The following is a 288358-nucleotide window of genomic DNA, read 5'->3' on the forward strand; positions in this document are numbered from 1 at the left end:
TTGTGTGCCGTGTGTGTCGCGCGTGTGTGTGTTTGTGTGTGTGTGTGTGTATCTAAGCGCAAAGACGGGTCTAGTAATAGAAGAGAGCAAGTGAGAGGGCGTGGGAGACTGGGAACTCATTTATAAAAGCTCTTCTGCCCTAAAGCAAGTCAAACTCCCTGCTGAGGAGTTGCTTTTTCTTCCTCCCTTTTGAGTCTTCTGTGCTGGGCTGACCTCTCCCCAGCAGAGGTCAGAGCTCTGCTCACGCCGCACACACTCAGCCTTCTGGGGTTTGAGCGCCTTAAAGCCTGAAGAGGAGAGAATTCTCCAACTCTAATTGTGGAGGAAAAAGCTGTAGTAAATCTCGTGAAGAAGCTGGTCTTTTTTATTTTTAATACATATACATTATGATAAAAAATCTTTTGGGGACTGTACAGAAAACAAAAAGCAAACAAAAACTACATCATCAAAGAGCCCCCTCCTACAGCTAGTTCACCCCCTAAAATAAATCAGGCTGGGTAATGAATGAGGTTTTAAGAAATGTAGCTGAACTTAAAATACAAGGTCAGTATCTCATCCTAGGTGATCCTTTGGAGGATGAGAGATTCTCCTGATTTTCCCACAGGGTTATTTCAGATCCGCTTTTGGAGCCAAACTATTTTAAAAGCGTTCATTCTTCCACTGCCCTGCCAAATGCTAACTTGAGATTCACACGCACTTTTAGAGAGCCTATTAATGATATTAATGATCAGGGATCAAAGGCAAACCCCAGAGGTTTATGTAAAAATTTCAGACAATTATTTAGGTGCTTTAAACTCTCGTCTTCTGAATGAGGGTAACAATTTCTCAGTTTTGGGAACGATGGTGTGTTTGGATGTGTAAGGGTCCAGAGGGGCAGAACAAATGCAGAGGGACACACCTCCCTGTGTGACTGCAAGGCATGCCTACTGACAGACACCCTGTCCCCAAAGCCTTTCTCACTCATTTGTTTGAAAGCAGCTTCACTTCTGATTTGCAGAAAGCCCCTCTTCTAAGGGATACTCAGCTCTTAGTAGACCTTTTGTCTTTTAACATTCAGTACTCACACACACACCAAATTTTTAAACAATAGTTCTTAACTATGGCGTCTCATGAGATTCATTACTTGAGGAGCTTTAAAAGTACTAACGTCCAGGCCAAACGGCAGAGATTCTGATTTAACTAGTAGCTACCCAGGTGATTCCAATGTGTAGCCAGTGGAAGAAATTAAAGTGGAAGAAATTAAGACATGGGAGTGGTATGTTTACCTCAGGATTCTAAGAGCCATGTGTGGCACTTACAGATAATTTTATTTACCAGATGAAGAAACTGAGGCCCGAGAGGTGAAGTGATTTGTCCCAAAACATATAAAACTAGTAGCAAAGCCGCAGCCTGGAGCCAGGGTTTGCGGCTTGCAGCACCATGCTGTTACACAGTCCCCGGATGGATCCCAGCCCCGGCCCATGTCCAGGGCAGGGCGTCTTTCCTGTGCATTAGGCCATATGGCAAGCCCCCTTGACCAAAACAATAAGAAGAAAGGAGTTATGCCCCATCAACTGCAGTGGTTCTCAGCATTTCATGCACATCTATTCAAATGTATTATTCTAACCTGATATTGAAATGCTTCTGAAAAGTTACATACAGGACTGGATGGGAAATGTACTTAAAAGCAACCAGAGAGACTTGGGATACTGAAATAAAAGGCAGTGTAACAATAATTTCTTGAACTCTCAAAAGGAGAGAACAGAACTGAGGACACCAGAGGTGGGAAAAGGGGAGGAGGAAAGGGGATTAGGGAGAAAAAAATAAAATTAAAAAAATAAATAATAAAAATAAATAAAAGGCAATGTAGACAAAAAGTCAGGGCTTCATCAGTCCTTAACAAGGACTAGATCCACTTTGAAAATGGAAATGAATCCACTTGGGGAATGTCAGGATTCTCTGGAAAGGAGTCAAGGTCACATACTTTAACCCCTCACACGAAATCTATCTCAACTCACAGTTGGGAGGAGGAGTGGGAACAAATCCACATCGTCCACATCATAAGGAGCATCCCCAAACCTTGTCAGTCAATTTAATCACAATGTTTCACACTGGGTTTTCCACATCTAAATCTTTAGGGCCAAAGGTTTAAATGTAAAGTTCCTTTAACAACGTATTCAAAACCTCAGAATTGCTTTAAAGAGGAAAAAAGTTTCTTATAAATAGAACATAATTTAAAATAGCATGTCCAGAAAAGGGCATTTTTGGATGTGTATTCCTTGGAGTTAATTCACTTATTTTTGGAGAACAAAAGTAATACACACTAATTAATTTTTTTAAACAATTCTGTTCTTTATTCATAAAACAGGTACATTTTCACTACATAACAGTTTTATCCCCTAGGCGTGCACAACTACGTACGCTATTTAAATAGTTGAAAAGAAGACAAATGAGAAGATAAGGTCAATGGGAAAAAAGAGCTCTCCTGGTGATTACCGCAGTGTTTGGCTTTCTAACTTGATTGAAGAAAAGTTATTCTGGGGATCTGTCAAATTCACACATTCAGTCACTCGCTCAGATGTTTTAGTGTCAAATGTATGTAGTTTTATTGATTTTTGCTCAAGTAAAAAAATCAAAATTTTTGATAAGGAAGTAATGGTAATTATAAGATAATATGGTATATGTTAATATTATGCTGCAAAATGAAACTTATTTGAATATGATTAAATTCAAGCCCAGTACTGAGTAGTTCTAGATAATTAAAGATAATTTCATCCGTTCAAGTCCCCTCTGTTAAGCTGCACATTGACATATATTTGTTTCCAGTCTTGTTAAATAAATATAGAAACCAAATTAGAGGGAGTTCTGCAGATTTCTGAGAATTTAATTATACCCTTAAATTGCAATACCAATGATATATATGGTTAGACTTCTGTACTGAGTAATTACCTGAATTAACTTCATTTTACAATGCTTAATTTATTTTGTACTAAGGAAGGCTTTAAACTATTTAAGAGAAACTAGCTTAATTTTGATTTTTTACTTGCTCCAACGTGTTTCAATTCATTAGTGTTTCAATAACAAGGAATGAGTTCTCTTGTCTTGACAAACCAAGTATGGAAATTTCCTCATAAGAGAAAAGAAGAAATTAAAATGATTTCCTTATTCAAGTCACAGCATGTTAAATAGAGAATTTCTGGATTTTAGGAAAGCCATTTGTCGCCTCAAAAAGGGCCACTCACTAAGATTTTGTGAAAATATTACAGTAGGGCCTGCCAAGAAGGAATTCAAGGAAACTGAGAATGGCGACACTGTGATCCCAGGCCATTCTCTTGGGCACAGAGGTTTCTTTCCCTTAAGTGTTCTGCCCTTGCCAAGCTCTTTCTGAAATCAAAGGCTACTGATATGTACAACAATCCGTGCAAAACTCCAAACATGACAGCAAAAGCAAACAATTACACTGTGATCTCATTGTTGTCCCCAAGATGTATCTTGAGATATTTCATTCAGAGATAAGCTATATTCTCCATAAATCACAATACAGAGGGTTTTTATGACTCTTGTTTTTTATAAAATGAAACACACTTTCCATATTTCTTTAGTATTAAAGTAAGGGAACAAAAAAGCTGCAGCACTCACTACCCTTACCCCAATGTTTGCTCCTGCATATCTAACAATTCATATGCCCATCTGGGTGACAGGTGACCTCCAGTGGCAAAGAAAAGAAAATGTGTAAAAAAATCACACCAACTGTTCCCAGACATTTGTTTATGGACATAAAAAAAAAAAAAAAAAAAACCTATTAAAATGTCATTTAAAAGCACACGAAGATGGCTTAGAATCCACAACACTGAGAAAGTTAGGGAGTTCAAAGTCATAACGTTAACCAAATTGGATTGACATCTCCAAGTAACAAAGTCACAAGAACTTGAATATAAATTTTTTTTATGCTTTATTTTGTTCCTTAATGTTTTTTACATACTTAATCTTCTAGCCTACACTTTGATACCCTTCCAAACTCATATAAGCTTCACCTCCTCTAGGTCACCTTGGGGAAGTAGGAGTGGAGTTAGACCTGCAAGTTCACAGAGATCTCTGTGAGTTATCTCCTTCATTCCCAGGGAAGAGAGTGCCTCCTATGGGCAAGAAAACTTTGTACAACTGATCTAGAGTCTTACAGCATCTATTGCTGTACATGAGAATTCTAGAGGGGGACTAAAGTGCTGAAGGTATCTCTAGGCAGTTTTTTCTGGTTTCTTCTCTATTCCTGGGACATAAATTTTCTCTACACATTTGATCTGTTCATCCAAAATGATCCAGCAATCAGACTGAGGCTGAACTATCGAGAGAGAACAGTGAGGGGTGGAGGTCCAGGGGACCACAGAGAACCAGGGAAACACAGGAAAAGCTCATAAGGTAATAAATACTTATCATATGTACAGGAATAGAAAAATGCCTGGAATTGAGTCAGGTACCTTTGGGAACAATTGGATTTTAAAGGGTTAAATGTACTTGTCACTCCAGAAACTCTTTTAAAAAATTTTTTTAATTGATTATGCATATTCATGGATACAAAGCTGATCATCACCACCTGTGCCCAAGATGTAATGAGCAGATCAATACTATCAGCATGCCCATTACCACAAATTGCAATTATTCCCCATATCCCCCACCCAATTATTCCCCGACCTTCCTCCCCTTTCCCCTTCCCCCACCCACAACCCTAGGTATGCTCTCTCCCTCTGTTAATTTAGGTACTAAGTGGTTAAATAACTTATTTTTTACTAAGAATACTGACAGAGTCTCAGACTTTCAGATGTAAAATTATTATGATTACTAAGAATATCAAAACATATACCATTCTCAACGGTAGAGAATTCTTCATATCCCATCCAATAAATAACAAAAATACCTGGCAACCACTTTCTCCTTTGTACTTCCAAATATCCAAAGAATCACACGATCACTCAAGTAACAAGAGATCCAGGGGTGTTTCAGACATGTGCAAGAAAAACGCTTAAAGGCAAAATTCCTCAAACACATGCCATCATGTGGAGCTGAGAGCCAGTCCTTCCATGAATCCTGTTAAAATCCCGGGCTGGCCCCGTGGTGCGCGGGTTCGGATCCTATATAGGAATGGCCGGTGCACTCACTGGCTGAGCGCTGTGCGGGCGACACCACCCCAAGGGTTGCGATCCCCCTACCGGTCACAAAAAAAAAAAAAAAAAAAAAAAATCCCTTGTACGTGAAGGTTGTGAGAAGGATCATGTGAATCTATGACCCAAGGTGCTACTTTTCCTCTTAGATCACAGTAATTGTTATTACCCCCACCCAATATACCAAACTCTAAAGCCAAGACTTTTCTTGAAAGAAAATCATTATAAGTATTGGCCTTAACCACCAAGCCTAGGCTAACTAGTGAAACAAAAACTTCTTAGTAGAAACTTTCTCTGGTGACTTAAGTTTGAGTATCTCCTCCTAGTTCTGGAGCAGGTAGCAGCCAGTGTTCTGGAACGGCTGCATTTTTTATTCTAGACTCTTTTCCAGGGAGCTGTTATTTGGCTATCACTTGGGTTAGTACTTGTGCCCAACCTGTTTATAAACTGTTCTAATAACTGTTTCTGTTGAAGAAGATTCAATGACCCACAGAGGTCCTGTCTTCGGTAAAGGGCACACCTAGAATATTGGTCCCTCCAAGAGAGAGGAGGAAAACTGATATTCTCCCACATTCTCAGGAGGTTTCCATGCTGTGCAGTCTACCCCTACTGTATAAGCAGAATCAGCTCCACTGAGGTTAGTATTTTGCTGGGCTCCCTCTTCTTCTATAGATTCCTTTGGCTGGAATTAAATGGGAGCAGGCAAAAAAGCTAGCATGGAAGATAAAAGGCCACCAGTGGGCAGGGCTATGTTTCTGGTGGAGGTGTTGAGGCTGAGAAACAGGAAGGGCATGGGTTTCCAGGCAGGGTGTGGAACAACAAAGTAACAGCATCTACATCCACAGCCAGGCTTGCTGACCAAGGCTGAACTTCATGACTCAAAATGGTGCTATGAAATATGACTGCTTCCTAATGAGTCTTACCCTATAATACAAGTGGGGAAAAGAGATACAGGGAAGAACAGAATGAGGTGGGATAAATCACTAATTCATCTCTAGCATAAACCTACACTGGGCCCGTTTCCATATTCTTGTATTTTGGGGGGCCTTTTCTTGGTTATTTTTCTGCTAACTTCAACACTTTGGGGAATATACTCGATTTTCTTTATTACTTATGGGAGGTGCTGCTTCAAAGGACCACCCAGTGTTGAGCAGGAGAAAAAGACATATTGGATGGGTGGCATTTGAATATGATTTCTTTCCTACTTTAGCATGAAATTGGGTTAAGAAAATCTTTAGTAGGTAGTAAGTGTCCATCAACATACTGTGATTCACTATGTGACATTTCAGCAAGCCCACTGGAGACATTAGTAGGTGATGCTGCAAATGGAAGGCTTCTGTTTTGAAATTTCAACTTCCGGTGAAGCCTTCCAGATGAGAATCTGGAAACTATGGCCACCGAGTTCCCTGTGGGTTCTGACTGGTTATGAACCTAACCAAAGTCATGGCGGTGGGGCCAAGCTACTCACCTGAGCTACAAGCAATAGCAAGTCTCTCCCATGTCTTCTCCTAATGCTGGCTGAATTATCCTTAAATTTCTGGCAATTGTAAGGGTAAATAACAGCTGGGTGCCGTGGCTGCCATACTGTAGAACCTGAGAACATAGTGACTCACACTGAAGCCAGATGGTTTACAAGTTCGAGAAGAGTCTGAGGGTGTACATGTCCACACGTGGCCCCAGCTGAAGAGCTGGAGGCCATGGTAGCCTGGCTGGAGGAAATAAACAGTAGGGAGTCTCCATTAGTCCAGTTGTTCTCAAACTTGAGCATGTTTCAGAATCACCCACAGTTTCTCATTCAGCAGGTCTGGGATGGAGCCCAACATCGCATTTCTAACACATTTCCAGACGATGATGCTGGTCCCAGGACCACATGTTGAGAACCACTAGCCTGTTCCTTTACTGCCCCCTACTCAGGCTGAGGAGCAGGAAGATCAAATGAACCCCTAGAACCGAACTGCAGCACCATGGCAGCGTCTATGTGGCCCATGTGGTCTGCACAGTGATGTGACAAGGAGGGGCAAACAATTCATGCAACCCTCACACAAACGGTCTCATCCCTGACAAGGGTCTTTGTCATTATAATCACTTTCTGAACAGAGTTATACAGTATGATGAGAAAGTAGCAATACTGTTAGAACAACAACCCTGGAGGTGACGGCTTTGAAAATGAACCCTAAAGCTGATATATTCTCTCTATTTAAAATAATCATTCTAATCAATTCCTTTAAAACCCCAGCATCTATACACATGGCTGTCTTGTCACAGGTTTGGCCACTAAACCCTCAGCTACAACTTTGCAATCCCCTTAGTGTTAATGGCCTTTTTCGTATTTCCTTCTTTTCTTGGTTGGGCTGCTGTGAACTGTAGATAATCTTTCTGTGTTTGTGGCTGAGCCGGTTTGCTGTGCCTGCCCTGTGTCATTTTTCATAAGATGTCTGGAGGAGAGATTTTCCAAAACATGCAACTCTTCCTTAGACGTGGTTTTTGCCAAATCTTGTTTCAAAAGTAACCCCGGAACTGACAACTCTGAAGTTGGCGAAACCCTGACAGCTTTGCTTTTTTCCGCTATTATTTCTCTTGGGACTAATCGATCACTTCCAAGAGAAACTCTCTTGCGGTGGTCGAAGTCTTCCACAGAGCCGCAGTTCCTGCGTTTGTGTTGTGTTTTGGCTGCTCGAGGACTTTGTTTTGGACCTGGTGATGCTGACTCACAGCTATAGACAGAGCTCCTGCTTAGAAGCCCTGTCTTTAACCGCTCCCCAGGATGAGGTTTTTGCTGGCTGCCAGTGTCTTCTGGCTGGCTCTGATTAACATTTTCCAGCTTTTGAACAGGAAGCCCCCAGTGGCTCTCAGCTGCCTTTATGTAATCCTTTGCTTGGGCCATGGATTCTGATGAGAGGCTGGATGAAGCCTGACCATCATCCCTCCTCTTTGCTATCTCTGCAATCACTGAGTCACTAGATGTTCCCACAGTGTCCCTGCTGGTCTGTGATTTGCTCATGATGCTGCCTTTTGTTTTAGTTCTTTTCACACTAAAACAAAAAAAGATTTTATGTTTTATAAAACTACCTATGGCACGGTTTCCTTCAAACTGCCTCTACCACATTTCCTACACCTGAAAAAGGAGACATGTACTACCTGACCTCTCCTTGCTTCCCTAGCAAATCTAGAAACATCCCCACCAAATGTATGTTTAAATGCAGACTGTATCAAGCAATAACCTTCACATTTTCCATTACACTAGGATAAATTTTATCAATCATTGGGTTATCAATGGAGTTACAGTGGAGTTCACATTTTAACTAAGACAAACAGGTATTCATTTAAGATGTTAAAGGTCAATATTGCCTATATTTGATACATTTTTTTTCCAGGAGTAGATGCTCAAATACATCCAAAGCTCAGACTGTGTGTGTGTGTGTGTGTACACAAATATGCACACATACAATTTCTATTTCTGAGTAAAGAATAATCTTCTGGAATTTCTCTCAGGTCACTTCAAGATATTACTCAAATATAACCACCATTTAGCTGATGTCCAGCTTGTTCATCAACCATATGGGAGTAGGACTCAGTTAATATAACTTGAAACATCCTGAAAGAAATTTCAGACAGACAGCCTGAAACAAAAAGAAGTACAATCATGGCAGTCAAGAGAGTGTCTGTCTGTCTGTCTATATCTAAACCCCTTTTCTACAGCCTGCACAACAGGCAATGTAAACTTCACTTTGACTGTAAAATTAACTTTGAGGGGCAGGATAGAAGCTGTAGAGGGAGAATTTAGAAACTATAGACTTTAACTTCAGCATATAATTGCAGGTTTGTAAATGGCAAGAAATTTCTTCAACCATCAAAATCAAAACATTGAAGCTGAAATATTTATTTTGGCTAAGTTTTAGTGTGGAAACAAATATATATTCATGTTCTTACTGCTGCTATCAGGGGCACAAGGATTATCATAATTATATTAAAGTTGGAACAGGCATCTTAGGAAAGGAATGTAGTTTTTAGATGTCTGTAGTTACTCTGTCAGTTGTATGAAATGCACCACCAACAGGTGCTTTTCATCTTCAAAGAGCTTGTAATTAATTACTCCTTGCAACATACCTGTGAAGCAAGGACTCCATCGCCATTGTCCAGAAAGCAAGAGAAAGAGTCAGGAGGGTGGGAAGAGCAAGTGTATGACTTAGGGTAGGATCAGTGCCAGAGGGGATTTTGTGATTACGTTCCATGCACTCCTGTTTAATTCTAGACTTCATGTTATCTAACCATACACAGAGGCAGTCAAAAATGAGAAAAAGGAAACATGGTGGACTTACATTTCTTTCAGAGCATTTCTCTTGAGCTTTGCACTGGGAGGAAGTGGACTCTCCGCACACTCAGAAAAATAATCAGACACTCCGTGGAGAGCTCTTTCTGTCTACTCCGAAAGATAACAAAAGTTCAACCAGAAATCTATCAGCTGAACATGAGAGTAAACAGTTACACTCTGACTGCCCTGATGAACAGATTTGTTTTTGTAATGACTAAATGAAACTGCTTAGTATTAAGCTATTTTAACTTTTTATCTAGGACTTTAAGGTAAATTGTACCTTCTTTTGGACTCCTAGTTCACACATTTCATACATTAACATGTACCACAAGCATAGAAGACTGTAATGTAAAGGATGTTGATTCCAAACCATCTGGGAACTCATGGCCAATATCTGATATCTCTGTGGTCCAAACTGTAACAAAAGCCCAGAACCACTATGCTAGGCAGCAGCACGTTTGCAAACTCTGTTCTTCCAGCAAGACTTGGTGGCACAGTGGTCTGTCCCCTGACTATCCTAAGAATTCCTCACATTTTCTCTATTTACAAAAATAGACAATACGATCTTTGCAACACTCAAGACTACATCAAGAGATAAACCTTTTAATACGGGTATTTTGAAAACTGGAATTTGTGATTCTTGGCTACTAAAAATCTGGGAGTTTCTTTTTCCCTCATATTAACTACTACCAAGGTTTTATATAACGCATAGATTATCTGCCTATCTATCCTTTAATGTTCCCATGGAAGCATCATAAGGAAGTAATTAGAAAATGTAAAAGCCTCCCAACCTTTGCCAACATTGACCCACTTCATACTCTTGGAATCCTTTCCTTTCGGTTAGCAAGTAGTTAATCCAGACAAGGTGGTAACTTCTTTCATTTTCTGGGAAACTAGGAATTCTTCCCCATCAAATTCCAGTAAAATGCTGCTACTCCAGGAAGTTTTGCTAAGTTATCAGTAGGTCTCTTCTTTAGGCTTACATTGGAATTAACAGTGACCACCCCCAGAGAACCTGGTAGACAGCAGTCATTACTGTTATGCCTGGGTATCTCACAGGCCTATGTGAGCAGCTTTCCCCAGTCACTGCCCTCCGCACCACTAAATATGAGCCTTTAGCTCTCACTAACCATGCCTAAGGTTTCAGACCCAGCCACTGTCACTCAAAGTCATATCCCAAGTCAGTTTCAAGAGTTAGTGAACAGAATATTACGTATTTTATTGGATGATACCACTTTGATGCTTCTCCCTTTTGTTTTTTTGTTTTATAAGACTTACTATTTGACCAAAAAGAATGACAGTTTAAAAGCTAAGTGAGAGAGATTGAGAAAGAGAGAGATATGGAGCGAGAGAGATTGAGAGCGATCGAGATTTATGTGTGAAACACTTCTAAACATGCCCTATAAGTACAGTAGATTTTCCCCTTACAACCACACCCTGTAAGTGCTGTATTTTCAGAGCTGAACAATTAACATAAGGAGCATGAGTCAGGCTTTGAACAACTCTGTGGGAACCAGAAAGCCTTTTGCTATTAGGAATGATGTAAATTCCCCAAGGCTGGAAGAAGCCCACAATGGAAGGCAGACAGGGTCATAAATAACAACAATGGATACTGTGCACACCCCATAAAGTGTGAAGCCACGATAGGGACACTCTTCCAATCTCATATTGGATGCAATCACTACCTTTATTTATTTTTAAAATTCAGTTTAAAAAGCACCGTGTATTTCCTATGCGAACTTCAAAAACTTCTTTAAGAAACAGAGCAGTCGGCTCTCATCCCACATTCCTCTGACAACAATGGGGGAAATGTCTTTGGAAGACAAGGGACAACAGAAACAGTGACAGAGTGACAAGAGGAAATATCCAGTTCAAAAAGTGTAAAACCTGTGACTTAGTTTTGAAAAAAAAAAAGAAAGAGAAAGGCAAGACAGGGTCTCGTGCTTATAAATTAAAACCACATTTGGCAATTTGTTGAAGCAGGCGTATTTACATTTGCATGAAGACTGGGTGGGCAGGAAAAAAAAGATTAGACTCCTTCTTCAGCCCTTGAACTGTCAGGTCTCATTAGAAATCTCTTATTCTTACATTTCTAGGGTCAATTCATTCCCCTTTGTCACTAAATCACAGCCTCTGGTGCCTTTACAAACAAGTATTCCTGAGGAAGCAGCTATCACTTGGGAAAAGAATTTCCCAAAGGGAGTTGTCCTGATTACTAATGGCTCCTCACATCTGGCATCAAAATGCAACTCACGGCTTATTCAGAGGCAAAACTCCAAGGTGCCGATATACAGTGTGTGCTGAGAAGGTTGTCAGTGCCTCCCAGGCTTACATGGATAACACCACCACTTTTTAGATTTAATGATCTTGTCATCTTCTGCAAAGAACAGAGACAAACCCAACATATTCAAAGAGGCTACCACTTGGCCATTCAAAGTCCAGAGTGAACACCCAATGGGGACTCAGGTGTTTAAGAAGCAGATTAACCAAGAGGATATCTTGGGGCCTTTATAAATGATTCTTCACGACCTGGAAGCTAGCTCATAGTGTAGGCCAAGGAATAAAATTCTGCAAAAATTGCTCCTTGGTATACTCCATTCCTGGTCACCTGCCCCACTCCCATCCTACCCCCCATTTTGTTTCAATTTTGGGCAAAACTTTGACGATTTTAGATTAAAATTTCTACCTGTGGAGAGTATCAATATACAGTTCTAGGGCAAAACCACAGAAGTAGGGAAGGCCACGCCCCGTAAGTCTAATCTAGGAAGATGCCCTCTCTCAGCAACTTGAGCAGTCCAGGCAGGCCTCAGAGCAAGGGGTCAGGCCTTTTCCCCATCTCTGGGGATGCTCTGGAGACCAGTGAGTGCACCCCAAGTTTGAACACAGTCACAGCACGTGTGCCCCGGTACAGATCCAAGAGGAAGGTCAAGTAGGAGACTCTTTGAATATGATGATGGGTGACGTTTCTCCAATGCTGTCTGGTCTGACCTGGGAAACACATTTTAAATTTCTGGACAGAAAGAACTGCACAGAGTTCCCACCAGAATGAGTTGGGCAACTAAGACTTGCTTCCTGCCTCTAATCAGAATGTGCTGGTTTGAAATGTAGTTAGAAATACTGGCTGATGTTCAAGTTACAAAAGCACACAAACTGTGGCTAAACCAAGGAACTCACCCCTACAGCTACCTACTGAATACCAATTTTGAACAGAACACCTCTGGATTAGTGAGGGGTGGAGAGACAGGTTGGTCTAAAAGGACATAGAAAACACTTGCTCTTGAGTTTACAACTTCCTCATGGAGTCTGTAAAATGCAGATGGAGCTCCCAAAGGCTAGTGGGAAGACTGGCTGCACCAGAGGCACCAAGAGAGCTTTTCAAAAATATAGATTCCCAGGTCTCATCCCTGGAAGTTCTGATTCACAAGATCTGGGGTGGAGCTAGGAGATCTATATTTAGGTTTCCAAGTCATTAAAAAACTGCTGATATACATAAAACAACACTCAACAAAGCAGAACAACAGATAGACAAATGTAAACTCATACAACAAGACAGCATTTTGCAAAATGTGGTTTGGTTACCCCAGACATCAAAATCACCTGGGGAGCTTGTTAAAAAATGTTCTAGATCCTACCCCAGAATGTACTGCATTTGGATCTCTAGAGGGTGGGGTCATGGCATGTACATTTTAGGCTAGCTCCCCAGTGATTATAATACCCAGCAGTGTTAAATAAACTTCCACCCTAAAGGCACATGGAATTGGTAACTGAGAAGAATCTGGGAGAATAATCCCATCAGGCAACACTGAACTCTGTAGCTGGCACTGCTTGTAACCCTTGGGGAAAAGGACCCACAGAAAAAGACCTTATGTTCATGGAGCCTCCATCTCATTGAGATAGACAAGAAACAAACAATATAATATGTCAGGTGGTAATGACATTATGAAGAGAATAAACCCTTGAATGATCAAGAGGTTGTATTTTAGATATGGTGGTCAGGGAGGGCTGTGGTAGGTAATAAGGTGAGCTTTACACTGAGACCTGAGTGAAGGACAAGTCTATGGGGAACAGTATTTTACCAAACAGTAAACACCAAAGCCCTCTGAGAACAGAGGATGCCTGGAAGGTAGAGGGACAGGAAGGTGAACCAGGGGAAAGGGTCAGGAAACTGGGAAGAAGGGATTGTGTGTGTACTGGTGGTGGAAGGCACAGCTTATGTAGGGATGACATATTTTATTGTGAGGAAGGCATATCCATGAGTTCCAAGAAGAAAAGTGACTCAACACTTGAAAAAGATCATCTCGGGAGTCACAGAGAGAAAATGGTGGAAGCTGGGGGACCAGTGATGAGGCCACCACAATGATCCACTCAGAGATGAAGAGACTTGGAAGAGGTGGGTGGAAGTGGTTAGACTGGAAATATAAGGTGAAAGGAGTCTCCACAGAATGTGCTCATGGATTGGATATAAGGCATGAGAGGAAAAGTCAAGGATGACTCCAAGATCTGTTTTAAATAACTGGATGATGGAAGTTGCCCTTCACCAATGCAGGAAATATACTGGGACTGGGGGGTAGGCCAGGCTTGGGGAAGCAGAACCAAGATATCAGTTTTAGGTGCTGCTATGATTTGAATGAGTGCCTTCCAAAATTTAGAGGTGTTGCCAATGTGACAGTACTGACAGGTAGGGCCTTTAGGAGGTGATTAGGCCCTGAGGGCTCAATCCTCATGAATGGGATTAGGTGCCCTTATAAAAGGGCTTGAGAAGGGAGTTCGCCCTGTCCACCCTTCTGCCATTCTCCATGTGAGGATACAGGGTTCCTCCCTCCAGAGGATGGAGCAAGAAGGCACCATCTGGGAGCAGAAACCAGGGACCTCACCAGACAACCAATCTGCTGATGTCTTGATCTTGCACTTTCCAGGCTCCAGAACTGTGAGAAACAAATTTCTGTTCTTTATAAATTACCTAGTCTCAGTATGCTGGTACAGCAGCACAAATGGACTTAAACGTATGTAAACTTTAAGTGTCCTCCTGGATATCTAAATGTAGATATTGAGCAGGCAGTTAAGATGGAGGTTCCAGGAAGAGGGAGGTCTGAGCTGCAAACACAAAAGTCCTCAGAGATGTTGTTTAAAGCCATCAGACAAAATGAGCTCTATTAGGGAATGAGTTTGGATGAGAAAAAGAAGTTGAGAAGATCAGGAGGATTCAGGAAAGGAGGCCATGAGGAAACCACCAGCGAGGAAAGAGAAAAAAAAAAGATAACATGATGCCCCCAGAAGCAAGAGAAGAATGACAGTGAAGAATGAAATGTCAATGAAAGTGACAACTATGGAATGCTGCTGACCAGTTATGAGTGACCGCTAGAAGGAAGGTGACTTTGACACAAGCTGTTTTTTGTTAAAGTGCTGAGATCCAAGTCTACCTGAGATGAGGAAGGATCAGGAGAGAAGTTGAGACACAGTGGAAACCAAAACCCAGTAGAAATATAATGTGAGCCACACAAGTAACCTGACGTTTTCTATAGACTCATTAAAAAAGTAAAAATGAAATTAAAAAAAACAACCTAGTTAAAAATTTCAATAACATAATTTAACACAATACATAAAATATTATGACAACATGTAATCAATATAAAAAATATTGAGATATTTTATATACTAAGTCTGTGAAGTCTGGTGAATACTTTACACTGACAGTACATCATTTCTTACCACATTTCAAATGCTCAAGAGCCTAATGTGGCCAGTGGCTACAGTATTGAATAGCACAGGTCTAGACAACACTTTGGAAGAATTTTGCAGTAAGGGGGAGCAAAGAAGGGGGCACTCACCAATGTCACTTTCAATACAGGTTGGTGAGGCAGATATCCTTATTACCACACCCTAGGACTGGATGCTGCTGGCTAGGACCTGATTCAACATGGACAAACAGCATGGGATGGCAATGTCACTGCCCATCTGCTGCGGACTGAATGTCCTCCCAAACTCATTGCAGCTTAATCACCACTGTGACAGTGTCAGACACAGAGCTGTAGAAAGTGAAGAAGACTCTGAGTCAGAAGTCCTTGGCTCAGGTCTCCTGCTCACTACCTGGCTATGAGATTCGGACAACCAACTTACCTTCACCAAGCCTCAGTTCCCTCAACTATAACAAAGGAATGATGATAATATCTCTATAGTGGATACTCATTCATTTCCTCAAAACAATACTCAGATTTTGTTCTGGGGAATTATATCCCTACCCCCCATCCAATGTCCGTGCATTTTAAGAGATCTTGTCTCCATACCTGACGCCAGAAATGGGCCCGTGACTCAGTCCAGGTCAATCGGAGTAATGAGACTTAAAGAGAAGTGTGAGCCACAGTTATCCTGGGAGGAGACCTGTTCTTTTCCCCTGCAAGGATATGAACCTAGAGCTGCCAGGACCAACCACCACATCTAGGCTGAGAATGAAGCCAAGAGAGAAGACAGAAACAAAAGATGGTGAGAAACTGAGGCTTAATGATATTGTCTCTCTGATTAAGCTGTACCTGAAGTCTGGACTTTTCAGGGATATGAGCCAAAAACCTTCCTTTTTTGCTAAGCTATTTTGAGTTGGCCTTCCTGTCCCTTGAAAATGAAAAGGTTCAAGGCTGATACAATCTCTTCTCAGGTTTGTTCCACTGAATAAGTTATTGTATGTGATAGCCCTCTGCACTCTGCAAACAATTAAAGCCTTTTACAAACAATAAAAGCAGAGTAAAAGTGTAACATATTATCAGCTTATTTGGGGGGCACATAATAATACTGAAGTATAAAACTGGAACTACTTTCAATTCTTTATGACTTTAAGGCAAAAAGAAAAGTTACTCTGGAACTTTAGTGTGATACCTAATGATTTTCAAAAGCATCAGCATTCTGAGATGTGACATGATACAAAAGGCTGAATTAGTTATAGCAAAGCAGCCCAAGCAGAGCATGAATATGACAATGACTATGCAGAAGCCACGTGTCTTAAAAATGAGGAAGAAGTCTCTCTTTCCCAAATTTCAGCTCTAATACTTTCTTAAATAATTCGATAATACTTTAAGAAAGTGAAAGGGCAAAATAGGTGGGACAGACTCATAATGGACAATTAAAAGAAAGGATAGAAACATGCAAGGACATGTGTGTTGACTCAAGGGAACTGAAGCAAAAAGGAGGTAAAAAATGAATGGGAAAGCAGCATCTTACAAATTCCACTGGCACTGAAGTTGTTTTCTCTGAAGGTCATAATGATGGTGGACATTTGCTCCAGAGACACCATAGACAAAGCACTTAGTACAGGGACTAGCACCCAGTAAATGAGTCCACGTGAGATACCCAAAAGGCAAACGTGACCTTTCCCATTTCAGAGATGAGGAAACTGATGATCTATGAGACCAAGTTGTTTGCCCAACTCCCACGGTAAGGGGCAAGTCTTTCACTCCACACAACTCTGGCCATGAATCGGTCCTCCAATTACTGTACCTCTCTGCTTTCCCATGAAAGGAAAGGTCTCTAAGCAGAAGTACAGCCAGGTTTGTTGATGATGCTGCCACTCAGGTTAGTAGTGAATACTCTAGTTTTCTCTTCAAAATATATTTTTTAGTTTTCTTTTCTTCTGAATTGGTGACTATGAAACTCTTATGTAGATCTAGGGAAGTACCAGTAAGTAGTTGCAAAGAATGTTACCCTAAAAATGAAATCAGTGAAAAAAATCAAGGAAGTTATTTTGCAGGAAGTACACACTTCACAGGGATTTTCCAGTTTACATTCACCTACCCTCAAGAACCTAAAAATAAATTCTGACCAGCCTTAGCCCTCTCCGTTAAGTCTCTGGTACTATAAAAGTGTGACACGATTTGGATATTGTGAAAAATGTGCAGGTTTGGACCAGCACTTAACGTTGGGGGGCTATATAACTTTGGCCAGAAAAACATTAAAAAAACAAAACAAAGCAGACATATAACTTTTTCTTTTTAACTTTAGGGAATTCATGAATCATAGGTTATAACCCCTAGTTTACAAGTTAGAAGGGAAGCATCTGCAAAAAATAGAAACTTAATGGGAATAACCCCAGAGGTGGCCCACCTTTGGGGGTCTCCTTGTTAAAAAAAAAAAAATACCTCCCCCAACAGAGGCTTGTGGTTGAAAAATGCCTACACCTGCAAGAAGGTGGCCAGTATGAAACAGGGTGATGAGCTCTTTCCTGACATCTCATATGGCTGAGTGTGGGGCCCAGACAGGATGGGAGAGGAGAGAGGTGGATGAATATGTAGTCCAGCCACACAGGTCAAAGGGTTGGCCAGAAGAAGGTCCGCAGTAGCTCTGGACACTGGTGGGAAAGAGGCATAAGAGCCAAAGAGAAAGCACCAGAGATGATTGTCTCATTTCCAAATTCTGCTCAGAGCTGGCCCTCTGCCCAGGGATGCAGAAGGAATAGATTTTGCCATTTCTCTTGAATAGAGATGGTAAGGCCCCCTCCTTCCAAGACTTGGATCTCATGATAGTAACAGCTTTTGTGGACTTGTCTGGGAACCTCATGCACACTTATGACATTGTTTCCTTGGGAAAATGAGTACTGAATTCCAAATCATCTGTTCACTAATGAACTTTCCAAACATAATCCACTCACACACTGAACTCTGTCTGTGCTATCACGGTGGGTGTTCCAGTGTGCTTTTAGGAATTCAGGCATGAGAAGTCTGCTATCTCCCAACTCATATGTACCTCAGAGAAGTGATTCAGTCCTTTATCCACAGCCATATTTCAATGTGAGTCTACTAACAGCTACTGGAAATAAAAGGTGTTTAGCTGGGTCTCATCTTCCTCTTCCTCCTCTGGATGTTGGTTAACGGAGCTCCCACTGAAGGTCACCAGTTTATGCTCTTAGTGTGTCCCCTTTTCCACTACCAAGTGGCTGGGTAAATGCGGGCTTATAACTTAACTTTTGGTACTTCAGTTTTTATAGCTGCAAAATGAAGCTGAGCTGGCAAGTGGAGACAAAAAACGAGGGTGCTAAGCTTCTTGAGAAAATATTAAGTGCAGATGGATATTATCAGGTATTTTCTTCATTTCAAGCAGGGAGGGAAAAATATATAGCAATCTGCTAATCTGGCATTAACGGCATTTAAATGAATTCTTCTCTGGGAAAGAAGGGAAATGGTGATGATAGTAATTAACACTGCATAACTGCTTTAGAGTTTATAAATAGACATTTATAAACTTTATTTCACTTGATCCTTAGGAAAACTTGGGAAGGCTTGTACAGGGGCATCACTTTTATCTCCACTTAAGTCAGAGGAGAGGCAGGGCAAGATGGTGGATTCCAGGTGTCCAGGGTGCCTTCTTCGCAGAGAAAAGGACCAGAACAACTAACAGACAGGAGTATCGGTGTGACAGTGTAGGAGTGTAACAGATGACTGGTGAGATCCCTGTGGAGCATGAAAGCCCAGGATGGTGGCATAGAGAAGAAAGAGAGGCACATGGGCTTGCCACATCTCTGACACTGGGACTGGCACAGGAAGAATTTTTCCTTGTGGAGAAAAGGTAGTCAGGGGACCCACGCCAACCCCCATCCTCATCACAGAGGCACGCAATTCTTTGGTGGGAGAAGCCTGGAGACAAGCAAGGGGAGCAGCCTAAAATACACACACTGCATCACTCTAGAACACTAGCACAAACTGTGCACTCCCCACCCCCCACACTCGTGACCCAAGCCTATGCAGGAAGGCACCATCTTGAAACTAACGCTGTTACGGGAGCACACCCTGCTCTGGGGGCAGTAGCTACAGTGCTTAACCACCCTTAAGGCTCTGCCCTCATCCCAGAGCACTCACACTAAAGGCTACAATGCCCTGATCCTGGCCGCTTGAAGCCTGGGCTCACTGTAGCTGTGACTCTAGTTCTGCACTCTGGGAAGGCAACCCTAGCCCTACTGAAATGACACACCCCCACATCTCTGGCCAGAGATCAGACAGACCTGTCTCAGGTGGACCACTCCCCATTCCACCCCCCACACCCACCAGCTGACTGAGTTGTATGGACGTGAGCCCCGAACCTGGAGAAACAGCTCATTGGTCTCTACCATAATGAATATGCCCTCAGGCTGGCAGAAATAAAGTGCATCTGCCCCTCCCAGAGAAGTGGCCAAGCAGTTCTATACTGCCTAGAGAACTTACTGACGTCCCAGAAGTGGCTGCACCAACCACCACACTGCAGGCATGCCTAGTGGCCCTGTCCGCTGCCCAGAAGTGTCTGGATGGGTCACTTCACTGCAGGCCTGCCTAGCAACCCCACCCATTATCCAAGAAGAAGCTGGACGGGCCCCCTCACTGCAGCCCTGCCTAGTGGCTTCTCCTACTTGATGAGAAGGAGCTCAGCAACTCCACTCTTGGCAGACTAGCTGCTGAACCACAGAGGGAAGCACAACCTCACACTGGGCCCCAAAAACTGGCATAGCAGAAGAGCTATCAGCAGACCCACACTCAACTAGCCAAGCCAAAGCATGCCCACACCCCTGGTTCAGCTGTCATGCCCCTGGAAGGCTCGTCCCCAAGTCTGAGCCATCACCCACACACACATCCAAGTGAGAAACAAACTTGGCTGATGTGCCCCCTGGCAGGCCCACCCCTGGTCAGAAAAGCAGCAAGTCACCCTGCTGCTGAAAAACCAGTACTGGTGATCCTGACAAGACATACACCCACACCCCCAGCCTGAGAATCAATTGAGCAACCTCATCCCAGTAAACCAGCTTCTGAGATGACTGACCCACAGGGTGCATGTGCACACCCCAGCCTGTGAACCAACCCAGGGATACCTCCCCCACAAAACTTTGCCACTGCTGCCACAAACCTCCAAAGCACAGGTCACTGAGTCACTTGCAGACATAGCAAAAGTGGATTATAGATGAAGAAACTACATAGGGTCTACACTACTGCATTCATCCAGAACAAAACCATTGTACTCTACCCAACCAACAGCCTAGGATGCATTTGCAGGTCAAAGTCTTTTCCTATGCAAGCCATTCTACAAAATTCAAACAGGTGACTGTTCCACCAGAGGCACAGATATGAACAGGGAAACAAGAAGCATGAAGAAACAAGGTAACATGACACCACCAAAAAACCAAAATAATGCTCCAGTAACTGATCCCAAAGAATCAGAAATTGCTGACTTACCAGAAAAGGAATTCAAGTTAATAATCTTAAGGAAACTCATTGAAATACAAGAGATTACAGACAAATAGTTCAATGAAATCAGAAAAACAATTCACGATCTGAATGAGAAATTCAATAGAGAGATAGGATTGAAAAAATCAAGCAGGGACCAAGCCCGTGGCACACTCGGGAGAGTGTGGCGCTGGGAGCGCGGCGACGCTCCTGCCACGGGTTCGGATCCTATATAGGACTGGCCGGTGCACTCACTGGCTGAGTGCCAGGTCACGAAAAAGACAAAAAAAAAAAAAAAAAGAAAAGAAAAAATCAAGCAGAAATCTTGGAATTGAAGAATTCATTGAATGAAATAAAAAATACATCTGAGAGTGTCAACAACAGACTAGATCAAGCAGAAGAAAGTATTTCTGATCTTGAAGACAGCAGTTTTGAAATAACACATGAAGACAAAAAAAATGAAAAAAGAATAAAAAAGAATGAGCAAAATTTACATGATCTATGGGATACTATTAAGCAAACAAATATCTGAATTATGGGCATTCTAGAAGGAGAAAAAAACAGAAAAAGTTACTGAAGATGTATATAAAGAAATAGTAGCTCAGAACATCCCTAAGTCTTGGGAAAGATGTGAACATCCAATCCCGGAAGCTCAAAGGAAACCAATAGATTCTCAAATGAATCAATAGATTCAACCCAAACAGGTCCTCTCTGAGACACACTGTAGTCAAACTATCCAAAGTTGGAGACAAAGAGAGAATTCTAAAAATAGCAAGAGTAAAATGTTAAGTCGCTTATAAAAGAATCTCTATTAGACTAACAGCAGACTTCTCAGGAGAAACCCTACAGGCCAGGAGAGAATGAGATGATATATTCACAGTACTGGGAGGGGGTGGGGGAGGGACCTGGTAGCCAAGAATATTATACTCAGCAAGGCCATCCTTCAGAAATAAAGGAGAAATAAAGTATTCCTCAGACAAGCAAAAATTAAGGGAATTCATCACCACCAGACTGACCTTACAAGAAATGCTTAGGGGAGTAATACATCTAGAAGAGAAAGAATAACAACCATCATGAAAATACCTGAAAACATAAAACTTACTGGTACAGTTAACACACAAATTAGAAAGAGAAAGGAAGCAAACCTCATCAATACAAAAACCCACCAAACTGCAAAGATAAGCACTGGGAAGAAAGGAACAAAGGATACGCAAAACAATCAGAAAACAATCAACAAAATGACAGGAATAAGACCTCACATAGCAATAATAACCTTGAATGTGAACAAATTAAATGCTGCAATGAAAAGCCACAGACTGGCTCAATGGACAAAAAAACATGACCCATGAATGCATATGTTGCTTACAAGAAACACACCTTACCTACAAAGGCACATATAGACTGAAAGTGAAGGGATGGAAAATCACATTCCATGCAAATGGAAAACAAAAGCAAGCAGGAGTAGCTATACAATTAGATAAAACAAACTTTAAATCAAAATCTGTATTAAGAGACAAAGGGCACTATATAATGATAAAAGAATCAATACAGCAAGAGGATAAAACAATTATAAATATATATGCACCCAATGCCAGAGTACCCAGTAATGAGGCAAATATTATCAGATTGACATCAATACAATAATAGTTGGGAACCTTAACACCCCACTCTCAGCAATAGGCATATCATGACAGAAAATCAACAAGGAAACATCAGATATAAATAACACCATAGACCAGATAGACTTAATGGACATATAAGGAGCATTTCATTCAACAATTGCAGAACACACATCCTTTTCACCACCACATAGAACATTCTCTAGGACTGACTATATGTTAGGCCACAAAATAAGTCCTAACAAGTTCAAAATAATCTAAATCATATCAAGTATTTTTTCTGACCATAATGAAATAAAACTAGGTATCAATAACAAGAGGTTCTTGTGAAACTACACAAATACATGGAAATTAAATAACATGCTCTTGAATGACCAATTGGTCAAAGAAGAGATTAAGAAAGAAATCAAAAAATTTCTTGAAACTAATGAAGACAGAAACACAATATACAAAACCTATGACATACAGCCAGGGCAGTATTAAGAGGAAAGTTTACAGCAATAAACACTTATATCAAAAAAAAAAAAAAGAAAGAAAAAGAAAGATTTCAAATAAACACCCTAATAATGTACCTCAAGGATCTAAAAAAGAAGAACTAAACCCAAAATAAGTAGAAGAAAAGAAATAATGAAAATTGGAACAGAAATAAATGAAATTGAGACTAAATATACAATAAAAGAAGAAATCAAATGAAAAGCTGGTTCACTGAAGAGATAAACAAAATTGACAAACGTTTAGTGAGGCTAACCAAGAAAGAGAAGACCCAAATAAATAAAATCAGATAGCACCAAACAGATACACCAGATAGCACCAAAATACAAAAGATCATCACAGACTATTATGAACTACATATCTATAATGCAAAAACCTAGAGGAAATGGATAAATTCCTAGATACACATGCCCTACCAAGAAGATATAGAAAACCTAGACCAATAACAACTAATAAGATGGAATCAATAATAAAAAGTCTCCCAACAAAGAAAAGCCCAGGACCGAGATGGTTTCACTACTGAATTGTACCAAACAGTTAAAAAACTAATACTACTTCTTAAACTATTTCAAAAAATTGATGTGAATGGAATTCTTCCAAACTCATACTATGAGACCAACATTACCCTGGTACCAAAACCAGGCAAGGACGCAACAAAAGAAAACTACAGGCCAATATCTCTAATGAACACAGATGCAAAAATCCTCAATAAAATAGCAAACAAACCAAATCTAACAGCACGTCAAAAAGATTATATACCACGATCAAGTGAGATTTATCTCAGGGATGCAAGGATGTTTCAACATACACAAATCAATAAACGTAATACATCACATCAACACAATGAAAGAAAAAACCATATGACCATCACGCTAGACAAAGAAAAAGAATTTGATAAAATTCAACATCCCTTCATGATAATGACTCTCAACAAATTAGGTATAGAAGGAAAGTATCTTAGTACAATAAAGGCTGTATATAACAAACCCACAGCTAACACCATACTGAATGGAGAAAAGCTGAAAGCTTTTCTCTCTACTTACCAAAATCATCTCAAAAGTATAAAACTCCGAAGAACTGGAACAAGACAAGGAAGCCCACTTTTATTACTTCTATTCAACATAGTACTGGAAGTCCTAGCCAGCACAATTAGACAAGGGAAGGAAATAAAGGGCATCCAAATTGGAAAGGGGGAAGTCAAGCTGTCCCTGTTTGCAGATGACATGAGTTTACATAGAGAGAAACCTGAAGACTTACCAAAAAACTAGACTTGATAAACAAATTCAGTGAAGTTTCAGGATACAAAATTAACATACGAAAATCAATAGCATTTCCATACACTAACAACGAACTAGCAGAAAAAGATATCAAGAACTATTCCACTTACAATAACAACAAAAAATAAAAGTCCCTAAGAGTAAATTTAACAAAGGAGGTGAAAGATTTCTGCAATGAAAACTATAAAAAACTGATAAAAGACACAAAAAAAATGGAAAGACATTACATCCTCATGGGCTGGAAGACTCAATATCACCAAAATGACCATACTACCCAAAATGATCTACAGATCCAATGCAATCCCAATGAACCTACCAATGACATACTAAACAGAAAAAAAAATAAAATAAAATAAATTCAAAAATTTATATGGAACAAGAGACCCCAAAGAGCCAAAGAAATCCTGAGCAAAAAGAGCAAAGCAGGGGATGCAGGGGATATCACACTCCCTGACTTTGAAATATACTACAAAGCAATAGTAATCAAAACAGTGTGGTACTGGCACATAACAGACACATAGATCAATGGAACAGAATGGAGAACTCAGAAATAAGTCCATGTACCTACAGCCAATTGACTTTTGACAAAGAAGCCAAGAACATACATTGAGGAAAGGACAGTCACTTCAATAAATGGTGCTGGGAAAATTGGAGATCTATATGCAGATAAGTGAAACTAAACTCCTATCACTCACCACTTACCAAAATCAACTCAAAACTATAAAACTTCTAAGGCCGGCCCGTGGCTCACTCGGTAGAGTGCGGTGCTGATAACACCAAGGCCACGGGTTCGGATCCTATATAGGGATGGCCGGTTTGCTCATTGGCTGAGCGTGGTGCTGACAACACCAAGCCAAGGGTTGAGATCCCCTTACTGGTCATCTTAAAAAAAAAAAAAAAAAAAACTATAAAACTTCTAGAAGAAAACATAAAGGAAAAGTTCAGGATATAGATCTGGGCAAAGACTTTATGAATAATACCTCAGAAGTGCAGGGAACAAAAGGAAAAATTAACAAATGAGATTATATCAAATTAAAAAGCTTCTGAACAGCAAAGAAAACAATCAGCAGAGTAAAAAGACAACCTGCAGATGAGAGAAAATGTCTGCAAACTATACATCCAACAAGAGATTAATATCCAGAATATACAAAGAATTCAAACAACTGAATGGAAAATAATCCAATTAAAAATGGGGAAAGGAAGTGAATAGACATTTTTCAAAAGAAGACATGCAAATAGCCAATAGGTATATAAAACAAGGCTCAACATTGCTAATCATCAGAGAAATGCAGATCAAAACCACAATAAGATATCATCTCATCCCAGTTAGAATGGCTATTATCAAGACAACGGAAAATAACAAATGCTGATGAGGATGCGGAGAGAGGGGAACTCGTATATTGTTGGGGAGAATGTAAATTAGTACAGCCACTATGAAAAACAGTATGGAGGGGCCGATCCTGTGGGTCACTCAGGAGAGTGCGGCACTGGGAGCGCCAAGGCCGCGGGTTTGTATCCCTATATGGGGATGGCTGGTGCGCTCACTGGCTGAGCATGGTGCGGACCACACTGTGCCGAGGGCTGCAATCCCCTTACCGGTCAAAAAAAAAAAAAAAAAAAACAGTATGGAGTTTCTTCAAACAACTACAGATAAAACTACCAGCAATCCCACTACTAGTGGGTAGATATCCAAAGGAATGGAAATCAACAAGTTGAAGAGAAACCTGCACTCCAATGTTTATTGAGCTCTATTCACAATGGCCAAGAGTTGGAACCAACCTAAATGTCCTTACCCCAATGATTAGATAAAGAAAATGTGGTATATATACACAATGGAATACTACTCAGTCATAAAAAAGAATGAAATTCTGCCATTCACAGAAACATGAATGAACTTGGAGAAAATTATTTTAAGTGAAATAAGCCTGGCACAGAGAGAGAAATGCCACACATTCTCATTCATCTGTGGAAGCTAAAAAAGTTGATCTCATAGAAGTAGAGAGTAGATAAGAAGTTACTAGAGATTGGTGGGGAGAAGAGAAAGAGGAGGATGGGAAGAAGGTGGTCAGCGAGTACAAGATATTAAAGAAATAGGAAGAACAGGATCTAGGGTTCTATAGTACTATATGAAGACTACAGTCAACAACAAAGTCCTGTGTATCTTTGAAAAGCTAGTCGAGATGATGTTGAATGTTCCTAACACAAAGAAATGACAAATGTCTGAGGATATGGATATACTAAGTCCCCTGACATAATCACTGCACACAGAATGAATGTACCCAAATATCATATTGTACTCCATAAATATACACAGTTACTATGGGTCGATTAAGAAAAATAAAAAGAGAGAAAGAGAGAGAGAGAATAGAATAGTGGTTACTAGAGGCAGGGAAAGAAAAAGGGGAGGGAGAGCCAGGGAAAGAAAAAGGGGAGGGAGAGCCAGAGAAAGATTGCTAGTCTGGTACGATGTTACAAAGGTACACAGTTAGATAGGAGGAATAAGTTCTGGTGCCCTAGGGTGTGCTAAAAAAATTTAAGTGTCCCTTGCTTGTATGTTACAGTAATCTGAGGTTCTGTTCTCCTTTACTACTAATAAAATTCTCCCAAATGTTTAGCCAGCAGTATTTGTGAATGAGATGGTTCACGCTCCCCTTCTCCCACCCCCCAGGGAGCCTGCCCTTTGCTGAATTAGAATAAGATAGGATAACTTAGAATAGGATAGATCTGGGCCTCTTAATCCTTCGTGCTTTTTTTCACATAATGTACCTTTCTGTGTGCTGAGACCTGTAATTTCCATTTGATGACCACTTACATGACAGATTTAATTAGGAAAAACATTGCGGGGAATAGAACAAGTAGAAAAGGGATCATAGTTAAAATTGAAAGACCTGGTTTTGATCACTGCCCTCTCCCTTCACTAAATGACCTTGGACAAATAATTTGGATTCTTGAAGCATTGGTCCCTTGACTTTTCTTCTTCTTCTTTTTTTTTTTTTTTTTGGTAATAAAAATAATAATCATTTACTGTTAACTTTTATTGGTACAAAAAGTATACAAAACAAAAGCAACAAATCGCCCTGAAGCCAACTACCCAGAAATAGCCAGTGTTACATTTTGGTTTTTATTTTAATTTTTATTTATTTTTTCATTACATGTTTGTGCGGTACAGTTTCTTGTTTCAATATATGTGTTCACTGTATGATCTAATCAGAATAATTAGCATATCTATCACTTAAACATTTATCGTTTCTTTATTGTTATACCATTCAAGATCCTCTTTTCTAGCTATCTTGAAAATACAATACTATTACCTATTGCCACTCTAGGGCACCAGAACTTATTCTTCCTAACTGTACCTTTGTAACATTGGACCAGACTACCAAACTTTCCCTAGTCCACCCTCCCCACTTTCTTTCCCTGCTTCTGGTAAACACTATTCTAAAAAATGATCTCACCTATGAAATATTTTTTCTTATCTTCTCTGTCACAGTCTAGAAGAACTAACCACCAAAGAACATCTTCATCTCTCCCCCCATCAGCATTTTCATTAGGATCATCTGCCTATCAGTCCACATAAAGGCAGGTAGAGATGGTTGCTGTTATAATCCCTGTCCCTATCAAAAAAACCCCAGCCCATCCACAGGCCCTACTGAGGATGTGGCCCAAATCTGTTCTTTAACTATCTGTTGACCATATTCTGACCCTGAGCCTTGGCCATAACTGACTGGAAAAGAAGAGGGCATGCAGCCTAGGGAGGCAGCAGGCATGATGAGAATCCTTTGCCATTACACGGTAGTATGACCTAAGAGAAGTGTTCAATTTAGTGCTTAAATATTACCTCATCAGGACATCCCAGGACTCCTTCTATTAGAGCAGGCTAAAGCAAGGACCTTGCCTTGTGTAGCTAGGATATGTCTGCAGAACCTTGACAGCTATTTTCACAGCTCGGCCACAACTCAAATGAAGCCTGAGGCAAAGAATCCAAATATCTCAATGACATCAGTGAAGTCCTGCTGCTAAGAGGCAAAAAAAAGAGCCTGGTCCCTAGAGATGCCTCATTGTCAGGCATGCCCTGACAGCGAGGCCCATTAGTAGAGGCAGATGGAGCTTGGCTGTCCCTTAAACTTAAAGACCATAATTAGCATGATACTTGTCAATATACAGAATAAAAGAACCTCACATCACACACTAAAATAAATTCCATAAAAATACCAGAAAAAGATATAAGTAGATATTTACTAATTTTGAAAAACATTAACATCAAGATCATCAAAAGCAGAAATCATTATGTAAAACGTAAATCTGAGGACATAGACTCCTACCATACAGCAATGATATACAATTGAAAGATAAATAATAAACTCACTACGAGTTACTTTCCCTACTATATAAGAAGTTTTTTATACAGTAAGGAGTTTGTGAATACAAAAACATCTATAGAAAAATGGACACAAACACATAATTCACCAATGAATAGGGTCCTGGTTAAAATATACACTGGCCTCAGTTATTAAATATGAAGTACGGAGATATAGAGACTAGATCATTAACAGAGATTATCTTTGGATTGGGAGTTGCAGGTAATTTTTATTCCTGTGTATATATTTGGATTTAGAAAATTTTTTACAATGAACATGTATAATTTTGGCAATCAGTTATTAAGTAAAAACTAAGTTCAGAACACTGTGGAAAATGTGAAATATGGAAACAGCATCTCATCACACAACGACCTTTTTCTAGTGCAACAGGAATCTCTTGTTAATAGCTTCCATGTAATGCGCCACTAGCACTGTTTAGGAAATATGATAAGAAAGAAGAAGAATGAATGCTTAAAGCCTATAACATATCATGAAGAACCAAAAAAAGTCACCCACTCCCCTTTTAATTTTTTAATCTAAAAAAACAGAGAATTCTTTTGTTGAATGATCTGATTTATACTGATGCAAAAGTTCCTTATAAAAGTTGAAGAATTCTGTCATCAGGGTATAAAAGTCAGTGCATAGTCAGATTGTTTTCTTTTTTTGTTTTGGCAGCTGGCCAGTATGGGGAACTGAACCCTTGACCCTGGTGTTACAAGGCTGGCTCTAACCAGCCAGCCCTCAAATTGTTAAGTGGTTTATTTCTTATGTTCTAAAAACATAAGGCCTAAAATGTTTCCTTATAATTTCTGTTTATCTTTCCTAAGATAAAATACAACTCTACTCAAAAGTTTTTATCATAATTTTAAAATCTACCAATAAAGTTCTCTTCTATGCAAAATCACTTTATAGTTTTTATTTAGTTTTGTCTGCTTCCTCTGATAGAAATTCTGTGTGAGAAAGGATTTTGGGGATAATTTGATACTCCCCCCCTTGTGAGAGGAGGGCTAAAGACCACAGAGGCTGGATTATGTACAGCTGAGGAACACAAGAGCCAACCTAAAAATAACCCAGCCTACGGTAGTTTATTGCGTTTGACTCCTTTTCACTACAATTTCATATTCGTAAACTAGGAGAATTCTTTAATGCTAAACAGTAGTCTGACTTAAGAGAAGTGTTCAATTTAGTGCTGATATATTGTCTGTCATCAAGACATCCCAGTAATCCTTCTACTTAGCTGATGCTACAGTGAGGACCTAGCTTTGTGTAGCTGGGGTATGTCTGCAGAACCCTGACAGCTATTTTCACAGCTCAGCCATGACCCAAATGAAGCACAAAGCAAAGAACCCAAACATCTCAATGTATAAATCCACTCCTAGGAAGCACTAGTACTACATGCATTTTTTAATTTCCAAAAGGATCTCAGATGTTGACAGCTTAGTTCAAAATCAAGAAATTTTAGAATTTTGAACTTTCCTTCTGAATGGTAGAAAGGATCCAAATTGAACCATTAAGGATATAGGCACAGAATGGAAACATCTGTAGGAAAAATGGAGGCTCTGTCTGAATCACATTTTTAGGCCACAAGGACACCCTTGATCTGCCAGACCATAAGCTCCCTGAGGGCAAAGGAACTTAACTATTTTTCTTATTTCTCCAGTACCTAACAGAGCTCCTGGCACAATGCCAGCACTCAGCCAATGATGTGAAAATGTGATGATGAGGACAGATGGGACGAGCAGTCTCTAGAGATCAGATGGAGTGGCTGGAACCAACACACAATGAAATAGTAGTTTCTTGCTGACCCTGAAATGTCCCAGATAGATACAAAGTTCTATGGTTACTTACAGAATTTTAATATAGAAAAAATAAATAATTTTAAATCTCCCAAAGGCTCTAGGGCTTTATGTCCAAGAAAGAAACGTCTCTGCACAGGTACTTGGATTTGTAAATAAGAAAATATTGGTGGAATGAAATATAACTGAGTGCGATAAAAACTTACTTTATGTTCTCCATAATTCTAAGGAAAATAAGGTAAGGGAGAAAGACACAACTAAAGGTAAAAAAATCTCAAAAAGACTCTCCAGTTCCATATCTAGCAATACTTATTAAAAACTGAGGCTACAAGGGTTTTGACATTTCTTATAAGAAACTCTAGAAAGAAAAATATAATGACTCATTTTTTAATAATGTCCTTTCTTCCCAAAGTACATATCACAATTCCCACAGCCCTAGCACATGGGCACTCTGCGCAGAGCTCTTGCAACATGGAGGATCCCTCTGCACCAATATCCCCAAGTGGACAAGAGAAATGCCGACAGCAGGGAACAGAGGCAGCCTGGCTGTGCTCACTCTGCCCCTCAAACGAGGGAGATTACTCCCTTTTGTACTGCCTGATCTGCAACAGCAGTTCTTTTGTGCAGCCACCTTTGAGAACTAGGGAGCTAAGTGCAGCTGGCTTCCTTGTGTACAGGCTGAAAGGATCCTTGGCAGAGAATTTTTGAATGGATGCTCCCAGATTTCCTAACAAATTGCCACTAAGACTTTGAGAATCCATAAAGAAAAAGAAAAAAAAAAGGATGAAGGAAAAGGGACTCGTGCTCCTCAAGGCTACAGTACGAGTAAGGCTCCTAGACTGCTGCTCAGGTACTCACTCACTCCTTCATCACTTTTGGGGTTGCAGAACAGTGAGTGAAGGAAATGGTTATAAGAAAATAACTGAAGTTTATTGCCAAAGTAATATCTCCAGTACAGCTACTCAGGGTGCTGATTTCCCAGGCCTTGCCCAGTCAGATGTTCCTTGATAATCACTACCAAGAGAAAGGGAGATGGATCCTCCCCTTTGGCAAATATCAGTATAAACTGATAAAAGAATTCAAAGCTTGAAAGGAGTTCAAGGAATACTCCCAGGAGCCTGACATCACTGGCTTTGGGCATTTGAAGTATATAACAGAGTAAGGATGCCTTCTCTTGGGCAGAAGGCAGTTCCGGGAGGGAGGATTGTTTATTGATCCTTAAATAGCTGAGACAGGCGGGCTCTGCAGAGGTCAAATATCAATGAGAATTAAGCTCCAAGGCACTTCTGGTGGAAGGACGGTACAGTTGGCTTGATGGGCAATTTGTGGGAGAGGGCTCTTTACTTGACCTGGATATTCTACTGCTTCTAGCAACAGCAGCCTGGGGAAGTGATAGGCTGGAGGCCTGTGAGGAGGGGAGGTGCACTGGTGCCACGTAGGCTAAGCAGAAGGTGCTTGGAGCTTGTGCCCAACAAGGAAGCTGATCAGTAGCATCGGGCTTTAGCTGCCTTGCGTGTGTGTGGCTGGGAACGTGTATGTGAAGGGATGATCAGAGGTGGAGAAAAAGAGCAACTGAAGAGACAGAGGCTGACCACAACTAAAGAGAATCACTCAAAACAAAGAGCTTCATGATGTAAACTGCATTTTTCTTATAAGTCAATATGGTTAGCTCAGCTCTGATGTTTTTTTGCTAGATGTCACAACAATTCAGAGAAGAAAACTGAATTCGCTCATTTAAAAAAAAGGTTCAGACTGGTCAACTTTTCGGAATGAAAATTCTCAAAATTTAGGATATCCTCCAGATTATAGTATTTATATGACAGCAGCTATAGAAAACTTACATCTGTATAAATACCAGGCCCCCTAAGGGGGATAATATTTCATTTGTATTGAGATGTTTTAATTCTCCCTTAATAATTTAAGATACTCAGTATTAATATTACATATCAGATAAAAGATCTAATTTCTCCTGTATTCCATCTGAAAGCAATAATACTTTCTGGTACAGTTAATTGTTGTTTTCTTAAATGATAGATCAATTTCTCCCTTGCTCTGAGAATCAGTTAAGCTATATTATACTATAGTTATATGCCAACAACATTACTACTTTAGTATTTATTAATGTACTAAGATAACTCAACAGGCTAGAAATATTTCAAAGGATACACTTTTAATACTTTTTACCAAATTTGCTTCACTTATTTCATTTAATGTGCATACTTAGAGTTTTACTGATAAATGAACAAGAAGAAATATAGGGATCAGGCTGGCTTTCCAAAGGGCTCCTCTGTTCCAAAGGCAGCTCTATTTAAATATGAGTTCTCTGCTCTTTACTTTTCCTGGATTTCTATTTGCCCTTATAGCCTCTGAAACTCTCTTCTAATATATTTATTTAAGATGAGATAAGAAGCTGGTTTTAGACTATGTGGTCCAAATTTCAAATTTCATATGGATTAAAAAATAAACATAAGGGGTAATCTAATATTCCCATAAATTATTTTAGAAGCATAATAATCATGTCATACTTCATGGTTGTGTTAAAGTCTGCTAGACTTTTTTTTCCTATTTGTTAAAGTTTTAAGTCATATGTCTAAAAATATGAAAAAGAGTTTGTGTAGAGGTAAATTCAGGTAGACTGGACCATGACTGCAGCAAGAGACACATACATACACAACAAGGAGACTGTTGAGTGTATGTGTTAAGCTTAAAAGACAAGCTGTAACTGCAACATTCCAAGTTAAGTTTTCTATATCTATCTGTCTGAATAGAGAACTCCAATGAAATAGAAACAGGCCCTGATGGAGCTCAAGACTTAGCATGAGGAGAGGGAGGGAGAGAGGGAGAGAGAGACAGAGAGGGGGAGAGGGAGAGAGAGACAGAGAGGGGGAGAGGGAGAGAGAAACAGGGAGGGGGAGAGAGAGACAGAGAGGGAGAGAGGGAGGGGGGAGGGAGGGAATGAACCCTATTAACGATGAAATAATACACTGGGGAAAAGTACTGGTTCTCATGAAAATGTCAGTGATTCACCATGGAATAAAATTCAAAAGCCACTGACCCCAATGAAAGCTTCCAGTGGAAACGTGGATTTTGCTACATTTCATTTGAAAACTTGACTTTATTTCACTTAAATACTATTATAAGCACCATCACAGTTTTTGTGATGTGTGTTGCTTTCTCATTTAACATTGATGTGGAAAAGATACCGCTGGTCAAACTAAATATCCAAGGGGTCTTCAGGGAAAAAAGAAAAACAATATAACACACGAATTAATCAATATTACCATGCAGAATATGTAGGACATTTTTAGTTCCCTGAAACATGTTCAAGTGCTCAACAGCCGAATGACAACAGGAGACAATTCTTTTTTCTAATTTTTACAGTTACTTAGCATTTAAGCAGATTTGTCCATAGAATTTTTTCATACGTACCAATTCTTCATTCTGACTTGCCAAAACATCATGATTGAATGCAAGCTGACTTACACAGACCACAAATCTGTCGGGGAATACATGGAGTTCTATATAAAACGAAGAAAATCAAGTTAATAAAGACATCAAAAAACTATAAATATAGAAATGCTTGGTCCCAGATTGTTTTGTTCATTTTAAGTTATGGCAGTATCCATGTATGAGTATATATAAGGCACAAGTCTCTTCTCCCCTCCCCTACGGGCTTGCTATCAATTCAGCAGGGCGAGCACAAATCTCTAGGGAGAGCCGAGGAAGCTGCAAATTGGTCCACCTGAGCCCCTGGACCCGTACATCACACAAAGTGCCTAGGCAGGGCCTTTGCAGACTTCCTTCTGTGTCAGTCTGCTGTTTTCTGTTTAGAACACCTGTCTGTCTGTCTGTCTGTCCGTCCGTCCGTCCGTCCATCCATCCACACACCCACCAGCCTCCACCTACCCCTGGAGTGATATCTGAAGTGGTATCTAGCTGATGCTAACAGTGTGTATGCTGGGTGGGTGAGGAGGCTCTTCTCCCTTCTGTATACTTGGTTGTATTGCTTGAATATTTTTATAATACACACATATCATATTTGTGACAGAAATAAAGTCATTTTTTCCTAAAAGAGAAAACTTCCCTCTTAGATATGACCGATTGTTTAAAGACGGATACTATGAATCAGATAAGTGGAGCCTTTTACATACACTGCCCATGAGGACACTGTGTGAGATAATCACATATTTCAATTTGATGCACTCAGAAGCCAAGCATGCAGGTATCAGTTGCGCAGACATGCGATTTAGATGCAGTTAACACCTTACACCATTTGGTGACATGAAATTATACCAAAAGGCCTAATGAGTTGATGTTCCAGTAACAGCCCTTTCCTTAACCCCTAGACCACAGCTGTCTCCTTGGTTGCCACTTTCCCTATTCCAGAGCCTCCTACTCAGCACAGCAGATTGACAGTTCTAAAAAACAGCTCCACTCGTCCTGCTCAAAAGCTGACCGTGGCTCCCCAGTGCCCAAACCATAATGTGCAAACATTCCAAGCCCTCCATGATCAGGGCCTAACCTGTTGTTCTGGTCTTACCCTCAACAAGTCCTCCTCATGTAGAAAGTCCCCACTTGAAATGGGTGTTTAAACTTTGACCCCACATGGATGTTATATCTGGCTAGGTGACTTGGAATGGACTTTAAAAAACCAGAGGAACAAAATTATCAAAGAAGTTAATATTTATTCATTAGTTCTTAAAATATCTTACTGAGATAAGTAGTAGGTAGTCTGCTTCCCACTTTAAGGAGAAAACTGAATCAAAGAATTTATTGTCTACCCTCTCCCTCCCTGCAAAATAATAAAATTGAAACACAATAGTTCATTAGTGGATCAAAATTAGAATTCAAAATGACCAATTCTATCTAATAATTCCTCTATTGTATATTTCCAGTTCTTCCTCTGAAAAATAAGAATTCTAGATTGGTAGGTTTTAAACATTTGGTGCCAGATATTATATTAACAGAAAGCAACTGTTGTACCCTTTTAAGTCATAATCAAGAGTTGTATGATCTTAATATTTAAATAAAGTAAAGATTTAGGCAACGATAGCCCCTATGATGAAGGGTAGCTAGGTTGTATTTTAACAGATACAAGTTTGATTAACTTATTTTACTGAGAGAATAAAGTGAACAGCCCCATTAACAGAGTAATATATTTGAGTAACATTTAGAGATAAGAAAGTGCAGACAGTCATGAAGATTCCAAGAGCAAACCGCCATACGTTAATTCTTAAAGTCCCTATCTCATATCTTATAAACATACTGAAATTATCCAAGGAAGTTGAGCTAAATTTTCTCTCCAATGCTCAGACCAACTCAGAGAATGGTCATTAGCTTCTGACTTTATTGTTGTTGGCTGGACAAGTCTGACATCATTTCATCTGTGCACACCTTGACCTGGGGAAGGGAGAGGGGTAGGAACTGGCCTTGTTATACACCTAAGTGAAGGCTCTGACAGTTCTGGCCTGGGAAAGGGTTTTCTTGTATATACACTTGCTGTGAATCCCAGGGCCTTGATGTGTACAGACAATGAGAAAGTGATTCATAGTTCAACTATGTGTCAAGTCACTTTGGAAACTCAATGAAAATGGTCAAATGCATCAGGAAAGTCAAGTGCAGTGTGGCCAACTCACTATTATCAAACAGGCAGTAAATACAGTACAAAATGGGGGGGGGCGGTAAAAGCACAAATGTTTGGAAATACAATTACATAAAGTGAGTAGGCAAGCTGATCATGTGAAATGCCTGATCACCAAAGAAATCAGCTTCTTACCAGAATTCTCTGTGCCCCTGATACAGCGAAGTCGTATCCCTCTTTTGAGGAAGTAGGCTGTGATTTGAAAGCCGTAACCTGTAAAGTGAAAGAGGACATCATTGGATTACAAGCTTCTTTGCTATTGAATCCCAGGGGCCTAGCCCAGCACCTACCACAAAATACGCATTCAATAGTTATATAGCAAATAAAGAATAAAAGAATCAATAGAGTGCCTCATTTGAGAAGAAAGGGTGAACATTACTATCCTGGCTCTTCCAGGAAGCCTGGCCATATAACTTGGCATAGTCACTTTGTAAAGAGAATAATGAGGAGGTCTATCATGCCTGAAAACTAGGGCTTTCAAATGGCATGATTAATTCAGTCTGAGCTGGTGCATAGATCTTGGCCACCTTCTAATGCTCATTACTTCTTAGCTCATGAAAAGAATCATTTAATACCTATTTTAGGATAGGTGTATTTCACCTGTAAATAAGTTATTCTAATTCAAGTACAACAAAATCTTTATGTAGAATGAGATAAAGAGAAATATGACATAAGTCAAAAACAAATTTCTCCAACTCACCAGAATGGCCTAAATGAAAAAGACAGAGCACTAAGTGTTGGCAAGAAAGTAGAACATCTGGAATTATAATACACTGCTAGTAGGAATACAAACTGGTATACCACTTTGAGCATATGCTTGAGTATCTAAAGCTGAACTTAAGTGTGAACACAGAGTGTTCATAATGGCACTCTTCATAATAGTCTCAAGCTAGAACCAATGTAATATCCATTAACAGTAGAATTTATTAAAAATGGGGATGTAGTCATACAGTAAAATACCACACTGCCGCTAAAAATGAATGAGCTACAACTACAGGCATTAAATCTCACAAACATAACATAAGTGAAAGAAGGAATAAATGGAGACATTACCATTCATCTTATAGGGTGGCAACAGAATTCCAGATGATTTGCAAAAAGTACCAGCATAATTCCTTTCTCCCCCTCCCTTTTCACTCTCTTTCAGCTTCCCTCCAGGTATAAACTATCCTGTTGATGACTTTCCTGAAAAGGTCAAGTAAAACCATTCCCAGTTAACACAATCAAGTATTTGGTAAAAGAATCCCAAGTGAAAGGCCTACTAGAGAGGGGTGAAGGTCCCCAGGCCCTAAGACAACCTCAGGAAATTGCTAACCTTCCAAGACAGTATTTTAACCATGAAATTAGAGGGGCCACGAGTTGCAAGAAGTGGCCTCCAGGACCATGAGACTCTCAAAGTCCATGACTATGATTGCTCTGAAATAACTTTGACAAAGAACACAAAGACATTTCCACTTTTACATCTAGTATCCTTCCGACTTCCCTGTAGGAAGATCCAGGACATCAGTGACCACACTTTTCGCTCTGTCTCACCAAGCAATGGCTCTCACAGCACAATTGCTTTAGTCACATGGATTGTGAAATAACAGTGACATCCATGAAAGGATAATCTCGATTTGCCACGATGAAATATATTTTTTCCTAACACGCTTGAAGATGGATTGCATTTCAGTCATGTGGCTTCCTTCAGCTTAAAATGTCAAGCAAAATATGCACACCTTTGGTATTACTGTAAATGCTTTAAAACAAATATTTCATTCCTTAAGTCACTGAAAGAGTAGAAATCATTTCTACATCTGTTTATTTGTCCTGTGCTGGGGTATGGGATTATGAGAGAGGACTCCTTAACAATTTGGGACTCACAAACACACACTGCAAAATTTAAAAGTGATTTTTCAAGTAATGATTTATAATGTGAGTCTTTCAAAGGATGGAACAAAAAACACCTGTGCAATATCTCTATCATTCTGCCTTTGCTCTCTATATCTCTAGATGATTAAGTTCAAAACTTCAAAAATCTCCTTCCTATACAAAATCTCCAGCAAGAAAATGTTATCAGAAATGGGCTGCCTTGGATTTGCATGTCCTCCCAAAACTTGACCCTCACTGTGACAGTGTTAAGAGGGTGGGAAATCCTGTTATGGTAATTGAGAGGTGGGGCCTTGGGGAGGTGATTAGATTGTAGGACAATGCCGTAGAGAATGGACTAAAAGTGGTGGTCAGGAGTGTGGTTCTGAGGGCTTTAAAATTAGAGTGCATGAGGAACTAGTTCTCTCTGCTCCACCATTTTCACAATGTGATACCCTGACATCACCATCACCACCACCAAGACCTTCACCAGCTTTGTTCCCTGGACTTTGGACTTCCCAGCCTCAGAAACCATAAGCAATAAATTTTGTTTTCTTTATAAAATACCCAGTTCCGTGTATTTTGTTATAAGCAACAGAAACGGACTAATACAGAGGCTAAATCTGAAGCTGACCATGAAAGCTACAGTTCTGAGTTCAGGAAGCTTGGTATATAGAAATATCACTTGTGTGGTAACTAAATCCTATTTGGTCTGTTAGACAATAAAGTCTCAATATGACACCTGTCGCTATTGAAAAAGAAAGCAGTATAAGGCAGATTCCAAGTGATTTATTACTAAAGTTACTAGAACTGAGTTTATTGAAACCTTGCCCCCACACCTCTTACCCCAAAAATGGATTACGTTAGAAGAAATCATTCCTAAACTGGCATCTTGTTATTAGCAGTTTCAACGGAAAAACCTGGCCTAGTGGCACCTACAAGAGAAATGGCAAGTTTAACATGTAAAAAAGATTTGCACCTGCTTAGTCCAAATTCCACTGGTCATATGAAACTTTATTGTTTAAAGAGAAACTTGAAGATTAAACAAAAAAGTACTTGTGTCAGTTCTTATGGCAAACTTAATTTGATATATAAACAGAGAATATGACTGCTGCTCAAACATACTGAACTGAAATGCTTGGGGAGATGTATTTCATTTATCCATAGATAATAGGCAGTAATAAAGACTGCATTCCTATCTTGCTCTTAATGAAACTGACTTCACAGAGTTCAACAGGCCACTGAGATTTTGTACTTACCCAGGGCTAAAGCAAAGCTCCACTAGTCTCTGAAGCTAAACAGCAATTTGGCAAAGAATCCAGAAGGCCCTTTGTTTTCTCTACTCGGGGCACCAGTTCCCAGCTTGCTACACTGGTGTTCTAAATGCAGAAAACCTGAGTCAGTAGGAGATCGGGGAAAAACAGGCAAATGGAAACTATAAAGTGATAACCTTTTCATTTGAAAACTACCTGACAATGGTATTCCAAGACTATGAGACACTTGCAAATCACGTTTAAGTATGCCTATTTTCTTCCTGGCTATTGTGATCCTCCTAAATCTGAGAAGACTGTCTTCAGACACATGAAGAGATTGGGGTTAGAGGGAAGACTGCTTTGTAACGGAAGCACCTTTCCATTAGGAGTCTTCAGGTATCTGCATTTCTAGAAATAACTTATATTTCTGAGTTGCTGAATGTCATGTGCTCATCCAGTACCAGCAGGAGACGATCTTCTCCTCTGGTCTCCAAGCAGCCCAAAAAGTCTCTAGTCCCTGTGTGGCCTCTTACATTCTCTGTTCTAGTTATCCTTCTGCAAACAAACTCTGAATCCTTGTAAAGCCCAAAATGATGACTTGTTACCACATTAACTTTCTTCTGCCTCACCTGGTTGTTCACCAAAAAATATTATGTCTCTAAGGAAAAAAAGGTGGGGTGCGGGGAGTCAGTAATGTTTATGAGAGAAATAAAGGAAGGACAAAGCAGAGTTCTGCTACTATTTTATCTCATATTCTGTTTAAAATAAACTGCTTTAAAACGGCTTTACTAGAAAGTTGGAGATTTCATGAATAGAAAGGCAAAAATTACAACAAAAAAAATCAAATATGAGTTGAACAAATTCCATCCTGGCTTAGAAAGGCAGGAGATTAGTTTTAAGTGGTACTGTGCTCCAATGAGTAATGCATTTTAAGGGAGTGGTCATTCTTTTGAGTTGTTACAGTTCATAGTCCCAAGACACTGAGAGCAAATATTCAGCACTGAGTTTTTACTGTAAAACTATCCAGCTTCACTTGTTTTCCAGGGGACCCATAGCCAAGGTGACTTGAGCTTCCTCACAGCTGCCAACAGGAATTGGTGGTACGTACAGCGCGAAACAGCAGAAAGCCCTCTCCCAGGGCTGTTATGAGACATTCATGGTGGAGCCTGGGAACATGCCCACATGTGGCCTGCTGAGCCATCGGACAGCCTGGCAGGTGAGCACCGCTTCAAAGTGGGCTCCACCCACCATCTGCATGGCTCCAGCAAAGCATTCTCCCAAACCACAAGACAGGCTGAGGAAGACCTCCCAAGCCCCCTCAATACATCTCTGAGATGACATCATTAGTATCATCACTCACACAATCATAAAAACTTCCAAACATTCAGAAAAGTAGAAAAACAGTGCCATGAACACCCAGAAACCCACCACCTAGATTCAGTTGTAGTTAACATTTTGCCACGTTTTATATACATATTTGCTAAACCAATTTAAAATAAATTAGACATCATGAAAGTTTACTCCTGAATATGTGAGCGTAGACTCCCGAACAATGAGATTCTTCTACGTCACCAAAACACTGCTACTGAAACTGAGCATGACATTATTGCTCAAATAACCAGTTCATACTGAAATTTCTCACACTGTCCCAAAATGTACATCGCTGATTTTCCCTTGAATTAGGACCCAACCAAAGATCATGCATTTTAACAGATGTATTCTCTTGAATCTTCTTTAATCTGAAACAATCTCCCTCTCCTTTTCGTAACTCTGAACTTTTAAAGACATCAGCTGTCTTACAGAATGATCCCCATTCTGAATCTGAACTTTTTTTTTAATCTCAGTTGCCTAAATACAAATTTTCAACCTGCATGCTCTTTTAGAATGTCAGCCAGTTTTAAATTTTGACTCTTTTAACTGCTGCAGGAAACTACAGTTTCAAACAAAAGCTATAATTACAATTCAAAGTCTAGAACACAGATGACTTGAAGATTTAGTCCTAATTTCAAAGTAATCAAATCTTAAATTTGTAGGTGCTTAAAATTTTGGCAAAGGTAAACTTACTTGAGTAGTTTGGATAGTGGTTTCATATTAAAGAAAGGGCACTTGGTCACAATCAGACTACCATGTGACTATTTCCAGTCTGAAGTCATGAGTCAGTTTTCATTCCCCATCTGAAGACTTGGTTGCAATTCAATAAGAGGATAGGAAGCAAGAGGTTGATATCTACTGAGTACTGACAATGTCTTGGGTGCTAGACTAGACCAGGAATATATCACATATTTAAAAGATGGAGAATGTATGTGTTTTACAGCTAGTCCATTCAGAAAAAAATGAAGTTGTAACTTATTACTTTCAAAACTTTGGCCATTAGGAAAGTTACACCTGCCTTATCAGAATGCCTAAGGTAGAAAAATTATGAGTATGATACCATCACTTACAACCTAGAGTCTAAGAACGAGATAGGGCCTTTGGAAAAGCCTTGATAGAGCCTTTTGAAATACGTTGTAGGCCTAAGACCTTTGCTATTACTGGTGATGGGTGGGGGTTGGAGAAAGGGGTTGTTCTGTGGGAACCAGAAACCAGAAGTCCTGTCATAAGTTTAAGAATACACACACAGGATCCTAATCTAAGACCACAATTGGGAAACAATTTGGGTGGGTAAGTGGAATATTTGGTCTCGGGCTAAAAATTTCACTCATTACCCACGACATTTAGAGACTCCAAAAAGGTTCCCTTGAGATAACATTTCATGTCCTTAAAAAGGACAGTACTAGATTCTGAGTCACAATAAAGCTATGTCTATTTGATGCCAAAACAAATGGGGCAAACTGGTTAGTTTCACGGGAAAAAAAAGTAAAACTGTGACTAAAATAATTATTTGAGGCCAAATTTACTTAGAAGAAACAAATTTCTACCTGTCACCCTGCTGACTTTGTTAGTAATATCACAGACCACATGTGCTATTAATTTTATTTTCTATGGGATCCATAAGATATTGTTAACATTGAATGAGAAAGCCTCTCAGGGCAGACAAAAATTAGAATAAAACAAATTGAGAAATGATCACTTCCCTACATTCCTGTCCCACTTTTTTGTTTATAAAAATATGCCCTTAATATTAAATATAAAAACCATGTTTATATAATATGCAAGCACAGATGAAACGATATTCAGAACTCTGGTTCCCACAATCTTAACTCTGCCAGACCATGCATAATGATGAGAATGATATAATACTGTGTACTTGTAAAACTCAAAGTTCTCTACAAAACCCTTCCCTCATCTTCAAGTACCTATGTAGAAAAGAAACATGGATTTTTAATAAAACTTCTAAATGAGGTAGCTGGTTGTTTCAACTGTGAACTGTTCAAGCAGGCTCCCCAGCAATAGCTTTCAAATTTCCTATGCCTAAGAAGGAAGACCAGATAAGCGCATCCTCTGTGACCTCCCTGTCTTGCAGGGGGTCTATTCCAACTCTGACATTGTATGACCACGTGCATTGATAAAAAGAGTTCTTGAACCACTAGACTTTTCTAACAGGACCATAGAATCACAGGACAATAACTTTGAGAAGTCATCCAGTCCACACCCCACTTGTCAGCCAGGACCATATTTAAACCATTTTTTAAAAACAATATCAAAATGCCAAGTGAGAAGATGCCACACCTACCCATGTACCACTCAATTCATCCTTTACCATGTGAATCGAGGTGGCAAACTTAATGTCTACAGGGCAAGACAGGGAACAGGAAAAGGATTGAAAAACTGCAGAGACATCCCAGCTTATTTAAAGGACAGCAGTGACTCAAGTCCAGCCATCAGCTGCTATTGGAAACTAGGGCACGGGGGCATCAGATGTTAGACCTTTCCAGAAAAGCTGGAAATCCAAATTTTTATGTGAAATCTCCCCAAATTTTAAACTTGCAATGAATTCACATTTTTAAAATATACTGTGCAGTCCAAATAAAATGTTCCTGCAGGCTGAAGCAGCTTCGTGCTACCAGTCTGCAATCTCTAATCTAAATTCCTTGCACTTTAGTTGAAGTTCACTTTTTTGTGTTTTTGGCAGAGCTTAACAAAGGCTACACTACCAAATGCTTGAAGACAGGTATTCAACTTCAATTTAGTCATTTATTTTAAGCTAAATAAAACCAGGTCCTTAACCTCACTACACAGGGCATGTTTTTCTACATATAAATCATCTTTTTGACTCTTTAAGTCCTGACTTTAAAGACATGTAACTCAGTTAAGCGTTTGACTCAGTGTGGGACTAAATGAAAAGATCATACAATTTTAGAAAACATTAATTATATGAATGTGTGGGATCTGTATTAAAAAAATCACAAAACTTCCACTAATAAAAAAAAAAAAAAAAACCGACTTAAAAGGATACTATATTCCTACTGGAAAGGCTTACCATCATAAAGCTGTGAATTATTCCCATATTTATTTATTTAACAAATATGTACTGAGGGCATATTATGTACCAGACAATTATAGTCAAAATCACAATGAAATTGTTATTGTGTGTGTGTGTGAGGGGAGGAGGCAGTTTGAACGTTGCCAAAAATAATTCCAAATTTAATCTAGAAGAATAAACAAGAATAGTTAAGAAAAAAAATTCAAAATAAAAATAGTTTTTAATTAACTTTTGTGTGTGTGTGTGTGTGGCTGGCCAGTATGGGGATCTGAACCTGTGACCTTGGTGTTATAAGGTTGCACTGTAAGCAACTGATAGTTTTTTAATTAAAAGTAATATATATTCAATATATTTAAAAAGATCTAGACAAAAACAAAAAGGTGTAAAGGGAAACTTAAGTCATCAATGACCGACCACCCTGAGACACTTTTGTCACCATGACTTTTGATATCCTTAGACCTCTTCCCAAGATATAGGAGGGTGCTTCAGAAAGTTCATGGAAAAATAGAATTGCAAGATAATATGAATCTTTCCATGAACGTTTTTAGGTACCCCTGTATAATCACACACATTCTTATTTCTTTATACGAAAACGGAATCATGTGATAAATGTTATTTTACAACCTGGTTTAAAAAACCTTCAATATTATGGACATTGACTCTGTATATCGCATCAGTTTTACTCTCTCTCAAATGAATAATAACAAATTGACTATTCAGTTGAAGGTCGCCACTGATCCCCAATGCCAGTTCTGTCATACACAGGCTTCTCTTTCTGAGTTATTTTATTTCATTGACTTATCAGTTAACACACCATGTTAATTACCTGAGCTTTACTTATTATTATAAGTAAAGATTTATTATCTTAATGTAGTAGGTCAAGTTTCTCTATTGACCCCAACACTATTTTTCTTCTTCATCAGGTGTACTTGGAGTTATTCCTGGCCCTTCACCCTTCATTTAGATTACCAAGTTGCATTAAAAAAACATGCTGGCAGTTTGATTAAAAAGACCTTCAATCTATACATCAATATGGAGAAAACCAACATCGTTACAAGAGTGAGACTTTCTATGCATTTAACATAGTACATCTCCCAACTATTTTAAGAACTTCTATAATTTATTTCAATAAAGTTCAAAATTCTTCTACATAACTTTTTGCATACTTTGAGTTTATTATGAAGTACTCCTATTTTTTATTATTGCCATCGAAAATGTTATCTCCCAAGAATTATATTTTCAAACCATCTGCTGCTGCAATTGACCTCTGTTTGCTGTCAGCTGAAAAACCTATTCTCTCAATTCTTTTTTTCCAGCTTCACTGACATATAATTAACAAATAAAAATTGTGTATATTTAAGGTATACAAGGTGATGATTTGATAAATGTATACACGGTGAAATGATTACCACGATCAAGCTAATTAACACATCCATCATCTCATATAGTTTGTATTGTTTTTGCAATGAGAACACTTAAAGATGTACTTTCTTAGCAAATTTCAAGTATACAATGGAGTATTATTAACTATAATCACCAAGCTGTATGTTAGATCCCCAGAACTTAATCATCTTATAACTGAAAGTTTGTGCCCTTTGACCAACATCTCCCCTTCCTTCCCCTGCCTGCCCCTCACAGCCCCAGCCCCAGCCAGCCTCTGGTCCCACCCCTGCCCCTGCCAATCACCATTCTACTCTCTGTTTCTATGAATTAAGTCTTTTTTACATTTCATTTATTAGTGAGAATCTATAGTATGTGTCTTTCTGTGTCTGGCTTATTTCACTTAGCAAGAAGTCCTAGAGGACTTTATCCATGTCACAAATGGCAGGATTTTCTTCTTTTTTACAGCTGAATGATATTTCATTATTATGTTATGTACTCCATACATATACCACATTTTCTTTATCCATTCATCTGTCAGTGGTTGTTTCTATATCTTGGCTATTGTGAATAGAGCTGCAATAATCACAGGAGTACAGATATTTCTTGTAGATATTCATTTAATTTCCTTTGTCTATATACCCAGTAGTGAGATTGCTGATCATATATGATAGTTCTATTTTTAATTTCTTGAGGAATTTCCATACTGTTTTCCATAATGCCTGTACTAATCTACATTAACACCAAAAGTATACAAGGGTTCCCTTTTCTCCACACCTTCACCAATACTTATCTCTTGTGTTTTTTTTGATAATAGCCATCCCAACACTTTTGAGGTAATATCTCATTGTGCTTTTGATTTGCATTTCTCTGATAATTAGTGATGTTGAGCACCTTTTTATATACTAGTGGCCATTTGTATGTCTTCTTTGGAAAAATGTCTGTTTGAATCCTTTGTCCATTTTTTAATTGGGTTATTTGGTTTGTTGTTATTGAGTTATATGAGTCTCTTATATATTTTAGATATTTACATGATTTGCAACTGTTTTCTCTCATTCTGTAGGTTACCTTTTCATTTTGTTGATTGTTCTCTTTGCTGTGCAGAAGCTTTTTAGTCTGATGTAGCCCCACTTGTTTATTTTTGCTTTTGTTGCCTGTCCTTTTGAGGTCATATCCAAAAAGTCATTGCCAAAACCAATGTCAAGGAGTTTTTTCCCCTATGTTTTCTGCTAGGAGTTTTATAATTTCAAGTCTTATGAATAAGTATTTAATCCATCTTGAGTTAATTTTTGTGTGTGGTGTAAGAAAAGAGTCCAATTTCACTCTTTTGCATGTGGATATCTGGTGTATTCAACACCATTTATTAAATAAACTATCCTTTCCCCATTGTGAATTCTTGGTGCCCTTGTCAATAATTAGTGAATCATATACAAATGGGTTTATTCCCAGGCTCTTTCTTCTGTTCCACTGGTCTATGTGTCTGTTTTTATGCCACTACTATACTATTTGATTACTAGAACTTTGTTATTAATTCTAACAATTAGTATGTATATTTCTTATAGACTTTTCTACATATACAATCATATCATTTACCCACAGATACTTTTATTTCCAATTTTTTCTTCCATGTTTTTTTTTTCTTGTCTTATTGTTTGGGCTGGGACCTCCAGTAGAATGTTGAATATTGTTGCTAGTAGTCATCTTTCTGATACTCCCAATTACAAAAGGAACATTTTTAATATTTCACAACTGAGAACAATCTTTGCTGTAGGCTTTTTGAAGACACAGTCCTAATTTTCTAAGAATTTTTATTATGAATAATGGTTACTTTTTCTGCACCTAGTGAAACTGTTATATGCATTGTTCTTCTTTAATTTATTAATGTTGTAAATACCACTAAGAGGCTTTCTAATGCTGAACCAACTTTGCATGATGTCATGATTCTGTTTTCTACATTGCCAAATTTGCAATGCTAATATTTAGCTTAGGATTTTTGCTTTTATGTTTGAGTGAAATTGACTTGTAATTTTCTTCTCTTTTATTGTCCTGGTTTTTAGTGTCAAGTTATATTAGTCTCATAAAATGAGGTGGAGATGTTAATTCTTTCTCAAGTACATAAAACTGGAATTACCCAGTTCTTAAATTTTGGGGAGAATTAACCTGGTAAAATATCTGGACCTAGTGCTTTCTTTTTTAAGTAGTGGTTCAAAGTATGTAATGGGGTCTATCCAGGTTTTGTATTTATTCTTTTTTTTCCCCCCAAACATTTACTTGTACTGTACCCCATTTTTATGGGGTACAGTATGTTGTTTCAATACATGCATGTACTGCACAATGATTCACTTAAGGTGGATAGCATAGTTTTGTACAATTAGTCTCCATATTTATTCTTAACTCAGTTTTGCAATTTACATTTTCCTATGAATTCTTCCATTTCACCTAAGTTTTCAAATTTGTTGGCATGAAATTGTTCTTAATATTCTCTTATTACTATTTTAATTTCCACAGGCATCTAACTATGTCTTCTTTTTCATTAGTAATATTTCTATTCCTAATATTTCTTTTCCCCTTTTTCCCCTTGACCATTCTTGATCAATTTTCTTCTTGATCATTTATTTCAAAAAGGATAAAAAATCCTTTCTATTATATATTTTCTATATAATTAATTTCTTTTTATTTAATTTCTTTTTATTTCCCTCCTCTATTTTCCTTGGGTTTACTCTTTATTTCTTTATGTAACTTCTTAGGTTAGATGGTTAACTCATTCATTTTTCAGCCTTTCTTCTTTTCTAACAGAACCATTTTAAGGCTACAAATTGCCCTGTGTAGGTACACCTCTACAATATTTAGAAAACAGTCTTTTAATTATCATTCAGTTTTTAAATATTTTCGAATTTCAACTAAGGGTTCCTTTTTAACCCATACATTATGTACAAATATGCTTATTAATGCAGAAAAGTACCTCTTTATTATTAATTTCTAAGTTAATTTTATTGTGGTTAAAGAAGGTGACCTATATTTGTGATCATATTCTTTGAAAATTGTTGAGGCTTGTTTTATAGCCTACTGTGATCTAGTTTCATAAATGTTTTCTGTATGTCTGATTTTTTAAAAAGGGCATTCTCTGATTATTGAGTTCAGTGTTCAAAATATGTCCACTGGTTCATGTTTGTTAGTCATTTGATTCAAGTATTCTATATCCTTTTTACCTGCTTGATACAAATTAATGAGAATGTTGGGTTAAACACTCCTCTATGACAATGGATTTATCAATTTCCCTTTAGTTCTGTCCATGCATGGTATTTTTAGAAACTGTATTACATGCATATAGGTTTAGAATTATCATATACTCAATAAATCGAAACTTTAACCAATATTCAGTGATCTTCATTATCTTTAGTAATGTTCTTTGCCTTAAAGGTTATTTTATTCAATACTAATATACTTGCTCCAGCTTGCTTTTCAGTACTATTTGTCTGGTATACCCTTTTCCTTTCTTTTATTTTTCACTTTCCTCTTGTAAATAGTATATGAATAGAAGTTTTTTAAATCCAGTCTCACAATATTTGATTATGATTATCAATACATTTAGATTAGTACCTACCATTTCTTTTGTGTTGTTCCGTTTTCTATAACTTTCAGTTTCTCTGGAAAAAATCAGGCTATGTAGCACATAGGTCTAAATTCTCACATGGCACAGAATGGCTGAAATTGGTAGAAGCTACTGTAAAAGCTGTTAAAGCAAAATAATCAGGAGGTCATTAGCCTGTAGTTGTTTCTGTACCAGGAATACTTTCACAAAAAACCAAATCGTAACTTATAGGCATTCCTTGTAACTGGTTAATGATGACTTGAGCTTTAACAAATCACGGATGGTCAACTAGCCAATGTGGTATATGACTAGGAACCTCCCACCAAACCATACCCAAATAAGGCAAACACCTAGCTGTAGCCAATCAAGTAATTTCTTTACTTTGTTTATGTGTTCAGCATATAAAAGCCCACTGCTCACACTGCTGGAGCAGAACTTCTGAACCTCATCTGCTTTGAGTATTCAAGAATTATTCTTTGATCAAATAAACTCTGTTAAATTTATATCGTCTAGTTTTTCTTTTAACAAAGCCATGTGGGAAACGGTGAGGATCTTTGGTAGTTGTAGAACTAATGAGAAAGGAACACATCCAGAGGACATTTCAGAGACAGAATCAGAGATAGGCTTGGATGTCAACTAAATGTGTGCAGAGAGGGATAAATTACAATGACAATTTTTTCTAGCTTTGTTGACTAGGTGAATGGTAGCTGGCTAGGGAACAGAGAGGTTGGGGAAAGTTGGTAAGATAATGAACCAAGCTTTAGAGAGAAGGAACAATGAAATTTCAAAGTGAACCTGTTTGGAAAGCAAACAGAAATAAGGTGTGGAGTTCAGGGGAGAATTCAACCCTGGTGATACATTAATGCAACTCTGGCCAAAAGGCAGAAAGGTCCACAGCAGAGCATGTCAAGTAAGAAATCAAAAGGACAAGGGCAGAACCAATGCTGAAGGGTCAGCAGAAAAAGAGAAGCTCACAAGGAGCAGTCAGACAAGAAGAAGGATATCAAGAGAGTGAAGTTTTGGAAAAGAAAGCTTAAAGATCAGATGCCAGATAGCATTAACAACAGCAAAAATAGAACAAAACACTAAGTTGGCAATTAAGAGATGATTGGTAACATTTCTGAGGTAGCTTCAGGGTGGAAGAATAAATGAGAGTAAGAAAGAGGACAGAAAAAGGCAAACATCTGTTTCAGGAACTTTGCAAAGATTCACAGGAGGTTCAGGGGAGACCATTACATTAAAGGAAGACCATTATGTGTTTCTTCCATGCATGCCATGCTCCTGTTTTCCCAGCCCTGTGCTTGCTTGCTTTCTGCTGTCTCCTCTGATGTTTATGTAGTCTGGTTTCCGTTCAGCATTTGTCTATAACAAACATTCCTCTTAATTCTGTCACAGTCATTTTGAACTTCTATTCCATTTTACAAGGTGCTGGCTCTTTTTTCCATTTTTGATGCATTCACTCAAGTCATGGATGAAAACACTAAATATTCCCAAAGTTTATCATCTTTTCTACTTCCTCTTCCAGTTATTACATAAACTACTATGAAGTTCAAATAAGCATCTACTAGTCTAGAATCTCTCCAACCACACAGATTCTTGTATTCTCAGACCCTGAGAATCTGATATAGACCTGGGGTGGGTGCCAGAGAACTGCATTCTTTTTAAAGAGCTCCAGGGAATTCTGATGCACAGTCAGGTCTGGAAGTCACTGCTCTAAATCTTACTTTACTGATTTATTGGTATGCTATAATGAGATTAGTAGTAAAAGTCCTGTTAGAGTAATGGTGGTGCTTTAGAGTTCTTGAAAGACAAAAACAAAATTTAAGTTCTCTCAGTGAACATAAGAGAGAATCCTTAAACACAAACAAATAGGCCTTTAGCAGGAGTACTACAGCAACAGTGAAGAGGTATGGTGAGAAAGCTAATTTCTAAGGCACTCAAGGCCCAAACTACCAAGGCAATTTAAGAGAAGCCAATGTATATTAGCTCAATTATTATCACACCTCTGGAGGATTTCAAAGAACAGGTCTTACATTGTCTTTGTTTTCTTTCTTTCTTTCTTTCTTTTTTTTTTTGAATTGCCTGCTGATCTACCATTTCACAGGAAAAAAAAAATCACTGTATACTTTTTATTTTTATCTTCAACAAGTCCTTAAGAGTTCACATAAAATGTGTGTCCTGTTGATATGTGCAACTTAAAATGATAAGTATGCAGGGTGGCCAGTTAGCTCACTTGGGAGAGTGTAGTGCTGTTAACACCAAGGTCAAGAGTTCAGATCCCCTTACCGGCCAGCCACCAAAAATAAAAACAAAAAACAAAAATCTGAAATACCACTTTAAAAAAAAGAAAAAAAAAAATGATAGGTATGAAATAACTAATGATCTCAATTAAAATGCTAATTAGATCTCACATAGACTCAGATTTAAAAAGGAACTATGATTGTTAACATTCAGGTTTTATTTCAAAACACTACCTTGATATTCTTAATTTCAGAAGAATACATAAAGGGTCTTTTTAATTCTACTTAAAACATATTTGCTAGCAATATAAATACCAAAGGAACAAATGTAAAATACTGATTTAAAAAAAAATCAGAAAACAGAAAATTCCATTTTCGCTGCATACACATTGTTAGCATGAAATAAGGAGAGATACAACCAGAAATCATGTGCTGCCAGATGAGATGCAACAGGAAATACTTGTCCATCCTACCTTCCATGAAGTATTCTCACACAAGGAAAAAAACGACAAGGGACCTGAATCCCATCAAGCCTGTGGATCTAACAACCAGTTTACAGAAAACACAGGGGCTGGAAGAACAGGTTAATACCACCATGCAGATGCAGCCAGCCAGATCCATATGCGGGAAATTCCAGAAGGCATGTGACTTGTTTCCTTCAATAAATAAATAGAAAAACAAAAACAAAAACGGGAGGAGAAGTTCCTATAGGTTAAAAGAGATGTTTATCTATGGTAAAGAAAATTAATGAATAGTGCGGACCAACCTTACTTGGACTCTGATGTGAACAATCCAACTATAAAAGAACTGAAGAGATATTCAGTAAAATGTCTGAAGATGGACTAGATACTTGATGACATTAAGAATTTATCTTTAATGGCACTTTGATCATTAAAAATACCACTTCTTATCTTTTAGAGCTATATATACTGAACCACTTATATATAAAACAATATGATGTCCAGGATTTACTTTAAAATAACCTGGGGGCAGGGGGAAAGTAGATGAGTGTATAAATGAAATAACACTGGCCGTATGCTGAAAATATGATGCTGGGTGACAGATAAGTAAGGGTTCATTACACAGATCTATTTTTGTATGTATTTAAAACTTCTGATAAGTTTTAAAAAGTGAAAGATTCTTTTGAAGAAGAATTTTTTAAAGAAAGAAACACCATCATTTGATGAAAATATTCAAGAACCTTGAAGATGATGCATTTTTTTCTTTTAAATATTTGTGTTAATACAGTCCTTCTTCCAAAGTCTCAGAACTTAAATCATGATGAAAGCTTGCTCTTACAGGTAATTTACTAACTCTGCCAATAACATTTTATAAGGAATGTAAAGGTATCCTTTTTCATGTTGTGAATTATAACTATAATCTTTAGAATAATTTTTCTAAGTAGATAACAATTCAAAGGAAACCTAAACAAAAATGATCTAACATGTGATTTTAAAGTTCATCTTCCTTAAGCTCAAGTAAGCACACTATTGTAGAAAAAGAACAGAAAAAGAACTTCACCTTGAGATTCTGTAACTACTAGTGGCCCAAGCTGAAAATTCAGATTATAGGTATAGGTACAGATATAGATGCACACATTTTGTAGACTCAAGCCACATTACCAGCCTGTTAAGCATGGAGTTAAAAGTGTACCATCCTTCAAAAGTGTAGTCTTGTAGTAAAAAGTATATATCTCTAAACGCTGACTCTGGGGAATCTGGCAGATTGAAATAAAGTGAACCCTCCTGCTAAAAACAAAGAATCCGGGTAAAAGAAAAAAACAAGTTTCAATACATAGCTGAACTCAAAAGAAATGGAAATACCAGGAACAGAGAGGGAATTTAAAATAAGAGTAGGAAACCAATGGCTTATGGAGAAGTGTCAGATCAGATATACACAGCTAAGGACTAAAGCCTTATCCTGCCTGTATCCCTCTCTAGGATCATTGTCCCCACCTACCACTAGGAGTTGACATAGTTCTGTCAGTCCATGAAAACCCTGCTCTCCCCTGACTTACATATTTTCCCTTTTGTTGCATGCTGAGAATTCACCATCCCAATGACCCCATGTAGGACCATCATAAGGCTTCATCATGCCAAATCTCCCAGCTTCCTGGGTATCCATTCCTGGATATCCATCCCAGAGAACCACTTTTCTTCGCTGTCCTTCCACTGTTACCACCTTCCAAATGCAAATATTTTCAAGGTACCACTCAGCTCTCACTCACCCCACTTAAGCTGAAGGTGTTTCCAGTCATAGCGGTTAAAGTGCACGTGATCCGAGTCCTTTCTACTTGGCATCTGAAAATACTTGACAATGCTGTGGGGTCTCTGAAAGGGGCACCCGGAGAAGGCTGTGAGTTGCAAAGCAACGTCCACACAAGCAAGGGCATGAATACACTGCATTCCCTCCTAACTTGTGTGCTGCTCTGTCCCCCCCACCCCCTTCCCTTCCTGGTTTGTGCTTCTCACTGGCTTGCTAGGTTTACCTTCATCTTTTCTCAGTGGCACATGTCTCCCACCAACTCTCCCACCTCGAAGGTTCTACAAGAAGCGAAATATCACCTTTTCTCGGGACATTCCTAAACACCAGCCCTCACCTCCCCTCCCTCAGTCCTGCCCTATGGTCTGCTCCAGCTGATACTCCACGGCCTGCTTCTCCCTGCCACCTTACCCACCTCTGGACACACTCCCACTCTGCTTATTTCCATCATCAAAACCCCCTCCCCACACATTGCAGCAAGTCTCACTTTTCCTCAGTTCTCTCCTCAATACAGATTTTATAGAAAAACCTTTCTTGGGCTCAGAAAAAGAAAAAAAAAAAAGATTCCTTAGGAGTGGCAGTAAGACCAATGTTGTTAAACACGTTTGGGCTGCACATCTTTGTGTGGGAATTACATGTCAGCCAGTTCTTTAAATATCACATTCATGGTGAGCTGTTACCGAGGGAGCAGCTGGGCAGCAAACTAGAGTATGTATTTCTACACATGTGAGAAATTCCACTAAGTAGGGATTTTAGTCTTTTAGGCCTTCACAATGATCTCAGTAGAGGAGTTCTAGGAACCAGTGCGAACAAGAAATGCTTACTTTTTTCATTCTGTCAAAAATTGGGTGCTCCTCTAATAGTAATAATCAAACCAGAGTCATCCAACTCATGCTACTTGCCCACCTACTACATACAAGTATGATGTGAGGCCCCAGGTGTGCCAAATAAGCGCTCTGCTGAGGGACCCAACTGAGGTCAGAGGGAGAGACAGAGGAGTAAAAGGTAGAAGGGTTACACTATAAGTGCTACAACAAAGGCATGCATAGGGAACTGTGGATGCCAAAAAAAGGTTATGTCTAATTAAAGAAGAGGGTAACAAACAACACTGGGAAGAAGGAGATCCCCAAGGAAGGAAAACATCTAAGTAGAGTCTTGAAGCATCAGGAGGATTTTGCTAGGAGGGCTGGGAAGGGAGGGCACTGCATTCATATCTGTGCAAAACCACAAACAACTCCTGTTGACTTTGGGGAACCCTGGTAGGGTAGATTGAGGCCTAGAGATCAGAATGCATAGAATTATAGGGAGAGATGGGGGGTGAGCCTGCACGGGTAAGCTAAGGAGGTCAAACTTTAACCTAGAATCAACTTCAGAACCTGAAGTAAAAGATTTTAAATGATAGTTAGAGACCCATGACTGTCCCCAGTCATACCTTACAAATACTGATAACTCACTATGGCTTTTCTACATATTAAGACCCTGACTATAATGAAGATCACTTTTTTCTTCATTGATTTGGTTAAAATGGAAAAATTAATGTTTCCTTTGGAACGATGAAAAAGTTCTAAATTGATTCCGGTGATGGATGCACAATCCTGTGAATATATAAAGATCATCGAACTGTATACTTTAAGTACTGAATTGTATGACATGTGAATTTATCTCAATAAAGCTGTTATTTAACAAAATAATGTCAAGAAAATGTTCTTCAGCTAAATGGACAGATGGGAACTGTCAGTATTCCTTATTCTTAAATATCTCAATTGAATAGTTAGAAGAATGATGTTTTCCTCTAACCGAAAATGCCTGTGACTTTTAAAATGAGATATATCATCAATCCATCACACTGGTAAACTACAAGGTGCCACACGGAAACAACATTCCCCATTATTTTACTAGATTCAGCAAATGCCTCATGAGCCTTAGATGTGCGGATTCGATAATTTTCCAACAGTTGGCCTCCCTGCTCTACAGTTGTCTTAAATTTCATTGGCATCTTTGTCTATTAGACTACTATACAGCCACCCAAAGATTATAGAATACCACTACAACCACCCAAAGATTATTCAGCCTAACTTTTAGTTTTCTAAAAGATTAGAAAAAAAAAAAAAAAAAAAGATTGAATAGGCTAAAAATGGGGGGGGGGGATATAAAAAAGCCTCCTATTTATAAACTCTGTATATTTTTGTCTTTAAAAAGTTAGTATTTTACCAAAATGAGGGTAAAATTACATAACAGAAAAATCATACAGTCTTTCAAAAGTTCACAGTAACTTGAAGAAAAACCAAGAAACTGTTCTATTTTCAAATATAACTTATATAGAAAGATTTGCCAAGTGTTTCAAAAACGTTTTCTATGTAAGAGAAACCTTTACAAATCATTCCTATAAATAATGAGAATTTCTTACCCCCCCAAGGGGATACTTTCTTCTTCAGTGTTTCTAAGAATACACAGGGTTAAAACCATGTAAAATAGATTTTCTCACAGTTGGGGGAGAGAAAAACACCGTAAATAGGAAACCAGACAGCTAGGGGGTCAAAATACTACACTTCCAGGTCAGACTTCTGGTTGCAATTAAGTAAAATTCCTGAAAATATTTGTACGGAAATCATATTTTTGGTCTCTTTCAGGCCTTGTAACTTTTATTTTCTTTAGTAGTAACTTATATTTGTAGGTATATAAATACCTATATAGTCACTAACTATACACAGAAATACACAACGTACACATTTTCTTGGACATGCACATCAATCTATGACCCCAGAATTGCAATTTGATCTTGGCCTAAAATTATTTAAAACTAGCATCTTTTCCAGGCATTCATTTTCTTATGCTTGAGATAATATGGAGTTAGTTTTGTCCTTGCTTAATGTAGTCACAGATAATTTTCAAGACATGTCATGAAATAGATTAGGCCAAACTTCCCATTCGGTTACATGGTTCTTCATGACTAAATAGTTAAAATAAATTTGAATCCAATGGGAGTTTAGGCTCTAAGTAATGACAGCACTCCGGTAGAACAATGAATATAACAAGCCAAACAACTAAGTGTTCCTGAGCAGTTATTAACTATGCCTCTGCTCAACTCCCTGGAGATAGCCAAGGGATTCTTAATGTTTCACAAATACCTACCTCATTCAGAAATCTGTGGCAGATTCATTCAGAGATAGTATAAATGTCCACTGTACCAGAGGAAGTAGATATCTGCCCATTTTATAGAATATAAAAATATTTTAATTATAAAAAATTGAGGTAGTTAACTGAACATATTTAGTAACTACAAAATAACTTTAGATTCTCTACTTTTATTCTAAATAGAATAATTAAGGTGCCATGTTAGGGAATCTAGTTTTTAATAATCATCATTTGGTTTGGAGTCCCCAAAATTCCCAAGATATTTAGTTAGCAAACCTCAGTCCCAAAGCATTAAACCAGTGTATTATCCTACTCAAGGGCCTTTTCACTTGTCCTTTGCACCCTTCAAAATCAAAGGGTTCTCACTGATATTTAATCTGTTAGGTAACTATTATTTTCTCTTTCAAGCTTACTTATGGGTATTAATATTAGCAATGTAAAACTCAATTAGTAGGAATTTTAAAAACTTGGCATTAAGACGTGAGGTCCTGGCCAAAGGTGGGAAAAAAAAAATTAAAGAGAACAGATAAGCCAGTAAATGCTACAGGCACTTCCTAGGTATTGGAAGGCAATTGCTATAGGGACATGAAACTCCCAAGAAAGAAAAAGGACATAACAACGTAAACAGTTCCCACTATTCCTTGTCATCTCACATATTAAAAATTTATAAGCTGCTCCTATGAGAAAAGGCCACTGCTTAAAGGGGGTCAGGGGGACGTTACTTATTAATTCATATCTGTCAAACACAGGAGAGGTCACTGCCTTCCAAGACTTCACCTGGGATGTGCCAAAGGAAAGTACAGACTTACAGCGGTTTCACAATCTCCTTGTGCCCCCCACCCCAACACATACACACACACCTGCTATATGGCAATCATTTGGACAATATACTACGTTCCCAACATGTTGGGATAAACCATAATTTTCACTGGGTAAGGACTATTCTCTGCTGGGTAAGACAGGCCTCCCATCTGGTTGTCACTATTAGAAATATCGTGACAAAACAGACCATCAAATGACAAGTTTTTACTATACCCTTATATCAATTTAAGGGCAGGTGACATTCTCTCCCATTACTCCTCCTTCCACTCCTAGTAGGGCAAGAGTGTCAATCAGTTCCACCCGACCCCCAAAAGGGATTTGTCTTTGGAATATCTAGTAATTAGTGAACCATCTTCATGGAACTGGTAAAAGGGCAGGGCTTTCAGCCAATTGGGACAACTCCTTAAAAAAATAAGTCTTGCAAATTGGCATTTGATGACAAAGATTCTTCCAGAATCCAAGCATCTTAGGGGATCTGGTAGAGCCATTGTGAACTTTCCAGTTTCAAGATATGCAGAAATTTGGGAGCAGAAAGTCTGGCTATAAACATGGACAAGCCCAAGCAGACTCAAAAGTAATATTGGAGTTACATCACCACAAAAGCTACAACAGAATTGGCATTGTAATTTGAAACTAAACAAAGGTAAAATAGACTTTGTTCTATGACAGAAAAATTCTTGTCTTTATGATGTGTGGGGTAGTGGATTCAGGGAGAAAGGGCTGGTGGGAGAGAAAGAGCAGTATACTCACAGTGGGCCAACAGAGTCATTCTAACAAGGTTCATACTGACATCGCAAATGTCTTCTAAGTGGTTCAAACTGAAGTTCAACAACCTCTTCATGTGGTGAAAAGAATCCTAAACTTTTTTAAAGTCTTGTACATCAGGTTTTTTTTATATTTTAATTTCTTGTAAAATTATAAAGTAGACAAAGGATCAGTCATTGCAACTCTGGCAATGCCCATAACAGGTGACTATAACAAGTAAAAACATTGCCTTTAAAAGTTTAGAGATTTTGTTTTCTTTCCATTTATTGCAACAGATGGTTAGAGAAGTCTCCCCAGTTTTTGAGAAAACAAAGCATCTTGTGCTGTCACTGCTGCTTCAGCACACTTTTAGTAAAAAGTATAAAACTTCAAGTTTTACAAATTGCCCATTTCTGGAAAAATAATCTTTGCTGAAATTGTGGCACATTCACCAGAGGGCTTATAGACACGTGCTTTCATTATTGCCCTTCTAAGCTTTTCATATGTGGATGAAAGCCTGTAAAATGTTTTGATTGAGTACATTATGAGAAGAAATGTAAATAATAACCAAAGGCATTTAAACACATGTGTAAAAAGAAAACACATGTTTCCACTGGGCTCTATGACAGATCTGTGCTCTGAACAGAAAAAAAAAATGTCTAAATACAAGAATATTTATCAGAACAGCAGATAACTGAAAATGTGCTGTACTATTTCACTGTTTATAAACCACATAAGTGACTATTTCTTCCTATTTTAGTCTCCCATGTCTGACTGTGAAAGTCACAGAACTACATTGCTCCCTCTGTGACCGCAGGACAGTCCCATTCCTCCTGCGGTACGTATAATAGGAACGAATACTAACACTCCACTGTAAGAACTGATTCATTTAAAAAGTGATTGTTAAACACAGTATTACTTGTCAAGGACCTACGTTTATTCAGAGTTATCGGTTGTTGGATGTATAGTATTTTTTTATTGTTGTTCACATGTATGAAAAACACCAACTGAAGGAAAGCATATGGAGGGTGTTTTACAGTAAGTTTTCACTGTCTTCTCTGAAAATGCACAAAGGTTTACAGAGAGGAAGGGCTGGGCTCAATGGCACAAAAGTGTTTCACTTCCAAAATTTATTTTAAATAGAAAAAAATCCTATTTTCAATAGGCTGGGAAAATAAATACAAAACAAGACACCACATATACAAATTTGCACTCATGGGGACGCCAGGGAGAAGGACTCACAATCAAGCCTGTGTCTGAAGAGCAAAGAGAAAGCTTTCTTTGGCAGGTATTATGCATGGGACGTAGGGAGAGGAGAGGAACATTTCTCAGACAGAGGGAAGAATAGGAAGGACTTGCTTGTTTTGGCGACTCTCATCTTTTTCTTTTTCTCCTCTTGTTGTGTGAACTCCCACTGATTTCCTAACATGGTGGTAATGTGCCCTACCACAGAATGCTGCGTGGGAGGTGGGCGTTCATGGAAAGAGAGGAGGCCTTGGTAATTCAGCCTTGAACATTCGCATAAGATACCTTGAACGCTACAGAGGACCAGCAGAAGGCTGCACACTTTGGCTGAGGATTTAAGCTAAGATTTTAGAGGAGCATTCAGCTTAGAAGAAAAGCCAAAAAGAAAGCCACTGCAGACAGAAATCACAGTACCCAGGAAAATTTAATTTATTTTACAGCATTTTCCATAGGACTGGGTTTCTTAGATGTTAACTACAAGAAATGGTTATACAGAATAGAATAATAGGCAGTAAAAAAAAAAAAAAAAAATTACTATTATTGCTCCACAAACACAAAAATGTAGCAAACCCTATTTAGACAATGTATTGAGATGTACTGAGGCAAGTTCTTGGAGTTGAAATATGAGCTCTGTTTTGGGGTATATTTCTCCCTTTCCATCTCATGATCAGAGTAGGGAATATAAAATCTAAAACAAAGATACCCACATGGTAGTTCAAGCCAAACCCTGCTCCTGGTTAATTTAAAGACAGATGTGTTTTCATGATTAAAGGAAAATTTTATTAAAAAAGAAAACACACACACACAATATTCTCCTTAATAAGTATACTAAAGCAGTGAAGACAAGCCAGACATAAGATAGCTGCTTTTTCATGCTCCCTCTGATGCTTGCTTGCTAGCTATGTGACCCTTGGGCAAGTTACCTGAACTCCAAGTCCAGCTCTCATCTTTACAACAAAGGCAAAGAATGCTGGCTAGAAAGGACTGCCCTAAGGATCTGCCATGGGTATGTGGAAGACCTAACCCACAGCTGGCACCCAGCAGGTTGACACTCAGTGACAGGCAACTGGTAGAGGGCAATAGTACTACAGAACACCTGGGACAAGGTGGGGATGGAGAGAAGGTATTTTCCATCCCTAGTTGCCAAAGAATAAGAAGATGCTGCAGCCTAATCTTACACTGGAGTAGGATGTAGTTTTGACTTTGTGAAAACTAAACGAGAAAGGCTACTTAATAATTTGTTACTCACAGACCACTATCACCTCTGCCTTTGGTGGAGGGGGCAAAAGATGTTGCAATGGAAGCATGCAGCAAAGCCTTGGCAGAGAAACACGTGACAGGTGAGCAGTAACAACAATCCCTTTCTTTCTTTTTTTTTTTTTTTTAAAGATGACCGGTAAGGGGATCTTAACCCTTGACTTGGTGTTGTGAGCACTACGCTCAGCCAGTAAGCGAACCGGCCATCCGTATATGGGATCCAAACCCGGGGCCTTGGTGTTATCAGCACCGCACTCTCCCGAGTGAGCCACGGGCCAGCCCCAACAATCCCTTTCTTTCTTCCAACACTTGTTTTCCTCCTGAACGACAGGCTCTGCAGCCAGTGCTGGTCAGGATGAGACTCCTGCCCTTCATGAGACTGAAGTCTACCTGGGAGGCAGGGAAACAACTGGAATGATGGGTGCCACTACTACAGAAGGTGAACCAGGCTTGCTGGCCAAAGCTATCTTGGAGCAATGACTCCCCCCCCCTCTAGGGGAGGGCTTCTCCTGAACTCAGTGTCCCAAAAGTCTAGCTGGAGGGCTGCCCAAGTCTCCAGGTACTGGACAGTTGGCTTACCCAGCATTCTGAACAGCGAGACTACTCAGTGCCTGAACCTGGGACTAAAATGTTTGCCACCCACATCCTCACAAGGTTATTTTCATGCTTACCCAATAAAAAGGGTGATCAGTGGGAAAACTGGGATCCCCCTGCTGGACTGTAGCTACAAAATACATCAAGCTATACCCAGCCAAGCACACCTTGCTATGGGATGCCTAGAGAGTAGAAGATCCTTGTGCATGCTGATCTGTGTGAGAATGTCAGCCTGTGCCAAGTGATTCCCTCGTGTTCCCCAGAACCCTCTGCAAAATAATCTGGGGCCCAACATGGGAAGGAGACTGCCACCTAGGCTGTTCCTGAGTGGGCAGACACCCTGGAGTTGAGGCACAACCCTCAAGGCATAAGGACTAGTTGCTGTGTTAATAACCAGAACAGATATGGTAGACCACCAAAGCCCAGGAGTGGGTAGGTCACCTGGTGACAGGGTAACATGAAATTTTCAGTTAATTAAAGCCCATGGCTGGGCAAGTCACTTGGTCTACTTGAGGGCCATGACCTAGTGGTAACCTTGACAGGAAGCCTATCAGACTAGCTCGACCCTGACATTTTTGGATTACTGGTTAACTGATTATGTCCATAATTCCAAATAAGATAGAGAGCATACTTAGGTCCTACTTTAGCAGTGTATGATGGGCCAAACTGTGTCCCCACAAAATTCATATGTTGAAATCCTAACTTCCAATACCTCAGAATGTGACTATATTTGGACTTAGGGTCTTTAAAGAGGTAACTAAGTTAAAATTGCTCTTTGAAGCAAAAGAGGTTATTAGGGTGGGCCCTAATCCAATATAACCAGTGTCCTTGAAAGAAGAGACATAGACATGTACTAAGGGAAGGCCATGTGAAGGCACACAGAGAAGACACCCATTTACAAACCAAGGAGACAGGCCTCAGAAGAAACCAACCCTGCCATCACCTTGATCTCAGACCTGTAGTCTATAAACTATAAGAAATAAATTCCTGTGGTATTTTATTATGGAAGCCATAGCAAACTAATACACTGTATAATAGAAAAAAAAAATCTAGATCTGGTACAAAGGGGCCTGGTTTGAGCCACCTTGAAGAAGAGCCACAGCCTTTCAGCAAGTCCCCAGATTTGAGTCAGTTCACACACCCATTATCTCCTTAAATAGGAAAGCCAGGCATCCCTCAAGTAAGGGCAGGCAACCCTTCAATAACATGGCAAGTATATACTACAAATCTTCCACTTGGCACCTGCAGAGTTTACTGGGGTACCTTCACAACGAGAAAAGGGAAATACCTAGAACTTTTGAAAATGAATAGACATCGGCTCTGGGAAAACTCTTGGGGTTCCTGATTACTACTGCAATCCATCAGAGGGTGATAAATAGAAATTTGGCTTAAATTCATCGTCTGTGAAAATCTCCTGTTGTTGTCTTCTCAATGGTGAGTGTGTAATTGGGATAGATTCACTCTCCAACTAACAGAATCACACTTGGGCTCCCTGACTCATGAAGCAAGCCATTATGATAATGAAGGGCCAGATGGAAGTCTCTGGAGTTCCCTTCTCCACCAATACTGTAAACCAAAAACAATTTTAATCCCCAGGGAATCAAAGAGCTATGCCACCATGAAAAACTTGTAATATCCAGGAGTATTTTTTTGTGTAGCCTTACCTAACTTGCCTCTTTGGCCTAAGCAGAAGACAGATGGGTCCTGTAGAATAATGGTAGATTAATGTGAGTTTAATTAGGTAGGGGTGGCCTCTCAACTGGAGCACTATAGCACCCCACATCAGCACTACAGAGGTGGCAAAATCTATTTTTTTCTATCCCAGTGAGCAGTGAACATAGAAGCAAGTTTCTGTTTACACTGGCAAAGACAGCCATATAGCTTCACTGTTTTGCTTCACTGCTCTGTTAATGTTCTGTGACACTATTCTGTCCACAGAGACCTTCATTATCTCGCTACCTTGTAGGATAGTGTTCTGGTCTACGACACTGATGGCATTATGATAGGACTTATATGGCAGAAGGTGGCATGCATTCTAGATGTCATGCTAAGATACAGGCATGTCAGACAGTGACAGATAAAACCTTTCAAGACACAGTTTCTGAACAGCCAGTGTCTGGGGCACGTGAAAGAGCTCATCCAGAAGGAAAGTCAAGTTTTTTATACCTTGTACCCCTTAATAAGAAATAAGAACAAACATCAACGGGTATGGTTGTCTGTCTCTCCGATCTATTCAAGTGACCTGAAAGAATGATAGCCTGAACGACCTACAGCTGACTAGTAGATAAAAATGTGTGCCTGGTTAATTAATGGCCCTGCCCAATAGGGCAGTACCAGCCAGAAGAGAACAAATGCAATGATTTAACCTCACTCAGGCAGAATGTTTAGTGGCATATTTTGGCCAATAAAGACAGAATATACCATTTCACTGGCAGTGGCTAATAGTTCAAAGAGATGGTCGGGAATTCAGAGGGACTGGTGACAAGGACATTTGGGAAAAAGTTACATAGAGTATAAGAATATTTGTATCTTATGTTAATGTTCTCCAAAAGGCCCTATTTTAGTCCGTTTATGCTGCTGTAACAAAATACCACAAACTTGGCAATTTGTAAAGAACAGAAACTTATTTTCTCACAGTTCTAGAGGCTGAGAAGTCTAAGACCTGGTAAGGGTCTGGTCTCTTCTTCTAAGATGTTGCCATGAGCACTGCATCTTCTGGAGGGGAGGAATGCTATGTCTTCAAATGGAAGAAGGTGAAAGAACAAAAAAGGGACAAACTCCCTCTACCACACCCTCTGACAATGGCATTAATCTTCCCTCATGACCTAAACACCTCCTAAAAGGCCACACCTCCTAAAAGGCCTCACCTCCCAATACTGCTGCAATGGAGATTAAATTTCCAACACATGAATTTGGAGGGATACATTCAGACCACAGCAAGCCCCATTCAGGAGAGGTACTTGTTATGAGCTGACAAGATGACCCACCCCATAAATGCTGGCTGGCCTCTTTCCCCAGCTGCCATAGCACCTGCTCAAAGGGTTCATGAGCAATGTGGCATGGTGGCAAGGATGAACATTCTGCTTAGGCTCAACAACATGGACTTAACTTCAATAAGTTAAGCTGAGCTTTGCCAGTACCCAATTTGCCAGCAGCAGCAATTAACCTGAGCCTCTCCACCAAATCTCATATCGTAGGGAGATGAGCCAGTGGTGGTGGGTGAATTATATTAGATCTGTTTTATCACAGAGGAGGCAATAACTTATCTTCCCTTACCCATGTTCTGGATTTAGATGTGCCCTCTATGCCTGCCATATTTCTGTCAGCCATATCATCCATGGACTTCATCAAAGTCTCATTCACTATTACCACCACAGTGCTTCTGATGAAGGAACTCACTTTACAGGAAACATAATAACGCAGCGGGCTCATGAAATTCAATGGCTTTACCAAGCAATCAAGCAAGGCTCAAATGCAGCTGGCCTTACATAGTGGTGGAAAGGCCTACTGAAAATTCAATTTTTATGCAAATTGTGATGCAGGACCCTGTGGAACTGGGAGGGTCCTAAAAGACGCAACATATGTGCTTACCAGCAGAACAATATGCATTCCCTTGGCCAGATACATGGTTCCTGGAAACAAGGAGTGGAAGTGGGTGGTGACCACCTCAGCAGAAGTTTGCTTTCCATCCCCCTGCCTCTGCTCCTTTAAACTCAAAGGAAGGCCATAACACAGAAGATAACAATGAATCAGACTGAAAGTTCAAAGTGCCATGTAACCATATCAGGCTCTTTATGTCACTACACAGGCCGAAAGGGAAGTTGAAATGGTGGCTCTTGATGAGCCAACAAGGGCAGAGAGGCACATGGATAAAACACAGGGAATGTAATGGGTTCTACTTAGAGGAGCACACCCAGTGCTAAAAGTTAATGAAAACAGTGGAATGGCAACCCTATCAAGGCAGGACCACTGAAAGCTCGGATCCTCAGAAATGAAGGTAAAGAATCCTGATCAGCTGAGTTATTGCCAAAGAACACAGGTAATATGAAATAAATATTACAGGAGGGAAGGTATAAACATCCACTACTTATTTCATGGTTACAAAAGCTAGAATAGTAGCATCTACCCAGATTGTCTCCCTGCTGCATGATGAATATATTTATATATTAACTATGCTTTTTGGTTTTCTGTTTCCCTGCTAATTTATTTAAGGTATGTCGGCAATAGTTAACTTACAACTTAGTCAAGTTAACGAATATGGGCTGTGAATGATCTAGAAGGGGAACAAACATCACTGGGACTTGAGACTCTGGGCCATCTCATTTGGGGGGATGGTAAGCACATTTCCTTTGTAATTGGGAAAGCTGTGTGGTTAGGCTTCTTGTTACTGTTTGGAAGTTCATGGAAGAAGGAAGCCAAGAGGAAAATTTTAGTGAATATTTATAACTTTGCCTATCGACCAAAAATTTTTGACCATCCTCCTATGTTTTGGTAACTTTCCACATTTTATAAATCTCACCTTCCCAGGGTAAAAGCCGGACATTTTGCATCCCCTGATTCACTTGCAATTAGGGGACAGCCATGAGATCTAGTTTTGCCTTGCAGTGGACTCAGAAGGAACAGCATAGGGCTGTAGCCACATGCCAGGCAGTCAGTCCCTGCGGGCTGCGGTAGAGGCTGAGACTCGGTGAGGCTTCTGATACCCAAGTCCTGAGCTTCACAGATGGCAGATGCAATGGCGCATGGGTCAAAGCTGTCCCCAAGCTGTGTCCTCTCTGTGTAGCTTCAGAAGAGAGCTCTCTGGCCCTCCCAGAGATTCTGTGAGCTACCTAATGTCTTTAATCAACATCTCTGTGAAAGAGCCACACCCATTCTGGCTAGATTCAAGCAGAAAAGAAATAGAATGAAGGATATTAGGCAACTAATGTTCCTGACCACAAGTGAAGGAGTCTGAAGCTGAGGGCTATCACATTTTTTTTTTCAAAAGGCCACTTTGGGGCTGGTCAGTTAGCACAGTTGGTTAGAGCATGGTAACACCAAGGCCCATGTTTTGATAACTGTACCAGCCAGCTGCCAAAAGAACCAAACCAAAACAAAACAAAACAGAAAGTCCACTTTGGCATCAGAGGTGTGGATGAACTGGAAGGAAAATCAGGAGACTGTGGCAGTAATTTAAGAGCTGATTAAGAAGGGCCTTGACCAAGGGAGTGACAGTAGGAAAAAAGAGAAAAAAATTAGGAAGAAAAAGGCATACAACCCAATACAAACCCAAGCTGTAAATATGCACTTCAGTCAATCAACGTAAAAAACAGGAAGATAAATAAAAATCAAAGCATACAATATTTCCTTTCTTGATTTTTTTGGCCTACCAGTCTAGCAAAAATTAACAAGGCAAAGGTGGAAAATATTAATAAGGTACAATTGATGGGAATTCACAGTTAAGTCTTTAAAAAACTTTCTTAATCACTATTTTTACTGAATCCACTGAAATAACTTTTCAGGGCAAATGTCTGTGCTAAGCTGTTTACAGACTGAGTTTGTGAATTCTTCCTGTACTTCTTTATATTATATGATTGAGGAAATAGCTTCAAAGTCACTTCTGCTATTTGTTTATAAAGAAAACTCAGAGCATGAAAAATATTAATATTATTAGATCATTCAGCAAAGTTATGTGCCTATCCAGGATTATATGTTAAGTATATGTATTAGTCCATTTCTGTTGCTTACAGCAAAATACATGGAACTGGGTAATTTATGAAGAAAATAAAATTTATTGCTTACAATTTCTGAATTTGGGAAGTCCAAAGTTCATCTGGTGGTGGTGACAGTGACCCAGGGATCTCACGTTGCAAGATGGTGGAAGCAGAGAGAGAAACTAACCTCCTCATTCACTCTCTTTTTAAAGCCCTCAGAACCACACCCCTGACCACCATTTTTAATCCATTCACTATGGCATGGCCCTACAATCTAATCACCTCTTCAAAGCCCCACCTTTCAATTACCGTAACAGGATTTCCCACTCTCTTAACAGTCACAGTGGGGTCTAAGTTTCGAATACATAAAACTTGGGGAACATAATTCAAGCTTCAATGAGTTTGGGCGGACATTCAATCCACTACAGTATATATACCATGCTTAAGTACATTATTGTTATATGGATCCAGAAATGGAAAAAAAGTAAGAAACTCATGCAAATGAAAGAAGATATCCAATTTACACATATGAAAGAAGACATCCAATTTACACAAAATTACCACCCACATGCATCCAAACTACCAACATAGTAAGAACAACTCTATTTTCAGGGAACATGAGACACAGAACTGAATTCTGAGGAGGAAACAGGTATGATCTTATGGTTGGTGGCTTTGGAACTGCTTTTGAAAATGGTATTTAAATAAGACTATGGAAACAGCTTAGAGCAGGCAGTTGGATAAATGTTTAGAGAGATGTCTTTAGCACTGAGGGAAAAGTAAAAGCTTGCATTCGGTTTCTATCTTTAGTGATTTTGTTGACAAACAATATAAGACAGCAGCAACCATTACGTGTATCCTGCTCATCCCTGTGGGTGCCTAGGTCTGCACATCCTAGAATGTGATGAACCTAGGTCATCTGTGAAAACAATCTGGTGGTAGAGATGGGTGAATAATGCTCGTCCCTTCTGGAGGTTGACAGCTGAGTATGAAGGTGGGAGTTATAACAACGAGAGAGTTATCTGCTTGTGCGCTAGAGTTAGCAGCAAGGTAATGGGAGAATAAAAGAGGCTCTGGGGTGACACAAAGTCGACCTTTACCACCAAAGGGGAGAGAGAAAGGCAGGTAAACTGACTACAACACAATTATAATACAATGTGACAACAGTTAAAAAAGTGTTAAGTGCCAAGTATTGTGGGAGCAAAGAAGAGGAAAAACTAAGGAAGACTGTGGAGAAGGAATATTTTACCTGGGTCTTAAGAGTTAAACAGGAGTTGGCCAGACAAAGGAGAAACTTGTAAATGCAAAGGCACAGAGGTATGAAGAATACAGGTTTGTGAAAAATAGGAGACAGAGTAGGGCAGGTAAGTTAGGGTAATCCTCAACCTTATCAGGAAAAGGAAAGATATAAGCATTTATGGAATTTATCACCTATACAAAGATGTATTAAAAACCTACTGCAAGCCAGGAACTGTGTTCCACAATGGAGATACAACAGAGTATATAAAGAGTAGAGCTGTCTTTGGTGGCACACCATTTGTGGAGAGGTAGATGTTAATCAAACGGTGTGAAGCAAAGTTCACGGAACTCGTGGGCCTGCAGCAAGAGGATCTGTGGATAGGATAAGCTTCCCTGAGGAATGAACTTAGACCAGAGCAAAGTGAACAGCAAAATGCAGCTTTGGAAGAAAGGAATTAAGTCTGCTATGGCTAGAACAAGAAAAAGGAAATGGGGGTACAAGATAAGGTAGAAGAGGCAGCTACCCCAGGGATCTTGCCCTTCACCCTGGGAGCCTTGGGGAAATCCTGAAAGGCTTTATGCAGAGGTGCACAAGATCAGATCTGTGATTTTAAGGAACCACACTAACTGACATGTGGACAAGAGATAGAGAACTAGCCAAAGCACATGCAGGAAGTCAGCCAGGAGACTGCTATAGCTGCCCAGATGCCCAGGTGAGGGAGCACAGACTGGCTGGTGGCTGCAGAGCAGGGGAGTGGCTAAGGCATGAACACGAAAAGACATGCTCAGATAAAGGTTAACTGCTGTCAAAAGTAGGAAAGAGGGAAGATGGTGCTTTCACATCATGTTCACTCTTCAGAGAGGAATACACATAGCACAGCTTTTTTTCCCAAAGAGTAAACCGCACAATGTTGCATTAGTGTCATCTTTGCTCCCTCTGGCGATCAACCACACTACTTATCTCACAACGAGGAAACCCAGCTTTCGTCCCACTAGTGGTCACTGGAGGCTGCGTGAGGCAAACAGGGCTTCTCCTTGCTTGTGGATGTACAGTTAAACAAACAAAGTCAAAAACAAATGACAAACTGAGAAAAATGATTTGCCCCATACATAACATACAAAGCATTAATATCCTTAAAGAGCTCTTACTAACCAATAAAAATATGAACATTACACCAGAAATATTATAGAGAATCAAATGCGAAAATATGTACACTATCAGGATGTTCACTGCACCATTGTTTACAACAATGAAACTATTAGATGTAATCTAAATAAATCCCACTAATAAATTAAGAGTATAGTCATTTAATGGAATACTATGCAGTCATTAAAATTGGTAACATGGACCCTGAACAGCTAAAAAAATCTTGAAAAAGAATAACAAAATTAGAAAACTCACACGTTCTGATTTCAAAACTTACTAGAAAGCTACAGTATTTAAAACATTCGTGGCACTGGCATAAAGACAGACACGTAGACCAGTGGAATAGGAAAGAGAGCACAGAAATAAACTATCATACATATGACCAAATGATTTTTGACAAAAGTGCCAAGACCATTCAATGTGGGAAGGGCAATATTTTCAATAAATGCTGTTGAGACAACTGGATATCTATGTGCAAACAAATAAAGGTGGACTCTTACCTAAAACCATATATAAAAATTAACTAAAAATGGATCAAATACCTAAATATAAGGCTAATTCTATAAAATTATTTGAAGAAAAAAAAGGGAAAAGCCTTCAAGACACTGGATTCAGCAATGATTTCTTGGATATAACATCAAAAGCACAGGCAACAAGAGAAGAAATAAACTGGCTCTATCAAAATTAAAAACTTTTGCAGGTCAAAGGACACTATCAAGAGAGTGAAAAGTCAACCCACAGAGTGGGAGAAAATATTTGCAAATCATATATCTGATAAGGGATTAATATCCAGATTATATAAAGAACTCCTGCAATTCCAAAAACAGAAAAACAACCCAGTTAAAAAATGGACAAAGGACATGAACATTTCTCCAAAGAAGGTATATTAATGGCCAAATAAGCACATGAAAAGATGGTCCACATAACTAATCATGAGAAAAATGCCAATGAGAACTATAACGAGCTACTGCTTCGCTTCTATTAGGATGGCTATTATCAAAATAACAGAAAATAAATGTTGGCAAGGATGTACAGAAACTGGAACCCTTGTGCACTGCTGGTGGAATGTAAAATGATGCAGTCACTGTGGGAAAAAGTACGGCATGGCAGTTCCTCAAAATAAATTAAACAGAATTACACTATGATCCAGCAATACCACTTCTAGATATCCGAAAGAACTAAAAGCAGAGACTTGAACAAATATTTGTAAGCCAGTGTTCATAGCAGCATTACTCACAACAGCCAAAAATTGGAGACAATCCTGTCCATTGACAGAAGAATGGATGAACGAAATATGATATACATTCGAATATCACAATGGAGTATTTTATTCAGCCTTAAAAAGGAAAGAAGTTCTGATAAATGCTGCAACATGCAAGAACTTTAAAAACATTATGCTAAGTGAAGCAAGCCAGATAAAAAAGGACAAATATTGTATGATTCCACTTATATGGGGTACTTAGAGTAATAAAATTCATGGAGCCAGAAAGTAGAATAGTGGTTACCAGTGATGGGGAAAAGAGGAAATAGGGAATTATTATTTAATGAGTACAGAGTTTCAGTTTGGTATGATGAAAAAGTTCTGGAGATGACTAATGGTGATGGTTACATAACAATCTGAATGTACTTAATGCTACTAAAGTATACACTTAAAGATTATGGCTAGAATGATCCATTTATGAAATGTATATTTTACCACAATTTTTTTAAAAGTTTAAAAAAGTGGTGATGTGCTTGAAGAGACTTTTATAATATATTAGGTGGAAAAAATAGGTTAAAAAGTTTTAAACAAAGTAAAATTACTCTTCTGTTTAAAAACATAAACTTCTTCCCCGCATGAGCCTAAGAAAGGCTTTGATTTTCATCTTGGGGCTAGAACTGTGTTCCCTGACTCTGAGAGAGGTTATCTAGCTTTCTTCAATCAGCAGTAGAGGAAGGGCGGGAAAGACAGAATCAGCACTGTCCAAGCCAACTACAGCACCTACCACATCAGAGATGGAGGTCTTAGCACCCTGCTCTATTCCTTCTCCTTCTGTACCCGTTAGAGAGTGAGACCAGCCAGGTCTGCTGGGATAAAAAGGACAAAAGCTCCTTTGGCTTTTCTCAAGATTTATAATATTAATAAGTGACAAAACAGAAAGCACCATCTATACTCTTCGGACTGAAAATTCCATCTGTTCAAGGCTTTTGGTTTGGGTAATATAACTCTGCCTGCCTGTTTATCATCTATACCAGGGTGAACACTTCAGATCAAGAATGCTTTCAAAGGGGGGCAATTAACACATATTCTTCCTAAAGAGGTGTTGCATTAGCATAATCTAGTTCACAGCAGTCCAGCCACTGTCCTCTGAAAGTTAATGTGGGTTGACTATATTTGTACCACAGAGAGTGCTGCAAAATGCTGACTTGAAGTAAAAAAAAAAAAAAAAATTAAAAACACAACACTGACAGAGTAGAAGAAACACTAGGTTGAGGAGTCAGAAGAGTTGGATCTGGGCTCAGGTTCTATCACTTATGACCCAAGTACTCTTTCATTCAACATGTCACTGAATCTGTGTATCAGGTACTTGGTTAGTTACTGGGGAGGGCTGGTAGGAATGAGAGGGGAAGATACTAAATAAACAAGATAGCTTCTGTCCTCAAGAGGATGACCTTCTATTTGGACAGCCAGTTAATCTTGCAGACTCTCAGCTAGCTTCTTCACCAATAACTCAAATATTACCATACCAATGTGTTATTAGGAAATAGGACAGACATCTCAACCTTAATGCCCTTCACGTTTTGGGCCTGATAATTCCTTATTGGTGGCATGGGGGCTGTCCTGTGCATTTTAGGATATGTAGTGGCATCCCTGACCTCTACCCACGAGATGCCAGGAGCACCCCACCCCTTGCCAGTTACAATAAGTAAACTGTCTGCAGACATTATCAAACGTCCCCTGGGGGTAAAATTGCTCCCATTTGAGAACCTTTGAAACACGGTGACATATATGATAACATTTAAAAAACGAGAAAGCTTCAAATCAACTTAAGTCAGTATTAATATAAATCCATTTGTATGACAACTTGTCAAAAAAAATCGTTTAAAGAATTTACAGTTTCCTTAGGAATGTTTTATTTGCTGTTTTTATATAATAGGCCTACTATTAAAAGCCCCGCGGGGCTTTTTGGTTAATTTTCTTTACTCAAACAAAGTATCTTCATTAGAACATATTTTTTAAATGCATCACTATACTAACATGACAGTCAGAGTCAAACATAGTTGTATCTCTACAAAGTAGAAATTTTGTTTTCTTTGTCCAAAATCAAAGTTCTCTGTGCCTACCTTTTAAGGACAAGGGACTGGATCTTGTGAATTCTGCGTTTGACGGCCTGTGCTGTTTACGAACTTCCAAGTACTCCTTAACTCTTGAATCAATGGTTTCTTTTAACAGTAAACAGACTTCCTAAAGTAAATAAAAAATTGGATATGACTTTCTAATTGAATGCAATGCAAAAAAAGTTAACATAGCATGTTAAAAAGTCAACACTGAACATTTTATTTTGTTTCCTTTTTAATTTAGCTATGAATGTTGAAAAGAATGTCATATGTGCTCGTGGATATACTGCAGACTTAAATTTGCTACCGAGGTTTGTTTGAAACCATGATGTTGGCTTACTATGTGATCTGGGAAATTCATTTTATTTCTCTCTGCCTCAGTTTCACATTTCTTTTTTTTTTTTTTTTTTTTTTAAAAAAGATGACCGGTAAGGGGATCTTAACCCTTGACTTGGTGTGAGCACCACGCTCAGCCAGTGAGCAAACCGGCCATCCGTATATGGGATCCGAACCCGGGGCCTTGGTGTTCTCAGCACCACACTCTCCCAAGTGAGCCACGGGCCGGCCCATCAGTTTCACATTTCTGAAAGGAAGATAAGAACACATTAAAATGTAAACAGCAGGGTGATAAGGTGATAAAATCAGTGAGGTAAAGAATTTTTTCATATAAATATCAATCAGTTGTTGTATTGTGACCTATAGAGAAGAGAGAAGTCAAATACAGCCAAGGCCAGCAGGAAGGCTCCCAAGGAAGTGCCCATGTGGCTGGGTAGGGGACTGTGGACAAGGGAAGGAGATAGGAGGAAGAGCATATTCACCTACTGTTAGTGTCACTGCAGATGACAACGGCAACCCAGACCACTGCCCCATCAACAGCAAGCAGCCCCATGGTTTCAGTGGACTGTTGTCATGTTTACAGATACAGTGTTGCCAGATCTTCCAATTTTCTCAAAAGGAGCCAGAAACAGTGATTTTTAGAAAAAAAATTCCCATTTTTCAAACTTGGTTCAGAAAATTTTTTTCATATAAATACTTTTCATTCATTAGTTTCTGGCCTCAGGTTTACAAATCTACTGAAGAAGGAACAGGCTTGAGTGGTGGGTTAAACAGAGAACTGGAAATCATAACTAATTTTCTTCTACACTCTTGTTGATTATATTGTCTATGCCCATGTGCTTCTGTTAAAACTGCACTACATTCATCTATTAATGATGACAATAATTTAACTTCTCACGTATTTCTAAGGGAGATTAATATTTATTAGGTTACAGAAATACATGGTTTTAATTCAATTTCAACATCCCATATTGCTAGCAAATTTCTGGATATGTCAATTATTTTACATATTGGTATTATTTATAAAAAGAAAAACAAAAATTTAAAAGTCCAACCACACAATGGGAAGATACTGTGTGTAGTGTTTCCTGCACTACCAGGAGAACATAATGTAATGTAGGAAAGGAGGGAAAATTGCACATACATCAAAATTTCTCAATTTAAAGTAAGAACTGATATGTAAGGACTGATCACTATGCTTCTATTCCCAAAGACTCTACAGCAGCTCAGACGTGCGGAGGTCACCTCAAACCTGTTTCACTGGTTTCTTGCGATGCCATCTCAGGTTGATCTCTTAGAATCTTCATAAATTAAAATGAGAACAAAGTTTTAGGCTGCTCTGAAAAGCAATGACAGTGAAACTTTTGTTGCAAATACTTGTACTGCTCAAACAGTACAGAAACCCTTGTTCTAACTCTCAAATGTGAGTTTCTAGATAAAATACAAATATGGGTCTCTTCTCCTGCTTTTTATTTTGCAGCCCAAAGACGCAGTGCCCTGTGGAACACAGAGCTATCCCTTTGCAGCTGAGTGTTTGGCATTGGTCACACAACAGAAAGGCAGCCTTGCCTCATACTGTTATTTTAACAATTAAAGAATTTTGCTTCACATGCAGGGTTCAACTATGACTGAGCTAGGAAATATGTGAAAGACGTGCATGGAAACAGGATTGTTAAAATTTGGCCATAAATGCCCTATAAGGCTAGAACTAAAAATAGTACAACAAAAATAAAGCAAAGGCCCGTACACATAAACTTTCTCCCTCTAGTTTCAGGGCTTTCCTTCCATAAGTTAGGTTTGACAAATGAAAGGTACACCATGCAATGTAGTCAAAATACCCTAGAAAGTGACCACAGCACACTCAGCAAAGCAATCTCTTCGGAACCCGAGCAATACAAGAAAAGAAAAACTCCCAGCTACATTTGAGGGGCAGATGAAAAGACCAAGTTAAAATCACTGAGCAAGAGAGAGATATGTATGGCATCTCTAGGCTAACCAGGTCCTATGTTCACTTCCTCAAGTTTTCAAATGGCACAGTTTGAGCTCAACTGTTTAGGTACAAAGACTACTTATGCTGGATTCAAAATAAACATGTTTAATACATGTAATTAGCTCCTTTTTCTAAAAAGGAACTGAATATTCTTAGACTTGCACTATATAGACTTTTCTGATTTTTTTTTCTTTTTTAGCGGCTTGCCTATACAGGGATCTGAACCCATAACCTTATTTTATAAGGCTGCCCTCTAACCAACTGAGCTAACTGGCGAGACTCTGACATTCACTATATAAAGTGACTGTTAAAATGCAATCAAATTGGTTGCTCATGAAATCCCAATCATGAGACAATCTAACGATAAAAAAGATGAAAGCACTGAGACTCTGAACAGAGGCTAAAGTTAGACCCTTTCCTCAACTAGTTTTTCCCCTTTCTTACACATACACACACACAATCCCTGAGCAAGTTTAATGTCAGTGATGTATATTCTAAAAGGAACAACTTCAGGTGGAAAGAGCAAACCATCTTCCTGGCTCTGAGAGGAGAGCTCGGCTAGCTGGCACAACCTGCCCTCTCACAGCCACCACTGCAGCGTGGCTCTGCAGGTCCAGTCGTGCATGCATGTCTTTGCTAAGTCATGCCTCACTGCCCTGAAGTAGGTACTAGGTGGAGCAACACAGCTGCCTGTGGCACCCTGAAAAAACCTTGCTTTGGCTAGGAAGTGATCCACAGGCCCATGGCATTATTCTTAAGCATTCCAAATATACTGTCTCTTGGGCAAAACTAACTAAATACAAACAAGAAAGGTCTAAGGCTGAGGTGGTAAAGCTGGCAGAGAATGGAAGAAAATCTGGGCCTGGAATAGTAGATTCTAGACCACTGTTAATGTAAGTCAAGTCAGAAGCTTTTCAGGTGAGGTCCTCTCAGGTGACTATCAGTCACTATGGGGGAAATAAACGAACAGTTTTAAATCATGGGGACATGTGTTAGTAAGCTAAAGCTTGGATTATATGAAGGTGAGAGGTAGAGGAGTTGTGGGCCTGCTAAATACAATGTCCTAAAGAGGAGAGTCCACAATTATTTACGTGAACAATAAATCCCATCATTCTGAACCTGGTGCCTCCCTCTTCTCAGCTTCAGGTCACCAGATAACCTTTGCAAAATAATGCCAGCAAAGTCCTGATGATACTACCTTTTGATTGAAAATGTATTATCCTATACATTTGGGGTAGAGGGGGCTAGTGATCAACAGCTGACTGAAAACAATTATCACAGGAAAGCTTTTTGGTTTTTGATATTGGCTACTCTCACTAGTTTCTTCTCCATATACTACCTTTTAATAAAAGTTATTTCTATTTATCGCTCTAAAAAGCAATTGTGATAATGAACATCTTGGAGGAAACAAGGTGTGATGATACTTTGAAAGTTCTATAAAAACTGCTACCTGGCTATCCCTGCTCTCTGGTAAGGAGGGGTCTGGAGAAGGAAGCCAAGTACATGATGAGAACTAAATGCACCTTCTGAGCCTCCAGCACTTGGGTGGGATCACTGAAACTTAGAACCAGGAGTAGAATTAGCTCATGGTCGAACCCCTTCATTTGCAGATGAGGCTGAGGCTCGGGGGGCCAAACCTCACACTCCGAGGCACACAACTATTTCCTTTAGGGATTGACCAACGTGAGAGAAGGAACACAGCCAAACACCTCCTCACTTGTCAAAGACTCGTGATAATAAAAGGATGGGAGAAGATAAAAGATGAGGATTTAAGACAGGTGTGAAAGATCAGCCTTGCGGGAACCTGCACACCTGCTCCAGGTGCTCAGTCCTTCACAACCAGATTAAAATCCCTGCTCACCTGGAATAATCACTTTAACTTCTTCTGCTCTTTTTAATATAGAGAACCTCTTCCCCCCAAAACAAAGGGGTAGGAAATTTCTGTTTTAAATAATAGAGCAGTATATGAAGTGTATGGATGTGTTAGTTTTTGAAGGGAAAAGAATGTGGGTATATGTATGTCTGTTGCTGGGAATACAACAATGTTTTTCAAGGGTTAAATACCATTCAATATTTTTTTCCCCACTAATGAAAATGAAAGCTGGAAAGAGCTAAAATTTCCTCTAGCAGTGGCAGCTACTTGCATTTAAATAGTAAAAAGTTTTATACCTCTTTCTTCTGTTCAGAAAACCAGCTGGTATCTTTGTTTGAATCTTGCGGCGATATGTGAAGATCCACCAGGACAGCAAAATTCCCACACTGAAAGACATTAATGGCAGAGTCAGTGTCTGTGCAGCTCACGCCCAGCAAACAATGAGAGAAAATCTCACAAATTCCTATGTGGTTGCTCATGATGAATTGGCAACAAAGTTCACTACTGGACAGAAATCTTAATATGGGACAGGGCTACAGGTCATAACCTACTAATTTTCCTAAGTTTAAAGTTTACAGTGGAAATGCCAGGAAGAAATACAATGTTAATCAGGATAGATAAGACAAAATACCTATCTCTAGACCACACCTCGAAAGGGGCTGCCCAGGCATCCCAGTGGCAGCTGGAAGAGTATCAAACATTAAGAGAAGTTAAATAGGCCAGTATTAGGTAGGCTCTGGAAGAGAATGATCCCATGCACAGCCAGGGGAATTCTTTTTTCTAAGTAGGAAAGAAAAGATATATGCTACTGCATTTTTAGATGGACAAAAGGATTGGCAGGGACAGTACATCTTGGAATAGAAACAGAAGCACGAAATAATGAGAAAGAGCTAAGAAGAGGAAGGTAGATGCTGGAAGTCGGTTAATAAAACTCAAGACAGCTTCATTAATATACGCTACTAAACTGTACAAAGACTGCCTCCATTCTTATTCCACAGGCTAGTGCTGTCCTGCACTTTTGAAAAAATAGAAATATTCTATATCTGCACTGTTCAATAGGATAGCCAATAGCCATGTGTGGCTACCGAGCACTTGAAATGTGGCTATTGCAGCTGAGAAGCTAAATTTTAAATTGGCATGTGGCTAGTGGCTCCGTATTACATAGCACAGCTACAGACCCTGTGAAAAGTTGTAGCCTTATAAATCCTTACACCTTATGAGTAAAGTAATTTCTGAGAATCACAAGATAACGAAGAGAATCTGGAAAGAAATGGAAAACCAAAACTGTAGGTTGGGGATGTAAGAGAACACAGATCTCAACATAAAAGCCAAAGCTATCTTCCTGACCTTTGGGGTAGGAAAAGATTTCTTAGCAGGACCCAGAAAGCACTAAATATTGAAGAAATAATTGTTAAATAGGACATTGTCAAAATTTAAAATTTCTGTTCCTCAAAAAACACTATTAATAAAATGAATATGTATGTCACAGACTGGGATAAAAATGTATCCATAAATTAATATACCTGACATAAAGGACTGCTATCCAAAACATGTAAAGAACTCCTACAAATTGATGTTAAAAAAACAAACAACTCAAGCTTGAAGAGATACTTCACAAATAAGATAAATAAATGGCTAATAAGCACATGAAAACAAGTTCAACATCATTAGTCATCAGGCAAATGCAAATTAAAACCACCAAGAGATACAACTATAACACTCACCAGAATGACTAAAATTAAAAAGACTGACACAACACCAAATGTCAGTACAGAGATGGAGCAACCCAAACTCTCATACATTGTTAGTGGAAATGTAAAATGCTTTAACTGCTTTGGCACTTTGTCAATTTCCTATAGTTAAGCATAAATTTATTTACTAACTGAGCCAACAACTCCACCCCAGGTATCTATCCAAGAGATATGAAACATATGTATGTGCACACAAACAATTGTATGCAAATGTTCGTGGAAATTTAATTCATAATAACCAAAATGGAAGACAACTCAAAAGTCTATCAGCAGAAGAATAAACAAACTGAGGTATATTCATGCAATTGAATGCTACTCACCAAACTACTAATATACTCAGTATGGATTAATCCCCCAAACATTAGGTTGATCAAAAGAAGCCAGACTGACAGAATGCATACTACATGATTCCATTTATATTAAATTCTAAAACAGCAAAACCAATGTACGGTGAAAGAAATCAAAACAATGACTGCCCAGAGAGCAACTGGCTGAGAACTGACACAAAGGAAGTTTGTGTGGTGATGGGAATATTCTCTATCTTGATGGAGTTTTCAGGTATACACCTAAGATTAGCTCCTTTCACTGCACATAAAGTATACATCAATAAGAAACAATCTTTTAAATGTTGTGTAAAATGCATACATATTTGTTTGCGGTTATTTAAAATGCAGGTATTATATCCCTGGAAAATGCACGGGTATTTCGAGGGAGACTAACATCAAATTCACTAGGTAACAAACCAGTGAAGCCTGACGGAAGATGCTCTCTTATGTGGTCAAACAGTGCACAGTGACCCACTAAACTATTTTAATAAAAGAATTGGAGAGAATATTACAATACAATAAAAAATGTCAATGGGTAACATGGTAAGGTCAAAACAGTTTTGTGAAATATAAGTATGAGTGTACTGAGTTACAATGAAAAGCCTATTTCTTATTGTGGTTGTGGTCAAAAATGTTTGAAAACCATACTCAAGTATACTGTTATTTTTGAAGTTTTTTCTCTACTGTTGATTATAGATTTAACCGTTAAGGAGTATGCTGCCACCAGGTGGAGGTCGAAAGCCACAACTACATGATCTTAGCCAGGGAATATTAACCTTTCATATGCCTTAGACTTCTTTAGCCATATGTGAAGATGATGAAACTTGCTCAGGTAGGGCAAAGGGCATAAAGAAATATCACGATTTGTAAGAATGAATATGCTAAATAATAAATTTAAAAATTTTAAATAAAGAAAAGAATTTTTAAATGCATAAAACAAAACCCATAGGATTAAGAAGAAAACCAATTACCCTGAGGCATAATTATCAAATTTAAAAAAACCGTGATATAGTAATATATGTACATGTTTATCAAGGCATTGGATCTTGTGACATAGTGGTAGATCTAGTGACTACTATAAATCTGAAGTAGCAATGAGCATAAATGATATTTTCAGATATCTGTAACAACTACAATATTATATGAAAAGAGTGTAATTTCTAATGGTGACAAATACTGCTCAGGCTATTGTGTTTTGAATCCTACATTCATAATAAAAGTAAAACTAAATTTACTAGAACTTGGTCGAAATAAAGATGTAACTTTTTTTTCCTACGCAAGTTCACTGAACCTCTGAATTCTATGACAGTCCCACTGAGTTCCAGGGATTCTGGAATAAAAGCCCCTTCAAAGCAGTGAGATGTGCCTTACACATTTTACTAGGGTTTTCTGTAGGTGCTCTGCCCTGCTTCTTCAGTCTAAAACAAGTTCTCTGCTATCCCTCCATTAGCTGAAATAATTCTTAAAATAATGCTTGAACAACTTGAACTGATACTATATCATAGTAACTTTCTAAAGAATTAAATAGTATGGTCCAATTTGGTATTATTCTCACCAGTGTATGGCTTTGACCACAAATAACCTAGTCTAAGTTTGGTTATAAGTAGACTACTTAGAATGTCTTTTTTTCCTCTTTTTAAATAAATCATCGCATCTTACTCTAGTGATCAAACTTCCCTGGGGTTTCTGGAAGATTCCACCACTTGGCAGGCAGTCCCCTCCCCCATGGCGGGCTCTCCCTCTGCAGCCAGCAGTTCCGAGTTCTCCAGCATGAGCTCTCTCAAATTCCCACACTAATCAGAGGTATTTTGCCTTTCTAAAGTTCCCTGCTCTCAAAGCTTTGCTTCTTTTCTCCCATGAGTAAACAGAAGTGGGGCGGTGGGGGGAGCTTCTTACCACTGCAAGCAGCACAGCCTCCTTTTCTCCTTCTCCTTAATTAGGAGGAGGTTATTTCTACTCTCAGAAGATAAACTCTCCAGCTCTCTTCTGAGAGGAGCGACAGGATAACCATCACTTCTTTTTCAGGCCAGCAATGATCATTTTCCAGAGACTAAGTTATCTCTTTAACAGCTCAAAGACAACTAGAAACAACTTCACACCCCATGTGCTGGGCTGTGAGTCAACAGGCCAGGGTCTGGTCTAGCTTCTACTCCCTTCCACCCAGAGGTTTCAGCCAAAAACCTGGGAGTCACCCCTAACTCCTCCCTTTCCCAAACCCTCCAGAATCAGCACCTCATCTTGTCAATCTTACTTTTTAAAGGCCTCTAACACACTCCTCCTCTTCTGTTCTGCTGCCCACATCATCTCCCACTTGGAATATGAGAGCCACTTCTATCAGTATTCTGGATGAGGCTTTGATACCACTGCCAGGGCAGTCGGGAACACACGAACTGGATTGGCCCCGTCCTGCTGTAGCCAGAGTGCCCCCTCACAGGCCTCTGACGAGCCCCACCTTTCTGCAGCTGCTCTTCAGCATCTTTGCCCTGTGCCTGGAATGTGCCTCGTTGCTCCCATGCCTGATAAACTCTATGCACCTTCCAACCCTAGCAGGAGTTGGCCATCTCTGTGAAGCTCTTCTGAACAGTTTCCTCTCCCTGCTTTGGATCAGACCCATTCTTCATACACTTACTTACTTACTTCTGCATTCAATGACTGGCTCGTGTAGGGGCCTCCCCTGCGAGACTGTCAGCTCTGGTGGAGACAGGACCCATACTTCTCTCGACTGTTTCCCCAGTGACTAGCACAGTACCAGCTCATAGTAATTGCTTCATATTTAATGAAAGGAAGGAAGAACGAATGAGCAAATGACAACAAATTATCTCTTAATTTCTGGACAAATCACAGCCTTATCTGCAAAGTGAGAGCTCTAAGCCCTTTCTGAGGAAATAGTCATTCCTATTCAGCACAGGGAACTGATGCATCATAGAACAACTTCCTCTCTCCTTCTGGAGTGGTGACAACTGTCATCACCAATGACAACCAGTCATTCTTTATACTTTGAAAAAAGGGAATACAAGGATCCTAGGATTACCTCACCGTAAACTCACTGCCAACCAGGCATGTTGGTTTTATTTTTTCTACCTCTTTCCTAAGAATTCCAGAGCTACCATTTAACTTGTACTATTTCCAAGTCTTCAGAGGTGGCAGACCTTGTCTTCTGATTGTACGTGAAGTATAAAATGAAGGTGAAAATGTTAACACTTCTCACACACGAAGGAATCTCTGGAGCAGGTTCAGGACTCTTGAGAGATGTGGAAGGGCTCCCATATCCTCTCCCTCACTTGTTCATTCATTCATTAAACACTTGCTGAGTTTCACAGGGGCACTGGGCCAGCCCCAAGAGAGGGAGGGGCGGCCACAGGGCACTATAGTATTTGTGACCACAGCACACACCCAAGGACCAGAGGTAGCTAGCTGAGTGACAGCTCTGCCTGAGGGAGGCCAGGGAAGAAAAAGTGATGCCCTCCAGTCTTGAAGAACAGGGCAAGTGATGGAGAAAGAAAACAAATAGCACCCATGCCAAGAAAGAGGCCTGACTAGTTCACCATGCTTTGGGACAGAAAAAGAGTCTCATGGTGTGAAACCACAGGCAACACCAGAAGATGTAGGCAACACCAGAAGATGTGGCCAACAGGATGGGAAGGCTCAGGCCACGGAGGAGCCTCAGACAGGCCGAGGGGTAGAGGAGAGAGGAGGGCTGGAGAGCGCTCTCAGGCAGGACTGTGAAGGGTGGGCTGGTGGAGAAAGTCACCAGAGCCAGGCAGACAGGTCCACAACCAACACAAGGACATAAATAAAAGACAATGGAAGGTGACCCTGAGGTGACGAAGGAGGGGCAGATTCTAAGGATACTCAGAAGACAAAAGCAAGAGGAAACACTTTCGACCATACCTATGGGGCTGTCCAGAAGCAGCTTGTATCTAGCGTCTGTTGCTGAGAGGCAACACGAATTGTCACTGGCGTTTTACACCCACCTGGCATTAAGGACCTAAGGCAGCTTCAAGTAACAAGGCAAAGACTAAAAATGGTGAAAATAGGTAATGAAACAAGGGTAAAAATATAAAATGAAGCCACTGACAGGTATGTATGAAACTCCCTCCCTAGTCCCAAGTCTTTGCAACATTTGGCTCTGAGTTTCCTAGTTGCCAGTGGGAAGAATGAAAGGCCAGTCAGAGTCCATCAGATGGGAAGGAGTCAGCGGAGAGTGTAACTCAATCATTCCCGACACTACATCTAGAAAGACATTTCTCCTGACATTAAGATTCCCTATTCAGAGAGTTAAAAGCTGAAGAAAAGTCAATGCAACTATGTTGTCAATTTAATCTCTTTGGCCTGCTCCTCAAGTAAAAGACTGGCCCGAGAAATCCAGGCTTGAGTTTATATTCAAGAAAATAAACCAGCATACCATTTGGTTGGCATAAACAATAAACCAGCAAATAGGTCAAGGGATGAGAGAATAGAGTGTCATTCTGCTGGAATATACTATATCCTCAGTCCAATTGCAAAAACTTACTAATGGTGAACAAGTTGGCAGTCACAATAGTTAAGGTTCACTGAGCACTTACTGTGTGCCAAATACTGTGTCAAGCCCTTCCTGTACATTACTGCATTTAATTCTCATGACAATCCAGAGAGGCAGAAACTATTACCATTCAATGTTCTGGAAACTCTGAGAAACTTAAGAGCACTCTTTTAGAAGATCCCTGGTGATCGTGGCTGGGTTTTGTTTGGTGCAGTGCCTTGCCAACCTGGCAATACTTGTCAGTCCAGGTACAAGAACACTCTATAATCTTACTAACAGAATTAGACACAGTCTGAATTTGAGATCACAGCATACAGAGAAAGCCTGGAGAAAGCCTTTATGATAAATGGGAGAATGGCTAGTGCTGGAAGTCCAAAGACGGTGACTCTTCTGACAATGCCCTGGCTTGGGAAGGACTGTACCACCTTCCTTCTCTGGGTGTCAGTTCCTCTATATGTAAAATGAATAAAATTAGTGGATCCAACTAGGTCTCCTTCAAGGCACCTTCCACTTTAAGATCCCATCTTCTGGTTGTTTTGGTTTGTAACAAGTACTTGGATTCTACCTGCACACAAAATGTCTGTCCTCCTGTAAAGGTTCCAAAAGAGCCACATCAAGTCTGGAACCTCGCATTGTCCTCCACCAGTCCACTGCAGGGTGCCCAATAGTGGCAGCAGTAAAATCCCTCACTGTTTTTTGGACCAGAGAGCAGGAGAGCACATTTCCTACTGTGCTGACCTCTGTGGGCATGCTTTGGTCTCGGTAATCAGTAACAGAAAATGCCAGTCCCATGGCTAGAAATCATGGTATGAGCCATGGGAAATGGAGACACTCAATGGAGTTGGCGGAGGCAAAAATCTTAGCAACCAGTGAGCTCCTCCCCAAAGAATTCCCTGATACCTTCAGCCAGATTAAACTCTTCCTTACAGCCACAGCACCTTGTTCATGCTTCTGCTGTGGAACTTATCACAGGCTATGAACACATAACTACATATCTCCATTTCCCACCAGGTGGCCTGGGGGAAGGAACTGCCTTCTGTTACCAGCAGGTACTGGGTCTGACACAAAAACGGTCATGAAGTGTTTGTTAAATGAATGAAAATATACATCAGTGATGAGACTTACTGAAGTAGCTACCTTGTGCTCTAAGAGGGATTACCCGCACCCTGTTCTCAGAACAAGAAACACTACAGAATCAAGCTCACGATTTACAACTGAGGTTGCCTCACATATTCACCGGATACTGTCACCCCAGAAACGGGCAGGGATGGCCACTGCTCCAAGCCAAATGACTACTTTTTCACCTTCTGACCAGCCAGGTGGAACGAGATGCAAGTCAGAACCCTGGTTGATGATGTGACCCATTAGAGGGAATTTCCTTGGTTGCAAGTGGAAGACTAGTTCTCTGACTCAAGTTTTCCTGGTTGGAAGGGATGCAGGGCAGAAGGTGGCTTGTCTGAGGTGAAAAGGAATCAGGAGGGGAGGGAGCTTCTCTCTCCTGTTTGGTGTCTCTTGTGGGACTCTGGACTACAAGTCAGGGATGTACAACTTTCCAGTCACTTGTTTTTCATAATAGATTTATTGCTATGGTTGGGAAAATAGTCTACAAGGATAAGGAGCAAATCACAAAGGAATGAGAAAGAAAGATGAGGAAACAGCAGGGTTCATGGGTTTGATGACAACTTCTAAAAAAAGAGAGAACACAGTGAGCTGATGTCACTCAGTAAATCATCCCCGGTCTCCCACTAAGAAAGAGTTTTCTTTTTTCTGCCTAGAGTGCTGATAGGGTGGTTCACAGTCTCCCTGGATAAGATTTGGAAAGGGAAGCAAAATGCTGCTGTGAATAAAGCAACGGCCAACCAAAGCGGCACTTTGAGGAGATGTTTAAATTTAACATATGCCACTGGAACCTCTTCGTAGAATTTGAGGCTGAATCACAGACTCGAAAAACAATCACTGTGGAGGAGTACAGTTAGGAACAGGGTTTCAGTAGCTCCCTTTGAAAGATAAGAATAGACTTCATTTCTTTAGATACTTTCCCTAATGATCTTCAGGAAATTATTCTTTCACATGGAAACTGCAGGCCCCTTTCGTTGGCTGACAGCTGGTGGCACATGCAGTGGTGAGGAGCACCATGACTTGGGAGCAGGAGAGAGCTGACTTCAAACCCCAGTCCTGCACCTCAGTGGCTCTGAGATTCTGGGTAAGCTTCTACAATGTAAGGTGGAGACAGTAACAAAATACATCTCACGGAGCTGTTTTGAGGATAAAATGAAAATGTAGGCACAAGGCTTCTTTCTGCACAGCGCCAGCCATACAAATGGCTCAAGAAAGAAACGCTGGCTGCTTTTTTTCTCTCTTTTCTTCCTCTGAAGGTAGAATTTGCCTCAAATTCCAGGGCGTTTTAAATGAACTCTGAATTGTCGGGTCTGTAAGATTTACAAATTGGTAGGGCATAGGTTTCCACCTATTCCCACTAAGAGCTAATAAATGCCTCGTAATTCTTTTGCAGTTTTACTCTGGCCACACACTGCTTCTTAGAAGAACAGCAGATGGCCTGTAATCATACCAGAGTACAAGGTAAAAATATGCACTCTCCTCTTACATATTTCTGCAACAGAGAACATGAAATGAAAAGATGACATGACAGAAATTATGTGCTCGTCTATAGGGGCCCAACTTAAGAAGGTCTGGAGTGGCTAGGAGACAAGCTCCATCCACATCTAGCAACATTAGGCTGGTCAGGAGCATGTTCAAGATCAATTATGGAGTTTGTAACCTAAAAATGGAGTTGGTAAATAATAGGAGTATCAGTCCCTGCAATTTTGTCCACAACTTTATCCAGCATGAGTGATCATGAAGCTTTGGAATGTGAGTTTAAATTTAAACTCTCTATAAATTAACATGTTAGAAAATATTCTTTTATATCCCTCAAGAATCTTGACATAAAAGAAAAGCAGTTCAGCTCATGTATTAGAGGAATTTATGACAAACTATACATGAGTCAAAGAAAACAAAAAAGAAAAACCCTGTAAATATTCCCCTAGTGATCAATGTCTAGATTAGTGGATTGTTCTAAAGGGTAGCCAGCCTTGGAGAGAAACTTCTTGAAATAGGAAAGAAGATGAAAGATAGGTGGCATAATTTTCCTAACTTCTTGGGTGGAACCAAAGAGTCTTCCATGAATACTCTGGGGATTCTGAATGACTCAGAGGAATTCCATTAATTTGATTAAATGTAAAAAAATTTGAGGAATACCCTGCACATTAGTCTTTTTTCCTCTGGAATCCTCTTATCTACTTTCTAATACAACAAAGGACTTGCCAGATGAAGCTGGGACAGACACTCTCTGCTCAATCTAATTGTCATTTAATTTTTTTCTGGGGTATTAATATTGTGTAAGTAATGTTGATAAAAGGGGCTACATTTGCTCTTCTAAACTGGGTGCCAACTTCGACAGGCCAAAGATAGAGCTACATGTAATCTTTACAGGGGACAAATAGAATTCAAACATGAGGCTGCAAACTGAAACACAACCGCAGCATGAAGACTTCCAGCATATATCCAATTGCCTACTCTGCTTGAAAAAGGCATCTACGCTTGGAAAAGGCATCTACAACTGAGCAAGTTCAAAACCAAACTATTGATGTTTTACCTGTCGACCTGCCCCCACCAGGTTTAGCTAAGTTGGCTTGGTAAATGGCAACTCCATTCTTCCAGTCGTTCAGGTCAAAATCCTGGAGTCATTTTTGATGCCTCTCCTTTTCTCATATTTCACATCCAATCTATTAGCAACCCTAAACAGTTCTACCTTCAATAGGGCCTGGCACACAGTAGAAGCTCAATAAATATTGACAGAATGAATCTATAAATGAACAAATGAGCCCTGGTGAATAAAAAACACAAAAATAGGATTAGGTGAATTCATAACCAGTTAAACAGCCATAACCACAGGAGCCACTAATGGCCAAACAATAACATGGAGAGAGATGGTGAAGAGCTTTTTCCTTGACCCTGGGCCTGTTCCACATTTTTAGCACTGACATGGATGAAGATATGTAGACATGCCCACAAAATAGGTGGGTGATGCTGCACAGAAGGGGACAGTGAATATGTGCAGTAGCGAAAACTAGATCTGGGAAAAGAAACTAAAACTGGATCTCTGTGACTCAGAGACATTAGATCCATCTAACTAGGCAGAAATTAACAAGGGTATACGTAAAGGCCAACATTTAGCTCCATAAAACTAACAGCCCAAGCACAGAGGTGCTCTTAGTCAAGCATAGGTGTTGTGAGTGGACAGCATAATGCTATGGCTGTCAACGTTAGTTTCATTTTAGGGGGACTTAACAGTAAGTGCCAGAATTAGTGATAAGACATCTGAGCTTTAAGCATTTAGTGCTGTATTACTCTCAATATTGAAATTGAGACAATATGTCAGGTAGTCAAATAAGAGTGACCGGGATAGCAGCAACACTTAAAACCATGTCATGAAGATCAGTCGAAGAAAGTAAATTGATTAACCTAAATTCTTCTTTGAAAAGAGCCAAGATAAAATAATATTAACAGGACTTTCAAAGGTGCAACAACAGTCCTTTTTAGTTCTTTAGGACCTTAAGGGATAGAGAGGCAGGTGAAGCACCCGGGTTATTGATAATTGGTTTTTTTAGTATACCCCTAAAGATGTAGGCTTACCGACTTTTTTTTTAAACATTTGCTGTCAATATAGTTTTATTTACTTTGCAGTGGAGTCTATGAGAGCCGGAAACATCTGATTTGTCTTCTAGAGACACTTTACCATACAGAGGAGCATGGGCTTTAGAATCATGCAGATACGTGTCCACACACTGACTGCCCTTTTACTGGCTGTACGGCCTGGGGCAAGTTCCTTGGCCTCTCTTAATCTCAGTCTTTTTACATCTGAAAAATGAAGACAATGATGCCTGCCCTGGCAGAGATGTCGTTATGATTAAATTCAAAGAGAAAACATAGAGAGTGCAGTGTTAACAAACAGTAGTTAACTACAAATTGGGAGTAGTTAACAAATAATGACATTGTCTCAGTATCTCAACTAAGAAGAGTGACAAAATTGACCAGTGCTGTCCAATAACTTTCTGTGATGAAGATGTTCTATATCTGCCATGTCCAAAATCTTAGCCTCGAACCACATGTGACTAATAAGCACCTGAAATGAGGATAGGACAAATTTTGAATTTTATTAAATTCTAATTAATTTAAATTTGTTAATATGCAATTAATTTATTAATTTTAAAAGCTACATGTAGCTAGTGGCTACTGTACTGGACAGTGCAGATAGTCCTCTAAAGTGACTCCCAGTTCAGAAATCCTGGTTCTATTATTTTGGTGACAGACTAAAACCACAAAGAGCAAACAACATTGGGAACCCCATAAAAGGAGGTGCCTGGTGATGCTAGGGGATTCCCATCCCACAGGGAATTCCAGAAGGCTCCTTAGGACTTCATGTAAGGGAATGACAGGGACTAACCTGGGAAATTTCTATGAACTTTACCAAGAAAGATGCTGATCCAATAGAACTGTTTTATTTAAAGGTGTTTTCCTTGTAAATAGAAAATGAAGCAATAAAAAACTAGTTAGAGGATTAAGAAGTTTAAGTTTCCCTTCACCTTTCACCCTGACCCTGCTTTATCAAATCAGAAAACAAAACTCAAGTTTTTGAGAATTCCTAGAATTCTTAAAATTATTATTGCAGCCACTGTATAATAATCCCTTGCTTTTGCTGAGAATGAATCTTAAAGTTTGCTGCTGAATTTCACTCCCTCCTCTGCTCTGCTTCTGAAAGCTCAGGAAACAATCCTATAACTACTTTCATCACTGTGAAAGTTCCTACAAAATGAACAAGAGTTCAAAGGGAATTTTCAACCAATTCATGCCTAAGGCAGGAAATTGAAATACCAACTGGGACAGAAGTATGTTAGACAAACACAGGCGAGGCCTGCTAGTGAGAGAGAGTTTTTCTTCCTCTGACCCATTTTTAGAGAACTACAAAGGGGAATAAAGGGAGGTAGTTAATTGGTCACAGGACTTGTTTAAAGCCACCTCTACTTTCCTTTTCTAACTGACTGCTGGGAATAACTCCCTCTTCAAGGAATGCTCAAAGGGGAAACATGCTGGGACAGGAGACCACTGATGAAATGGCTTCAGAAGCTGAAGATCATTAATTAAGAATATTGAGAACGAGGTTGAAAGCTTAGCTGAAACCAGTAGGAGGGAAAACTCAGTATCAGCTGCTACCTACACATAAGCAATTAAGTCTTATAAAGGCTCTCAGTGGAAAGCTACATCTCCCAGGCACCCTCTTCTCAAATAAGTGAAGAGTTTTCTGAAGTGACTGAATGCTGCTGACCACAGCATTGACTTGAGAGTGATATTCCCAACATCCACTAAGACATCCCCTTCGTTCTCAGTCTGATGTTTTCTAAGCACCACTACCCGTTGCCTGAAATAGTGTTTCTCAAACTTGAGTGTACATCAGTTTCACCAGAAGAGCTTGTTAAAAGCACAGATTACTACAACTCACACACACAATGAGCCTTGACCTGGGCTGGGGCCGATAATTTGCATTTCTAACAGACTCCCAGGTGATGCTAATGCTGCTTGTCTGGGGACCACACTTTGACAATCACTGGCCTAGAACAGTGGTTTGCAACCCTGGCAGCAAGGGAGAATCACGTGAGGAACTTTTTAATGAATAACTAAGTCAATTCTGGCTCCCTCAGGATGGGGCCTGGGCATCAGTATATTTTAAAAGCTCCCTACCTGATTCTAACATGCTGGCTGGGCTGAGACCCACTGCCAAGATCATCATCAACTATTTCAATTTGGAGACCAGGTATACTCTGAACAGTCTAATAATTATTCCTTGTTTTAAGTAAAGTCCATGCCTTTCAAACTTATAAAATGAAAAAGAAAAGCAAAAAACTATCTTGTTTTTCCTTAAAAATTATAGATAGGAAGGCAGACCCTGGCATCTGCATGATGCCACCTACCCGTGTTGGTGATGTTTCACTGGCCTTTTATTTTTCTTTTCTTTTCTTTTTTTTTTAACAAACCAAAATATAATGAGCCTCCTTGTACCAGAAAATGCCACCCTCCACTGCAATGCCATTTAGACAGGATTCTCTGCAGATTTACTAATCAGAGCAACTGAAAATCTATGAACACTGACAAATCTGCTAATCCTTTTAAAACACGATAGGTAATAAGTGATACATTTTGAAAGGAGAATCCTACAAGTAGTTGAGAAGCAGGTAATAATATCTAAAACATTCAAAATCTAACATTTCTTCCTTCAGTCTTTTTCCTATCCTCCTCAAATTCCTTCTTCTTTCTAAATCAGATTCTACTTTTCCTCATCTTCTAGTGTTCCCTGTCTCCACCCTTTCCTCAGTGCCTCTGCCTTAACATGACAAGTATAAAGTTTATGATTAATTATTCTTATTGAATAAGGTTTTATGGTGCCTGTTCCTAATTTAACAAACAGAGGAACTAAATATTTTTTTTCGGTGAGAAAAACAATAAGTTAAATTATTTTTGGTATGTGCCTCCTGATTAACTCTGTCTTGGCCATTAGCCCTCAACAGGAAACTTGTTCCTCACCCTTAATTCCTCAAATTAAGGAATCTTAAGGCTAAAATACACCATGCACCATAAATCAGCACCTATTGGTGAAGTGGGATGATGCAGTTTACCTCCAAATAAAAAGGCTAAAGAAGAAGAACTACATCACTCAGAATCTAGAACTGTGATTTTAGATTCTTAATCCAGAGGTGTTTTTGCCCCTTTATACACTGTCTGGAAACATTTAGGGCTGTCACAACTGGCATCTACTGGGAAGATTCCAAGAACACTGCTAAACATCTTACATTGTACAGGCCAGCCTCTCCACAGAGAATCATCTGGTCCATATCATCATTAGTGTCAAGGTAGAGAAACCCTGGTCTAAAAGCTCCTACATAGAGCCAGCTGACTCCTCAGCACTGGAGAATTCTCAGGGATCTAAAGCCAGGAGGAGGAAGAAAAAGAGGGCAAATGGTCCAGAGTGAAGGAAGTACTACAAAACTCCCAACCAAAGACCTTGGACTGCTGCTCATCCTCCCAACTACCCAGAACAACAATGACAGGGTCCTCTTAGCCTTGACCTTGCCTGAAGTTGTCACTGAGAGCTTTTTTCATACGGTTACAAGTTTAATTTGGTATCAAAAACAATTTCATTCCGTCATTCATCACCTGGCCAACTAACAGACTACTCCCACCTTATAAAGCATTTTTATATCACTATTAACTCTCAACAAGACATAAACCAAGGGAGGGAGGGAGGGAGGGAGGGAGGTTGGAGTTAAAAAATAAATGCAGGAATTTTAAACAGATAACATTTTAAAAATAAACTCTATCATTACTTTTGTAGAAATCTAAATGATAGCACCGCCCCTTCTCTTGAGAGACTTTGTTATCTAACAATTTTTATTTCCGGTAATTTGCATACGAGTCTTTGTTTAGGGGTAGACGGAGTGATAATACTTAGGGATGCTAGTTCCAGTCAAGACGGTGGAATAGACAGTCCCCAGCATCACTATCTCCCACAAATCAACCAAATTACAACTATAAAAATGTAACAACAGCCAAGCTAGGGCCACCAGAGCTCAGGGGAAGAGAAAGAGACACCTACGGAGTTCACGAAGGCAGGAGAAGCCACGATGAGAGAAAGAAAAAACCGCCTGGAGCATTTTGGGCCATGGCTGCTTTAAGGCTCCAGCTGCTGAGCACATGGAGGAACTGGCAGAAGCCGCAGCTGTGCCCTTCAGCTGTGCTCGGAGGCAGCAGGGAGAAGAGGGCCTTGGTGGCCCCAGGACAGCAAGACCACTAATAGGGTTCCCATGGACCCACACAGGAGCGAGGAGCCAGAACAACTGAATAAAGGAGCCATTCAGAGGCTGGTGAGTCACTGCAAGGGACTGGCACACAACCCGTCCCAAGGGAAGTGTTTGGAGCATGGGCAGTGGTGGAGACGGGCCCACTGGGGGAACACCGGGACACAGCAAGGTCAGCCAATCCACCCCACAATCAGTGAAGGACCACTCGGAAGAGACTGGTCAGGAATACAGAATTGCATGGGGTGAAGTTTGATGAAAAGACTCAAGCCAAGATCAGAGTTTCTACACAACCCAGTGTACCAGGTCCCTGGAGAGCCGGAAGTACCTATAAGGTGAACCATTAAACCCTAAGCTGCACAAAAAGCCTTCCCTAGGGAAACAGCGGCAAAGCAGCAATTTAGCTCAACCACACAGCTCAAGTTCTGGTTCCCACAGGAAGTTCCCCCATTTTAGAAGTAAGCAAAGGACAAAAAATTAATTCCAGCCCAGGCTCACCACCAGCACCTTGGGGCCCCACCCGGGGGCCGGGACATGGAGTCTGGGACCGGACCCCCAACCTCAAACAAGCACACCATCAGCACCAAGGAGCATGCCAAAAACATCACCTCCATGTGGCTGGCCCACCACAGCCACCACAGTAACCACGGCTGCCGTGAAAGTGGTTAGACGTCACAACCAACACGCAGATGGTCCACCAGCCACTGGAGTGTACTGACAAGAGAATGTCCAGCAGAGACCAAAGAACAGAAGAGGATGTCTCTCTCCACAAAGCCCATTCCAGAGTGACAGAAGAAGCATCTGCTCTATGATAATATTGGGGGACCTGAACACACCTCTCAGCATTGGACAGATCATCTAGGCAACAAATCAACAGAGTAACCATTACTCTTTCAGAGGGAGAGAGAAATCTAGGGTTATCAGTGGTGGGAGCGGGGAAGGAGAGGGGGCTAGGGAGTGACTGGACAAGGGGCATAAAGAATAAGTACAATTTGTAACAATATATATATACTAGTAATATTGATTTGATCAACATATGTCAACACTGAACCCCCAAAATATGTATAATCAATTATGATTCAATAAAAAAAATACTTAGGGATGCTTCTCATGTATCATTAGTATCATAATAAGATCATGATATTACATGTATTTCCAGTTGCTATTAAATTCCTAGAAAAATAACATTGATCAACTGAAGTATAACTATCAAATTATTCCTGCTTTAAAAGATCAACATTATGTCTTTAGATCCTTAATAATCAAAATGAATATGGCAGCCAGCTTTTATTTGTGATACTGTTCAATTTTTAAATGCCAAAACTTAACGGATCAGTTAAAAATCTAAATTTTTAAAAGGGTTATATTAAGAAAGTGCTTAAATACCTCACAAAGTAATGCTTCCCTTCTAAGTATTCACTATGGGTTTCTTTAAACAGCAAAGCCCACTTAGTTCACTGGAGTGTTGACATTCTTCCCACTTGAGGAAGGAAAGACAGGATGCCAACCAAGGTCAGAAAAGAACAAGCACCAAGTAGTAAAACAGGGACTGCCCTTTAAGTAGTTATCACATAAAATCGCCATGGTAACTTCATATTCTCATTGCCCCTTCCCAATAGAATTAGTTATTTCAAGATATTCTGAAGTTCTGCCATGTAACATAAACTCATCTCTAAATTATAAATTGTGTAAATATGTCACCAAGAAATGCTAAAATGCCCCTGTTGAATATGAATTGTTTATCCCAGGCCTATAATGTTCTGTGCCCTAATGCCTCAGAGATATTAGATACTAAAATCTGATTAAAACCATATTCCTTGCATTTGCTGCCATTATCGGTGATGCAAATTCACACATGTGTTAGCTAATGAAGCAGCCAGACAGGGTTTCACAGGCAGAAAAAAGGCTGAAAGAAATCTTTTTTGCCAAATAGAAAGTGGCCCAACTGTGGGAAATCATATGGATATCCAAGGTAGTCCCCACATGCCAAAACTGTAAATAAGGTTAGATCTTCACATGGTTCCATGGTCTGAGTATATATTACAACATTTTAAACCAAACATTCATTTCATTGTAGGGATTCATGCCAGCTGGCATAGCACAGTTAACCAAAGTGAAAATCAAGCTTGAGTTTCCCTTCCTTGTAAAACTCAGTACAGTGTATTTGTAGCATTAGCTCCTTACCAGAAGAGGGCAACAGTGGCCAGGCTGGCATTACTAACAAAGCACAAAATTACCTGAAGTCAAGGTAACACCTTCCAAGGGACTTAGACCTCATGAAACTGGCCTGCAGAACTGCTGGCTTCTAAGTGTCACATATGCAAAGACACAAGGCTCATTGTCTTTTCTGTTTCTTGGATGAACTGACAAGTAGCTGGCTGAAAGATCACACCATTCCAATATTCCCAATCAATGATACAGAGGCAATGCTCCTTGCAACCCACCCACCACATTTTAAACTTCCCATCTCTTTCTGGACATACTAGCTATAAAACTCTTCACATTCCAAAAAACAAGAAGATGCTTTGAGGACCTCTGGATGGAAAAGAACTATTATGTAAACAGTGTTTAAGAAGTTTGCAAATTATAGATTCCATGGGAGCCACCCACAGCTCCCTGGCTTTTCAGACCCCTCTGGTGGAGCCTCTAGCACTCGTTTCTGCTTCCTTTTCTCCCTCACTAGTGTTTCCAAGCTCATCTTCCCAAACAGCACATTTCCACTCAGGGTCTTCAGGCTTCTTCTAGACAAAGCATTCTCCAACCTCTCTCCCTTGACAAACCATTTGTTCTGCTGTGCAAATTTACACAATATTCACTTTTTAAACATATTCACCTCTAATGAAGGAAAGGATTTATTTTTAGTTAATAAAATTTCAGGCACAAGTGAGTAGTGAACAGGTGGCTGGAGGGGCTGGCAGTGGAACATGAAAGTGCAGGCAACACAAATAGAGTTACGCGATTCTCTCCTGGTTTGGAAATGCGTTAAGTCTAAGGATGAAACCTCCTAAGTTCACACTTGACTTCTCAACCTGCCCAAAACTATATATTCTTCCAAACCTGCTCCCTCTCTCTGTTCTGGCTCAGCCAGTGGCACCAAGACCTGTCCAGTTCTGAGACCTTGACACCTCCCTTCCTCAGCAGCCACATGCAACCCATTACCACACCTGGTGTTCTACCCCATCCCCACTCCCCATCCCTGACTCCAGTCCAAGTCACCACTTGCTCCTGTCTGGCCCACTGCAGCTGTCTTCCATGGCCTCCTGTGTCCACTCACTTCAGTATGTAACCAGTTTGTTGCCAGATGGATCAATTCATGCCCTGTCACCACCCCCGACCCCCACCCAGCTGAAAACCCTTTGAGGGGCTTTCTACTGCTCTCAGAATAAAGACTAAAATCCAATGGTGGTCTGTTAGAGGCAGACCATAGATCACAGTTAGCCCAAATCAAATTTTTGCTCTAAAAACTATCTTAGTTTTCATAATAACCTACATGGTCTCTTTATCTATAAAGCCTCTGTGAGGTCTGGCCCTTGCCAGCTTCTCCAGCCCCATGTCAATCCTCTGTGCTCTACTCCAGCCTTGCTGGACTTCGTTCATTCATTCATTTTTTATTTATTGAACATATATACTCCAAATGCCAGCTCTGTGACTGGAGCCAAACACAGAGGACAAAATAGCACTCCACTGGAAGGCACTCCCTACCCCCCACCCCTGCTTCTATCCCACCTACCCTTGGGCCCATAGAGGGGCTTCCTTCAGTCTTGGCTTGAGGTCCCTTCTTGGTGACAACTTTCTCAGGTTCCAGACCAGGGATACCCACCCTTTATCTTGCTGGCAGCATCATGTGCCTCTTTTTGAAACAATAGCTCAAGATTGCAGTTCTTCCTGTTTCTGTGTGATTGATGTGACAGCCAGTTTTTTCCAAGACATGATATTGTCTACATCTACTTTTGCTAGTTATCGATGCCCTGATGCTTAGCAGTGCCTGGCCCACAGAAGGTGCTCAGTAAGTACACCACAGAAGAAAGGAAGCAGGCAGGAAATGCACACTCACTCCCCAGCTCAGGGCCCACTCTCCTTCCTGGGTTCCAGTGCAGCTCTGATGGTGTCCAGAGTCTTACAAATCCTTCCAAGACCTCAGCTTCTGCTCCTGCTTACACCCATCCCTCAAGGTGCAAGGCTTGTCCAAGGTGGGTCTGGCAGGGAGCAGAGGCCACCCATCCCCTCCATCATCCTCACCCCTCCTCAGCTGAGATGTAACTCTGCACCCCACACAAAGACTCACACTCCCAGCAAAGGTCTGGAGAAAGACCTACCTGTGAAACCGTAACCAAGAGAAAAAGGGAGGACTATGTAAAAATCGGACAAAATAGAACTGATGGCAAAAATCATTGGAAGAAACTGAGAGATGATTCATATGAAAGGATCAAACCATCCAGAAGACACGAGTCACAAAGCTTCATGCACTGAACAACTGTCTTCCAACCAGAGCGGTTTATCTCAATCTTCTTCCATTTCAAAGTGGATCTCTGCTTTATTTGCACAAGTACAAGGCTCATTTGAGCAGTTTTCCCAAAGAGGTCTTCAAATATTGAAGTTTCCCCCAAATATTATTTTTGGCTTATAAAAGTCCATTTTTTTCTTCAGCTTCTACCTATTATGGGTTAAAATCTCACAGTCCAAATTTTGGCTTCAGTACACATACTCATCTTGCAGGTGGGCACCAAAAGGATGTGAACCCCTATTCAAGACATCGATTATTTTCACCACAATATGCCACCAAGGGGAGTGGGGTTAGGTGGGGACTAGGGACGGGCTGTGTTTTTATAAAACAATCCACACTGACAACACCCTGTAGCATGTGACTGCACCATGTCCCAACCATGAGAGTGAGCCAACGGGAAGGACAGCACAGTCACATCCTCCACATCCACAGAGGGGACGTCTTCCCTCCCTCATGTCTCCTTCCCAGACATAGCACTCTCTGATACATTCACCTAAGGAGTATGCTGACAGATACCAATTTTTTTAAATTGACAAATAATAATTGTATATATTTATGGGGTACAAAGTAATGTTATATGTATACAATGTAGAATATTATTAAATCAAGCAAATTAATATATCCACCCTCTCACATACTTATTTCTTTGTGGTGACATCAATCTTTTGATTAGTTTTTTAATTAAATAAACTAAAAGTTCTATTATTTTTCCCACACCACAGTGGATCATCTAACCTCTCCCCCACCATGGCATGTCCACACAACTACGGAGACAGTCGCAGTCAACTAGAGAAATATCTGAATGACTCACGTGAGGCCCAGAGTAAAAAACAGGCAAAGTCCTGCTGGCAAATACAAACCAAACAGTGTCAGGGATGTAATGTCAGAAACTTTGAGCAACAAGAATCAAATGAGATGAAGGATAAAAGCTTTAAAAAAATTAAAACTGTCCTGAGAATCCAAAGTGACAATCAGCATAGAAATGCAGATGGAAAAAACTGCAAAACATGCTCCTCTGAAATGTAACATTTACTTCTATCTCAAAGGCTCTGCACCAGCCGTTCCCTCTGCTAGAACTGCTTCCTCCAGATCCCTGGGGAAATGAGCCCTCTTTGCACTCAGAGTTCACCTCAATGCTACTCCCTTGGAAAGCCTCTGACTATCCTATTCAAACCACCTCCAGTTACTAGCCACCAAATTACCATATTTTATTTTCTTCATCACATATTACAGGATCTAAAGTCATCTTGTTTCTTCTTTTGTGCAGAGACATTTTACCCTAACTAAAATGTCATCTCCATGAGACTGAGGATCTTGTCAGTCTTATTCAAAATTGTGTTCCCACAGCTAAGAACTATTCCTAGAACATGGAAAATAAGGAAAATTTTTGAAAAGATATAATTTTTAAAAACAAAAGAAATACAAGAGTACTAGAAAACTGAACCCATGTGAGATCAAGGAGGCAAAAACCAATATGACTATAAAGGACATATACATAATGCTGATCTGCGAGATATATCTCAAACCCTAAGCAATGAAAGCAGAGAATACAACATCTTTTCAAGCATTCATGAAACAGTCTCTGTATTTATCAATCTAAACTTCTAATTTCCCAAATATATCTGAACTTCCCTGTCATGGCAGGTAGGAGGAGGGCTGAGGGGGGTTGATGCCATAGCAATATAGCAGCCAGAGGTGGGGAAACAGGTCTGATCCCAGAAAAGGGGTCAATACTACAAGCTAGGCAGACATGCTATATCTGTCTACTGGGCCCCTCCACCCTCAGGTCACATTGCTCAGTGGATATCCACACTCAGTCTAAACAGAGAGATATGATATAACCTAGTTAGCATGGGAATAAACCTAAATATGTTTGTAAAGGACTCCATAAATACATATGCTCCCTAAGCCACGGATATACTCACTGTCAGAAACATCTCATGTATATAGTATGATAAATTCTGTTAATCAGGGCTCTGCCATTTATACTTTGATGTAAAATCCAGCTGTAACATTGGTTCTTTTGAAAAGTACTGGTAATTGTTCTTCATTTTCCACCTTAGAGTCACCTTAGGAACTAAACCCCTTTTTTAAAAATGTGTTTCAATACCCAAATTAATTGTTTTCTCTTTATAATCACACCAGTTTTTGAAGCAAGATGGGAAAAAAATCTTACAGCTTCTATACCAAACCTTTATGCTCATATCATAAGTAATTTATAGCAAGATGGTTGCTTCGCAGTGGCAGGCTCAAATTCCATTTTAATCAAAACTGATTTTGAAATCTATTTCTCAATTTATATGTGGTCAGGGAGCTTCTCACCACATGAGCCCTCAGACTCCTTCATGGAAATGGGCACCCTCCCCAGACTGCTAAGACATCAGGACATTATTAACTACTGGTAATCTTTTCTTCTACTCTCTGATGCTCTTAACTGCATCAAAGGTTAACATTATGGTAGTAGCTTCAGAGGGAAATCAAAAGCTGAAAGCCACAACACACCAAAGCCACTAGGCTCACTGATACTTCCAAATGTATAAACAGACCTCACAAATAAAAAAAAGCTAAAGATTCACTGAATAATCTAAACACTCAAACTCATACCAGAAACATTAACACTAACCAATAAATTAAAGTACCAACCAGTGTATTACTGTGCTTCAAATCTTCAAAGCCGTACCTCTGAGACTGCTTTGCCTTACTCTGGGGCAGGCCACATAGGTAAGACTTTTTTCACTATTTTTATTTCCAAAAACAGTCTTTATCATCCCCATAAAAAGCTTTTTAACCTTTTTTTTTTTTTTTTTTTTTTTTTGGTATGTCTTTACAAAGTAAGTTTCCTTAAGTTAAATATTAGGTAGATAGAGTATATAAGCCTGTTTCCAATATGGATTCCCAAAACTTTTGATGAGCACCATGCTCTATGTCTGAGTACTGGCTATGCAGTTGAAATTGCAGCAGAGAGAACTAGTATCTTCATGCTGCCATCTTCTCTGCTGGTCGGCTCCCAACTCTCACTCTGTAGGTGGAACCTCTGTAGACTGCATACGGTCTTGGACGTGATGAGCAGAGAAATTAAACAATTGCCAGGCTGAGAGCAGAAACTCAAAAGGCTTCCAGAATTTATGAAATTCTATCGGCATCAAGAGTATTGCTAATTTTGGCTTAAGCTGGTTTATATCCAGGTTGACTAGAACTGAAAAGATCATTTTATATAACAGCAATTATGGGAGAGGGTCCTTGAATTTTCAATGATTTTGGTGATCCTTCTTTCTAAGACATGGAATTCTAACAAAATTAGGATTTAAAAAAATCACTTTTTAACAAGCAATTTATTTTATCTTCTTCTACCACAAGGATGAAGAACAAAAATAAGATTAAGTTATAAAATTAAATATCTCTTATTAGAAAGACAGGAGAATTACATTGATCTACTTCTCTTGAAAGTGAACTTTTAATAAAGTTAAAGCAGTAAGCAAAATATGAATCTTTTAGTCTTTAGACACCATCCTAAATTTATTATTACAAACAAAACCCCAGAGAATATAGAAAACAAACAGACTCAGAAATCCAACTAAACAACTCACTGGTACATCATCACATTTTTTTTCTTGCACAGATCAAAATAAAATAATGAACAAATACCACGCTTTTAAGTCACGTACATAAAGGAAAGCTCCAGGAGTCTCTAACAGCCTCAACTTTGAGCTGTGCTGCATTTGGCTACATAGTTTGAGGGTACCTAATATGTTTGCAATTATGTTTAAAAGGAAAATTCCAAATATCGAAAACATCTAACGTGACCGCTCAAACACACTGAGCCCGACAATATGACCAGTGGGTGAACACTGGCCGGTAACTCTGGTCAGAAGCAGATTTTCAAGTGGATGTCTAGGATGCTCTCTCTGGGTCTTCAGAGTGAGGCTGACAAGCCTAGGCCCTCCTCCTTTGCCCTGGTACATAGGAAACAGGTCTAGAGCTTACTCCAGAGAGGTCGTCTGGTACAATAACAACATGTTCCCAGGAGTTAAAAAAAAAAAAAAGAAAATTCCAAGAAGATAGCAATGCCAACAAAGCTTAACTTCCACAAGCCTTTTAACTCCTAAGTAAAATTATTTTCTACTCCATAAATGTTAGCTGTTACTTTTATTATCCATGAGTAACAGATGAAAGGAAGGAAAAAAGAGAGGCAGGAGAACGAGTGACTGTGGGGGGTGCAAAATCCCACTTGAATGATTGAATCCCACCATGAAAATTAATTACATTTCAAAAATGATGATGTTTATCAAACTAATGTCATGTTTCCATGAAGGATTCAGTTTAAGCACAAAAGTTTTTTTTGTTTTTAACTGCTTTGATGTTTTGTTTTGATATAATTTCAAACTTCAGAAAAGTTGTGAGAATTGTACAAAGTTGGAAAACTTCTTAATGAGCCATTTTGAATTAACTTCTAAGAACTTACAATTATTTTTTAATTAACTTCAAAAGTTAAAAATAAAAATAAAATAAATTCTACTCTTATTTGATAAATGGCTGCACACCAATAATGATCAATTACTTGGTGAAGGTAGAACCACCAGGTCTGTCAGCATTTTTTTTTAATTGGGACATGCAAGACAGAGGATGACATTTGTGACCCACTCCCAGGAGTGCACAGATAAGGCAGGCTGGGGGTTCTGTGCAATTACAGAGGTACCAGCTGTCCCTCTACCCTTTTCTTTCCCAAATGAAAAAGCAGGTTGGAATGCAAGTGAAAAGGAATGATTATATTAATGGATAACTTTAAAGGATGTCAATCTTTTTTTTTTTTTCCCTTCAGTAAAGAAATCACTGACAAACAGGTATTTTATTGGTGACCACAACTTATCTAAAACACACTGCACTGTAAAGAAACCCTGGATTAGACCCTCTAACAGAAATGATAATTTTGGACTTTGAGTTATTCATATTACCTGAGTCCACAAGAGCCTTATAAAAATACCCTAAAGAAATCATTTTAAGTGCAATCAAGTACCCACAAATGAAAGCAATAAAGCATTTCCAAGGACTGAAGAGTACCTTGCATTTGCCTTGCACCTGATAAAAACATCTTCCTTAGGGACAGGATAGAGTACATTTTTAGGGCAAGAAGTAAAGAGACTCAAATTAAATAAACTGAAAGGATTCTGTACAGAGTATAATGCCTGTTTCGGTCATATTTGTATCATAAAGCCATTTTTCACACTAAAAGTTTGCTTGAAACACCTCTGGGTGGTAAATCATGGGACCAGTCTTCCAACTAGTCCTCCTGCACTTTCTATATGTGTCTTATATTCTTGCCAGAGTTTCTCTTTGTATTTTTAACTCCTTATTTCCATGGCTATTGAAGAATATATTCAAATAATAGGTTAGAACCCTCATGAGAAAGCTGGCCTTTCTGGCAACACTGCGGGCTCTTTGAGGGACAGGATTTTGTCATTATTGGCTTTTATAAATCAGCACCTGGCACGGGGTTTATGGTATGTTTATCTGTTAAGTGAATGAATGAACCAGCAAAACTGACTGATGGGTGATCACCATGACCAGATGACAACCTATCTTTTGATTATCAGCAGAGACCATATATCTTAATGGGCACCTTGCTTTGGAGGGTGCTGTAGGTTGAATGGTGGCCCCCACTGTCCATGTTCTAATTCCTGGAACCTGTGTATGTCACTTTATTTGAAAAAAGACACCTTGCAGATATAATTAATGGTCTTGAGATGAAGAGATCATCCTAGATTATCTGGATGGGCCCTAAATCCAATCACAATTGTCCTTATAAAAAGACAGACACAAAGATGGGAAGGTAATGTAATGACAAAGCAGAGGGACACAACCACAAGACAAAGAAGCTGCAACCACCAAAAGCTGGAAGAGTCAACAAAACCACCTAGTTTGTGATAATTTGTTATGGCAGCCCCAGGAAACTAATACAAATGCCTACTAAAAACATTTCAACAAATCAAACATAATTTGACAGAAACAACATCTCAGTGGCAAGAAGATGTATTTCAGACAATGAGCATTTGTTAGTTTGCTTACCATTTCTGAGGTTACCTGCTTTGCTGAAAACTGTCTTCTTTGAGGCAACATTATTTTATTTTTTAATGAACTATATCCTAGCTCATCCCCAAATGGATCATGGCAATTGACAAACCTAACCCCAACAATTCCCATACACCTGCTTGAAAACTGACTTTTCATGCTTTGCTAAACCAAAGTGGAAATCATGTTCTTTTTCAACTATAATTTTATCACTTGAATAGACACCTAGTTTGATGTCTAGACTTTTACCAGGCAGAAAACCGGGGAAGAATCCTCCAGTCAGAGTGAAGAGTGTGAACAAATAAATGCAGGTGTATGAAAGTACATGGCGATGTCGGAATGTGAAGGAGGGTAGGGATGGGGAAGATGAGGCTTGAAGCATAGGCGAGAAAAAAGAGAATCAGCTGACAAGACAGCAAAGAGCAGGGGAGAGAACTGCTGTGAACAGTGAGACCCTTCTGATGCTCGGCTCCCAGAATGCTGGCAGTGAGCCCCAAGTCCTTACCACCCACCCACATTCCTTTCTCAGGAAGTTACTAGAAATGTGTTCCACCAAATAAAAAAATAAACCCAGAGAGTGGAAGGTGTAATGTAGGAAAGAGGATCTAACACAGAAGAGGATGGTGTCTGTGCACTGAGCCTTGAATGAAGCTGGTCCAGAAAGCAGCAAGATGACATCTCCAGGAAGAAACAAAGAAATGTGCTGGAACCTGCCTTGATGGGTTTGATCATGGGAAAATACTCTTTGGAAGGACTTTATAGATCACTTGGAGAATTTAGAGGAAAATAGTAATAGAAACAAACAAACTAAAAAAAAAAAAACTATACCTCACCCCCACCCAAAAGGCAATTCTCAATTTTAAGAGAAACAAACCATTAAAACAACAGAAAAAGGTATTCATGGTACACATACAGCTTGGCTCAGCAGTGAAAATACTTATTTAATTATAATAATATAAACATTAAATACTGATTAACCAAACATTGTGATACAACTATGGAAGACAGAAAGAGGGGAAACTACTACATGGGCAGGTGGGAAGTGAGAGGTATAAGAGTGCTAAATTCCCATCTGCAGAAGTCCGTAGATAATGTCAAAATTTAGCAAATCAAGAAATTACAACATAAACAGCTAAAAAGAGGTGTCTTCTGGGGAACAGGATTTTGGGATAGGAGGAAGTACAGACAGGGTCTGCTACTTTTCATTAAAATTCTTATAGTACTCCCGTGTGATATTTTAAACTACATATACACATAAATGATAAAAAATATTCATTATAAAGAAACCACATTTGAAAGAAAAGAAAAAGGCAGTCTGAACCAGACTGTAGAAATTTTATTTCTATCTTTTTTATTTTTAATAATGCACTAAGGAACTTTCTCTTTATCATATAGGATAAACACACACACACACAGTCACCTGGTTTCAAAGGTAAGGAAGGATACAGAGCGGAGAAACTGAAGGCAATGACACTATTTAAGCGGCTTCCACAAAGTCCTGTCAACAGGAGATGACAGCCTGAATCAAGACAATGGCAACAGAAATGATGAGGAGAAATGTCCAAAAAATGAGCAAGTGTGACAGGGCAAGAGATCAGACTTCTGGACAACACACTGAGCTTCAGCTGTGGGCAGCACGAATCATTATCTCCATTTCTGAGATCTGTACACTGAGGCTCTGAGAAGATCAGATCAAATGGTGAGTGACTGGTGGATCCCCAGTCCTCCTCCACACATACATCGCTTGGCTAATACTTTTGTAGCTCTACTACCATCCTGCACGCCCACAGGTCAAATAAAAACTTGAAAGCAACTCACAAAAATATTAATTATTTTAAACATCAAAGACATTTTTATGTGTATAGCAAACTGAATTTCCCATTAAACCTCTTCCCTATGACTGTTTTCTCATCACCACTGAGTGGGCCCCTGAGAGCCGTGTGTGTTACTGACTTCATCCCAGGCCTGGCCATAGCTGATGGAACAATCACTTAATGCTTCTCAGCAATGTGGAACTAGGGCAGGGCAGGGCAGGGCGGGTGGTCAGGAGCATCCCCCCACATGGCTATGCCTGTCACATGTAAACCTGGGTACTGCGGGGATGCAGCAGAGCCTATGAACCAAGCTGATTCCCAGGGAGAAGCAGACAGAAGAAACACTGCAGGGGGTCCTCCCACAGGAGTTTTATGAGCCATCCATGGAACTGTGTAATAAATTCCAAATGGTCGTGGCTAGTACACTTACTAACCCCACGAGGCCTGCAGCTCTCCCCCCTCACACAGCCCCGGGCCTAGCCCAGGCCTGCTGCTGCCACAGGGTCTTTCTGCTTTCTCTACACCTCCCAACCCAGAGTCCTTGGGGCCATGGACGTTCTGGCCCCCCAACCAGCCCAACCCTCCCTGTCCCATGTCAGGCAGAAACAAAACCCGACCACCAAAAATCTCAGCCTCCTCCTGTCAATTCATTTTTTTTTAAAGATACTTCACCTACTGTTTCACATCCTTTAAAAAATAGATTTAATAGATTCAAATAAGAATTTGGTTGTAGTTAAATGATAATGTGACTTTTTGTTTATATAATGAGAGATAACTCTTAAAAAGATTTCTTATTCTGCTCACGATTTTAAAACTTAACATGAGCTTCTCACTAAATATATCCCCCAGCAGACAGCTCCAGTGTATCATCTCCTGCAATAAATTAGTCATTCACTCATTAAATAGCATTAATACCTGCTTGGTGCCAGGTACCAGGGAGGACGATGTGAATAAGCAGTCTTGGTCCCTGTATTCCACAGTGCTTACAGTCACATTTTAGGAACAGTTTTTAGAGTTTAATGCAACGTTTAAAAAGGTAAAGGAGGGCCGAGCCTGTGGCGCACTCGGGAGGGTGCTGCGCTGGGAGCGCGGCGACGCTCCCAGCGGCCGCGGGTTCGGATCCTATATAGGAATGGCCGGTACACTCACTGGCTGAGTGCCGGTCACGAAAAAGAAAAAAAAAAAAAAAAGTCATAAAAAGGTAAAGGAGCTATTAGTTTATTTATCCTATAATTAGTTAATCCTCCATATAATCATACATTCATAGATATGAAGAAATAAATACAAAAGCATTTGACTGAGTCCACGTACAGAGGTCAGTTGAAAGAAGGAGAAAAAAATTTAGTTAATCTAACAGTTATCATGATAACCCATTAAATGTGATTTGAATCAATTCAACTCCCTGTCCACCCTGCAAACTAGCTTATGTATACCTTTACCATCAGAAACAAACTTAATATAAATTTCTACCAAGAGAAGAAAGCTACGAGTCACTTCTTTCTCTCGGTGACTACCACAGTACCTTGTGGCAGAGCGTCCTTTCCAGGTGGAACTGAGCTTGAGATCTGTCTGCGCAGGGAGGCAGTCACTGCCACCTTTCCACATACTTGTACCCACTGGTCCATCCCAGGCCAAGCGGTCTGATGCAGAGGAGAGATTTGACCTCTGCTTGCACTTGGGGTTCAGACACAAATACAAGTAGGTCTAGAAAAAGCAGAGAAGGACAGTGGGCCAGAAGACACAGAGGCTAAATGGCAAGGAGAAACTGCAGGGTGATCAGGGCTCTGTGAGAGCTTAGGGCCATAGGGAAGGGACTGTGCACCCACTAAGGTGGCTGTGACATACTGTCCTGCCAAATTCTGTATTCACAAAAGGCCCAAGCGACCCTGAGGTGAGATCCCCTTCCCCACCAATGGGCTACGCCATGGGGCAAGAGAGATGTTCCCTTTGTTGTTTTGCAGCTGGGCTGCTGCAGCATGGGTGAATTAAGAGCTTCAATTGCTTGAAAGAACAAGGAGGGTGCTCTATGGGGAACAGAACCAGAAGCAGCAGTCACGTGGGCTCATATGTAAACACATATGAAGCAATTTCCTTCCCTGAGACAGCCAGAGCTGGATGCGGAAAGAGCATTTTAACCTGGGTGAGAATACGAGAGGTTGGCAAAATCCAGGTTTCAGTTTTATGCACTGTCACTGGTACCTACAGGCCCAGGAGGCCAGGAGCTACACATCCCCCACCCTCCCTCATACTTCCCTTTGTCCCTGTTGAGCTGCTGGGGGTGGAGGGGTAAGAAGGGAAGGGGGTGGCAGGCTCCCATCCCCCCAGCACCTCCACTCTGTGGGGTTGTACACTGTTTCTACATATCACTTTAAGAAAAGTTTGCATAGTTTTAAAAAGGGGGAGGAGAAGAGTTTTTAAAAACATTGATTTGGGTCACTGAGAGTGTTAGGAGGGCTTTAATAACTCTTCACAAAAAGATCTACGATCTCAAGAAAAAGGCAATACTAAGGGAGAAATAATAATCCCATTACATTACCTGCAACATAATCTACATTTTCTATGGACAGCAGATCAAAACAGACATTTTCCAGTTTTATTTTATTAATAATTATCTCTAACACTTGCATGTCACAACACATTCAATCAAACCCCTATTTAGCATCTATGTACTGTTGAATCCACCCTTCTCCCCAGCCTCCAGCTGCCACTGAGTTTATCTCGGTGATCTCTACCACACTTGCCATGGCTCCTTCTTTGTGTTCCATGGCTGTGGTTAATGGAAGACAGATACTGTGAGGAAAGAACTTGAGCTTCAGCGGCCAAGTCGGGGGATGGAGTACTACTTCCGGTCTTTTCCTGCTGACTTCTTGAAAGTTCCTAGAGTTCTAGTCCTGATGAATAAGACTGCCATTCCAGTAAGTGAGCTGTTCTTGACTTAACATTTTAATTGATTTTAATTCATTTTCAGTAGCCTTGAGCAGGAAAAGAAAATACTAATTAGCTCAGGGATCTTAGATAAGGGACTTCATTAGTCTGGGCCTCAGGTTCCTCAAACTGTATGTAAAGGATCTCTGACAGAAAAATGTATGCTAATAGCTCACTTGGTTAGAGCATGGTGCTGGTAACACAAAGGTCAAGGCTCTGGATCCTGATACCTACCAGCTGCCAAAAAAAAAAAGTATACTAAGTTAGGAAGCAGGGGAGCAAAAGCACAGGAGAGGTGAAGGGAACTCCTAAAAAAAAAAAAAAACAGGAAGCCTCTGGAAGACAGCAATTATGGAGAACAACCAGCCTAGAATGAATGGAGCATGAGAGAGGAATCCAAGAGGGATGACTCACAGAACATAAAGACAGAAAGACAATGGGAAAACGGGAATAGAAGGATTATCTGCCAGGTCTGATCTTGTAGAAAACTGGATTGGCAGGCACTTTAAAGAGCTGCTGGAAAGTGAGGGACAGATCAGCAAGACTGCAGAAGAGTAAGCAAATGAAAACAGAAAAGGGGGAGTGGGAATTAACTCAAAGGTAATGTAATCACAGTATACTGCTTGGCTCAGCAGTATATTCTGTCACAATATACTGTCATAATAATGAAAACACAATAGGATTTATATAAAAATGTGTCAAAATTAAATACATTGAGTTTTAACTAATACTCAAGAAATTACCAAATAAGCATGCTATATAGAAATACGGAGGTAAAAACCAGAAGAAACTGCTATGAGTTTAGAGTGATCACTTCTGGTGAGTGAGAATAGAGGATGGAGAGCAAGGGGAAGAGAGAACTATTGTTTTTCTTTCAAAGACTATAATGTAATTCCAAGAATTAAAGGGGGAAAGAATTAAAAAAGGAAAGAAAAGAAAACATATGTTCATACAGATGGTGTTGGACAACTGGATAACCACATACAAAAAGAATGAAGTTGGACCCATTCCTCAAACCATACACAAAAATTAACTCAAAATGGATCCTAGATCTAAATGTAAGAACTAAAACTATAAAACTCGTAGAAGACAACACAGGAGTAAAAAACCTCCATGATCTCAGTCAGGCAATGATTTCTTCAGAAATAATACCAAAAGCACAAGTGACAAAAGAAAAAAAGATAAATTTGACTTAATCAAATTGAAAACATTTGTGCTTCAAAGCACACCACTGAGAAAGTGAAGAGACAACCGAAAGAATGAAAGTATTTTCAAATCATACACCTGATCAGAATATATAAAGAACACTTTCAACTTAAAAAGACAAATTATCCAACTTAAAAATGGGCACAAGATTTGAATAGATATTTCTCTAAAAATAAACAAATAGTGATAAGCACATGAAAAGATGCTCAACACCATTAGCCATCAAGGAAATGCAAATTACAACCGCAATGAGATACCATTTCACACCACTAGAAAGGCTGTAAACAAGACAACAGATGATGATAAATGTTGACAAGGATGTGGGGAAATTAGAACCCTTACACATTGCTGGTGCAAATGTAAAATGGTATAGCTACTTTGAAAACAGTTTGGCAGTTCCTCAAAAAGTTAAACATGGAGTCACCATATGACCTTAGGTATATATCCAAAAGAAATGAAAACACGTAAATGTACACAAAACTTTTATACAAACGTTCCTAGCAGCGTTAGTCATAATAGTTTAAAAGTGGAAACAATCCAAATGTCCATCAACTGATGAATGGGTAAACAGAAGTTTGCATATCCATACAACGGAATATTATCCAATCATAAAAAGGAATGAAGTACTACTGATACATGCAACAACATGGATAAACCTTGAAAACATTTTTCTAATTGAAAGAAGCCAGTCACAAAAGACTATATATTGTATAGCTACGTTTATAAGAAATGTCCAAAACAGGCAGATTTATAAAGACAGAAATGTTGCCTAGGGCTAAACGTGGGGGCAGGGATGGAGAGAGGAATGGAGAGTGACTGCTAACGGGTATGGGGTTTCTTTTGGGAGTAATGAAATGGTCTAAAATTATATTGTGGTGATGGCTGCAAAATTCTATGAATATTCTAAAAACCACTGAACTATACGCTTTATACAGGGGAATCTTACAGTATGTAAATTGTATCTCATTAAAGCTATTTTAAGTCTATAAGGCAGTGAATAGTTATACAGATGTAAACATTTGTTAAAATTCACCCAACTGTGAACCTAAACGGGTACATTTTATTGTATGTAAATTACATCTCAATAAAGCAGATTTTAAGAAAATGTCTCCAGTGAGATTATTTTATTACAGTTAATTTATGCAAATGTTACTTTCAGAACACCAAGCAGGAAAGAACAAACTCATTACTACCTTTCCATGACTAGTGTTAATTATCTGTGTCAGGCCGCCATCCCTGCCTTCATTAGAAAAAGCCTCTAGTACTTGTCAGAAAATGGCCACCCAGAGAGACAAGACTCTCAATTTCTAGCAGGAAAGCTACAGTGTCAGTTTAATCAACATTTTCCTGAAGTTAGCAAGTATATTCTCCTAGCAGAACATTACTTTGTCTAAACAGAACTCTTAATTTTTAAAGTACTATTTATTCTTAGTTTGCTCTTTGAGGGAAAAACAATTTCATCTTAAAAACATAAAGTTTTCCTTTTGGAAAGAACTTATTTATATCAAATCCCTTATATTGCAGAGGTTTAAACTGATGAAGGCCTAGAGAAGTTAAGACTTGCTCAGGATCACACAGAGGGTAAGGTGACAAAGCTACAACTGGAGGCCTTTCCAATGAGCACCAGCCCCGTTCACCATCAGCACCTTGAAGACAGTGGCCCCATCGTCAGTACCTACTATATTGAGGGCTTCCTAAATACCTGGAATACTCTCCTCACTTATTCCTCACATCAGCCCTATGAAGCAGAGACTATTATCCCTTGTTCCAATATACTGATGAGAAATGTAGGTACTGAGAGGTTAGTGAGCTGCCCACAGTCCAGGAGGTCATGAGAACGGAGCCAGGAGTCCAACTGGGGCTCCTAATCAGTAAGACAGAAAGCAAACCGACTTCCAAAAGCAAACCAACTTCTGAAAGCAAACACTTCAGATTTTCATTTCTTTTAATAGATGTTGGCATTTTACATTTTTAATATGTCGGAAGATACTGACAGATCACTTCTGTTACAACACCTGTTTATTCCTACCTCACACAAAGTTCTGGCCTGTCTATCCTTTGTTCCGAATCTACTCCCTCCTTCCCTCATCTCTCCCCAAATTTCCCTTTGTCAGGTCAGACTGAGGGGCACAGCAGTCCCCTGGCCTTTGGCAGTGCTTTAAAATACAAGCATGGCATCAATCACATGACAACAGTCTTTTTTGGGTGGTATATGGAAACAAAGAACCAGTAAGAGATGATGGCATGGAATTGGGAGAAAAGACTGGTTTAAAACAATTTCATAAATTCTTATGAAAGCTTTCTCAAATGCAAAGACTTGACAATCTAAAACAATTAGAAGAGACATACATAGTACTTCCCATACTCATTCAAACACATTAGACTATCAAGTTTTAAGTTGGAGAAAGATAAACTCGACCTCAAAAATAAACCTATTCAATATTGTGTAGATTGAAGGGAAAGAAAAGAAGACCTCTCTAAAAATCAATACCATATTTGGACTCAGGAAACCACTAGGATGTAAAACATAGACAAAATTATGGGCCACTTTAGAACAAAGCTGTAACTGCTCAGACATTTTTCATTCTGCTAAAGGGAAAAATGAATAAAAGCCAGTGGAGACACCCTAAGCCACTTTCAGATTTTCTTGGCTGATGCCAGCAAATTCCTTCTAAAAAGGCAAGGCAGTAAAGTCCTTATTACTTGATGTTTCTATCACGTCTAGCTGTCTCAGATGGGGTGAGCTTTTGAGGTGCTCCATGTTAGACCCATCCCGATGGAGAAAGGCCATAAAGCAATGAACCTGATTTGTTATAAAACATCCCAGAGCTAACACATGCAAACACATTTTTTGGTTTGCAAAGTCTGCATGTCTAATCACTTTAAAACCTCTAATATCTCGTTTCCATTAAATAGAACCAACAACGCTTAGCCTCAAACACACATCTTAGAAGGCAGAATGCTCATTCCTGAATGCTGCCAACGTTCAGGAATTTCTCTTCTGTAACAGCCCCAGAATCAGTTTATGAGCCTCAGAGGAAAACAAACCTCATTATTTTAGAGTCATACCTCAGCTTTGCACAGGAACATTAATCACCTTATTTATCTACAATAGTCTGAATGAAAAAAATAACTTCCCCTCAAAGAATAAAAACTTGCCAGCATTTACTCTTTGTGTGTGTGTAGACCTCACCATGTCAAAGAAGGCCCTACTAAGCCCAGATACTATGGTGCAGATAAAAATAGCCTCAAGAAGCAAGCAAGGGAGGTGTTCTCAGGTGATGACAGAAAAATCTGGTGAAAAAATTTTATTTCTCTTAAAATATCGACTTTAAAAAACAACTAATCAATATTCTGACAGCAACCACACAATTAGACCTAAAATGATAATATATGCAAATATCTTAGATCTTCAACTAAACAGAGTTTTCAAATTTAAAAAAGTTATCATTCAGGTGTAGAATTCAGGCTAGTAAACTGATGAGCTATGCTTATATCATGAATTTTGTCCAGAAGACATCATTTCCTTTCAAATACTGAGAAACATCAGTTTCCTAAGTCCATAATGTATGCACATTATCACTGCAAGTGTTCTGACTGGATTTCATTTGAAGTAAGGAGCCAACACTATTACAAATATGCCAAAACAAAGTAAAAACTGGTAATTACATGATCGGACTTTGTCCTCGTTTCCATCATTTCTTTCTGAGCTTCAGAAAGTAACTACATCATTTCAAATTCACACTGTTTTACCAGAGAATAATTTCTTAAAAAATGCTTCAACTTAAAAATAAATGTGAATTCACTTTAATACAAAACACATAAACCTTCGATTTTTCTCCTCAACATTGAGGTCCTAGTTTCTAAAATACTTCAAAAAAGGGCCAAATTCAAACAGTTCACATTCCCTACTCAAAGAACATGGTCTTGAAGCCAGAGAGACCTGTGTTCTGATGCTAGTTTTGCTGCCATCCTGATTCATAATCGCTTGACCTGACACACAGTAGATGTGCCAAAGCGGTGGGAGACTTCTCCTTAATCTAAAAAGTATTAAACTGCAAAGAAATGCACGAAGCACTATGTTAGTACTCATCCTATTTAGAGTATTGTAAATACTCACCTTATTTGTACTATCTCTCTCTACATAAAAACTACTTTTAGAATATGCTCCTAGGCTTATAAACCGCCGGCCCCTCAAAGCTGCTTCGAAGAATTTCTCTCAATTTGACGCAAGTTAACTTGACAGTGAAGAAATACATTTTTTTTTAACCACAGTAAGGCTCCCATGTGGCCCATTAAAAGTGTTTGGGATTATTAGTACAGTTATTAAATGTTTAATGCATTATACAGAGGGTGATCTTTCCGTGCTACGAGAACTTTAACTTTGGTATGCTCTGACCAGAGTGTTCAAACATGAAAGCTAACTGTTTGCAGATTTTTGCACTCGGTGCCCTAACATCAGTTAAAATGTGGAATACAAGAAGAAAGAATTTAGCCAAGAGCTTAACAGAACAGAGAAAGAAGTTTGGGCAAGAGTCAGGCAAACAGGAAACATTCTCTCATTTGTCCTGATGCCAAAATGAACTAAGACAGTTGCCCTGGGGCAACATTTAAAATCTTGGAAAACACACCAAACAGAATACACCTTGAAGGATATGTGTTAAAAAGCTGGGGCCAGGAGGCATATCCACTGGTACCCCACGCTCACCTCCCACTCCCGGGTATTTTATAAATAATCTCCAGGCAGTCTTTGCACTTTTCTCTGAGTGAGTAGTTTGCAAAAGTTCCAAGTGACTGTCCTCATTGTGGTTAGGGTCACTGCTTTGGAAACTGTACAAAAAAATACCACCCAGAAATAATAAGAACTGATGGAAATTATTTTTAAAGATTTCCTTTTGGCACAGGTTTATCTAAAGAAGGCAACCCCCTTTGAAAATTATATACAACTTGATGTTCTCTTTAAATCACTGAGCTGGAAGTATAGGGGTCTAACCTGTAGAGGCCAGAGACTAGTGTGGGCCACTTTCCCTCTATTGTCCTCATTAGAAGTCACAGGTGTCCCAAGAAATGCACATCTTAATTGCCAGGCAGATGCTGCACTGAACATGGATTTCCTTACTATGCTGCAGAGGGGCAATGGCCAGTGAGAAGCAAAGCCAGCACTCCCCTGTTCTCTAACCATTTGGCCCACCTAGACAGAGCCCTGGGCATGCCAGTGGCAGCTCTAATGCAAAAAGTAGCCCTCAATCCCTCCTCAAGCCCTATATCTCTTAAATCCAAGGATGTCCTCACCCACTTGGCACCTTCTAGCCTCAAGTCCCTCCAGTGCCCTGAGGCATCTGTATGTGTGTATATGTATATATATATATAACTATATATAATCCTTACTTATATACATAATCATGTGTGTGTGGAAATCTTTAGGTCTTCTGGTTGAAAGAAGCCTTCAGTCTTCAAAGCTGAGATCTGAGTCTTCTTTCAACAAGAAGGCCTAAGGATTTTGTAATTCCTTTTTATTTCCATTGAGAGGTCCCACCCAATACCCTCTGACCTTCAAAATGTTTATTCCTAAAAAGGATAAGGTGGGAGGTAATGTCTGTTACCTCTTCTACCTCATCCCAATTTTCTCCTGCTTGCATTTGACTGATTTATTAGATCTAATTATTTCATACTTGTTCAGCCTCAGAGCTTGGGTTCTGGGATCAGACAGTCCAGATCTGACTCCAATACAACTACCAGCCCTATGACCCTGGACAAATTTCCTAACCTTCCATGCTTAAGTTTCCTCATCGGAAAAATGAGAATAATGATCACATTAACTCACAGGATTAGCAGATATTTCCTAAGACAGATCAAATAAAGCCCTCAGTACAGTGCCTAGCACCCAGGCCCTACTCCAAAAAGGTGAGATACTCTGCTGGGAGGCCTGTTTTGCCTCTCTGAGTTTTCCTCTACTGCTAGGCCCTTTTCCTGGACTGGAACAGGATAGGAATCTGATGCAGAAAGGCCCTAACTGTTGTAACAGGAAATAATTGACTGCAGTAAGGATGGAAACCAGAGTTTCTATTTCACCCTAGTCTCATTAAGAACCTTAAAGTGACATGATATGAGGGTGACAATATATTAACTTATTGACCAAGATACTTTTGAAACTGAAAAGGGGTACTATTAATAATTATACCAAAACAACTAAGACTGTCCTACTTAGCACTCACTTGTAAACCCTTTTTCATTATCAAGAAAAACCTATTAAGTGCAAACTATGATCCAGGGTCAAAAACCAGCTGTTGCCCATTTTTGTAAAGAAAAAAGGAAATTTTTTTTTTAGTAGAACACAACCATTCTCGTTTGTTTATTACTGTCTATGTCTGTTTTCACGCAACAATGGCGGAGTTGAGTTAATGCAACAGGGACTATATGGTCCACAACGACATTTATTATCTGGCTCTTTACAGAAAAAGTTTGCCAATCCCTACTCTAGATTCAAGTAATTCAGAGACACTGTCTTTCATTGCCATACTATCACATTTGTGTGCTATTGTCTGACAAACACACACACACACACACACACACACGCACATGCACAGAAAATTGCTCTTATGATAACATGGGTTTTTACTATGTAGCAATTCCATATTTAAAATGAAACCAAAATTTATCAGAATGCAAATTCCTTATGGGCACCAAGTTTCTAGAGGATTCTGCCTAGAAAGGATTCAAAGAAGTAGGAATAGCTGGGTGTGACATCTAGGAACATTATTATACATGGAATGTTCAAAGGAACTCAACTATTTGAAACAGAAGAAAAGATTTGGGGCTGAAAAAGACAGGACTGTGGTCTTCGCACACAGGAAGCACTGTCACATGAACGCTGTGAGTCAGCACGGGGCGGTGGTGAATCAGTGCTAAGTAAGCTCTCGAATCTGCCTACCTAACAGCGGGTCTGTACTTTCTCCAAGCCTCACTGCGAGACAGGGAGTCATGGTACCTTCCTCACAGGGAGGTGGTGAGCATCAAATAAGACTGACAGTGCCCAGCTGCTGTGGCCGCTTTTATTAAATTAGTCACTTGTGCTGTTGTATTGTTGAAGAGCTAGTGGACATATTCTGTTGACAAAACAACTGAAGGTAGGTTTCAGGGAGGCAGATTTCAGCTCAATGTAAGAGCCTTCTCACCTCACTGCCTGCCTGGTAGTCAGGTGAACAGACGTTCCCATAGGGTAGAGGAGCTCAAAATCCCTGACAATATCTCCAGGGGCTATGTGTGACCTTGTGGCAGGGGCGAAGAAGGGTGAGAATTTAACTAAATGACTTACAATGTTTTTTTTCTCTGAGACCAAGGTTAGGAAAGTTTCGTGTGTGCCTGGAAGATGAATACATGCCATCAGCCCCATCTTTCTGATAAGTAAACACAAAAATATTTCAAGAAGTTCGTGGAAAAACAGAATTGAAAGATAATCCAAATCTTTCCATGAGCTTTTTTAAGTATTCTTGTATGTACACCAGAGATTAACTAGATGTCAGCTGACCATAAGAATCACTGATTGTAAACTTTGGTTTTAAAGGACAATCAGCAACTCAAAACAGAATAAGAAAACAAGCTGGTTCCATTTTGCCAGAAAGGTAGATGGAGGGGCAAGAACACGGCACCAATGCCACGATGCTGATTAATTAACCCAGGAAGTGGCCCAATCTCAAACAACAGACCCAGTGGTTTTGGCTGGCAGGATCCTCCAGAGATACACTGTGCCCAATTCATGCTGGGTTCATTCTGCCTAGGCCCGTTAATTTTCCAGGCAGCTGCAGCTAAGCCCAGGCTCCCTCTCACTGAAGCCTATCTTATCTTTCATGGAGCTGGCCAGGCTCCAACAGGAGGGCTCCATGCTCCACGGTGGATCGTGGCAGGCATGAAAATAGCTAACTGCATAATGGGCCTGTGGCTGCAGCTGCCTGTTACCCAGGATAAAAGATGTGTGTGGCCACAGGAGTCTCATCCCTGCACTCCTTAGTTCCCTAAGGGCTTGAAAGTCATTAGTTCAGAGTCTGAATACAAATCAGCAGTTAAAAAAAAAAAAAAAAATGGAGGAAGGGAGGATAAGGAGAAAGCATGAGACTTGCAATAGAAAATCATAGTTGAAACACTGAGAGCAAGGCCACAAGGCTGGGGGGTAGAAAAATGCAAATGCACTACTAAAAAACACACAGTCCATTTTTTCTTCTTGAATTACTAGTATAAAATGTCTTTTCATAAGCATACTGAATCTTCAGTGTCATCCATCTCAAGTTTTCTCCCAAGGTCGGACAGGCACGCTAGAACACATAACAACTGCTCCTTCTTTGTGTGCTACTTTTTGTTGATAAAGCACAATCACTTACAGATCTCTCTCCCTGACTTCTCTGGAGTGTGAGCTGCCTGAAGGTAGGGCAGGAGGCAAAAGAATGAACTGGGCTTTGACTTATGCAGACCTGGATATGAATTCCAACTCTACCAAATGCTAGTTGAGTCTCAGTTGCTTAACTGAAAAATGGGGATAATGATTCTTATCTCCTAAAGTTGCAGTGCAGAATCAATGAGACTGCATCTGCTAGAACTTGGTATTTCTGTCTGGCACACAGAAGCAAGTGAACAAACATGAGCATTCTCTATCTTCTCCTCTTCACCCAGTACTGGAGACGTGGACTGGCATGATGTGGGACACACAAGGCAACGATCCTCTCCTTCCCCTGCTTCTGACCCCTTCATTGCTGTTCTCCTTCTCTCTTTGAGAGTCTTCAGCTGGACGCCCGGTAAATGCAATATACAAGGATGAAGATTACATTCCAAGGCCTCACAGGCTTGCAGAGGCACACCAATAACACCTACTATTTTCTTTTGAGAAAGAAAGTTTAAAATGTACTTTAATTATACTATATTTCTTACTTTTTAATTCTGCCTGTTTGACTTAATATTATATAACATTAGGCTCAAAACCCAGCAACTTTGTCAATGCACCTGTTAGAACAATTTTGTACATACAATTTGAAGGGCAGCATAATAGTCTATTACATAGCTGTGTCAAAATTTAGTCCTCATCCCAACTCTGAACCAGCTATCTCCAACTTTCCACTATTGTAAATGCTGCTGCAATGAACATCTTCCTGGATAAACCTTCATGCACACAGTGGATAGGATCTGTCACTTTTTTTAACCCATAAAAAATCTGGTCTGCATCAAGGTAATATCCTACCAAGCTTGAGAAACAAGGCACCTACTTTACACCTATTTTAGAGAGACCACCTACTTTACATTATGGCCAAAGCTATCCCACTTACCAGTCACTGTGTTCAGATATATCACAGCCCCAAATTAGAGAACTTTTGTCCATGGTGGCCAGACTATTCCACGGTAGAAACTGCTGTCAGTGATTATCTACTTGGTGATCTCAGTCAAGTCATTTTTCATTGGGGGCTTTAGTTTCTTCGGCTACAAAACTACAAACTGGAATAAGATTATCTAAATGTTCCCCACTACCTTTATAACTGGATGCCTGGTTTTAGAAAAAAGAATAAACTTTATAGATCCATCAGTGACTTTCCTCAATAACTTTACAGTCAGATTTCTCTAATGCTGAATTACAATCTGACGCCAGCCACCACAGCAGTCATGAGAGACCCTGTGCCTCTAGCACTAGGTCAGATGTTGTGGGAAGAAACACAGGGGAGGGGAATGGAAGGGGGGAAATGAACCATCACAGAGCAAGTGAGGAATGCTTACAGAGCCTCACAGGGCAGACCACTCTCTGCGTGGTTCTCTGGAGGAGAACACAAGTCCAAACGTGTCTGCCTACCCTATCAAGATGTCAGCTTGGGAAGTCTACCAGACACCCCAAGTTAGGCCCCCAGGCTCTCAGAAAACCCTCAGTGGAGAGCCACTCACTTGAGTCTGCTTTGGCCTTACCCATAATGTACTTAATCTAACTATCTGCTTTCCCAGGCCCCAGCAGACAGGAACTCATAAATAAGGAGTGAGAAGTGGGACTTAAGGAGAGTTAGCAGCGGGCTCACCAAAAACCACCAGCAAGGAGAGGGAGCTGCCAGCTAATGGGGAGAGAGGACTGTGAAAGTTAGCGAAAGCAGGCAGAAGGCTGTAAAAGTAAAGCAGTCTGGGGCCATTCACTGTAGCAGCAAGTTGTCAACGCCCTCTGGGAGCATTAATGGAGATAGCTACTGGTGTTCAATAGAATGATCCTGATTAATCCACACCAAATGCTAACAGATCTCATTTAAGAAGATAGTGAAATCTAAATCTGTGAGATATTCTAGGATTTCTATCAAAAGCAAGCAGTTCAAATAAAAAAAGGGATAAGTTTTAGTTATCTGGAAAAGTCACCCCTCCTAGCCATCACGTCTGCTGAAGCCATCATAGAGGCAAGGGCAAAGAACAAGTCATGTTAAAAAGATGTCATGAAAACAGTTTTCTGGGCTGGGCTGTTTCAGGCCCTGCCCATATTAGCATCATGTCTAGCACTGTGTTAAGTCCAACTAGGTGCTCATCGAGCAGAGCTAATGCTCCACAAGCAGGAGCACCTGTTTGCACACACAGTAGTTGACTCCAGCCAGGTGACCTCTTAGAAAACATTGGCTCTCTTCTCTACCATCTCCTTCCCCCAGACACAAACCAGAAACAGAACTTCTCTTAACAAATATTAGGCATACTCACGGCATGGCTGCCTCTAGTATGGAAAAAGAAATTGAAGATGGTAATTAAAAAGAACTTTAATGTTTATATACAGACATATACATATGTATGTGTGTGTGTGTGTGTGCGTGTGTGTGTGTGTATATATATATATACTTTTAAGAGCATGTATGCCTGTTTCTTGTATTCTTTTTAAGTATACAAAAAGAAATAGTAAAAACAGGCTGGAATCAAATATGCCAAAATATTAACTGCTATAAATTCTGGGTGGTAGATATAAAAGTGCTGTTATACTATTCTTGAGAGTTTTTTCTTTGTATTTTCCAAATATCTCAAAAGATAACAGGCTTCTGTCCCAGGAGGTATGTCACTCCTTCGTTCATCCATATGTCCCTCCTTGAAAATACGCACTGCTTTACTGTGCCTGGTATTTGCCAGACACAGGCTGCACTGCTGGGACGCAGTCGTGAACCACGCAGATGGAATACCGGCCCTGGCGAAGCTTTCAGTCCTCAGGGGAAGTTTATGCTGTATTCTTCTCTTCTCTGAACTCTTATGAGAAGAGCAAATAGAAGGAAGTGCCCAATCTCATTCCACATCTCACCGTACACAGAGTAAAACCTAACCCCCAGCCCTTGACCACAAGAGCTTACCTGAGCATCTCCTCCCCTCCTCTCCCGCCTCCCCTCACCAACCCACCACCACTTCTACAGGGCAGCCATGGTGGCCTCTTTCCTCTCCTATCACAGGCCTTTTGTCCTTGCTGTCCCTGTGCCTGGAACTTTCTCACCTAACTTCTTCTGTTACAGGCTCTTCACATCCTTTGGGTTTCAGTTCAAATCTCACCTCATCGAAAGGCCTCCCTGACAGCCTGTCTACAACAGCAACCTCCATCCTCTGTCCTGACACCTGACAGCCTTTCATGATTATTTCCTTTGAACATGCTGAGTTCCCCTACTCTCCTCCCCTCATTCTCTCCACTCCAGCCACACTGGTCTCTCATAGGCCTAGAACACTCTCCCGAGGCAACGCTGAGGTAACTCCCTCCTCTCTGCAAGTCTCCTCAGTGAGCCTTTCCCAGCCACCTGATTTTAAATGGCAGCTTTACATGAAATTTGCTGAGAGTGGATCTTAAGTGTTCTTACCACAAACACAAAATGGTAACCATGTGAGGGGATGGATGTGTTCATTGTTTCATAACACACATCAAATCATCACATTGTACACCTTGAACATATACAATTTTTAATTGTCAATTATACCTCAATAAAGCTGGAAAAATAAATAAAAATAAACTCGCAGCCTGTTCCCCACCTCCCACCCCTGCTTCCCATCATTTACCTTGTTATACTTTTCTTGTTGGATAGTACTTACCACCTACCAATTCACTTTATAACTCATGTATTTATTCTGGTTACTGCTTATCGTCTGTCTCCTGTACTAGATGTGAAACCTGTAAGAGAAGAAATGTGTTTCTTGTGTTCTCTGATGTATCCTAAGGGTCTCAGTGTCCTCAGTAAACATCTGACATTGAACAAACCCATTTCATAACAACCACAAATATCTTTTTGCTTGTTTACCTGATTACTTATTTACTGTTTGCTTTCCCCAAGACATCCAGAGAGTGTGAATGAGCAAGCAACAGGAGGCAATGGCCTGTCTTGTTCAATGCATAGGTCCAGCATGTAGAAAAGAATCTGACACATTTGAGATGTTCAGTAAATATATGAAACAAAAGATAGGCTGGGTCCAATGTGCGTTTTTCTATAAAGGGACTTCATGGTAATCCAGCTACCCATTTTCCTCTGGTTCCCTGAGAGAATCTTAGCCATCCAAAAAGGAATCATTATTTTAACTAGCATAATCATGATGCAAAAATAATTATTTCACTTATCCTGTATCCCAAGTTTGGAAGTCAACCTCAGACTGTAATTGCTGCCTAAATCCCAGTAGTAAACAAACCAGCTTTGCATTTTATGTTACCATGAGGCTCTCCAGGTTTGCTCTTCAGAGCCAAAGAAATGTTGACACAGTTGCACACCAAGTTTCAACATGCTGATCATGTTAAAATAGTGCACAAGAAATATTTTTCCACTTTATAAAAAGCCAGACTGTTTACATGCTTAAGTGGCCAGAGACTTTGCTATCTGTGTGTGGTCCTGAAGTTTCAATATCATAACCAGGAATACAAAGTAGAGCAGCATTCAACAAACTGGCTTATATAGCTCCACAGCCAAAACAGGAATCAAGATGTTACCATACAAGAACTCACAAATTGGCAGGTTAAATGGGGGTGGGGGAAGGGGGCTTTTAAAATCTGATTTTAATATTTTTTGAAGAAAAATAATAGAATTTGGTTATATTTATACATACATATATATATATATATATACACACAAACACACATATATATACATACACTAGGGTGCTTCAAAAGTTATTGGAAAAAGAAAATTAAAAGATAAAAAGTTGGTGGAAAGATTCATATTAAGTACCCCCATATTATTAAATAGAGAGAATAAGAGGAAGAGAAAGAGAGAGGATAGAACTAGCTCACAAGGTCTTTGGCCTACAAGATTTCTTATCAAGAGCACAGAAATATGCTGAGCACAGCATTAATGTAAGCCCGAGTCAAAAAAGATCTATGAAAGAGTTACCAAACATGGCTCTTCAGAACAAACATGAGAGATGAGAGACATTACTTCAGCCTGGCCTGGTAGCTGAATGCAGGCCCTGTGTAACCGCCCAGGAATACCCACCAGAGGAGGGGCCCCAAGTTCATGGCCCGGCCAAAGGAGAAGACATGCCCTGTCTCCTATGCCTTTGCCATTTTCCAAGTAGCACTGGCTTTGGTCTACAATAAATTAGTCCTTCTTCAAGCTAGAAATAGAATTTAAGCAGGGGCTCCACCCTGTCCAGACAAGATATAAGTGAAAAGAGACCTCACAGAAAGAAAAATTATCTGCATTTGACTAACTGAAGACATGTACACATTCCCAGAATCTAGTTTAAATGATCAAGACAGTTTTTAGATTCTGGGCTGTTTGCATTTATCATTCCTCTAACTCCCCAAATGCTTCAGGTTAGTGAGGACTGCTGGTTCTCACGTTTTTAACAGCTCTCCACTTGAAGAGAGTTCTCAGTACATTGTGTCTAAACAAAGAAATTAATCACTTAATGTAAGCAGGTTCATGTTGCAACATGAAATGCCATTTCTCATTTGATTGCCAAATGCACAAATTGCTATTCTCAGTTGACTGAATAAGTGAAAGAATGGTACTTCATTTATTTTTTTTTTTTCCTGGCATTATGTTTTTTTCCTCCTACAGTTTCTTTTACAGAGTCTTCCGAGGCTATAGGTCAGAACAGTTTTCCTGTTGCTATGAGAATGGTATAAATAAGTCAACTTTAAAATTCACTGTGGGGGTAAGGAGCCGCCACATTTCTGGCTACCTAAGCCCTGCTGGGTGGTGTTGCACATCCTTCCCCACAGGCAGGGGCTTGTGGCCATTTTTAAAATTATTTTTATTTGTTTGGCAGCTGGATGGCACAAGGATCCGAACTCTTTTTTTTTTTTTTTTTCCGTGACCGGCGCTCAGCCAGGGAGTGCACCGGTCGTTCCTATATAGGATCTGAACCCGCGGTGGGAGTGTCGCCGCGCTGCTAGCGCAGCACGCTACCGAGTGCACCACGGGCTCAGCCCAGGATCCGAACTCTTGACCATGATGTTATAATGTCGCACTCTAACCAACTGAGCTAACCGGCCAGCCCTCATGGCCACCATCTTTCTGGCCAAGAAAATTTCATAAGTCTCGCAGAAGCGCTATCTAACTGCTGGAACTCCTACACACAGACTAGTAATGGTCTCCGGTGCTGCAAGAAGAGGAATGTGAAGTCCAGTGCTACATTTCTCCAAGTGAAGAAATGCATGAGTCTCCCCAACTTCACCAATCCTCTGCAGGGCCTACCACTTCCTACACAGCAATGCCGCAGAGCAGTGATTAAAATGAGGATCTCTATGGAAACCTTCAGCAAAGCAGGATAAAGGGTCAGGAAGGACCCTTGGGAACTAATATAAAGATCAATTCTTGTGTTGAGCTGAAAAACGAAGTCATGACACTTGTGAATGGAGATGCCTTTCAGATGAAAGTGAAGCTGCTTGTGAAAGCATAGGACATACACATCAAATTCTCCACGATAAGGTGGAAGCAGAGTGGCCTAAGGGCAGTTTCACAGAAACCAGCACTTGGGGCTATTTCTCAACAGAGCAACTGAATACCTGGTGATATCTGGCTCCTATGTTGTTCCAATGGTCCATCCAACCTGGCCCCACCTCTAGGCCACCTATACTAAAATCCAACAGTCAGCCACCTGCCAGCTGTTAGGGAGACTCATTAGCTACTTTAACTCTCTGGTGCTCTGAAGGACAGCAGGCCTAGAGACCTAGGAGGACTGCTTCATATACAGCCTTGGGTCCCACACCTTAACCTTGGCACATAGAAGACTCCCATTCATACCCAGGGAAACACTGCTGATTGTAAGGGGATGTGGGAGGACATATAGCAGGGTAGACCATAACAAGGTAGCTCACGGTTGTATCAATGCTGGAGTGGTGTCTAAGGCAACCTAGGGCACTACAGCTAGAAAAAGAACCAGACTCACAGTCATCAATGCAAGGTCAAATAGCAAGATAATACAAATCATCAAGTTTAAAGACCCAGATGCCCATTTTAAAGGGCTACTAGTACATACTGGCAAATTCACCAAATATTCACCTACTATGTGCCAGGCATGATTTTAGGCATTAAGGATACAGCAGTGAATAAATCAGGTAAAAGTTCTTGTTTCATAAAGTCTGCATTATAATGTAGACAGATTAAAAAAAAAAAAGTAAAGGTAAAATACATAGCATATTTGATGACGATTCAAGTTCAAGTATGATGAAAAAGAATAAAGCAGATAACAGGATAGGTTATATTGGGGATGAGGGCAGTTAACAGATTAAACCGGGTGGTCAAGAAAGGCCTCGAAGAGAAGACGATACGCAAGGAGAATGAGTATGCACTGCAGATTTCTACGAAAAGAACATTCCTGGCAGCAAAAAAAGTAAAAGCAAAGGCCATGAGATGGGGGCTGGAGCCTTCGAAGAACAGCAAGAAGGCACATGAGGTTGGAGGCGAGTGGGCACATGGGCATGGGGGTGCATGAGGTATGAGCATGCATGCACAGGCACACAGAGAACAGTCAGATCAGAGGGCCTCGAGGGCATGGGTTCTGCCTCTGTGCAACATGGCATGGATCAACACCCCAGCATTCCAGCAGAGGAATAACGAGATCTGACTAGCGTTTAACATGATCACTCTGCTGCTATGAGGAGGGCATGCTGAAGGAGGGGTGAGGCAGGTAAGAGCACAAAGACCAAGCAGGAGGCTCCTACAGTGTACTTCGCAAGTGCAGAAGTGTATGTGCCTCCCCAACTCCACCAAGCATCTGCTGTGCCTCCCACTTCCTACACAACAATGCCAAAGAGCAGTGATTAAAATGAGGGGTACTGCTACATCTTTACTAGCACAGAGGATTACAAACCTTTGTTATGTGGTACAGTTAGTTAATCCCCTTCTGGGTATCTATGCAAAAGAAAAACTAATAACCTGCCATTTCAGCTCCACCCAGTAAAAAATCTGCCCATTCTTTGCTTAATGAAACTATATGCAAATCAAAGATCACATCTAGGTTTATTTAAGGAGAAATGGTCTACCCAGTTCAGCACAGTCTGTAAGCACTGTGCCCATTACATTTTTACATAGGCATTCAAAACCCGCTTATAAAAGCAGTACATTTTCTAAAAGGTCTAATAACAAAACATTATTAGATTTTTTTAATAAGTCATTTGTGTCTCAAAAGAAAATGAGAAGAAATTAATAGATGAGAACATAGGTTTTTCTTGATGGCGGTAACAATTCTTACTTCACCACCAAACCTTTTTAAGTCTGTCTGGGTGAGCCAAAGCAAGTAAAACCTGACATTGGGCATGCCTGCCAACTCTCTGTGGCCATACAATAAGCCTTTGGCAGTCCTGTCCACCATCCTCACGAACAAAGTGGGGTGGCAACAGCTTAAAGGAGGTAAAGCAATGAAGCTTCTGGGGAAACCAAAGTTTTTATCATGAGCCATTCCACCTCCGAAGACAGGACATTGCTGTGGTCGATGAGCAATTCAAATCTAGACCCCCAGACAGGGTCGACCAGCTCTTGGTCACTGTGAACATTCAACAGGCAACTCTTCAGTGAAGGTGGATTCAGTTTATGGAAGAAAACAGTTCCTTTTCAGCTCCAATTCCTCTACTACTTACTGGAACCTTTTTTTTTTTTTTAAAGGACAGACTGTGGGGGGAGAACAAATAAAAATCAATTGAAATTGAAACATTAGTTCCTCTTTGGAGTATAATGGAAATGTTTCTATACTGATTACAAGTATAGGTTCTGCTCCCACTCTCTCTGCTCCACCATTTCTCAGTGTGATAAGCCTGCCATCACTGAAGCCACCACCAAAGAAAACCTTTGTTCCTTGGACTTTGGACTTCCCAGACTCAGAAACTCTGTGAGTACAACCATGTGCCAAGTCCTGCAGTTGCTCCCAGCAAGTCAACAAACCTGCTGAAAGTTCTGGGACTCTCCTGACCCAGCTTGGAGAGAATTCTTCCCCACAGCCTCCAGGAAAAATAATGCAGCCCTGCCAACACCAAAGCAGAGGACCCAGCCATGTCCATCCAAACTTCAGACCTACAGAAGCTGTGAAATCATAATTCTGTCTTGTATGAAGCCACTAAGTACGTGGTAATTGTGACAGCAGCAATACAAAACCAATACAATGTAAAGTGAATAAGTGCATATTGCTTTCATTGAAAAAAAAAAAAAAAAAAGAGTATAGGTTCTGGAATTAGACAACTTGGGAAGGTATAGGGTCTGTCTCAGTGTATTGGTTAGGGCCCTTCAGAGAAACAGAAGCAATAGGATATGTATGTGTGTGTGTGTGTGCGTGTGTGTGTGTGTACACGGAGAGAAAGAAAGAGAAAGAGATTTATTTTAAGAAATTGGCTCATACAATTGTGGGGACTAGAAAGTCTGAAATCTGGAGAGCAGGCAAAGACCCAGAGAAGAGCTGATGTGGAAAGTTGAATCCAGAAGGCAAGTCTGGAGGCAGATTCCTTCTTCCTAGGGATCTCAGTCTTTTCTCAAGGCCTTCAACTGTTTAGACAAGGACCATCTACATTCTAGAGGATAATCTACTGTATTCAAAGTCTATGGATTTAAAAGTTAATTAATCTAAAAAAAAAAAAAAATACCTTCACAGTGACTGGAACTGGGTTCGGATGACTAGAAACTTGATACTATGGCCCAGCCAAGTTAACACACAAAATTAACCATCACACTTGGCTTCCTCATCTGAAAAAAGCAAAAGGTCACAGGACAGCAGTGGTTGTGGCTCTAAATGAGATACACTAGTGTGTCTGAAAGAGCATTTATTTATACATATATAAATGCTAGCCAACATTATCATTATCACCATCACCACTACCACCAGTGTTTCTGCTATACAGTAACTGCAATATATTCGCCTATTTTAGCCACCATCAATACAAGTACATACGGCTAAACTTGTACTTCATATAGGAACTTTCATGATTTATTTTTAGGTATAATTCATGTAACCACCAACTGATTTCAGGCCAGTGGAGAAGGAAGCCCATGCCAAATGAACATGTGAAAAGACTGACTGGTTCTACAGGGCTCTGATGCACTACCCCACTTACTATGTGCTTCCGTCACACAGTCTGCATTTGATGCCTGAATTTGGAAGCATCTTCACCAAGAACATTATCTGTAAAACAAATTGGCTACAAAATAGAATCCTGAAATGAGTACCTGGGGCATGAGGAGGAGCAAAGGATTTAATGGTAGACCCTTACAAACGTCCATCTTTTTCCACATGTGAAAAAAACTATATATAGAATCTTGACACATAATATCATAAATTCAGAGCCATCTCCTTCTAATCCAGAGCTTAGCCTACAATGTCTAAGACAGGGGCTCGGTTATTACATAATCTTCTGGTCTCATGACAGGTGTTTTCTTAAATAAATCATCTAAGAATTGTACAATAATCATGCTTTAACCACAACTTTCCTTGTTTCATCTTTGATATGTGCCATTTTCTTGAATTCAATTACTGATTTTATTTGATAACAGTCACCATCACAGTTAGCTATATATATTTACTCCCTTAGATCCAGTTAAACCTAGGTTATAGTTTATGATAGAATAGTATTTAATTGTCTTTTATCATTTTGATTTTCAGAGAGCTAAGTTTTTAAAATATCTTTTATCTCAGATCAAATGGATTCTATGCTACCCTCTGTAAAAGTGGGTAAGTAATGACTTTGTTCTCATGTATAGTCACATCTTTTAGCATTTTGCAGGACATCAGAAAATTTCTCTTGTCTATATGTAATACTTTTAATATGTTGAAATATTTCTTGTGCCAATAACACAAGTGGAAAGATGAAACACATTAATTTTCATAGAAATTATCATATACACAATAGACACTATTTTTCAAACAATAACCCATTAGTCCTGAGATTGGCTTAATGTTGAATGTAATGAATAGTCTAGAATTGAATAAAGCAAGGTATATTATATGTTACAAAGCTAAATATTGTTTTGTGACACTTTTGTTTCAATTATATGTATGAATGCATGTGTGCATGCATGTTGTATGCACATGCATATTATGTACGTATGTGTTTGGGTACCTGAAATCCTACAAAATGTATTCCTTATTGTAGGTAGAATCAAAGTTCGAAAATAGGTGTCTTTCATTTAATTAAAGAGAATAAATCTTAAAGGTCAAAGCCACACCATATATAAAGAATCAAAGGAGAAAATTTGTGTTAGATCCACATTTTTTTCATTAAAGAAATTAATTAATAAGATCATTAAATACAAAATAAAAACGTGCCCATGCATATAGTTAATTATTATAAAGATAAAAACTAAAGGGTAAATGATACCCTAACATCTAAAATATATATTTCATTTTTAGCTGTAATCATCTTCAATGAGAATTTATCCAATTGCTTTATGTACTTTTCCCTACTTAGAAGAAAAAAGGCTAATAAGAATTGCCGCTGGTATAATCTATACATGGTAGAATGATATAACAAAATAAATTTTCTAAAGCAGGAAAATTTTATAAACTGGATTATTTTCAAAAATAATTTTACTACGGACATTTAAAAATCTGAATCCAAGAATAATAAGGGACAACAGACTCAATCACAACAGGGTACAAGGTACAGTAATTAATTGTGAATTCTGTCACCCAAAAAAAAAAAAATGCTACAAGTACCAAAGAACTCCCATCAAGATGGTAAAGTAAGTTCTTATTTTGAAGCATCCCTGTGGCAATGACTGATTTTTTTTAAACCACACACAAACTATCACAATGATAGATAAAACCAAGTTCAAAACTCACATAACCATCTCATGAGCCGCAAATGGATATGAAATAAGTGAGGAGTAGCACAGACACCACAGACCTGGCAGGGGCAGTGGGAACTTTCATTTCTGCAGAATAAAGGGAGAGAGGATCCCTGAGGCTGGACTGGGTGGAATGGAGACAGTCCTCAGAGGAAAACTTCAGCTAACAGATGGCCTAGGGCACTAGCATGATAGAAAGCTCCTAACATAGGGGGACACAGGAGGATACAAACACAGCCTCAGGAGCTCAAAAGAGCTGCCCACCAGTTCCCTATCAGATTAACAACATCTATTTATTTCACTGCAGGACAGATGATCTGAAATTATACTACCTATTTAATGAAATCTAAGATGCCAACAACTGTAAGGCAGAATAGTATTGTATATAGCAATAAGAAAAAATATTGCCTGTTAAATCATGATACACCATGAATTATAGATGCATCAAAATCTGAAAGATTTTAAAACATGAAAAAAAAAACTGTAAGTCTTGGAAGTGATGAAACATACTTGAGGGCTGGTTGGTTAGCTCAGCTGGTACAGCATGGTGCTGATAGCACCAAGGTCAAGGGTTTGGATCCCTGTACTGGCCAGCTTTCAAAAAGAAAAAGGAAAAAAAAAAAAAAGAACAGAAAAGAAATATACTCTATAACTTGGTTCTAGACCCCATAGTCAGAAGCAGGAAGAAGATAGAGCTGGTTCTTAGTGAGAAGAGGCAATATTTTAGAAAACGTACGGTTAGGGGAAAAAGTTGCATACAGAGGGAGAGAAAAAAATTAACCAAAAAAAAAAAAAAAAAAAAAAAAAGGCAGCAGCAGCAGCCTACTCTAAATGAGCCTACAAACCAAAATTCAAAAATGTATGAAGATCTCTAATGTTAAAAGTGAGCAACAAAACCAATAACCAGGAAAATAATTAATTTTCTGGGACACTCTAGTAGACTTAGAAATAATATGTATGAACAGCTTAAAGAGATAAGTAAAAGCATAATTTTCATAAAAATGATTAAGAAATCATAACACAGAAAGACACAGAGCTGGCAAGCAACTAATACGAAAAATACCAAAAGAACACATTAGAAATTTTGGAAAAATGGCCATACCACCCAAAGTGTTCTACAGATTTAATTCAATCTCTGTCAAAACAACAATAATATTCTTCATGGAAATAGAAAAAACAATCCTCATATTCATATGGAATCACAAAAGACCCTGAATAGACAAAGCAATCCTGAGCAAAAAGAACAAAGCTAGAAGCATCACACTACCTGACTTCAAAATATACTACAAAGCTATAGTCACCAAAACAGCAAGGTATTGGCATAAAAAAACCATACAAGGACCAATGCAACAGAATAGACAGCCCATAAATAAATTCACATACCTACAGCCAACTGATTTTCAACAAAGGTGCCAAGAACACACACTGGGGAGAAAACAGTCTCTTCAACCAGTGGTGTTGGGAAAATTGGATATCCAGAGACAGAAGAATGAGACCACTACCTCTCACCATATACAAAAATCAACTCAAAATGGATTAAAGACCCAGATGTAAAATCTGAAACTATAAAACTCCTAGAAGAAAATATAGGGGAAAAAGTTCACAATAGGCTGGGTAGGGATGGTTTAAATAAGACCTCAGAAGCACAAGCAACAAACACAGAAGTGGGCAAATGGGATTTTATCAAACTAAAAAGCTTTTGCACAGCAAAGGAAACGATTAACAGTGTGAAGAGACAACCTACAGAATGGGAGAAAATATTTGCAAACTATGCATCTGAGGAGAGATAAGTGTCCAGAAATACAAGAAACTTAGCAAAAAAATAACCCAATTAAAAAATGGGCAAAAGATCTTAACAGATATTTCTCAAAAGACGACATACAAATAGCCAAGAAGTATATGAAAAAATGTTCAACATCACTAATCAGCAGGGAAATGCAAATCAAACCCAAAATCAGATACCACCCACTCCGGTTAGAATGGCTATTATCAAAAAGGCAAAAGAAAATAAGTATTGGTGAAGATGTGGAAAAAAGGGAACACTCACACACTGCTGGTGGGATTATAAAGTAGTACAACCATTATGGAAAACAGTATGGAGTTTCCTCAAAAAAATTACAAACAGAATAAAATTTTTTAAAAAATTACAAACAGAACTACCTTATGACACAGCAATCCAACTACTGGGTATATACCCAAAGGAAATTAAATCAGTATATCAAAGAGATATTTGCACTCCCATGTTTACTGCAGCACTATTTACAATAGCCAAGATATGGAATCAACCTAAGTTTCCAACATGGATTGAAATGAAATCCTGTCATTTGCAACAACACAAATAAACCTGGAGGACATCATGTTAAGTGAAATAAGCCAGACACAGAAAGATAAATACTGCATGATCTAACTCATATGTGAAATCTAAAAATTAATTAATTCATTAATTCATTAAAAGGTAGATATCATATAAGTAGAGAGTAGAATAGTAGTTACCAGAGACTGGGGAGGGGAGAAGTAGGGGGAAATAGGAAGAAGTTGGTTACGGGTACAAAGTTACAGTTAGATAGGAATAAGTTCCGGTGTTCTATTGCACAAGGGTGACTATGGTCAACAGTAAGGTATAATATGCCACAAAAAAGTTAGAAGAGAGGCTTTTGACTGCTCTTACCACTAAGAAATGATAAATGCACGAGGTCATGGACATACTAACTACTGATTTGATCATTATACAACATATACATGTATCAAAACATTAAATTGTACCCCATAAATATATACAATTACAGTGTGTCAATTAAAATAAATAAAATTAAAAATTAAAATTTAAAAAAGAAACGTTGGAAAATATTTTGAAAAAAATCTTTGGACAGCATTAAAAAATGTGAGCTGGTGCATAGTACTGGAGAACTTCTCCAGAACACAGCAGAGAGAAAGAGAAACAAAGGAACTCATACGCTTGGAAGAATACATATATCACAGAAGATAAACTGGAAGCCTTGCAATAAGGCTGGAATAAGGATTCCAGAAAAAGTAACTGAAGAGACTGGTGGAAAAAACAGTATTTGCACAGAGAGTAGTGGAGAAAATTTCAAAATTGAGTAAATGACTACTTAGATAAAAATACCTTTAAGAACAAAGCAAAAAAATCCACACCTAGACACACTGTAGTGAAACCACAAAATATCTAGGAGAAAAAATTTCATGAAATGTAAGTTATCATAAAATCTTACAGCAGAATTCTCATCAGAGTGCCCTCAGAATGCTAAGGAAAAATAACTGTTAACCTAAAACTTTATACCCATGAAAAACTACCAACAAGATTCAATGCAAAATAATTTCTGACATCAAAAACACTAAAACAATGTATCACTCAGAGATCCTGACAATCTCTCACTAAAAGAACTATTAAAGGATGTCCATCACCTAGAGGAAAGGCCTGGGATACATGGAACAATAGTGAGCCCAGATACAGGTTTTTCCAGAAGAAACACACACACATAGATACATAAATACACTTCTGATTGAAAAAAAATTAAGTATCAATAACCAATTCATTTTATATTAAGAAAAGATTGTGGAAGTTGTTCAATGTTTAAATAAAATGTGACAAGACTGGGTCATATATGCAAAAAGGGAGAGAAATACTGAATAACTATAGAGTTTGCTGGAAAATTTTAGAGCAAACTATGGGAGACACTGTAGATGGTCTGACCCCAAACCCCATTCTCAATTTCTCCCTAGCCTCCTTTGAGCTACGGATGGTTACATGACACAGTTGTAGCCAAAACGTGTTAGTCTCTTTGGTGGTACTCCCAGAAAAGCCTTTGCTTTTCTGATAAAAAGGGGACTCATCAGTGGGCACAGCTTTCTTTGCCCATTTGCTCTTTCCCAATTTCTTCCTGCCTGGTACATGAATGTGATGCCTCGAAGTGTAGCAGCCAGCTTGCAGCCATGAAGCAGTAAGAACAAGGAGAAGCCCAAGAGTTCTGGGATGATGAAGCAAAGGACAGAAGCAGCCTGGGGCCCTGATGGTAGATTTCTGTGTTGTGCAAGAAAAATAACACCAATTTGTTTGCGCCTCTCTAATTAAATTTTCTGCTGCTTGCAGTTGAATAAACTCTTAATTATGTAGTAAAAAGAATTAAGAGTAAGCTCTGAAAGAATAGAATCACTTATACGTATTCTAAACTAGAAGAGTGACTTCAAGAGAGAAGGAAACATAAAAGGTTTAGATGAATTCAGCAGAAGACAGGAAAGAGGAAAGAAGATACAAAGAAAATAAATGGCAAGCCAAAAACATTCTGCAATAGAAGTAAATCCAAATATATCAATATTTGCAATAAATGTAACCCATGAATAGGTACAGATTATTATTCTGGGCAAAAAACCAAAAATGAAACAAAATTTTTAAAAATAAACAAAAAAAATCAGCTATTTGCCAATAACAAGAGAGGATGCACAGAGAGGGTTGGAAAAGCAGATGCCTTGCAAATTTTAACCAAAAGAAAAACTGATGAAAAAATAAATATTAATACCAGACAAACTGTAATCTTAGAGAAAAACCATTAATATAAATAATATACATAGATAATATAAATAGATTAAAATATAAATAATAATGTACATAGATATTATAAATAGAAAAATCTATGAGGGTGATAGAATAATCATGAACAAATTTATACTTAACAGCACAGTTTCAAAACATATAAAGCAAAAACTGACAAAATGTTAAGGAGAAAATGACAAATCTATAACAGGGAGAAATACTAACGGAAGCTGAAAAACCAGGCAAAATATTTGAGCAATAAAATTAACAGATTAATAAAATTAACAAAATTGGTTGATAAGAAATTTGAATAGCATCTTACATTTAAAAAATACAGAATGCCAATAGTTTTCAATCATACACTGAACATTTACAAAAACTGACCACGTGACCAGTCAAAAAGGAAGTCTCAACAAATTCAAACCAATTGCTATCATACAGACCACATCCTCTAACCATAATACAGGTAGTTAAATTAGAAATTGATAATAGCAAATGTTCTTAAGAAGTATCTGTTCAAAAAATTTAAGATGCAATCCTAAATAAATCAGAGTTTAGGGAGGAAATAACATTTTACAGTCTTACATGTATTTTTTACTATTTTTAATTGACAAATTATTGTATATACTGATAGGGTACAATGTGATGTTTTGATGTGTGTGTAAAATGTGGAATGACTAAATCAAGCTAATTAACATATCCATCACCTCACTTATTTCTTTGTGGTGAGACATATGAAATTTACTTTTAGCAAGCCTGAAATACATATTATTATTAACTATAGTCACCATTCTGTGCAACAGATCTCAAGAATTTATTCCTCCTAACTGAAACTGTACCTTAATTGTCTCCTCATTCCCCCCTTTACCTTTATTTTACGTATTTTCTAAAACGCAATAAGAAACTAAAATAAATTCAATTTATAATAAACTAAAGAAAGGGGGCAGACAGAAAGACAAACGGAGGGGGAGGAGAAAGTGAGAGGGAAAAAGGAAGAAAGTAAAAATTAAACAGAAAATGGAAAAAGCAGCAAATATTAATAAAACCAAATTCTGTTTCACTAGAAAAACTAAGCAGGTAAACCTCTAATACAAATAAATAATACTGGATAATTGAGGAGGATATAACCTTAAATACAGCATTTTTTAAAAATCAAAAGAGAAAACTATAACTCAATTGTATGTCAATATATTTGAAAACATGGATGAAACAGCTATTTGTCCAGAAAAATATTAACTACTAACACAGACTCAAAAGGAATATTAAAATGTATATAAATCAGTAAGTGTTAAAGAAACTGAACCAGTAATCAAAAGCCTATATACTCATCTGCCACCCCAAACATGCAGGCCCAGGCTGTTTCGCAGGAGTTTTACCAAGTCTTTTAAAAAATAATTTTTAAATTATTATAGAATATTTAAAAATGGGTGATCTACCTCATTTAGTGAGATTAGTAACAAAGACAGTCCAAAATAAAGGAAAATGAAAGCAAAGCTTATTTATAGAAATTGTTTTAGAACAATAAAACAGAGTTTATCCCAGGAATAAAGAGGTTATCATCATAAAACCAAACTTCTAATACAATACATCATATTAAAATATTAAAGGAAAAAATTGTGATCATCTCAATAAATACTTTTTTAAAAATCTTCAATAAAATTTAACACTCACTCATGAGACAACAGGGTCAAAAACCAGACCAGTAGGAAATGGTTTTGATCTGAAAAGTGGTATCTATCAAAGCCTAAAGCAAACATTGCTTTTTCTTTTTCTTTTTTTAACATGGCTCTTAACAGTGAGACTTGAAAATTCTTTCCATTAAAATCAGGCATAAGACAAGCATAACCATTGCACATCTTCTATTCATAATTGTACTAGAGGTCCTAGCCAATACAAGGATTCAAAATATAGAAAATGATAACACCAAGGTCAAGGGTTCAGTTCCCCATACCCACCTACCACAAAAAAAAAAAAAAAAAAAAAGATAAGAATTAAATGAAAGAGACAAAAACTGACCTTATCTGTAGGTGTTAACTGGCTAAATGAAAAACTCAAAAGAATTCAGAGAAACTAGTAAAATAAGAGAGTTCAGGAAGGTTGGTGGTTTCAGCATCAATCTTAAAAAAGGAATAGTTTTCTTAAATCTTGTGATGACCTGTTATAAAACAGAATAAAAGATCCAATTTACAATAGCAAGAAAACCAAAATGCCTAGAGATAAACCTAATATAAGATGGTGTTTAAGGTCTCTATGGACCTTGTTCAAAGATACAACTCAGAATCACAAGACTGAAATGCTCCCTAATTAATCTACAGACTCAATGTTACTTAAATCAAAATCCCAAATTTTTAAGAAGATCAAATGCCCCAGAGTAGCCAAGACAATTTTGAAAATTAAGAAAAAGGTAGGACTTATTCTGCTAGATGAAAGACTTTTGATAATGTTACAGTAATCAAAACAGTTGGTATTGGCACAGAAAGAGACAAAGATAAAGAAATAATATATAGGTCAGAACGACATCTATCTGGAATATGACAGAAGAGCATTACACATCAGTGGGGAAAGGACAAGTTGTGCTGGGACAACTGGTTATCCACTTGGACTTAAATAAAAGTAGGCACCTACCTGAAGAAATACACAAAACTAAATATCAGGTGGATTACAGAACTAAATAGGGCTGGCCAGTTAGCTCAGTTAATTAAAGAGCAGACTTACAACACCAAGGTCACAGGTTCGGATCCCCTTACCGGCCAGCCACAAAAAAATAAATAAATATAGATCCAAATATAAAAAACAAAACTCTAGAAATTTTTAATAATGTATAGGACACATTTTGGTAGGAAAGACATTTTCAAGCAGACCTAAAAAGCACAAAGCATAAAAGACTAATAAATCTGACTATATTAAAATTTAAAATTTAAAATTTAAAAATTAAAATTTAAAATTTCTTTTCAAAGACACCATAGACAAAAGTAAAAAAAGTCACAGATTAGTATCTATAACACACATAAATAACAAAAGATCAGTATACAGGATAACAGTTGTATCAAAAGATAAAGATGAGCAAGGCTGCAGAAAAATGTGCAAAGGATATGAACCAGCTGTCAACAGAAGAAATAGAAAACAAACAGTAAGATATCACTTCATACCCGTAAGACTGGTAAAAGTAAAAATTCTGGCAATATCAAGAATTCCCAAGGATGTAAAGAAGAGGAAATTCCCATACACTGCCGGTGGGAGAGAAACTGGCAAGACTCCCATGGAGAGTGGAGAGCAATTTGCAGTATCTAGTAAGACTGTGGATGAGTGGTCCTCTGCAGTTCAGCAATTTCATTCCTGGATACATCATCTAGAGTAGCCACTACCACTGTACAATTCTCCCCCTGAACACACACACACAAGGATGTTGATCACAAATTGTTGTGAATAGCACAAAATTAGGATAAGCTTAAACATTCATCAGAAATGGGTAAATAAGGCCGGCCCGTGGCTCACTCAGTAGAGTGCGGTGCTGATAACACTAAGGCCACGGGTTCTGATCCTATATAGGGATGGCCGGTTTGCTCACTGGCTGAGCGTGATGCTGACAACACCAAGCTAAGGGTTGAGATCCCCTTACCGGTCATCTTTAAAAAAAAAAAAAGAAAGAAATGGGTAAATAAATGGCATTTAGTTATGAAAGGGTAAAGTACACATTAGATTTGTCACTAGAGCTACATGTATCCCAGTGACTATATCTCCAATATAACAATGAGTAGTAAAAGCATATGCACAGCATGTACCATTTATATTAAGTGCAAATCAATACCAAATGTTGTTTATGGGCACATTTGCTTATAGAAAAGGCATAAAAACATAGATATAATAAATACCAAATTCATAAAGACTTATTTCTGGGTGGGTGAAGAAATTATAGGTTGAGGAGACATACATAGGGAGGATTCAAATAAAAATATTTTTTTTAACTTGATGATACTGGTAATGTATCAGCTATTATGTTGGGTGATGATGTCATGAATTTTTGTTAAATAATTATGCCTCATAGTTTACATATACATGACATATATTCTTTTGCATGTATCAAATTATTACACAATACACAAGTTAAAAGATTTAATAAAAGAAAGCATCTGTGAAATTGAAAAAGAAATAAATCTTCAGATCTAAAAGATATATCTTGTTTGGGGGAAACCGATTTAACACAATTGCTTAAAAAATGGTTAGGTTATAGAACTCAGGCATTCTCTAGCCATAAAGAGAGAAAAATCCAGTTCCAAGGGGGAAAACCTGAGATGACCCTAATGCTTCTCCACACAGGTTAAAGGAGAAGACAGACAAGAGAACGAAGTCCGAAAGCTCTGAGGTAAAGAAAGTTAGATCTGAGAACATAACACCCATCCAAGTTGCTGTTCCAGGATAAAGACAACATGCATGCACATGTCAAAAACAAACAAAAACCATCAGGGGTGAGTATCCAGGAGCCCTTCTTGAAGATACTGCTGGATCCAGCCCATCAAGAGGTAAACAGAGAGGGGTGGTAAAGGTAAAGGGACTGGGGTTAAGTATGAAACACATTTACAGAAGGAACCAAGACCAGGCAATGGCATAAATATGATTACTTGGCTGCATAAAATAGTAATATGAGAAAAAATACAGAAGTTGAGAGAGAAACAGGAGAAAATCTAAAGGCATTAATTTTGTCATTTTCTTTAAGAGGAGTTGATGGATACTATGTTCGGCAAAATGCTATGAAATGTTTAGATTGAGTAGTGAGTATAAGGTGTTCCTTATGTCATTATTTTATTAAATATTTCAAACATGAATACATTAAGAATCAATCAAATCTATAAATGACTAAAGCAAGCCAATAATCAAGTACTAAAGTGTGTAACAATTGGCCTTTTTAAAAAGTGGAACTGACAGCAGCAATATGACAAAACCATTCTCTTTCATATGCCTTCTAATGAACTATCCTGAATGGGGAAGAAAGAGGTGGAATGACAAGCAGCTTGCTTGGAATTTTACATAACCCTGAATACACCCCTGTGAGTGTGTGAGGCATGTGAAAGCTGTCTGTGTTATAACAGAAAACAAGTTGAGAGCAACTGAATCAGAGCATTCAGATCAAAGAATGGATGCAAGCTGGCTCTCACCACCAGAAGCCATGTTCACGAGGAGAAGGAAAACAGACAGAGACACTAATATAAACCACCAAACAACAATCCAAAAAAAAAAAAAAATTCTAAGTCATTATTTGGTCAATAATTTCAAACTGCAGATCGACCAAATCTTTTCAACTTCTAATAACAGCAACACTGATAGGTGGGGTTTCCAGTCCCTCTATTCCTTCTGGGTCCTCTGGAAGAAACACAAAGGAAGAAATAAAAAGCCAAAACAACAGGTCACCAGAAAAATAGCAATGGAATTGGAGTCAGGAAGATTCACAAACTGAGTGACCAGTCCCAACAATGTGATGTCAGAAGAGTCCATGACACTGTGAACCTTAATTTAAATAAGGATAGTTTTATTTATTTTTAATTCACACTTGACACTAAGAAAAAAAACATTACAGGAAAACACATGGACCAAATTAAGCTGAACATCTCCTTTATTACTACTGCTCTGCTTAAGCCAGCACGAAGGCCTGGCACCAGCAAGAAGGAGGATCCAGGCACAGATCCAGAAATGGAATACTTTATCATATTTTATTCAGGAACAAAATGAAATTATAAATAGTCATATATAATTTCATATTCAGACTTACACAAAAAAAGTTTTAGTCTAAAAAAAAAGACATTTCCACTACTTTAAATAATAAAAATATCTCCTTTCAAAATACAACATTGTTTTTTAGGTTCACATGATAGAGATTCTTTCTTAAGGCTTTTTCACAGTGATAGTGTTTTTCCAAGGTGTGTCATTCATAACCCATACAGGTGATTCATCAGAGCCTACTTAGGATTAGATATAAACACTGAAGACATTTTTAGGCCCTTCCCTGCTTTAGCCAGTGAAAGATCTATGGGTGGGGTGGAATTAAGCAAAGAAGAAAATTTAAATCGGAGACTGGATTTAAACACCACATGTGCTAAAACATCTTCAGAAGATAACACAGTAATTCTTAAAGAACCAGAATTAAACATTAATTAAACATATGCTTCAATAAACATATGAATCAAATCATTACCTTTAACTTGGCTGAATACAGTGAACCTGTCCTCATATTAACCATTTATCTATTCTTCTCACTGAAAAGTACAAAGAAAATAGAAGGAGCCATTAAGGCCCATCCAGCCACACCCCACTGTGGCTAATCCCGTTTCCCTTTTAAATTACCTCCCTAGGCCTAGCATAACCCCTTTACTCTTTTTGTGCTAGCAGATTGAGGACAGGGAATATTCTAGTATAGCAAGAAGGTACAAAAGGGTTCTCAGGAAATTAGAGAGAGAGCCTCAGACAGGAGGGCAAATAGTATCAAACATTCCATGTATCTATTTTAAAGACTTCTTTTCTGTACTTGAATCAAATACATTTTTTTTTTTAGAATGGAAAGATAATTTTATATTTCTTATCTTTCCTTAAAAAGTGTAAGGCACATTTGTAAAAATTACCTACTGTAATTTAGGGACTCAGGGAAAACAAAGAGAAAAAAAATCTAAAGAGAAGGTTCTAGGTAGCATCATTTCAAAAATATTTTATTGGTTTCAGCTACAGATTTTATAAGGCAAGATACTGGTGAAGAGATGGTTGTTTCCTCACTGCATTACTTTGGGACAGCACCTAATACAATGTCTTTATTTAGCTGCATCAGTGGACCAAACTGTAACGTACTAAGAGGTCAAGGAAGAAGACTGACTCCATACGGAACTCCTTGACTCGTGAAAGTCTTGCAAAAGCATACTCCACCATGTGCAGGGTGCTGCTTGCGCTACTGTTCACGGAGGTGAGGCATCTAGCAAATATTTGAGTGGCCTGTATCTCCGTGAGAGGTTCCTTTGGGAAAACTAGAATAAGCTTGCTGACATCTAGAAGAAATCATTCTACAAACTTAAGGGAAAAAAGTTCACGAAATGACATCCAAAATATGCTAATCCCAAACCAGTAGAAAATAGCTAAATGCTTTTATGTGACATGTTCTTTGGCTATAAATTATACTCATATATAGACTAGACATGCTGTCATTTGTTTACTGTGTCAATTTGGAAGAGACAGACTTGCCCAATATTTTAGCTTAAAGGAAGTATCACCAATGACTCCTTAATGAAAACAACAAAATTGGGAACTAAAAAAAAAAATGTATTCTTTGCTTATTTTAGCTGCATTAAGAAATATCAGTACCAAACTCTCCCAAGTGAGCCACAGGCCGGCCTTTGTATTAAGAAATATAACCACAATTACTTTTCTGGAAACTGAATGCAATTTTTGAAGCGTTAATTGTCAAATGTTAGAGCAGGAAGGTCTTGATATCATTTTACTCCAATACTGTTATTTTACAAATAAGGAAGCAGAAGTCCAGGAGGTGGAGAGACTGGTTCAAAATTTTTTAGCTTTTGGGGAATCAGAACTGTGCTAGTTTCCTGAGGCTACCATAACAAAGTACCAAAACCAGATAGTTTAAACCAACAGAAATTTACTGCCTCACAGTTCCGGAGGCTAGAATTCTGAAATTAAGGTGTCAGCTGGGCTGATGTCTTCCGAGGGCAGGGAACGCAAATGTATTCCATGCCTGACTCCTGGCTTCCGGTAGCCTCAAGTATTCCCTGGCTTCTCAATGGCATTCTCCCTGTGTCTTCACATTATCTTCCCTCTGTGGGTGTCTGTCTCTGTATCCAAATTTCCCTTTTATTAGTACAGCAGTCATAATGGGTTAGGGCCCACCCTGACCTATCATTTACCTTTTTACAGGTCCTATTTCCAAATAAGGTCACATTCTAAGGTACTGAAGGTTAGAAAGTCAATATACCTTTTCTAGAGAACACAATTCAACCCATAACAAAGACTATGAGCAGAACCCTGCTCAGGAGCTTGGTAGAAGCCAAGTCTCCCAACTCATGCCAATGGCCCTTCTTATTCATAAGATTTCTCTGCTACTGGAACATATTGCAGGGTCTATCAGTGACACGTTCTACTTACAAAGTCAGAAATGACTTCCACCAACAAGAAGGTGACATCTTGCAAAGAACAATGAAAGCATTCAAACAAAGGGAAACCATCCCATTTGGCCACTAATGTCCACCAATGAATGTACTTTAACTTTCTCCCTCACAAGAACACCTTAAATATGTCTGTGATAGGCTTGCCCTCATCTCCAAAATGCTCCTATTCAGAAGAGGAGAGTATGTGAAAATATGACTGTGGAGAAAGAACAAATTAAATCTACTCCCTCATTGTGCCCAAGACCACCCCTCTCTAATGCATCTTAGCCTGCCTAAGAAAGGACACACACACGTAAGTTTCCTTTGATGAGAAGAAACCTCAAAGGCCTTGATTTCCAACAGGCCTCAGTTTTTTTCTGCTGCCCAAGGTATCCAGCAAGTGGCTGAGTAATCCAGCATGGTCAGAGGCTCTGAGGCCCAGCACTTGGCAGTGGCTTTCATGCTTCATCAAGTTCTTCATCCCAGCAGTGGTGATTTGCAGCAGCCTCTGCTTGAAGTATTCAATCATCACTCTCCCTGCTGCCTAAGTATTCTTGAGTCTGAAGATCATTGTCATATTGTCTCACTATTTTCCATTATAAATGAATGACATCTGTAATACTGAATCATAAAAAGTCTATCCAAAGAACTGTATTAAAAATTACATGGAACTAATTTCTCTAAGTGGCCTCTTGACAAACACATTACCCACCCTTTCCATTAAGGCCTTTAGAATCCTGATCTACAGCTGGCCTTGGAAAATTGGGAATTAAGTTTTACTGCATAAGATCTAACAAGTTATTACAGTTCCAAAAAATGAATAAATTAGAGCCAAGCAGGATTAGACTGGAAGCTGGTTTTGTTGTTGTTGATGTTTCTAACCCTTAAAGAGCTACTGCCTTAAAGAATAGTTTTCTACAAAGGACAAAGATGCTAGTGTGGGCCGCTCTAATCCAAACCTCTGTTTACTGGGGCCGAGCCCGTGGCGCACTTGGTAGAGTGCTGCGCTGGGAGCGCGGCGACGCTCCCGCCGCGGGTTCGGATCCTATATAGGACTGACCGGTGCACTCACTGGCTGAGTGCCGGTCACGAAAAAATGACAAAAAAAAAAAAAAAAAAAAAAAAAAACCTCTGTTTACTGAGTAGGCCACTAAGGCCCAAAGAACTGAAGATCAGATCAAGCCTACTGACACTTAACTGTGCCCTTATCGGACAATTCAAAAGAAACAAAGCTTGAATGCAGAAATTCAGGTATTACTTTGTGCCAGTAGGAGAATTTTTGTTCAGACTAGAATCCTTTCAAAGGGGAAATTTTAAGCATTCTAAGAAATGCTGGGGTTGACTGTTTAGTGTAACTAACTTGATTTAAAGTAATATTTAAGGGACTATTTATTATCTTAGAGTTTAACATTTTGTAAACAGGGAAACTGAGCTTCCCTGGTTATATCCTCTGCCTGGTCATTTATCCCAAGGAAGACATGAACAATACTGAGCTCTTTTAGATAAACTGATTGCCCTTCTTACGTACATTTCCTCTATTAGCAAATTTATCCAAACTTAGGACTTAAATACTCATGTCCATGTACATCAACCCCTCAAGCCTCATTTCTCTTCTGTATGTAGGGATATTTTGCCAGAATGCTGTGAGTATTAAACAAAAATATATAGGAGAGTGCCTGGTACATAGATTACATCTCTTTCAGTTCTTTGACTCTCAAGCAGAAAACAGCACATTCTCCTCCTCCCACCTCCAGCAGCATTTCATTGCTACCTTTCCAATAGTCTCACTACCCTGTACATGGTATTTCTTCATCTCTGAACTCATTCATAACACTTGGTGTCCTGCATACAACCCACCCTCAAAGAATTTCTGCCTGAATGTTTCAAATAAAACATTTTGTTCTTATTTGCAAGACTGTGTTAGAATCCCTGTCCAGTAAAATAGAGAAGAAAAATTGAAGAGCTGATCATTATTTTGCTTAAGGTGCCAGAAAAAAAGAAAATGCACCTAGCAAATATACCAATCTTCTTAAACACATTTTGTACATGAGAGATGCAAAAAACAGCCAAATTATTTACATGGCCAATTAGTAACTTTAACAACATATTAGTCTGTTTTTGTGTTGCTATAACAGATACCTGAGACTGGGTAATTTATAAAGAAAAGAGGTTTACTTGGCTCATGATTCTGCAACAGCTACATCTGGCACGGACTGCAGGCTGCTTCCATGCATGGCAGAAAGTGACAGGCAGCCAGCATGTGCAAGGAGATCATAGGGCAAGAGAGAGAGAGCAAGAGTGAGGGGAGGTGCCAGTCTCATTTTAACAACCAGCTCTCTCTAGAACTAATAAGAGTAAGAACTCACTCACCCCCCATCCCCAGGGAGGGCACATGAAAAAATGCTCAAAATCACTAATCATCAGAAAAATGCAAATTAAAACCACAGTGAGATATCATCTCACCCCAGTTAGAATGGCTATTATCAACAAGACAGATAATAACAAATGCTGGCGGAGAAAAGGGAACCCTCCTACATTGTTGGTGGGAATGTAAATTGGTACAGCCACTGTGGAAAACAGTATGGAGGTTCCTCAGAAAACTAACAATAGATCTACCTTACAACCCACCTACCCCACCGAGTATATACTTAAAAGAAATTAAATCAATATATCAAAAAGACACCTGCATTCCCATATGCATCACAGCACTATTCACAATAGCCAAGAGATGGAATCAACCTAAATTTCCCATCAACAGATAAATGGATAAAAAAAACTGTGGTATATACACGATGGAATACTATTCAGCTATTTTTAAAAAATGATACCCTATCAGTTGGAGCAACGTGGATGGAACTGGAAACCATCATGTTAAGTGAAGAAAGCCAGGCACAAAAGGATAAATACCGCATGATCTCACGCATATGTGGAATCTAAAAGAAAAAAAAAGTGGTTTTTATAGAAGTGGAGAGTACAGTAATGGTTACCAGAGGCCAGGAGGGGAGCAGGGGAGAGATGAAGTGGTGGAGTAATGGGTACAAAACAATGCTATCTACCCTAAGTGAATCAGTGAATCATTGTGCAGATATATGCATGTATTGAAACACACTGTAACCCACAAAAATGTACAAGTAAATGTTAAAATTTTTAAAAATAAAAGATAAAATAACTCACCTCCCCCTGCATCCCCAGGAAGGGCATTAATCTATTTGTGAGGGATCCATACCCATGACCCAAACACTGCCCACTAGGTCCCACCTCCCAACACTGCCACATTAGGAATCAAATTTCCGCATGAGATTTGGAGGGCCAATTATATCCAAACTATAGCAGTGAGTTTATAAATCTTAATCTACCATTTCTTGGCCTACGGTCCCACTGATTCCCTAATGCCCAAAAAAACAAGCTCAGTTTCTTCTTTGGGGTTTTAATAAAGCCCTTTGACAATCTGCAGCCGCTCTTTCCATCCAATTCTATTTCCCAATTCTCCCCTTGACATCAGTCGGTCCTGTCTCTTCAAGGTTCCCCATACAAATTATGTTCATTTCTACCGTGGAGTCCGTGCATGCATATTCCCGAAGGTATTCTCTGTTCTTAGTCAGCGATTCAGGTGTACCCACCTGGATACCACCAGCTCCACAGGCTTTTCTGAGCAGTCCGAGCCACCGTCACCCTCTTCTTCAGGCACAATGTGGACAATACGAATACTTGGAATTATAAAGGACCCTGTGCTATTCAGCTATCTTTTCCATTTGCGCGTGGCTTAGTCTCCTAACTAGAATATAATTTTCTTGAGAACAGGACTACATCTTACCTATTCTTTCATTCACTTTAGCATTAAATATTTATGGAGCACTTGAAATATACAAAGGATTAGAGATATAAAAAGAAATTTATAATACACGGCCCTTCCTTCAATGACCTCATGATTCTGGTTTCTCCCACAGTGCCTCACACACAGTGATAAGCACACAGAAGTATTCACCCATCTGTTTACTGAAAGGCAGACCGATGGGAAGCTTCCCATATTCCTTTTTGTATACCACCAATTGAACACCAGAGCAATGAACCCCCAATAAATATTTCTTAGATAAGTGAATAAGACTCCAAGCTAAAAGAAGTGGAGATTATGTCTGAATTCCTTCAGCTACACTACATTTATCTTTATAACCAAGACCATCAAAATTTCACCCTACCAGATTCTGTATTTCACTATTAGAATGAATAAATAAAAGACTATCTCATTGTAGAGGAGGAAAAATATATTTCCCTCATCCATTCTGGGTTCATGGCTCAGCACCCTGTAACAAAAGACAGATTAGCAAGAGAAAAGCATACAAATTTATTTGTTTTACATGACATGGGTGCCTCCATAAGGAAATGAAGACCTGAACAAACAAGTAAACCTGTATATTTTATGCTAGGTTTGATGAAGAAGTGGATAGTTGAGAAGTATGATTAGATAAAAAAAAGTATGACCCAGTGGTAATAAACTGGAGGAAACACAGCAAGGCATGTATGTCCATATTTTTCTCTGTGACTCTTGTTTTCAGAGTTAAGGAAGACACGCTCCTTTCCTCTGGGTACAGGAAAGGTCTTATAACCTCCTTCAGGGGAAGGTCCAAAACTCCTTTCTAGGTTTAATGACCTGCTTTATGGAAGAAAAGTAAGGGAAGGTGAGAGTGACCTTCCTGTTTCTGCCATTTTCACAAAGGCCAAGGTGCCATATTTTAGGTTATCAGGCCCTAAACCCATCATCATCATAGAATCTTTTGGGGAAAGCAGTACTTTAAAATGTTTTCCTTTTTGCTACTGGTTTCTTTTACAGTCCAAAAGAAATTAAAATCTAATTTGCATTTATGCGACATTCAAGTAAGACTTTTTCATTTGTTTTTTATTTTTTCTTCATAATTCAACTTGAGGATATTTTCATTTACATATCACTCAATCAATATTATAGAACCTTCTTAGTAATCATTTTGTTTGCTAGTAAGGCTAAAGAGAACAAGTTAACTCATTCCATACTAATTATAAAATTATCTTTCTGGTGTTACCTATTCATGGCAATACATGTCCAGTAAATGAATAAACAAACACAAACAGTGAATGGTTGGGACTGGTGAGTCACCAACATCCTGAAAACTCTTATTAATACCTCTAATTCTGGAAAAAAGCACACTGAACAGATACACTTTTTTACAAAACAGCTTTATTAAGGTATAATTCGCACATAAAGTTCTCCTGTTTCAAGTTTCCAGTTTGATGAGTTTTAGTGTATTTATACAGTTGTACAACTGTCAGTATAATCTAGTTTTAGAGCACTTCCATCACCCCCAAAATGTTCCCTCGGTCCTTCTGCCCACTCCTGCAATATGGTTTTCATTCTTTCCGTGAAGCATGGGAAATAGCTATTTGGGAGACTGAACTAACAACAGCAAGAACATCCCAATGGAAAAGAATCTAGCCCTGCCCCAACTTTCCCCAGCAAGGAGTGAACTCTGATAGAGACCATTAATACAACCTCAGAGAGAATAGGACTCAGGTATTCTGGTGTATAACCACCTCATCTCAACCGGGATGTCTTCCTTCAGAGACCACCCTTTGCAGCCTCAGAAAACCGGATTAGTCAAAAATACCCAGTCCTCAAACTGTAGTTTAAAAGAAAGTCAAATCAGCCTGAGACACAGAGGGAAGAATATTAGGAAGTCACTCACAGTGTATTAAAACAATAGAATGTGTGAAAGAGCCAAACAAGACCAACATTAAAATAAGCAGCATGGCTTTCATTGTTGCTATCAAAAGCACGATAAAAACAAGGACCAAATGTACAAAAGGCACATGCCCAACCCGAAAGGAAGCACAATGTGATGTGAGAAACAGGAGCACCCGGCTGATTCTGGTAACAGGGCAATTTAGGATGAGGAGGAGGAAAAAAAAAAAAAATCAATCAATCAGGAGCCCAAAGGTAGATGGTCAAATAGAACAGAATGAAAAAGAGGGTGTGGAATGCAGCACCTGAGACAGCCCAGCCCAGCCCAGCCCCAGTGATCCCGCCTCCTGGTTCTCATGCTCTTCATATTCTCCTTCCCTGGAGTGTGGGTTCGGTTTAACAATTTGCCTCTAGCAAATAGAATATGACAGAGGTGACGATGGCATGTTGCTTTGAGATCAGGCTACAAGAAGACTGTGACTTCCATCCTGGGCACCCTCTCCTGCATCCTCTGAGGAAAGCCAGCTATCATGTTGTGAGTTGCCTTTTGGAGAGGCCCAAAAGTTGAGAAACTGACATCTCCAGCCAACGTGCACCTGAGACCTCCTGCCAACATCACGTACATGGGCTTGGAAGTAGACCCTTCCCCATGAGCCTTGAGAAAACTGCTGCCCCAGCTGACACTTTGACTGAAGGCTTGTAAGAGACCCTGTGTGAGGGGCACTCAGCTAAGCTATGCCTATCTTCCTGATCCATGGAAATTGTGAGTCAATAAATGTCTGTTTTAAGCTGCTAAATTTTGGGGTAATTTGGTGAACAGCAATACGCAACTAACATGGGGAAAATAAAATAATAAATTTAGAATTAAAATGAGTTATCACTACAGAATTAAAAATTGAAAACAAAACAGCCAAGAATCCAACAAGCCTGAAAATCGATTTACTGACAGTGGAAAGATTTCAATAATCATAGTGAATTCAAATTTTAAAAGTTTAAAAAATATATATATTAAAAATTAAAGCAATGAGAGAAAAGCCAATAAATATGGAAGGCAGATAAAAATAACAGGAGAACAGAACCCTGAAGTAGACAACTTAAGAAAAGGAACAGACAATAGATCCCAAGATATGAGATAATGTAAGAATCTCTCTGGAAATGAATAGAATCTGCAGACCAAAAAACTCACGTTCCAGAAAAAAAGATGACACAAGAATGTGGTATTATGAAATATATATTTGATCTTTGTCCCAGTCTCCTGGCACACAACTCCTAAAATTCTTAAGACTCTCCACCACGCTATCTTTTTGTATGCTAATTGTTGACTAATGGCTGGAGCCCCTAGTAGCTTCAGGATGGAGACCAGGTCACAGTAACGACCAAGGCAGGACTTTCTGTCCCACCCCCCAACCTCCAGGGAGGAGAAAGAAGCTTAAGGTTAAGTTGATCACCAGTAGCCAATGATTTAATCAATCATGATTATGTAATAGAGCCTCCATGAAAACTCAGAGAACCTGGATTCAGATAACTTCTGGATAGCTGAACATATGGAGGTTCCTGGAGGGTGGCACACCTGGAGAGGGCATGGAAGCTCTGCACCCCTTCCCACATACCTTGTCCTATGCATCTCTTCATCTGTATCCTTTGTGATATCCTTTATAATAAATCAGTAAATGTCAGCATGAGTTTCCCTGAGTTCCATAAGCAGCTCAGCAAATTAACTGAAGCCAAGGAAGGGATTGTGGAATCCCAATTTATAGCCAGTCAGTCAGAAACACAGGTAAAACAACCTGCAACTTGTGACTGGCATCGGAAGTGGCGGAGGGTGCAGTCTTGGGGACTGAGCCCTAAACCTGTGGGGTCTGATGCTAAGTAGATAGTATCATAATTGAATTGGAGGGCACCCAGCTGGTATGTGCTGAGGAATTGGTTGCTTGCTTCCTCGCAGGGAGAAATCCCCACACGTTTGGTCACAGAACTTGGTCTTCTGTGTTGATTGTTGCTGAGTAAATAGGGAAAAACACTTCAGGATGTGTTTTTTTTTTTCCTGTACAAAAAATATTCCACACTGAGAGATATTCTAGTAAAGCTTTTATACTTCAAAGATAAATACAAAATCTTTCAGGTATCCAAGAACAAAAAACACGTCACCTATATAATGCGGAAATGTTGAGCTAGCTTTACACTTCTCCAGAGCAATACTCAATAGCAACAGATAGTGGTGAAAATTTTGTTACAAAGTTCTAAAGGAAAGAAAGTATGAGCCAAGGCTACTATACCCAGCTAAAGTACCATTTAAATATAAAGACAGAGGAGACATGCTCAAACATGAAAATTCAGAAAGCGCAACACTCATAATGTCTTCTTGAAAAATAGTGCTCTCCAATAGAAATTTCTGCAATGATGAAAAGGTTTTGGACTGCACTATCTCACTAGTCATCTGTAGCTATTAAGCACTTGAAATACGGTTAATGAGATTACAGTACTAAATTTTAAATTTTGTTTAAAATTAAATAGCCACATATGGCTAGTGACTACCATACTGAACAGCACAGGACAAGAATGTGAATAACATAAAATGTTTTAAACACAAAAATGACCACAAAAATTAGAGATGAGAAGAGAAGAAATAGGACAAAGGGTGAGATGCTCTTTCACAGCAAGGAGTCAATCAATACTGTTTAAAACTGAATTTAATTTTTTTTTTTTTTTTTTTTTTTTTTGTCGTTTTTTCGTGACCGGCACTCAGCCAGTGAGTGCACTGGTCATTCCTATATAGGATCCGAACCCGCGGCGGGAGCGTCGCCGCGCTCCCAGCGCAGCACGCTACCGAGTGCGCCACGGGCTCGGCCCTGAATTTAATTTTTAAATATTGAGCTCAACTCTTTAATAAAATATTTTAATTTTAGAGAAATCTTCTAGAAAAAATCTACATGAAGAAAAGAAATTTGAGGTTCAACAACTCCTTACATTTCCATTCAACTTTTTTTTTTTTTTTTTTCTTGACAGGAATGGGGATCGCAACCCTTGGCTTGGTGTTGTTTGCACCACGCTCAGCCAGTGAGCACACCGGCCATCCCTATATAGGATCTACACCCACGGCCTCGGTGCTACCAGCACCGCACTCTCCTGAGTGAGCCACGGGGCCGGCCCTGTTCAACTTCTTTTTTGACTATTAAAGTAAAATTACATTTTATGTTTTTCATTAAAATAACAGCTAAAATATTCCATATTTAACAAAAATATTTCTATCTTTCACTGTAATTCTATCTGTCCATATGATATATCTACAGTATCCATCCACAATAATATTCACCTAACGCTACCAAGTTATTTCTGTAATAGATTTAAATTTTATTTTTTCATCTTTGAATTCTTCATAATAAAAATGGGTCATTTTTCATAAAACAAGTTTTGTCTGTTTGCCTGTTTTTAAATAAGAATCTAGATGCTAACAGTGCAAGATATTAACAGTAATAAAAATATGGAATTTGAGTGGTGGGAATATAGAAATTTCTCTTCTTTATGTGTTTCAGATTTTTTTAATCCCCCCAACACACACAAAAAAAGAAATATACAAAGACTCTAGAAGTTATAAGACATGAATTTTCATTTTGCACCCTATCCACAGGTGACTAACTGACTACCCAAACTGTCCTCAACTTTCCCAGGAGGCAAGTTTGTCATCCAGTAAGTAGCATAGTCATTGCTGGCCTCTAGGTGGAGCCCAATGTTCTACCCACTTCTCAAGGTCTCCCTAACTTCTTCCCCAAGACCAGGTCAGGATCCTGGGCAGAGGCCTTAGCGGAGGGAGGAATGGCCAGTCCATCCCTAGAATTCTAACTTTGGGGCAGTTTTCTCTTTACTTCTACCTGACTATAGAGGTTACATACCTTTTTCTCTAGGACTGATCCCTTCCTTCTCTCACTTTCCCTCTTTGCACACTCTACCACCCCACCCCACTTTATGAGCCAAAGAAGCTCAAGAATCTTTCCTTTGAAAGGGGGGCCCACCTCCAGAAGGGCTTGGCAGAGGTGGTGTGGTTCTCTAAGATCCTGCAAAGGAGTTTGGGACCCAAAATTGACCTTTGACCAGCACAGTCATCAATTCATCTATTTTCCTAAAGAACTTTGTTTGAGTAGCAGGGGCAATAAAGAACAAGAACCAGGGGCTCCAGGGTTCCTTCTTTAGTGACTATACCTGACCTGCTTACTTCCCAAGATAACAGATTTCAATATGGTTAGTAAAAATAATATAGTTATTATCATACAGTTAGCAAAATGTTTAAAATTATACACCACTATGACATAAGTAGTTGTGTTATTACTGCACAAGGATTATAATGGATTGAATGACTCCCCAAAGTCACTGAAGCTCAATCCCCACTGTGACTGTTGAGGGTGAGAAATCTTACCATGACAATTGAAAGGTGGGGGCCTTGAAGAGGTGATTGTAAAGACCATGCCCTAGTTCATGGGCATGGCTCTGAGGGCTTTAAAAGGAAAGCACATGAGAGTCTCTCTGCTCCACCATTCTGCCATATAAGACTGCTGTGTTACCGTGACCACCAAGGCCTTCACCAGATGTGTTCCTTGGCCTTATTGTTTATAAGAAAACAATAAATTTTGTTTTCTTATAAATTACCGAGTTCCAGATATTTTGTTATAAGCAACAGAAACAGAATAATGAAACAATGATTCTAGATCAATATCTTTACAGAATGATTATAACTGGCAGCTTCAATCTTCAAAGCATGAGTCAGAGACCCCAGGCTTGACAGCCATTCATACTGTCTACCTTTAAAGTGAGCAAATTACTCAACCTCACTGCTCCTCACATCTGTGACCTGTCAACAGTCACAACACTGTTATAGTGCACTTCACAGTGTTGTGAAAATTAAATAGGACAATATATACGAAAAACACCTAGTTCAATGGGTAGTCAATAAGCGTTAGTTCCCTCCTTTTTCCATCACAAAAGCTTTTAAAAGAGAGCTTGTAGCAGAAACACCACAACACACTTCACGTCCTAAGCAGCTGAAATGAGATGTCTGAAGAGGACAAGGAGACTAAATAATCTTAAAAATTGGTATGCTTCCCAGCTGGTGTCTTTAATTTGATTACTAACAGCTAAGGCTTATTTAGTAAACACTCACTAATTGCCAGGCATTGTGTTAGACACCTTTTATATATAACAATCCTATGAAGACTGACATTTATTATCACCATATTGAAGAGAAGGAACCAAGATCTCACACACACAAGAAGCACTCTGGTCCATCTGACTATTTTGCAATAGGCCTACAAGAATTCCTGTCAAAATAAAGTTAGAAATCTAAGGAACACTGGTATCTTCAGAACCTAAGAGATCCAAAATCAGTGGCTTCAGTGGCTGCTCTTGTCACAGGAAAACCCACATTAACGCCCCAACAAGATCTCCTATTATACCTCTAATAATACAAGGGTACTTCAAAAAGTTCACGGAAGGGTTTTATCTTTTAACTCCATTTTTCCACAAACTTTTTGAAGTACCTTCATATTTCTTGTACCCTCACATTTCTTAGAATTTAAACTGAAAGCTGAAAAAAAGAGCTAACACTCTTTTGGTTTTGCAGAGGAGAATCGTTAACGGTGCTGAAGTTTTGAAGATCCAGCTTAAGCACTTGTTAGTGTTGCATGGTACCATTCACTTTTTTTAAACCAGGATTCAACTTGAATATTGCTTCATTTAAAATTGTCCACAATGTTGAAGTTGGGTGATGGCTACCTCAATGTTCATTATATGCCTCCCCTCTAATAGTCTTTAAATTTTCCATAAAAAGTTTTTTAAAATCTACACACGCACCTCTCCCATGATCCCTGCAGTGGGAGGCTGATTCATATGAATTTTACAGAAGACACCCTTCTCTGGATAATATTAACTTTTCCTAAAAATAAACATTTCAGTCACCAACCCAGTGAGGGGCCAGCAGCTCAGGAATGCACTGTCATGGCAGATGGAAAATCAGTCATTGTGGGAAGTGAAACAGAGATGCAAGCGGCATCGGAACTGAGACAGCAACATCTGACTCCATGGGCAACCTTTTGGCATGTCGTCAGCTGTTGAGAGACTTTGCACAGTAGCTAGCAGCACTCCTTGGTGACAATTAAAAATACCAAAGCTACAGTGCATTTTTTGTTGTTTCACATATGGGAGGAAGTAAAGATGGAATGCTGAGTCAGAAGCAAACATGCAGACTCATGGCTGACTAGGGGACTCTGGAATTGCATTAAGTGCTTCAAAATTTCAGATTTAAGACCAGATTCACACTACTGAAGGTTGGGTCTTCTCTTGACTCAAAATGTCATCTACCGAGTAGACAATCAGTAATTTTAGTAGAATGACATTTGCTTTGATACTTTTGATTTTTGCAATATTTTGGTTTAATTACCATAACACATACACTTTAGGATATGCACATTAAAATGCTTCAACATGCGCACCAATAATAAAGCAAGTAGCAAATACTGTAAATAAAGCAGTAATTATGATCTTCCTCATCCTCAGTAGCCAAAAAAATCCTCTCAAGGGTCAGATCATTCCAGCTACCTCTTGGATGCCCGAGGCCTCTCTACAAACTTTAGGTACTCATTCTTAGGTTCTGTAAGAAGGTTTATCTATAGGATTGCCAAGAAGAAACTTTACGGTAAAGTCATTAAACCATAAAGTGCAACTGTATAACTTCTGGGGGAATTCATGCCCATTTTTCTGACAACTGCCATGCACAAATGTGGGCATGGGCAGCTACATACTTACAGAACTGCCCCTGGGCCACAGTCCATGGAACAAAGATTAACACCTGACTAAACTCACCTCTAGAAGTTTGCTACTGGGGCAGAAAGTGCAGCAATCTTGTAAGAGATGTCACTTGAGAAGTGAGGAGCCACTATGTTCTACAACATGCACAAGAGGAGCGGAGAGAGGCCAGCAGAGGGAGAACAATGAGGAGCATGCAGAGACCAGGATCCTGTTTCTCAATGAGAGGCCATGGTGAAGCTGCCTGAGAGCAGGGCCACGGGGAACCAAAGCTGTCCCCAGACCTTCACAAAGCTCAACAGCACGCTTATTTTGGGGTACTCTGCAACATTCGCACTGCCTTATTATAAAGTACCCTTTTCCAGTTCCAGTAGTTTGTAAGGGTGTGTTACTTCCTTCCAAAGAGCCTTGACGAACAGTAATACCAACTCAATCTAGTCCTCCTGCCTCTAAACGGGACACTAAGTTGTCCTGGGTGATTTCTGAGATCCTACCTTTCCTCTCACAGGGATTCTCATCTCGGTTCTAAAGGAGTTGGGCCACATCAGTGCCGTTCGGTGTGCTTTAGGTGCCCCCTCTCTGAGTTAAATCCTATTCAGGACCTCAGTACCCCAAACTTATGGCAGCCAAGCACAAGTGGAAACCGGGATCTGGCTCGGGCCCCCCACAGAACACAGTCCTTTCAGGAACACTGCAGCACCCCCTAAGGTGGATGCTATCTAGGGCCCCTGGCTCTGCCCGGGTACCCAACCCTCCCAGTGAAGAGCAGCGTGCTTTGAGCCACTCCACACGTTTGCTCAACGAAGGCGAGAGACAAGGAGGTAAGGAGCATGACTCAAGCTCCTCAGGAAGGTTGGGGAAGATGAGGAGGCATTTCTCACCGGCCAGGCCTGAACCCACAGCTCCCCGGGCTCCCTCGCCCAGATGGAGGCAACGGACAGAGGTCTGGGCAAGTTAAGGCTGACAGCTCAGCAGGCCACACAGCATCATCCTGGAGAGCACCCCTACCGCCTCTGAATCAGCAGGCCCCAAAGACAGAATCAAGTGCTCTTCACTTTGGGAGTTTGGTTTAAATGTGGTGGTAAGGGAAAGAAAAGAGGAAGTGAACACCGCAGCTGAGGAGGTGGAGAGGCTCCAGGCCTTGGCCCAGGCACCTCAGCCCACAACCCTGAGGCCCAGCTGGCCTTCCTTTTGGGGTTAACCATGATCCTTATTGTACCACAGATGAAAAAAAAAGAGAAAAAATTTAAAAAATCCAGAGACTTAAAAGACATCAATATCTAAAATAAAGAAAGGGGGAGAGAGAATGGCTCTTAAAAGTAAATTTCAGAGTTGAGACATCACCTGGGGTCTCACTTTAATGGCATTAATCACTCCCACAAATGTTAACACCTTGAATATATCTGCATAACTATGTTACACGATCTCTCTCACCATCACTTTAGACTGAAGCATATCTTCTTCAGCAGTTGGTAAGAAGTACCTTCAGACTTTGCTTAAACAGCTCTTTTAGATGACCTGAAATATTATTAGACCAGTAGACTATCCACAAAATTTTTAAAAGGCCTAATCAGAACTCTTGCAGCTTTAAAAGAACTGCAAAATAGGTTGCTTCATGAAACACCCTTGCAGAAAAATATTATTAATTTTTTAAAATATTTTATTTTATTTTGTCAATATACAATGTGGTTGATTATTGTGGCCCATTACCGAAACCTCCCTCCCTCCTCCTCCTCCCCCCTCCCTCTCAACAATGTCCTTACTGTATGCTTGTCGTATCAACTTCAAGGAATTACAATTGTTATGTCTTCTCCCCCCCCCCAGTTTTTTTGTTTACTTATTTTTAGCTCCCACAAATAAGTGAGAACATGTGATATTTCTCTTTCTGTGCCTGACTTGTTTCACTTAATATAATTCTCTCAAGGTCCATCCATGTCGTTGCAAATGACAGTATTTCATTCTTTTTTATAGCTGAGTAGTATTCCATTATGTAGATATACCACATTTTCTGTATCCACTCATCTGATGATGGACATTTGGGCTGGTTCCAACTCTTAGCTATTGTAAAGAGAGCTGCGATGAACACTGGGGAACAGGTATACCTTCGACTTGATGATTTCCATTCCTCTGGGTATATTCCCAGCAGTGGGATAGCTGGGTCATATGGCAGATCTATTTGCAATTGTTTGAGGAACCTCCATACCATTTTCCATAGAGGCTGCACCATTTTGCAGTCCCACCAACAATGTATGAGAGTTCCTTTTTCTCCGCAACCTCGCCAGCATTTATTGTTCAGAGTCTTTTGGATATTAGCCATCCGAACTGGGGTGAGATGGTATCTCAGCGTGGTTTTGATTTGCATTTCCCGAATGCTGAGTGATCTTGAGCATTTTTTCATATGTCTGTTGGTCATTCGTATACCTTCCTTACAGAAATGCCTATTTAGCTCTTTTGTCCATTTTTTAATTGGGCTGCTTGTTTTCTTCTTGTAAAGTTGTTTGAGTTTCTTGTATATTCTGGATATTAATCCTTTGTCAGATGTATATTTTGCAAATATTTTCTCCCACTCTGTTGGTTGTCTTTTAACTCTGTTAATTGTTTCTTTTGCTGTGCAGAAGTTTGATTAATATTTATGATGATGAGTATTACTGATAATCTCTAGCATTTATCAAAATGGTTACCTGACACTGTGCTAAACACTTTGCATGCATCATGTCGTTTAACCCTCACAATAACAGTATGATAAACATGCTGCAATTAGTGCAGGAGATGCTAATGCTGCTGGTCCAGGGAACACACTCTGAGAACCAGTGCTTTAGCGACTACAGACTCTTCTCTCCTATCCCCCTTAATCCCTGGGCTTTCTGACACAGGTGGTTTCAACCATTTAGCATGGGAGTAGAAGCACAAGCCCCAGTCTCACCTCACAGCCTGTCCCCAGGCTAAGCATTGCCATGGTCCAAAACAGCCAGACTGAATGCTGGCCACCCCAAATGGCTTTTTCTTTTTTCCAGACAAAAGTTATTAAAAATGCCAAATAATTCAGCTGTTCACAACCAAAGGTATTCCAAACAACTTATTTTTACACCTGCTTTCTTAATTGCAACAGTGTTCTGAGGATAATTTATAATGCCAAAACAGATAAAGAAACTTAACAGTCTTGTCTGAACTCCTGTTCTTAGAAAAATATCTTAACACCCATCTTAGCAAAATGCAATTAAATAACTGAACACCTTTATGTTAGAATTTAACAACAAAAAACCAAAAACCTCAATTAATGTCTTCAACTACTGTTGGATTTCAAAAGTCCATATCAGGTAATAAGGAAGGGAAAGGGAAATGTTGCTAACACTTTGAGTGATGACTCTGTGCTAAGATGGACAAATATCCTAGAAATGAGTTAGCATTTACCCTATTTAATTAACCCTATTATTTAACAGATGAGTACAAAAGCTCAGAAAGACTCAAGTCACTTCCCAAGGTGTAAATCCATGCTGCCTCCAAAGCCCAAATGCTTTATACTAGATCACACACACAAAATCCCTATAATAAAAATGTATAGTATTATGAAAAGATAGGGCTAGATAGGCCTTTAGAGATTCCCTTATTCAACACCTCATACAATACATAGGGAAACTATAGTAAACAATCTCCAAAGATGGCCACCAACAATCCCTCCTGTCCCTTAGATATGCACACTGCTCCTCCCATTAAGAGGTAGAGTCTATTTCCTCTCCTCTGGACTTTGTAATTTACAGACCAATAGAAAATGGTGGAAATACAGCATGTCAGTTCCAGAGGTAGCCCTTAGGAAGCCTAGAAGCTTCTACTTTCACAATCTCTGGGGAAGCCAGCTGCCATGCTGGAAGGGAGCTCAAGCTAGACTACTGAACGATGAGACACCTTGCAAGAGAGGCATCATGGAGAAGTACTGAACATAGTAAGTAAATTCTTGAGCTTTGCAGCCCAGTTGGTAACCAAATGCATCCAAGTGAGTGACTCCAGCCAATAAGATTTAAAGCAGAAAAACTGCCTGACTGGATTAAACTGTGAGATGTTTGGGGCTGTTTTGTTATGTAGAGATAGATAACTGAAACAAAAGAGGTTAACTGACCTATCTCTAGTCGGGAATCAATAGCAAGGACCAAGATCCAACACCTGTGACTTCTGATCCTGGTCACCTGCCACTGTAGCCCATAGTGTAAAAACTTACATATAAATAGGTCATCCAACAGACTGACTGACCTATGGCTTTGGCACAACATCCCATTCAGAAACAGATCTGAACAAAACTACTGTACTCATTTGGTCATGACTCAGCAATGCAGGGTGCTCTGGTATCTCTGTTCCACTAACCTACGCTATTTAAAGTGTGACACATTAATTTCTCATTGCAGACTCCCTGAGGACAGGGACAGGCTATCATCAGCCTTGTCTGTGTCTCTTCTGCATAACCCAGGGCCTTGCATGGCAGGGATATATGAAGATAATTGAGACCTCACATATGAAAAGAATTAGCCTAGCCCTCAATCCAAAGAATTATGAGACTGGGAAAAAATAAGAAATCAAGGCCAAGTCTCTCTCATATACAGAACATTGCTGTTAAATAATTACTGAGAGCCTGCATAAAATGCTAGCTTCCCAAACATTTTCACAACATCATATCTTTTATTATTAAGTTGACACCCAAAAGAAATCCTGTGAAACAGATAGTGCTGTTATTCCTATCTTATAGCTGAAGAACAAGATGCTCAGAGGTAACACAATTCACCCAGTCATCCAATTCTCACAGGTGAAACCACAAAATGAATTCAGGAATCCTGATTAAAGGTCTGATGCTAACTTCACCTTCTAGAATCCCTTCCTCAAAAATCTGATAATCTAATTTCACAAATCACTATAAAAGAACCTAGAGTAACATGAATAGATTATAGAGAAGCATAGAAATTTAAAACTAGACACGATCTCAATACTAATTCCTAATATATAGTGAATTTTATAGGTAACGAGAACTGAGATGCTAGACCTGGTACATGCCTCACCAGAATCTATATGATGTTATATCTTTGTGGAACAAACAGCATAATATTCTTTTTCACCTCATATCATGCTTGCAAAATATAGCACGTGTGTGTGCATGTGTGCATGTGACTGTATACGGTACCTATTAGTAATCTGATGTTTCTAATAGTCTTAAAATCAGAATGCTATTGTCACATGCTACTCACATGTGACAAAGCAATGCACACAGAGGCCTAGTTTCCTCTATTACACAATCATGGATATTTTAAAAGGCTGCTACCAGAGAAGTATTTAAAAGGACAATCAGTAAACACTGTGCATCTCTACATTATTTGGTGGATGACTAGTACGCTGCACACTTAGGCCATTTCAGTAGAATGTCATTTCCATAGAATTCCCAGGGACTGTAGAATGCAAAGGCCACTCTGTCAATCCCCACCCCACACCTTACTTCCTCAACCAAGCATCCCCCACACTGACAGTAATGATAACAATCAGGAGAGGTAAGTAGGAAGAGAAGTAATGATTCTAACACTATGACTTCAAGGACTCCTCAGTGCCAGCAGACCCTCTCTAGCCTTTCCTGCTAGGACCAGGGTTGGGCTGGGGTCCCAAAGCTTTTCAAGGACAAAGAGGATCCCTGCTCTCAGCACATCATTTCCAGGTTCCTGAATCTGGACCAGAAGCACACAAGAGGCAGTCTTGTGTCATTCAGAGTGCTTGCCTTGAGGCCACTTCAGATAGTTCTTGTTGTCATGACTTCAGCATTTAGTGGTGGTATATCCTAGAGAGGGGGACCCTAAGGAAGAAGCAACCTAAATATACATGTGCATAGCAGGCTCTGGATGCACACAACTACCAGGCAAACAAACAGGCATTGAGGATTTCATGACAATCGGAGTGAGCCAGCGAAAAGCACATAAGTTGCTGTGCTTCCTTGGATCAGTGTCTGCAGACACAGTTACTTTACAAAACATAGAACAATGATGCCCTCTACAGCCCTCAGAGAGAATTCAAGGTACTTACTGAGTTCATATACAGTACTTGGTGAGAGATCCTGTCTATTTTTCTAGTAAGAATTATTTTTTACACAAGAATAAGTAATAAAAACACATGCTTTGTATGAATGTTGGAAACAAAGTATCAAGGTCTAACACTAAGGAGTTAATTAAAATAAAATATAATGTCCAGATAATTAAAACCATTATACTGAAACAGTTTACTTTTCTAAAGGACATGTAGAAGCAAATTCTACAGATTGTCGTTTTGGTTATTAACAGAGGCTATTTTCAAAAGAATTATTAAAAATACTTCAAAATGGAACTGTGGACTCTTAAAAGGAGAAATAAGTTGAGATGAAATTTTTTTAAGAAACGAAATACCATAAATTAAGGATTACAACTTTCTCTGACTGGAACTGAAAAAAGACCAGTAAGAAATAACTCTAAGTTTGAGTGACTTCCTGTTTTCCATGAGCCATGAGGAAAGAAACTTCATCTCTGGAACAAGAAAAGTGAGGAGTACTGGGCACCTCAGAATTGCTATAGAATATTCAAGGCCTGTGCAGATATGAAAGAAACAGAGCACAGGTCCTCCTTCTCAGAGGGAGGAACAGTATGTATAAAAGCGTATGCATACATATATACAAACAATCGGAGAATATATTTAAAACATGACAACATAAGCTACACATAACAGTCAAAGGAACACAAAGCGAGAGGGTAATTAACACGGGAAAAGTTCAGCTCATGTATTAGAGAAAAAGCAACTCATTCATTGGTCAAGCCTGGAAAAAGCTAATGGGCATGGACCAAGGAAAGAAAAGCAAGAGATAACAAGAGAGAAAGCCACAGGTCAGATGACTGTAGGAAACACAAACACATCAGTTTCATAGAAATAGGTGGGCCATGTTCCTAAGTTTCAAGATGAAAGATGGTTCAAAGTTAAAGAGGAAGGAGAGAGCAATTATCAGTGTGCCTTTAATCTGGCTGGAGAGTTTAGATTAGATATGATTAAACAAAAGCAATTACTCTAATCACTTAAACAGAGAAATAACATGATGAAAATGTTGTTAAAAAAACATTATAACTGGCACTTGTCTAGATGAACTGGAATGGTAGGACAAGAGGCACAGAGATCATTCAGAAATTAATGTGGAAAGACAAGCAGCAAGGATAATAAAAGCTTAAATATGTAAGAAAAGGAAAGAGAAGGAGCAAATCCAAGATACTTTGCAAAGGATAAATGTATTAAATAAAAGACTGTGAATGAAGGACTAGAAGACATCATTTGGGAAGCCCAGGGTGTGTGAAGGTATTGAGAGGGACTTTCAAAGCAAAAGCCAGTTTAGATGAAAACTATGACAAACTTAATTCTCAGTTTGAGGTTTTAGGGATCAATTTTGGCAGAAATTTCTTGGAAGCAGGTGGAAAGCTGAGACCAAAAGAGGATAAGCAGCCAGGGCTATATTTAAACATTTTTCAGTCATCCAAAAAAAAAAAAGATAAGTTTATACACATGGGGAAAGGACTGGGAAAGTGAAGTACAGAAAACTGGGTGTCTGGCCAGAAAGGCAGAGAGAACACAGAAAAGGAAGTTTCATTTTGAGTACAACAAGAACTTTGAAAGTCAGAGCAAATTTTTTATTGAGTGAAAAGGTACCTAAGAGCTTTAAGCCTGAGACAGAACTAACTGGGTGACTGTTGGTGTACTTTTATCAATCTTATTTTGGTGCTATCAAGCAGTCAGTACAGATTTGATTGAATACAGTTCCCAGTATGGGCAATGCAATGGGACAAGACAACATCCAGCCAGGGAAAACAGTAGCCTACTTCAGTTTGAGCATGGCATCGGCCACTATGCAAACTTTCATTGCTCTTATATGTCTTTAAAACATAAAGCTCTTATAAGGAACAGACAGAATTGAGGAAATGGAAGATGAGTTTAAGAATCAGGAGAAGAAATACAGAGGTATTTCTTGGACTCCGAAAAGTTTCAAAAAGACAAACGTCCTTGTAAAAGCATTCTCAAGGATAAAGGTTACACACTCGTCGTTCAAATTTATTTTTAGTAAAGAATATAACCATTTAAAACTTTTGTGATTTATTCTATTAGGGCACTTCAGTTTTATTCTCTTAAAACTTAGTAAAAAATCAGTACCTAGAACTCAACTGATATGAAAATGTTTGCATAAATGTTTTTTTTCAATGTGATACACAAAATCAATGCAATAATTTTCAAATGAGCACTGATAAAGTCAGTACCAGATTCCCCTTTAGGCAGACTAAAACCCTAGGACACAGGACTTAAGTTATTCATTGAGGAAAAGGAGCAAGACAAAAGCCTAGTAATTACCATGTGCTATTCACTGTCTCTTTGAGAGTTTAAAGCACTGCTCTTCACTTTTACTTTTACTATAAAGGGGAAATTACTGTCAATTCTCCAGCATATTTCTCGTTTTGTGGTGTTCTAAGGAATGCAAAGACTAAGGTTAACTAAAACTCAGAATAGAACATAAAACTATAATTGCTACAAAGGAGTGGAAAGAAAAAACATAGATTAAAAAAGATGCAGAGAAGTTTTTGTTTGTTTTGTTTCAAGTAAAATCTTTCCTTTCCTCCCAAACATTAATAAAACTTTAAACCTCTTACATAAGATTAGAAAATGACAACTCAGGCTTCCTACCCCAAAATACCAGCCCCCGACCCCTCCAGGATAAAAAGTAGACAACTATCAACAGTGAAAGTAAAAAACTAAAAGTTTTCAGCCTCCTGGAATGGGTGAGGAGGAGGAGGCAGTCATTACACATTCCCTGTGGAAGACAAAGCCAGATCCACATTCCAGGGAAATCTGGCTGGTCCGAGTATTTCCTTAAATACAGATTGGCCTGTCACTAAACCAGTCCCTGTAATCTTCCCAGGCTACCGCTGCTAGGAAAGCCAGGAATCCCTTCTAATTAATCAAGCCCTCCCAACAAAAATTTTCCCACCCACAATAAAGTGGGTTGGGGGTGGGGAGGCAGCAGAGCAAGCTTTGTAGCCAAAAGAAATCTAGACTTGGGTATAATACCTAACTAATCCAAGAAAACAGATGCAAGAAGCAGAGGAAATGATCTCCAAACAGAGACAGACAATGAGGTAGGAAACTTTCACAGTACTACTCCGCTGCAACCCAAGCTGAAAATTTTAAATCATAAGACGTAATTATTATTGGAAGTGAGGCCTGGCAACAATCTATACTTTTTCAAATACCCCTAAAGCAAGAGATGTACCCATAAACTTTCTCCAGGTAGACAAACACCATGCATACTATTTGACACTTTATCAATTATTTGACACTTTATCAATAATTTATTATTCAACTTACTTTTTTACTCAAGTTTTGTGTTAATGGATAAACATCCATGATTAATACATTATATGCCCATGCTCATTTCTTGCTTCTACTTTCAAAGGAAATAGCCTTGCTTTGGCCTTGCTAATTTACCCTACACTTGCAGCCAATTCAATCCAAGGTAACTTCATTGAATGCTTACTCTGTCTGACAAGGTGCAAGGACGTGGGAGTATAGAAGGATGCAATGATTTAGACCTGTGCTGTCCAATATAACTGCTACTAGCCACCTATGCCTACTAAGCGTTTGAAATATTGCTAATAGGAATTGAGATGGGCTGTAAGAGATATATTCATATATATATTATATACATAAATCAGTGTGTGTGTGCATGCTCATGTGCGTGTATCTCAGACTTTGCAGGCAATATGGTCAGCCACTGTAGAATGAAAACAGACAATATTTAAACAAATGGGAGTGGCTATATTCCAGTAAAATTTTATTTACAAAGAGAATCAGCTGGCATGTGGGCTGTAATTTGCCAACCTCTGATCTAAGACCTTTCCCTTAACCCTAAAGAGTTCTTAATTTTGGAAATTTTAAAATATTAGGATGGGTTCAGAGCTGGGGTTTAAGATCACTATGGAGCCTTGGGGAGACATGTGCCTTCAACTGAGACAAGAGTCACGGAAGTATAGGACGTACCTCCCTGCCATGAGCTGCAGTGGCCCAGAAGTCAAGAGGCCCTGAAAGTTCTAGTTCCAAGGACTCTCATCTCATGTATTGCTGCCATTTCCTGAAAATCTGGCATAGGAGGCAGTTATAAGAAAGAGTTCAAGGCTAGGGCCACAGCAGTTAAAAAGAAGAAAAAAAAAGCTCTCTTAAATGCAGGAAGGTCAAAAGACCTTTCTTCATTTGAAGAAGGACAAGTTGTTTACATGAATAATTAATACCATTCCAGGGGAAGTCTTAGAATAAACAACCCAGAGGCAAGTGGGAAACTATCTGACATTCATCTGTTTTTCTGTTCCTTTGGAAACCATGCTCTATCCAAGTATTTTTCAACCCAGAGAGTTGAAAGAAGATGCATCTGTACGAACAATTTGCCTAAGTTGATTAATTCATTTTAAATATTGTTTATTCACTTAATTTTTCATATTAATGCATAGACACAGACTAATATGACATATTAAAAACAGAGGTATTCTGCCCCACCCAGACCCCACCCCCACCCCAACTCTCACTCACCAGAGGCTACCACAATAAAAACTTGGCTACTTGATCTGGTATTTACCACCGTATTTCTAAATACTACATTCATACTACAATTTCTTATGATTTCAGTATACATAACAGTCTAAGGAAAATGAGGATTCAATGAATACACCCACTCTCCCACAGGTCTCCTCCTCAGCCTTCCAAAGCTTCACAATATTATGAAATGTAACCTTTGTTCAAAGCTGAGCCATGTAGTATACTATGCTTGCTTTCCAATCTTGCACAATCTTTTGTTTACTTAGACTTAAGGGTTGCATCATTTTTCTTTTGTTTAGTTTCCTGTATTCCTATGACTAAATCATTCCCACACTATCTAACAGGCCTAAAAAAAAAACCTCTTCTCAATACATTTAAACACATTAGGTATTTTATTCATTTCACTTTTTGTTGGAGATGTCTTTCCTGAAACCCTATGTCCTGTTCCAATCAGACTGGTTACTTTCTAAGCATGATATACAGCAGTCCTCATGGGATTTGAAACTATGTGTACATGGGTGGGGCTTATTGACTGACAAGGCTTTGGGAATTCAGTAGGAACCCATGGTTAAGGGATCTCAAATATAGGCCATACTAATATCAGACAAGTAGACTTTAGGGGTTTTTTTTGTTTTTGTTTTTGTTTTTGTTTTTGTTTTTTTTAAAAGATGACCGGTAAGGGGATCTTAACCCTTGACTTGGTGTTGTCAGCACCACGCTCAGCCAGTGAGCGAACCGGCCATCCGTATATGGGATCCGAACCCGAGGCCTTGGTGTTATCAGCACCGCACTCTCCCGAGTGAGCCACGGGCCGGCCCTTGTTTTTTTTTTTTTAAAGATGACTGGTAAGGGGATCTTAACCCTTGACTTGGTGTTGTCAGCACCACGTTCAGCCAGTGAGCTAACTGGCCATCCCTATATGGGATCCGAACCCGTGGCCTTGGTGTTATCAGCACCACACTCTCCCAAGTGAGCGACGGGCGGCCCCAAGTAGGCTTTAGGTTAGGAAGTACTACTAGAGATAAAGACATTTCACAATAATTAAAAATTTAATTCAGCAGATAGATACAGCAATTGTACATGTATATCTATCTATTAACATAACCTCAAAATATTCAAACCAAAAGTCAATAAAACTAAAAAGTGAAATACACAAATTTAAAATCATAGTTGGAGATTTTAATACATCTCTCTAATAGAGCAAGTGGATAAAAATATTAGTAACTGCATAGCAGATTTTTACAGCACAATTAACAAACCTGACCTAAGTGATATATATATATAAGAACAGTTCACTGCACCTACAACCATCACATTTTTCAAGTGGTTATGGAACATTTACCAAAAACAGACAGAGAAACTGTGCTAAACACCAATAACAACAGGATTATTAGAATATTCCCAAATAGAAATTAAACAATATGTATTTAAATAACAAAAACATCTAAAAAAAAAATCACAATGAAAATCAGAAATCATTTTGACTTGAATGGTAACACAATCCCTACTTTAATTGTATCCCTATCAGAACATGAGGGATACAATTAAAGTAGATAATGCTTAGAGAGAAATTTATAGCTTTAAATGTATATATTACCTTAAGAAGCTGGAAAAAGAGTAAATTCACCCAAAGAAAGTAGAAAGAAATAATAAAGATAAGAAAATAAATTAATAAAACAGAAAAGAAGTATAGTACGAGGAAAAAAAAAAATCAAAGCCAGAAATTGGTTTGCTAAAAAGAATAAAATTAATAAACTCCTAACAGTACTAATCAGTAATAATCACCCTTTTAGAAGGGTCAAGCCTAGCTGTCAGAATATTTGGAACCGGGATATAAGAGCAAGGAAGACTGAGAGCTGGTATCCCAATGTGTCTGGAGCCATAGAGCCCGGCTATTGCCTCTACGCCTCAGAGCCTTATTTGCTGTTATCTTCCATCCCTCCCCCTTGTGTGCACTATGGGTGTGGGTAACTTTGCAACTTGACATAGATAACAGGGGAATTTTCCGTTTCCTGGAAAGACTTGCCTGTGGTTTTTCCCGGAAACCATCTGTTGCTCACTTCCTTATCTGCTGATTCCCTCCTGCTGGCTATATAAGCTGTAACCTTCTGGCTAATAAACGAGACTTGATCAGAATACTGTCTTGTCTCCATTTCTCTCGTCTCTTGTCCCATCCAATTCCCACTCCCTCCTCCAGGGTCTGCGTTGAATATCCCGCAGGTTGGGACATTTCTGGCGCCCAACGTGGGGCACTGGATGGGGGGGGTGATACCGTGAGGAAGACGGCTCATCGGAGGGTCGACCACTGAAAACGAAAGAGTAAAACCTTTGTCCGCCGCAGGAACCTGCCACGTCAGGATAAGGTGAGTAAGCGCGCCTGATAATGGGACAAGAATTAAGTTGTCATGACGTCTATATAAGACAGTTACAAAAGGCTTTAAAGACACAAGGAGTAAAGGTTAAAACAACTCTGTCTATTAAGATTTTTTGATTTCATGCAGAATCTTTGTCCTTGGTTCCCAGAAGAAGGGACTATTAATTATAAAAAGCGGTCTCAAGTTGGAGACGCTTTACAAGATTTCTGAGACTTTCGGGCCGGAAAAGGTCCCCGTTACTGCCTCCTCCTATTGGAATTTTTTTTTTTTTTTTTTGTCGTTTTCGTGACCAGCACTCAGCCAGTGAGTGCACCAGTCAGTCCTATATAGGATCCGAACCCGCAGCGGGAGCGTCACCGCGCTCCCAGCGCAGCACCCTACCAAGTGCGCCACGGGCTCGGCCCCCCTATTGGAATTTACTTAGGGACGTCATCCCTCGAGTGGCAGTGTGTCAATAAGCCTAGGGCTATACCTCTGCTGATGGGCACCCTGGCCCATGCCCCTGTCAGACTTTTGCTGATTCTATGCATAGTTCTTGTTACTCTGCTTTTCAGCTATGCACTCATGGAAACAGTACATATTATACAGCCACCTTAGATAAAATTTATTCAGGGTCTTTCGGAGGGGAGTTTGCATCTCCCCCCTCCGCTGTCGGATCACCCTTGTCTAAATATAGCCTAGCCCCTTGCACGGGCACAGTGGGCCAACCTGTGTGTTGGTCCCTTACTGCTCCTATTCATGTATCTGACAGAGGAGGCCCTCAAGATCAGGCTAGGACATTTAAGGTACAAAGAAAAATAGAAAAAATGATCAAAACTTTGTTCCCCCCGTTACAATATCACCCCATAGCCTTGCCTAAGGCTAGGGACGAGTTTAAACTCAACCCCCAGACCTCCAGCATCCTTCAAACTACCCATAGCTTGCTAAATGCCTCCAATTTTAAACTTGGTCAGAACTGCTGGCTTTGCTTAAGAGTAGGACAGTCTCTCCCCCTTGCTTTCCCCACTTCACTTTCCAATTACTCCTTTGAGGGACAGTGCTCCTTAACCCTTCCTTTACAGGTACAGCCTTTACAGTTTACTAATTCCTCTTGCTACCACTCTCCCTCAGTTAACAATAGTTATGAAATTAATGTTGGCTTTGCCACATTCGCTCAGTGTTTGACAGTTGTTAACATCTCCACTCCCCTGTGTGCTCAGAATGGCTCAGTCTTTGCTTGTGGGAACAATGAGGCTTATACCCAATTACTCACTAATTGGACGGGATTGTGTGTTTTAGCTTCTCTCCTACCCGATGTAGACATTATACCCGGAGACGAGCCTGTCCCTTCCCTTCCATTGATCACATAGTTGGGAGGGCCAAGAGAGCCATGCAGTTAATTCCCTTACTTGCTGGACTGGGGATTTCTGCCGCAGCTGCGACCGAAACTGCTGGCCTTAGCCATTCTATATCTCAATACACCAGAGCCTTGTTTGCTGTTATCTTCCATCCCTCCCCCTTGTGTGCACTATGGGTGTGGGTAACTTTGCAACTTGACATAGATAACAGGGGAATTTTCCGTTTCCTGGAAAGACTTGCCTGTGGTTTTTCCCGGAAACCATCTGCTGCTCACTTCCTTATCTGCTGATTCCCTCCTGCTGGCTATATAAGCTGTGACCTTCTGGCTAATAAACAAGACTTGATCAGAATACTGTCTTGTCTCCATTTCTCTTGTCTCTTGTCCCATCCAATTCCCACTCCCTCCTCCAGGGTCTGCGTTGAATATCCCGCGGGTCGGGACACCAATGCCCCAGAGGCATAGAACAGAAAGGGGAGCTGGGAATCAACTCATTATAGTTAAGCCTGAAGTTGTGAAAAACTTCAACTTATAGTTCTTTGTATCCCTTTAACACATAATGCAATGCTTGACACATAAATAAGTACTCAACTGGTAAATAGTCTCACATACTTTCTGGTACATATGGGTAAGTTTGTCCATAAACAAAACTCTAAATTTGTTGGGGCAGGACCTATTCAATAACGCTTTTTACTTCATTCCCTTGAGAAATTGTGACCTTCATGAAAATGCAACTAAAAAATCTCTGCTCATTGACCAAGGGAAGCAACATGAAAACTTGCCATCCACTCAGGACTTTTGGGGGTAGGGGCAGGAAAAAGAGAGAACAGCAAAAAAATGAGGGAGTCTTTGCAAAATACAAAAAACATCAAGTTTGCAACAAACTCTGTTGTGGGCCCACAAGACAGTGGAATCGCAAGCCATGAAATTAATATAAAATCTGGCCCAAAACCACTGAAATGCCAATGGCTCCAGCAGAAGTAAACTTGAAACTGCTCAACTACTCTGCAGAGCTCATAGATCTTTCTACCTGTGTGTGCACGTGCAAGCGTGTGTATGTGTATGAGAGAGAGGTCACTGAAAACAAATGCACAATCAAAAATTACAAACACATAAGCAATCCCGCAATTTCAATTACCAATTTCTCCACACTTAGCAAATGATAGTAGAAATAATAGACAATCTAAAAGACACTATGAAATAAATTAGTTTAAAATTCTAAAGGAGGTAAAAGGAGAAAATGGAAACATCGAGGAAAAAAAGGGTACTATGGGTCAAATGTGTTCCCCAAAACTTCACGTATTAAAAACTTAATCTCCATTGTAACAGTATTAAGAGGGTGGGAAATCCTAGTATGGTAATTCAAAGGTCGGGCCTTTAAGAGATGACTAGATTACGAGAACTGTACCCTGGTGAATGGATTGATCCATTCATGGAGTGATGGGCCTGATTCTGATGGCTTTTTTTCTTTTCTTTTCTTTTTTTTTTTTGGTGGCTGGCTTGTACGGGGATCCAAACCCTTGGCCTTGGTGTTAAAACACCGTGCTCCAACCAATTGAGCTAACTGGCAAGCCCCCTGATGGCTTTAAAAGGAGGGCAAGTGAGGAGGTTAGCTCACTCTTGCTCAGCCCATTCTCGCCATGTGACTCTCAGTGTTGCTGTAGAGAGTTCCCACCAAGAACAAGGCCCTCACCAGATACACCCCCAGGACTATGGACTTTTCAGCCTCCAAATGATAAGAAATAAATTTCATTTTCTTATAAATTACCCAGTTTCAGGTATTCTGCTGTAAGCAACAAAAACAAACTAATACATTGGGCGAGTACATAAAAAAAGCACTGGCAAAATTCAAATTTTTAAAAAATAACCACATATAAATTCTTAAATTAAAAATACACTCACTAAAAATAAACAGGTGAAAGAGCAGATTAAATGAAGCAGATGAAGAGATTTTAGTAAACTGGAAGAAGTCTGATTAAAAAGTACTCTGAATGCAACATAGAGAGATAAGAGGCAGAAAAATAGCAAAGGGCAATGGTCATGAAATACACAAGCCTACTGGAGCAGCGTTCATTGGAAAAGGCACATGGTAGCAGTATCAATAGCACTTGTGCAGGTCAACTGCTGCCATGACACTCTGGTGCAGCACAGAGGAATCTGGGAGGGCTCAATACCAGACATTGAGAAAGGATTACAATGTTTGGGCCATGGGGCTTTTAAGCTACATGATTGGGGAAGCACTGGCCCTTGCCTGTGTGATCAGAGGCAGGGATATAATCACAATGTGATGTGTAGAACCTTCAATATGATGTGTCAGAACCCTGTCTCTAACCCTATCCTGCTAGCTTAATACTGGATGGGGTAACTCCCCTGCCTACCATGATCTGAAAGCTGGATTCCCAAGCCTTGCAGGTACAGCTTGTAAGATGGAACAATATGGTAGCAGGATCCACCACTACGGTGTGTATGGCCTGGAAATTAACAGACCTATCTTTGTCATGAGTCCTGGGGTGCAAGCTCTGTGGTTGACCAGGACCATCTGCCCTACTGGGCCATACCTAGTTTTGACAGAGGTTTTCAAGAGGCCCAGTCCTTTACTGAGTAGAGAGACTGCAAAGGCTCAGCCTTTAACAAGTTAATCTCATTCCTCCAGCATATAAAAAACTGTTAAATGAGACTATCTAAAAACTTCAAATAAAAGTTGCAGAAAAAGAGAAGAAAGAATTAGGAGAAGCAGTACGCTGAAGAAAAATGGTTGAGAATTTTCCAAAACTGAGAAAAACTTCAGTCTTCAAACTGAAGATGTATATTGCTTCCCAAGCCAGACAATTTTTTAAACGTCTATACCTGCTGTAGAACATCAAAGACAAAAATAAAATCTTAAGATCAAATAGAGATGAAAGACACATAACCAAGAAAGGGATCACATTAAACAGTAGATTTCTGTCGTGATCAGCCTCCACAGAAGCACCCCTATTTCCCCCTTCCCTGTGAGCACATGCTGCTTCCCATATCTAGAGATGCAGCTTTCCTGGACTCCGGGCTGGCCCCGTGAGTGCTCTAACCAATAGAATGCAGCAGAAGTGGCATCTGAGACTTCTAAGTGTAGGTCTTCAAAGGACTGGCAAATTGCACTTCTTTCTTCTTACACCTCTTGCTCTAGGACACTACCTTCCAAACTCTGCCACCATGCTATGAGAAGCCCAACCCACACAGAGTGGCCACGTGGATGAGAACTGAGGGACAACTGACAGACACAGGTGAGATTCAAACCATAGCCAGCATCAACTGCCAGCCACATGAGTATGCCATCTTTGATGTTCCACCTAAATCAAGTCCCTAGATAACTGCAGCCCTAGCCAACATCAAAAGGAGAAACCACCCAACTGTTGCCTACAGAATCAAGAGGGATAATAAAATGGCTGCTGTTTTAAGCCATGACATTTTAAGGTGTTTTTTTAATCATCAATAGATAACTAAAACATTTCTCAGTAGTAATAACAGATTCCAGAATAGAAAAATATTTTTAAAGTGCTGAAGGAAAATAATGTTCAACCTAGAATTCTAAAATCAACTAAATATCTTTCTAGATTGACTGAAACACATTTTTTAGACAAATAGCGAAAATTCACCACTTACACACTCTCACAGAAAAAATTACTAAAAAACATACAGACACAAGAAATAATTGTAAACAATGAAATTTATAAATATGTTGGTAAATCTAAACACTGGCTTGGTTAAAAATAACACAGAACTACAATATTAAACAGTATATAATCTGGTCAACTAACTGCTCTAATTTATATTTGGACATCTTAAACTCATAGTTAAGATAACATTAGCATATAGAAAATGTCCTAAAATACAGCTAACATATAGGAAAGCCAGCTAACATATAGGAAAGCATCTCCAACATCTCATACTATTTACCAATTCTTCCGCTCTCCTTCCCTACCACTCCTCACACAGGCTTCTCCCATCCCTCCATACCTGAGAAGGTCTCAACCCCAGCCATCAAGGAATGGAGAAGGGACACTTATAAGAGGAAAATAAAAGAGGGCAGCTAGGCAAGAGAACCCTCTCCTGGCATTCACCCAACTGCAGTATTTGCTGCCTGCTTCTTTTGCTTTGACCTTTTATCTGCTTTGTCATAATCAGAAATCATGCCAGGGACATGAAATGTGAATGATAATTTTTAACTTTAAGAACCAAGTTATGACCAGAAAGCATATTACAATAGCCTTTAAGCAAGGAGCTCCTCACAACCATATGAACTTTTAATTTTATCCCCCATCTCATTGTTAAAATAGAAATTTTCAATGTGTCTACTTAAAAGTTTGAGAGTCACAAATGAAAAGAGTAGAAAGTTCAGAACTTAATTTTCAATTAACATAGAACTTAGTTATATTAGAAAGTGATTAACCACTTTAAATAAGGCTATTAAGCATTACTTACTTTAACAGCAAATTTCTTAGATGCCATGGCTTACTGATTCCACAGTAACTACAGACCTTTAAGAGAAGGAAAAACAAAGTTATAATCAGGTATATCAAAATTTCTTTTTATTTGTATATTATACAGGAGAAAGGCTGGCTAAATAATAAGACAGCAATAGGTATTCATGAGATGAATATTCACTTATAATTGTCCTTAACCAAAATACAATATGAATTAGTAACTTTAAAGTATAACTGTCCACAAAGAAAAGCACAGTCCCAAGTGACTTCCCTGGTGTATTCTATCAAATGTTTAAAGAAAAGTTAATAACAACCCTTCACAAACTCTTAAAAAATAGAAGCATAAGGAAGACTTCTCAAATCATTCTGAGACCAATATTATTCTCATACCAATATCAGACAGAGACATCACAAGAAAACTACACACCAATATCCCTTATAAAGAAACAAAAAACCTCAACATAATACTAGCAAACCAAATCTAGCAACATATAAAAAAGATTATACACATCACAACCAAGTTGACTTTATCCCAGGAATGCAAGGGTGATTTAATAGCAGTCAATATAATACACCACATTAATAGAATTTTTTAAATGCACATGCTCATCTCAAGCACAAAAAAATTAAGAAAACTCCAAACACTTTTATGATTTAAAAACGTCCAACACAATAGGAATAGAAGGGAATTTCTCAACCTGATAAAATGTATCCTATGAGAAACTTACAGCTAAAATTATACTTAATGGTGACAGACATGTTTTCTCCCCTAAGATAAGGAAAAGGCAGGGATGTTTGCTCTTGAGACTTCTATTCAGCAATATCCTCTACAGTTTCTAACCAGAGCAACAGATATTCAACTAGGGTGCCAAGACAGTTTGATGGGGAAATAGTTTTTCAACAAATGGTGCTGGGATGACTGGATATCCACACGCAAGATAACGAAGGTGGACTTCTACATCACACTACATGCAAAAATTAACTCAAAATAGACAAAGACCTAATGTAAAAGCTAAAACTTTAAAACTCCTAGAGGAAAATATCGGTGTAAATTTTTGTGACCTTGCATTAGGTAAGTTTCTTAGAAGTGATACCAAAGCACAAGTGAAAAAAGAAAAATAATAGTAAATTACATTTCATCAAAATTAAAAACTTCTATACCTCAAACCAAGAAAGTAAAAACACAACTCACAGAATGGGAAAAAATAGGGGCTGGCTCATTATCTCAGTTGTTTAGAGCACAGTGTTATAACACCAAAGTCACGTGTTTGGGTCCCTGTACTGGTCAGCCACTGTAAAAAATAAATAAATAAATAAAAATAAAAGAATGGGAAAAAATATTTGCACAATGGTTTGGGGCCATAATCCTGAAAGATCAAAATTCTGAAGTCTAAAATCCTGAAAATCACAATCCCAAAAGATCAAAATCCTGAAAATAATCCTGAAAATATAACTCTGGAAGGAATAATTTTAAAAATTATTCAAAAGATATTTACTTATATTTTTAGAAAAGGGTTTATTTGAGAAACAAAAACAACAGAACATTTCATAGGGCACTTTACCCAATAAAACAGGCAATAATACTTATTTTTGTAAGCATAAGCACTCAAGTATACTAACGACAGTTGCACGGGTATAAAAGTTATGAGCAGATGAACTGTACTCATAAAGAAACAGGTCAAAAAGTAAAATGTATAAATGTGTATCACTATGGTTGGTAACTGTGTATACTCAGCAGATAACTGAGGTCATCTGAAATACCGTGATAAATAACCTAAGTCTTTAGATGAGATGGATCTAAAACCACAATGTGGGGCTCACTGGTTTGATCACTCAGTGGTATGCAGTGCCAATAACACCAAGGTCAAGGATTTGTATCCCCAAAAGGATCCCCTTTTGTCCAGCTGCTGAAAACAAACAAAACCCCACAATGGGTCACCACCGATATGCAGTCACCCCAAAAAGCCAAGAGCTCAAGAAATTTTACCTTTCATAAATGCAGATGTACAAAAAAGATATCACTTCATTTACAGAGGAAGTTTCAATGTTTCTGCATCCATGCACAATGCTTACACACGAAGTCAACATTATAAAAATGCACTTCATTGAGCCAAATTTGTAAAAAATGCATAAAACAGATGAGAAGTCTTTAATAGTCTTTATACAATTAATACATCCAATACTGAAAATGATACAAAGACGAAATAAACAGCATAATGAATTGTAAAAAATAATGCTGACAATTTAAAATAGAAGGAAAAATACTAAAGGAAAAAAAAAAAAATGAACAAAACAAAAACCCTTCCCCCACCCAAAAGAAGAAACTCCTTCCCTTGAACCCTTCGGGATTGGGATTTGGGGGATTTTAGATGTTAGTAATCTTAGACTTTAGGGATTTTGCCCTTTAGAGATTTCAACAGTCAGAATTATGGCATTCAGGATTGTGTCCTTCACAACTATGGTCAGCGAAAATCATATATCTGATAAGGGACTCATGTCCAGGATATATAAAGAACTCTTATAGTTCAATAAAAGCACAAATAACCCAACTTAAAAATAGGCAAAAGAGTTAAATAGACATTTCTTCAAAGAAGATATACAAATGGCCAATAAGCACATGAAAAGATGCTTAACATTTATTAGCCATTAAGGAAATACAAATCAAAAGCACAATGAGATATCACTTTACACCCTCTAGGATGGCTAAAAACCAAAACAACAAGCAATAGTAGATACTGGCAAGAATGCGGATAAGTTGGAATTCTCATACATTGCTGGTGGCAATGTAAAATGTTACAGCCACTCTGGACAACAGTTAACCAGTATTTTAAAACGTTCAACAGAGTTGCCATATGACCCAGCATTTCCATTCCTAGGTATATGCCCAAGAAAAATAAAAATATTATGTCCACACAAAATCTTATACAGAAATGTTCACAGCAGCATTATTCATAATAGCCAAAAAGTGGAGACAACCCAAATGTCCACCAACTGATGAATGATTAAACAAAATGTGATACATCCATACAATGGAACAGTGTTTAGCAATAAAATGGTAAATACTACCCCCTAGTTGGGGGGCTAGCCAGTTAGGTCAGCTGGTTAGAGCACGGTGTTATAACGCCAAGGCAATGGTTTGGATCCCCGTACCAGCCAACCATCCAAAAAAAAAAAATAGGAAGTTTGGAAGATCAAGTTTAGTAAATCTCTCAGAAACTTCAACAAAAATAAAAAAGATGAAAAATAAGACTAAATTAAAAGACCAGTATAAGCAGGTCCAACACCTGGAAATTAGAATGGAAATAGACCCACATTAGGGTGTGAAATTTTAGGCATAGGGGACAAAAAGAATCTTACAAAGTTGGGGGGTTGGGGTGGTACAAAGGATCAGGAGTCAGAATTGGCTCCAAATAGACCAAAGCAACTCTGGAAGTGTGGAGTATACTAACATTTATAAAGCAAATGTATTTCACAGGGTCTAGTTTCCAAAGCCCTGTAGGTTCAGGTTTAACCTAACTTTCTAGAATTACATATAGAAATGTTAACCTTGCAAAAGACAGGAAACTTTCCCCAGGCTAAAGTCTCTGTTGTGGATATAGAATTGTTACACAGCAAAGTTGCTGGCTCTCAAGAACAGATGCCCTTGAGAGCAGGTTAACCTACCAATTGTTATGTAAAAATACTGAGGAAACTGCTGCAGGAAAACACAGTATTTGCCAAGAACAAGCTTTTGTTGGTGGATCACTTAACCTTTTGCAAATTGCATTATGGAATGTCACTTTGCTTATTTTAATGATGTTACTAGTTTTCCATTTGTTAGCCATAATTCTGTCGATATCCTTGTGTTTTTGTAATGGTTAAATCAACTGAATTTTCTTGTAAAACTTCCTATACAATAAAAGGGAGAGGCTAACTTCGGAGGGGGCTGACACATTCAGTTTTGCCCTCCTAATGAGGAAATTACTGAAGTGTAGTCTGTCTGGGCCTCAATGCATACGTGCTTGAGTAATCACCTAATTCTTTTTTTCGTCTCCATTACACAGGGAAAAGAGGTGTAACATGGAAGCTAAAAGGCAGTGAAGAAATATCTTCAAAATTCTGAAGAAAATTGTTTCCAGCCTCCAATTACATTTAAACATGAGGGGAGAACATTTTCAGACATGCAAGGTCTTTAAAAATGTATTTCCCATGCATCTTTTCTCAGGAAGCTGAAGAGGTGCTTCACCAAAATGAAGAATTAACCAAGAAAGAGGAAAACAAAAAGGAAAGGGAAGGCTGACATAGGAGAAAGGCAGAGGAAAGCCGAGGATCTGGTAGAAGGAGATCCCTGCATGACAGCCCTGGATAGACCAGGGAGAACCAATAGATAGACCAGGTCCAGACTAGAACAGGTCACAAGGCTCCAACAGAGGCATGTCCAGGATGGTCTACATGCATGTAGACGAATTTTAGACAACTGGAAAAGAATAAGAGATTGAATTAGAACAGGTACATGGGAAGCTACGTAACTGAATTACTGATTTCAGGATAAACAAAAACTGTGCAGAAAATAAGAAGTAAAGAGTACTTAACACACAGTTCAGTTATGGCTAGCATTTATAGTCATAATAACACACACTGAATCTTGACCTAAACAATATTACATTTACAACGATATTAGGAGGATGGGAAATGTGTGTATGTGTGTATATAAATGTATGTAGTGAAGGCACAGGAGTAAAAGGGAGCAAAAGCTCTCTTTAATATTAATGGAATATTTCAAAAGCAAAGCCTAAAACCAATAACAATAAGAATAACAAACATTTTTCAAACAAGCCAAGCAGAAAAAAAATAAATAAAAACAATCACAACAGTTAAAACAAAGCAGAAATATGGTGTAAAGATACATGACTATGCCAGTTGTCAAGTAAGGCAAATCATAACTAAAGCCAAAATGTTTCATTGTTTTAGTTATACTAAGTGTCCATTTATATTGTCAGGGCTAGGGCTCAGACCTTTCAAACCCATTGTACAGACTGGGTCACCAGACCCCTCACACGCAGGTCCACGTTAGGTAATTGGGAAAGATTCCAGGAGCTGTTGGCAGACGACACGAGCTCAGTCCTGAGCTCAGTGCTCAGCAACGGCAGCAATAGCTTACAGGTCCGGCAGCTTACAGGTCCGGTGGTGGCGGGAGCCTCTCACAGGGCCCTGGGGGCCCCAGCAACAACAGCCTCCACCAGCAGTAGGGCCTCCTCATGGCCCCCCCATCCCCTTCCCAGGGCATCCCAAGGGTGGGCAGCAGCGTGGAACAGAGCCACTCATCCTTTTTACTTAAGCCATAACCCAGGACACCTGGGTGCACATGAGCAATTACATTAGACAATAGCCAAGGAATATCTGGGCACACGTGCATATTTACATCAAATACTTGGCACGATTCTGAACATCTGAGGGGCTCTAACCACTTTCCTATATTTTCCCAACACATGGCAAGTAATTTAGCAATATGGACCCAATTCTTAAGTGCTGACCTCTGCCCCAACCTGAAGAACGAGATGAAGAGAGGTGAAGTATATGTTGGAAGGAAGACAGGGAAGGATGCCATCATTCACAAGGCTTGTGCATGGAACTATCTGCCTGTTGAAATTGTGTGCACAGATACTTTTAGAGCATCACTGTCCAACAGATATATAATGCAAGCCACAAATGTAATTTTGAACTTTCTAGTGGCTGCATTTAATAAAAGGGTAAACAGAAACAGTTGAAATTGGTTGACCAGTTAGCTCAGTTAAAGCGCAGCCCTGTAACAACAAGGTCAAGGGTTTGGTTCCCCATACCAGACAGACAGACAGACACACACACACACACACACACACACACACACACAAGCGTGCACACACACACACGAACACGTGAAATTAATTTCAATAATATATTTTGTATAACCCAATATATCCAACACATATTAGCATTTCTACATGGGATCAATATAAAAATATTTACATTCTTGTTTTAACTAAGCCTTTGACATCAGGTATTATATATTTCCATCATATCTCTGTTTGGACTGGTCACTTGTCAACTGCTCAATAGATATTTGTGGGTTAGCTGCTACCATAAAGGACAGCACAGTTTGAGAATATTTGGGGTTTTTTTTAAATAAGAAAAGCACTTATTTCTGTGTCCTGAATTCCGTATTTACAAGGCAGGGATAACAACAACTAACTCAAAATTATTGAAAGGACTAAATAAAATGACATATAAAAACACCCAATATAATGATTTATTTAACACTAGGACTTTGGTGAGTGTTAATAATTACTATTATTCAGTCCATGGTGATTTTTTTAAAAATCTGATGAATTTGATGATTTTTTAAAAATCTGATAACCTTTGATTCTACTTTTTAAATGGACAAAAATACCTTTATCTAAACTCTAAATCACTTTAGTCATTTCCATTCTCTGAATAACTATGTATATGACTTAGAAATTTTTTTTTCTTTTTCTTCAGATGACCGGTATGGGGATCCAAACCTTACACCTTGTTCTGAGCTTTAACCAACTGAGCTAACCAGCCAGCCCAACTTAGAAAAAATTTTAATGATGTTCATCTTAGCAAGCCCATACAGACATAGATGTAAACGAAAAAAAAAAAGTTCCTGGAAAATCAGGAACATGTGTTTGAAAACATTTACAAAGGATGTCCTGAAAACTTGAGATAAGTCTTTTAATTATATTATTTGAGCCAGATAAACATAAAATCAGTCCCCTTAAATATATTAAATCAGGCTTAAATAACTGCTGAAAATTAAGGGAGTCCTCAATGGAGGTACTTAAAGAGTACTCAAGTGGATCAGCGAGATGGAGAAGAGGACAGAGTTTTGTAAGCAAGTACCCAACCAAAGGTGAAGTGCATGTGATCTAATTATCTCTGATTATAAACTGTTTTCCCCATATGTCCTTCCTTTGCCAAAGGACAGGCAGACCACACAGAAGGCCTCACAAGGCTTTCAGACCACATCTGCCATTGGGTAAATTATGAACCATATTACAGTGAAGGTTACATTTTGAACTCACAATAAGGGGTGGTAGGGAGGACTGTTTTTTGTTCTTACTTTTATCAGTAAAGCAACAGCAGCTATATTTACTTTTTGAAGTCTGTATTCTTCAGTAAGTATCACTGAAGCCCAATCTCAAAAACAGAATCTGTAGAATCTAGAACTGAAAAGCATATATTTTTATATAAAATATTATGGTCTGTCAATGTAAAACAGGCTACATGAAAAAAAGAAACTAATATATTTTAAATATTTTTAGTCCATTTTTAATATCATCAGGCATTCTGCCTCAAAGTATATGATTTTTTCATTTGTTTTCACAATGTTTGGAGACTCAAAGTCACAATTTTAAGGCTAAAAGAAGTCTTACAGACCACCTACTCCCAGCCCTGCCATCTATCCCCTCAATGAAAACTTATGGGAACAGGCCAGGAGATGGAGCCTTGTCACACCCACTGAAGGCAAACTAGCACCATCTGTCACCTACAGAACTGCCAAAGTCTATGCCTAACTGGGCTGCTGAGGTAGGTGTGACCTTCCTCCCTCAGAATACCACCCCACCTCCGTCCAAGGCACAAATTACCAACACAGAGTATGACTTCAAATAAAGCTACATGAGTAGTGGTTCTCTTGCTAATCAAAGAAAGAGACACATACAGATAAATGAATTCTACCAAGGTAAAGCCCATAACATATCTGGACAGACAGATGCACAAACCTTCAGCTTGCATATTTGCTAAAGTCATTTCAGATAAAGAAAGCATCCTCCCTTTGGCTCATTACAGCATTAGGCACAGATGCTAGGAATGAATTAAATGGTGAACTGAAACCTGAAATGAACTGAATCAATTTGCCAAGCACCACATACAGTAAAATCACACCCACAGTGGAAGGGGTTCGGAAAAACAAAACACAAACCGTTTTTATTCTACTTTTACTCAGCAACAAGCAACACAGAAGACAAACTTCTGACTTCTGTGACCAAACGTGGGGATTTCTCCCCACTAGCAAGCAAGCCAGCAATTCTCCAGCAGACACCAGTTTGGTGTCCCCTAATTCAATTCAATTCTGACACTATCTACCCGGAGATAGCATCATAACCCGCAGGCTGAGGGCTCAGCCCCCAAGACTGTTCCCCACTTCGGATGCCAGTCACAAGTCCAGGCCTCTGGAACTTCTGGCCAACCAGCTATAAATCAGGGTTCCCACAACCCCCTCCTTGGGTTTGATTACTTTGCTAGAGCAGTTCACAGAACTCAGGAGCATGTACTTACATTTACTGTTTATTACAAAGGAGATGAAGAGATGTATAGGGCAAGGTATGGAAGGGGCACAGAGCTTCCATGCCTTCCGGGGTGCACCACCCTCCAGGAACCTCCACGTGTTCAGCTATCTAGAGGTTCTCCAAACCCAGGCTTCTTGGGCTTTTATGGAGGCTTCATTACATAGGCATGATTGATTAAATCATTGGCTACTGGTGATCAACTTAACCTTCAGCCCCTCTCCCCTCCCCAGGAGTTGGGGGGTGGGTCTAAAAGTCCTGCCTTGATCTTTCCTGTGACCACCCCCTACCCTGAAGCTACCTAGGGACTGCCAGACATCATTAGCGTACAAAAAGACTCATCACTTTGGAGACAACAGATGGCTGGGATAAAGACCAAACACATTTTCACAATAATACAGGAGTACATTCTGGTAGGTGAGTGGCCTTCAGAGCAATGCCTAACACTAGAGGGTGGTCAGAAAATGTCTGCTAGATGAAGAAATATTCCAGATAAGTGGAGCTGAGGCATTTAGGCATATGACCTTTTTGTTTTTGTTGTTTTTGTAAGATCCGTGCACCATGCACAAACCCCACACGCTGGGATAGCTCACCTCACAAAGACCACGAGACAGAGTCCGATGCAATCAAGCAAGAGGAGTTTATTTCTAGCATGCTGGGGTCACTCAGCATTCAAGACATGTGACCCCGAATTTACAATACAAGCAGCTTCTATACAGTTTTTCTGAACAGATCTTGTGACAGGATGAGTTGTTGGTTATCTGTGGCACCTTTAAGTTTACAGGTGGGCTTTAGCAGGCTGGCACCCCAATACTGCATTTCTCAATCGTTTATCTTCCCCGGGGCCTGGCCAGGTGGCCTTTAGATAAGGAACCAGTCATTTCCTGGAACGGGGTGGGGGCTATTAATGTTTAGTGTGCTCGGGCCTGACCCTTGTATGGCTCCTTAGAAGCTGCTTTGCTTAAGCATTTGTTACAAGACTGCATACATTAAGGTTATATTTTTCTACAATTCTACTACAGTTTTCTATGCCCCCCTACATTTTTAGGGAAAATTACCAAAAATATACTGAATCTTTACCAATGTTCATAAAAAATACCATACATTGAGTATTTCTTTGATCTTCCAGGTCAACCATAACCACACTGGACTATCAACGCCCCTCTGAGCTGCTGGCTCCTAGCCAGAGCTGCTCAGCAGCAGGTCTGTGGGATCATCTGCCTGCTCTTGTGGGCTTCCCATGAGCTGTCAGAGTGCCTCTCTCCTGCATCTCTTTTTTCTCACCATTCTTAATCAGATGGGCCTCAAAAACTAAGGGACCAAGGCTAATGTGATATTTTCCAAGCTTCTCTTACATGGATTTGCATGGACTTCAGGCAAAGGCTTTGAGCCATCTGTTTTAAATAATAAAATTACTACTACCTTTACTTCAGGATTAAGGTTTCTATAATGGTAGAACCGCTAAGTCATGGTACAGTGGAAACTGTCCCCTGGATTTGAGCCTCAGCATTTAATTCTTCCTGCCTCAACAAAACAGTGAGGTTGGACAGGTTGACCTCTGAAGTCTATTCCATTTCCAAACCTCTACGATCCAAAATCCAACAGTAATTCAAGGAACAAATAATGTCAGTATACAAGTTCTTCCAGAGAAGAGATTAAGAGGGAAATCACCCCAAAACTCATTTTACGGAGCCCTGATAGCAAATCCAGACAAAGGCAGTATAAGAGGAAAACCAGTCAATTCTATACATGGTCAAAGAAGTAAGAATCCTAAACAAATATAATTAATTTGAATCTAGCAACCTACTTTAAAAAACAAACAAACATCAGAACCAAGTGAGGCATCTGAGGAAGGCAAAATTGATTTCACACTAGAAAAATCACCACATTAAAAAACTGAAGCAGAGGGCCGAGCCCATGGCGCACTCGGGAGAGTGCGGCGCTGGGAGCGCGGCGACGCTCCCGCCACGGGTTCAGATCTTATATAAGAATGGCCGGTGCACTCACTGGCTGAGTACCGGTCATGAAAAAGACAAAAAAAAAAAAAAAAAAAAAAAAAAACACTGAAGCAGAAAAAAGTCTCATGATGATTTTAATAGAGGCAGAAAAATATTAAGAAAAAACATTAGAAATCTATGAACAGAAAGGAATTTCTTAATCTAAAAAAAGCATCCACAAAAAATGTAGCGAACATGCTTAATGATGAACTATTAAAAGTAATTTTTTTAGGTAGAAAATGTAGAATTTAAAATATAATTTAAACTAGCATTCCACAAATAAAAAACATGTAGGAACAAAGTGAACAAGATACATGCAAGACATCCTCAAATTGATCTACTAACAATGCAGTTCCACCCACAACCTTGAATAGGGAATATGAGGAGGAGAAAAAAGGACTAAGACATTTCCAGAGGAGGAAAAAAACAAAAACAAAGGAGGGGGTTTGTCTTACCAGATATAGCAAAACTACCACAATGCCATGGGAAATAAACTAATGTACTGGCAAAGGGGTAGATAAACAGGCCAAAGGAACAGAGTACACAGACCAGAAATAAACCCATCCATTTATGGAAATGATCTATGATAGGAGCAGCACTGCAAATTAGTGGGAAATGAAGGGACCATTCATTCAATAAACTGTGGTTGAACAACTGCTTATTTCCATTTGGAAAAAAAAAATGAAATTGGGCTATTACACATAACAAAAAAATCAATTACATGAGTTAAAAATTCAAATGTGGAAAACTAAAACCTTTTCAACAGTACAATTTGAGTATCCCTTATCCGAAAATCCAAAACCTAAAACGTTTCAATGAGTGCTTCCTTTGAGTGTCGTGTTAGGGCTCCGAAAGTTTCGGATTTGGGGGCATTTTGAATTTCAGATTATCTATCTATTTATTTATTTATTTTTATTACGGATGTTCAACCTGTATTTTTATGAACTCAATAAGGAAGGAGTTTTCTAACTGGATGCAAAAAGTGCAAACCATAAAGAAAAGGAATGGTAGATTTGGCCATATTAAAATTAAAATTTCTCTACAAACTGGGAGAAAACGTTTGCAATCCACATATACAACTAAGGATTTATATCCAGAATATATAAAGAATTTTCACAACTCAACAGTAAAAAAACAAACAATCAAATCAGAAAATGGGCAAAAGACATAAACAGATTAATTCACCAAAGAGGATATACACATGGCAAATAAGCATATGAAAAGATATTCAACATGATTAGCCATGTTGCACAAAATAAAACCATAATGAGTTATCACTACACACATACCAGAATGGAAATAAAAAATTATGAGCACCAAATACTAGTGAGAATGCAGAGAAAGTGGCTCTCTCACATATTGCTGGTGGGACTGTAAAAGTGGTACAGCCACTCTAGAAAAGAGTTTGGCAGTTTCTTATAAAACAAAACATGCATTTACCCTACAGCCCCAAAATTACACTCCTGAGAATTTATCCCAGAGAAATGAAAATTTATGCTCATGTAAAAACCTGTACACAACTGTTCATAGCAATTTTATTTGTGTGTGTGTGTGTGTGTGTGTGTGTGTGTGTGTGTGTGTGTGTGTGTGTGTGTGTGTGTGCGCGGTTGGCAGGTACAGGAGTGAAACCCTAGGCCTTGGTGTTATCAGCACCATGCTCTAACTAACTGAGCTAACCAGCCAGCCCAAGAACTTTATTTTTAATAGCCAAAAACTGGAAATAACTCAGATGTTCTTCAATGGGTGAATGGTTAAACAAACTGTGGTACATCTGTACTATGGGATATTACTCAGCAATAAAAAGGAATAAACGGTTGATACACACAACACCTTGAATGGATCTTAAAGGAATTATGCTGAGTGAAAAAAAGGCAATCTCAAAAGGTTACATGTTGTATGATTCCATTTATGTAACATTCATGAAATAAAATATAGAAGTGAAGAAAAGATTAGTGGATGCTAGGGGTTACAAATGGGGGAGGGGGGTGTGGCTATAAAGAAGTAGCAAGAGGATGGAACAGCTGTATATGTCGACTGCAGTGTTGGTTCTATGAATATACACATGTGATAAAATCACACAAAACTAAACAAATGGACATATGGTTAAATCTAATAAACTCTGTGGATTGAACTAATGTCAATTTTCTGGCTTACATATTTGTACTATAGTTATTCAAGATGTTACTACTGGAAGAAATTGAGGGATAGGTACACAAGACCTTCCGGTACATTTTTTGCAACTTCCTGTGTATCTAATTATTTCAAAATAAAAAAAAAATATTTTTAATTAAAACTTCTGTTCACCAAAATATACCATAAAGAAATAAGGGGAAGGGAGTCATAAACTGGAAGAAGATATGTGCAAGACACATAACCAGCAAAGGATGAGTGTACAAAATAAAACAACCCAGTAGAAAAATGGGCAAAACTGGTGACCAGTAAGGTGCTCTTATCTCCCAGCCAAGTCTCTGCAGGTCTGGTAAGGCAGTATCTGATGGAGGGGGAGAGCCTCCTGATCCCTTCTATTACTAATGCCTTGACAACCACTGTGCAATATCCAATCACAAAGCTCTTACCTCTTCTGGAAACGTGAGAAGCATGTCCCCAACTGTTCTTTTATAAAACCTGAAGTGTGATGTCTAAACATCTCTGAAGTGTCTAAGAACCACTTACCAGGAAATGTGTATAGCACATGCTTTCTTCCCTTACTGCTGGCACACAGCCCATCATCTGTGACAGAACAGATGACAGTTACGGATGGTCCCATCTGCCTCCCACAAGAAGGACAAATGCTTGCATGGTGCTGCAGTCTGAATGTTGGCCCCCCCCCCCCAAATTCATATGTTGGAACCTAATACCCAAAGTGATAGTATTAAGAGGTGGGGCCTTTGGGAAGTGGAAAGTCATCAGGGCTACACCCTCACAAATGGGATCAGTGCCTTTATAGAAGAGGCTCAGGAGAGCTCCCTTGCCCCCTCCCACCACATGAGGACACAGCAAGAAGGTGCCATCTGTGAAGCAGAGAGCAAGTTCTCAGCAGACACCAAATCTGCTGGTGCCTTGATCTTGAACTTTCCAGCCTTCAGAACCATGAGCAATAAACTTCTATTGTTCATAAATTATCTAATCTAAAAGGTATTTTGTTATGCAGCCCAAACAGACTAAGATATATGGTGATGTCAGGAGGTCCCAGATCCTACAGAGAGGGTTATCATGAGGGTCCCTGCTATGGGTCAAATGTGTCCCCCAAAGGTTCATGTATTGGAAACTTAATCCCACCATAACAGTGTTAAGAGGGTGGGAAATTCTGTTATGGTAATTAAAGAGATGAGTAGATTATGAGGACTGTACCCTCATGAATGGATTAACCCATTGATGATTTTAATGGGTGGTCATGGGTGTGGTTATGATGGCTTTATAAGGAGAGTGAGTGAGAAGCTTAGCTCTCTCTTGCTCAGGTCACATGCCATGTGATACCCTGAATCACTGTGGAGAGTCACCACCCACCAAGAAGGCCCTCACCAGATGTGATTCCTGTGCTTTGGACTTTCCAGCCTCCAAAACTTTAAGGAATAAACTTTATTTTTTTATAAATTACCCAGTTTCAGGTATTCTGTTATAAGCAACAGAAATGGAATAATACTGACAAAGGAGTAATATCCAGAATATATAAGGAACTCAAACAACTTTACAAGAAAAAAACAAGCCACCCAATTAAAAAATGGGCAAAAGAGCTAAGTAGGCATTTCTCTAAGGAAGATATACAAATGGCCAACAGACATATGAAAAAATGCTCAACATCACTCAGCATCCGGGAAATGCAAATCAAAACCACACTGAGATACCATCTAACCCCAGTTAGGATGGCTAAAATCAAAAGACTATGAACGATAAATGCTGGTGAGGTTGCGGAGAAAAAGGAACTCTCATACATTGTTGGTGGGACTGCAAAATGGTGCAGCCTCTATGGAAAATGGTATGGAGGTTCCTCAAACAATTGCAGATAGATCTACCATACGACCCAGCTATCCCACTGCTGGGAATATACCCAGAGGAATGGAAATCATCAAGTCGAAGGTATACCTGTTCCCCAATGTTCATCGCAGCACTCTTTATAATAGCCAAGAGTTGGAACCAGCCCAAATGTCCATCATCAGATGAGTGGATACAGAAAATGTGGTATATCTACATAATGGAATACTACTCAGCTATAAAAACGAATGAAATACTGCCATTTGCATCAAAATGGATGGACCTTGAGAGAATTATATTAAGTGAAACAAGTCAGGCACAGAAAGAGAAATACCACATGTTCTCACTTATTGGTGGGAGCTAAAAATTAATATATAAATTCACACACACACACACACACACACACAAAAAACCGGGGGCGGGGAGAAGATATAACAACCACAATTACTTAAAGTTGATACGACAAGCAAACAGAGGGGACATTGGTGGCGGGGAGCGGGGGAGGGAGGAGGGAGGGAGGTTTTGGTGATGGGCAACAATAATCAGCCACAATGTATATTGACAAAATAAAATTTAAAAAAAAAAAGAAAGTAAAGAAATGGAATAATACAGTCCCCCACAGCCATAACCTCTTAAAGCACCTCCTATTTCCATCCTCGCACTTTTCCACCCCAGAAACCATCACTAGAGGAATCTGAGCAGGAGTCTCCTATTCAAAACTCTTCACTGAGATTTACCACAGCATCACAGGCCCTTTGTTGGGGACCTTGCCCACACCTCCATGTCACAGTCCAGGCCACATAACCAACTCCAGGCTCATGTCCTCGAACATGCAGCTCCAGCTCTCCTTGCTTTCATCCACGCATGCTGTGCTGTGGAATGTCCTCTATCCTGAGGCTAGTTATCCTCTGAAACCCAACTCGGATGCCACCTGTTCCTTGAAGACCTCTATGAATCGTCAGGGTGACTCATTCCCTCTCAGGGCCACGTCTGTATCACTTCCTCTTTCACATTTAGCTCACTGAATTACACCCAACTCTGGTCCTCAGTCTCTCTCCTCTGCCTAACTGTAAGCTTCCTGAGGGCAGGGTCCACTCCTATCTTCTTTAATACTTGGGGCATGGCACAGGTATGCATCAAAAGTTTGCTGACTTGAGTCTATTCATGCTTCTAAACCAGTGGCTACAAATTGTGTTAACTTATTACGTTTTTTAGATTTACACTCTATCATTTATCTAATGCATTTTTACTGTACTCAAATCCCAAATTCCACATTAAGCCTTCCTAGAAAGAGGTCAAAGCACTCTAGACCTGTTTCAATAAATAAATAACACTTAATTCATATATATCATACAGACAAAGTAAAGAATTATAATTCATATAAACACATATACAGACGATCCCAGTGTTTCACATTAAAAAAAATAGGCAACAGCTCATGGGTATGAAGTTTGGGCCACAAAGATGAGATTTTTTGGTGCACTATTTATTTTGTTTTTGTCTTTAAAATACTGCCATTCTAAACATTCATTTGAATAGAAAGGTTTTACTAGCCTCTGTATCCTCTGTATTAAATTTCAAATTCCTCTGTATTAAATTTCAAATCTGGGAACATCCTGAGGCTTTTCTAAAGACACACACACACACACACACACACACCCACCCACCCACCCACCCACCCTCCCACCCTCCCTCCCTCCCTCCCTCCCTCCCCCCCTCCCCAACTATGCATCTTAAAAATTTACTTTCCTAGGCCCTCAAAGTTGCTTTCAGGAAGGAGCAGCAAGCTCAGTGCCTAGGGTTTAAATCATAAATTTTAAAGGCCTTTCCTACCAGAGCTGCCAGTTCAAGTCTAAATTCAGTGGCATTTTTATTTTCTTGCCTATTTTTAAGAAGTTCAGGGCAATCTCCAGAAAGATCAATTTTCCAAATATCTGAAGGCAAATAATTCACAAAGCATGCTGAGAATTTAAAGTGTATTATAAATCTTACAAATAATGTCTCATCCTCTATTTTGCATTCTTGAGCCCACTTTCTCTGGCCTGAAAACAGGCATTCTTTCATTCTTTCACTTTGATAGTTTTTATGACCTCACCAAAAATACGTATGCATATGTGTCTTTAGGGGGGAGGGAAAGATCCTAAGATCATAAGAAAATTCATTTTGGGAGGGAATGGAAGTAGATTAAACAATATCACATAATTGTCCTGTCATTTAAATACAAAGCAGAGATAAACTCTAATAAAGCAAGTCAGTGACCTTCTAGATTATTCTGTGGGAAAATCTAATGCACTCTGAAATCCACATTTGTCTTCCTTTTAATGTCCTGGCTTGTGTCACAAGCGAAGGCAACTACTCCGACTTAAAAGACCAGAATTGACTTTAGGCTTCTAATCCCCAGATTTCAAATTTTATCTAGAAAATTATGTTTCTATCATCTTAAAAAACTTTCATTAACTATGGGAGCCAAAACAGAAAACATAAAAGGCCCTAGAACTTCTGAAGTTAGAACTGTAATTCAAGGATGAGAAATCATTTCACTGCTGCTTCCCTCTCACACACATTCATTTTATCACCAAAAAAACCAGTATCAAGGAAGGAATCCTAAACTTTAACAAAGGACCAAGGAAAAATGACAAATGAGCAAAGACTGTTGACAACTTAGATAAAGTGTGAAAAGGCAACTTCAGTAAAAATGAATCAGCTCTTCCTATTATTCATGTGGTAATTTTGAATGCCAGTCTGCTTGTAAAAAAAAAGCAAAACAAAGCAACAAAAAAGTTCCGACAATGAAAAGAGGGTAATACAAGTAACAAGAAAATTAAGACTTTTCTTTCTTTTCTGTTCTTTGTCATTAAGTATAAGGCAAATACTGAATTCCATGGACAGTTCTACCTTTCAGTCACTCTAAACGCTCAACTCAGTCAGGTGACCCATGATCCAGGCCTCCCCTCCTGCTGTGCCCACAGCCCACAAGGCCCTGCATGGGTGCTTCACTAATAGGCAACATCTAATTTTTATTTAATACCTTGTCAGAAACAGACATAGACACCCACATGCAGTTCAGTCATGTCCTCTGGTTCTGGTAAAACACACCCTTTAAAATCTGCCTCTTCAAGTAACCTGAGACAGGCTATTCAGCTCCTCAGGCTATTCCTCTCAGTCTCTGGTTTTCTTATCCACAAAATGGGATAATAACAAGTTTCTACCTCATGGATCCTCTGAGGATTACACAAGATCAGATGGGTAATTTACTTGGCCCAGTGCCTGATACACACAAGGTGCTCTGGTCTGTTAAACAGAATCAACATAAGCACAGTGATCATATCTACTTTGTAACCGAAACTCACTCTGATGACTAATGTTTCCCAATCACCTTCACCATACAAAAAAGTTTTGATCAGTATGGGGGTTTCACAAACAACTACAGACAGAATTACCATGATCCAGCAATCTTACTGCTGGGTATATACCCAAAGGAATGGAAATCATCATGTCAAAGGGATACCTGCACTCCCATGTTTATCGAAACTTCACTTACAACAGTCAAGAGACGGAACCAACCTAAATGTCCATCAACGGATGACTGGATAAGGAAAATGTGTTATATACACACAATGGAAAACCACTGAGCCACAAAAAAGAATAAAATTCTGCCATTTGCAGCAACATCCATGAGCTTGGAGAAAACCATGTCAAGTGAATTAAGACAGGCACAAAAAGAGAAATACCACATCCTCACTCATAAGTGGGAGCAAGAAAGGAAGGAAGGAAGAAAGGAAGGAAAGAACAATCACAATAACACACTGAACTTTCAGAAGTAGAGAACAGAAATGCAGTCACTATAGGTGGAAGAGGGGGAGTGAGGATAGTGAGAAATTGCTTAAGGGTCACAAAGAATGATTACGTTTTATAATGATGAAAATGCTAATTTTCCCGATCTGATCATCATCATACTGTACACAAACAACTACTGACAATTATGTACCCCACAAATATGTACAATCAATTATGTTTCAATTAAAAAAATGTTTTAATAATCATTAATGCAATTGTCTCAAAATCTACTCTTTTCATTGCAAAAACTATAGCAATGAAGAATAGATCATCGGTTGCTAAGGGTAGAGCACCTTTACTACAAAGGGGTAGCAGTAGGGAATTTGGAGGTGTGATGAGACTATTCTGTATCCTGATTTCAACGGTGGTTACACAACTCAATGCATTGGTCAAAACATGAAACTGTACGCCAAGAGCGAATTCTACTGTATGTAAATTAAAAATTGTTTTAATTGTAAAAAAACCCCAATCATTTCTAACTAGTGAACAAATCAAAACAGTGATACAAATGAACCTTTATGTCCAAGATACTGTAACAGCCATATTCTGTAATTTATTCTATGATTAACATAAGTCAAATCTAATTTTAAACCAGCTCTGATTTATTAAAGCACAAAATGTCAATAACATAATAAACACAAGGCACTACTTTTCTATAATAGAAGCAACAAGACTTTACAAATGTACTGATGTCAACTCAAAATATAAATGATACTCTCCAACTGACAAAAGACAGTCTGATGACATTTTAGGAGTGGCTTTATAGGTCTCTACTTCGCTGCCTAGTGAGTAGGTTTCTTAATGTGCATGAATTATTATTCTCAGTCTCTAAAAAGTAATATACAAGGAGCAGACTTTATAGATTTAAGGCAGGTTAAAATGATTAGACATGTAAACATTAAGAGATAACAATCCACTTACAAGTCAATGCATGCATTTTGCATTTTATAATGGTCATAATATGTTTCATTCATAAAACACTAATGCATAAACCACACAATGGCAAAGGTGAAGTCCCAGCATAAACCTGTCTACCAGTTTCATCTCTTGGTTTCACTTTATGCAGAACGTTTGGCCACCAAATAATTTTTTTTTTATCAGTTCAAATAAGCTGGGGAAGAATGAAGTAAAGTGAGAATGAGCACTGTGAAAATAAAAACAACCCAAATGCCCATCAACTGCTGAAGATAGAAAAAATTACTGTATATCAACACAACAGAATACTACTCAGCAATTAAAAAGGAATGAATTATTGATACTTGCAACAACAAAGATGGCTCTCAAAATAATCATGAGTGAGGGCCGGCCCGTGGCTCACTCGGGAGAGTGTGGTGCTGGTAGCGCCAAGGCCGCAGGTTCGGATCCTATATAGGGATGGCCGCTGTGCTCACTGGCTGAGCATGGTGCAGACCACACCATGCGGAGGGTTGCGATCCCCTTACCGGTCAAAAAAATAAAAAATAATAATAATTATGAGTGAAAGAAGTCAGACCCCCTCCCCAAAAGCATGTACTGTAAGATTCCATTTAGATAAAAACATACAAAACGCAAAGTTATCTATAATGATGGATCAGTGGCTGCCTGGAAGAGAGTGGCTGCAAGGATTACCAAGGAGGAAGAGAAAACTTTTGGGGGTAATGGATATGTTCATTATCACGATTGTAGTGATGGTTTCACTGGTGTATACATGTAAAACATATCAAATTGTATACTTTAAACATGTGCAGTATACTGTATGACAGTTATGTCTCAACAAAGCCGTTTTTAAAAAAAGATCTTTAAAAAAAAAAAAGCATCTTTCTGACCTGGTATGTTGTGTTTAGACTGCTATCTTTTCCAAACAGGTGCACATCCTTCAAAGTCATAGAACTGCAATACCTTTCCCCTGGTAATTTGCATGTATAAACAAAACCTTAATAACCCAAAGATTTACCTATCATAAAAAATAAGTTAATTAATATTTACATACAAGGGTACTTCAAAAAGTCCATGGAAAGATTCGTATTACATTTTTTATTTGTATTATTTTGGTATCTAGACTGTATGGGGATCTGAACCTTTGATCGTGGTGCTATAACACCACACTCCAACCAACTAACCTAACCGGCCAGCCCTCATATCTTTTAATTATACTTTTCCATGAACTTTTTGAAGTACCCTCATCTCTGTGCCTATGTGCCATGCACTGTTTTAAGCACTTTTCTTCTATTAATTTATCTAACCTTCACATTAATACTACTTTACAGATGAGGAAACTAAAGCACCGAAAAGTTAAGTAATCTGTTCAAGGTCAGGTCACACAGCTGCTAAGTAGAGGAGGTAGGATTTGAACCTCAGGAGTCTGGCTCCAGAGTTCATTTCCTTACCCACCATGCTCTACTTCCACTCACAGTACAGGACACAGAATGTGAAAATCACAGGCATCGAATATGACGCTTATATAATACTTTTCTATCACACATTCATAGAACACACATATTCATTACAATTTCCAACATTCACATGAGCCTAAATAAAAGACCACATTGACCTTCATTCTTCTCCCAATGAATAGATGGAGGAAGGAGAGACAGAAAGGCTGGACAACTAGCTTAGGACACAGAACAAACAAATGGCAAGCTGATCAGTTAACAGGGAAGCTGGTTCACCACATTTCCAATTCAATTCTCTTCATTGCCCTTGAAATCCTAATTATTTTAAGTAAAACGATAAGGGAGAGAAAAATATACAGCAACATGAAACGTAAAAGTCACTTGCTGTTCTGTCATATAGTTTAATGTCTCCTTAATTTCATCCAGAGAGTCTCTACTTCTGCCAGTAATGGTCTGGGGTCTGTTTTAAAAGCTCCCTGGTGCTGGTCAAGGGTTCAGATCCCTGTACCTGTCAGCCAAAAGAATAATAAATAAAAGCTCCCCAGGTGATTTTCATGTGCAGCCAAGGTTGAGCACCCCTCCTTTAAACTTATTAAAGGAACACATGGAAGAAAGCAAGATGTCACAAAAAGGCATTGGTAAACCAAGGCCCAAGGTTTTTCCAAGTCAATACTGAACTGTTGTCCACATGCGGACTTCTGAGTTCAACTTTTAGAAAATTAAAAGTATGCACGCAGAATATGAGGAAGAAGCATAGTAAAAGTAAATAACATTTTTTTAAAATCCAAACCAGTGGTGACTTGGATGTTAAGACTTAAAAAAAAAAAAAAAAAAAAAAAAAAAAAAAAAAAAAAAAAAAAACCTCTAAATTTTGGATGTTGTTATAACAAAAGTTACATGAATGAATACTGGACTGAAAAAAATCTCGTCTACTTTTTGGAATGCTAAATTAGCATCATGACCTCAAGTCAATGTATTAAAAGCACAGAAAAATATGCCAAATATCTACTGCATTTGAAACACGTAATAAACTGATAATACATTGTGAATCTGGTTAAGAAGCACAGGATGAAAAAAAGACAGGCTGTATCTTTAGCCCATGCCCTGAATCAATGCTCCTTAAACTGTAGGATACTGATTCTAAAGATTCTGATTCTTTAGAATGGGGGTGGGGCTTGAGATTGCTTTCTAACAAGCTGCCAGGTGATGCTGATGCTGCTAGTAAGGGAGCAACAAAACCGTAGATAACTTGAAGATTGGTTGTAACATTAGCCAATTGATGTACAAATAAAATTATGTCTAGGTTCCAAGAAATAAGTATCAACACAATTCATTCCTAGTTCAAGCGAAAGAGACATGAGTCCACGTTAAAACCCATGCTTCCTGCACCCTGATGTTTAATAATTTTTTAGCTCTTTGTCAACAATGAAGAGAGGTGGGAGCACGGGGAGGATTCGAAAACACTCAAAAATCCAAGCAAAAAAACAAAGGGGGAGAAGAGATGGGCAAACAGGTCAAGTGAATGAACATTTTAGGCTGTTAGAAGTTCCATGTTCTTACCTATGATGGTGGCGAGGTTTGGGTTCGGGCTTTTATATGTTTTGTTACTGTCCGGGGTCACTGATGGGGTAGTACCTAGCTATGGAAACTCACACTAAAGAAGCAGCAGGCTCTGCGGCCAACCTTCTGAAGCTTTGGGGATTCTTGTTTCGTTCTTACTTCCCTTTTCCCAGGGTCTCCCCGCGCGCAGGCTTGGGAACGCAGCCACCGCCCAAACACAAGATGATCTGGGCAGCTTCGTTATCGGCTTGAAGCCACTGCCAGAATTTAACATGGCAGCGAAACATGAGATGAAGCCCCAATAGCACGAGCAATCTGCCCAAAAGAAAAATGGGTTCCACTCATTATCGCAGTTTTCACGGGGCCCAAAACAAAAATGGCGGCAGACGCTGGCTATTTAAAGGCTGGGAACACAATGAATATGATTGGCAGATAACGAACCACGGTTAGCCGGGGCTAGATAGCTGAGGTCACCAAGAGAATGAAAAATAAAACACAACTTTTCTGTAGTATGTTTTATTGACAGAAGCTTAAGGATGGGCGTTATTTTCGATGCAGATTATGGGAAAGACAGGATGGAAAATAAAGGTGGCTTTCACAATGCCGGAAAACGTAAGTTAAAATAGCCATGTTTAAACATAACTTTCTCCATAATTCTTTTGAATGGCACAGGAGAGTAAAAGTTTTGCCCTCGAAACAAAAAGAGAAGGGAGATAACGCGGAAATTATCCAATTTGTGAAGGGCAGCAAGTTAGAGGACTTCCGGCGTCCCAAAAGCCCTCTGTACAACGAACTGAGGGCAGAAGCTTCCAGGTTGAGGGCGACTAGCTCTCACTGCGCATGCTCGCTCTTCAATCCGATCCAGGGAAGTTACGGAGGTCGAATCCTTTTCTCCTGGTTTTCAGTGCAGCCGTACAGAGAGACGGGGTATTGGCGCTGAGCAATGCAGTCAGCGCTCTGTGATTGGACAAGCCCGGGAGGACGCAGAGCCGAGAACGATAGACTCATTTTTCATTTATTCATTAAATACCTTTTAAGTGCGCACCGAAAGGCAGATGCTGTGCCCTTTGATACCTTATTTAAATTGATGTGTTATTTAAAATTTTCAGTTTCAACAATTTGCTGAGATCGACGCCCAGTAAACTCCGCCCCTTGTCCCAGTGACGCTTTCATTGGCTAGAATCTCACCTAAAACCCGGAAAGGCGGAAGTGGAGCGGGTTCGGCGCCAGCCGCGGAGCTGCGCACGCTACGTCTCCCCGTGCGGGGCGGAGGTTGCTGGGATCTTCGGCGGCGGCGTGGGGTTCGTTCTTTGCGGCCTGCTGGCGGCGGCCGCCTGGGAGGTGCAGCGGCTGGTGGGCAGGTGAGAGTGCTGGACCCTCAGGTGGAAACGTCAGCTTTCTACCCGGCCGAAGACAGAGGAGTGGGCTCGTAGGTGCCTCCTCCTCCCAAAGGTCGTCAGTGTCCGCACTGGAGGATATTTGGGGGCGGGGACAAGGAGAAGGCTGGCTCCTTGGGAGGCTGCCTTTAAAATAGCTGTAGGCAGGAAATAATTGCCGACGGAACGAAGGTGGCTGGCGAGTATCCAATATCGTGGGTAGAGCCCTCATTCCCACCTGCACGGCCACCCCGAGAAGTAGATGGAAAAGGTGTTCCAGTGAAAACACCTATTGCACCGGCCTTCTAACCTTCAGTCACTTCTGTTTCACTGGGATGGCAACTTTGGCCTGTGTCCATCTGGGAGGGTGCACAGTGTACCCGAGGCTGTTGGGAGGTGGCGGCCACCCTCTGACGGGGAACTGGACGTCAGAACCGTTGGACAGCATGGTCATGCCAACTGTGAAAGCAGGAACAGGACTCACAGGGCTCTCGACGTTGTAGGGAAGACCTGAGATCAGGTACATCCTCCTAAATGGAACCACGCCCAAAGCCACGTTGTTTCAGAGCCTCTCCATATGGCAGTTTCATTCACTCATTAACATCGTCAGTTTATCCATTAACAAATATATACGTGTGTGTTTGTGACACTGCTGAGTTAGGCGATACAGCATTGACTGTGGTAGGCATGGCCCCTGGCCAAGTGGAGTTTAATATCCTGGTGATGGGGGGAGCAACAATAAACAAGTGCACTAATAAATGAACAAGTTGTTTCCAGATTGTCCTAGGTTGGATTTCCTGGGAAGCAGACTTTGAGGTTTGTGGGCAGGACATTTTTTTAGGAAGGACTTTTGCGATCATCACCAAGGCAGAAAAGAAGCAGGATTGGGTGGATAGAAAAAGTTGAGCTTCTGTGCAGTCCCGAAGAAGGCCACCAGCCCCACGGGAACGCTTCACAGTTATCCCAAATTGGAGGGAAAGGCCCAGGTCTTCATACTTCTGCACTGATTAGTCATTGGTTGCCTCAGTGTCCTGGAGAGAGCATAACTTCAACCCTCTTCAGCCTAGTCAATCCTGGAAAGGCTGTCTCAGCACTCCAGGAGCTGGGGAAATAAGGCTTTCATCCTCAAGGGGGATCACAATGGCACATCCCAGCATTCACCACAAAGGTAGGGCATTGGAGAAAATAGAGCTATGCTAAAGCATAATAGGGGAGGGAGAGGGAAGAAACTTTAGATTGGGTCTTTAGAGAAACGTTCTCTTTCAGTAGGTGACATCTGAATTAAGCTGAAGCGCAAGAGCAAGCCACCTTGCGTGGGATAAAGGGAAGAAGATTCTCTGCTTCCTGCTATGCACTGGGAGTATAGCAGAGAAACAAAACAAGTGGCTGCTACCTTCTCTTACAGTGGGTGGCAGTTACTAGTTTTTACAGATATTTACCCTCTATTGTAATTAGAAATGGAGCAAGTAAAAATAGATTGAGACTAATTCAGAGAAGGAGGAGGAAACGAGAAGTGTGGTTTTGAAAAATGAGTCAACTTGGTAAAGACTTTTATCTGTATGGTATTTTGCTGCTGTTGTTCTTATACAGTATTTAATCATGTTTTATTAGGAGTGTCTCTCTTCTCAAGCCTGTGTTCTCCTTGAGGACAAGAATCATGCCTTATTCATCTTGATAGTTCCCCGTGAGCCCAACAGTCTTGCTAGCACCTATAGACACTAAGTGAGCGTTTGAATAAAATTAATCTCACACATATTTGAAGTGAAAAGTGCTAAGCCCTAAATGATGTGAACATAGGAGACATGACTGTATTTGAATGTCTTTATAGTATTTCCTAGTTTAATAAGTTATAACCAAATGTTAATCAAAATATGAGACGATGATAAAGTATATAATTGCTTAGATTAAATGGGAGTCTCCAGAGGTGCCTGTTTTTAAACACGATTTGTAGTATAGATAATATACTTTCAGTAATAGTAATAATAGCAACCATGCATTGAACCCTTCCCACATACTAGGCACTGTTCTAAGCTGTGAATATATATAGTAACTTTCATAATGTGGCCTTGTATTACAGATTATGAAATTGAGGTAGGAGAGAAGTAATTTGCCCAAGATCATAACTAATTTGTGATGGAGGTTAGAATTTGACTCCCATTATTATTCAAAGCGTTTGCTAGTAAATGACCTACAACATTTCTGAAAATGCGGACCAAGTCCCACTCATACTAGGACTCTCACATTTAATCACTTGGCAACTCCAGCTGTTGTAAGAGAAACAAACATGAAATTATTCATCTTGTCTTTGCTGCTTTGCTCTGTGTCTTGTTTTTTTTCTTATTTCCTTTAGTTAGCTCTCCTTTAGGAACTTAATATTATCTGTCCTATAACATCAGAGAATCTGGTTACAGCTTCACCCTGTCCTAATCAAAGTAAGCCCCAGAGACTTCAGAATCTCTTTCTTGAGAATCTGGGCGTTTTTATTCATATCTAACCAACTGAAACTGCCCGGAGAAGTGGGGCCTCTATGGGAACCACGTCCCTTAGTCTGACGGTGCATTCATTCTAGGACTCTTGTGTTCTTGCTACATTTCAAGTTAACTCCAATAAATTTTTTTCCTTTTGAAATAATCAAAATAATAATAATAATAATAGCTAACAATCACCGAGACCAGTCTAAGTGCCAGGTATTGTGCTAACTGCACAAGAAGTTTATGATATGTAACTCATTATTCTCATTTTACGGTTGATGGAACTGAGGCATAGTGACTCATCTAGGGCCACACAGACAGTTGTAAAGCCCAAGCTATGTGATTCCACAGCTCATCCCCTTGATCACTACATGACAGTGCAAACAATGATTTACTTTGCTTTACTTCCTGAAAACTGGTGGGCAGCAACTAGGTCCTAGTGGGTTTATTTATTTATTTATTTATTTATTTATTTATTTTGACCGGTAGGGAGATCGCAACCCTCAGCTTGGTGTCATCCGCACCACGCTCAGCCAGTGAGCGCACTGGCCGTCCCTATTATAGGATCCGAACCCGTGGCCTCGGCATTAACAGCACTGCACTCACCCGAGTGAGCCACGGGGCCAGCCCGCTGGTGGGTTTTTTGTGCTGTACTAAGAAACTTAGATTTTACTCTCTAATCAAAAGTATCTCTTAAAGGCTTCTAAGCAAAGCAGAAACAAGACCAGATTTGTTTAATTGCAAAATGGCCGTTAGGAGGGTAGAGAATGAGTTAGTGGGGAGTAGACTGGAACAGTGGTTCTTCAACTTTAGCTTCAGAATTACCTAGAGAATAAATTAAAACGCAGATTACTGGACCCCACCATAAAGTTTCTGGTTCAATAGGTCGGGCCAGCCTAAGAATTTGCATTTCTAGTAAGTTCCCAGGTGATGCTAATGCTGCTCTTGAGGGCACCACATTTTGATAACCCCTGGATTAGAAGCAAGGAAATCATGTGAGGAGTCATGAGGGTCTAGACTGTGGCCATGAGGAGAAGTTATATAAAGGAAAAGGTCAAGTTGAATGGCAGGACATGGCAACTGCCTTGAGGAGTGTGAAGAAAAGGGCAGAGTCCACTATGTCCAGTTGAGTGGCTTAGTAGATAATGCTTTTTTTGTTTTTGTTTGTTTTAAACAAACAGGAAATCCAGGTAGAACAGCAGTTTAGGAAGGCTTTGTTTTTATATGAGATGAGTTTAGACTGTTTGTGGGGACTTAAAGATGAACAATAGCAAGTTGGATGTGCATGTCTAAGCTGGACATGAAGATCATGCGAGAGCCATTAGTGGATACATTGTTAATGGAAGATTTAGGTATGAATGAGACCACCCAAGAACACAGCGAGAAGAGAACCAAGGACAGATCTTGGACAGGGATGAAAAGGTGGGTAGAAACCAAGGGGACATTAGAGGAGACCGAGAAGGAACCGTATAGAATCCCTAGTACTTAAAGATTTTCAAGAGCACGTCAAAATGCTTCACAGAGATGAAGTAAAGGGAAGGATTGGTGATCTTCATAGTTACAGCAGTTTCCATGAAGAATGGAACAAAAGCAGATTACTTGCATTTGAAGATGGAATGGGAAGTGAGTCTAGAAAAAGATGCATTATTTGAAAGGAATGAGATTGTGTAGTACCTGGTAGGGAGACTGGTAAAGGCAGTTGCCTTAGGGGATTAGTTTTTCGTTCTTTTCAATGGGGAAAAATGCTTACAGTTATGCAAAGGAGGAAGACCCTTTCAGTGGGAGGTTGAAGATAAAAGAAAGGAATAATGGAGTTAGAACCCTGACGGCAAAGTAGAAAGTGGGACTGGAGCATAGGTGACTGGAGTACCAGTTGTTGCTCTGAGACAGCGGAGTAGGAGGGTAAGATGAGAGCTGAGGTGAATAGGTGTTTACATGTGGGGACAGGAAGTTGAGGGTTAATACCTGATAACATATTGGCCAGAGGACACTGTGGCTATCTGCAGAAATGAAGGTGGAGAGCAAAATAAAAATCTCAAAAATGATGAAGGATAGCAGTTGTTTCTTTAGGGATTCAGAACAGACCAGGAGCATATAAAGTCATTGCTATAGCACTAAGGGCCCAATCAACTAGACATTTAATCTGGAAAAATCTGGCTATGTGCTTGATACCCACTCCCTTCTCCCCCACCAACCTCAGCATCAAATGGCAGCCAGGGTGTAAATACAGAGAAAAGGCATGGAAGGATTCTCAGGCAACTCCATAAACTACTGCAGCCTTTCTGATAAGCCACATCCTGCCGGTAGACGGGTTGTCACTTATTAGTTGCTAATCAGTCACTCACTTCATGTTTTGGACTGCCTGCAATAAGTGAAGCTCCCACTTAAGATTTGTGATGCTTTCAGTATATTATATATTTTGATTTATAAATGCATTGAATTCACAGTAATGGCAAGGGGGAATAGCAAAGACCATAAAATACTTATACATAACTGTTTTGACCTTCATTGTACTCTGTGACTACACATCCACTCCCAACTTGGCTGTGCTGTCAGCAGCCTGACTCATGGGTGTAAGTCAAGCTGACCCTGAATGACGGGGTGGGGAAGGTGGCAAGATTTTGCAGAATGGAAACTTAAGAATTCACGTTTGATCCATTGGTTCATCAGTAGTTGACAGTAATGTTTTTGGTGTATTTTTTACAAGACTGGAAAGTCCAGCTACATTGGCATTACTTTAAGTGATATACTTAGAAAAGAAAAAAAAGGGGGGGAAACTGTTGTTCTCTTTACCATGCCAGTCAGTTGGATAGGCACAAAGACAATATGAGGTCGTTTCTAATGCGTACACAAATAATGCCAAAATTTGAATTGCCATGTTAAAACTTGAGGATGAAAAGAACTATTTTTAATGGTAGTAACTGGAATTCAGGAATGAAGAATTCACAAATAACCTAAAGCCAACATTGTGAAAGAAAAGGCATTATCAACTCAAGTAAACTTGGTCAAATATTATCATGACAAAAGCTGGGTTAATTGTTTAGCATTCTGTTTAATGTTCTCTTCATAATTAAATTGCATTCAGTGTAAGTTTTTGAAAAATTACTGTTTTTTCAAGTATTTTAAGCAGCGCAGCAGTGAAGACTTAAAAAAGAATCTCTCTTCCTCTGTTTCCAAAAGACCAGCAGATGGCACCCAGCAAGCCCAGTAGGGAAAATGAGAATCCTTTATAAAATATTCTCTGCGTCCAGGTTCTTGTAAGCCTAATTTTGTAGTGGGCAATGGCAAAACTTGATGGTTTCAGTTGACACTGTGTTACATAAAGAAAGTAATCTGATAGCTGTTTGGGATTTTATAGGAAGCTTAATAGTCTTTTTGCCCTTCACCATTCTGTCCAGTTCCATCACCAAGAAACCTTCATTTAGCTTGGAATGTAACAAATTTCAGAAAGGCTGTCAGAGGCCTTAATGGTGGAAATGGTAGAGATAGTAATCTTTGTAATGCAAATTGTATGGAGGGAAAGTTGCTGTTCTAGGAACAGTAGTGCTTTAAATTTAAACAATATTTGTGGTATGACGTATGTATCTGTGTTTTCCTTTCTTGGCCTTTATAGCTACCCAAAATGATTACAGTATTTGTAATGCAATCTTAGAACCAATCATTTAGTGCTTCCTCATTTATAAAATGGTCTCACAAAGTTGTTATGAAAATAAAACAATATGAAAAATATGAAACCTTTTGGGTAATGCAAGATATATATTTTTGAGTGAAATATATAAGAAAACATAATCTGTGTTAAGACTGCCTCTAAAACTTTTTCTAAATGTAACAAAAGGCATTTCAGTGACTAAAACCACAATTATTTACTCTCTATTTTACTTGACCTAAAATTTACTAATCTCATTTCATATCTCTTCATTTCTCCCATCTTTCTAAAGGAATCTTTTCTTAGGAGTGTGTCTAAAGAAGATTCAGGAAAGATAAGAAAAGGGCAAGGCTGGCCACTTAGCTCAGTTGGTTAGAGCCTGGTGTTATAACACCAAGGTCAAGAGTTCAGATCCCCATGTGGCCAAACACCAAAAAAAAAAGGGCAGTGCATAAAAAAAGAATGAAATACTCCCATTTGCAACAACATGGAGGAGCCTGGAGAAACTTACATTGAGTGAAACAAGCAAAGCACAGAGGGATAAATACCACATGTGCTCACTCATATGTGGGAACTAAGAGTGAAAGAAGGAAGGATAGAAAGACCACAGTAGTACTTGGACTTGCAGAGAGAGAGAACATTCCTTGGGCCACAAAGTGGAGTGGGGGGGGAAGGAGGAGGGAGAGAGAGGTTGGGGATGATTGGGTGGTGGACAGGGAGTACAAATGCAATTTGTGGTAATGGGTATGCTACCAGTATGAAACTGGCCCTCATCATGGGCAAGAGGGGTGACAGTCAGCTTTGTATCTCATGAATATTCATGAACAATAAATAAAAGGGCGGTGACAAGTACACTAAAGGAGGAAAAAGTCATTTTCTGTCTTTTCTGTTGGTGCTTTATTCCAAAGTTGAAACGATCAATGCATGAACAGCAACCGTTATTGTTGCTCAGGAAATTGATTATTTTGAGCATTTTCTTGAGAAATTTTTGTTTCAGACTCAGGAATCTCTGGTGTCCATAAGATGGTTTTATACCATTTGGAATGACTTGTCAAGTATTTTGAGGGAAGGACCATCTTATGGTAAACTGCATTTAGTTTTAAGTTTCCATTTCCCAAATTAGATCTCTCTGTCTCCCTGCTGCTGAGCACCATGAGACTTTGTGAAAGTCAGGGTTTTTTGGGGTTTTTTGTTTTTTTTAAGATGACCGGTAAGGGGATCTCAACCCTTGGCTTGGTGTTGTTAGCACCATGCTCAACAGTGAGCTAACCAGCCATTCCTATATAGGGATCCGAACCCGTGGCCTTGGTGTTATCAGCACCGTACTCTCCCGAGTGAGCCACGGGCCAGCCCTGAAAGTCAGGGTTTTAAAAACCTTCTAGTCAAGTTCATTTGAACATTAAGTTAATTGTTAAGAAATCTGTCAATTCTTTGTATTATACTGAGACGCAGCATATAGCATATAAGCATGGACTCTGGAGTATATACAAGAATATCACTATAGAATATTTGGCAATAAAGCATTTTAAAAAATCTCAAATTTCTATCAAATGGAGATTGGCCAAATTGGGATATCTCCGTACGGTCAAATGCTATACAGCTACTAAGAATGATAATGAAGGTTTATATTCTTGAGAGGAGGAAAGATTGCAAAACAACATGTGTATTATGATCACATTTTTGTTAAAACCAATAGGATTCTAGCTTTCTTTTCCTTATCTCTATATTTCTAACTTCAAAAAGTAAGCCTTTTTAGAAAAGGGGAGTAAAGAATTTTCATTTTGAAAAAAATCCACAGAAGAATTGGGGAGAAGCATTAAATCAAAATTGTATCCCCCAAATATGTCTGATTGTATCAAGAGGATATGAACAAAATAAGTAACACATTACCTCACTAACTACCATATCAAATATGAAATTTGAAAACTGTACTGATATTTTCTTAATACTAGCAGTGAGCCTTATTTAGTAAAGTCTAATGTGTTTGGTCCTGGGAAGTTGATTATACAGGAGTAGAATATACTGGGAAGCTATAAGTGAAAGTAACAAGGTAGGTTAAATTTATACACCAGTGCCATTTTTAAACAGTGGTAGTTCCATTTTGCTGTGTGGAGATGGATTATTATGTATGTAGTGTGATACTCATTTTTATGAGAATAAAGTAAAAAGCCCTACCATCATGATCCTAATCATTTTCCGAGCCTCTCAAAGGACAACAGAATAATCTGTTGCAAAATAGTTACCTGCTCTCTCTCCCCCCGTTAGCTAAATCATTATGTGAGATATGGAGAATTTGAGGAAATGAGGACATGTAGGTGTTTAGTAACATTAAAGCAATTAATCATTAAGTCAGTCCACATCATTTACTAATCAGGAAGTATTGTACTGGGCCTCAGTTATGTTTGGCAAATAATGAGTTTTCAGCCAAAATAGATACTAAGTCCCAGGTTTAATTAAACCTAAATCTAGAAAAAGATGTGTGTGGATCTTTAAGTAATCCTATTAGAAAGAATAGTAACAGACTGTTAAACGCAATATACATTAAAGGGAACACCTCTTTTTCTTTAACTCACAGATGACCCAAAGATTCATTAAGTGTGGGGAACTAACTTGATCCCAATCTGAGACCCCATTTTCACTAATCTCAAGGAAAGTTCACAGTACATCCTGTGATCTACATGGAGAGAACAATACAACACTTTCCCAAACATTGCTGTTACAGACTGTAGTTTAATTTGTTCTGAATTTTAGTTAGTGAGGTATTAATTCCAATTTTATTATTCTTTTATCCAAACTAGTATCTTTTCTCCCACCCAAGTACTAACAAAGCCCAACCCTGCTTCACTTCCAAGATTAGATGAGATCATGCGTGTTCAGAGTGATATGGCTGTAGATTCAAACTAGTCTCTCCTGTAAGCTGTTTTTTCTAAAAGTTTATGGTTTAGGAAAAAGCCAACAATTGCTGAGTTATGTTAGTGATCATGGAGAAGTAAACAGTGAGTAGCAGAGATGTCAACTGTTAAAAGTCGTGTGACATGATAACCTCATGTTGAGAGTGACAGAGGAAGAGGTGCTAAAGTCAACTTAAGTATCGGGGAGATTGAATATGAGTGACAATATCTTCTAGACCTTTTACTTCAAGGTGTTTTGTGAACACAAATGCCACATGTCAGTCAACACAGCCTCTGTCCATCCTTCCCTCTAGGAACTAACCCTTACTAGAGTTCTTCCCTCATTACTCCAAATCACCCAGTGCCTTCCCCAATTATTTTATTGTAGTCAAATCTCATAGGCTCTAAAAGCTTTTGCACACTGGGCTTCACAATGAAATTTAATCACGATACAGTTACTTGTGATTGATTTTCTCTAAAAATAGAATATAAGCATATCAAAAAAAGTATAGTTTCTGAAGGTTGCAAAAAATGTATAGGATACTAGAACACTTTAAAAAAGGAAAAGGTCATAAAATACTTTCAGTTACAAAGTAGGTCCTGTTTTCTTCATATACTAATTTAAGTTTAGCAGCAAAGTCCTTATGAAATGTGAACTTAGAACTTGAGGAGAAATGGTTTCTAATGGGAATAATGTATGTACATAGATATAAGACTTGAAGCCTTCTGTTTATTACACACACACACACACACACACACACACACACACATACACACACACACACACACAGAACAGAGATAGTTCAGGCTATTTAGCTCATTACTACTGTATTTTAATCTTGACTTAAAAGGGAGGGAATAAGTAGAAATTCTGTTCAGACATTTTTCTGTGGCTTTTAGACAAAATTACAATAATTTAGGAGATTTCATGTACTGAAACTCATACAGATACAATCAAACCAAATTCTTAACATGTCCTTACTATCCTGTGCTCAGAAAGGAACTTGGAAAGCGTGACTGTTCGTATCATCAGAAGTCTATAAGCTCATCACTAAAGCCTAATGAGTGTCCCTTAAATATAAATGTATGAGGAGTCTTTAGAGATTGTCCAGACTTGATTTCTCAATCCCAACAGAGCATCAGAACACAGCCTTTCTGGGCCCCACTCTACACTTTCCAAATCAAAGACAGGAGAAAATCAATTTCAACCCTAACTAGCTTTATAACTCCAGGCAACTTTCTAGCCCCAATTCCTTCAGTAACCCTGAAGGGTAGAGTTACTGGTGATTCAGGGCAAACACTCTAAAATGCAGTGGTTCAGCACATAAATGTAGAAATGGCATTCATTCTAATTCATAGCATCCAAGCCGAAAGTCTTTTGCTACAATTGAAATTTATTCTTGTCTGTTAATCTCAGTTGAAACACCATCACTACATCCTGTCAGAATGCAGAACCAAAATTCTTACTGCATATTTAAAGATTACCATTTGATTCTTCTTTTAAAATTGTGAGTAAATGTAATTTTTAAAAAAATCTCTAACTTAATTGTGGCTCAGAGCTAGTAAAATTGATACACATATATAAAGAACACTTCATGTATGTTTCCAAAGGTTTATATAGCTTTCCCAGCAGGTAAAGTTGCTTATTTACAATTATTGGCTACAAGTTGAGTATTGCTTTACAAGTTTCCCAAGCCTCACTTGCTGCTATCCTTTTGTGTCTTTAACATATCTCTTTTTTGTAATTATCATTGGAATATGTTATAACTAAAAATGTTTGTCAGCTTTTATTAGAGTACAATATACTACGTGTAGTGGTTTATAGGTGTAATTTGAGGGAGTTTATGTTTGGGTTGTTTTTTTTTTTTCCTCCTTTAACTGTAACCTTTTCCTAGGTGCCCTGATGCTGAAGAACTATGAGCTTTCAGAACTTCTGGAGAGACTACAAAGTTCTAGTTGTTATGGTTCCTCTAGTTGGACTCATACATTTGGGGTGGCACAGAATCAAAAGCAGCCCTATTTTCCAAATACCTAATAAGGATGTCATTTCTGAGCCAGATAGTCTGGCACTTGCAAGTCCACAGAAGAGTCAAATCCAAGAGAAATAGCAGGCTTGCAATCTTCAGGTATGTTCCACTTAATCTGGTCAACAATCCAGTATGTTCCAGCAATGGGAAACTTGTTCTTATAGAGCTCTGGCAAGAAAAAGCCCACATTGGCAAATTACTTGTTGTTTTTATTATCGTTCAATGGCAAAATATTATTTTGTAGTTGCTTCTAGTAAATTATGTTTCACAGAGACCTTTGACACTTACCTGGAAGTCCTTTGAATGAAACGGGAAAGGGCAGTTTCACTAGCAGTATCACCAGAATCATGAATGTGTGCAACAGAGTATCTGACTCTGTACCATAAACCCATTAGGTAGCGTAAAATCTGAAACTTGCAGAAGGTTCTTTTCTTTTATTATTGTTCTTTGTTTTTCTCCAAGACAAACTAGTTGTATTCATTTCTTAGAAACTAATATTTAGCTACAAAATAATTTCTTTTGAGAGTCACTGAAATAAAGAGGACGTAGATATAATTCAAGTCTTTAGTCTCTTAGCCATAAATCCAAAATTCAAAAAGTTCTAAAAACCAAAATGTTTTGTCATAACTACTTAGGCAGGAAAACTTGATCTTAACTGACAGGAAGCAATTTGCAGTGTTTATTCCACTTAATATGAAAATTTAGGGCCGAGCCCGTGGCGCACTTGGTAGAGTGCTGCGCTGGCAGCGCGGCGACGCTCCCGCCGCGGGTTCGGATCCTATATAGGACTGACCGGTGTACTCACTGGCTGAGTGCCGGTCACGAAAAAACGACAAAGAAAAAAAAGAAAATTTAGTTTCTCTGAAGCAATGTGGATGATTATAGTGTTATACTATATTATGATTACATTGATTATGGATATTAGACACTATTATTTGGATTATGGATATTATAATATATGCCATATTGTACTTTTAAATCCAAGAAATTTTGAATCATGAAACTCATTTGGCCCTGAAGATTTCAGTTAAAGAACTGGTCCTGTAATTGTAAAGCATTTCCTATTCTAATAACACCTTTTTTGACCTCTAGATGAGCCTCTAAATTTTGGCATAATGTAGGTCAATTTAACTTCAGCAAGATTTTCCTCATTTATAAGAGGTCTGAGATTTTGACTTGTGATAAAACTGTGATATAATTAATGGTTTTAGCATTACTTTAAATCAAGATATTATTTTTAACAGTTCATAAGGAGAAAGAAAAGCATGGTTTAAAATACTAGACAATTATCTAATATAAAAAGCCAGGTAGTACAGTACTAGAAGCGTAGCAACTTAAAAGAGTAAACATAAGACATTCTGTATAAAATTTGTATGTACAGGAGGAGTTTTAATGGATATGAGCAGGAAGTTAGACTATTATAGTGTATATACACAGTAGTTCCTTGGCATCCTGAGGGGATTGGTTCCAGGACACCTTCCCCCACTCTCATCCACCCCTGCAGATAACAAAATCTTTAGATACTCCAGTCCCTCATGTAAAATCATGTAGTATTTGCATATAACCTACACACATCTTCCTGTATACTTTAAATCATCTCTAGACTACTTATAATATCTAATACAATGTAAATGCTATGTAAATAATTATTATACTATATATATTTTTATTTGTATTATTTTTTATTGTTGTATTGTTATTTTTATTGGGTGGGGGGGCTTTTTTGTTTTGCTTTTTTCCGAATTTTTTTTTTTTTTTTTTAATTTTATTTTGTCGATATACATTGTGGCTGATTATTGTTGCCCATCACCAAAACCTCCCTCCCTCCTCCCTCCTCCCCTCCCCCCCACCAATGTCCCCTCTGTTTGCTTGTCATATCAACTTCAAATAATTGTGGTTGTTATATCTTCTTCGCCCCCCAGCCCAGTTTTTTTCTGTGTGTGTGTGTGTGTGTGTGTGTGTGTGAATTTATACATTAATTTTTATCCCCCACCAATAAGTGATAACATGTGGTATTTCTCTTTCTGTGCCTGACTTGTTTCACTTAATATAATTCTCTCAAGGTCCATCCATGTTGATGCAAATGGCAGTATTTCATTCGTTTTTATAGCTGAGTAGTATTCCATTGTGTAGATGTACCACATTTTCCATATCCACTCATCAGATGATGGACATTTGGGCTGGTTCCAACTCTTGGCTATTGTAAAGAGTGCTGCGATGAACACTGGGGAACAGGTATACCTTCGACTTGATGATTTCCATCCCTCTGGGTATATTCCCAGCAGTGGGATAGCTGGGTCGTATGGTAGATCTATCTGCAATTGTTTGAGGAACCTCCATACCATTTTCCATAGAGGCTGCACCATTTTGCAGTCCCACCAACAATGTATGAGAGTTCCTTTTTCTCCGCAACCTCGTCAGCATTTATCATTCAGAGTCTTTTGGATTTTAGCCATCCTAACTGGGGTTAGATGGTATCTCAGTGTGGTTTTGATTTGCATTTCCCGGATGCTGAGTGATGTTGAGCATTTTTTCATATGTCTGTTGGCCATTTGTATATCTTCCTTAGAGAAATGCCTACTTAGCTCTTTTGCCCATTTTTTAATTGGGTGGCTTGTTTTTTTCTTATAAAGTTGTTTGAGTTCCTTATATATTCTGGATATTAATCCTTTGTCAGATGTATATTTTGCAAATATTTTCTCCCACTCTGTTAATTGTTTCTTTTCCTGTGCGGAAGCTTTTTAGTTTGATATAATCCTATTTGTTTATTTTTCCTTTGGTTTCCCATGCATTTGGGGCGTATTCATGAAGTCTGTGTCCAGTCCTATTTCTTGAAGTGTTTCTCCTATGTTTTCTTTAAGAAGTTTTATTATTTCAGGGTGTATATTTAAATCCTTAATCCATTTTGAGTTGATTTTAGTATATGGTGAGAGGTATGGGTCTAGTTTCATTCTCCTGCATATGGATATCCAGTTATCCCAGCACCATTTGCTGAAGAGGCAGTCCCTTCCCCAGTGAATAGGCTTGGTGCCTTTGTCAAAGATCAGATGGCAGTAAGTGTGTGGGTTGATTTCTGGATTCTCTATTCTATTGCATTGGTCAGTGTGTCTGTTTTTATGCCAGTACCATACTGTTTTGTTTATTATAGCTTTGTAGTATAGCTTAAAGTTGGGTAGTGTTATGCCTCCAGCTTTTTTTTTTTTTTTTTTGCTCAGCATTGCTTTGGCTATGCATGGTCTTTTATTATTCCATATAAATGTCTGGATAGTTCTTTCCATTTCTGAGAAAAATGTCTTTGGACTTTTGATGGGGATTGCATTGAATTTGTATATCACTTTGGGTAGTATGGACATTTTCACTATGTTGATTCTTCCAATCCAAGAGCATGGGATATCTTTCCATCTTCTTGTATCCTCTCTAATTTCTCTCAGCAGTGGTTTGTAGTTCTCATTATAGAGATTTTTCACCTCCTTGGTTAACTCAATTCCTAAGTATTTTATTTTTTTGGTGGCTATTGTAAATGGGCAGGCTTTCTTGATTTCTCCTTCTGCATGTTCACTATTGGAGAAAAGAATTGCTACTGATTTTTGTGTGTTGATTTTGTATCCTGCTACTGTGCTGAAATCATTTATCAATTCCAGCAGTTTTTTTGTAGAGGTTTTAGGCTGTTCGATATATAGGATCATGTCATCTGCAAACAGGGACAGTTTGACTTCATCTTTTCCAATCTGGATGCCCTTTATTTCCTTCTCTTCTCTGATTGCTCTGGCTAGTACTTCCAACACTATGTTGAATAGGAGTGGTGAGAGTGGGCATCCTTGTCTAGTTCCTGTTCTTAAAGGAAAAGCTTTCGGCTTTTCCCCATTCAGGATGATATTGGCAGTGGGTTTGTCATATATGGCTTTAATTATGTTGAGATACTTTCCCTCTATACCTAATTTATAGAGGGTCTTTGTCATGAATGAGTGCTGAACTTTATCAAATGCTTTTTCAGCATCTATAGAGATGATCATATGGTCCTTGTGTTTGGCTTTATTAATATGGTGTATCACATTTATTGATTTGCGTATGTTGAACCAACCTTGCATCCCTGGGATGAATCCACTTGATCGTGATGAATAATTTTACATATGTGTTGCTGTATTCTGTTTGCTAGTATTTTAGTGAGGATTTTTGCATCTATATTCATCAAGGATATCGGCCTGTAGTTTTCTTTTTTGGTTATATCTTTACCTGGTTTTGGTATCAGGATGATGTTTGCTTCATAGAATGAGTTTGGGAGATTTGCGTCCGTTTCAATCTTTTGGAAGAGTTTGTAAAGAAACGGTGTCAATTCCTCTTTGAATGTTTGGTAAAATTCTGCTGTGAATCCATCTGTTCCTGGGCTTTTCTTTGTTGGGAGCCTTCTGATAACAGCTTCAATCTCCTTTATTGTTATTGGTCTGTTCAAATTTTCTACGTCTTCATGGTTCAATTTTGGGAGCTTGTGTGTGTCCAGAAATTTATCCATTTCCTCCAGATTTTCAAATTTGTTGGCGTATAGTTGTTTATAGTAGTCTCGAATGATTCCTTGTATTTCAGATGAATCAGTTGTAATATCGCCTTTTTCATTTCTAATTTTTGTTATTTGAGTCTTCTCTCTTCTTTTTTTTGTTAGCCATGCTAGTGGTTTGTCTATTTTATTTATCTTTTCAAAAAACCAACTTTTTGATTCATTGATCTTTTGTATTGTTTTTTGGGTTTCAATTTCATTCAGTTCTGCTCTGATCTTAATGACTTCTTTCCGTCTGCTAACTTTAGGTTTGGATTGTTCTTGTTTTTCTAGTTCTTTAAGGTGAAGTGTTAGGTTGTTCACTTGCCATCTTTCCATTCTTCTGAGGTGAGCATTTAATGCAATAAATTTCCCCCTCAATACTGCTTTTGCAGTATCCCACAGGTTTTGGTATGATGTATCATTATTTTCATTAGTTTCAATAAATTTTTTGATTTCCTGCTTGATTTCTTCTTGGACCCATATGTCATTAAGTAGAATGCTGTTTAATTTCCATGTGTTTGTATAGTTTCCAGAGTTTCCTTTGTTATTAATTTCTAGTTTTAATCCATTGTTTTTCTGAATATTTTTGATATGCAATTGGTTGAATCCACGGATGTGGAACCCACAAATACAGAGCTAACTGTACATTATACTTATGACTTCATTTTTTTCCCTTTAATTCTTAAGAATTTGGGGACCAAATATGGCCTAACTTTGGAAAAATGAAATATAGTATTTCTCCTCACGCAAAAAGAAATATGAGGAATATTAATTAAGGTATTGTTGGAGGAAAAGTAAAGCTGCAAAAAGAAAGTATCACCTCCAATATATTATGTAAATATAGTAAGGGGTTTTAGGTACCAGTGCAGCAATAGTTTAAAGTATTACAAGCCAACACCACCAGTCAGGTACGCAGAAGCAGATATTTAAACAGGCTTTGGCACGGCTGGTTAGAGTGTGGTGCCGATAACACCAAGGTCAAGGGTTTGGATCTCCTTACTGGCTACTCAAATAAATAAAGCTCAAATGAATGAATGAACAGGGTTTGGGTAAGCAAAAGTTAAAACCAGATTTAGAGTGAGTTAAGCGCTGATTCCAAGTAGTTGAAGTACATCAAAAGAGTGTGCTGTACTTGTCCCTTATTTTTTATTTTTTACTATTATTATGGAAGACTGCAAACATACCCCAAAATAGAGAGACAATAGAATACTGACCCTCAAGTATCTTATCAGCCAGGTTTAACATGTTATCGGCATTTTGCCAATCATCTTTTATCCATTCTTTTTTTTGTTTAATTGCTGGAATATTTTAAAGCAAATTGCATATTTTTCAATATGAAAAGCCATGTTGCTCCTCAATATGTATCTTTAACAGTAAGAATAAACAATCACACAACCACAGTCATGTAATCACACTGAAAAAATTAACTCCTTTCTATGATTTGATACCCAGCGCCATGTTCATATTTCTGAATTGCCTTAAAAAATCTCTTTTGTAGTGATTTTGTTGGAATCTGGATCCAAACAAGGTCCACATATTGCATTCGATAGGTAATGTCTCTTTTCAACTGTAACATTTTCCCACCCAAACTGCCATTTAAAAAATTTTCCACATTTTGACATTCTGAATTTGGCTGATTGCATCCTCATTTTGTCATTTAATGTGTTCCTCTTTCCCCTATTTCTTATAATCTGGTAGTTAGATCAGGCTTATTTTGATCCTTTTTTTTTTTTTTTTGAACAAGAATATTGTTTCTCATGTAATGTCTGATCCACTTTTGGTGTTGCTAAGATTAGTAAGTGAATTATCCATTTTATTTCTCCATTATAAAGTTTCCCATCAATCTTTCACTTAATGAATTACTAGCATCTATGATCATCATTGCTGTAATCTAGGAATTGGCACTTTTTTCTTTAAAGGACCAGACAGTAAATATTTTAGGCTTTTCAGACCATATGGTCTCTGTACCGGCTACTCAACTGCTGTAGTGTGGAAGCATTCATACACAGTACATAAACAAATGAACATGGCTGTATTCCAGTAAAACTTTATAAAAACAGGTGGCAGGCTGGATGTGGTTTGTGGGTTTAACTTACCACTGTGAAGGTCTAATTCATTATTTCATTCGGAGTTGCCAAATGATAATGCTCAAATTCTATCATTCCTTCTCCATCTGTTAGCTGGAACAACTTTCCCTCATCAACTATTCAGTTACCCCAAAATGCCTTATACAGGAAAGGCAAGATAAATGCTTTATTTCCCTTCATTGGTTTTTCTCGTAATGAGTTAGTGCTCTAGCAGCTTAGGCTTTTTGTTTTTGGTGTCAGTATGAACTCATGTATTTGCATATGTTTCAGTTATCTCCATCTATTACAGTTATCATTCTTTTTAATGCTCAAGTTGTCAAATTTTGTATCTCCTCCAAGTTCATTCCTTTGTCCTTGTTTTCTCCTGTGCTCTTTGATAAGATCCAAGTAGTCTTTGATAATATCCTTACTTTATGGCAGAAAACAGTTCCTCACTTATCTTGTATATTTCTTGTCTCAGACCTGGAATCAGCCATTTTTTCAAAGAACCTGGTTCCTTTTTGGAGAAAATTTTACTTAATTATGTTTCTTTAAATCATATTTTATAGTGCATTTCTTAATTTCAGACAGTTGTGTAAGTTTTACTGTTATTTTAATTAAGTTTTTATCACTGCAAAAAAAAAAAAAAAAAGGAAGAAAAACCATCTACCAGGCCTGTGCATCCAGGAATAGTAAGGACAGTTCATGTGATGGTAACTTTTGTAATTATGGATCACATTGTTTAGGATGAAAGAGTTTTAATAGAGCTGGACTCTCACTTCCAAACATATTCTATAAGCTAGCCCCAATGTTTCATTTCATTTCTTTTTCTTGTACCTTGTTTTGTCCAGGTCTAGACCTATCACCACAAGTCAGCAAGTTTTGACATTTAAAAATGATTTGGGACTCACCAGCACTTTCAATGATTTCTTCCTTTCTCGTTTTATAGAAATACTAGCAAAAAGATGTGGTTACTGGTCTTACCACCATAAGACTGATCGAGGTACCAACATGACATCCTGCTTTTGAAAAGTTGCGTGTCACTATTATGTATTGAAAAAAATTTCTAACTAGAGAAGTAATTGTATTAATCAGTTTCTTTTGTGGCTTGTGTGCATGTGTGTAAGTTGTGACATGTTCAAATTACTGTATAGATGTCACTTCACTATTGTTTCATTTAAATATATTTCTCAGATTTTGCTGAATCTGCAATAAACATTGAAGTAACATTTAAGTAACTTGGCTGTTCCTGGCATAAAATAAACAGGGTTTTTTTTTTCCTTCTCATGCTGTAAAAAAAGGTGACTGCAGCTTTATCACCTCAGGGAGAAAGCTGGTCATCATTGCCTTCACTTTACTAGGCCCAGTTGCCATGGTTATAGCCTTTTATCTAAATTGGGGGTAGTAACCAAAATAACACTTCGCATAACATTCCCTGTTCTCACCTCTTCTTTGCAAATCTTCAAATCACTGTTTTGTTCTAAACCACCATACTGTGCTACCGTCTACTTTAGGAAGTACTGTAGGCTAAGTAGTCAGTGGCTAGCATAGTTAGCATATTCCTGAAAATAATTAGCTAACTAATACTCAGGCTGAACCTTCACTTTCGAAACAAAGATCCATGACCTGAGACTTTTTTACACATTATTATTAGAGTGTCAGGATTTTGTACCTCAAGGCATGCTATTTACTGCCTTGTTAAGGAAACTAGTACTATATTTCTGCTTGTGCATTTGGTTTATGATAACATTTTATGGTATTTAGACTCTTTGAGATTGAATTGGATGTCAGATCCTATTTTTCTTTTCGTCATCTAGACATTTCTTTGTTTTTGTGTTTATTGTTATTAACCAAAGTTTTGGGGAGGATTAATTGGTTAGGGCTTCCAAAACTGAAAAGCATTGACTGATACAGAGTAAAACTGTAGAAAACTAATTCTGACTTTAGCCAAGTATTTAAAACATGGTTTGTTTTTGGTACAGTGTTTTGTGCATATTTATTCAGCTAAATACAGACTATACATTAGTGAGTTTCTGCAGTAGAAATGCTAACAGCTATCTTATTTTCATAGTTATTTACAAACAGGATTTGATGTAAATGCACTTGTGTTCAAACCTAAAGTTTCCAAGCAAACCAAAATTATAGATAAAAACATAACGTTAAATAAGACTCAGAGACCAAATTCTGAGTTTTACAGTGTAGCATTTTTCTTCTAGAAGCATGTCATATTCAAATAATTGTACTATAAGCTTTCTAGCCATGCTGTTGTACATTCTAAAATCATTGAAATATAAGCACTTTTTCTTGTAGAGGGGATCCATTGAAGAATAAAGAAATATAAACTGTAACTTAGTTTACCTTTCTCATTTTCTGGAAGCTTGTATCAGTTGGTAGTTCCTTTTTCTAAAAAAGGAGCAAAATATTAGAATAATTATTAAACTGAAATCTAAATATTTTGGAATTATTCTCCTAAAATGCTTTATTTTTATTTCTTATAGAGAGAAGCAGCTTTGAATCAGAGTTGTTATTTAAAGAAGAGATGAAAAACACCAGTTGGATTAGAAAGAACTGGCTTCTTGTAGCTGGGGTGTCTTTCATAGGTGTCCATCTTGGAACATATTTTATACAGAGGACTGCAAAACAATCTGTAAAATCTCAGTCTGGAAACAAATAGAATACTGAAGAATGAAGTAAATAAATATTTGGAATTACTAATATGTCATTAAATCATTTTATCTAATTAGCTTCATAAACATAGAACTATTTAATTTTATAGACACAATGTTACATGCATAGAAAAATGTGGTTAAAATAAGAGCTGTCTTCACAAGGTACCACCTGAAATAAGATGTCTCGTTTAGAAGCTAAGAAGTCATCATTGTGTAAAAGTGAACCACTGACAAGTGAGAGAGTCCGGGCCACACTTTGTGTCTTGAAAGGCATCGTAACATCATGCTATGGCCCTTCAGGTCGTCTGAAGCAGCTGCACAACGGCCTTGGAGGATATGTGTGCACAACTTCACAGTCCTCTGCCCTGCTTGGTAACCTTTCAGTCACCCATCCCATATTAAAGATCCTGACAACTTCCATACAGAATCATGTGTCATGCTTCAGTGATTGTGGCTTATTCACAGCCATTCTTTGCTGCAACTTGATTGAAAATATTCAAAGAATAGGCCTGACACCCACCACTGTCATTAAATTAAACAAACAAATTTTGAGTCTCTGCACCAATTATCTCAAGTCTCAGGCCTGTGGTTGTCGAATCTCGGTGGACTTTAGTAGTACTCAGATCCTCCTCTGTTTGGTGCGCAGTATATTAACAAGTAAGCCTGCCTGTATGCTCACCAGAAAGGAAGTAGATCATATCAGTGCTTTGATTCTGAAGGCCTTTTTGCTTACAATTCCAGAAAACTCTGAAGACCATATCATTTTAGGAAAGAGTATAATTGTACCTTTAAAGGGTCAGAGAGTTATAGATTCTACTGTATTACCTGGAATACTCATTGAAATATCAGAAGTTCAGTTAATGAAGATATTACCTATCAAAAAATCAAGTGCCCTCAGAGTGGCACTCTTTCATGTATCTTTATCCGGAGATCTTTCTGACACTGGAGAAGGAACTGTGGTGGTCAGTTACGGAGTTTCTCTTGAACATGCAATCCTGGACCAGCTGCTTAACCTAGGAAGGCAGCTAGTTAGTGACCATGTAGATCTTGTCCTATGCCAAAAAGTTATACACCCATCTTTGAAACAGTTTCTCAGTAGACATCATGTTATTGCCATAGACAGAGTTGGAGTGACTCTGATGGAACCCCTTACTAAAGTGACAGGTAAAAATCACTCTTGACTTTTGCCCCTTACAGTTAATCACTTTTTCTGAGAAGAGATATTCTTGGTTTGTGTCACTGTTAACATCGTGAAAAATTTTAGAAGCCACCAGCCTCATAGCATGTGTCAGTATCATTTCTGGCAGCAAAGATTGTTTCTGAAAAAGATCCTATATTGTTCACTTACTAGATATGGAGTGATTATGGCCATTTTCTATGTAATTTTCAACCCCAAAATGTATGATAGAGTCTATCATAATCCAGCCTTCAAATATTTTACAGGTTACTGAGAAGTCTAACATCCTCATAATCATAAAGTCTTTACAGAAATACTTTACAGAAAATTCTTCTACTTGAATTTACAAAGCTTTTAAATTGTGTTTTACTTAGAAGGTAATTTTCCAGCTAGACTACTACTTTTTCACTTCTATTATAACTCTAACAAACTATTGTATTTCTACTGTTTAATTAGTTCCTAATTGGGGGAGGATGTGTATGCTTTACCTTTAAATATCAAAAATATTTATGTGCTGGCCAGTTAGCTCAATTGGTTAGTGTGGTACAGATAACACCAAGGTTCAGGGTTTGATCCCTGTACCAGCCACCTGCTAAAAAATAAAAAAATTTCCAACTGAGCTCCATGAGAACCAGGATCATTTTTTACTTTCAGCACCTATAACAAGGCCTGGCCTGTAGTAGGTGTTCTTAAAATGTTTGTCATGTTGACTATAATATGTTTAGTAACATACAGAATCATAATGGGCAAGAAATCCACTGTATTTTACAAACTCAGCAAATTAAAAGCAGATATAAGGTTGATAATCACCAGTTAGAGCCAAAGAAAAACAAGCTGAAGAGTCCCTGACGTGAGCCACTCTTCAGTATCCCTTTAAAAGCATTGATGACCTATCACAAAGGTGATCATTTAGTTCTGCATTGATTCCCTTTTTCAAGTTATTAGACCTAAGTCACTGTGAAGTTCACTGTTTATAATCTTACTATCATAAATCATAAAAAAGCAGTATGTATGGCAAGTGTTGAACACAACATCTCTGGGGTATTGCCCTACCTTTGTAAGACTCAAATGACCATCAAAGTGGAAATTATTAAGAAATAATGGAAATAATTTTTTGTTACTCATGGTTGATGTTGTAGGTCAGACATCCATAAATACTAGTTTTTCATGAATACGGCAATTTTCAGCTTGTGAATATAGTAAATTCCAGATTATTTAGTCAGTTTTTAAAATACGGATCATTTTCATAGAAACAATATTGTAAGTGGAAACTAGGTTTCCACACTAGCCCACAATTGTTATTTAACCCTTATCTACCTAGAATATGGCATTTAAGGGCCGGCCTGTGGCTCACTCGGTAGAGTGCGGTGCTGATAGCGCCAAGGCCCCGGGTTCGGATCCCATATACGGATGGCCAGTTCGCTCACTGGCTGAGCGTGGTGCTGACAACACCAAGTCAAGGGTTAAGATCCCCTTACCGGTCATCTTTTAAAAAAAAAAGAATATGGCATTTAATAGCCATAGCTTTAACCCTGCATCTTGGAAGCAGAGACCTTTTGAGACAAAAGAGAGAGGTGGAAAAAAGCAGGCCCGTGGCTCAAGTAAGGTTTTAGAATAGATGAAGTCCATTTTGGGCCTAATCCAATTTTATTTGAAGGGCTAGATTAACATTACCAGCTTTCAGCCCTTCAAATAAAATTCCTGTTGATGACCTAGTTTAAGTAGTGGGTGTTGTGCATGGATGACTAGCATGTGTGAAGCATTTCATGGCTCACAGAGGACTTTATTTAACATATCTGATTTGGTTTGATTTGTGAAGTAGGCATTATAATCTCCATTTCACTTATGCAAGGGAGCCCACCTAGAAAAGTTAAATGACGTGAGTGACTTGTTTAACGTCCAGTGACAGTAAAGCCAGGTCTTCTCTCTCCAGACTCTGTTTTAACCATGTGAAATTATACAATAAGACTTAGCCTTTTTCTTCCTTTCTTAAATTTTAGATTACTCTTCAAAATATTCCTTATTCTTGGAGGCTTCAGAAATAAAGAAGAAACAATATTCAAACAACTGAAATTGTTCAGTGATTTATTTTCTAAAAATTTTTTGAACTGGAAGTATTTTTAGACATCTTAACCCCATTAATTTTAAAGAAACTGTCTTTTAAATATTAGTTTAAAAGAAAAGGAAACTGGCCAAAAGAGGTGAATTGCTCAGAGTTACAGTTTTAATCTTTAAACTGGCATTGTTATTTCTTGTAGAAGTTTGATGTAGGTTTCTCTTACGTAACTTCCACTACATTTAAAGATTTCCATTCAAGTCATAGCTTCTCCTCGGTTCATATTTTTATTAATTTGTGATTTGTAAGTCTTACTATTTTACCTGTGCAGGTGGGAGGGTGAAATACTTAATATATCTAAGAATAACAAAGTAAAATAGATACTTCACATACTTTATTTTGGCATAATTTAGGTAGCTATTTACACACAAAAGTTGCTAGGCATTAAAAAAAAAAAAATTATATGTTCGCTAAATAGAGCCCCAAAGGAATTCGACTACATAGCTATTTGGACTTCATTTGTTTTCAACTGAAATAAAAATGCCTTAAAAAAATAGCTGTTACCCCACATCACCATTATTCCAGGTAAGTGAGCTTCTTAATTTAGGGTCTCTGACCCCTGAATGGGCTTCCAGGGTTCCTGGACTCCATGAAAATGTATGCAAAATTTTGTGTGCCTTTTTATGGGAAGATAGTACAAAAAGCTTTTAACGTGTTAAAGGAGGTCTGTAAACGAAAAGAAAATATGTTCGAGGAGGTCTTTAAACCAAAAGAAGTTCTGCTTTACTTTTTTTATATATCATTTTAATAAGTTTAAGAAAATGTATTTTGTTAGTTCTTTATCTTCTATTTCATATTTTAAATAATATGCTTGTAAGTGTTAAAATCTTAAATAGGGGCCGAGCCCGTGGCACACTCGGGAGAGTGCGGCGCTGGGAGCGCGGCGACGCTCCCGCCGCGGGTTCGGATCCTATATAGGAATGGCCGGTGCACTCACTGGCTGAGTGCCGGTCACGAAAAAGACAAAAAAAAAAAAAAAAATCTTAAATAGTTGTTTGTTCCACTTTTTCTTATACATTTTGTATTTTCTAAACTCTAAAAAATAGGAACACATCCTATTGGTTCCCTGGGCTCAATATCTCCTAGTAGTTATGGTAGCGTGAAGAATTTGTGCTCTGCAAAATTTGGCTCCAAGCATTTTTTTCATCTTATTCCTCATGAAACAACTATCTGCAGCTTGCTTCTCTGCAACAGAAGTGACACTGCCTGGGATGAGCTGAAGGTAGGTAATGAACTTTGAATTCCATATTTAAGGGCTAACACAGGGATTAAATAGTTACTCAAAAGGCACTATAATTTTTTTTCACATTAGTGTGCCATGCTTTTTTCTTTCTTTCTTTTTTTTTTTTTTTTTCATAACTCCCCCAAGTGGTACAGAAAGCAAAAACAAAAATGGGAGAAGCAAAGTCACAGGGAAGCTAATTTAATTACCTGTGACATTATAGTAGACTTGGTATGTTTTGCCATTTATTATTTCTACTATTTACAAGAAACCTAAAAGGTCCTTGATATGTGAACATTTATTAAGACATTAATTTGATTCTGTGCTCTTTGATGCTACTGTGTATGAATAATTCACTTAGAAAATGAGTTCCCAAAAAAAAAAAAAAAAGAAAATGAGTTCCCAAGTCAATACCCATCATCTACCTCTTAGTAGAGTTTATTCTCTGCCAGCAATAACACATGCAACTGTTATGTAAGGGAAGTGATAATCTATGACATTGGTCACAAGTCTAAAGATTTATGTATGTTCAAGGATGTGTCCTTGGTGAATATTAAACGTCTGTGTTTTTCTATTATTGCTGAGTTATAGCTGTATTATTTCTAAAATAATTTGAAATAAAGTCTATGGCATTTATACAACTAGTTTATTTAGACGAGTAATTTTTTAGGTAAAAATGACAAACCTTGCTGACCCAGATATTTTGAGGCCATCATTTGTAAATTTCTATTGAAGAGCTAAGTATATGAAAGAAAATATTAATCTCGCTCCATGAAAGCAGACTTCTGGCTAAATTGTCTTTCTTTGATCTCTACTCTTTATTATTCCAAAATGTATTCATCACATTACAACCTCATCAGCACTGTTTGTTCTTTTGCAATTAAAATTAATCTCCTTGAGTCCACTTTCTATGTTGCTTTGAGAGCATGGTTATATTTCTTCAGGTATGTGATGTGAGTGTCTGACTCTGATGATTTGTTTCTTTTTTAGCTCACATGTCAAACGGCACTGCATGTCTTGCAGTTAACAATCAAGGAACCATGGGTTTTGTTGGGAGGTGGCTGTACTGAAACTCATTTGGCTGCATATATCAGACACAAGGTAAATTAGATAGTCCTCTTCAGATTATCTGAATTCTCAGCAACTTTTGTTTTATGAGATAATAAGCCAGGTCATAATACTCTGGAACCTTTAACACTTAGTTTTTGAATAGTCTAACTCAGATATTTTATTCAAAAACACTTGCAGAAAATACCACTGTAAATACAAAGTAATATCTTTATTGCAATGTTTGTTATAAATCTAATCTTTTAGCAATAATCACATTCTTTGAGTATTGTTGTGTACATGTACTCCATTTAAAACTAGCATTCTCTTATTGGAAGTTCTCAGTTTAGAGACCTCACCTGCTGCAATAAATAATTGATGTTCACAACAGAAGAGCCTAGGTTCTACAAAATGCTTCATTACCTTCTGGAGCACTAAGGAAAGACTTAATTAATTTTGTTTATTAAAGCATTCCAAGTATCAGATTCTATTATAATTTTAAATTGGTATCTACGTATGATATATATACTATTAAATAGAATTTTTCATTAGTCCAACAAACTTCATTTCCTGACAATTGTCAGAGAAGATTAGTGCATTATAGTAACATGAAGAGGTTTTGTTATGGCTAGTACATTTAGTGCATTATAGTTCTGATTATTTCATTAGTACTGTCCTACCTTATTTGAAAATGGATACAGAAAAATGAGGGGCCTTCAAAAAGTTCATGGAAGGATTTGTATTATGTTTTAATTCTGTTTTTCCATGAACTTTTTGAAGTACCCTTGGATGTAAGTGTTTTTCAAATATTCACAGTTGATTCATTGGGTAGCAGGAGAGTTATCGAGAGTCTCTGCAGAGCTTCCAGGGGGTGGCTAGGATTAGAGAGTGAGTAAACTTTTTTATGGACATGCGCTGCCTCGCCTCCCCAAACAACTTAAGATCTATTTGAAAATAAAACCCATTCATAAAAAGTTATCAGAATACACATTATGAAAAACAAAATTTGTGCCAGTCTGTTGGTGCTGAATGGTCAATTGTGTAATCGGCAGTAGTAAACTAGAGAAAGTTTTTTGGAGGAAGGAGATGGCTTGAGTAGGATTTTGAAGAAACAATACGACATTGAGGATATGGGAAAAAAATAGGCAATAGACATTATCTCGTCTGGTTCAAACCTCCTGGTTGAAAAAAAATGGTCACTGTTTTAAGTACTCAAGATATGGATTTTTAAACCATGATTCAGTTATTAGTTTTCTAGTATATTAATTTTTCTATCATGCAGTTTCTAGGATAAACTTTTTAGAATGGTGGAACCAAAAACCAGTTTAAAGTCTTATTACTTTTTCATTAATTTAAAGAGAAGAATATCCATTTTTAAAACACTGATGTGAAAATTGTGCGTGTCCCCAAGTGGTGTCTTAATGATAGTATGCGCATTCTCATTTTAAACAACTCTCCAACATTTTGCTGAGATAAGTAAGTACTTCATTTGGAAGATTAGTCTTCGGGAGCTTCCCCCTGTGTGCATAAAAACCTGTAATACATGCATTATATCTTGACCTTCATATACTAAGAAGCCACTACCATGCAGTCATTCAGAATAAGCTGATAATGAGGGTATTTTGATTCATTCATTCTAATAACATGAATAGTTGCAAACATTTTTACTATAACTAGGTTAGGGGATTGCAGCCCGGCCAGCTGACCCATACAAGTTCATTAGCATAGCGCCAAACCCTGAAGTAAATGAAAGTAAGCAGTAACTTTATGAATAAGGTTTTGATCACGTATCCTATTTTTCTGAAACATTTTTATCTTAATGCTCTGAATGTGTTTTCAATGTTTTTATTACTTTTCAGACTCATAACGAGCCAGAAAGCATTCTCAAAGATAATGGGTGTACTCAAATGGAACTTCAACTAATTGCTGAAGCATTCTGCAGTGCTCTGGAATCTCTCGCTGGCTCTTTAGAACATGATGGAGGTGAAATTCTCACTGACATGAAGTATGGACACTTTTGGTCCATTCAGGCAGATTCTCTCTCTGTTGTTAACTGGCCAGATTTGCTTTCACAGTGTGGCTGTGGATTATATAGTAGCCAGGAAGAACTCAGCTGGTCTTTCCTAAGAAGCACGCATCATCCTTTTGCGCCACAAACCTGCCTTCCACATGAAGCTGTGGGCTCAGCTAGCAGCCTGACCGTGGACTGTTTGACTGCTAAGCTTAGTGGCCTACAGGTGGCTGTAGAGACAGCCAATTTGATTTTGGATCTTTCATATGTTATTGAAGATAAAAACTGATATAAGAGAATAGCAGATTTAAACTACTCAGTGGCAATGAAGAAAAACAATGAGTTATTTGTTGTCTCCTAAAGGCCTATTTGCATATTTGGACAGATGATTTCATAAAATTACAGATCTACTTAAATAAGGAAAAAAAGCAGGGGCCGAGCCCGTGGCGCACTTGGTAGAGTGCTGTGCTGGGAGCGCGGCGACTCTCCCGCCGCGGGTTCGGATCCCATATAGGAACGGCCAGTTCGCTCACTGGCTGAGTGCTGGTCACGAAAAAGACAAAAAAAAAAAAAAAAAGAAAAAAAGCATGATTCTTGTGTAGAAATGCCATAGAATAATAAAAATATGAAGCATCGTTATTAAAGATATTGTAGTTATCTTAGGGATTCCATAGTGATTGCTGTATGTTGTTCTAAATTTTTGTTGTTGTTATTTTGACATTATTCTAAGAACATACAGAAATAAAAAATTCCTTATCCATGCTCTAGTTTGTATATACTTATTATAGATATTTTCTAGTTAGTAGTAATTACATATGTTTAAATTATAAAATTAGATTCCAAAGTATTACAAAACATCCAGTACTTAAGTAAAAGAAGTATTCAAACTGCACATTTAGTAAAATTTCACTTTTCTTAGTACCCTTTATCTCAGACCGTATTATTCTGTGGTTAGGTAGTTGATGTAGAACCTGGTCTGCCTGCAATTGCTAGTTTGTATCATAGCTGCACATTTTTGTTATTTTGAGGAAGTGTGTAAGTAGAAAAAATAAGTTTATGTAGTAGTTAAGGCTGGAACAACTTTGTAATGTCTTCACATTTAAAGTGGGAGGAGGAACTGGTTTGGTTTAGCAGGGTTTCTCATCTTTGGCACTATTGACATTTGGACCAGATAATTCTTTGTTGTGGGGGCTGTTCTGTGCTTTATAGGATATTTAGCAGCATCCCTGTCCTGTACCCACTAAATGTCAGTAGTATACCCTAGTTATAACAACCAAAAATGTCTCCAGACATTGCCAAATGTCTCCTGGGGAGCAGAATTGTCCTTGGTTGAGACCACTGTTTTAGACTAACAGAAAAAGAAGGAAAATAAGGAATATTCTACCAGGACTTCAGCAAGCAGCATAGAGAAAGGAAGTATATCATTCAATAGTGCAAAAAAGAAACTCCCGGCTCCCAAATTCAAAGTAGAGACACTAATATTTCACCAAGGAATGTAATTTGAATTTTATGCAAATGCAAGGTGTATTGATAAATTGAAGAAGAAATATGACACCGCTCTCTAATCAACTGAGCTAACTGGCCAGCCTAAGAAATATAGAATGCCTAAGAAATATAGAGGAGTAAGTATGGGACTGTAACAGATGTTTTATTAAACTTCAGGAAAACATTTTGAAAATTTGGGGAAAATTAACCTAAAAGTCAATGATCAGATCTATAGCCATGAAAAAGAGCAAGAGACTTTTTAAGCAATTTCTCCCAATATTCTTGTAATCAAAAAGAATTTTTGCTCTGAGCCAAAGAAAAAATTGCAGTACAAACTCATGGCAAGGCCATATATATTGAAAAATCAGCTACACCTCAAGCATTATAAAGTTTTTCTCCAAAGTTTTATTCCTTTTATTATTAGAGTCAACTAGAAAGGCAATGTGGTAGACACCTTCTTAGATGGCCTCAGTGACTCCCACTCCTGGTTTTCAGGCCATTGCTTAATTCCTTCTCCTTGAGTGTGGGTTTGACTTAGTGACTCCTTTGTATCTCCTATTCCCCTCTTCTGTGAACAGGAATGTCCATCTTGGTTATCCTGTGCCTTATCCGTCATTTTATATTGGGAGTGGAGGGCAGGTAACTTGTCCCTTCAGTTTCATGGGTCTGCAGATACAAAGGAACTGTGCTCTAGGAGCTGTACTCAAAGAACTGCACCTGAGCAGCCTCAGCCACTCTGACCTAATTTCAGTGATGAGATTCTAGACCTTGAGCTGAAGTTGTAATGCACTGAGACTTTGGAGCATCTGGGGAGGGGGTGAATGAATTTTACATGTGGCAGGCAGCCTCTGAGATGGCTCCCAAGGATCCCACCTCCTGATAGTTCACCCTTTGGGTGTGGGTGGAACCTAGTGACTGGCTTCAAATGGATAAAATGCAGCAGAGGGAATAAGATGTCACTTCTGATATTTGGTTGTAAAAAGATGGGCTTCTGTCTTGATTCCTCCTCTCTCACTGATGGAGGCAGCTGCCAGGTGGACACTGCTTTATGGAGAGGCCACGTAGCAAGGGTTGAGGGAGGCCTCCAGCTAATAGCCCATGAGGAACTGAATCCTGCTACCAACCACAAGAGTGAATTTAGAAGTAGATCCTCTCTAGTGGGACCTTGAGATGAGTATAGCCCCTGCCATTGCAGCCACATGAGAGACCTTGAATTAGAGAATTAACCAAGCCACTCCTGGGTTGATTCCTGACCCACAGAATATGTGAGATAATAAATTTTGTTTTAAGTCAAGTTTTGGATGTACTTTGTTATGCAGCAATAGATAGCTAATAAAGACAGGAGGAAAAGCTTATTTGTAATTACTTACTGGGAACTTGGTAACACAAGTAGAAAAAAGCATTCTTGATGCCATGCCTTCCCATTTTTCCCATCACCCCAAGTGTAAATGAAGTGTTCCTCACACATGTTTACAATGGGGTTTTTACAATCACTGAAGAAAGTGTGTCTCATAGGAATACAGAAATTGTCCTGGCTTTCCTTGGCCCTATACTGCATTTCCAATTTGCTCCAAGAAGGAGCAGTACAGTGAACCTCTCCAATTAACCTTATAGGTTAGCAGTCTTCACTTTTCATGATAGCCATTTTTATTTAGCTCTGTCATTTTTAGCTTTGCCATAAAATTCTGTTACATTCCTTGGTGAAACATTAGTCCTCTCATTTTGAATATGACATAAATTTGTTGAAATATTTTTATAAATTCATTTGTGTTTCCTGAAGTTGTGTACAATCTTTACTAGAAAAATACTAGAAATGAAAAAAAAAAAAAAAAAACTTCCTTAACAGTTCAAGAAAATAATCATTCAAAGTCAGATGGTAAAACATGAAATGCAAATTCTTGGTGAAAGTAATTTTAGAGGAGCTCATTTTGGCAGAAATTAAAGATAAGAAAAATAGCAACTAAGTTAAGCTTCAGGCACTGTTTTGTGACTTAAAATAAGATTGAGGTCTGAATATTGCATTATGAGGTACCTCGGGAGACAGAACAGGAAACCTGATAGCTACAAAACAGGGAAGGGAGTAATGCAGGAGAGAGTGAAACCAGTGACAACTGCTCAGTACTTTTGTGGCACTCACAGGACATGTCGCATTGAAGTTTATTGAACCATAGGAGTCCAAAAGGATTAGCATCTTATTAATCAAAAGAGTTTGGGATTTTGACAGCAAGGAAAAAAGGGAGAACTAAAGCGAATTAAAAGAGCCTTTTAAGTCAAAACACTTATTTGGTCTTACAGATACCCCACTCCTTAATTTTTCCATTTTTATTATATTAGAGAATGTTTATATGTTAGACATAATTTTAAACCAACAGTTACAGTGAAGTATTTTACACAAGGTATTTAAATTATGTATTATTAGCATCTTCTGTTATCCTAGGTATTCTTGAATTCATTTAGTTCGTATAATCAAAGCTATTTAGGCATTCACATGATAAAAGAGAAATTTTAAGGACCTCTCTACCAGACATCATACTTTGTATTCGTATATTGTTGAACAGTTCTTTGGATAACTTCAAAATAAAATAATATTGTTTGCACTTAAATTATGCAGGTTATTATTTAAGATTATCATGTACAAAAATCACTCTCAAAACATCCAATTCGTTAGGTTATTTCTTTCTGATAATCTTTGGGGAATAGTCAAAGAGACTAAACATCTTTTACAGGGCCCTGTTTCAGTTGTCTAAATATATCTATCTCTTAATCTGAAGAAAAGTCAATTTTGAATATCTGATATCTTTATAATTTTTTTCATGTAGTTAAGTGTTTCCCTTTAGTAATATGATATCCAATAATCTTTGGAAATTTTTTACCACTCACCTACAAAATTCAAATTTAAATGCATCTAAGCCCAATGTTAGCCTGTATTTGGGGATTACAAGTAGATTTATGAGTATATGCTTCTTTATTAAGAAAATAGTAATACTCATAAAAGAAAATGCAATCCCTGAAAAGTATTCCTATGTGTAGATCAAGCCTTTCGTTGGAGAAATGATTAATAGTCTTGGTGCACCAAAAGCCACGAAATACTATCATTTATAATAAATTGTAAATTTAGAGGGAAATAAAACAGCTTGTCAAATCTATTAAAAATTCACGTTGAGGAAATATTTATAATGAACATCTTATTTTAGCTCTGTAGTTTTTGTCTGAAGTATTGTGATTTCATTTGGGGAAGTATTAATTGAACTCTTGTGCCAGATGCAATAGTCGATAGTATTGGAGGTAAGAAAAAAAAAAAAAAAAAGCACAAAGATTTGTTCACAGCCCCTGACATCAAGGAGCTGATCATTTAGCCCAGGAGCAAGCACTTTTTGCCGTGTTACAATTTTTTTATCCACACCGGACACTTCTTAGTCCTGTGAAAGTTTTTTGTTTTTTCTCAAGCTTAGCATTTCTATGTGCAATACTAAAAAGTTAGGCTATCTTTAGTAATGCTGGTATCCTCAACATTTTTTTTTTTCCCAGTTTTGGTGGCTGGCCAATAAGGGGATCTGAACCCTTGGCCTTGGCATTACCAGCAGCACCACACTCTCCCAGGTGAGCTAACTGGCCAGCCTTATTATAAAACAAATTATAATTCAAATTCAGTTTAGCCAAGTGCATGGAAAGATTTGTATTATCTTTCAGTTCTCTTTTTCCACAAACTTTTTGAAGTACCCTCATATATTAATCTGTAGAAAAATTAACATTTTTTAGTTATTTCATTGTTTTGTTGCAATTTTAAATAAAATGATATTTTTATTATTAAATGCCTAATACTGTATTTCTATATTTATGGAAGACTGTGAATATTGTTCACTGTTAATAGAGATAATAAAACATAGGTGTTCTTAATGTCCATGAGGTTCGGTTTTTGTATTTCTTCTGTTTTTCTGTTTTTGTTTGTTTTTTTGGAGGTTGGCTGGTATGGGGATCTGAACCTTTGACCTTGGTGTTATAAGGCTGCTTGCTCTCTAACCAACTGACCTAATCAGTCAGCCCAAGGTTGTTGTGTTTTTTTCACATTTAACTTTTCTAAACTTAGAATGTGTCTTAAAATCAGAGTGTACGTTATTTGGTTTTTTTGTCCCTCACAAAAAAAAGTTATTAAAGTTGATGGTGTGTTTTATAGACTTCACAGATTTGAGGAAATAAGTGTATCTATGCAATTTGTATAGACAGAAGGAGGTATGGTATTGATGTTCGAGAATTCTGGTGTTTTCAAGACAGAGAAACCTTGGTTTAAATATTTGAATACACTCTTAACTTTCACAAGCCTTTTAACCTCGTGGCTGTTTTGAAAAGTAAATGAAATGAACTAAAAGCTCTTACTGCAGAGCTTGGCATACAATAAGCACTCAGTAAATGGGAGCTAGGCAACATATTCCGGTAAATTCCAACAAGCCAACAATCCCATATTATTTTAGAAGCTAAAAAAAAAAAAAAAAAAAAAATTAAGACTGTTTTAAAAATTTAACTGAGCTAACGCATAATTACAAACTTATAAATTGAGTGGTGTGGTTACAGGGTATTCAATCATTTGCTTAACTGTGAAGACCTATTGTAGTCTCAGTAACTTAACGGGGCATAATCTTATAATCAGCCAGACAAATTACATGAAAATCCTCTGGGATTTTAATTGGAATTACATTCTTTGTACATAATTGACACCTGTGTAATATTTGAGCTTTCCGTCCTGTAAAATGGTATATCTCTCCACCGAGGTTTTATTTAGTTATTTAATACTTTTAGCGTTGTTGTTTCTTTATGTACCTTGCATGTTCTTTTGTTGAGTTTATTCTCATCTTTTATTATGTTTGTTTTTTGTTTGTTATTGTGAATAGAATTTTTATGTCACACTTTCCAATTGGTTATAACTGACCACCAGAAATGGCATCAATTTTTGTATGTTGAACTTTTATTCAGATTCCTTACTGAATTCCCTTACTAGTTCTGATAATTTAGTTGAATCTCTTGGCATGTGGAGATAAACAATCATCTCATCCACAAATAATGATAGCTTTGTTCCTTCCATTCTTTTTGGACCTCATTGCAATGACTAAGACTGCCAGTAGAATTTGAATTGTAAGAGGACTAGTTGGAACGCCTTTATTTTCTTTTGTGGTTTTCCAAGTTTTACAAATTTATACCCCTCCCTACTGGCTGAGAAATGTATCTTTTGGGATACAGAACCAAGGAATGTAGTTAATAATGTTCCCAAATGCTTGGATTTACAAGAAAATGAGTAATATATAAAATAATTTAATGTATAGGCTTTATTTCATTATTATAAAATTTCAAAACACTAAGTTTTACTGTTCCAGTGGGTTCTCTGAAATCTGTTGATATAACTGGATATAACTGGACTTGCCAGTTCCACACAGAAAGATCCTTTTGGTTTTTCTTTTTGAGATTTACTTCCTAAAACATATCAAGAGAGTTTAGGAAATATCAGGAATAACCAAGCCAAATTAGGGTATGCGTCAGAAAGGCTACAAAAATGCTAGCCTAGTCTTGTATGGTTAATGATGACCCTGTAGCATGCGCTTTTGCTTCCTGTTAATAACAGCTTGCCATCTAAATAGAATAATTTAAAGTTTAATGAGTACTACTCTTAAAATAAATATTGCTTTTATTTTCAGTGAAGTGGAAAGCACTACCTTTGTCTTGCTTTTGTATTTCTAATTGCTATAAAAATAAATCTGCCTAAAGGTACATTGAACAGTCATTGTGCAGCTCTGAATTTAGGGTACAGTTAACCAGACTGATCTACAAAGAGCATATTATTGTTAATCTTCAAAACACTTGGTTGGCCTAGGATTGTCAGACCTGCCTATCAAAGTACATACTTTTTATGAAATTTAATGTCAAAATGAATAAAACTATGATTACTTGGGCCCACTCTGCGGATAACAAATGATTTACTTCTAGAAAAATATATTTTGTAAAGAGGAAAACACTTAGATTAAATGGTCACCTATCAATATTTTTAGTCAAAATGTATATTGACTTTCAAATGATAAGGATTGAGTCTCTTTCTCTGGCCTCAACTAAACTACAGAGCAAGCAACTTTCATTTCATTCAGTTGTACTTCCCTTTACCAAGAATTCTGGAAATCCTATGTAACACTAGACAACCCCATACCACTTTGTGCATTTTAAACATATACAGATGATTTAAAAATTTAGATGTAAATTTCAAATTAAATCATTGTGCAGTTTAATTCATAACTACAAAGAAAAAATAACATAAGAAATATTATTCATAATTTTCTCTAAGTAGCGAAATTATGGGTAACTCTATCTTCCAACTTTTCTGTATTTTTAAAATTATTTGCAGCGAGCATCTATTACTTACATTTAAAAAAAGAAAACCTAGTATTTTTTGGAAGCTGATTTAAGGCAATAGGAAATATATTTACTAGTGCAAATCTTCCCAGGGCAGAAATTTTGCAAATATTACTAACTAGAAACAAGTCTTGTGCTCCTTCTCAGATCTCCACCCTCCACCTGCCTTCCTTCTCTTTGGGATAAAATTTGACCTCCAAGAGATGGGAGGGAATTAGTTGAATAATCCCCCTGGTGGACTCTTTATCACGAATTGTGAAGTAGCACTTACTGCCTTGATCAGCAGTGAACACACACTCCTGTCTGCCACGTCTTCGTCTGCATTTGGTTTGCTGTGATTATCAGACCAAAGGTCGGCACCTGGGTTCATTCACCTCTCTTTGCATAACCTCCCCACCAGCCCATACACACTCCTTGCCCCTGTAGCGTGGAGATTAGGCCTATTACCTGAATGCTGAAGCAAAGACTCATCGCATTCATTTTATTCATTCAGAAACCATTTAGTACCTACTGTGTACTAGACATAGGGGCAGATGGTAAAAGGACAAATAAGGTAGTGACATTCCCCAAAAAGCCACCAGCCTCGTGCTTAAATATCTGGTACAATATCCTGCGGTACATGCTTTGGTGAAGGTGTGAGGTATGCACCGTTCACACTGCCAAGAGAACAGAAATGAGGTTGTGACTGACTCTGTCTGGGGAAACAGAAGGCAGTCAAGACGGGGTCACCAAGGAAATGCCATTTGGGCTGAGCCCTAGAGGTGAACAGAAAATTGCCTTGAAAAGTTTAAACAAAATATGCAGTGGGGGAGGCTTCTCATGGTACATACATCAATTGGGTGCATATTTCTCAGTACCCAGGAGTTCCAAACTAACACAAGAGCTGCGCAGAGATCAAGAGTGGGGATGGTAAAAGGAAGAAAGTGGAGAAGTACATGAAAAAATGATAGAGGAAAGGAAGATAAATAAGGAAAAAGCACACGAAAGAGAAAGAGAGAAGCATTCATTTTTATTGCTTTCCCTGGTCATAAAATCCAAATACATAATTCGGAATTGCACTTCTCCTTATATCTCTTTAAACTGGCCTTAAAGTAGTAGATAGACCAAGTAGCCAGCCCTGATCACCAAGTAGTACAGTCTAAAGCAGCAGTTCTCAAACATTAGCTGGCATAAAAATCACCTGCAGAATTTATTGCCGGTTCCCTCCAAAGATCCTGATACAGAATGTCTGAGGTTGAGCCTGAGATTCTGCATTTCTTCTGCTGCCCCATAGGCCACACTTTGAAGAATAAGGGCATAAAGAAACATTACTGTAAAAATTTTTTAAAAATCCAGTCTCTTCACCCTCTAATACTGGGGGAATTTCCTAAAAGCTTAAACTCGTAGAACAGAGTTGTCATTAACAGCATGGATTTCATGTTAAATACATTTTATTTTAGTCTCAATTCTTTTAGTTTCTAGTGAATGATATTGGATAAATTACTTCTCTGTGCCTCAGTTTTCTCATCTGTAAAATGGGAGTAATAACAGCTACCTCATAGGGGTGCTATGGGGATTGAATGAAATAATTTGTGCAATCTGCTGAGCACAGTGTTGAACATAGTAAGCACAAAATAAATATTTGCTGATAGAGTTACTTATTAATGGGACAGCAATATAATTCCATTTCAGAGTGGACTATTGGTCCAACATAGAATTTAATAAAAATATTGGTTTTTCACTTCTACAAAGAAACATTTGAATAATAGTAAATATGAATCTTAAGAATTATAGAATTATAGTACTCAAGTCAACTTGTTTTATTTTACAGTCTGTTTCTTCAACAAATAATGTCTGGGGAAAAAGATAGAGAGGGTAGGGATCATATTGATTAAAAGAGACTTTGAAGCTATGGTAATCAAATGCAATATATAAACCCTGACTGGATCTTGAATGAAAAAAGTGCATTAAGAAAAATCACAAGAAAATGAGGAAAATGATAGTACTGACTCACTATTTGATGATATTAAAGACTTTGTCAATTTATTTTAATCATGATAATGGTATCATGGCCTTTATCTGAAAGAGGTGTGTGTGTGTGTGTGTGTGTGTGTGTGTGTGTGTGTGTGTGTGTGTACTGAAGTCTTTAGAGATGAAATATAATGTCTGGGATTTGCTTTAAAATCATTTAGTGAGGAGAGAGAGGAAGAAGGTGAGGTATAAATGAAACAAGATCAGGCATATGTTGGTAAATGTTGGAACAGTGTAATGGGTACATGAGAATTTTTTATACTATGTCCTCTATTTCTGTGTAAATACTTTGCTATCACAAGAAAGCAGTAGTAATTTGTATAAGTCCTAACAACTCAATATTAGAAAAGCTTCCTTTTAAATTATTTAGTTCCATGTTAATTCTCTCGCATTTCTGATAATATCTTTGATATGAAATAATTTATAGAGCATGCGTTTAAATTTCTGTTTCTAAGTGGTTTTATATTATATGAAGTTCAAAAGAACATTTCGGGGCACGCTGGCTCAATGCAAGTGGAAAAAATATTGAAAAGTGGAGTCATGACTGAGAAATCTTCAAAAGGTCTTAAAATGATTAATCTTTCAAGTGAACAGAATTTAATTTAATTTTCTTTTGCACCTATTGATTGGAGAGCTGAAATATGGAAGGAGATTTTAGAAGAGGCTCACTTTGAGAACATCTGAACTCTGAAATGTCGTCAACCATAATTATTCATTTTATCAAAGGATTTACCTACCTGAACCTTCCTTTAAATAGCTGCTTCCACTTGAGTACTTAAAGAACCCAAATTTGGTTAACTATCATTTTTAAGAACACACCAATTAGATAGAATACCTGTAATTACATTCTGAGCCAGAATCTTCAAGAAGATTGGATAATATTTCTGTTGAGTTTTATGTTTTATTAAACTATAACACGCATAGAGAAAACTGCACATAAATATACAGCTTGATGAGTGTTCACAAGCTAAACACACGTATGCAACCAGCACCCAGATGAAGAAACAGGACATTCCTCCTTTGTGTCCCCTTCCAGTCGCCATCCCCTCCTGAGATAAATCGCTATTCTGACTTCTCAACACATAGATTAACTCTCTTTTGTGTACTTTATACAAATGGAATCATCTAGTCAGTAAGTATTCTTTGTATCTAGTTTCTTTCACTCATCATTATGCTTGTGAGATTCATTCGTATTGTTTTGTTGAATTGTAGATGTCTCATTCTCACTGCTGTTCCCTATTGTGTTGTCTAAATAGAACACAATGGATACTTGTGTTGTTTCCAATTTGGGGCTATTATGAGCAGTGTTGCTAACAACATTCTTGTACATATTTGGTGAACATATATACATATTTCTCTTGGGTATATAGTTAGGAATGGAACTGCTAGAATATGTATGTATGTTTATAGTCAGTATGAATTGATGTGGCAAAAGGATTACTCACAACCACCAGTGGGTGAAAGTTCCAGTTGCTTCACAACCTATCCCAACATTTAATATTTTTTGTCTTTCTCAGACAAAAAAAAAAAAATCCACCATTCTGGTGGATTTTAATTTGTGTGTGGTTTTCATTTGCATACTCATGACTAATAAAGTTGAGCACCTTTTCAAATGTCTATTGGCCATTTACTCTCTTTGAATTTATCTTTTGCAAAGTACTGTCCAAATTTTTCGCCTATATGTATCAGATTACCTTGTCTTTTTTAATTGTTGATTTGTAGGAGCTCTTTATATATTTGGGATAAAATTATTTTGTTGGATATATGTATTGCAAATATTCTATCTGTGGGTTGTGTTTTGATTCCTTTTGGTGCCTTTTGATGAATAGAAGTGTGTAATTTTAGTATAGTTCAAACTAATCAATTCTTTCCATTATGGTGAGTGCTTTTGAATTTTGTTTTTAAAAATCGTTTGAAGGTCATGAAGGTGTTCTCTGTTTTTTAAAAAAGCTCTATTATTTCGCCTTCTGTACTTAGATCTGCAACTCATTTGGAATTGATTTTTGTGCAAAGTGTAGAGGGATCACACTGTATATATAGCCATATATGAGGGTACTAAAAAAAATTCCTGGAAAGATTCCCATTGTCTTTTAATTCTATCATGAACTTTTGGAAGTACCTTGATATATACTCATATGCTCCCTGACTTCTGATGCTTTGACTTACAATTTTTAGACTTTCAGATGGTGCAAAAGCAATACACATTCATTGGATACTGTACTTCAAGTACCCATACAACCATTCTGTTTTTCACTTTTAGTAAAGTACCCCATAACTTACATGAGATATTCAACACTTTGCTATAAAATAGGCTTTGTGTTAGATGATTTTGCCCAATTTTAGGCTAATGTAAGTGTTCTGAGCATCTTTAAGCTAGGCTAGGCTAAGCTATGATGATTGGTAGCCTAGGTGTATTAAATGCATTTTCTGCTTAATGATCTTTTCAGTGTACAATGGGGTTTATCAGGATGTAATCCCATCATAAGTCAATGAGTATATATTGCATAATGATAACCATTTCGCCAAGTGCCACTTTTTGAAAAGACCATTCTTTCCCCACTGCCCTAAAAAGCCACCTTTGTCATAGATCAGGTAGCCATAGGTATATGTAACCAGAATCAATGTGGGATGTATTTGATGGAGGAGGGGGAAAAAGGAAGGTGTTTATGCTTAAGTATTTCAAATGGTTTTAAAATGTATACTTCCCAAATGCATTCCCTTGTTACTTATACCCACAATCAGCGCTCGTGAACAAGATAAGGTGATGGACGGATTCAGGAATTTGCATCCATCTTCCAGTGTAAACTCCTCCTTTTCCTGTATTGGATGTAAAAATTTTTGAATCCATCCTACCATAGAAATACAGTGTAAATAAGCTTGAATTAAAAACACCTAACAACAACAAGCATAGTTAAGCAAAATAACTATCATTTATGGGAGAAATTAAAAGAAAAAAGTTTATTATTAACAACCAACATAGATCACTTTGTCTACAATAAAACAAAAACTCTCCTGCCTCCACCTGTCTTCATTATTTCTTAGTTTCTCTTGCTTCAAAATCTGCCCAGAGGAATAGCAGGTGTAAAAGTAGCATCAGCTACCATCAGCTCAGCTAAGAAGAGTGGACCCAGCAAGCCCCGGAGAAGCATGAAGAGCCTAAAATGAAGGAATTTATTCAGCTTCTTAACTTTGAAAGCCTTGGTTTAGAAATCACATGGCTTGTTTAAATCATCCTCAGCCTCAGGACGATAGAAGAAAAGTCTGTGACAGGTAATTGTCCAAAGCAGAACATTTAGGTAAGGGTTGACAACATTTTCCGAGTGAAAGGTGCTTCCCGATCAGGTTAGGATATTTCAAACCCATTTGCTCAAATCTTAGCTTGTAGTTTAATTGCTGACAATTTTACTCCTTCTTCCTCAAAATGGATAATGGAGATTTATCACCCTGTGGGCTGAGATCTTTTTTTCCCTCTAACGTCAGTATTAAATGTCCAACGAACCAATCTTTCATTGCTGTCTGTTGTGGAAGCAGAGTACGAACCATGGGAGTTTAATACATAAGAAAAAACAAAAACAAGAAACTTGACTGGATAGGACTTTCCTTTAACAAATCAGCCCGATCCTTTAATAGATGAGAAAACAGAGGCCAGAAAGATGACAGGGCTTGTTCAATGGCCTGCAGGATGCTAATGAGGGAGCTGGAAATGGATTCCAGTCTGCAGGGCTCCTGTACCACATCCTTTTTGTTGTATGCATCTATCTAGTTTTTATTTCCACAATAAGGAAATAGCAAATTTTCAGTCATGGGCAATCTCTAATTACCTGTATTAATTACCTATTGCTGCAAAACCAACCACCCATACTTGGTGTAAAACAGCAATGATCATTTTTATTGTTGTTATCATCTCTTGTGATTTGAGGAGTTCACTGGGCTCAGCTACATAGTATTCAGTCAGGGGTCTGAGTCAGATGCAGGTTCAGTCAGATGGCAGCTGGGTCCAGAGTCCTCTAGCTGTCTTCCTTACTCAGGTGTCTAATGATGGATGCTGCTATCCTCTGTGACTTCAGTGGGATCTATCAGCCAGCACACTTGTGTATGGCTTTCCCACCTGGCCTGGGCTTCATCACAGCATGACATCTGGGTTTCAAGAGCAAGTGTCCTATGAGAAATCAGGCAGAAATTGCATTGCCCTTATGACCCAACTTCAGATGTCACTTAGCATCACTGTCACTAGTCACAGCACACCCAGATTCAAGGAGAGGGAACATAGGACTTGTGTCTTCATGGAAAGAGTGTAAAAAGAACATATAGAATAGGAGATAGTATAGCTGCCATTTGGAAAATGTAATCTGCCATAGTGTGGTATAATGGAGAATATATCTGGTCTTTGTCCCCAGTTTCTGACACAGAGCTTCAAAAATTCTTGGAATTTCCTGTGATAAGAATGTCCTTGTTATGTAGGATCTTTGGATGGAAGCTGGCTGCCAGAAAGACCAACCACATGATTAGAAGGCTGGAACTTTGGACCAACCTGACCTCTGAGGAGGGGAGAAGGGCTGGAGATTAAGTTCAATCACATACCAATGATTTAATCAGTCATGCCTGGGTAATGAAATCTCAATAAAAACTCTGGACACTGAGATTCAGTGGAGCCTTCCAATTGGTGTACACATGGATGTGCTGGGAGGGGGATGCACCTGGATTCCACAAGGAAAGGGCATAGATGCTCTGTCTCCCCCTCCCCCAGACCTTGCCCTATACACCTCTTCATTTGACTATTCCTGATCTGTATGCTTTATTATAAAACTGTAATTATAAGTACAGCACTTTCCTGAGTTCCGTAAATCATTCTAGCAAATTATCAAAACTGAAGGGGTCGTGGGAACCCCTGAGTTTGAACTGCCTGTTTACAGGTGCAGGTATCCTGGGGACCCCACTTCAGGCTGATGTATGAAGTGGGGTCAGTCTTGTGGAGGACTACCCCTGAACATGTGGGGTCTGCTCTAACTCTGGGTGATTAGTGTTGGAATTGAATTCCAGAACACCCAGTTGTTGTCACAGAATTGGCGTCAGAACATGCACACCCTGAGACATTGGTTCCTCTTCGGTTACCATGTTTTCTTTTTATATTCTTTTTATTCTCACTTGCCTAAAAGAGGAGGAATTTTATTTATGTGGTGCCCACTCCACATGCTGGTGACAGCTTATGGGTATCGCAAAATGCTCGGAGAGCACTCTGTTTTTGTCTCCAAAGCTCTCTCTTTTCCATTTCTCCCTAATGCCAGAGATACCCAGTGAACATGTGTAATTTCCACTCCAGAGGATTTCCTATCCTGTCTTAAGGATCACGAAGGCTTGGGCAGCACTTCTTTCTGACAGGTCAGAGTGTTCCGCTCTAATGGAGATTATCACAGCAACATCACCAGGATTCGGTCCTTGGCTCTTTTCTCTTTTCTACCTTCATTCTCTCCTTAGTCTGACTATCCAGTTAACACAGTTGGTTACAGTGCTGTATGATAACACCAAGGTCACAGACTCGGATCCCCGAACTGGCCAGCCGCAAATTATATGAATGAATGAATGAATGAATGAATATCAGCTATCTCCTCCCCAACTGGATGTCTCCTTTGAATCCCAGACTTTTTACATTCAGTTGCCTAGTCAACATCTCCATTTACATATTTAATACTCATCTCAAGCTTAACATGTACAAAATTAAGCTCATATGGTTTTCGCCAAGTATTATACCTCCCACAGTTTTCCCAATCTTGGTTCATGGCACCTTTATCTTTCTAGTTGCCCAGGTGTCATCCTTAACTCTCTTTCATATTTCATGTCTGATCCATCAGCATATTCCAACAGATCTATTTCTAAATATATTCCAAATTCAGCTACTTCTCTCTACCCTTGCTGACACCACTAGCTCCAAGACACCATTACTCATTGTCTAAACTATTGCAGAGTCCTCCTAATTGGTCTTCTTGCATCCGCCCTTGCACCCATCCCCACAGTGTGTTCTCAACGCAGAGGGCAAAGACATTCTGTTAAAAATAATTTAATAAAAAGGAAATAAATTAGATCATGTCACCTCTCGGCTTAAACCCTCCAACGACACCCCATCCTATTAGAGTGAAAGACAAAGTTCTTAGTAAAACCTGCAGGGCCTACAAGACCTATCTACATGACCTCTCTGACTTCATTTCCCAATATCACTCCTTTACTCATTCTATTAGAGTCCCTGTTCCTCCAACATAACAGACACTCCCACCTCAGGGCTATTGTACTAGCTTAGCTGTTCTCTTTCCTTGGAATGCCACTCCCCCGATTACGCACATGACTCACCCCTTGTTTAATTTAGTTAACTACTCAAAATTCTGCTTTTCAATAAGTCTTTCACCGGCCACCTTACTTAAAATTCCAACCCTCCTTCTCTCTGAATTTTTGTATTCCCATTTCCTGCATGATTTTTCTCTTTAGCTTATATACTATCTAACATATTATATGTTTTACTTATTCAATACCCATTTAGAAGCCAAATTAAATAAGCAATTTAGGAGTTTGGGAAAGGGAGAGATTCATAACAGCTAGGAAAGACTTCATAGAACAGGAGAATTTGAATTGACTTTTGAAGAAATGGGTGATTTTTGAATAGTAAGTGAGGATTGCAGGGGTGAAAGAGTTAATACTTTTTTCTCACCCATCACAAGGGTCTTGGCTGACACTCCTATAGCAAAAGACACATTCACAAGAGAAAAGCACAACTTTATTTATCCAATTTTATGTGATTGGGAGCCTTCAGAAATGAATACCCAAAGACCCAGGGAGGGGCTGCCCAGTTATCTCAGTGAGTTAGAGCACAGTGTTATAACACCAAGGTCAAGGGTCTGGATCCCTATGCAGGCCAACTGCCAAAAATGAAACACACACACACACACACACACACATACTTTAGGGTATTGTGTTCTGAGTCTTGACAGGAGCAAGGAGAGTATTCCATGTGAAAGAAAATGTGAGCTATTTTCTAGAGATTTGTGGATGCAAAACGTCTGATCTCGTAATGAGTAGGGCATTGCAGTACTGCTTTTTGTTGGCATCTCCTTAAATGCAAGGACTGTTTCATTCCTTATGTTCTCAAAGTTTATCCCAGTACCTGGCATAAAATAGAAATTCAATATAAGTTTGGTGAATTATTAGATGAATGAATGGATAGATGTATAAATAGATGGATGGAGAAATGGATGAATGAATTGATGGGTCAATGGATCCATGGATTAATGGATCAAAGGATGAATGAGTAGGTAGATAATAAAAATCCATGGATCCAGCTGCTTTCTGTTTAAATAACTGGGCTCTGATACATTATAACCATAAAGATTCTGGATCCCTGTACCAGCCAGCTGCAAAAAAAACCCCAAACAAACAAAAACAATTATAACCATAAAGATGATTCTTTACCAAGTGAGTCGAAAGATAGATACTTTTGACCCACATATAAAAGAATATTTTTAAAAAGACTATAAGAAATCTTAACCTCCCTTTATACCACTTCGACAGGAGTAGTCACTGGAAAACTTTCTACCTTGGAAGCTAAAGTTCCCTGTTGTGCAGTTCAAAAACTAAGAAGGGAAACAAGATCCGATTATTAATGTCTTGGTCTGATCTTTATGTATTCGGTATTCAGTAGGGAAAGTGGCAATTTTTCTCATATAAATGAGGTAAGTCAAAATACCGTATTCTAACAATTCTATGACACTCATTTTCTCCTCATTTTAATATCTCTGAAATAAAGATGTGTCATAATCAATGGAGTTTTAGTATTGTGTCATAGTTTAACTGGCAACAGTTTTTCTTTCCTGGTGACATTTTTTAATCATGTATTTTTACAAGTGTAAGTATCCTAGAGCTATGAAATAAGATAAATGATCGGCTCAAATCTCAAACCTAGTCCATGGTAGAACTAGAATTGGAACTAAGGTTACCTCTGTTTTAACTAGCATTTTAACGAGCAGGTGACATCTTCACTAAAAAAATGAAGCCCTTCTCAAATTGCTTTTATACTATACCGTATAAATATAAATGAACAATTATCCTCCTCTACATACCTCTCATTTGATATTAGAAGGGAAGAAATGTTGAGTTTCAGAGACACTATCATATGACAAGTTTCTCATAGCTGGGACCTCACTTAATGTTGCTAGATACAGCAAATAGCAATACAGAAATGTCTCACACATTGCATAGGACATACTTAACTAAAAAATAACGTATTGTTTATCTGAAATTAATATTTACCTGGGCACCCTGTATTTAATCTAGCAGCCTTAACCTTAACTAATCCTGAGAAAGAAGGAGAGCAACAGACTGGTTTGGACTTTCCACAAGATTCTCAGAGACCAGAATGCCAGGCTAGAGGAGCTGGGCAGGGAGCTGTGAGCTGCTCTAGTTAACCAGGCATGTAAGTCCTCTGGACACTGTAGACCCAGGATATGGGAGCACCCCTGAAGCAGCTCTTAAGATCCATATTAGAAGTATCCAAATATGCATTTTCTTTGAATGCCAACTGTAAAGCTACTCGACCACGCCAGTTGTCAAGCTCTTTTACCTGCCCGTAATCCTGCCAACTGGGCCAATTGTCAAGCTAGGGCTGGGTCTGGTGCTCACAGACTCCTCAAGCCCATTGTCCAGATTGGGTCACAAACCCTTCACATGCCAGGCTGGGTCACCAGACCCCTCACATGCATGTCTATGAGCTAGGTAACCAGCCAAAAGGTCCTTGAAAGCAGTGAATTGGAAAGCCTGGGTGCTCAGAGTAGCGCCCTCCCGAGGCAGTCGCCAGCCAAGGTGGCGGCACCATGCATGGGCACTAACTCCACCCACACAATTTGTTTACTGAACAACCCCCAACTGGGCTGAGGCAAGAGGGCCTGATTAAATTGTTCTATTTTCCCAACACCAACTTGCATACTATTAAATATTGGCTGAAGCCAAATATCACCAACTTAAATGAACTTCTGGGGTAGGTTGTTTTTTTAAAAAAATTTACAGCCTGAATGGAATTAAATAGCAAAATAAAAATAAATACATTTTTAAAAGGTCATTTTATTTAATGTCATGAATGATGATAATCTAATAATTCTGCAAATATTAAAATTGTTTCACATATAAGCTTTTATTCTGCCATTCATTCTTATTTAAAATTATATAAACATTTCTTGGCTCAAAAAGGACAGAATGTTCTTTCTAAAGTTGTCTGTAAAAAAAATCTTTGGGCTGGCCAGTTTGCTTAGTTGGTTAGAGTGTGGTGCTGATTACACCAGGTTCCAGGGTTTGATCCCTGTGCAGTTGCAAAAAAAAAAGAAAGAAAGAAAGAGAGGCATTCTCTCTTAATATGTTCTTATTAGCTGCTAATCTATTTTCTTGCCAATCTATTTGATTTTTATTTTTGGCAGCTGGCCAGTAAAGGGCTCAAACCCTGGACCTTGGTATTATCAGTACTATGCTCTAACCAACTGAGCTAACTGGCCAGCCTTATTTGAAAGTTTTTAATAATTGATTTTGTACATAAATTCACAGCTTTCACAATCATTAATTATAGTAGCACTTTAAACTGTTGCATTAATAAATATATATTTAAACTTTAACTTACTGTCAAAAGACAAAATTACAACAAATTTAAAGATCTTAATCAGATTTTGTGATTCTAGAGTTGGGCAACATCTCATTCTATAAAGTGTAAATAGTGTTTTGATAAGCTGAGCAGAGGAGCCTGGCTTTACAGACAGAAAAGGGCTGAGGAAAGCAGAAACAACAAAAAGCAGACTGGTCCTTTCAAGTTAAAGTTTCAAGCAGAGGGGCTTATGCTGGCTAAAACTGGCTTGTTTGGGGATTTGCTATTATCTCTTTCTCCTGATTTTTTGGGAGATCAGATAAACAACTTAGTTTTGTCTTGGTAGTGTGGAACTTTAGTATGAGTGACTCCAGTTTGGTTTGTTCTGTTGGGCCTAGTGCAAGAGCTCAGTCCAAACCAATGGCCTTCTATAAATTTTATTGATAGAATTTTAACATATAAAGTTCACAAAGAGATTTTTCTCTCTAGGTCACATCTAAATGATCTAGATGCTTACCTGTATTCAAAAATGAATATTCAGACATTAACAATAAATCTGAAAGAATGGCTTGCCTGTTTTAACTTTTTTCTTTTTTCTTTAAACATTCAGAGTGTGGTCCTGCCCCAGCAGCATTTTCTGTGAGGAATACACAGGCTCCAAGCGCCCCTGTCCCCCACCACCTACAGAGTCAGAATCTCTGAGGGTGGGGCTATGTTTTAACCAGCTCTCCAAGAGTTTAGCCTGCACACTGAAATTTGACAAGTCCTGGCCTTGCAAAATAAACACCTGGCAGGTGGTCAGAAATGCAGAATCTCAGGCCCACCGCAGACCTAGGGAATAAGAATCTGCATTTTATAAAGATGCCCACGTGATTTGTGTGCACATTAAATATTGTGTTTCATCATAACTGTCTCTGTCCAGCTAACACTGATGGGACTGACCACCGGACCTGATTCAAGACTCTTTCTTGGTCAGTGACATATGGGCATTAATTCAACCAACCATGAGCAGACATATATCTTCTATTATTGCATTTTGTCCATAGTGCTCCTTTTCAATCCTTAATTAGCATAACAACCACAAAAACCCTCCTACCTCCTGTCTGTCCCTTATGGTTAGTTTTTTCCATGAGAATTTTTTCATAGCTGTGTGTTCTAAGCCCAGCAGGTTAATAACTCCACTTTCCTTTTTTTTTTTTAAATCTCTCTTTTTTTTTTTTATAAGCTCTGGTGATCTTTGTTTTACTCTTTGACAAAGGCCAAGTGAAGGCTTTTGTGAGACAGGAAATTTAGAGAGCAATGTCATCCCCTCTCCTTCAGATCTCCCCAGGCCCAGGACAGCATGTGTTGGGAGGAGGGATGACTGATGTGTGCTGGTAGCTCAGATTTCTCCAAGAGATAGTGCTCAGAATGTTCTTTCATTATTGTCCTTTTCTTGGGGAAACTGCAAAACCTACACTGTCTCATTACAATTTCTATAGTTGTGGATCTCAATTTATGTAGCCTGTTTCACCTATTATCTTGTTCTATGTTTATCACAAGAGTCTGTTTCTTCTGATTTTGATTAAGTAGAAGGAGAGGGAGGGGAAAAATGTAGCAGATTCATAGATTCATAGTGGAAGGTAAAATAGTTCAACCTAATGGGGAACAATATGCCAATTTTATTAGTCCATTTTCTGTTGCTTATAACAGAATACCTGAAACTGGGTAATGTATAAACAAATAAAGGCTGGGAAGTCCAAAATCCAGGGAACACATCTGGAGAGGACCTCCTTCTTGGTGGGAACTCTACAGAGTCCCCTCAGACATAGGCAATCGCTTGATGAGAATGGCAAAAGCACATTAATAGGCTCACTTGCTTGCCTTATACAGCCAGCACTGTCACCATGATAACCCACTAAACTGTTAGCTCATTAGTCTATGAATGCATTAATCCATTCATGAGGGAAGAGTCCTCACTACCCAATCATCTCTTAAAGGCCTCACCTTTCAAATACCATAGTCGGATTTCCCACCCTCTTAACACTGTTACAATAGGGATCAAGCTTCAATGAGTTTTGGGGTCACATTCATCCAGAGCCCCAATAAATATCGAAATCCTTGGAAACATACACACAGTTCAACCCAGCAACTGAACTGCCAGGAAAGTATGGTAAGAGAGTAATTGGATAAGCGCCTTCGGACATAGGTATCTCTGAGGGTGGGACACAGTTATCAATCTTTTTCTGAAAGCTACCGAGGGAATGATTCCAATATGCAGCTGAGGTGGAGAACCAATGATCTAAAGTTTGCTTTAATTATCACATCTCTATGCAACATGGCCTATGCAGCTAAGCTCGAAGGTCATGGTCTTCAAAGTTCAAGCAAATGAAACACATGGCTTCTTAGTGTGGAAAGTCTCATAATCCCTTTATTGCCACACAGAGGGGTCTTTTTCAGTGGGAGGCAAATGGGCTCTACCAAGACCATCGCTCTTAAAAACCCAATCGTGAGGGGCCAGGCTTCACCCAGGGCACGGTGCACGGTTATACTGTTTGATCACAAGGTGGAAAATCTCTTGAGTCCAGTCAAAAAAGAGCACAGGGCCTGTGGGGGGCCACCGTGTGCGCGCGGGGACAGTGCGGTGGGGACAAGGCTGACGGTGCCGGGAGAGACGCTGGCTGAGGTTGGAGGGGACGGGTTAGCGCTTCATCCTGCTTTTCTTCCCTCAAATTCACAACACGGAGTTTTCCTTCCAGCGTCGGTGGACTGGGCTATTACTTCTGAAGCGCTCTGTGTCACGTTCAGGAAAGAAGGAACGTTATCGCTTCTCATTAAGGCGGCTTCGCACTTAACGTCAACAGGCAGAAAGGCCTTTCCTGAGTTTTCCATTACTTGAAGATGAGTTCAGGCTGGCGAGAACAGAACTGGGCTGAAACTTCCTTTTTGCTAAAAGTAAACACGAGTCTGGTCCCGCCGCCGCGGTGGGACCCTCCCGTTCTGGGCGGCGATCCGCGGTCCGGGAGGGGCGGAGACAAGAACGCCGGGGACGTCCCCCTCAGGGGCGTGGCGTATGTAGATGAGGACGGAGCGCAGAGTCTGCTGGTCCCGCTCAGCCTAGGCCTTCACGTCCCGCGTGGGCAATATCCAGACGGCGCAGAGGTGGTTTTCCAAACGCCGAGGAGAGTGAGGGGGCTTTACGGAGGGACTGGTCCGAGACAGCGGGAGGGAAGTGACCGTGTGTGTAGAGCGAGGTCGGCGCGAGGGTGTGGGTGGAGGCGGGTGTGATAACTCATACTTACCTGGCAGGGGAGAGACCATGATCAGGAAGGTGGTTCTCCCAGGGTGAGGCTTATTCATTGCACTGCGAATGTGCTGACCCCTGCGATTTCCCCAAATTGGGGAAACTCGACTGCGTAATTTGTGGTAGTGGGGAACTGCGTGCGCGCTTTTCCCTGGCAATTTCGGTTTGCAAATGTCAGAAGAGTCGTTAAACATTTCCTGTATCTTTTTAGTTCTGTTCTTTTACTTAGAGCGATTAGTTTCATAGTTAGGCAGCTGGGTTAAAGCGTTAAAACTCTTTTCTTTTGTTTTCCTTAACACGGATCATTTCCTTTGTCTTTTCTCTTACCTGGGACGGATCTTCAAATGGTACTAAATCTTTTGTGAAAAGTCTTATCTACCAAGACCATAACCAGAGTTGCTATATTTTAAGCACTCCCTTAAAGTTAATTCTTAACATTCTCCGTCCCTATACTGGTACCTGATTCTTGGTTTTTTACCTCTGCAGTGCGGACCACCTTGCTACTTACTGTGGTCCTTGACCGGCAACTTCAGCGTCATCTCGCACCTCGGGAGTGTGTTAGAATGCAGAATCTTAGCATCCGCTTCGTAAGATCTATTGGATCAGACTCCGTTTTATTTATTTATTTATTTATTTATTTATTTTTAAAATTTTATTTTGTCGATATACATTGTGGCTGATTATTGCTCCCCATCACCAAAACCTCCCTCCCTTCTCCCTCCCCCTCCCCCCCAACAATGTCCTTTCTGTTTGCTTGTCGTATCAACTTCAAATAATTGTGGTTGTTATATCTTCTCCCCCCCCCCCGGTTTGTGTGTGTGTGTGTGTGTGTGTGTGTGTGTGTGTGTGTGTGTGTGTGTGTGTGTGTGTGTGTGTGTGTGTGTGTGTGTGTGTGTGTGTGTGTGTGAATTTATATATTAATTTTTAGCTCCCACCAATAAGTGAGAACATGTGGTATTTCTCTTTCTGTGCCTGACTTGTTTCACTTAATATAATTCTCTCGAGGTCCATTCATGTTGTTGCAAATGGCAGTATTTCATTCATTTTTATAGCTGAGTAGTATTCCATTGTGTAGATATACCACATTTTCCGTATCCACTCATCCGATGATGGGCATTTGGGCTGGTTCCAACCCTTGGCTATTGTAAAGAGTGCTGCGATAAACATTGGGAAACAGGTATACCTTCGACTTGATGATTTCCATTCCTCTGGGTATATTCCCAACAGTGGGATGGCTGGGTCGTATGGTAGATCTATCTGCAATTGTTTGAGGAACCTCCATACCATTTTCCATAGAGGCTGCACCATTTTGCAGTCCCACCAACAATGTATGAGAGTTCCTTTTTCTCCGCAGCCTCGCCAGCATTTATCGTTCATAGTCTTTTGGATTTTAGCCATCCTAACTGGGGTTAGATGGTATCTCAGTGTGGTTTTGATTTGCATTTCCCAGATGCTGAGTGATGTTGAGCATTTTTTCATATGTCTGTTGGCCATTTGTATATCTTCCTTAGAGAAACGCCTACTTAGCTCTTTTGCCCATTTTTTAATCGGGTTGTTTGTTTTCTTCTTGTACAGTTGTTTGAGTTCCTTATATATTCTGGATATTAATCCTTTGTCAGATATATATTTTGCAAATATTTTCTCCCACTCTGTTGGTTGTCTTTTAACTCTTTTAATTGTTTCTTTTGCTGTGCAGAAGCTTTTTAGTTTGATATAATCCCATTTGTTTATTTTTCCTTTGGTTGCCCGTGCTTTTGGGGTCGTATTCATGAAGTCTGTGCCCAGTCCTATTTCCTGAAGTGTTTCTCCTATGTTTTCTTTAAGAAGTTTTATTGTTTCAGGGTGTATATTTAAATCCTTAATCCATTTTGAGTTGATTTTAGTATACGGCGAGAGGTATGGATCTAGTTTCATTCTCCTGCATATGGATATCCAGTTATCCCAGCACCATTTGCTGAAGAGGCAGTCCCTTCGCCACTGAATAGGCTTGGTGCCTTTGTCAAAGATCAGCTGACAGTAAGTGTGTGGGTTGATTTCTGGATTCTCTATTCTATTCCATTGGTCAGTGTGTCTGTTTTTATGCCAGTACCATACTGTTTTGGTTATTATAGCTTTGTAGTATAGCTTAAAGTCAGGTAGTGTTATGCCTCCAGCTTTATTTTTTTTGCTCAGCATTGCTTTGGCTATGCGTGGTCTTTTATTGTTCCATATAAATGTCTGGATAGTTCTTTCCATTTCTGAGAAAAATGTCTTTGGAATTTTGATGGGGATTGCATTGAATTTGTATATCACTTTGGGTAGTATGGACATTTTCACTATGTTGATTCTTCCAATCCAAGAGCATGGGATATCTTTCCATCTTCTTGTATCCTCTCTAATTTTTCTCAGCAGTGGTTTGTAGTTCTCATTATAGAGATTTTTCACCTCCTTGGTTAACTCAATTCCTAAGTATTTTATTTTTTTGGTGGCTATTGTAAATGGGCAGGCTTTCTTGATTTTTCGTTCTGCCTGTTGACTATTGGAGAAAAGAAATGCTACTGATTTTTGTGTGTTGATTTTGTATCCTGCTACTGTGCTGAAATCATTTATCAATTCCAACAGTTTTTTTGTAGAGGTTTTAGGCTGTTCGATATATAGGATCATGTCATCTGCAAACAGGGACAGTTTGACTTCATCTTTTCCAATCTGGATGCCCTTTATTTCCTTCTCTTCTTTGATTGCTCTGGCTAGTACTTCCAACACTATGTTGAATAAGAGTGGTGAGAGTGGGCATCCTTGTCTAGTTCCTGTTCTTAAAGGAAAAGCTTTCAGCTTTTCCCCATTCAGGATGATATTGGCTGTGGGTTTGGCATATATGGCTTTAATTATGTTGAGATACTTTCCCTCTATACCTAACTTATAGAGGGTCTTTGTCATGAATGAGTGCTGAACTTTATCAAATGCTTTTTCAGCATCTATAGAGATGATCATATGGTCCTTGTGTTTGAGTTTATTAATATGGTGTATCACATTTATTGATTTGCGTATGTTGAACCAACCTTGCATCCCTGGGATGAATCCCACTTGATCGTGATGAATAATTTTACATATGTGTTGCTGTATTCTGTTTGCTAGTAATTTAGTGAGGATTTTTGCATCTATATTCATCAAGGATATTGGCCTGTAGTTTTCTTTTTTGGTTATATCTTTACCTGGTTTTGGTATCAGGATGATGTTTGCTTCATAGAATGAGTTTGGGAGATTTGCGTCCGTTTCAATCTTTTGGAATAGTTTGTAAAGAATCGGTGCAATTATCCCATGTATCTTCTCAGACCACAATGGATTAAAACTAGAAATTAATAACAAACGAAACTCTGGAAAATATACAAACACATGGAAATTAAACAGCATTCTACTTAATGACATATGGGTCCAAGAAGAAATCAAGCAGGAAATCAAAAAATTTATTGAAACTAATGAAAACAATGATACATCATACCAAAACCTGTGGGATACTGCAAAAGCAGTATTGAGGGGAAAATTTATCGCATTAAACGCTCACTTCAGAAGAATAGAAAGACGGCAAGTGAACAACCTAACACTTCACCTTAAAGAACTAGAAAAACAAGAACAATCCAAACCTAAAGTTAGCAGACAGAAAGAAATCATTAAGATCAGAGCAGAACTGAATGAAATTGAAAACCAAAAAACAATTCAAAAGATCAACGAATCAAAAAGTTGGTTTTTTGAAAAGATAAATAAAATTGACAAACCATTAGCATGGCTAACAAAAAAAAGAAGAGAGAAGACCCAAATAACCAAAATTAGAAATGAAAAAGGCAATATTACAACTGATTCATCTGAAATACAAGGAATCATTCGAGACTACTATAAACAACTATACGCCAACAAATTTGAAAATCTGGAGGAAATGGATAAATTTCTGGACACACACAAGCTCCCAAAACTGAACCGTGAAGATGTAGAAAATTTGAACAGACCAATAACAATAAAGGAGATTGAAGCTGTTATCAGAAGGCTCCCAACAAAGAAAAGCCCAGGACCAGATGGATTCACAGCAGAATTTTACCAAACATTCAAAGAGGAATAGACTCCGTTTTAAATTTGAGACTATTTCAAAAAGTTAATGAAAAATTCGAACTGAAAATCCCGGATAACAAGATTTCCAGTGAGTTCTATGGCTATGCACGTTGAAGTTTGAGAAGCGTGATCTGACAACATACTGTTTTGTATCTAACTTCACCCACTAGAATGTCAGCTCCAGGAGCTCACAATTCTTGTCTGTTTTGTTGATTGATTGCTTCATCCATAGTTGACTAAGATAATGCCTGACCATAACAGGCTTTTAATATTTTTGTTGAATTAACTGACGGCAGGTCTCCAGGTTCTACCTCTGAGCCCACGCATGAAAGATTAATACTGTGCGCTTCTTTAGAGGAGTCATAGAGTTGGAAATACTCCTTCAACTTCATCAGTAATTTCTCTTAACACCGTTTGCTTGAGCCCCTGAGTGAGAGCTACAGAAATAATCCCCGAGCCCGGGGGGAGGATCCTCTAGTTCACACCATCAACCTCCAAACCTAGCCTTCTTCAGCTTCTCACTTTGGAAGAATAGGATTTTTTTTACAGGCATCGGAAAAAGGCAAGTCAAGGGTAAGCACCTTATTTTCTCACACTCCTGCCCTTTCTGTTTACCCATTGTTTGAACCTGGTTTAAAGCCAACATTGTCATGCTTAGGTGGTGCCAGTCTCCTAAATGGTCTCCCTGCTTTCACACTTGCACTCAGACTGGTTTTATTTTTATTGATTTATTTATATTTTTTCAGCAGATCATGCCACTCCTCGGCTCAAAACCTGGTTCACTCAGATTTAAAGCCTTCCTATGGTCTACATGACCCTTATGATCTTACCTCACTCAGGGACCTACCTCTGAGTTAAATTTCTACAACTCTCCTTAATTTTGCTCCGGACAGAGGGTCTCCTTGCTGTTCTCCAAACACAGTCCTACCTAGGCCTTTATTATAACTGCTCTTTGGGCTGAGGATGCCTATGACCAACTCCCTCACCTACTTCAAGACTTTTGCTCACACGGGACCTTATCATTGCAGCCTCTTCTGACTGCTTGATTTAACACAGCATCTTGCTCCTTCCCTAAACTCCCCATCCCACTTTTCCTCTTCCTTCCCCCCCCCCTTAACACTCAGCGCCTTGCATACTAATTTACCTATTGTGCCCATGGATTTTCTTCCCCCTCCCTGTCCCCCGCCTCCTCCTTCTCTACCTAGAATGTATGCACCAAGAGGCATTTTTGTTCCCAGATGCCTGAGCTGTGACTGGCACAGGGTATACGCTCAATAAATGATTGTTAAATAAAAAAACAAACCAAAACAATCATTTGTGAAATCCATACCACATACATTCTGGAACTGAGTTCTTATCACCTGCTTCAGACTCATCAAAGGTTGCCATAATGCTCATTTTATCTTCTCTTCTTTCTGATCTGGTGACAACACCATCCCACCCCTTCCTGGCAATGTGTTGAGTTGTATTCCCATGCACCCCCTTATCTTATCAATAAGAAAAAAATTTAGCAGAGTTTAATTGAGCAAAGAATGATTCATGAATCAGGCAGCTACCAGAACCAGAAGAGGTTTAGAGTGACTCTGGAGCTGCCACGTGGTCAACTAAGATTTATAGACAGAAAAAGGAAAGTGACATACAGGAAACAGAAGTGAGGTACAGAAACAGCTAGACTGGTTACAGCTGGGCATTTGCCTTATTTGAATTGGTTGTAAACAGTTAGCTGCCTGTAATTGGCTAAGACTACTTGTTAGAGAGTAGGTTACAGATTGTTTGCATATCAAATTAGGTTACAGTTCACTGTGTCTGAAGAAACCTTTGGGCCAAACTTAACAAGGTTAAATATTGGTTCTGATCATTGGTTGTGAACCTAACACAGTTTTGGGGAGAAAATATCCATGTTTAACAACTCTTATGGCTATAAGATAATCGCTTAAATTTAACTCAGATCTCTCCAGCAGTTGAAATTCATCTCTGCTCTTGAAGAGGAAGGAATTCGTGATTATAGCTCCACAATTCCAGATGTGCTTTGGAAATTTGAAATTTTCGCACTGTAGAAAAGTAATGCAGTGCATATATTGCATATTGCATTACATCTCCAGGGGGATCTAAAGCAGCATCCTGTAATAAACACTTAAATCTCAGCAATGAAACACAAAAATTCACGGTAAATGAGATAAATAGACATTACAAACAGCCAGATGTGAATTCTTGGTTTTTTCATTAAAATTAAGAGAAACTTAGTTTTCAGAATTTTTTCTATTTGGGCAGTATAGATAAGAAATTGTGGATTCAAACAAGGAGGTGCAATTTGCTATAAAAAAATAAATAAATAAAAGAGAATGAGCATCTATTGGGAAAAGCTGAAGGAAGCAAGTGGACCACAGCAGTGGAGTTCACCAAAACAGCTCATTGAACAGGTTGCTGCCCACGAGTAAGCTGGATTTGGATGAAAATTGTCTGGGCCCTTGGGGGCCAGGCTCAGAACCCCAACCAGGAAAACTTGCAATAAAAAGACACTGATTTGGATTGGGAGATGAAATTTAGGGGCGAGATGGAAGGAGAGAGGTATTTGGGAGCATTTAGAAATGGCATCTTGTATGTGGGCTAATTATTCCAAGGCTGACTCACTCCCCAAGCAGTTTACAGCTGGCTCCCTCCTATATCCCCCATTCTTTTAATTCATCTGCATCTATGCTGTTAGCTGTGGGTGGTTCGGGATGTCTCAGCCCACCCTCGGATAGACCCACTGTTCTTGCAGCCTTTTAGAAATCTCATGGCCTTTCTTCAGATCTTTTAATTTTGCATCCAAAATCCTCAGGGCTGCTCTGTTCCTTGGCTGTTTTTCTTTGCAGGGAGAAGGGAGGAAGCCCCTGGGTCTCCTCTGATTATTTAATTGGCCTTTGCTCAAGCATCATTAATACGTTAGTGAAAAGAAGATGGAAATTAGAAGGCTGTAGCTCTCCTTTAAGAAAAATATGCTGCTTTTTTCTCAGCATATTTCTGAGATTTTTCTTTTTGGTATCATCTTTTCAAGAGGGTATCTAAGCTGAGATGTGACAGATCAAAGACAGGTTAAAAATTCAAAAGCAAATCATTTCATCCTCACAAATACTTTCCTGAATAAAAAAATAAAGCGTCTCAGAAGTTTAAGTCAGTTTTAAGATAGTCACAGGGTTTTTGTAATGTAAATTTTGTCGTGTATGGCTTACGCACAGAGAAGCGCACAGACCATAAGTGAGAAGACAGTGACTGTGACATAATAAAAAATACATATTTGGTCTCACCCTCCCCCACCCCACCCCACCCCAGGTTCCTGGTCTAGAGCTTCTCAAACCCTTGTAATTTCCTGAGTGGTAGGGGTGCTAGAAGCATCTTTTGTTATATTTGGTCTTAGTCCCTGGCTCCTGACAGCCCCTGGGAAGCTCTAGTGATGAGAGTGTCTTTTTGTATGTTAATGAATGACTGGTGGCTAAGAGCCCCTAGATAGCTTCAGGATGGGGTCTGGTTGCCAGAGGAACAAACCATGTGATTAATGGGCTGGAACTTCCAGTTTTTCTCCCACCCTCCACCCCAAACCTCCAGGGTGGAGAGACGGTCTGAAGACTAAGTTTAATCCCCAAAGGATTTGATTTAATCAGTGACGGACCCTTCATAAAATCCCTCACTGATAGGGTTCAGAGAGTTTCTGGGTCGGTGAACACATGGTGGTCTGGGAGGGGGGCTCACCTGGAGAGAGCATAGAAGCTCCCCACCCCTCCCCACACCTTGCCCTATGTACATCTGTATATTCATCTGTATTCTTTGTAATAGCCTTTATAATAAACCAGTAAATATAAATGCAAATCAATAAATCGCTGGGTTTTGTGAGCCATTATAGTACATATCAAACGTGAGGAGGGGATTGTGGGAACCCTGATTTATAGCTAGTTGATCAGAAGTACAGGTGACAACCTGGGACTTAAGTGGGGGGCAGTCGTGGGACTGAGCCTGTAACCTGTGAGGTCTGCACCAACTCTGGGTAGTTAGTGTCAGAGTTGAATTGTAGGACACACAGTTGGTGTCCACAGAGAATTTGAGAATTGCTTGGTGTGAAAACCCATACATTTGATGTTGGAGGTTGTTGGGAAAATGGAATAGTTTAATCAGGCCCCCTTGTCTTGGGTCTGGTTGAGGGTGGTGCAGCCCATTCTCTGTAAATAAGTTGTGTGTGGGTGGAGTTAGTGTGCATGCATGGCAGTGCCACCTGGCTGGTGTTGACTGTGTCAGGTGTCCACCCTGTACAGCCATGCTCTCAAACCTACGGCTCCAAGGACCTTTTTTTCCAGTTACCTAGCTTGTAGACCTGCATGTGAAGGGTTTGTGACCCAGTCTGTGAACGGGCTTGAGGGGTCTGTGAGCTCCAGACCCAGCCCTAGCATGACAATTGGCATAGTAAGCAGGATTTTGACAGGGCCAGAGCACTACAATTGGCGCAGCGGGCATGATTATGGGTAGGTAAAAGAGTCTGAGTGCAACAATTGGTATAGTCGGCAGGATTCCAACATTAGTCTAGCTTTACAATTGGCATAGTCTGCGACAGGATTCTGAGCAGGTACAGGAGCCAAAAGCCTTTGGAAGAAGGAGGAAATGTGGCTATTTGTGAATATGCTCTGCCCTATGGCCACCTTCCTGTTGACTGGGATCTGGTTGCTGCACACTGTACTGCAAGGCAGCATAGACCAGGCATTACAATGGAAAACCCCTAGGGAGGGGGAGGAAATGTGGCTGTCCTTGAGCATGTGGTGCTCGGTGGCCACTTTTCTGCTGACCAGAGCCTGGCTGCTGCTCACAATGCTGCAAACTGATTAAGATTTGCGGCAGAAAGCAGAGTTGTTGGAAGCATGGATAAATGTCCTGGAGGATGACATGCAGTAACTGGCCACTCCTGCTTCTCACACCAGGGAAGACAACCAACTCCGTGGTGAGTTGGGGGAAACCATGTGTCTCCAGGCATGACCTGTTGTGCACGAGAAATTAAGACAGTAAAGCAGCAGAAACAAGGAGAGCCCCTGGCTGCTACAGCTATGGGACCTATGGGTGGATGGTGTAATGTGCTTTAGAGATGATGTAGTAAACGCATGTTGTGTTTTCTGAAGGCAAAGGGCTCGGAGGGTACCACTTAAACCCAATGGCCAGCTGAGTGCTGTATATACCAAAGAAAAGAGTGCCACATGCAGATGGGCAGATACCCAAGGATGGGTGCCCCTGCAGAATTTCAAGTATGTTTTCACCTGGTGAAAAGGTAGAAAAGTTAGTCTCCATCACTACGTGACTGTCTCAGTGGCAGTGGTTACAGGAGAGCCACAGATATGCACAGGGGCAGGGCAGCCACTCCTTGATGGACTGGGAGAATGCGGCTGTTTGAACTGTGGGCAAACACTGCAAAACTGCCTGAGACTGAGTGAATAGCCAGTATAAGCCAAGCTGATTGAAGTAATTCAAGAGCCAGGGATGGGGCAGCCAGATGCTAATAACCTGGACAATGAGGAAAAAGCCCTAAAGACATTTGAGAAGTCTGGATGGGTGTCTCACCCATCACAGGCCCTGAGGGTGTTTGAGAAGTTTGGGAGAGTGCCCCTTCCATCCTAGGAAAACTGAGTTTTTCCAGAAGGCAGACCTGAAGTGTCATTGCCTTCAGCAAACTGCTCCCTGCATCCCAGCCACTCTGGCTGGAGCAGTCCTGCCTCAGCACCTCCGAAGAGCAAGAACCAAAAACCTTGGTGGTGTTCATGTTGTGTTAAGTTTGCAGGCCAGCAGTATTTGAGAGCAATGGAGGCATGGCAGCCTCCACCTCGATTTTGGAAGATGTATGAAAAAGCCAGGGGACTCAGGCGGAGACCTGCTGCAGGGGTGGAGCCACTGCAGAGGTCATCTATGGAGCAATGTGGAGCAGAAAAGCGGGGTCAGAGCCCACACATAGAACCCCCACTGAGGAAATGTCTAGTGGAGCCAGGGTGGCGGGACTGCCACCAGGAGCCCAGAACTGTGGGGCTGCTGGCAACATGCAATGATGGCTTGGAAAAGCTGCAGGCACCAGGGCAGTTCAATGGGCTGCACCTGGTGGAGCTGTAGGAGGTTGCCCAACGCTTCAGGGTCCAAGTGCCCCAGTGTGCTTAATGTTTGCTTTGCTTGGTTTTGGATTTATTTGGGGCCTGTTTTTCCTTTCTTTTCCTCCCTTCTAGAATGGGAATGTGTACCCAACGTCTGTCCCACTGTATCTTGGAAGTAGATAAACTTGTTTTTGACTCTTTACAGGTTCACGGCTGAAAGGAGTTTTGCCTTTAGTCTCAGATGAGTCTTTGGGCTTTTGAGTTGGTGCTGAAACAAGATAAAGACTTTTGGGACTGGGATGGAATGTGTAATATGTGAATGTAAGGGTCATTTATCCTCGCTAAGGGAACATCGTGGAAGATTCTGAATGTGTAGATTGTATGGCGAGGGACCCTGAAGGGGTGGATTGTTGGGAAAATAGAATAATTTAAACAAGCTTCCCTCACCTCAGGGCTGGATGGGGGTGGTTCAGTAAACAAATTGTGTTTGTGGGGGTGGAGTTGGTGTGCATGCATGGTGCTGCCACCTTGGCTGGTGACTGCCTCAGGCAGCCACCACACCAAGAGGCCATGCTCTTGAACCCATGTCTTCCAAGGACCTGTTTGCCGGTTACCTAGCTCATAGACCTGTGTGTGAGGGATCTGGTGACCCAGCCTGGCTTGTGAGGGGTCTGGGGACCCATCCTGGTGTGTGAAGGGTTTGTGACCCAGTCTGGACAATGGCTGTGAGGGGTCTTTGAGCTCCAGACCCAGCCCTAGCACAACAATTGGCATAGTCGGCAGGATTACAGGCAGGTAATAGAGCTCAACAACACCGTTCTGAGTATTGTTATAATTCTATTATTAGTTATTGTTGTTAATCTCTTACTTTGCCTTACTTATAAATTAAACTGTATCATAGGTATGTATGTACAGGAAAAAACAGTATATATGAGGGTACTTCAAAAAAGTTCATGAAAAGATTCATATTATCTTTTAATTCTATTTTTCCACAAACTTTTTGAAGTACCCTCGTATAGGGTTAGGTACTTTCTGCAGTTTCAGGCACCCACTGGAGGTCTTGGAACATATCTCCTGTGGATAAGGGGGTATTAACGTGTATTGATTGTGTGATATGCCACTTAAAATTTCTACAATGAATGGGTATTTGGCTCGTGACCAGTCTGGACTATTATGACTAGTGCTACGTTAAGCATTCTCGTGCATGTCCTTTGGAGAACATGCGTATGCATTCCTTTTGGGTACCTGGGAGCAGGATTCCATACGTGGGTCATTGGGCATGTACATGTTCAGCTTTAGTAGATACTACCAGTTTTCCAAAGTGGTTGGACCTATGGGAGTTCCACAGGGCTTTTTCAAACAGATCTCCATGCATAGTTATGTAATTTTTCAACTTAGGTATTTGAAGTTGTCCCTCTGTCTTGTATCTATAAGGATCCTTTCAATTAAGCTGCAAGCGTCTCCTTACCTTAAGTAATCTCATGGGGTTTTTTTTATGGTTTTTAAAAATGACTGGTAAGGGGATCTTAACCCTTTGACTTGGTGTTGTCAGCACCATGCTCTCCCAAGTGAGCCATGGGCTGGCCCTCATGTTTTAAAGTAAGCTCTGGGTTTCAAAAGAAAAGTGCCTGGCTCACTGTTTTGTGATCTTCATGGCACGCTGTGGCTCTTCATGTCCTGCCTTGACCAGGCTTCTTCAGCAACACCACTTGTATTGACTTGACCATTATTGCACTTTGAGAGAGCAGTTTAAGAGACTCACTATTTAATGAGCAAGATTTTGGATTAAAAATTAGTTAAGCATTGGAGAGTTAGCTGAGAAAGCATACTCAATTCTAGCAAAATCTAATTGTTGAGAAAATAGAATAATTTAATCAGGCCCCCTTGCCTTAGGTCTGGTTGGGGGAGGTGCAGCACATTCTTTGTTAATAAGTTGCATGTGGGTGGAGTTAGTGTGCATGTGCACCGCAACTTGGCTGACACTGAGTGCCTTGGGCATCCCCCCCACACAGCCATGCTCTCGAACCTATGGCTTCCAAGGACCTGTTTGCCAGTTACGTAGCTCTTAGACCTGCATGTGGAGGGTTTGTGACCCAGTCTGTGAACGGGCTTGAGGGGTCTCTGTGCTCTAGACCCATCCCTAGCTCGACAATTGGCCCAGTCAGCAGGATTACGGGCAGGTAAAAGAGCTCGACACTAATAGTGGCCAGACCTTGAGACAGTGAAGTTACTAGGGTGACTTTCACATGTGGCTTATTTATTTATATTTATTTATTTATTTAATACCCTGTTGGACACAAGTCTCATTAATTTGTAATCACATGTATGGACATTCATAAGGCAAAGAAAATATATAGGGTGTGTTCATGTAACTTACAGAAGATTTCATGTCAAGTTTCCTATAATGGTGGCCTCATTTTATGCACAGGTGTATAATCTATTAATAAAAAAACACATCTATTTATTAACTGCTGACTATGTGCCAGGCATTGTGATCTGGGCTTTAGACTCTTGCTACTCACAGTGTGGTCTGGAGACTAGCAGCATAGGCATCAACTGGGAGCTTGCTAGAAAATGCAGTCTCAGGCCCCACCCCAGACCTGCTGACCCAGAACCTTCATTTTAACCAGATGCCCAGGCAGTTTTGATACATGTCAAAGTTTAACAAGTGCTGTGTTAGACACATATCAGAATTAATCCTCATTATGGTCACGTAAGAATAGAAAGAGCAATATCCCCATTTGAAAGATGAGGAAACAGAGTTATAGAAGGTCCTGAAAAATGCGAATTTAGAGAAAGACTGATAGCAGAGCACAGGCTTATTAATCATTAGTCTATATGATCTCCAAACTATTTTTATAAGCATTTGATTTATGTATAAATTTTTAGGAGCTTACCTTGGCGTAAATAAATGCTGACAAACTTTACAATATTGACTTTTGGTAATTATGATATTTTGCTGGTAAATGATCAGTCGAGGTAGAATGTAACAACAGAGAATTAGTTTTGTTGTCAGGAAAGGGGGGCAGTTTGGTGGGGGTGGGTAAGTGGATGAATAAATGAGCTGATGATGTTGGAGTTTGAGCTGTGATCCCAAAAAAGAGCAAAGAAATCCTCCCAAACTTTTGTTCTTCAGGATCTCCCCCCACCCTTTTGTTCCAGGAACTGACTTACAGCAAAGAACCACCCTCCCCCATATGATTTTGGTAAGACCGGCTGTCCACTCTTTCTCATGACTCCCATCAGACTTTCCTGGACGACTCCCTTGTTTACCTGTGACAAGACCAAATAAAGGCCTTTTTCCTTTTGCAAGAATCCGCTGCAAGGCCAGAGGCAAACTCTCTACCTCCTTGTTCTTTGTCTCATGAATGACTGTCTGAGATTAGAACTATCTGTTCCCCTGAATCTAGCTAGACACAGAGATAAACATTTCCTATTCACCCGACTGTCAAGACTGTTGGTGACTTTCCCTGATTGCAAAGTAATCCAGTTGTAAACCACTCCACCTATAACTTGTCTACTTCTCCCTAAAAGAGTACGGCAAACTGCCCTTTGGAGAAACTGTAGGGTGTTCGCCCTTTTTAATAGCCTGAACAAAATCAATTTCCTCACTTGTTTGGTCTTTGTCTTTGGCAGAGTTCATGGTCTTGGTCTTTAGTGACTCAAGGCTGGGGGTTAACCTGGCAAAGGTGAAACTTTCCTTATTACATCTGAGCTCTGTAATGTCAAGAGCAAGAAGTGACTGTGCTTTTGCGGCCTGTAAGAATGTCTTCTCCCCAATTTACTGTGATCTTTCCCCAGGTTTGGTAACTAATAAGCTACTGTCTTCTCAAAGGCTCTCTGGAGCTCAGGACATCACCTGGGTTCCAGCATCAGCCTGTTTTTTAAGTTCATCCTTAGCAGGCTCAGCTGCCTAAGTTTCTTGCTAAGGTGCAGAAAGTCTTTGAAAAGTGGGAGAGAGTTTAAAGCAGGAATCCTCTAAATATGCAAGTGTGTAATGAGGTTGCAGGATTGATCTGACAAGCATTGGAAGGCTTTGCGCTAAGATATATATAATACATACTCTCTTTCGACATTTGCATTTCATTTAATACCATTTTGCTCCCCTAGAAGTCTGCTTAACCTCTGAACACAAAAGATGTTATGGAAGAAATCTGTATTTATTCAATTCCAATTGTCACAAGGGAAAAAAAACAAGCACTTCCCCATACTTTATTAAAAACATGCTTTCTACAAAATAGAATTTTCGAAGTAGAAAGGGAAGAAGGTTTTATTTGCTTTATCTTCCATTTCTGCTATTAGAGAAGCAATCCTGAGATTTATAAAAAGCTATCTGAGCATCCTTCTCTGCATTGCATCTGTGTTGTGGGTTAGACATTAAATGATTAGAGAATAGAGAATAAATAAATAAATAGAGAAGTCCTGATTAACCAAATGGTTTTTGGTTTGAGTTTTTAAATCCTGACAATTGAATGTGCTATTCGATGATCTTTTCATATTAAGTGTAGAATATTTAATGCATTCAAATTAGAAACTGTTTTTAGGTTCTCTTAACTTCAGCAGAAATTGAGGGCCGAGCCCATGGAGTACTCAGGAGAGTGCGGCGCTGGGAGCGCAGCGACGCTCCCACCGCGGGTTCAGATCCTATATAGGAATGGCCGGTGCACTCACTGGCTGAGTGCCGGTCACGAAAAAGACAAAAAAAAAAGAAAAAAAAGAAATTGAAATACCAAGATCTATTTACTCTTTGTGGAAACCTCTATAAAGCTATTATTAGAATTCTTATAACCAAAGGCATCAGTATATAAATATTTATGACTGTAGACATTTTTATTCTGCATATAGGCTATGCAGAAAGATCATCCTCTTACTTCTTAGTCACTTTCACTGCCTACCACCAACGTGTTTTCACTAAAATGTCAAACTTAATTTTCATATCTGTATTTTCTAGTCTGCCTATAGAAAATAAGTAGACAGAACCAACAACACTGAAGATACTTAAGAGGTTGCAATTGATTTTAGAAGAAGCAAGAAATAACATCAAGCAAAATATAGACCTCTTTGCACTATAGCAACAGAGTGTTTGGCTTTTGAGCCCAAGCCACCCAATTATTTTAGTAGAATGAATATATACACTTAGGTTACTGCAAAGTTATCTTAGTGTTTTCACAGAATAATCTCTTTAGTATGAACCAATGGATAGTATCTCAAAATCATTGTTTATTATTTTTTCTAAATAATTTATAGACTAACAACATAAGGTCAAAATAGCAGCATCTTCTATCCTATGCAAATAATTCTATTTGTATACTCACTTTTAAAAAGGTTAGATGAGCTCATGGTCTACTTATGATAACCAACCCACCAAGTGAATGTTTGATTTAATTGAACATTTCTATGCTTTATTAACTTAAAACAACTTATTTCATACTAAATCATACTAAATGATATGGTTTTTTTTTTCTTTTTTCCTGGTGGCTGGCAGGTACAGGGATCTGAACCCTTGACCTTCATGTTAAATGTTATGTTTTAATAAAAGAAAATTTATTATGACATTTAAAGACACACAAAAAGGTATAAAGAATAATACAGGAATAATATAACATGTACCCATGACCCAGCTTAATAGAATTATACCTTTACATTTGAAATCCTTCCATTTTCTTCCCCAATTATATTTCCCTCCCCTTTGGGGTACCAGTATCTTAAATTTGGTGATTGACATTCCCGTGCATTTACCTTTCATATACAAATGTATACCTAAGAAATATGTAGCATTTTGTGCTTTTCTGGAACCATTGACCCCTGGAACCCTTGATCTTGGTGTTATCAACCCCATGCTCTAACTAGCTGAGCTAACCTGCCCTCTCCTAGTGCATCTTTTACAACTTTATTTAAATGGTAATATTCTGTGTGAAACCTTCTGCAATTTGGTATATTTAGTCAACATATTTGTGAGATTTGACTCTGTTGATACATGTAACTCTACTTTTTTGTTTGCATTTGGAGGCAGGCCAGTATAGGGATCAAACCGTGAACCTTGGTGTTTTTTTTTTTTGTTTGTTTTGTTTTTAAAAGATGACCGGTAAGGGGATCTTAACCCTTGATTTGGTGTTGTCAGCACCATGCTCACCCAGTAGCAAACCGGCCATCCCTATATGGGATCCGAACCCGTGGCCTTGGTGTTATCAGCACTGCACTCTCCCGAGTGAGCCACAGGCCGGCCCCGAACCTTGGTGTTATTAGTACCACGCTCTGACCAACTGAGCTAACTGGCCAGCCCAATGCATGTAACTCCAGATCATTTCTTTTAACAGCTGTATAGTATTCCATTTTATGACTATGCCGTGACTTATTTATCTATTTAGCATTGGATATCGCCTAATTGTTTTTCAAAATTGTTTTAATTTATATATAGTTTACATACAGCAGTATATAAGGGTTCCTGTATAACCATGCTAAAATTTGGTATTGTCAGATTTCCCTTTTTTGCCAATTGTATTAACATGCTAATTATTAATTTAATTTAACCTTTTACATAAATTTAAATTTCAAGCAATAAAATATATAATTTAGAGCTAAATTACAGTTTATATGTGTATTAGCGAGAGCAGGAATCAGCAAACTATTTCCTAAAAGGACACATAGTAAATACTTTTTGCAGGCCATAAAGCCTCTGTTGTAACTATTCAACTCTGCCATTGTAGTCCCAGAGCAGCCATAGACAATACGTAAACATGGGCATGGTAGTGTTACCATGAAACTTTGTTTACGAAATCAGAAGGTCTAGATCCAATACATAGTTTGCCAACACTGAGTTAAAGAACACTAACTACTGCAATAATTTATCTCAAAATCTCAGTGGCCTAATGCAATAAGGATTTATTTCTCATCCAAGAAAAATTCAATGTAGAAGTTTCAATTATTTGACCCCTGGGAGGTTCTCCTTTAAAAGTGACTCAGGGGCTGACTGGTTAGTTCAGTTAGTTAGAGCACAGCCTTATAACACCAAGGTCATGGGTTCAGATCCCCTATAATACACAGCCTCAGCAGTTGCCACAGAAGACAGAAAGAGATGGTGCAGCTGGCTGTATGGCCAGTCCACATCACTTCCATGCATACTCCATTAGTCAGAACCCAGTCATATGGCTCCAACTTAAAGTCAAGGGAGGCTGGAAAATGTAGTTGTCACATGTGTCAGGAAAAAGAAACAAGATTGATGAACATGATCCAGTCTTTGCCACAATGTGATAGAGCACATATATTAGTATTTCATGGTATTTCACAAAAAGCATCTTGATTTTCAGATTTGTTGCCTGAAGAATTTGAAAACCATTAAGGCAGGTCCTTCTTTACAAAACTGTGGCTCCTATTGGGCTGTAGAAATGCTGTTCCACCATTTTCAACCAAAAGATCATTTTTTTGACAAAAAACACTGAAGCAAATTAGACGATTAAGTGCCATAGATATAAATGAATTCATTGAACGATGATTCGATGAATTCCTTCATTCTTGTCTACATTCCAGTTCAAGAAAGAAATTTCTGGAATAGTGTTGAGACAAATACTTTTCATCCACTACAGACGTATTGACTAGGTTTGTACTTTTCTTTTTAACTCTTCAAACCAAGAGTCCCACATGCCATCTAAATTACAGCAAATGCCAAATGATTTGATTTCAAGTTCCTGAGGCTTCTCAGGCACTTATTTATTTTAAATAATGTCCAGGATGGTCATGTTGCTTTCTAGGGATGATGTGTGCTTTGGGGTTAGGGATATCAAGACTGAATTATTCTTCACAAAAGTTAATTTCTGCAAATCTGTTTGTTCTCCAAGCCTCCATCTACAGTTCTTTGGTTCCATGATTCTATTTCATGTTGACCATGGGAACCTACTTATTTGTAAAGTGGAAGCATAAGAAAACTGTATAAACTGTACAAATTATATAAACCCTTATGCTTTTGCTTTACAATGAAATGAATATCACTAGCTTAAAGTCCAAAGGCCTTTCCAACAAACGTTAAATAGTTCATTTCCAGTATTGTGAAATAAATTTGAATGCATCAAATGGAAATTTGAAGATAAAAGTAATAAAAGAGGATCAAATGTTTAGGATGACTAGTGTATTATTATTAAGATGTAGGCTTTCTCTCAAATGCAAGTTTTCCGTGTAAGTTGTTAGTGACATTTTCTTTTGTACCATCACTGCTTCCATGAGAACAGCACTCAACTACAGAAGACTATGTTTACAATTTATGACAGTAAGCCCTGTGTTAGCTTTGTTTTTTTCTCCCACAGATTCTCATAACATTATAAAATTTAATCCTTCACATTGCAATTTCATACTCTCTATTCTCTATGTTCATAAAAATTGTTATTGTTAATCCAGGCTTCTCATTGTCTGGGAAGAAGAGTTGTGTTTAATTAGAAATGAGAAGTGAGCTATTGATCAGACAAAGCAAAATGAAACATTGCTTGAAGGAGTGAAAAATACGTTGAGCTTTCTGAGAGATGATTTGGGCCTCTTTGCTGAAGTCCTAAATATACTACAGAAAACAGACTTGGCACGTGTATCGTGGGAAATATTGATGGATTTGACAGAAAAATGTTAATTTATAAAAAGCTCACAGCATTGTTTTTTATAGCCAGAGCACCTGTGTGCTTTAGTTTTTAGAAGACATATCACTATTAAAATTGTTTAACCTTTCTGGAGCTCAGTTTTCTCATCTGTAGAGTAGGAACAATAAAGCCTATTCTCATCTCTTCGGATTGTGAATGTTAGATGAAATGATAGCAGTTCATAGTGACTTTCGTGCTATTCCCACTACCCTCCCTGGGCAGGCACAACCTTCTTGAGTGAGAATAAGGGAAACAGGACACTGCAGTTGCTGTGATCCTCAGCCAGGCTCTTCAGGAGAGAGGAATAAGCCTATCATGCCCCAGCTGAAGGTTCCTCAGGTAGCAAGGCCAATAGAAGAACTGGCAAGACCATGTGGATATGGTGTCACTTGGTTTATTATAGACTGACTTTGACCAATGTCAGGGAGAACAATACCATGTGGGACCAGAAACTCTCAAACAGATAAGCTTGATTTAACCCTTTTATAAACCTGAGTATTTTCCTCTTTACTTCATCCTTTGTCGGTCCCAAGGCGGAGCTATCAAGACCACCATTGCTCCACTTGTAATTACTACTTACTTCATTTGGGTATGCTTTTCCTCATTAGCAGATGGGGGAGGGCAGGTGCTCACCAAGGAACCCCAAAAGGGCCTGTGTTCAGGCCCTGTGGGATTCCTGGCCCCACTGGGTCACATTCCAACTGTGTTCTTGGCTCAATATACTTTTGTGGTTTCAAGAATATAAATAATTTGCACTTTTCTCCTCCTCATTTTACCTATTTCTTCACAAGGTCATGGTGACCTGAATATATTCCCCTGAATTCATTGACTTCACACATTTCATTTCTACAACTGACCTCAATACCTTTTTCTCCTTTGATATAGTAACCCCCCGCCCCCCACATTTGCACAGGCCACTCATAGTGAAAAGACCATGAAGGAACATGAGACCCCGCATAAATTTGGTATTGCTATTTTAGATTCGTGTTGCTCATTCCAAACTTAAAACATGAGCAAGGGTGCACTCAGTGTCCTAAGACCACATCTCGTCTTTCTTGTTTCAGGGTTTTTGCTCCTGCACTTTTGCCTCTTCCAATGTCCTCTGGTCTTTCCAGCAAAGGTTTAAATTCTACTAACCCTGGTATTGAAACCTACCTGTGAACACTTTCTTAATCTCCAAACCTGGAGTCATTTTTCATTGGCATTTGTTGTTTGTATGGTTCATTTATTAATTTACTCAAGAACTGCCTTGCAATATTACTTTGTTTGCTCTTAACCATTTATTTATCTTTCATTCTGTTTAGTGTCCTGTTAATGTCACTTCTCCCCACATAGAATTTAACTCCATGAGAACAAGAACTGTCAATTGTACTTCTAGGTAATCCCACCCTACTCAGTCCTATGCCTTAACTTGGGAGGCCCTCAAAGAATGATTGCATTAATTGTTTGTTTTAAAAATTGGTAGGGGCCGGCCCTGTGGCTCACTCAGGAGAGTGCGGCGCTCGTAGCACCGAGGCCGCGGGTTCAGATCCTATATAGGTATGGCTGGTGCGCTCACTGGCTGAGTGTGGTGCAGACCACATGCCGAGGGTTGCCATCCCCTTACTGGTCAAAAAAAAAAAAAAAAAAATTGGTAGACTGTAAATGCTTCCTACATTTTGTCAAAGGGAAATTGAACTGGTACTTCTTTAACCAAATCCAATTTTGCTCTGAGCATTAAAAAAAAAAATTTAGAGATACTTTTTTAATTAAAAAGTTATGGGGGAGGGGAGCGATGATGGTGTTACACAGCAGATCTTCAGCAAGTATTGAAATAATAATCACCAATGTTCAGTGAGCACTTCCTCCATAACATGCTGTAGTATAATAAAATAATACACTTGGCCTTTGTTCCTGGTTCCTGGCACAGAATTTCAGAAACCCTTGGAATTTCTTCTGATATGAGTGCCTTTTGTTATTTATAACAAGTATTTTCCCACCATATCTGAATTTATGCTAATGAGGTGACATAAGGCAAACCCCCAGACAGCTTCAGAATAGGGACTGGTGTCCAGAAAAACCAACCGCCTAATTAAAGGGTTGGAACCTTCAGCCTCACTCCCCTTCAGCTCGGGAGGAGGCAAGGGGGCCAGAGACTGAGCTTCGTCATGTGCCCAGTGATTCAATCAATCATGCCTACATAATGAAACCTCAATGAAAACTGAACGATGAGGCTCAGGGAGCTTCCTGGTTAGTGTTCATTGCTATACCAGAAAGGTGGTGGATCTTGAATTCATGGGGTCAGAAGCTCCTGTTCTCAGGACCCTTCCAGACTTTGTCATCCTATGTGTTTCTTCATCTGTATAGTTTACGAGAAAATAATTGTTAATATAGTGTTTTCCTGAGTTCTACAAGTCATTCTAGCTAATGATCAAACCTGAGGAGGGGTGGGGAGCCCCATATTTGTAGCCTGCTGGGCAGAAGTGCAGGTGGCTTCAAGATACCTGGGCCTTGCAGCTGGTGTCAAGAGTGGGGGCAGTCTTGTGGGACAGAGTCCCTTAAGTTGTAGGGTCTGTACTAACTGCAAATAGTTAGTGTCAGAACTGAATTGTGAGACACCCAGCTGGTGTCCGAGAATTGATGTTGGAACATACATGCCCAGGGCTAAACACTTTCTGTATATTTTTTATTTCATTCTCACAGTCAACCTATGAGGTAAGTGTGGTTATCATTTTCCTTTTCTACAAATTAGGAGGTTGAAGCACACTGAGAGTGACTTCTCAAAGCTCAGAGAGCTGGTTTCTTCATGTCAAAGTCCAGCTGGTTTCTTCATGTCAAAGTCCAGTTATCTGACTCATGATGTCAAACTGCTCCCAAGCGTGCAAAGTCACATAAGCTAAGGCCAAACCACCTGGCAGTGGGAAAAAACAGAGAAATCCCAGTGGGGAAGTAAAAGTGCACTGGACACTCTTGTGTTCATCTGCAGATTCTTTTGGTCCCACCTCTTACTCCACCTGATATCACAGTGACCATTTCAGGATATGCCTTGACCCACTCTGGAGAGATGCATCTCACTCAGACCAGCCGCATCTCTTTTATAGAAATACCCTTGGGGGCCGACCCCGTGGCGCACTCGGGAGAGTGCGGCGCTGGGAGCACAGTGAAGCTCCCGCCGCGGGTTCGGATCCTATATAGGAATGGCCGGTGCACTCACTGGCTGAGTGCCGGTCACGAAAAAGACAAAAAAAAAAAAAAAAAGAAATACCCTTGGGAATTGCTCAGCATCTACACGTGTATATTACACATGAGTGGAGGTGTGGACTGTTGACTAAAGCCAGTGGGTAAATAAATGCTTCCTTCTTTTGCCCCTGAGATATGTTTTATAAGACTCTTCAGAATGTCTTACTGGGTCAAACACCAATTATCACATAGTGGTGGCTCACATGGCAATGTATTCCTGTTTTGTTTCTCCCTCTTGCCCTGATGTCCTCCCCCTGTACCACACTCCTGCTCCCTGGGATTATTTCCCAAATAAATTACCTATGTTACCCTCAGCCAGAGGGATGTTAATGTTACCTTAATGACAAAGTGGCACAAGGATAAATGCTCTCTCACTGAATTTAATGCTCCTGCGCAACTCTGATTGTTGAAACTTGGGGACAGACCCCTGATTTCCCTAGCTGTTCTTCTGACCCCTGTCAGAACATGCCTCAGCTGGGGAAGAGGGAAATAACAAAAGAAAAAACTGCTTGACCAAGCAGGACGGACTGGATTCCTCCGAGTAGCAATAAAGTATGGTTAACAATAAGATAAGAGTAAAATTACTTAAACATATACTTTTCTTAGGCTAAAAGTTGATTTGAAGGTCAGGATATTTGTTCCTCAACTGAATGCCTTATGGCTTAAGATAAGTATACCTGTAATGCCAGTCTCGAGTTGTTTTGACAGACCACCAGAAACTACAAGCCTGCTTTGAAGTGCACACCCTGGGCCCTAAGGCGCCATGAAAATATCAATCAAGATGCCAGGAGTAATTGTGCTGACTTCACCCCAAACCAATCAACTTCCCACAAGACTCCTGGGAACCCCACTCATGATTCTGCTCTATAAATGATTGTGATTTTAACCTATCAAGAAGTCTGAAGTCTTTAAGCTCCTTTAGCAGTCCTGGGATCCTTTGACTGGCCATTCAAATAAATGCCGATCTTTATCACTACAAAAGGGCAAAGAATAAAAATCTTTGATAAGATCATCTGGCTAACAAAGGCTAGTGGCCATATCATGGTGATGTTTACATCCTCACCATTTGGTGCTGGGCATATAATAGATACTTGATAATTGTGCGTTAAACAAATAGAATCTTAAAATTGGTGATTAGAGATTGTAGTGGGTTGAGTTGTGGCCACCAAAAACATATGTCCAAATTTCAACCCTGGGTGCCTGTGAATGTGACCTTAAGGACCCGAGGAAAAAGCGTCCTTGTATGTATAATTAAGTGAGGGATCTTGAGATTAAATCATCCAGAATTAACCAGATTGGTCCTAACTCAAATGAGAAATCACTTATAAGAAGAGGAGAAGAAACATACACATGGAAAGGCCATATGAAGATGGGGACAGAGATTGTAATTATGCAGCTACAAGCCAAGGGACACCTGGAAACATCAGAAACAGAGGCAAGGAGAAATTCTCTCCTACAGCCTTTGGAGTGAGTGTGGTCTTGATTTCATACTTCTGACCTCCAGAACTGTGAAAGAATAAACTTCTATTGTTTTAAACCACTGAATTTGTGGTAATTTGTTATGGCAGACCTAGGCAACCGATACAGAGGTATAAAAATAAAACGTAAGACAACAGTTAATGGAACATAAACAATGGTTTCAACCATAAAACCATTCAATATATATATATATACACACACACACACACGTATATATATATATATGTAGAATGTTTATATATATATATATTTTTTTTTCTTTTTTTTTTTTTGGCAGCAGGCCCGTGTGGGGATCCAAACCCTTGACCGTGATGTTATAAAACCATGCTCTAACCAACTAAGCTAACTGGTCAGCCCTTCAACAAATATTTATTGAGCATTTACCACGTGCTAGGAACTTCTCTAGGAAAACATTGGTGCGCCATGCAGAGGCATTCATGGCGCTTACATTCTAGCAATATTCTGGTCAGTTTACTAGAAGCTCCTTTACCCTTAACCAAGGTGTGTTTGTGTCTGTACCTATATCATAACCAATTGTTAAACACAACTAGTGGTCAAGACATGATTCAGAAATAAAGTTTGCATAATAACTAGGGAAGCACTTACTCTCCGTAGAGGATACAAGCTCTAGATTTCCAGATAGGAGATAATACTTTTTAACGAGAATAATGAAAGGAGAACATTTGGGATTTTATGACCTTCAGATTTCTATTCAGCTCATGGGACAGATTGGAATTGTGATCTCCTGTGAGCAAGCATAGGATGTTCTGTTAAAACATACCAGTATTCCAGTTAAGAAAAAAAATAAATCAAGGAAATTTTTCTCAAATTTGTTTTTCTACAATACTTTAAATAAACTTTTGACAGGTGCCGTTGATTATCTGCCAGAGAGGATTAGCCAACAACTAGATAAATGAGCACACAACAAACCAATGTTAAGGGATAGGTTTGAGCTGGCCAGTTAGTTCGTCTGGTTAGATCATGTTGGTATAACACCAAGGTCAAGGGTTCAGATGCCTGTACTCCAGCTGCCAAAAAGGGGGGGGGGGGATAGGTTTGATTCAAAAGTGTGTGTGGGGGGCCGACCCTGTGGCGCACTCGGGAGGGTGCGGCGCTGGGAGCGCAGTAGTGCTCCCGCCGCGGGTTTGGATCCTATATAAGGATGGCTGGTGCACTCACTGGCTGAGCGTGGTGTGGCCGGTCACAAAAAGACAAATAAATAAATTAATTAATTAAATAAAATAAAATTTATTAAAAAAAAAAAAAAAAGTGTGTGTGTGTGTGTGTATAGACTTGTATATTTGTGATTGTGATATTCTGTTGCCTTTCATGCTGCATAAATTTAATTAAATTTAATGATCCGAATCAATGCAAAGTTAAAATAACCAAACATAATTTTGTGCTATGATATTATTTATGTGATTGGAGAACAACATACCAATATTTCATCATATTCTGCAAAAAGCACTCTGGTTTCTAGGTGCTCTAATGCTAGAACAATTCTGATGGAGTAGCACCAATCAGCAAGCAGAGCAAAGCAGAAGGTGAGAAATGAAATCCTATAGAGCTGATGATTAGGTGCTTACAGATGAGCCAGAAAGCTTCTTTACATTTTAACATGTCAGTATTGAGTCATAAATGTATTTAACTTCTGCAAATTACACTTAGGAAAAAAATAATACAAAAACAACCTTTTAAATTGCACCTGCTAATCCAGTAACTGAGCCCTATGGTTAGTGTGAGATGGAAATTTTTGTCCCCTCAGCTTCCTCAGTCGCTGAAGGCCTTTTGTGTGTGTGTGTGTGTGTGTGCCTGTAGCTAAGTTGAATATAATTCTTATGTTTAAAGTTACATAATTTTTCATACGACATGTCCCCTGATTTAATGCCACCTACTGCCACTAGCTTTTTTAGTTTGTTTTTTGTTGGCATTTGGCCTGTACAGGGATCCAAACCCTTGACCTTGGTGTTATCAGCACCTCTTTCTAACCAAGTGAACTAATTGGCCAGCCCTTAACCAAGACTTTAACTGTGTTAAATTTCTTGAAAGAGATATATACTATCTTTTAAGGGTAACTTGAAGAGTTTTTCCAAAGTAAATTGACTCTTGAATTTCTGTCTCTCATAGAATCTGAGAGAGACAGAATATGTTGAAAATTATATGACACAGACAAGAATGTGAAAAATGATACCTGCAGCCCCAGCAGCTTGACTGCAATCTCATAAGAGACCCTGTGTACATTATGTTCTGTGTACATTATCTTATTTGATTTGCACACCAATTGTATGAGGTAAGTATAATTTTCTTTATCTTATAGATGGGCACCTGAGACCCAGTAAGTGGTGGAGCTAGGATTTGAACACATGGGTAATCCTAGACTGAAAGTCAGACTCTCTGGCCTACAGTAACAGTGACCTGAATTTTCTTACTAGTCAACTGCCATCAAATAGCTGTTAACAATTTCATAGGGGTTGGGCAATGGAAGGATCAGGAATTAAACAATGAGTAAAAGTAACCTAACCAACAGATTTTCTTCTCAGTTCCCCAACTTTATAGACAAACGATAGTTTCCAATCTTGTTTAACTTTTCTGCAGTGCTCTAAATGGAAATGTTCACTGACATATTTACCTTAGCAGTTAAGATTATGTCCAATTTTTTTAATCTCTTGAGTAATTAAGAATAAGCACAAGACATTTCTCTTCCAAGAAAAAAAAATATTGATACCTGAAATTTCTTCAAGAGTACAAACTTCAGCATCACTCTGTTTGCTGCTAATGATCTGTAATTCTGTAAGATTAGAATTGTAAAACTGAGCTGAAAGAAAAATGGTTATTACCAGAAGAGGAATGGTTAGAAGTTAGCCCAGATTTTTTGTATTGCTAGAGTAGGGAGTCATTTACTTCTTGTCTTAGTCCATTTTGTGCAGAATACAACAGACTGGGTAATTTATAATAAACAAATTTACTGGCTCACTGTTCTGGAGGATGGGAAGGCCAATGTCAAGGTTCTGGCATCCTGAAAGGGCCTTCTTGCTGCATCATAGCATGGCAGAAGACATCACATGGCAGAAGGGCAAAGAAAGCGAGAGAGGACCAAACTCACCCTTTTATACCAACACTAATCCTATCCATGAAGGCAGAGGCCTCATAGCCTAATCACCTCTTAATGATTCCACCTCTTAATACTGTTACAATGGCAATTAAATTTCAACATGAGTTTTGGAGGGAACAAACATTCAAACCATAGCACTTTTATACCTTGAAAGGTGCTGAAAAGGTTACCCTCCAAAGGATTCATTCCTTGTTTTGTTAAAAACACCTACAATTCCTATGATTAGAGGCACTCCATTTGTATTTCTGCAAGGCTTCATTTAAATGGGCATATGAAAGGGTTACATGATCAGAAAACAAAACAACAACAGCAAAATAGAGACCCGGGGACTTCCAGTATGAATAAGTCTGTGTAAGTAAGCCCTTTTTCTTTTCCTGAAAGCTATACAAAATCTTCAAGGAGAATGAAAAAACTCCCCCTATACACTTTATCTTCATTGAAAATGTGAGACAAATATGATTCATAGGCTGTAAAATAATAGAGGAAAAGAGGGGAAACAGTTGAAGAAAAGAAAGAGAAGGAAAAAAGCGAGATTAATGAAAGGACCCAGAGAAAAATAGAACTCAAAAAGCACTGTAAGAATACACTTGCCAAAGGTGAAAGACTCACCTTGAAATGACTATGGGAAATATACAAATGTTACAACTAACACAAATTGGGGTAAAGAAGGTGGAAGTTAAAATAGATATGCCATTTTAAATGACATTATTAAAAGCTGACTAATGAAGTGATAGGTACATACACTTTGTGTGTGTGTGCATGTATGCAGCAGGCTGGTACAGGGATTGAACCCTAGACTTTGGCATATACACATTTTTTAATAGCACAAAGGTACCGGTAAGAAAGGTAGTATTATTGATTTAGAATGGGTGGTAGGAAGGAGAGAAAGGGAATGAAGAAGAAAGAGGAAACACTATTATTATTTTTCATAGTAGGAGATTATTATGCACTGACTGTATACATTAATATAGGTAACCACCATAACAGAACTGCAAACCTTCCCAGATCTCAGAACTACATACAGAAGGGAACCCAAAGGAAACAGACCACATAGAGAAAATCATTAACATATAAAAACAGAAAACATGAAACAATATGACAGAACTGAGAACAAACATATATGTCATTTTATAAATATAAATGGATTTAACTTGTATATTAAAAGAAGAATAACTATAGATTAGACTGGAATTAAAACAAATGTAAACCTATATAAGGGGCACATCTAAAATAGCAATTCAGGATGGTCAAAAATAGAAGTGAGAAAAACTCTATTAGGAAAAGGTAAATTTTTAAAAACCCAGGAATTATGATCATAATATCCCAAAAGGTGTAATTCAGCCCAAAAAGCAGTGGGTACCTTGTAATTTTGAAGTGTACAAACCATATAAAAATATATCAGGTATGAATATCTGTGTATTAAATAACATAGCAACAAGAATCATGAAGCAGAAATTGTAGAAAATAGAAAGAAATAAAAGCACTCTACTGGTTGGGAACTTTAAATCTATAATATTATTCTTTAATAACATTTATTATTCTATAATATTATTCTATAATAGTTTGAAAAATAAGAAAGAATATGGAAGGTCTAAATAATGTAATTTTAATGTAAAATGGATATATATGTATATATATATACACATATACTGTACCCTGAAAAATAGAGCATATGCATTCTTTCCAACTGTTCATGAGATATTGGCCACATAAAAAAAAAAAATAGGACACAAAGGAAATCTCAATAAGTTCCGAAAAGTAGAAATACTTGAAAGGCTTGAATAAGTAAATGAATGTTTCTTGAGCACCTATTGTGTTTTATTTTGGGTTCTCCTAGAGAATAGATCCTGAGACAAAGATCTGAGTATAATTTGGGAGGCGAAGTTTTTATTATTTAAAACATGAAGTAAACATGAATTGGGCATTATATAAGATAGAGGAAGGAAAGAGGCCAGTGGCATGTGCCTTATTGAGCCAGCTACTATTATGAATAGCTGGAGCTAGATTCTGCTGGGATACTCTAAAAGCTAGTGTAGAATATACTACCTGCGGGTCCATGGGCCTGGGACATTTACAAACCAACTGGCAGAGGGGGCTCCAGAGGACAGTGAAAGCCCTTAGGGAAAGAAATGCAGGGACTGGCTATTGAAAGTGGGCTGATATGAACTGAACTATTAAGAGTAACCAGGGGATACAGGTGGGACACCAGCAGTCTCTGATCTTCAGTATGTGCAAGTACAACATTTAACAATTAGGGAGAGCTCAAATCAGAATGGATGAGTTACTCCGGGCACTCAAGTTGGATTGAGCAGGAGTCTGAAACCAGGGATTTTTTTTTCTTTTTCTTTTTCTGTTTTTACAAAGCCCCCTTGTCTTGTTTTTCTATTTTCTTTGTTCCTTTCCTATGGGCTTTTCTTATGGGAGCCCCCCACTGCCAGTGGGTATATAAATGCCCCAGTTTTTTCCATTAGAGCAGGCTGTACAGTTCTTTTCATGATTATGCCCAGCACTCTGTTAGAAGAGTTTGCACAATCTTTTCTCATTCAGATAGTGTTAGATGGAGAGTTAAGGTTGGCTCTCATTCTAGGCTTTTCCTCGTGTCTTTTTTTGTTAAGGTTGGCTCTCATTCTAGGCTTTTCCTCGTGTCTTTTTTTGTAATTTGCCCCTGCTGTTTTTAAAGAGATTTGCATCAATTTTGTGATGTGGCTGGTGGGTGCCAGAAGAAAATTAACTGGAAAGAGACTGTGAGCAATTTAGCAATGTGGAAAATGTAAAACCAGGGGTAAAATGTAAAATATTTAGCACACAACATGGTGTGGGCACCAGCAAATCACTATGGGCCCTTGACTAGATATTGGCTCTCCCTCTGTGCCAGGGTTAAATGTTTGGAAGCTGGCTGGTCCTGAAGCTTCTAGAGGGAGAAGCTGGAATGACCAGGATAATCTGAGGATTATCTAAATGGCTCAGAGCTATGGCTAATTACCAATTGGTGCTTAAATATCACAGTATTTTAACAAGCTGTGAATATTGATTAAAACTGAGCCCTGAGTATGACCTAGATAAAACTTTGTCAAAATTTATTCTTTTGAATTGGGTTTAAGATGGCATTTTGCCTGCTTCTGCTTTGCAGATGGGGATGAGGAAGTCTATAAAATTTTCCAAATGTCTATAATTAACACTGGTGAGGTCTAGTGACTGTGGGAGATATGACCTTGAAGAGATAATGTGGACTAGATTAGTCTAGAATGGTATTTTAAAGCTCTTGTTCCAATACCATTTCCAAACAGTATTCAGTTGTTAAGTTTATTTATTTACTTTTGTATGTAAAGCTCTCAAGGTAAAAGCCACAAGCTACTTTTTCTTGAAAGTGTAATTGCCTGATGCTTGCCACATAAAACAAACTCTTAGAGAAAAATACTTTTGGAGTGAGTGGGACTGTAGCCATGTTGGGAGCTAAAACTTCATGGGCTATAGGTAAATTTTTAAAAGACAAGTTTTTTTCTTGGCATGCATTTCTCTGAGTTGCCTCTTTTCCTACAGTTATTTGATATTTTGAACTTTGGTTATGGGGCAAGATGACATTATTTACATGAATGTGAAGTGGTTTTCCAGCCAGCCTAAAGCTGCAGACTTGCACATACTACCCAGACTCTGAGATAACAGCAAGGACAGGAGCAGAAACCAGATGGCGGAGCCTTGGCAAGACTTTGCACCTGGCCCCTTGAACATCCCCCTCACTCCTGCTCTTTATTTCCCATGTTCCATTCCTTCAGCCTCCTCTTTAAAAACCCCTCAGTAAATCTGAGTCCTTGAGATGGCTTTAGTCTGGCCATTCTCCTTTGGGTTTACCAGAGAGATGGGTTAGCCTAACATCTCTCCTCAGATCACTGGTATTCCTGAATAAATGCTGATTTCCATTTTTATCAACATTTGACTTTTGAGTGGTTTGTTTTTGAAAGGCGGCAGGCAGAGGGATCTGCGTGCCTGGTAACAAATTTTGGTGAGCCCAGCCAAGAGCTGAGTGGCTCAATATTAATACCAGGATATACATGAACTGAATACCAAGATCTGGGTTTGTTTTTTTTTTTTTTAATCAAAGGGAAGTGAGTAATTTGGAGTGTTGAGAACTTATATAGGTCATGAACTTTCTTCTTACAAATGAAGAACTTGGTATTTCTCTGCTTTCAGTATGTGCGATTGATTCTGAAGAAGATTCTGAGAATCCGTAGTGCTGTCAAGATGATTTCATTTTACCGTGTGCTGCAATGCACATAATTTTCAGTGAAATATACATGGCATTTAAATTACTACTAATATGTCCTTTCTTTTTTTTTTTTTTTTTTTTGTCCTTTTCGTGACCGGCCCTCAGCCAGTGAGTGCACCCGCCAGTCCTATATAGGATCCGAACCCGCGGCGGGAGCGTTGCAGTGCTCCCAGCGCCGCACTCTACCAAGTGCGCCACGGGCTCGGCCCTAATATGTCCTTTCTCTGAAATTATTTTTCTAATTTCACTCTCATGCTTTTTTACTAATATTTTTAAGAAAAAATGTTACTCAAAACTTGGAAGCAAGGCAAAAAAAAATGTGAAATCTTTGTTTTCATTGTTAGACAATGCCCTGTTCCCAGATCAAAGATTGGCAAGTTTTTTGTTTGTTTTTCTGTAAAGGGCCAGATAGTAAGTATTTTAGACTCTGTGGGCCATCCAGTCTCTGTCACAACTATTCAACTCTGCAGCAAAAGCAGCCATCTATAACACATAAACAAGTGTATGTGGTGGGGTTTCAATAAAACTTTATTTACAAAACAAAGATGGTGAGCTAGATTTGACCCAGAGGCTCAGCAAGGCTGCAGTTTGCTGACTCAGGCCACAGTCACATGATATATGTGTTTGTTTTGTAGGGCCAAGGGAAAATTTCCTCTTCTCCCTGAAGGTTCATTAATAAATATCACTGAAAAATTTAGATCAGTATGAAGAAAAGGCGTAGTGAATTTTATTAAATTTAACCTGCTGGGAGGGGCAAAGCATGGGGGAATCACAAAAGAGTAATGTCCCAATTTCCCAATGGGGTACACAGCTTATTATGCCAGTATTCATGAGAGAGAGAAGGTGGAAGGCAGTAGAAGTCCCAGAACAACGGCCGGCCGATGACAGATTTCTCTGAAACTCTAGGGGGAGGTATCTTCACAGGTGAAAGAAGGAAGTCAGAAGTTAAAGTTAAATTGAGACATCTTGTATGCAGATGAAAATACTTCAGGTAATCTCACAGCTGCTCTCAGAAAGAATAGATAGTAGACAAAGGAGGGGCACCTCCGAGGAAGCCTGGCTGGTTATATTTACAGATGTAAATTTCTTTCCACACAAAAAAAGTCTTCTACCTAATCTTGTTTTTTCCAGTCCCTCTGAATTAGCTATCTTGAAATATGTCAAAGAAATATATTTGGGGGGCCAAACTGTTTTGCTTTCCCACACTTTGATTTACCAGTCACTTTTGATTAGGGCTCAGACAATTTGCAACTCTCCAATAAAGAAAAATTCAACTTTACAAACAAATAAGATGTACATGACTTTTGCCCAATATTATGCAAATAATTTTTGTCTGGGAACACTGGGAGTTATTTCTGCCTGATAGTGATACAAGTGATTTTTCTTGGGTAGACAAGATAGCCCCAAAGGATATGGTCTTATTGCTCATTGGGCAATACCAATTTTGCATCTAACTTTGTGATTTCTTGCAGAATTCTTCCTTTCTTTCACTGACTGTACAATCACCAGTTTCTTGTATCCTTTTTGGAACTAATTTTTGTTGGTTCAAAAAAACCATTAACGAGTGAGTTTAAGAACACTGATTTCTGCTCATTGTTAATCTGAGAATTGTATAATTTTAGACATTTTAAAATTTATGCTTTGTGTATTGTATTCTGTCTTAAGATATTTACCTATATTAGATTCCCATGCTCTTGTCCTTCTGTTACTGGACCAGGTTCTTGGGTCTCAGAGTCATAGAAATGAACAATGCACCCAGCAATAAAGCAATCAATGCTTCATTAAAAGTGAAAGCAAGTGAGCTGAAATGCCAGGTACTGATCAAGCTTTATTAAAGGAAGAAAATTTGCCAGGATGCACTCAAAATGGAGGACAGCACCAGGCCTGGGGGTGGGAGAGCTTACATAGACTGTAAGGAAGGCTGATGTAATCAGGAGGGGTTTGGTGCTGGTGTGGAGGAGTTTCTATTTCTCAGAAACCATGAGGTTTCTCGTAAGGGAAAGGCTGGTGGCCATTTTGTGCTGAGTTTGTGTAAAATGGTGCCGGTCATGTCCAGAACCTATCATTCCCACCTTTTAAGTATAGGGAGAAGGGAAAAGGGGTGGAGGTCTTATTCTTCTGAAGCAACTTCCTGCTGGAGATGGGTGAAGATATGAAAAAATAAAAGATTTATGTTGGCAGGTAAAACAATTAAGTGGCAGTGTATTGATTTCGTGTGGGGAGGCCGTATCCTTCCAGGGAAGGGTCTCTGATTCTGAGGGGCTGGTATCCTCCTCCCATGAAGAATTCGGCGACCTTTTGATTGGTGAAGGCCTGCATACTTTCCTGTAAGAAACTAGAGAAACACTGAAAGAGGCAGGGACCAAGAAGAAGGACAAGTCCCATCACGGTCAGGGGTCCGAGGTGTTTTGTCCTGAAGTCCCCCCACCGCTATAGCCTAGGTGAGTGGTTTGTGTGAAGCAGAAATGTTTTTGTTGGTGGGGGGGCACTGGACTCCAGCAGAATCCCCTTTGGAAAGAGCTATCCAGTAGGGAAAGAGCTATCCAGTAGATTTTACCCCTGTAAAAACATGATGTGGCAGTTGTCTGGTCATAGCATGTTATGGGAACGTATGTCAGGGATGTGAATGTGTCCTGTAGGGTTCCCCTGAAGATTCTGGGTGGCAGACCCGGGAGGTTGGAAAGTGTCCTTCCACCCACCAAGACCTTGGTTATACATTGTGAACAGGGTGTGGCATATGTCTCTGTTAGGAAAAGAAGCAAGAGGAAGAGAAAAGGCAAGTGTTCAGGGGATGAGAAGTTGAGAGGGTGTATAGTAGGAAAAAGGTGTAGAAGGTAACATTGTTGGGGGTGTAATCACAGAGGGAGCCCTGCCAGGCTAATTCAGTTACCCACTCAAGGATGTCTTTAACACTGGAGGTGGTGAGTAGGGACCAGTCTTGGAGCAGCTCCTGTGTGAAGGACGTGAAGTGGGCCTGCAAGAGTGAGAGGTTAATCACCGGGGGAAAGATCATACTTCTGGGATTGAGGGAAGAGTAGAAGTCCTGCAGATTTTCAATTTTGTGGGTCCTAAAATGGACAAAGTGTAAGGAGGTGTTGGGTTGGGGGTTGAGCACAGGGAACCCTCTGGAATATAAGGGCTGAAGAAGGCATAGTAAGGGTTCATAGAATTATGGAAATCTAAAAGGATTTTCTCAGCTTGTGTGGTAGGGAGGACATAGTGACTGGAGAGAGTATACCAGTTGTCCTTCCTCTGTGCTCCTAACTGTTGGAGGTGCTGTATTTCTTGGGGTGTGTATTGGGGTAAAGGCATAGCCTCAAGAAGTATCTTGATAAGATGTCTGTTTTTTATGGGCCCTCCTTGAGTGTTCATATATCCTCCTTCCACATGGTCGTGCAGGAAAGTAGGATGTAGTAAGCATACTTACAGTCAGTGTACATATTGACTTGTTTGTTACTTGCCAGAGTAAGAGCGTCAGTGAGGTCAATGAGTTCTGCCTGTTCAGAAGTGGTGTTAGTGGAGAGGGGGGCAGCCTCAATAGTTTGTGTTAGATTTACTATGGCATAACCCACTCCGGGGGTGGGTGTGGAGGTGGCGCTCCCATCTATGAACCATGTATGTTGGGGCTGCGTAATGGGATGTGGGGAGATGTGTGGAAAAGGATTGAGAAAGAGGTATAAAGCCTCCATGCAATTATGTTCTAAGGGTCATGAGTGTTTTGAGATGAGAGTGGCTGGATTTAAGGGAGGGCAAGGTTTAAAGGAGAACTGGGAATTTTCAATGAAGGTAAGGTGGATAAGTTGTAGGCAGGAAGGGGAGAGAATTGACATGGCCTTATGGCTGAGAAGGTCTTGAAGATGATGGGGGGAACAAATGACGAATGTTCTACAAATGTTGTAGAAGAAATGGGTTGTTGTTGGGATTGTGCATAGAAGAGTGTAGGGGTTAGAAACAATTGGGGTTATGGGTAAAACGGGTACATTAAGGGCCCTGAGGTCTTGAACTAAATGGTATGAGCCATTAGGCTTTATAACTGGAAGGATGGGTGTATTAAAAGGCGAGTGGGTAGGCCATAAGAGATGAGAAGAAAGGAGTTTGTGTATGACGGGTTTTAAGCCTATTAGGTGTTTGTTAGTGATGGGGTATTGTGGGAGATTAGGGAACAAAGAGGGGTTCTGCAACTTAACAAGGATAGGGGAATGGTCTGTAGCAATGGAGGGAGAAGTGTCTCATACTACAGGGTTAACCTTGTCTGAGGGGGAGGGGAAGGTGGAAGCCTCAGGGGCCAGGTCTGAGGTAGCCTGTAAGTATTGTAGCCAGAGTTAGAGTGCTTTAGGGCATGAGTAGCTTTGAATTTGAAAAGAATGTCCCTTCCCAGTAAGTGCATTGGGCATTGAGGCATTATTAAAAATTTGTGTGTGAATTGGGTGTGACATAGGGTGCAGGAAAGGGGTTGAATGATCCATGGGCAGTATTCTGATCCTGTGACACCTACTATTGTGATAGAGGATGGGGTTGTTGGTCCTGCATATTCAGGAAGGGTAGAGTAAGTCGCCCCTGTATCAATGACAAAAGAGATTGGCTTACCTGCTATGAGGAGAGTTACCCTGGACTCACGCGTGGTGATCTCCATGGGGGCCTCAGGCCCTTGGCATCGTCAGTCCGCCTCTTGGGCGAATCTAAGAAGTTCTGGTAGGGATGGCTATGGAGCTAAAGGTTGTGGGTTAGGTACTGGGCCACTCCCTCTCTGGCAAGTGACACAGTAAACTCCCCAGTGACCTGGCTATTTGCAGTGAGGACAGGGCCTGGGAGAGGACTTGGGGTTATGAAAGGCCCATGCCCAGTGGCCCAGTTGACTGCATTTGAAGCAGTTCCTGGGTGGCTTGCCTCTTGAGGTAGCTGGCTTTGGGGTATGTGAGCCACAGATGGCATTAGCCAGGAGTTGGTATTTGGTCTGAACTCTTTTGTATTGATCCTTATTTTCCTCCTCCTCCCTATTTTTAAAAATCTTGAAAGCTGCATTGAGGAGCTCTTGTTGGGTTGTATTTGGACCATCTTCAAGTTTTTTTTAGTTTTTTTCGACTATCAGGGGCTGATTGGGTAATAAAATGAGAGTGTAAGAGGGCTGTACCTGCAGGGGAGTTTGGGTCTATACGTGTGTGTTTATGTAGGGCCTCAGAGAGGCGGGTTAGGACCTTGCTGGGATTTTTAGTGGATCTTTGTGTGATTTCTCTAAACTTGTCTTAATTGACTGACTTGTAAGTAGCCTTTTGGAGGCCGTGAAGTAGGTGTGTGATCATGTTATCCCAGATATCCCAGTCCCTGTGGCCAGCCTGGTAGTCCCAATTTGGGTCCATGCAAGGGACGGCAATGGCTCCCACAGGCCTCCTATTATTTTGAGCATGTACCTCATCTGTCTGTCGTTGGGCCATTATCCAGACCTGCTCCCTGTCCTCGGGGGACAGAGTAGTAGTGAAAATCATAAAAAATGTCATGCCAGGTGAGATCATAAGACTGGGTGAGATATCTGAATTCCTTAAGATATGTGTCTGGGTTGGACTGGAAAGATCCCAGTCATTTTTCGATTTGGGAGAGATCAGAAACAGAAAAGGGGATATGGACCCGGACAATTCCCCCATCCCTGCCACTTTACGGAGGGTGTATAAAGGAGCCAGAGCTGAGGTTGGGTTGTCACCTGATGAGGGGGGAGAAGGAGAGGGGTTGTGTGGCTGAGGACGAGCATCTTGAGACCAGGTGTGGGGAAGAGAGGGAAAAGGTGGAGGGGCTTGTGAAGGATTTGGAGCATAAGGAGGTGGTCAAGGTGCAGAGTGGTCTGACAGATCAAAAGATTGATCCAAGTCTGGAAGGGGAGGTTGAGCATGAGCTAGGAGAATTTGAGACATAGGACAGTTTTGACAGAGAGAGAAAGACATGATTGTAGATAGAAGGCTTGAACATAAGGAATCTCTCCAGCCTTGCCGTTTTATGAGGCTGTGCTCTAGCTAACTGAGCCAACCGGCCAGCCCCTGCCTTGCCGTTTTGGTGACAAAAATTGTCTAAATCTCTAAGAGTATCTAAATCGAGAGTGCCATCTTCTGGCCACTGGGATCCATTGTCTAGTTTGTACTTAGGCCAAACCTGATTTCAGTAGAAAATGAGGCATTCGGGTTTTAATGTCTCCCTAGAGGCTGAGAGATTGTAGACAGCCCAGAGGCATAGAGTGTGGAGGTTTGGATTGTGAGGATCCCATGTAGAGGGTGAGAAAGGAAATGGTCAGTCCTAGTAGAAGAAGAGTGCCAACAAAGAGTGTCCTGTTTGCTGTGTACCTTCTTTTTGATAGAAATGCCACTGATCGGCTAGAGGAGCATCCTCCAATAGCTGGGGGACACGAGAAGGGTTCCCTTGGCTAGGTACCTGGGCTTTGTAGCAAGTAGACAGTAGTTGTAGAGAGTAGTCGGGGGAACCTGTAGAAAAAGGACAGACCCATGACTCACTCTGAATTGAGGCCGATGTTGGATGTGTTGGTCTTAAACAACAAAAGGAGAGAGTCCTGAATGTACCTGGTTCGGCAGGTCTGGGGAAAGGCTGCTGCGTGACCAATCAACCCAAGAGAGGGGATTGTCTGAAAGTCCCGGCCAGGACCCTTCCCAGGTTTTGGCACCATAATGAAAGAAAGTGAGCTGAAACACTGAGTACAGATCAAGCCTTATTAAAGGAAGAAAATCTGCTGGGCTGTGCTCAAAATGGAGGGCAGCCCCAGGTGTTGGGTTGGGAGAGCTTATAGGGACTGTAGGGCACTAAGGGTTGGCTGAAGCGATCAAGGAGGAGCATTGTGAGGGAGGGGCATTGGACCCATGAGGAAGCAAAAAGAGTTTCTAGTTTGCAGAAGTCATGAGGCTTCTCGTAAAGGGAAGGCGAGAAGGGTTGGGAGCCATTTTGTGCTTGGCCTTGCCTAAAATGGTACTGGTTATGTTCAAGATCTATCAGCCAGCATCATCATTCTGTGCCCCTGGAGGTCGTCCATTCTGTTTTTCCTGGTTGTGTCATGGGTACATACTCAGTTAGGGCTTTGGTCCTTGTTCCTGCTCAGTAGGTCCAAGATGGTGGTGTTGTCACCTTGAAGCTTTGTGTGCATGTGGGAGTTGAGCTAATTGCCTGGGGGAAGTTGGTGGTTAAAAAATTTGCTTTTCTTAGTTTGTGAAAATAGCTTAACTGAGGGTGCTGGATTCTTCGAAAATAGGGGCTGAGTTGAGGGGCTGAGTCCTGTCCCTATCCCATCTCAATTCAATTATATGAACAGGGAGAGAAAGGAAAAAGTGTCTGCCTTGACTTCAAAAACGAACTCAAGATTCTTAATCTAACTAAGAGCTGAAGACAAGTAAAACACTATCTGAATGTGGTAAAGAAGCTATGAGTGTTGTTTGGGTGCAGAAAGTGGTTCCCCAAAATATGACACTTTGGCATGTTGAGTGCTTTGAAAATTGAAAACAAGGCCCCGGAAATAAGCCTCAGAACCTAGGTCTCTCTGACCTTCCCCCATTTCCTGTCTCTCTGATCCTCTTTTCCAAAGCACCTAGCAGAAGCATGACGAGATAATTTTCTTATCTGACTAGGCTGGCCAACCCTTGACCTTGGTGTTATCAACACCGCTGCTCTAACTAACTGAACTAACCAGCCATCCTTCAGACATACTTTTCATCTAGTCTCCTGAGGCCAGCCCCAGAGATTACCTGGGGGACTTCATTTGCATAACAAGACAACCTTTGTTCCTGTGCAGTTTCACCCCTCACCTTCCTGTAACTTGTGGCTCCCATTCAACTTCCAAAGAGAATCATTTACAAAATAATGTCTGCCTCCTGGGTCCATACATCTCTCCCCTATGAAGAGAATATTGAAGTCTTAACCATCTGGTCCCTCTTTGAGTTTCATACTTTGTGTATGACTCCCATGTCCATATTCACATTAGTGAATTTTGTGCGCCTTTTTCTCGTATTAATCTGCCTTTTGTTAGTTCATTTTCAGCCAACCTTTAGAAGGTGCAGGGGAAGCTTTCCGTTGGACCCTACAGGGCCTTAAACAGAATAAACATTTATCTTGAATGCCAGGATTTGTCTTCAAGTTTGGCAATAGTAGAAAGCTTATGACATGTATTTTAATTCTGATAGGATAAACCTCGCGCATCATTTTCTGTTTTCTGGCAACATCTTTCTCAAGATGGCAGGTGTTTTCCCCACTGGAAGTTGTCAGCACACTTCTCTGATGTTATCCTTACTTTCATAAGTGAAAACAAAACACAATGAAAGTAACATTTCAGTGTGAGCTAAATCCATGCATTAAATATATTTTTCCAAAAACCAACCCTCAGAGGAACTTGAGAATTCCAACTCTTCCGTCCCCCTTTGGCTCACAGCAATAATTGTACTTGCTTTCGGGAGAGGCTGAACATTTGAAGGACAGCCAATTTCATGCCAATCAGCAGGCAGTGGCAAACTGAAATGGATTTTCTTTCACATTAGAGTAGGTGGTGTAGTGTCAAGCTGAAAAATATTCAGTTCCATTTTGTACTTATGTTTTTTTTTTTCTCTACTGTGTGATACTTGAAAGTCAAATTAAGTATCAGAGATAAAAATGTCATGCAGATCATAATGAGAATTCATTGGAGATGTACTACGAGGTTGAGGCTCTTGACTAAGGTACGGGGAGGTCAATTCAGCTCTGCTGTTCCCCAGCCATCTCCTGCTATTTCTTACTCCAAAAGAGTAATTCACTTTATTGTGTCCAGTTAAAACCTCAGGTAAGACTAATATTCAGTTGGGCTCCCAGAAGTTTAAGACAGTCAGTCTGTGAAATATTACAAGATAATTTTTTTAGAAAAGATAAACTCTTGACTCTTATATAAATATAAAATGGACACCTGTCAAAGATTTTATTTAGCTCATTAATTAATGAGGGAATCAGTAAGATTACAACCAGTTCCAAGGAGAATCCAAAGAGAAGACATACATGTAGGCTTCTAGAAATGTTGAAATGAATTTGAATTTGCTTAATTGTGCCAAAATCACTTCTTCCACAGAGGAAGATGGAAATAAATTAAACCTCCACCAAGTTCATTTGCATATTTGTGGGACAAGAATCATTTGCATTTTTCAATAGCAGCATTATTCATAATAGCCAAAATATGGAAGTGACCGAAATGTTCATTAATTGGTAAATGGACAAACAAAATATGGTATATCTCTGTAATGAAACACCACTCAGCCATAAAAAAGAGATGAGTACTCATTTATGCTACAATATGGATAAACTTCAAAAAACATTATGCTACATCAAAGGAGCCCAACATAAAAGGCCATTTATTGCATGACACCATTTATATGAATTGTCCAGAACAGGCAAGTCCATAGAGGCACAAAGTAGATCGGTGGTTGACAAGGGCCAAGAGGAAGGTAGAAAAGAGAATGACTGTGAATGGATATAAGGTTTCTTTTGGAGTGATGAAAATTAAGTAGTGATGGTTGCATAATCTTGAATCATTTGAATTTCTTTCAGTTATCTGCAACTTACAAAATAGTAAAGAGCCCAAATAAAATGAAAGGTGTGGAGACCTTATAGAGTAAGATAACCTGGAAAAGTATGCTAGACAATGCTTAGTTTTCCACTGAAAATATCCAGAAATGTTTTTGGTGTATTTTAGCCCTTTGCAATTTTCCCCTAGAAAAGAAAACTCAACTAAAATTATATTGGTATCTCTAGGGTTATACAAAGCAGAAAAGGCAATAGTATTCTCCTCCTAAATTTGTTTGTTAAAAACAATTGAAACAGAACAGCAGATGGACTGAGTAGCAGACATTTGAAAGCTGGAGAAATCAAATGAAAGGAAAAGAAAACTTTAAAATACCCTTTGCTTAATCATTATCCTTACAGCATGTTACTTTGCATTCCACATGGTGGAAAATTTTAAGAGAAAATCTTAAATATACTGATCTGTCTTAAGCGACTGTGTTTTCATTTTATAACCTTTTCAACATTTTGCAATGTCAGGAAAAGCACCATAAATCAAAAGCCCTGGAGAATAATTAGAAAATCTCATGACATTTTTTTATGGAAGGATGAAGACATCACACGATATTCCACCAAGCATGCCTTCCGAGTAACCCTTCTTACATTACCCATTCCCCACCCCCCAAATTCTACTCCTAATGGCCATTTCTGAATCATTTCTCTTTCACTTACTCTCCAAAAGTTTCCAGTTGTGCTAGCTCTTCTGTCTTCTCCCCCGTCTCTTCTCTTTTTGTTCTCATAAAGATTAACTTCATCGTCTCAACTTCAAGTCTTCTCTCCCTTCACTACGATTCTCAGTCCAATGCCTTGGTAAACAAACCAAGCAAATACTATTTCCTTTATCCTTAGCGGGGAATGGAGAAGGCTATCACAAAAGCTTGTATTTGGTATTTTCTTCTGTGCCACACTTTATTTTAAACCTAAAGATTAGATATCTTTGTGCTATCCGTTGGAATATAAATAACTATCACACCATAATTTTAAATAGGTACACCAAAAATGATAATGATTTAATTAGACCTTTGTAAAAGAGGACTCCTATGCTTTTTCTAAATGTCGACCAGATTCCTCCCAACACCCAAAATTCAGGTAGACAAAAGGACTGCATTAGCTTGCTAGGGCTGCCATAACAAAATACCTTTGGCTGAGTGGCTTAAACAACGGGAAATTTTCTCACAGTTCTGGAGGCTAGAAACCTGAGATCAAGATATCGGCATGGTTGGTTTCTTCTGAGGCCTCTCTCCTTGGCTTGAGGATGGCTCTTCTCCCTGTGTATGTCTGTGTCCCAATCTCCTCTTTTTATAAGGACACCAGTCATATTGGATCAGGGCCTACCCTAAAGACCTCATTTTAACTTAATTACCTCTTTAAAGATCCTATCTACAGTCACATTCTGAGGTGCTATGGGGTAGGATTTCAACATATGAATTTTGAAGGAACTCAGTCC

The 288358-nt window shown here is 39.1% G+C and overlaps 4 protein-coding genes and 1 non-coding gene across 6 annotated transcripts; 4 read left to right on the forward strand and 1 right to left on the reverse strand.

Moving 5' to 3' along the window:
* Positions 1-7446: 7446 nt before the first annotated feature.
* SLX4IP (SLX4 interacting protein) lies at positions 7447-194605 on the reverse strand. The gene is made up of 8 exons (XM_063078482.1): positions 194459-194605; positions 172395-172450; positions 76486-76575; positions 71997-72117; positions 35934-36011; positions 33587-33675; positions 9455-9555; positions 7447-8167 (listed from the first exon to the last, which is right to left on the reverse strand). The coding sequence occupies exons 2-8, from the start codon at positions 172419-172421 to the stop codon at positions 7447-7449; spliced, it is 1227 nt and encodes a 408-aa protein (XP_062934552.1). The 5' UTR covers positions 172422-172450; positions 194459-194605.
* Positions 194606-195026: 421 nt separating this feature from the next.
* MKKS (MKKS centrosomal shuttling protein) lies at positions 195027-224387 on the forward strand. Of its 2 annotated transcripts, none has more exons than XM_063112766.1 (4): positions 195027-195070; positions 220478-220653; positions 221644-221754; positions 223560-224387. In XM_063112766.1, the coding sequence occupies exons 1-4, from the start codon at positions 195034-195036 to the stop codon at positions 223998-224000; spliced, it is 765 nt and encodes a 254-aa protein (XP_062968836.1). In that variant the 5' UTR covers positions 195027-195033; the 3' UTR covers positions 224001-224387. The 2 variants fall into 2 exon arrangements, with proteins under 2 accessions (XP_062968836.1, XP_062968830.1); XM_063112760.1 differs by lacking the exon at positions 195027-195070 and adding an exon at positions 216173-217302.
* Positions 195734-206950, forward strand: LOC134389253 (uncharacterized). The gene is made up of 2 exons (XM_063112777.1): positions 195734-195819; positions 206738-206950. Exon 2 carries the CDS (start codon positions 206759-206761, stop codon positions 206948-206950), a length of 192 nt encoding a protein of 63 aa, XP_062968847.1. The 5' UTR covers positions 195734-195819; positions 206738-206758.
* On the forward strand, positions 216009-216184 carry LOC134389260 (uncharacterized). Its single transcript, XM_063112790.1, has one exon. It carries the CDS (start codon positions 216009-216011, stop codon positions 216141-216143), a length of 135 nt encoding a protein of 44 aa, XP_062968860.1. The 3' UTR covers positions 216144-216184.
* Positions 224388-246476: 22089 nt separating the features above from the next.
* LOC134366041 (U1 spliceosomal RNA) lies at positions 246477-246640 on the forward strand. The gene has a single exon (XR_010022236.1). It is a non-coding gene; the product is annotated as a U1 spliceosomal RNA (small nuclear RNA).
* Positions 246641-288358: the final 41718 nt, after the last annotated feature.

This window comes from Cynocephalus volans, chromosome 1, assembly GCF_027409185.1.
Source record: "Cynocephalus volans isolate mCynVol1 chromosome 1, mCynVol1.pri, whole genome shotgun sequence".
Taxonomy (NCBI): domain Eukaryota; kingdom Metazoa; phylum Chordata; class Mammalia; order Dermoptera; family Cynocephalidae; genus Cynocephalus; species Cynocephalus volans.

What these genes read in the sequence shown, in the direction of transcription:
- SLX4IP (XM_063078482.1), bottom strand. Translation starts at nt 172,421, where the DNA reads ATGGCATCTAAGAAATTTGCTGTTAAA. An exon ending in CAGTCCCTTGTCCTTAAAAG is followed by an intron (nt 36,012 to 71,996) that starts GTAGGCACAGAG and finishes TTCACTTTACAG; the next exon opens with GTTACGGCTTTCAAATCACA. An exon ending in CAAGTCAGAATGAAGAATTG is followed by an intron (nt 9,556 to 33,586) that starts GTACGTATGAAA and finishes CTTTCGGAGTAG; the next exon opens with ACAGAAAGAGCTCTCCACGG.
- LOC134389253 (XM_063112777.1), top strand. Translation starts at nt 206,759, where the DNA reads ATGAGCTTTCAGAACTTCTGGAGAGACTACAAAGTTCTAGTTGTTATG.
- LOC134389260 (XM_063112790.1), top strand. Translation starts at nt 216,009, where the DNA reads ATGAAAAACACCAGTTGGATTAGAAAGAACTGGCTTCTTGTAGCTGGG.
- MKKS (XM_063112760.1), top strand. Translation starts at nt 216,318, where the DNA reads ATGTCTCGTTTAGAAGCTAAGAAGTCATCATTGTGTAAAAGTGAACCA. An exon ending in CTGCCTGGGATGAGCTGAAG is followed by an intron (nt 220,654 to 221,643) that starts GTAGGTAATGAA and finishes TTTCTTTTTTAG; the next exon opens with CTCACATGTCAAACGGCACT. An exon ending in CTGCATATATCAGACACAAG is followed by an intron (nt 221,755 to 223,559) that starts GTAAATTAGATA and finishes ATTACTTTTCAG; the next exon opens with ACTCATAACGAGCCAGAAAG.